This window comes from Hevea brasiliensis, chromosome 6 (assembly GCF_030052815.1).
Source record: "Hevea brasiliensis isolate MT/VB/25A 57/8 chromosome 6, ASM3005281v1, whole genome shotgun sequence".
Taxonomy (NCBI): Eukaryota; Viridiplantae; Streptophyta; class Magnoliopsida; order Malpighiales; family Euphorbiaceae; genus Hevea; species Hevea brasiliensis.
Genome location: NC_079498.1, coordinates 67,965,959 through 68,254,316, shown reverse-complemented (window position 1 = coordinate 68,254,316; position 288,358 = coordinate 67,965,959).

Genomic DNA, 288,358 nt, shown 5'->3' with positions numbered 1-288,358 from the left:
CTGAAGGTATTGTACCTATAGGGAACAAATGGATTTTCAAGAAGAAAATTGGTTCTGATGGAAAGGTAGAGACCTATAAGGCAAGGCTAGTAGCAAAAGGGTTTCGCCAAAGGCAAGGAATCGACTATGAGGAGACTTTCTCACCTGTTGCCATGCTTAAATCAATTAGGATTCTATTAGCAATAGCTGCATACTATAATTATGAGATTTGGCAGATAGATGTCAAAACAGCTTTTCTCAATGGATATATTGAAGAAAACATTTTCATGGAATAACCTAGGGGTTTTGAATCCCAAGATGGTTCCAAGGTATGCAAGCTAAAGCGATCTATTTATGAGTTGAAGCAAGCTTCGAGGAGTTGGAACATCCATTTTGATGAAGCCATTAAATCCTTTGGTTTTATCAAAAATGAGGATGAGCCATGTATATATAAGAAGGTTAGTGATAGTGCTATCACTTTCTTTATCTTATATGTGGATGACATACTGTTGATGGGTAATAACACAGGTATGTTGACAACTGTAAAGGTATGGTTGTCAAATACATTCTCCATGAAAGAATTAGGGAAGGCAACCTATATTCTTGGGATTCACATCTATAGAGATAGAGTGAAAAGAATAATTAGTTTATCCCAAAGTCTATACTTAGAAAAGGTGTTAAAGAGGTTTAACATGCTTGATTCCAAGAGATAATTGTTACCAGTGAGACATGGTATCCATCTTTCTAAAGAGATGTCTCCAAAGACACCTGAAGAAAGAGATAAGATGGTCAGGATTCCATATGCTTCGGCTATTGGAAGTTTAATGTATGCAATGTTGTGTACTAGGTCGGATATCGCATATGCTATTAGTTTGACTAGCAGGTATCAATCCAATCCAGGTTTGGAACACTGGATAGCCGTTAAGAATATCCTTAAGTACTTGAGGAGAACTAAGGATTTATTCTTGATCTATGGAGGTGGAGACTTGCAATTGGATGGTTATACTAATTCTGATGTCCAATCAGATATCGATGATAGAAAGTCTACCTCTGGGTATGTGTTCATTTGTAATGGAGGTGCAGTCAGTTGGAAGAGTTTCAAATAGAGCACGACTGCAGATTTCACTATCGAGGCTGAGTATATTGCTGCATCAGATGCTGCAAAAGAAGCTGTTTAGATAAAAAAGTTCATGACAGAACTTGCAGTAGCTCCTTCCATTGAGTCAGCAGTTCCACTACACTGTGATAACAATGGAGCATTCATACAGGCTAAGGAGCCAAGGTCTCACCAGAAATCCAAACATATAGAAAGGCGCTACCACATTATCACAGAAATAGTTGGACGAGGCGATGTAGCCATGCAGAAAATAGGGTTAGCTGAAAATCCAGCTGATTCATTCACTAAGCCTATATCACAGACTCAGCTAGACCGACATCTTGAGAAGATGGGTCTAAGATATTGTAATGAATGGCTCTAGTGCTAGTGGGAGATTGTTAGTAGTATGCCCAAGAGCATATCATTTAGTATGTATCTTGTACATGTTTTTATTAATAAAAGGCATTTCCACTTTTCCATTTACATAAGATATTTATGTGTAATAGAAAAGGTCCATTGATATTTTGTTAGAAATTCTATTCTTAAGTTGTTAAGAATATGAGTGACAGTATTTCTAGTACAAAGTATCATAAATAGGTTCACAATCGAGGATACTTCATAATAAGGACATGACTTATCCAGAAAGATTGTATTCATGTTTGTTTCTAAGTTATTTATATGAGATATAAATAAGATGGAATGGTGAGTCTCATGCCTTATGACAAACATGATAGGCACTTATAAATGATAAGTAGGTCGAACCAGTGACACTTATGACAAGCACATGGAGTTTACTCTTGTCAATGTTTTGTCATAAATCATATAAGTGCATATAATCTTTAGACCTGAGATAGCACAGTTATCTTGTATATAGGTAGTTTGAGTTTGATACTGCTTTCATACTTGTACTGTGTATGGGTATATGGGCATGTGTTGGCTCCTACTAGTTATATATGGAGGTAGGTGTTGATCAAGATGGAATCTGTTCCTCTAAGTAAGTAGAGATAAAATCCTATCTTCATTTAATTCTTCTTGATGTTTCAAGTTCCTGGCTGGGACAGATAGATTTAATCAGAAAAGAGTTTCTGATGAGAAAATCTTTTTAATCAAGGACTGGAATTAAAAGAGAACATATGTCACACTCTACTCCTCGTAAGATGTAACATGCTCCTGTAGTACACCTAATGAATTACCGTACTTCGCCTACCGGTAACCCATTAAATATACTAAAAGAGATTTTAAAACAATTTTCGTTCATTTTTAAATTGGTGGGTTTTTTTACAGATATTAAAAACCTTTATTTAAAGTCCAAACATAAATTAAATTCTTAGATACTTAAAATCTCTGCAATTTTTACAAAAATTTCGGTAGAGTGCCGTCTGTATTTTGAGAAAACAGTTCTTCAAACCTAAAAATAAAGACACTCCTAATATTTTTCTCAATCACAACTCCATTATTCAATCTCATTTCACAAATCAACACAAGCAACTCAATACACAATTTAAATTAAATCAAACATTGAAACCTCTCATTAAGGTAACAAAATTAATATTTACATTCATGGGATCATAAAAAATTTAGTAGTGCAAAACTTTATAAATACATAAAATCTCAAGATAACCCTATAATAATCTATATTTCATTACAATCCAAAAATATATTACAAAAAGGTTGGTATAACTGCTCAAAGTAAATTTCATAGATACAATTACAGAATTACATTAAAATCTAAAGTACAAGGGTATACCTATGATATACCGAAGATAGTCTCACTATGCCTTTTAGTAATCTTGCTCAGCTGCTTTATTTTTTCTTTCACCTGCGACAGTATATAAAGCTATTGCTGAGTGGTGAACTCAGTGGTGCACAAACTAATAATTTAAAACTTAATACAAGTTATACTTGACAGTTCAGAATAAATAAAATTCAAAATTTCTAAATTCTTCGAAATTTATAACATTCAGAAATCAATATTTTCATTCATGCAAATTATTCATTTGAATAACATTTTGATCAAATAGTAACTATTTATCTACATTTCTTTTAAATCTCGAAACAATACAAAAATATTTTGAATCACTGACAAATTATTTATTTCAACCACAATTTATCAAACTATGCATAATTTAAAGGGCATTGCCAACAATTCACATAGTTGAACCCATGACCCAAAATTCAAATAGATGCTGTGTTGTACACCACGACATTTCACATTCTCCCAATAACCGAGGCTAAAAGGGAGGAACAAAGACTAGCTAGTACATATGAGTACTCATTCAAACTCTTCCCCAACTGGCAAGCCAGAGAGGAAGGAACTTGCCCCATCTAGTGGAGGAGACATCTTACTAGACAAGCTAATGAGAATTCACAACATATTTTGCCATGTCAACTGTGGTTTCAAATCATATTTAAAATAATTTCTATTTATAAAGTGTTTAAAAATCATCAACATATTTAATCATCATAAATTCATGCTCAAGGTTGGCAACACATCAAACTTAAAATTTACAATCCTCAAAACCATGCAATAAATCCTTAAATGCATAAGAAAATTTACATTTAATTTATATAATTTCATTCAACAAATTAAAATCCTTAACAAAACAAAATTATAAATCATAAAATAACTTGTTCAAATCAATTTAGAAGTGAAAAGTAACAAAATAGTTAGTTGTGCACAAACCTTAAGCGAGTCGTCTTTTGGCACTCGATTCCTCGGGTTCTTTTCTAGTGTTCTTTTCAACTGAAACACACAGTTTCACAGTGTTTCAGTATAATAACTCATCGTAAATCCAAAAATAAATTCAAATTCACTTATACCTAGCTTTAATATGCTAAACTTGGCGTTCTTTAAATTTTGTATTTCGAGGTTACTATTCGTGATACTATTCAAGTCAATTTGTTGACTTTCTAAGGCTTAATAGGTATGGGAATTCCAACTTCACCCACATACCACATTTTGGTTACTAAATTTGTTAGTTTTGGTTGTTTACTCAAAATCTAAGTCTTTTAGGCAAATTTGCAATTTTTTAGTTTTAGTGTCTTATGTTGTACTATACCATTGGTCATGTTGCTGTTAGAATTTGGCTAAGTTTTCTTCATAGAAATTGTTTCCTATTGTCTTAACTTTATTTTCCTTTTTGAATCACTCCATTTAGAGTTTTGAAGCTCAAGTTATAGCCATTTGAATCATGGCTGCCGGATTGGACTTAACCCAGATTTCTGGGCACTAAACTGGTTCTGGTAGTTTTAAGTCACCAACTTTGGGTGGCCAAATGACTTGGTTAGGGGCATAATTTGGGTTTGTGTTCCTCATGAAAGTTTTAGGCCTATATCTCAGCTATCCACTGGTAAAATTTCAGGTCATTTAGACCTGTCTAGCCCAAGTTATGGCCAAATGAACAAATATTATTCATTTAGTCATTTTTGTACAAGTCAGATTGCCAATTTCGGATTTGGTCAATTTGTTCACTAGGTTTTGGTCACTTTTTGGGCATGATTCCTAAATGAAAAATGTTCCATTTTGTGTTTATTTTAATTCTAAATTGGCCTCATACCAATTGGACTTGTAAATTTTCAGTTTTGGTCCCTCAAATGGACCTTGGTCCTACTGCCTGCGGAATGACCATTTTCAATCCGAATTTAAACTCACTTCTAACACTTCCAACACATCTCAATTGGTCACAAATGACCATTTTTCATTTCAAACAAGGTCAAACACACCATTTGACAAATTCTCACATTTTTTCCTTCCAAACCCTAGGTGCCAAAAACCCTAACTCATAAAATTCAAACCTAATGCATTCTAAACATCTATCCATAGTTTACATACTTAATTCAACTTAAGCAACTATTCAAATGCATCAAATTCACCCATTTCAAACCCTAACTAAGGCTGGCCAAATTTCTATTTGGTCCACCATGCTTGATTTTGTTTAATTTTTTCATAATTTCTAGATTAACTCATGCATATAAACATAATTCTAAAGAAAAAATCTAGTGGTTAATTACTAACCTTTATGCAGAATTTTTCACCTCTCCAAACTTCTTTCTTTCTTCTTCTTTTTGTTGTCAAACTCCTTATCAAGGTTTAACTACAAGATTTAATTAATAAATCTACAAATTTTATGGCTGATTTTTGGGTCAAGGAAGCTTTGAAAGTGTGCTTCAATGGTGGAAGAAGAAAAAATGAGAGAGAAATAAGAGAGATGATAAGAGGTGACGGAAAATGAAAAAAGAAATGAAATTTTTTTCTTTTTATTTTGTCTTTTAATTATTAAGATTTATCCCCAAATTTTCAATTATTTAAATATTAGGTTTATTGCATCGTGCATGATGTCATGCATGATGTAATAACCTTTTTCAACCTTTTTTTTTCTTTTTCTTTTTCTTTTCATTTATTTTTCCTTAGTTCTTTAATTTAATTCTTGATCTCGAAATTTTCTTTTCTTCGATTTTATTAGACAGTTAGGTCAGGAGTTAGCTCTAGGGGCTGAATTGACCAAATTGCCCCTTGCCGATTCAACCCGGTTTACAAATAATTCAATATTTCTTCCGGATCCCTGACCTAATTATTTGACCAGCTTAACAATTCTTTTTCGTCATTTTCTCTTTTCCACTATGTTCATAATAGTCCTAAGGACTGCAGCGTCACATTTTATGGTTCAAAATTTGAGTTTAAATCGACTTCGCAGTCCTTCCCAAGAAGGTCACCCATCGCTGTGACTCTCGGCTCGTTTAACTTCTTATGTTTTGTTTTTCTTATTTATACTTAACTAATTGAAAATTACTAATTATTTGTGTTTATGGCTTATCTAGTTGTTTAAAGTGTGGTTCTAATCTCCTTAATTGTCTGGACCGACACCGGTCACCGGAATAGTGAAATATACTAGGTATGCAAATAAGGGTGTTACAACATAATATTCATAGCAAATGGAGTTTGACATAAACCATAACTCCAGCTTGAGTTGGGATTTTGCAACAAAGAGATTCTTGTGCATGGTAACATATGATTATAGGTTCATTTAAGGTAAACCTTATTACTAATTGGGTGGCCATGGCATGCTATGCTAGGTGTTAACCATGGTCTATGAGGTACATAAAATGATTTAGAGAAATCATTTATGGTAAGAAAGAGTTCTGATGATATTAAGAGTTGATATCATATCTCATTGCCAATTAGTGATGAGCCTAGTATCCCACAATACTCAAAGGTATTAACTTCAAAATGTTGCCTTTAACTAGTAGCTAGGCTGATAGAAAATCAATGAAAGGAGCCTAATACCTTTCGAACTCATGAAACATGGTAAAGAGTAATCAATTGGAAATTTATGGAATAGATCTTATTTTAAAAAGTGAAAAGAGTTGAAGGTATTCAATAAATACGTATTAACCTAAAGAAGTATATATGCTTCAATTATTTGAACGCTTAGTCAAGGCTATTCAATTACGAGAATTATCAGTGGAATTTAGAATTATTAAATGTTGTAGATTAAATGAAAGACCATATGTAACGCTGAAACCCTATCTACAGCTAGAGTAGTGTGTACATGCCCCTGAGATATGCCCAAGAGTATATCTCAAGGGTTAACAATCCCTTTTACAATCTTGATTTCCTTAATTCTAATTAAGCTCTATTTTAAGGAAAAACAGCGGAAGATTTAAAAATTTCAAATCTATTTAAGTCATAAGAAAACTAAACTTATAAGTTTTCCATCTATTTAGAATTTCTCAAACAATGAGATTTAATTTCAAATTTCAAGACAAAAAATTTGACAGAGTTTCCTTTAAAATTATAAGTAATTATAAGTGACCTGTTAAGATGCCTGTCAAAAAATTGTCTATCAAAATTTATCATATATTCTTATAATACATATGAAACCTATGTGATTTCATTTACAACCCATCTCACAATAACCATAATGTATACACACATCCCATCAATTGAAAATAATTTTCAATTTGGGAAATTTACAATATATACATATGAAAGTATTTACAATGTTTTAGGCTCATAATTTGGCCTTGGTCCCTAAAATAATGTTTTAGGCCTCTCTCTTAGGTTTCCAAATCATTTTGAATGTTTTCAATTGGAGTTTTGTAGAGGAACCTGATAACCATTCAGAGGTCATAAGGCCAATTAGCAAAGGAGCAGGAATTCCAGATTTAGGATTCCATAATTATCCCAACAATTACCTTATCTTGCTCTATGAACTGTGTCACACCCTACTCTCCCGTAAGATGTAACATGATCCCGTAGTACACCTAATGAATTACCGTACTTCGCCTCCCGATAACCCATTAGATATACTACAAGGGATCTTAAAACAATTTTCGTAAAATGTAAATCATCGATTAAAATCTGGTGTTATAAAATTTTTTTCAAAATTTCGGCAAAGTGCCGACTGTGTTTTGAGAAAACTGTTCTTCAATCTTGCAAAAGAAAATACTCCTAATATGTTTTCTCAAATACAACTCCAATAACTTCATTTCAACTCACAATTCAAATCTCAATAAACAATCAATTAATTTTCAAACCAATCTCATCATAAAGAAACATTTCATTGATTACAAGACTCAAAATTTATATTACAAAACTATTCAAGCAAATGAAATCTCAAATTTACATTTACAATAATTTACATTTAATTACATATCAAAATATTTTACAAGAGTTTTTATACAACTGCTCAAATAATTTACATACATATTATTACATGCATACATCAAAACCTATGTACATGGGTATACCTATGATATACCTGGAGCTGATCTGAATATTTCTTCAAAGAAGCTTACTCAATTGCTCTATGCTTTTTTCACCTGCGACAGCATACAAAGCTATCACTGAGTGGTGAACTCAGTGGTGAACAACTATAATTTAAAACATAGTACAATATACATTGACAAAATTTACAGCAAATAATTTGAAAATCTAAATACTCATCAAATTCCAAAACTCAAAATATTGATTGCCTATAATATAAATCATTTGTATAAAATGACTTTGATCACGAAATTTAATTTATCAAATCTTAACTAACCATTTAAGGTAATTCAAACAAAATCAATTATACATAAATCATAATTGAAATCACAATTCTTTACTATTCAAAAACCATTCTTTATCTCACTAACTATGCAAGACTAATCCGAAAGGGTCATCTTCGGGGTGATTCTAACTCCCTATGGTCGGGGAGGTCGAATCGAATTCTAACTCCCTACGGTCGGGGATGTTGAATCATCGTGCACAGTACACATCACAATAATGAATCTTCCGAAAGGGCTATAACATAAAAACTTAGATCTAACCTCTAATAAGAGGAAAATCTAAGCCTGTGCACGTACCATGGTAATCAAAACACAACTAACTCCATTGTCTTCTCAACAAAAGAGAAAGACGGGTAATAACCTAGTCAAGCATCTATAGCGAGATACAAAACAATATCACAATCCTTTTAGTGAGCATAAATCACAATACAATTTCCAATATCCAATAATTTTTATGCTCATCACAATTTAAATAATAAATTTGCATTTTTCCATGTAAATTGCCCATCACAATTCAAAACATGTTCTATCACAATTTTCCAAAACATAATTTATTCAATCCACAACAATGCTTAATACTTATAGAAATACCATTTCACAAAGCTAAATTCATACATACTATAACAATTTCAATAATCATTGAATTAAATCTAGTACTTGTTAAACATAATACATAAGAAAAATATATCATTTAATAATATGAAATATTCAGAACAAAATTAGTTAAAAACTAGTTGTGCACAAACCTGATTTGAGTCGCTCCTAGGCCTTGACTCAATGTTCTTTATGCTTCTAAATATCCTTATCAACTGAAACACACAATTTAAACTGTTTCAGTACTCAATGAATTTGTTTCAAACAATAAAATCTAATATTTAAATCTTCTTGGTACAATTCCCTTTAATTCATTTTATTAGTCAACTTATAATGTTGACCCTTGATGCACTCTAAGTGAGTCAATTCCAATGTTACCAATATGTCACATTTTAGAGCCCTTTTAGTGTTGGTACATGTTACCAAATTCATTTTCATGTATATTGCATTTTATTACAATTTGCTGGATTTTGGTATACTAATTTGACCTAACCGTATGACCTAGTTCCCTCGGTTTCGGGTTTCGGTCCAAACTACAAACTTGTAGGTCTATGCCTTATTGCACACGAGGCAAAATTTTAGGTCATTCTGAGTTGTGTAGACCAAGTTATGGTCAATTTACCAATGCTGGACAGAATGCATCAAAATGGTAACTTTACGTCATTTTTAGGTCACTTTTGGTTCGGCTAGTTTTAGTACCTGAAATTGTGCAAGCTATTTGGCTTGGTTCTGGCCATTTCTGGGCTTTGGTGTCTCCATAAGAATTGTAGATATATGTCTAAACTATTCATGGTAAAAATTTCAGGTCAATTGGACCTGTTTTGAGTAAGTTATGGTTAAAACACCAATTGCTGCCCAAATGGTCAATTTTCAGTCTTTCAATTCACTAATCCAGATTTGGTCATTTTTCAAGTTACCTTCTAGGCAGAATTTAGGTAAGCTTATTTCATGAAAGTTGGCACTTTTTGTGCCTAATTTCACCTCCAATTGGTCTCATACCAATTGGAGTTGCACACTTAAGGTTCTAAGCCAAAACATACACTGCCCTACTATACATTGTTCATCCTTAACCAATTACACATCCTATGCTTACCAAGTTCACTCTTCCATGCCAATTCTGATTTGTACCATAACATTAACACATTTAGCAACACATTTTTGGTCATTTTGGATGCTTGTAACCACTCTCAACATACACCTTATAACTCAGAATTTTTCCAAGTCCAGTTACAACAATTAAAGTCCCATTTACCATAATTCAACCACATGAACATACCTCATTTCCATGTCCAAATTCTAACAATTAAATACACACACATGCTACCATTAATGACAACATAATTCAATAATATTTCATGAACTCGAACACTTCAATCTTCTTCATGAGGCTGCCACAAATTTACACATACCCATCAATTTCCATTTTCACTTTTCAAGCTTCCAAATCAAACCTTACACATGGAATTCGACTACAATACAATCAAACATTTAAATCATCATTCAAACCACTATTTACATGCAAGAATAAGCTATTCATATTGAAGTTACATGGCTGCCAAATGTACATCTCCATTAATTCATAAAACTTCAAAAATTCTTCTATAAATCAATTACCCACAACCTTGGTTACACTTTTAATGAAACAAGAATTGAAAACACTCACTTACCACTTTTGAAGTTCTTCAAAACTCTACCAAAACTTTCCTTTCTTGCTGCCTATCTACTGCCCATGGTGTGAGGATTATTTTTCATGAAGACTCTTTCAAGAAATCATGGCTTGATCATGGAGAACTTGAGCTCCATGCATGGTGCGGCCATGGAGTTTCTTTGGGATAAAATCTTCATTTCGGCAATGGTTAAGACATGAGGTTGAAGATGAAGTTTTTAAGTGCTGCCCACTTTTTCCACTTAGTGATTTTTTTATATTCCATAATGCACCACTAATGTCATTTAAATATTTATTAAATTAAACCTTTAATTATCTTAAGTTTTACCCTTAATTCTCTCAATTATTCTACACATGGAATTTCATTTTTCATGGCATTTTCAAAATTTAATACTACTTATTTTTAATGGACATTGAGGTCAAAAGTCAACTCTAGGTGTCAAATGACCAAAATGCCCCTATTCGGGTTGTATTCCCAATTTTTCGGTAACACCAAGTTTTGTCGTTTTCTTGATTTCTCGTTTTTCTTTGTACTAATTAATTAATTTTTCTTTGATATTTCTAATGATATTTATACTTCAATAAGTCTTTAATTATGTCTTAAAATATTTTCCAGGGTTCCCCGCGGTCCAGGGCTAGTCAACGGTCCACGCCGTAACTTCCCGGTGTGGTCACCCATCGCTATGGTTCTCGGCTCGTTTAACTTGGTTACATTTCATTGCTATTATTTTTCCTTTATTTTTCTTGTATTTTCTTTTCTTGTATTTCATTATTTTATGTCTCCTCACCCATATCTAAGTGTAGTTCTAGGCATCCTAGCTGTCCGGATCGACACTGGTCACTAGAACAGTAGAACGCACTACTGAACATAGGGGTGTTACAATTCCCCCCCCCCCTCCCCCCCTTAAAATAAATTTCATCTCGAAATTTTAGCTGGCATCAGTTTCTGAATAGCTGTGGGTGCTGTCTCCTCATGTCCTCTTCCAAGGACAAACTTTATGGAATACCTTAGTACCCACTGCATATTCAATATCTCTTCTTTTCAGATTAACATAGGACTTCTGACGGTCTGATGCAGCCTTAAGTCAATCTTTGATCAATCTGATCTTTTTCTCTGTCTACTGAATAATTTCTAGCCCAATCATCTTTCTTTCACCTACTTCATCCCAACATAGGCGAGTTCTGCACTTCCTGCCATACAAAGCTTCATATGGAGGCATCCCAATGCTTGATTGGTAGTTGTTGTTATAAGCGAACTCAATCAAAGGCAAGTGTGTATCCCAACTACCTTCAAACTCAATCACACAAGCCCGTAGCATATCCTCCAATATCTGAATTACCCTCTCAGACTGGCCATCTGTCTGTGGGTGGATTGTTGTGCTGAAGTTTAATCTAGTTCTTAAGGCTCTCTAAAGACTACCCCAGAATCTAGAAGTGAACCTAGGATCTCTGTCTGATACAATCGATACTGGCACTCCATGCAGTTTTACAATCTCATTTATGTAAAATCTGGAAAATCTCTCCAACTATAGTCCATCTGGACTGGCAAAAAATGAGCAGACTTGGTTAGTCTATCAACTATGACCCATACTGCATTATGACTATTCTGTGTCCTCGAAAGCCTCATCACAAAATCCATAGTTATTCTTTCCCTTACAATGTTTCGTAGGGTGCCGTTTGTATGCTAGCTTGACACTTATTATTCTATACAAATTTTGTTAGTGGGAGGTATCTGTCTCATCTCCCCTCGGATTCAAGGACACAAGTTCTCAGTAAATTCTCGAGAGCTTATTACATTTTACAGGTTATTATTATCATTTCATTTCATTATTTACAGAAACTCAATGAGTTTCAGAATTTACCTGAATTACTTGTTTCGACTGTCCATCCGTCTGAAGATGATAAGTCATACTGATATCTCTAAACTTATAGCAATTACTGTGGTACAGGTAGTTCACATTATTGTAACCGAGTTACTGACTCCACCTACCTTACAAGTGTAGTCTTTCGATAGGCTAGTTCTAAAGTTTTAAATTTCTAACTAAAATTTTTACATTTATTTCTTGTAATAATACTCTATTTGGGCGTAACTGTATCAATTTATAGATTACTTACAAATATTCTTATTTTATTGTACCACGAGGAAGCACGTAGCTATACACAATAATCCCGTGTCGGTACTGTAATCTGCAGCTTACAATACAAACATTGAGAACATTACATAGTCACTACGTTATAACCTCATGGACTAGGTCTTCTAACATCTTATCTATACACTTATTTCCTTCTCTATCTTTTTAAGTCATATAAGTGGTCTCTTCATGTAATTATTTAAATTTAAAACTCATTACTTATATTTATGCTCAAGTAACCTATCAAAGCACTTGCAGACGTTACGTATCGCTGTCCCCGCAAGCCTCTTCTCTATCTTTGGTGGCAATTAAGGGTACCTATCAAAGCACTTTGCAAGCGTTACGTATCGCCATCCCTGCAAGCCCCTTGATACCGATATTCATTGTCTTTTAAAATCATATCAACCATATGTTGTCAATCCATGACTTTCCATGTAGGCAGTACTGCTATCTGTAATCTCTAATTGGTATAAATCGATCCACACAATATACATAAGCCTAAGTTTACTTTGAGCAATTAAGCATTATCAATTGTCTAATAAAATCTTTATGTCCATGTATTGTGGAAAAGGTGGGCCTCACATCACTATTTCATGTGATTTAGCATGTAGTGATAACAAAATTTCCATGTTAATGTATAGTAAGAAAGTGGGTCCCACATACCTGTTTCAAGTAATTTAGTTTATAGTGACTTAATAGGGATAAGCCAATAATGTTTTTCAAGAACCTTTCTTTAGGTTCAATTTCGAGATTTTAACTTTGCATATCACTTTGGATAGTTTGTGGCCACAGTTTGGCTCCATTTCCTAAAAGGAAATTATTCTTTTATGTCTTGCTTTTATTTCCTAGATGACTATTCGAGCTCTGACCCATAGGTTTCTCCCCCTTCTTTGTTTCACACTGCTCTTGTAGGGGTTGGGTTTGTACTTGGGCTTGGGCTGATATATTATCAGCCATTTGTTGAAAGAAAGTGGCCATTTGTTGGGCCATTTGTGCAGTAATTTGTACCGGTAAAACTAGTACAGTCGAACCTTCGACACTTTGTGGGGCTGGGGCCTCAACTTGTACTTCTGCTATCACAGATTGTTCTATTGTCTCATTCTTCTCTTCCATATTTTTTCACAGGATTTTCTATTTCCTATACAACTAACACAAGGAGATTTCTCTCCATTAGTTCATATTTATGATGCAAATGTACTATATGTATTAAACATTTGAGCAGTTGTAGTTACCGATAAAAAGATTTCAAATTCACAGTTCGAAATTTACTTTAAAACCATTGCTCTGATACCACAAAACATGTCACACCCTACCCCCCTGTAAGATGTAACATGATCCTGTAGTACACCTAATGAATTACTGTACTTCGCCTACCAATAACCCATTAGATATACTACAAGGGATTTTAAAACAATTTTCGTGAAATTTAAATCATCGATTAAAATCTGGTGTTATAAATTTTTTTTTCAAAATTTTGGCAAAGTGCCGGCTGTGTTTTGAGAAAACAGTTCTTCAATCCTGCAAAAGAAAATACTTCCAATATGTTTTCTCAAATACAACTCCAATAACTTCATTTCAACTCACAATTCAAATCTCAATAAACAATCAATTAATTTTCAAACCAATCTCATCATAAAGAAACATTTCATTGATTACAAGACTCAAAATTTATATTACAAAACTATTCAAGGAAATGAAATCTCAAATTTACATTTACAATAATTTACATTTAATTACATATCAAAATATTTTACAAGAGTTTTTATACAACTGCTTAAATAATTTATATACATATTATTACATGCATATAAATATGATATACCTGGAGCTGATCTGAATGTCTCTTCAAAGAAGCTTACTCAATTGCTCTATGCTCTTTTCACCTGCAATAGCATACAAAGCTATCGCTGAGTGGTGAACTCAATGGTGCACAACTATAATTTAAAACATAGTACAATATACATTGATAAAATTTACAGCAAATAATTTGGAAATCTGAATACTCATCAAATTCCAAAACTCAAAATATTCATTGCCAATAATATAAATCATTTGTATAAAATGACTTTAATCACGAAATTCAATTTATCAAATCATAACTAACCATTTAAGGTAATTCCAACAAAATCAATTATACATAAATCATAACTGAAATCACAATTCTTTACTATTCAAAAACCATTCCTTATCTCAAAAACCATTCTTTATCTCACTAATTATGCAAGACTAATCCAAAAGGGCCATCTTCGGGGTGATTCTAACTCCCTATGGTTGGGGAGGTCAAATCGGATTCTAACTCCCTATGGTCGTGGAGGTCGAATCATCGTGCATAGTACACATCACAATAATAAATCTTTCGAAAGGGCCATAATATAAAAACTTAGATCTAACCTCTAATAAGAGGAGAATCTAAGCTTGTGCACGTACCATGGTAATCAAAACACAACTAACTCCATTGTCTTCTCAACAAATGAGAGAGACGGGTAATAACCTAGTCAAGCATCTATAGTGAGATATAAAACAATATCACAATCCTTTTAGTGAGCATAAATCACAATACAATTCGATTCAAAGTCAATTCCAATATCCAATAATTTTTATACTCATCACAATTCAAATCATAAATTTACATTTTTTCCATGCAAATTGCCCATCACAATTCAAAACATGTTCTATCACAATTTTCCAAAACATAATTTATTCAATCCGCAACATTGCTTAATACTTGTAGAAATACCATTTCACAAAGCTAAATTCATACATATATAACAATTTTAATAATCATTGAATTAAATACAATACTTGTTAAACATAATACATAAGAAAAATATATCATTTAATCATACGAAATATTCAGAATAAAATCAGTTAAAAACTAGTTGTGCACATGTAACATCCTCCCGGTAGCAACTCCGTACATTCTACTGTTTCGGTGACCGGTGTCGGTCCGGACAGCTAGAACGTCCAGAAAAATATTTAAACTAAAGTCAGGAACCATAATTAACTCAAATATTAATAAGAAAAATTTAGTAAAAATTTTAGAAATAAAATACAGTTAAGTCAAAAGAGCCGGTGCCCAAGCGATGGGTAACCAGAGGTAAGTTGCGGTTCTCGCAACGAGGAGCCCTAGACCCAGGGGAAAAATTCATAAAATAATTTTTGGGACTCCAGAGAAGGGTCATTGAGGTTCCTATGGCATTAGAATGCCAAGAAAATATTTAGAAAAAATTTTCAGTCGGTACAGACAATTTTGACCCGTTAAGCCAAACGGAGGGCATTTTGGTCATTTCGTCTTCAGAGACAATTTTTGACCGACTTGTCCAGTTAAGTAAATAATTATTATGATCTAAAATATGAATAAATATTACTAAAAATTAAAGTGAAAATGAGTAGAGAAAAGAAGAAAAGAAAATGAAAGAAAAACCTAAATATGACATCACATTATGTCATTTGGAAGGCTTCCACCAATCACAACCCAACAAGCCAAATTAAAAGAGATAAAAACTAATTAAAAAGAGACAAAATGAAAGACCAAATCTGCACTCCCATCTTCATCCTTGGGCAGCCAAAACGTAGAGAAAGAGAGGAGAGGGTTTCCACCATAGTTCAAGCTTCCAAGCTTGGAAACCTTGCTTATCTTGCACCAAAAACCCTAGATCCCTTCAATAAAAATTACCCCCACACCTTGTAGGAGTGTTTGGCAGTCCAGAAAAGCCAAGAAAGTGAAGGAATTGCTTGGGAAAATTCTGCTAAAAAAAAAAAAAGGTTAGTGCTAACTCTTACATTTTTCTTTTTATTCCATGTTAGGAAGTTCAAGTGAATAAGAAATTGTTAAGAAATTGAATAAAACACTTATGTAGGAGTATGTATGAATGGTGGCAGCCAAGAGAGGGTTAGGGTATTGATGTTTAATTGCAATTAAGTTGGTATATTAATGTCAATTAATGCATATATAAGAATTGGAGTTTAATGGAGTTGAATTTTTTGAGTTTGTATGAGAATGAGATTTGATCAATTAGGGTTAGTATGAAAATTAGAGATATTGTGTTTAAATGATTAATGGACATTCTAGTGGTCAATTAGTGACCATTTAAGGCAAGTTAATCATAATTTGAAGTGAGTTAATGCATGGCAAAACTGAAATGGAAGGCTGCCCAATGAGTGCAGCAGGGTAACTGAAATTTCAGTCCACTTGGACTGCCATATCTTTGGCTGTGTTGGTCCAATTGGTGTTTGGCCAATTGGACATGAAACTAGGCTTATAATGGCACATTTTTGCTGAAGAAACCATGCCCAAAAGACCAAAGCAAGAGGACCAAAACTTGGCCCCAATCCGGACACCCTGCAACAGCACCTGCAGAAATGACCAAATGAACAGTAACTGTTCATTTGGCCATAACTCACTGTAGATATGGTCAATTGACCTGAAATTTTTACAGCAACAAGTTAAGACATAGAAAAACAACTTTCATGAAGAAACCTACCCCAAATTATGACTAGAACCAAATCAAATCATTGAGCAAAGTGAAGTTTACTGTACTGAGATTTCCAGAATTTTCATTTGAGCAGCAATGTTTGGATGGCTATAACTCTCTCTAGAAAACTCGGATTTAGGCGATTCTTGAACCGATGGAAACCTAAGGCATGGTAGAACATTTCATATGAAGAAAGTTAGACCAAATTATGAACTTAACTTGGTCAAATTACTGACCAAATTTGGACCAAAATCTGCCAAAACCCAAAATTTCAGCAGGAACAGTACACGTGAACAGTAAACTTATTTTGGCCATAACTTGAGCTACAAAACTCCAAATGGAGTGATTCAAAAAAAGAAATTTAACTAGACAAAATAAGGAACATTTTCTATGAAGGAAGTTTTGTCAAATTCCAACAGTAAATCGACCAATGAAATAGTGCAACTTCGGAGCACCAAAACCAAAAATTGGCAATTTTGCCAAAATGACCTAAGCTTTGAGAAAGTGACCAAAACCAACAAGTTTTAAATGAAAAATGTAGTATGTTTGAAGTGCCAAAGTCAATGTACATATTTTCTATGCAAAAGTCAACATTTTAGTTGACTAATAAAGTGAATAGTGACATGAAAACTTGAAATAAGCTTGGAAATGGATTTGGTAATTGATTCCAACAAGTTTTAAATGCAAAATGTGGTACATCGGGAGTGTTAAAACCAATGTACCTATTGTCTATGCAAAAGTCAACATTTTTGTTGACCAATGAGGTGAATAGTGACACAAAAACTTGAAATTCAAAATTTGAAATTAGAAATGCATCTAGGGGACTTTAAATTGCAATTGGCAATTAATACTAGTAAATGTAAAACTCAAAATGTGGGATCTTGGTGTAATTAGAATTAATATATCCACTAAGTATGAAAAAGTCAACATTTTGGTTGACTAATAAGGCGAATAGTAATCAAAATGATTAGTAAATTAAGATGAAAACCTAGAACCAATTCTAAGCTTAAATGCTTAGAATTGTATGACAAATGTAGACTATGCATCCTAGTCAAAATTGTTAAAACGGAATTAAGGCCATAAATTTGAAATCCATGAAATGTTTATGGATTACTTGAAACATGAAAAATAAGTCACCTAATTGATGTGAATAGATAGTTAGGGCTTATATGCCCATCACAAATGGAATTCATAAAATATTAGTAACTCAACTTGAAATATAAAATTTGTAATTACATAAGTAGATTCTTGAATGTATAAATGAGAAAGGAAAAATGTTTTGAATATAATGGTACATGTGAACCATTGTTTAGAATTGTGATCAATATGAATAACATAATGAATGGATAAATAAACCATATTAATGTATGAATGAGACATTAGTTCTCATTATTGTAAAGAGGAGAAGTATTTTGAGTACAATGGTATAAAAGAATAATTGATGTGAATTGTGATCATATAAATGATCAAATGAATGTATGAATTATGATTGAAATTTATCATGAAATAATGAAGTCATAAAGCACAATATATTAACATTTTAAAATATCAAATGCCCTAGTATACCTAACAAGATTGGTTTGGATAGTTTGGCATGCCAATAGGGTATTGTTTTAGCAGTACTGCGAAAGGCTTTATGCCTGTATTCATGGCTTTATGCCCGTATTCATGGCTTCTATGCCCGATTTCATGGCTTTTATGCCCGATTATGTGATATCATGGCTTTTTAGCCACACTGACTGCATACATGGTAGACGTTCTGCGTCCCATGGTATGACGGCCTGAGGCACCGCGGTGTCCAGTGCCAACGACCCCTTATCCAGTCCAGTCGTCTAGTATAGGTTACTTGGGTAGTCAATTAAAGTATTATTCAATTCAGACAGCTAAGTTAAGTTAAGTATAATGAAAATCCAGTACAATTAAATTAAGTATTGAATGAATTAGCAAAAGAGATTAGCAAAAGAAACATAACAAAAATATAAATTGCAGGACCGTACAGACTTGAAATACAATACAGATAGAATAAATTATATACCTGCTAGTATTACTGAAAAGTTATAAACTAAGCACTTCCAAAGAGGAACAAACTAGTATATAAGATCGTTGATACTAGAAATACCATACCAAATTAAATTGATTCTTGAGTATCTGAATTATCATTTATTTCTTTCTTTACTTGTATATATTATTTCTGGTTATATTATTGCACCACTAAGAAGAAATGCTTAGCGCGATGGAATTGCTTCCTCGCGCAGTATCAAGGTAAAACCAGAGATCTGCCGATCGAGATTTTTGGAGTCGGATCTGCGAAGTGTCGAAGAGTTCAAGATTGTCACCTCCTCAGCAATGCATGTAGATAGGCCTCATTTTATACATGTTATGTATATTGTTCATTCCTAGCACATTGTAAATTATTTGTATATCTTGTACAAAATAAACTCATGTAATTAACCTATGAATTATGGAAGCTATTCAAAGTAAGTATTTTAGTATGTGAATTGAATTTGAGTTATAATGAGATTATACTTGTGAATATTGAGATATTGAAAATCTAATGAGATTTCGAGAAACTGGATAATCGTATTGAGATACATTATGTTTGAAAATTTTTGAGACTATTAAGTTTGAGAAATTGAGTATATATTGAAATTGTCTTTGGCGAGTTCGGAAGAATCTGTAGTCCAAATTACAAATTGACACTTTGTCGGATTATCGTTAAAATTTTTGAAATTTCCAATTTAGTTAGATTTTGATAAAAGTAAAAATAGCCTAAATCTTCAATAAAGTTTTTGAATAAATAAATCAAGAACTGTAATGAAATCAGATAAAATAGAGTGCTCCGGCACACTGAGTGGCATAACTTGCTCGGCTACACTGTAGTCGGGTAAGGGGTGTCACGGCACAAACCTGATTTGAGTCGCTCCTAGGCCTTAACTCAATGTTCTTTATGCTTCTCAATATCCTTATCAACTGAAACACATAATTTAAAGTGTTTCAGTACTCAATGAATTTGTTTCTAACAATAAAATCCAATATTTAAATTTTCTTGGCACTATTCCCTTCAATTCATTTCATTAGTCAACTCATAATATTGACCCTTGATGCACTCTAAGTGAGTCAATTCCAATGTTACCAATATGTCACATTTTAGTGCCCTTTTAGTGTTGGTACATGTTACCAAATTCATTTTCATGTATATTGCATTTTACTGCAATTTGCCGGATTTTGGTATACTAATTTGACCTAACCAGATGAACTAGTTCCAATAGTTTTCGGGTTTTGGTCCAAACTACAAACTTGTAGGTCTATGTCTTATTGCATGCAGGGCAAAATTTCAGGTCATTATGAGTTGTGTAGACCAAGTTATGGTCAATTTACCAATGCTGGACAAAATGCATCAAAATGGTAACTTTAGGTCATTTTTAGGTCACTTTTGGCTCAGCCAGTTTTGGTACCTGAACTTGTGCAAGCTATTTGGCTTGGTTCTGGCCATTTCTGGGCTTTGGTGTCTCCATAAGAATTGCAGATTTATGTCTAAACTATTCATGGTAAAAATTTTAGGTCAATTGGACCTGTTTTGAGTAAGTTATGGTCAAAACACTAACTGCTGCCCAAATGGTTAATTTTCAGGCTTTCGATTCACTAATCCGGATTTGGTCATTTTTCAAGTTACCTTCTAGGCAGAATTTAGGTAAGCTTCCTTCATGAAAGTTGGCACTTTTTGTGCCTAGTTTCACCTCCAATTAGTCTCATGCCAATTGGAGTCGCACACATAAGGTTCTAAGCCAAAACATACACTGCCCTACTACACATTGTTCATCCTTAACCAATTACACATCCTATGCTTACCAAGTTCACTCTTCCATGCCAATTCTGGTTTGTACCATAACATTAACACACTTAGCAACACATTTTTTGTCATTTTGGCCGCTTGTAACCACTTTCAACCTACACCTTATAACTCAGAATTTTTCCAAGTCCAATTATAACAATTAAAGTCCCATTTACCACAATTCAACCACATGAACATACCTCATTTCCATGTCCAAATTCTAACAATTAAATACATACACATGCTACCATCAATGACAACATAATTCAACAACATTTCATGGACTCGAACACTTCAATCTTCTTCATGAAGCTGCCACAAATTTACACATACCCATCAATTTCCATTTTCACTTTTCAAGCTTCCAAATCAATCCTTACACATGGAATTCAACTACAATACAATCAAACATTTAAATCATCATTCAAACCACTATTTACATGTAAGAATAAGCTATTCATATTGAAGTTCCATGGCTGCCAAAATGTACATCTCCATTAATTCATCAAACTTCAAAAATTCTTCCATAAATCAATTACCCACAACCTTGGTTACACTTTTAATGAAACAAGAATTGAAAATACTCACTTACCACTTTTGAAGTTCTTCAAAACTCCACCAAAACTTTCCTTTCTTGCTGCTTATCTACTGCCCATGGTGTGAGGATCATTTTTCATGAAGACTCTTGCAAGAAGTCATGGCATGACCATGGAGAACTTGAGCTCCATGCATGGTGGGGCCATGGAGTTTCTTTGGGAGAAAATCTTCACTTCGACAATGGTTAAGACATGAGGTTGAAGATGAAGTTTTTAAGTGCTGCCCACTTTTTCCACTTAGTGATTTTTTTATATTCCATAATGCTCCACTAATGTCATTTAAATATTTATATAATTAAACCTTTAATTATCTTATGTTTTACCCTTAATTCTCTCAATTATTCTACACATGAAATTTCATTTTTCATGGCATTTTCAAAATTTAATACTACTTATTTTTAATGGACATTGAGGTCAAAAGTCAACTCTAGGATTCAAATGACCAAAATGCCCCTATTCGGGTTGTATTCCCGATTTTTCGGTAACACCGAGTTTTATCATTTTCTCGATTTCTCGTTTTCCTTTATACTAATTAATTAATTTTTCTTTGATATTTCTAATGATATTTATACTTCAATAAGTCTTTAATTATGTCTTAAAATATTTTTTAGGGTTCCCCGCGGTCTAGGGCTAGTCAACGGTCCATGCCGCAACTTCCCGGTGCGATCACCCATCGTTATGGTTCTCGGTTCGTTTAACTTGGTTACATTTCATTGCTATTATTTTTTTTTATTTTTCTTGTATTTTCTTTTCTTGTATTTTATTATTTTATGTCTCCTCACCCATATCTAAGTGTAGTTCTAGGTACCCTAGCTGTCCAAATTGACACTGCCAGAACAGTAGAATGCACTACCGAACATAGGGGTGTTACAAACTGGGTTTTGGTCAAAACATAAAATTTTTAGTTCTATGTCTTATGAACATTTTGGTTTTAGAATCACCGAATTTTCTTTTCTTTAGCCCAAGTTATGGCAATTTTGCCAAAACTGATCGGATGGCTTATTGTCCAGAATTTTCAGGTTAGTTCAGAATCAAGGCAGAATTGCTGGACTAATTTTGTCTAGCAATTTGATCAATTTAGGGTCATAATTTGGATCTATGGTTTTCATAAGAATTGTTCTCCTATGTCTCACGTTTCCATTGGCTTAAGAATCATCTAATTTGGAGTTTGCTAGAGTGAATTATGCTTAATTTACTAAATACTATTCATTTAGTCATTTTTATTCAGGTCCAGAATTGCAATCCATATTCAAGGCAAATTTAGGGTAACTTATGGTTATTTTCTGGGTAAGGTGTCTTTATGAAATTTCTAGCATTATGTCTTAGGTTTCATCTCCAATTGACCTCACACCAATTGGAGCTATGTAACTCAACTTATACTCATTCAAACCTACTAGACTCAAGGGTCTAGAATTCTAGCACATTAACACACTACAAATCCATCAATTCCTTTCTTCAATTCAACATAATTTCTCAACTAAAGTTTGTCAAATGACTATAATTTGGCCTTATAAGCCTCAATTGCATAACATACTATAAAACCCTAATTTTTCATATTCCCAATTCATACAAAGTCATGCAAACTCAATACCCAAATCATGAATACCACTTCATATAAGCTCAATTTCATGCTCAATTCATTTAAAACATATCAAAAACTTACTCCCCTTTGGCTGGCCAAAATTCCCTCTTCAAGATTCATGTAAAATTTTAATGTTTTCTTAAGTATATTCCCCTTAATCAATCCTAATTCCATGCATGGATAACTAATCAAAGCTTATAAAACTCTTACCTCTAATGGAGCTTTCAAATCTTCAAAATCCTTTCAATTTTTCTTGTCTTTCTTTCTCCCAATCTTCACTTTGAGGCTTAATTAGAGGTTTTCTACTAATTTAATGGGAAAATTTATGAAAAGACTTGGAGTTTCAAGAGCCCAATTTAGGTAACAATGGAGGAAAATGGATGAGAGGGAGAGAGAGAAGGGAGCCGGCCATATGGATGAGGAAGAAGAGATATTCTTGTTTTATTTTTATCTAAATTTTTGTCTTCTTTTATGCATAATTATCCTTTAATTAAATTAATTTAAATTATAATTTTAATTGTGTCATGATGAGGTCATGCTTATGTCATAATTCAAATAAAATTTGAATTTTTCATCCCTTTTCTTTTCTTTTCCATACATATTCTATATTTTTAATTCTTTTTTAATATTTTAAATCTCATATAATTTAATTGATATTTAGGTCAAAAGTCACCTCTTAAAGCGAATTGACCAAAATGCCCCTCACCGAGTTATAATGTACCTTTTTCCATAATGCCCAATAAGTCCTAAGGTCCTGATTCACTTGACTGTACTTGTTCTCTTTTTATTTCTATGATTTTGTAGTTCCCAACAATTTCGCAATTAACCCTTAATTAAAGATGTCATGGGGTCTTATACGAATTTAGGATAGGAACTAAGTTCGCAGCCGCTTCCCGGGTCGGTCACCCATCATCAGAACTCTAGACTCATTTAATCTATTTGTGCTTCATTTCTCTTATTTTAATCCAACCTCATTTGATCTTTATCAATTTTATTTACGTCTCTTCTATGTGAATTAAACATAGTCCCAGACATTCTAGCCGTCCGGACAGACACTAGTCACCAGAATAATAGAATGTACGAACTACTTAATATGAGGGTGTTACAAAATCAATTCTTAGCCATAACTACAAAGTTTCAGGCATTCATTAAGCTTTCCAATGGTTTAAGAATCACACTATTTCGAGTTCTATAGCACAAGATATAAATTTTTAAAATTGATTGTTCTGCTTCTAGAAACTATCAGGTCAGTTTTTCAGATTTAAACAATAAAAAGTTTTGCCTTCAAACATCAACATAACAGGGGAATTAGGTCTGGCACAAAACTACAAAGTTTTAGGGCATTCATCAAAGTTTTCATAGAAATAAAGATCACAGCAATCCAACTTTCCTAGCTCAAGTTATAAATTTTTAAATGTGACTGATCCTGCAGCCTAATGGCAGATTCAAATCTCCACACACACATACAAGCTATTATTTCTATCAATTTGCTTATCTTCCTTATCCCTAATGATCTCCTTACTCAAATATGATAAAAAAAAAACATGGGTTAAAGCACCAACCTTAATTGTCAACCACCTGCTGCCCAACCCCACCCCCCCCCCCCCCCCCCCCCAATTTCCTTTTTCCTTCAAATCTTTACTAAACCTTTTAAGGAGTTAGGGTTCTTCAAGCTTGATTCACCTAGTCTCTTACTCCCTTTTCTTAAGCCTCCAAAAATGGGTTGATTTAGGGTTTTTTCTTAGAATTCCCTTTTCAAATTTTGCGAAAAATTTGCTATTGAAATGAAAAAAAAAAAAAGGAGGGAGAAGATGAGAATGACTCGCTAAAAATGGGAGAAGAAGATAAGATGTTTTTATTAGCTTTTAACAATTGGTTCTTCATCCTTTACCCATTAGTGCATTAGGTGTTTTCTATTATTCCTAATCTTTCCCTAAAACTTTGTAATTTATTCAAGTTAGTCTTCTAATCTTTTGTTTGCCCCTTAACTTATTAATTAATTTAATTTGGTCCTCTAACCTTTGGTGGTTGGATTCCTAGGTATGCATCGAGGCAATTTCACACACAAATAAATTTTGAAATTTATATAAATACCTTTTAGGGTAAATTGAGGATGTTACAACCCTCCCCCACTTAGGATATTTTGTCCTCAAAATAAGAACGTACCTCATTCTGGGAATAGATGAGGGTATTATTTTTTCATGTCATCATCATGCTCCCAAGTGGCTTCTTGCCCTAAATGGTATCTCCATAACACTTTAACCAAGGGTATCTACTTGTTCCTCAGCTATCTCACTTCGTGTGCCAAAATCCTCATAGGTTCTTCATCATAGGTTAAATTCGGGTTTACCTCAATTGCTTCCATTGGTAAAATGTGTGAAGGATCCGATCTGTACCTCCTCAATATAGAGACATGAAAAACATTATGGATTTTTTCCAACTCTGGAGGTAATGCCAGTCTATATGCTACTGGTCTAACTCTATCAATCACCTTATAAGGCCTAATGAATGTGGGATTCAATTTGCCCTTGCACCCAAATCTCATAATTTTCTTCCATGGAGATACTTTCAAGAACACCTTGTCTCCCGCTTGGTACTTGATCTTTTGCTTCTTTAAGTCTGCATAGGACTTCTATCTATCAGAGCCTACCTTAAGTCTGTCTCCAATCAATCTCGCCTTATCCTCAGTCTCTTGAACAAGTTCAGGGCTCAACATCTTCCTTTCACCAACCTCACCCTAACATAGAGGTGTCCTGCATTTTCTATCATACAAAGCTTCAAAGGGAGGTATGCCAATGCTTGTCTGATAACTGTTATTACAGGCAAACTCCACTAATAGTAGATATTTATCCTAGCTACCTTTAAATTCTATCACACAAAACTGTAACATGTCTTTTACCACTTGAATAACCCTCTCTGATTGCCCATCTGTTTGTGGATGAAAAGCCATATTGAAGTTCAATCTAGTCTCGAGGTCCTTTTGTAGACTAACCCAAAATCTAGAAGTAAACCTTGGATCCCTATCAGATACAATGGACATAGGTACTTCATGTAATCTCACAATCTCTGCAATATACAATTCTGCCAACCTTTTCAGAGAATAGTCCATCCTAACTGGTAGGAAGTGTGCAGACTTCATCAAACGATCTACTATGACCCATATAACATCATGATTCCTCTAAGTACAAGGTAGACCAGTAACAAAATCCATGGTAATCCACTCCCATTTCCATTTGGGCACTAACAAAGGTTGAAGCAATTCAGCTGGTACTTGATGCTCAGCCTTAATCTGCTGGCATACCAAATACTTGGAAACAAATTCCACAATGTCCCTCTTAATCCCTTTGCACTAGTAGTTCTCCTTTCTGGTACATTTTAGTACTGCCTGGATGCATGGAAAAAGTAGAGTTATGGGCTTCCTTCAAAATTTTCTCTTTGAATTCTAGAATATCATGGATGTATACTCTACCTTGGTACTCAATTACTCCATCCTCCCTTAGAGAGTAGTAAGATTCTTCCCCATTCTAGAAGTTAAGCAAAATCTTCATTAACTGGTCATCTTTCTTCTGTGCCTCTACCACCTCATTAATTAAAAGTGACTTCAGAGTCAACTGTGATAGAATGGAGCCATTATTTTATAACTCCAATCGTGCCTTAAGTGCTTTCAACTCAAGAAGCAAGGGTAATGAAAAAGTTGACATCCCTGCCATGGAATTTTGACTCAAAGCATCTACAACCACATTAGTCTTACTCGGTTAGTAATCTATGGTGCAATCATAATCCTTAATAAGCTCTAACAATCTCCTCTGCCTCAAGTTAAGTTATTTATGTGTGCCAAGATACTTTAAGCTTTTATGATTTGTAAACATGTGACATTTCTCACTATAAAGGTAGTGCCTCCAAATTTAAAGTGCGAACATTATTGCTGCAAGCTCCAAGTCATGAGTGGGATAATTAAGCTCATGCGGCTTGAGCTACCTAGAAGCATGCGCTATTTCCCTACCATCCTGCATGAGTACACACCCAAGCCCATTGTGTGAAGTGTCACTGTATACTATATAATCTACTCCTTCTGTGGGCAATGCAAGAATAGGAGCTTCAGTCAACAAAGCCTTTAACCTTTCAAAACTCTCCTGACATTTATCATTGCACACAAATTTTATATTCTTCCTAAGCAATTAAGTGAGGGTTGAAGCTATGATTGAAAACCCCTTCACAAATCTCGTACAATATCTTGCTAATCCCAGAAAGCTTTTGACCTCTATTACATTCTTAAGTGGCTTCTACTCCAATATCGCCTTTATTTTGTTAAGATCCACCCTTATTCTCTCAGTTGATACAACATGCCCAAGGAATGCCACTTGCTTAAGCCAAAATTCGCATATAGAGAATTTAGCATAAAGCTTCTTCTCCCTCAAGGTTTGCAAAACAATTCTCAAATGTTGGTTATGCTACTCTTCAAACTTAAAATATATAAGAATGTCATTGATGAACACCACCACAAATGAATCCAAGTAGGGTTGGAAAACCCTATTTATCAAGTCCATAAATACAGTAGGTGCATTAATCAACTGAATGGCATGACAAGGAATTCATAGAGACCATATCGGGTCCTAAAAGCAGTCTTCGCTACATCTTGATTCTTCACTCTCAACTAATAATACCCTGACCTTAGATTAATTTTGAAGAAAACACTAGCACCCCTGAGTTGATCAAATAGATCATTAATTCTAAGTAATGGATATCTATTCTTGACTGTGACTTTATTCAACTGCCGATAGTCAATGCATAATCTAAGACTACCATATTTCTTTTTAATAAAATGAACGGGTGCTCCCCAAGGCGAAGAGCTAGGCCTAATAAAGCCTTTACCAAGTAGCTCTTATAATTGCACCTTTAACTCTTTCAATTTTGCTGGTGCCATTCTATACGGTGTCATAGAAATGGGATTTGTCCTAGGTAGAATTTCTATGCCAAATTCTACTTCCCGCTCTGTTGGTAGCCCAGGCAAGTCTTCTGGGAAGACATCCTCAAAATCACACACAGTGGGACTATCCTTGATGCTAGGACTCTCCACCCATGTATCAATTACATGAGCTAAGTAAGCCATACATCTACTCCTCATCATCCGTCTAGCTTTAGCTATGGAGATTAAATTAGATGGCATACTATGCCTCTAACCTTGAACCATAACATGAACACATTTTGGGGTTTTAAAGGTCACTTGCTTCCAACTACAATCTACTATTGCATGATGCCTATGCAGCTAGTCCATTTCAATGATCACATCAAAATCTTGGAATGGAATTCAATCAAATCAATAGGAAACTCTACGCTTTGGATAACTAGAGGACAATCTTGAAATATTTTACTAACCATAACTTCTTGCCCCATAGGGCTAGAAATAAGCGCATCATAACTCATGCGAACTGGCACCACATTCGCATGACAAGACAATGCAGCCCTAACTTATGAGTGCGTGGATCTAGGATCAAATAGCACAAATACATCTGAGTTAAAGAGAGAAAATATACAATAAACCATATCTGACGCATCAGCCTCATCCCTCTGACGGATAGCATAAACCCTCACCATTGTACCAGAACCTCTAGGCTAGTCAATGGTGACTAATGGGGATGCCTGTGAATTGCCCCTTCTACCCTTCCTCAATCCATGAGTGGTAGGAGTCTGTGGTCTCCTTGTGAACCCTTCTATCTGAATTGGAGCCACAGTAGGTTTGAAATTTGGGCAATCTCTAGCAAAATGGCCCATCTGACCACATGAGTAATATCCCCCAGTAACATTCCTGTAAACCCCTCTATAAAATTTTCCACAGATATTACATGTGGGGATATGGAAGGGTCTACTCTGGTTAGTAGTAGGAGTACTAGTATAAGAGTAGGTAGGGTGGCTAAATTGTCTCTGTGGTAGTGGTAAAGGTCTAAAACTCCTTGACTACTGATGATAGGAGGTAGCCTAGAACTTCCCTTTCTTACTGGATAAACCACCATGCTCAAAAGTGGTCTGCTTTTGTACCCCTTGCCTTAATTCCTTTTGATCATCCATCCTGCGATTAGTTGCCTCCAATTCCTTTGCATTGTTCACCATCTCAGCAAACGTAGCATTCCTTCCTACAGTTACCCTTTTCTGTAACTCCTTATCCAGCCTATTTTTGAATCTCTTCATGCGCTTCTCTTTTGTGCTAATTAAACTCCCTCCATACCTACTAAATCTGGGGAAGTACTGCTCATACTCTATCGCTGTGCATCCTCTCTGCTTCAGGTTAATGAACTTCTTCAACTTAGCATCCATATACACTGAAGACACATATTTTGCATTGAATTCATTGAGAAAATGATTCCATGTGAGGATTGGTGGTCTTGCACTACTATTGGGGACCGTCTCCCACTAGTCGTATGCATCCCCTGAAGCAAATATACAGAGAAATCAAACTTCTGCCTATCAGCATAGTGCATGATGTCAAACACCCTCTCTAATCTCTAGAGCCATTGCTCGGCCTCTTGAGGATCTATCATGCCTTGAAATTTTGGTACCTCATGGTGCTTAAACCCCTTATAATCTCTCCTATTGGTATTTTGAATCTGAGTAACAACCCTCCTCAAAAGCTCTACAACTGGATCAGTTGGAACTTCTTGTTGGCCTTGGTTGCCAACCTTAGGATACTGAGGTGCTACATTCCCCACCTCATCTTCTATCTCATTCTCATTATTAGCGACCATCATGTTTGCTCAAGTACCTTTCTCAAGAGAAGATCACACTCATTAGGTTCATTTAACCATGGATGAGTAAACAAGGGTGCAAACAAGTCTTTCAATTACAATATCAAATGTTCAAATAGTTTTATAAGCATAGAATTTGATATTAATAATTACAACCAAATCTATTCTCAAGACATCTCCACTTATCTTGCCTTAGGACTCTTTAACCTAAGCTCTGATACCACTTTAGCATATAACACTCAAACCCTATTTGCAGCTAGAGTAGTGTGTACATGCCCCCGAGACACACCCAAGAATATATCTTAAGGGTTAATTATCCTTCTTGCAATCTTGATTTCCTTAATTCTAATTAAGCTCCATTTTAGAGAAAAACAGTGGAAGATTTAAAAATTTCAAATCTATTTAAGTCATAAGAAAACCAAAATTATAAGTTTTCCATCTGTTTAGAATTTCTCAAATAATGAAATTTAATTTCAAATTTCAAGAAAAAAATTTGATAGAGTTTCCTTTCAGATTATAAGTAATTATAAGTGACCTGTTAAAATGCCTATTAACATTTATTTTATTATTCTAATAATACATATGAAACCTATGTGGTTTCATTTATAACCCATTTCACAATAACCATAATGTATACACACATCTCATCAATTGAAAATAATTTTCAATCTAGGAAATTTATAATACATACATATAAAAGTATTTATAAGACACAATACTTGGTATAACATCCATGTAGTTTGTAGATTTTAAATAATTACACATTAAAGGATTACATTACATAACCAAAAATGCCAAATACAATGTAATCTCCTAATGTGTACAAAACAATAGGGTGTCTTTCTCAAGTCTTGAGCAAACATCCCCTTTAGCCTTCACTTCCGTGTCGGCTCTTTATCCTCACTTTTATTACCTACAGAAAGTTCAAACAACTCTCCACTAAGTAACTTACTTAGTGGTGCTATAACTGAATGATATTATGTCATGCAATATGTATGCAAGCCAATCATGTATAATCTCACGAATCAAGTTTCTAAAAATTTTATTTCAATAATACATGTGCAATCCTACACAATTTAATAATGACATGATATAACTTTTAATTACATAAAATTCACGCATGATCAAATTAATAATATTCATAATTAAAATGCATAGTATTTCATGAATAATCTTTTACACATGCCCCTTTTCATTTATTTTCTTAGCCCAATTACAATGTCTAGACAATTCAAGTGACAAGTATCCTTATCATGGCATAAGCCAAGAACCCTCATCATGGCATAAGCCAAGTATCCTCATCATGGCATAAAGCCAAGTTATTGTGCACAATTTCAGTAATTGACTAATCAATTTCCTCGTGCCACTTATTTCTAGACTTGTAATGGGCATACACATTATCAATATTACATGTAATTTATTCAATTAAGACATGCTTACCAATTTCCCCTTTTATTCATAATTCATTTACTATCAATATCATTAAAAACACAAAATTACATTTTCCTGTCAATTTTGGTAAACAGGGCAGCAAGTTTAAAATTATACCAAAAATCATAGAATGTAAAAATTTTGGTAGACATCAATCACATTCAGAGCAGTAATAGGAAATGTAAAAATATAACTATGTAGCTAGCAAAATCAATTCTTGGCCATAACTATAAAGTTTCAGGCATTCATTAGGCTTTATAATGGTTCAAGAATCACACTATTTTGAGTTATGTATGACAAGATATGAATTTTTAAAATGGATTGTCCTACTTCTGGAAACTGGCAGGTTAGTTTTCCAGATTTAAGCAATAAAAAGTTTTGCCTTTAAACATCAACTAACAGAGGAAATAGGTTTGGTACAAAACTACAAAGTTTTAGGGCATTCATTCAAGTTTTCATAGACATAAAGATCACAACAATCCAACTTTTCTAGCTCAAGTTATGAATTTTTAAATGTGACTAATCCTGCAGCCTACTGGCAGATTCAAATCTCCACACACACACACGCACAAGCTATTATTTCTATCAATTTGCATATCTTTCCTTATCCCTAATGTCACACCCTAACCCTCTGTAAGGCATAACATGATCCCGTAGTATACCTAATGAATTACCCACTTCATCTACTGATAACCCATTAAATACACTACCAGGGATTTTAAAACTTTTCTTACTTCTTTTTACAGTGGTGAGCACTATTTACAGGTGTTAAAATTTTTTTTGAACTGAAGTGAAACAGCTAATACATTTGAATTAGTGGTAATTTCTGTAAAAATTTTGGCAGAGTGCCCTCTGTATTTTGAATAAAGCAGTTCTTCAAAAACTTGTAAAATGCACTTCAAATATATTTCTCAACCTCAAACTCCAACATTTAATCAACACAATATATTTCTCAACTCAAATCCACAATAATTTTTCAAAGGCTGAGATAAAGAAATACAGTACAAATTTTACAAGCCAAAATAACTCATAATTTATTTTACAACTTCAATGTACATTTTAATTTACAACTGCTCAAAACCAAGAACATTATAAACATACAGTGAACATACATTACAGTACAAAATGCAAAAATGTGGTATACTCAATATACCCGATGATCTCTCGCTGAATGCACTAGTAGCCTAATCTGCTGCCCTGTCCGTCTGTCTACCTGCGACATCAATGAAAAGCTATCGCTGAGATAATGTCTCAGTGGTGCACAACATTAACTAAATATAACTTTAAATCACAAATCATAAGTTATATAAATATTGGATACTTAAACCATAGTTAAATTCAAGACAATGAATGTCATAAAGAATTTAAACTCCATTTCACAATATTACAATAAATCTCAATAATCAAAACATAGTTAAATTCAAAAGACAGTGAATGTCAATAAGAATTTAAACTCCATTTCACAATCTCACAATACATATCAATAAATCACACACAGCTTAATCATGTTCCAAAGTTTAATTCATCCCAAAAGCCGATGGCTAATGAGGTATTCAATTCGTCCCAAAAGCCGATGGCTAATGAGGAATAACATAGCTAGCTAGCAATAATATGAGTACTCATTTTATTCATCCTCAATAGGCACACACCTCAACACTTCAGCCAGAGAGGGAATTCAATTCGTCCCACTAGACAAGCTAGCGAGGAATACAATCAATATACATGATAGTTGTGGTTTCAAACCATTTACAATGCTTTTCAATCAATAAGTATCCATCAAATATCATTCAAACAATTTTTCATAGTTTCAAACCATTTACAATGCTTTTCAAACAATAAGTATCCATTCAAACACATTTCCACAATTTGAAACAATAATATACCAATAGTTATAATTTATTTCAATTGAAAAATTCAAAAGAAATAACTGTTGTGCACAAACCTCTGATAATTGTCTCCTGGTCTTGACTCAGTGTTTTCTTCCCTTTCCCTAAGTTTTTGCTAACTGAGAAACACAATTTGAAGTGTTTCAGTACTCATTTAAATTGTCTCTAATGATAATGCTTGATAATTAATTCACTGAATTCTATTATTTGCTTAGTCAACCTAATATGTCGACCCTTGATGCATTCTAGGTAAATTAAGTTTTAATGTTACTAATATGTCACATTTGTAGCCTTTTAGGGTTGGTACATGTTACCCAATTCATTTCCATGTATTTTGCATTTTATTACAATTTGATGGATTCCGGGATACTAGTTTGACCTAGCCGGACGACCTAGTTCCCTCCGTTTTTGAGTTTTGGTCGAAACTACAAACTTGTAGATCTATGTCTTATTGCATGCGAAGCAAAATTTCAGGTCATTCTGAGTTATGTAGACCAAGTTATGGTCATTTTACTATTGCTGGTGAAAATGCATCAAAATTAGTCACTTTAGGTCATTTTATGTCATTTTAGGTTCGGCCAGTTTTTGGACCCGAACTTGTGCAAGCTGTTTGACTTGCTTATGGTCATTTCTGGGCTTTGGTGTCTTCATAATACTTGTAGATATATGTCTTACTATTCATGGTTAAAATTTCAGGTCAATTGGACCTGTTTTGAGTGAGTTATGGCCTAAACACTAACTGCTGCCCAAATGGTAAATTTTCAGGCCTTAATTGCACTAATTCGGATTTGGTCACTTTTTAAGTTACCTTATAAGCAGAATTTTGGTAAGCCTCCTTCACGAAAGTTGGCACATTTTGTGCCTAGTTTCACCACCAATTGGTCTCATACCAATTGGAGCCACACACATAAGGTTCTAGGTCGAAAACATAAACTGCCCTATTGCATTTTGTTCATTACTCATCAAAGGACACTTTTAACACTTACCAAACTATACATTCATGCCAATTCTGGTTTGTATCATAACCTAAACATAATTCACAACATATTGTTAGTCATTTTGGCAGCTTACAATCACCCTCAATATGCACCATTTAGTAAAGAATTTTTCAAGCGCAAATTACAACAATTCAATCACCTAACCTAGCTCATTTACATGTCCAACCTCACACCATCATGCATATACCCAAGCTGCCATAACAACTATCACAATTCAACATTAATATTCCATAAACCAAACATGAAATAACATCCTTATGGTTCACTAAACCAAGCTGCCGGTTCATACATTACACTCCATTAATTTCCAAGCTTCCAATTTCAAATACACATTCACATATACTAAGTATACATCACCCAAATTAATTCCTACACAGATAAACATTCAATCAACCTTTTAATCTACCATTTACAAGCAAGAATAAATTGTCATCAAGGAGTTTTCATGGCTGCCAAAAATAAACATCTCCCTTAGAATATCAAACTCCAAAATTCTTTCCACAATTCAAGTACCCATAACCTCCTTACAAACTTTAATGAAGCAATAACCAAAAACACAAACTTACCAATTTGGAAATTCTTCAAAACCTTTCCAAAACTTGGTCTTCTTGTTACCTATCTACTGCCCAAGGTGTATGGACAACTTTTAATGAAGGAAAGTGGAAGGAAAGAAGCTTGAATCTCACATGCATGGAGCATTCAAGGTGGACGGCAATGGTGGTCTTCTTTTCACCATTTTTGGCTGAGTTTGGGAGCTTGAAGATGAATTTGAATATGCTGTCCAAATGAAGTGGTAGTGGTCCACTTAAATGAGTTAGTGGAGTACTATGTCAAAATTAACTATTAGTTTAATCTTAACTTTCATTTTCCCACATTTAACTCTCTATTTTTTCTATTTACATTAGGTGCCACTAATTTAATTTTTCATCATATTTTCCAAGTGTAATATCATATATTTTTAATGGACATTTAGGTCAAAAGACAACTTGGGGTGTTAAATGACCACAATGCCCCTGTTCGGGTTGTATTCCCGATTTTTCGGTAACACTGGGTTTTGTCCGTTTTTCGATTTCTCACTTTTCTTTGTACTAATTAATTAATTTTTCTTTGATATTTCTAATGGCATTTATACTTCAATAGACATTTATTTAAGTCCTAAAAATATTTTCCAGGGTTTCCCGCAGTCTAGGGCTAGTCAACGGTCCACGCCGCGACTTCCTAGTGCAGTCACCCATCGCTAGGGTTCTCGGCTCACTTAACTTAGTTACATTTCTTTGCTATTATTTTTCCTTTGTTTTTCTTGTATTTTCTTTTCTTGTATTTCATTATTTTATGTCTCCTCACTCATATCGAAGTGTAGTTCTAGGCATCCTAGCTGTCTGGACAACACTGGTCACCAAAATAGTAGAACGCACTACCGAACTTAGGGGCGTTACAATTCTCCCCCCCTTAAAATAAATTTTATCTCAAAATTTTACCTGGCATTAGTCTCTGAACAGCTATGGGTGCTGTCTCCTCATATCTTCTTCACGTTCCCAAGTAGCTTCTTGGCCTGAATGATGGTTCCACAACACTTTAACCAGGTGTATCTGTTTGTTTCTCAGCTGCTTCACCTCATATGCCAGAATTTCTATGGGTTCTTCCTCATATGAGAGGTCTAGATTTACCTCAATCTCTTCAACTGATAGCACATGAAATGGGTCTGATCTATACCTCATTAACATGGACACATGGAAAACACTGTGTATCCTTACTAACTCCGGAGGTAATGCCAACCGATATGCTAGAGGACCCACTCTTTCCAGAACCTCATATGGTCCGATAAAACGAGGACTCAGTTTCCCCTTTCTGCCAAATCTCATAATCCTCTTCCAAGGAGAAACTTTGAGGAATACCTTATCACCCACTGCATATTCAATATCTCTTCTCTTCAGATCAACATATGACTTCTGACGGTCTGATGCAGCCTTGAGTCTATCTCTGATCAATCTGATCTTTTCCTCTATCTGCTGAACAATTTCTGGCCCAATCATCTTTCTTTCACCTACTTCATCCCAACATAAGGGAGTTCTGCACTTTCTGCCATACAAAGCTTCGTATGGAGGCATCTCAATGCTTGATTGGTAGTTGTTGTTATAAGCAAACTCAATCAAAGGCAAGTGTTTATCCCAACTATCTTCAAACTCAATCATACAAGCCGTAGCATATCCTCCAATATCTGAATTACCCTTTCAGATTGGCCATCTGTCTATGGGTGGAATGCTGTGCTGAAGTTCAATCTAGTTTCTAAGGCTCTCTGAAGACTACCCCAGAATCTAGAAGTGAACCTAGGATCTCTGTCAGATATAATTGATACTGGCACTCTATGCAATTTTACAATTTCATATATGTATAATCTGGCCAATCTTTCCAGGCTATAGTCCATCTGAACTGGCAAAAAGTGAGCAGACTTGGTCAATCTGTCAACTATAACCCATACTGCATCATGACTATTCTGTGTCCTTGGAAGTCCCGTAACAAAATCCATAGTTATCCACTTCCATTTCCACTCTGGTACTGGCAATGGATGTAACAAACCAGCTGGAACTTGATGTTCTGCCTTTACTTGCTGACAAGTTAGGCATTTGGAAACAAATTCAGCTATATCTCTCTTCATACCCATCCACCAGTAATGGTCTTTCAGCCCTCTGCTCATTTTAGTTCCACCAGGGTACATAGCAAAAGGAGATTCATGTGCTTACTTCATAATGATCTGTCTCAATTCAGCATCATTAGGAATGCACATTTTGCCCTATTGTAGCAATTAACCATCATCTTTCATAGAAAATTCAGGTTTTTTGCCCTACTGGACTTCTTTCAGTAGCTTCTGATATTTAACATCACTCTGAGCAGCCATTCTGATCTGATCAATCAACACTGGCTGTACATGCCATGCAACTACTGTCTATCCCTCATCATCAATCTCTAAACTGGCATGCTGTGCTTTCAATTCATATACCATGGACAAAGGAGAAACTCTGAGACTTGCCATAGTCTTGCGACTTAAGGCATCTTTCACCACATTTGCTTTCCCTAGCTGATAGTCTATTAAGCAGTCATAGTCTTTAATGAGTTCTAACCATCTCCTCTGCCTCAAGTTCAATTCCTTCTGGGTGCCCAAATACTTCAAGCTTTTGTGATATGTGTAAATATAGCATTTCTCCCTATGCAAATAGTGTCTCCAGATCTTCAGAGCGAAAACAATAGCTGCTAGCTCCAAATCATGTGTTGGGTAGTTCCTCTCATGCGGTTTCAGCTGGCGTGATGCATAAGCAATGACATTCCGATCTTGCATCAGTACATAGCCTAACCCATTGTGAGAAGCATCACTATAAACTGTGTATTCTTTACCCGGAGTAGGTAAAGTGAGGACTGGAGCTTCAGTCAAACACCTCTTCAACTCATCAAAACTCTGCTGGCATTTATCAGTCCACTGAAATCTTACATCTTTTCGAAGTAGCTTGGTTAGTGGAGAAGATAACATAGAAAACCCTTTCACAAACCGACGGTAATATCCAGCTAAACCTAGAAAACTGCGAATTTCTGTGATATTCCTGGGCGGTATCCAATTAAGGATAGCTTCTACCTTGCTGGAATCTACCTTGATCCCTTCAGCTGACACAACATGTCCCAAAAAGGAGATTTCTTTCAGTCAAAATTCACATTTCGACAATTTGGAGTATAGCTTTTTCTCCCTTAAAGTCTGCAGTACAATCCACAGATGTCTGTCATGCTCCTCTGCATTCCTCGAATATATCAAATATCATCAATAAACACCACCACAAATTGATCGAGATATGGTCTAAAGATAGTGCTCATCAGATCCATAAAAGCAGCTGGAGGATTAGTTAACCCGAATGGCATTACTAGAAACTCATAGAGGCCATACCGAGTTCTGAAAGCAGTTTTTGGAATACTCTACTCTTGCACCTTCAACTGATAATAACCAGATCGCAAATCAATTTTGGAGAATACAGCTACACCCTTCAACTGATCAAACAGATCATCGATGTGAGGCAATGGATATCTGTTCTTTATTGTCACCTTATTCAACTGCCGATAATCAATACATAAGCGGAGGGTGCCATCTTTCTTCTTAACAAACAATACTGGCACTCCCCAAGGTGACACACTAGGGCGGATGAAACCCTTTTCATGTAGTTCTTGCAACTGTGCCTTCAACTCCTTCAACTCCTTCAACTCTACTAGTGCCATTCTGTATGGTGTTATGGAGATTGGATCCACACCAGGCATAACATTAATTTCAAACTGCACTTCTCTTTTCGGAGGTCATCCGGGCAATTCATCAGGAAACACATCTGGAAAGTCACATACAGTGGGGATGTCCTTCAGAGCTGGACTATCCACTTGGGTGTCTATCACATGTGCCAAGTACGCCTCACACCCTTTCCTAATCATTTTTCTAGCCAGTGCAGCTGAAATGATGTTTGAATGCAATAACTGCCTCTCCCCATGTATTACTACATCACCATACTGAGGAAGACCAAAAGTGACTGTCTTCAGTCTACAATCAATCATTGCATGATGCCTGGCTAACCAATCCATGCCCAAGATAATGTCATAATCTCTGAAGGGCATTTCAATCAAATCAGACAGAAAAGTGTATCCTTGGATCACCAAAGGATAATCCCTATACATTCTATTAACCCTGACCTCCTGTCCTAATGGACTTGTTACTAGCACCTCAAAGTCCATTTTTGTACATGGAATAGCAATGCAATCAATGATGCTAGCACTCATATAAGAATGGGTAGAACCCATATCAAATAACACAAACACATCTTGATTAAAAGTTGAGAAGGTACCAGCCACAACATCAGATGTCTCGGCCTCTTTTCTCTGTCTCATTGCATAGATTCTGACTGGAGCACTGTTTTGCTCTGATTGTTTCACTATGCCTTGGCTGCCTACTGGGCTACCTCTACCCCTGCCTCTACCTCTGCTAGGTGGTTGTGAACTTCTGGTGACCGGGCTCTGAACTGACCCTTCTACAGTAGTAGGAGCTGGTCCAACTCTGTGACTACTGGTGCAGTCCTTGGCAAAGTGTCCTGTGCCTCCACAGTTATAACAGGCTCTAATAGCCTTATAGCATATCCCACCATGATTTCTCCCACAAGTTTCACATTGGCGGGGACGGTAGGAACCTCTGGTACTCTGCTGACCAAATAGAGGAGGTTTTTGTCCTGAATATCTGCCCCTACCAGACTTCTTGCCACCTCTGTTGTGTCCCCCATGGTTTTTCCTCATTCCAGTAGGACCACTGGGACTCTGTTCTACTGATTTTCCCTCTTTCTCTATCTTCTCTGATTTCTTTTTCTCAGGAGCTGCTTCAGATTCAATTCTCTCTAACTCTAGGGCTTGAGAAATAAGTTCAGAGAAGTTAGTGTGTTTGAATCCGACTACTTGTAATCTGATACTGGGCTTCAAGCCGGTTCCAAACCTCTTACATCTCTCCCTGCTGGTAGACAGTAGACTTACTGCATAATGGCTCAGGCGAGAAAATTCCCTTTCATATTCAGCCACTGATCTACTCCCCTGTTTCAGACATAGGAACTCTTGTAGCTTCTGGTCTACATAAGCATTAGGGACATATTTTTGTCTGAATTCCCTGAGAAAGTCATTTCATGTTAGCATTGCAGGTTCTACTAGACTGTGGGGAATGGTTTTCCACAGTCATAAGCATCCCCCTGTAGCAAAGAAACTGAATATTCAAATCTGAGCTCCTCTGTGCAATGCAGTTTCTTGAATACCCTATCCATCCTCTCTAACCACTGTTCTGCCTCTAGAGGATCTACTGTCCCCTTGAACTCTGTAGCCCCATATTTCATCAATTTGTCATACTGTCTAGCAGAAGACTATGGTTATACCAATCGTGTCCAGATTGGGACTTGAGTAGGCACATTACCGACCATTTGTTGAAACATTGCGACCATCTCTTGAGTGAATCGAGCAGAAACTGCAGATCATGCGGGTGTCTTGCTAAACCACTGACATTGTGTAGGGCTGGGGCATCCCCTTGCACCTCAGCCTCTATCGATTGATCGACTGAACGATCACCCTCTTCCATAGCCAATGTGAGGATCTTAGACCTCCTGAACAAATAACACAAGGAGATTTCCTCCCGTTAGTGCATATTTATAATGTAATGTATTGTATGTATCAAACAATGATATTGAATAGCTGTACTATGAAGAAAGAATATTCAAGTAATAGGTGAAAACAGAATTTAAAAAAACTAGCTCTGATACCACTAAAACATGTCACACCCTACCCCTCTGTAAGGCATAACATGATCCCGTAGTATACCTAATGAATTACTCACTTCATCTACTGATAACCCATTAAATACACTACCAGGGATTTTAAAATTTTTCTTACTTCTTTTTACAGTGGTGAGCACTATTTACAGGTGTTAAAAATTTTTTTGAACTGAAGTGAAACAGCTAATACATTTTAATTAGTGGTAATTTCTATAAAAATTTTGGCAGAGTGCCCTCTGTATTTTGAATAAAACAGTTCTTCAAAAAGCTGTAAAATGCACTTCAAATATATTTCTCAACCTCAAACTCCAACATTTAATCAACACAATCTATTTCTCAACTCAAATCCATAATAATTTTTTAAAGGCTGAGATAAAGAAATACAGTACAAATTTTACAAGCCAAAATAACTCATAATTTATTTTACAACTTCAATGTACATTTTAATTTACAAATGCTCAAAACCAAGAACATTATATACATACAGTGAACATACATTACAGTATAAAATGCAAAAATGTGGTATACTCAATATACCCGATGATCTCTCACTGAATGCACTAGCAGCCTAATCACGCTCTATCCGTCTGTCTACTGCGACAAAGATTGAAAGCTATCATTTGAGACAATGTCTCAGTGGTGCACAACATTAACCAAATACAACTTTAAATCACAAATCATAAGTTATATAAATATTGGATACTTAAACCATAGTTAAATTCAAGACAATGAATGTCATAAAGAATTTAAACTCCATTTCACAATATTACAATAAATCTCAATAATCAAAACATAGTTAAAATCAAAAGACAGTGAATGTCAATAAGAATTTAAACTCCATTTCACAATCTCACAATACATATCAATAAATTACACACAGCTTAATCATGTTCCAAAGTTCAATTCATCCCAAAAACCAATGGCTAATGAGGTATTCAATTCGTCCGAAAAGCCGATGGCTAATGAGGAATAACATAGCTAGCTAGCAATAATATGAGTACTCATTCTATTCGTCCTCAACAGGCACACACCTCAACACTTCAGCCAAAGAGGGAATTCAATTCGTCCCACTAGACAAGCTAGCGAGGAATACAATCAATATACATGATAGCTGTGGTTTCAAACCATTTACAATGCTTTTCAATCAATAAGTATCCATCAAATATCATTCAAACAATTTTTCACAGTTTCAAACCATTTACAATGCTTTTCAAACAATAAGTATCCATTCAAACACATTTCCACAATTTGAAACAATAATATACCAATAGTCATAATTTATTTCAATTGAAAAATTCAAAAGAAATAACTATTGTGCACAAACCTCTGATAATTGTCTCCTGGTCTTGATTCAGTGTTTTCTTCCCTTTCCCTGAGTTTTTGCTAACTGAGAAACACAATTTGAAGTGTTTCAGTACTCATTTAAATTGTTTCTAATGATAATGCTTGATAATTAATTCACTGAATTCTATTATTTGCTTAGTCAACCTAATATGTCGACCCTTAATGCATTCTAGGTAAATTAGGTTTTAATGTTACTAATATGTCACATTTGTAGCCTTTTAGGGTTGGTACATGTTACCCAATTCATTTCCATGTATTTTGCATTTTATTACAATTTGCTGGATTCCGGGATACTAGTTTGACCTAGCCGGACGACCTAGTTCCCTCAGTTTTTGAGTTTTGGTCGAAACTAAAAACTTGTAGATCTATGTCTTATTGCAAGCAGGGCAAAATTTCAGGTCATTCTGAGTTATGTAGACCAAGTTATGGTCATTTTACTATTGTTGGTGAAAATGCATCAAAATTGGTCACTTTAGGTCATTTTAGGTTCGGCCAGTTTTTGGACCCGAACTTGTGCAAGCTGTTTGACTTGCTTATGGTCATTTATGGGCTTTGGTGTCTTCATAATACTTGTAGATATATGTCTTACTATTCATGATTAAAATTTCAGGTCAATTGGACCTGTTTTGAGTGAGTTATGGCCTAAACACTAACTGCTGCCCAAATGGTAAATTTTCAGGCCTTAATTGCACTAAATCGGATTTGATCACTTTTCAAGTTACCTTACAAGCAGAATTTTGGTAAGCTTCCTTCATGAAAGTTGGCACATTTTGTGCCTAGTTTCACCTCCAATTGGTCTCATACCAATTGGAGCCACACACATAAGATTCTAGGTCCAAAACATAAACTGCCCTATTGCATTTTGTTCATTACTCATCAAAGGACACTTTTAACACTTACCAAACTACACATTCATGCCAATTCTGGTTTGTACCGTAACCTAAACATGATTCACAACATATTGTTAGTCATTTTGGCAGCTTACAATCACCCTCAATATGCACCATTTAGTACATAATTTTTCAAGCGCAAATTACAACAATTCAATCACCTAACCTAGCTCATTTACATGTCCAACCTCACACCATCATGCATATACCCAAGCTGCCATAACAACTATCACAATTCAACATTAATATTCCATAAACCAAACATGAAATAACATCCTTATGGTTCACCAAACCAAGCTGCCGATTCATACATTACACTCCATTAATTTCCAAGCTTCCAATTTTAAATACACATTCACATATACTAAGTATACATCACCCAAATTAATTCCTACACACATAAACATTTAATCAACCTTTTAATCTACCATTTACAAGCAAGAATAAACTATCATCAAGGAGTTTCCATGGCTGCCAAAAATAAACATCTCCCTTAGAACATCAAACTCCAAAATTTTTTCCACAATTCAAGTACCCATAACCTCCTTACAAACTTTAATGAAGCAATAACCAAAAACACAAACTTACCACTTTGGAAATTCTTCAAAACCTCTCCAAAACTTGGTCTTCTTGTTGCCTATCTACTGCCCAAGGTGTATGGACAACTTTTAATGAAGGAAAGTGGAAGGAAAGAAGCTTGAATCTCACATGCATGGAGCATTCAAGGTGGATGGCAATGGTGGTCTTCTTTTCACCATTTTCGGCTGAGTTTGGGATCTTGAAGATGAAGTTGAATATGGTGTCCAAATGAAGTAGTAGTGGTCCACTTAAATGAGTTAGTGGAGCACTATGTCAAAATTAGTTATTAGTTTAATCTTAACTTTCATTTTCCCACATTTAACTCTCTATTTTTGCTATTTACATTAGGTACCACTAATTTAATTTTTCATTATATTTTCCAAGTATAATATCATGTATTTTTAATGGAAATTTAGGTCAAAAGACAGCTCGGGGTGTCAAATGACCACAATGCCCCTGTTCGGGTTGTATTCTCGATTTTTTGGTAACACCGGGTTTTGTTCGTTTTTCGATTTCTCACTTTTCTTTTGTACTAATTAATTAATTTTTATTTGATATTTCTAATGGCATTTATACTTCAATAGACATTTATTTAAGTCCTAAAAATATTTTCCAGGGTTCCCCGCGATCTAGGGCTAGTCAACGGTCCACGCCGCGACTTCCCGGTGCGGTCACCCATCGCTAGGGTTCTCGGCTCACTTAACTTGGTTACATTTCTTTGCTATTATTTTTCCTTTGTTTTTCTTGTATTTTATTTTCTTGTATTTTATTATTTTATGTCTCCTCACTCAAATCGAAGTATAGTTCTAGGCATCCTAGCTGTCCGGACAACACTGGTCACCGAAATAGTAGAACGCACTACCGAACTTAGGGGCGTTACACCTAATGAACTCCTTACTCAAATATGATAAAAAAAAAGGGGTTATAGCACTAACCTTAGTTGTGAACTAGTTGCTCCCCCCCCTACCCCGGCACGGGTGGCCCCCCCTTTTTCCTTTAAATCTCTACCAAACCCTTTAAGGAGTTAGGGTTCTTCAGGCTTGATTCACCTAGTCTCTTACTCCCTTTGCTTAAGCTTCCAAAAATGGGTTGATCTAGGTTTTTTCTTGGGATTCCCTCTTCTAATTTTGAGAGAAAATTGCTATTGTAAATAAAAAAAAGAAAGGAAGAAGAAGACGAGAATGGCCGGCTGAAAATGGGAGAAGAAGATAAAGATGCTTTTATTAGCTTTTAACCATTAGTCTTCACCCTTTGCCCATTGGTCCATGAGGTGTTTTTTGTTATTTCTAATCTTTCTCCTCAACTTTATAATTTATTCAAATTAGTCCTCCAATCTTTTGTTTGTCCCTTAACTTAATAACTAATTCAATTTAGTCCTCTAACCTTTGGTGGCCAGATTCCTAGGTATGCATGAAGGCAATTTCATACACAAATAAATTTTGAAATTTATACGAATATCTTTTAGGGTAAATTGAGGATATCACACTATATATACCTAAGAGTATTGTCATAGAGGGAAGGTAAGGATGAAGAAAAGGTTTACCTACTAAAAGTGAAGTAGCTCCATTATTAAAATTCTAAAAAGTTGTTCTGTAGCTAGAGAAGTAAAAGTAGTTTAGCCGCTAAAGTTTTAAAAAGTTATTCTACATTTTGAGATGAAAAGTAGCTTTGCTATTAAAGTTCTAAAAAGTCATTCTGTAGCTAGAGGAGTAAAAGTAGCTTTACTACTAAAGTTCTTAAAAAGACATTCTACATCTAGACATGTAAAAGTAGCTCAGCTACTAGAATTTTAAAAAGCTATTTTGTGGCGATAGATATAAAAGTGGCTTTATTACTAAAGTTTTGAAAAGTTATCTTGCAGCTAGAGACGTAAAAGTAGTCATGCTAATAGAGTTTTGCAAAAATCCAATTCTAAGAATATAGAGCCAAGTGTTGTTTCTAAATGTTTTCCCTCCGCTCTTTGGTGTATTTAAGGGCTTATGGACAATAATTTAATAAATAAGAAGATAATAAGAAGAAGAGAAAGAAACTCAATTAAGTTAGAAAGAAGTAAATGAATTCCTGTAGTGATACTAAACCATACGTAATACATTAGAGAGATGAATTTGGTAGAATGAAGGTGTTAATTCTGTGAATAGTATTATTTGATACAGGGAATTTTTTTGTCCTAAAAGTCATTGCCTAATCTTGGATAATAGAAAAGTCTTGCATATTATATTTATTATTTGCTATGCAAAATCCCGCAAATGCACAGATTGTGACAAGTAATAGAGTGATGAGTATGTATTGTTCTTGTGAGGATCATGTTTGAGTATGAAACTACACAATAATTGTAATTATCTAGACTATCAATGTGACATCTTCATATTAGAAAGTCTGTATATTCTATTATTTCGATGATTAACGTCTGTTCGGACAGTCAGAATATCTAGAACTAGACTTAAACTAGAGTGAGGAGTCATAAATAACCTAAATAATAACAAGAAAAATTAAGGAAAAATTAAAAGAAAAGAAATGGAGATAGGTTAAATGAGCCAAAGCTCCGGCGATGGGTAACCTTAACAGGAAGTGACTGTGAAGACAGTTGGCAACCCTAGACCATGAAAAACCCTGTGAAATAATTATTTAGGACTTAATTAAAGGAATTTCTATGAATTTATAAGTCAAGAAAATGAAAAGAAATAAGCACAAAGCAAGAGAAGATAAGGAGTTATCGGGTATTATGGAAGAGACGGACATAAACTCAGTAAGAGTAAAATTTGATTAATTAAATTTAAAGGTCCAATATTGACAAAAAATGAGGGTTATTAATTTAATGAAACTATATTAATTTAATTAATCAAAATTATGAAAATTAAATATAATTATTAAAAAGTCAAAATTTAATGATTATAAACTTCAAAATAATTACAAAATTACCATTACACTCATTTACAAATTTGCCATTGAATAGTTAATTAATATATATATCAATTATTGAGGCAAAATTTCATCTTCTTCGTTTTCCCATTCCCGTCCACTTACTCTCTCTCTCTTTCTCATCTTTCTCAAATTCTCCATTAACACACCAAAACCAAGCTTTGAAACTTTGATTTTCACCCATAATTCCTTTAGAAAACCTAAAGAAAACCCTAAACTAAAGCCTAATTAATAGAGAGTACTTAAGAAAACCAAAAGAAATTAAGAGTTTGGGGTCAGAGAAATTTTAGCCAAGGTGGTTCCATGAGGGGAGTGAAGATTTGGTTGAATTGAAGGTTGATTTAGGCTAAGAAGAGCTTGAAGACAAGGTTAGTGCTAACAATCCCTATCAATTTTGAAGTTTTATGAATTTTTATTAGGGTTTGCTATAATTAGGAATTTTCTTATTTATGCCCTAAGAGATGTAATTGAATGTTTATTATAACTCTTGTATGTGTTAATTATTTGAGTATGTTGAGAAGACATCAAATTGATTGATGGAAAGTGAATTAATGTAGTGAACTTAATTCTGGATGCTTGAGTCCAGTATGGTTAATTGGCCATAAATTGAGCTATATTACTCCAATTGGTGTGAAACTAATTGGAGATGAAATTTAGGACATAAAGCTACATTTTTCGTGCAGAGACCTTGCCCAAAAACTAAACCTAACCTGACCCAAAATTTACCTAAATCTGAGTAACCAAAATCTGGACTGGGAAAAATGACCATATGAATAGTGATTGTTCAAATGGCCATAACTTTGTGTAGAGAGATCCTAATGACCTGATTCTTGAACCCATGGAAAGCTTAGAGATAGTAGAACAACTTTCATGAAGAATAAAAAATCAAATTCTGATCATAACCCAATCAAATTGCTAACCAAATTTATCTCATTAAAATTGCTAGAACCAAAACTGTCTAGAAATTATGGACTTGGACCTACCCGACCAGTTTTGGCAAAAATGCCATAACTTAGTCTAAAAAATGAAAAATGCAGTGAAACTAAAGCCAAATTCTTTATAAGACCCAGAACAAAAAATTTGGTATTTTGACCAAAACCCAGAACCTAATGAAACTTAGGAAAATTGCTAAGACAAGTTACTATTCCAAATCCTGAGATTGAACCAAATAGACACTTGACCCAGAATAGTATTTAGATCATATCTCCCATAGAAAACTTCAAATGGAATGAGCCAAATTGTTCTGGAAACCTAAGAAACAGAATTTCAACTTTGATTTAGGAACCTTCCTCTAATTTTGAGTGCAAGTACCCTAAAATGGGAACCAAAGTTGTTGACCTGAACTTGAAATCCTGAAGGTATAGGGTTTAGGAGTCCACGTCAGTTAATTGGCTATAACTTACTCTCCATAACTAGAAAAATTATGATTTTTGAACCTGAGTAATCCTAAGACATAGGGTAACAACTCATATGAAGGATATTAGATCTAAAAATGATTGTAGCATGCCTAAATAATTAGACAAAATTGGACTCTAGAATCTATTTAGTTCTAGAACCAGAAAGAGTCAATGAATCAGTTGTTGTAAATTGACCATAGCTTGAGCTACAAAACTTCAAATGGAGTGATTCAAAAAGGGAATTAAAGTAGAGACATTAAGGAACAATTTGATGCAGAAAATTTAGCCAAAATTTCACTGTAGATTGGTCCAATGGAATAGTAAACAAAGGTGACAATATCTGAAATTTTGGAAATAATCCTAGGAAGCCTTGAATTGCAATTGGCAACTAGTGCCAACAAATTTAAAATCCAAAATGTGGTATAATTATGTGTTTAGAATTTGTATACCTAATATTTATGAAATAGTAAAAAATTAATGTGAATAGAACGAAGGAATAGAACGACTCCTTTGCCTTACTAAAAGGATAAAGGCAAAGGACCAAAACCTAAATTGCTAATGGTACCCCACTTAAATGATTTAATGTATACTTAAATTATGTGAATAGGTAGTTAGGATTTGTATTCTCATCACAAATAGAACTTAGGAGGCAGTGCCAACATAACTTGAAATATGAGTTGTAATCACCATAAATGAATTGTTGAATGTGTAAATGATGTGAAAATGTCACTTGGGACTTATGTTCCCATTATGAGTAAAAATGAGAATGTTTAAACCTGAAGGACATGTGAAATAGTATGATAAATTAGATAAGAGATTGAAAATGTTAAATATATGAGGTGATTAGTAAATTATGATTCATATGAATGAAATCCATGAAAATATGTATTATGTGAAAATGAAATTTGGCATTGTGTTTTCACTAGGAATAGAATTGTAATGCTATAAATTATAAATAGAATTCATAATGAAATAATGAAATATATGCACATCTAAAGGTACTAATGTGCCCATGAATTGCCTAGACACGTGTGTCAGATTGGATAGATTGGCATGCCAATAGGGGATTGTTTGAGCAGTACTGCGTAAGGCTTTATGCTTGTATTCATGGCTTTATGCTCGCATTTATGGCTTGTTTGCCCAATTATTTGTTACCACGGCTTCTTAGCCATATTAATTGCATATGTGGTTGATGATTTGCATCCCATGGTATGACGGCTTGAGGCACTACGATGCCCTATGCTAGCTATATTGATTGCGTACATGGTTGACGTTATGCGTCTCATGATATGACGGCCCGAGACACCACGGTGTCTAATGCCAGGGACCCACTTATCCAGTTTAGTCAGCCTGTTATAGATTACTTGGGCTATGAAATTTGTTAAGAATAATTGAAATTAAATAAATGAGTAAGAAAGGCCTGAAATGAACTAGATTAGCTCTAAAAATTTTATTTATTATGAAACAATCCAAAACACCTAGAAAGTGTTGAGTGAAGTGATAAAAGTATTAGCAAAATAAATATAACTTAAATAAATATTACAAATGCATCTTCTATAATAATATGAATATAAATTCAATATTTTTTATTAATTTTGTATATTGTATATTATTACTGTAAATTTATGAACTAAGCACTTCCAAAGAGGAACAAAAAGGATAAAAGATGGTTAATATTAGAAATTTCATATGAAATCAAAATAATTCTTGATTGCACAAATTTTGCTCCATTTTTATCTTTATTCGTATATATTATTTCCTTGTTATATTATTGCATCACTAAGCAGCAATGCTTAGCGCGATAGATTGTTTCCTTGTGTAGCTATCGAAGATAAAGCCCAGTAGACATTATGTCACACCCGACCCCTCTGTAAGGCATAACATGATCCCGTAGTATACCTAATGAATTACCAACTCCGTCTACTGATAACCCATTAAATATACTACAAGGGATTTTAAAAACTTTTCTTACTTCTTTTACAGTGGTGAGCACTATTTACAGGTGTTAAAAACCTTTTTGATCTGAAGTGATAGAACTAACACATTTGATTTATTTGGAATTTCTGTAAAAATTTTGGCAGAATGCCATCTGTATTTTGGATAAAACAGTTCTTGTAAAACTCGTAAAAAGCACTTCAATTATTTTCCAAATCTCAACTCCAACATTTTTCTCAATACAACATATTTCTCAACTCAAATCCACAGTGATTTTTCAAAAGCTGAGATATAGGAAATATAATACAATTTTTTACAAGTCAAAATAACTCATAATTATTTTACAACCTCAAGTTACAATTTGAATTTACAACTGCTCAAACCAAAACAATATGTACATACAGTGGTCATACATTACAGTACAAAATGCAAAAAGCGGTATACTCGTTATACAGAAAAATCTCTCATTGGAGGTACTAGCACCTAGTTCACTGCTCTGTCTGTTCACTGACAAAGAATAAAGCTATCGCTGAGACAATGTCTCAGTGGTGCACAACATTAACCAAATACAACTTTAAATCACAACTCATAAACCATATAAATAGTGGATATGTAAAACCATAGTTAAATTCAAGACAATAAATGTCATAAGGAATTTAAACTCCCATTCACAAATTATCAAAACTCATAATAACACAATTTAGTCAAATAGTATAAGAATAGCGTATTGCCAATTCATACACAATTTGATCAAATTACTGAATAACACAGTGTTGCCGATCAATATCACAATTTGATCAAATAACTGAATAATATCGTTTTGCAAATCAATAACACAATTCGATCAAATAACTGAATAATATCGTTTTGCAAATCAATAACACAATTCGATCAAATAACTGAATAATATCGTTTTGCAAATCAATAACACAATTCGATCAAATAACTGAATAATATCATTTTGCAAATCAATAATACAATTCGATCAAATAAATGAATAATATCGTTTTGCAAATCAATAACACAATTCGATCAAATAACTGAATAATATCGTTTTGCAAATCAATAACACAATTCGATCAAATAACTGAATAATATCGTTTTGCAAATCAATAATACAATTCGATCAAATAACTGAATGATACAGTGTTGCCAATTAATATCACAATTCGATCAAATAATTGAAGAATACAGTGTTGCCAATTAATATCACAATTTAAGCCATGACACAATTTTTCCGTACATGCCGTGTTGTACACCACGACAAGACATACTCACCCCAATAATCGAAATCAATGAGGGAGGAAGCTAGCTATATAATGAGAACTCATCCACACTCACCTCAGACTGGTAAGTCAAGGAGGGAGGAACATAATCATACTCACCCCAGACTGATAAGTCAAAGAGGGAGGAATAATCACACTCACCCCATTAATGGAGGAGGAACATAGTATCAGTGTCATGCCAATTGTGAGTCAAAACAATTCCAAACATTTTATTCAAATGATCCGTAAGAATCCAATAAATTTCCAAAGTTATAATTTCATTCACAAAGTGGCAACACAATTCGTAATTCACTTCAATTTCCACAAAAACCATTTACAGTGCTTTTCAATCAATAAGTATCCATCAATATCATTCAAACAATTTTTCACAGTTTCAAACCATTCACCATGTTTTTCAATCAATAAGTGTTCATCAAACACATTTCCACAATTTAAAACAATAATATACAAATAGTCAATATTTATTTCAATTGAAAAATTCAAGAGAAATAGTTGTTGTGCACAAACCTCTGATATTTGTCTCCTGGTCCTGACTCAGTATTTCTTTCCCTTTTGCTGAGTCCTTGTTAACTGAGAAACACAATTTGAAGTGTTTCAGTGCTAAATTAATTTGCCTCTAACGATAATGTTCGCTAAACAATTCACTGAATACCTTTATTTGCTAAATCACCTAATATACCGACCCTCGATGTTTTCTAGGTAAATTAGGTTTTAGTGTCATTAATATGTCACACTCGATAGGGTTTTAGGTTTGGTACGTTTTGCCAAACTCGTTTCCTTGTTTAGTGCATTTTAATGCAACTTGCTGGATTCCGGAATACTAGTTTGACCTAGCCGGACGACCTAATTCCCTCGGTTTTTGGGTTTTGGTCAAGACTACAAACTTGTAGATCTATGTCTTATAGACCGCGGTGCAAAATTTTAGGTCAATCAAAGTTAAGTAGACCAAGTGATGGTCATTATACTATTGCTGGTCAAATGGTATCAAATTAGGTCATTTTTAGGTCAATTTGGTCAACTTTGGTTCGGCCAGTTTTTGGACCCGAAATTGTGCAAGCTTTTTGACTTGCTTATGGTCATTTATGGGCTTTGGTGTCTTCATAAGAATTGTAGGTATGGGTCTTAACCATTCATGGTTAAAATTTCAGGTCAATTGGACCTGTTTTGAGTGAGTTATGGCCTAAACACTCACTGCTGCCCAATTGGTCATTTTTCAGGTCCTAATTGCACCTAATCCGAATTGGTCATTTTCTTAGGTCACCTTGCAAGCAGAATTTTGGTATGCTTTCCCAATGAAAGTTGGCACATTTTGTGCCTAGTTCCACCTCCAATTGGTCTCATACCAATTGAGGTTACACATTTAAACTTATTGGCTAAAATGTACACTGCCCTTGGTTACTTTGCTTAACACACATCAATTACACACATTTACCTTGCAATATGTTTACTTCCCTACCAAATCTGTTTTGGTACATTACCAAAAACACATTCCCCTTTACATTAACATCATTTTGGGCAGATTACAATTATCCTCAATACACCAATTAACACTCAATTTACAAGTTCTAAGTACAATCACATACACACCTAACCATTACAAATTTTTGCATATACTTTACACAACAAGTTCATATACATATCCATCAATCCTTCTATGTCAATATTCTGCCAATACTTCCATGAATACATACATTTATTCAAGTGTCCCCAAGCTGCCGAAAATCTTCTTCAACACCAAATTGTCCTACAATTCATCAATTCCCATTCTAGTGCCAAAAATCACCATATAAATATGAAGTAATTCACTAGGTTTATTAAATCATCATAACTAACATAATTCTCATCAAATATATGTACAATTACTTCATCAATACATGATTACATGGCTGCCCAAAAATGGATATCTCAATACTCTTCAAACTTAAAAATTTCCTTCACAAAACCAACACCCATAACATGTATACAAAGTTTATCAAAGAAATCTTCAAAAATGCTAACTTACCTTATGGTTGGAGCTTGTTAAACCTTGCTTAAACTTCTTAAATTTGGTATCAAACTCTTCCTTGTGATGTGTAGACAAACTTTAATGAAGAACCCTAGGTGATTGGAGTTGAAATGGAGGAGTGCATGGAGCTTGATTGAAAAATGGCCATGGAGGATTTTGGGGAGTTTTTCATTCACGGCAAATGGAGGTTTCAATGTTGAAGATGATCTTTTAGTGGAGCAATCTGCCCACTTATGCTTATTTTTAATTCATTTTATGATTCTTAGTGGTCCACTTACTTACTTTAAATCATATAATATGTTGAATTTCCACTTATTCCACATTAAACCCTTCATTTTTGCTATTTACTTTAGGTACCACTAAACTAATTTTTCATTTTATTTTCTAAGTGTAATATTATTTATTTTTAATGGACATTTAGGTCAAAAGACAATTCGGCATGTCAAATGACCATAATACCCCTGTTCGGGTTGCATTCCCGATTTTTCGGTAATACCGGGTTTTGTCTGTTTTTCGATTTCTCACTTTTCTTTGTACTAATTATTTAATTTTTCTTTGATATTTCTAATGATATTTATTCTTCAACAAGGGTCTATTTAAGTCCCAAAAAATGTTTTCCAGGGTTCCCCATAGTCCAGGGCTAGTCAACGGTCCACGCCGTGGCTTCCCGGTGCGGTCACCCATCGCTAAGGTTTTCGGCTCGCTTAACTTGGTTACATTTCTTTGCTATGATTTTTCCTTTGTTTTTCTTATATTTTCTTTTCTTGTATTTCATTATTTATGTCTCCTCATTCATATTGAAGTGTGGTTCTAGGCATCCTAGCTGTCCGGATAGCACTGGTCACCGGAACAGCAGAACGCACTACTGAACTTAGGGGTGTTACAATTCTCCCCCCCTTAAAATAAATTTCGTCCACGAAATTTTACTCAATGGCCATCTTACAATAGTCATACGTTTATTCTCTCCTTTCTATACGTTTGTATAATCTTCTTTTCCTCAAATTTGTGTAAGACTTTTAACAATCTCATACAACGTTTAATTTGTTTGTATAATACTAATCTCCTCTTACTATTGTGTTGTCTAATATTTCGGTTCACGTTCCTTCTTGAATGACCCTTGAGGTCATGTTAGAATCATTCATCAGTCATTGGTCCTCTGACCATTCTAGTCCGTAGTCTTCCTCACATTCGTAATATTTCTTTGTTATATATGAATCAACTGTTCAAATCTCTACTTCCATAACTCTTTTATCTCACAATATTCTATAACTTACTTCTTTTTTGTACTGAACTATAACCTTTCGAAATTCAAACTATTAAGTTTTAGATCCCTAAGTATGATTTTCAAACTTATTTCTAACAATTAAATTCTGTCATGGCATAACTATACCAAAACAGATGCCGTTGGTAACTAATCTTAGCTACGTATACTATCGTAGTACGTAGCTCTACACAATAATCTCAAGTCGATCAGAATCTGCGACTTACAAAGATAAACATCAAGAACATTGCATAGTTACTACGATACATCCCAATAGATCAAATTTTCCTATCTTTTATCCTCTTTGAATTCACTGATATTCGAATCTTATTCTGATTACAATATCCATTAGCAATTTCTAACAGTAACCTCCTTGCCCTTATCAAGAGCAATTCCATTACTGCATCTTACTTTTACGTCCTCTTGCCTTACATTAAGTAGGCTCACTAATTAGCTTTATAATTTATGGTGTGTTAGAAAATACTTTTTGCCGATAAACTCTTTCAAAACTAATTTCACTTATTATCATAATCCTTATCTTAAGGACTAATCACTAATGCATCAAAATTTATTCCCCTGTAAAGGAATAACAACAGAACATGTAGTTCTAACACTAACATAAAAGTATGCAAACTCCAAGTCAAACAATACATATATACATCTTAGTTGCTAATTGAGAAAGTACCAGCACTAATGTCAAAAGTCTCAGCCTCTTCTCTCTGCCGTATAGCGTATACTCCAGCTGGAGCATCACCCTGTTCTGGCTGATTCACAGTACTCTGACTTCTAGGTGTACTACCCCTACCTCTACCTCTGCCTCTACTAAATGATGGTGAACTATTTGGGGTAGAAACTTGGGTTGATCCCTTTGGTGTAGTAAATGATCCAGAACGACCTGGATTTACACAATCCCTAGCATAATGGCCAGTCTCTCCACAGTTAAAACATGCTCCTACGGCTCTATAACATACCCCGCTATGTGGTTTACCACAAGTTTCACAAAGTCGATCTGACAGCGCATTCTGGTTTCTGTTGAGTTTTTGATCCGATCGAGGTGGTTTCACCAAAAGATCTATCTCTACCGGACTTCTTACTATCTCTGTCAGATCCCCTAAAGTTTTTCCTCTTTCCAAGAGGACCACTAGAACTCGCTCACTGACTTTCCCTCTTTTTCTGTCTTCTCTGATTTCTTTTTCTCAAGAGCCGCTTCAGATTCAATTCTTTCTAATTCTAGTGCTTGAGAAATAAGTTCAGAGAAGTTGTTATGTTTGAATCTGACCACTTGTAATCTGATACTAGGCTTCAAACCGGTTTCAAACCTCTTACATCTCTCCCTACTGGTAGAAAGTAGACTTACTGCATAATGGCTCAGGCGGAAAAATTCCCTTTCATATTCAGCCACCGACCGCTCCTGTTTGGACTTAGGAACTCTTGCGACTCACGGTCTACATAAGCAACAGGGACATATTTCTCCCTGAATTCCCTGAGGAAGTCATTCCATGTTAGCACTGCAGGTTCTACCAGACTGTGGGGAATGGTTTTCCACCAATCATAAGCATCCCCCTGTAGCAAAGATACTGAGTATTCAAATCTAAGCTCCTCTGTGCAGTGCAGTTTCTTGAATACCCTATCCATCCTTTCTAACCACTGTTCTGCCTCTAGAGGATCTACTGTCCCCTTGAACTCTGTAGCCCCATATTTCATCAATTTGTCATATTATCTAGCAGAAGACTGTGGTTGTACCACTGGTGACTGTATTGGGACTTAAGTAGGCACATTACCAGCCATTTGTTGGAACATTGCAGCCATCTGTTGAGCGAACTGAGCAGTAGAATCGTGGTATCATGGGGCTGTCTTTGAACCACTGACATTATGTAGGGCTGGGGCATCCCCTTGCACCTCAGCCTCTATAGATTGATCGACTGAACGATCACCCTCTTCCATAGTTAATTCGAGGATCTTAGACCTCCTGTACAATAATACAAGGAGATTTCCTCCCGTTAGTGCATATTTATAATGTAATGTACTGTATGTATCAACCAATGATATTGAGCAGTTGTACTGTGAAGAAAGAATATTCAAATAACATGTGAAAACAGAATTTAAAAAACTTTGCTCTGATACCATTAAAACATGTCACACCCTACCCCTCTGTAAGGCATAACATGATCCCGTAGTATACCTAATGAATTACCAACTCCGTTTACTGATAACCCATTAAATATACTACAAGGGATTTTAAAAACTTTTCTTACTTCTTTTCTGATGGTGAGCACTATTTACAGTGTGTTAAAAACCTTTTGATCTCAAGTGATAGAACTAACACATTTGATTTATTTGGAATTTCAGAAAATTTTGGCGAATGCCATCTGTATTTTGGATAAAGCAGTTCTTGTAAAACTCAGAAAAGCACTTCAATTATTTTCCAAATCTCAACTCCAACATTTTTCTCAATACAACATATTTCTCAACTCAAATCCACAGTGATTTTTCAAAAGCTGAGATATAGGAAATATAATACAATTTTTTACAAGTCAAAATAACTCATAATTATTTTACAACCTCAAGTTACAATTTGAATTTACAACTGCTCAAACCAAAACAATATGTACATACAGTGGTCATACATTACAGTACAAAATGCAAAAAGCGGTATACTCGTTATACAAAAATCTCTCATTGGAGGTACTAGCGGCCTAGTTCACGCCTGTCTGCCTATCTACTGCGACAATAATAAAGCTATCAATGAGACAATGTCTCAGTGGTGCACAACATTAACCAAATACAACTTTAAATCACAACTCATAAACCATATAAATAGTGGATACGTAAAACCATAGTTAAATTCAAGACAATGAATGTCATAAGGAATTTAAACTCCCATTCACAAATTATCAAAATTCATAATAACACAATTTAGTCAAATAGTTTAAGAATACCGTATTGCCAATTCATACATAATTTGATGAAATTTCTGAATAACAGTGTGTTGCCGATCATTATCACAATTTGTTCAAATATGTGAATTATTTCTTTTTGCAATTCAATTACACAATTCGATCAAATAATCGAATAATATCGTTTTGCAAATCAATAACACAATTCGATCAAATAACTGAATAATATCGTTTTGCAAATCAATAACACAATTCGATCAAATAACTGAATAATATCATTTTGCAAATCAATAACACAATTCGATCAAATAACTGAATAATATCGTTTTGCAAATCAATAACACAATTCGATCAAATAACTGAATAATATCGTTTTGCAAATCAATAACACAATTCGATCAAATAACTGAATAATATCGTTTTGCAAATCAATAATACAATTCGATCAAATAACTGAATGATACAGTGTTGCCAATTAATATCACAATTCGATCAAATAATTGAAGAATACAGTGTTGCCAATTAATATCACAATTTAAGCCATGACACAATTTTTCCGTACATGCCGTGTTGTACACCACGACAAGACATACTCACCCCAATAATCGAAATCAATGAGGGAGGAAGCTAGCTATATAATGAGAACTCATCCACACTCACCTCAGACTGGTAAGTCAAGGAGGGAGGAACATAATCATACTCACCCCAGACTGATAAGTCAAAGAGGGAGGAATAATCACACTCACCCCATTAATGGAGGAGGAACATAGTATCAGTGTCATGCCAATTGTGAGTCAAAACAATTCCAAACATTTTATTCAAATGATCCGTAAGAATCCAATAAATTTCCAAAGTTATAATTTCATTCACAAAGTGGCAACACAATTGTAATTCACTTCAATTTCCACAAAAACCATTTAAAGTGCTTTTCAATCAATAAGTATCCATCAATATCATTCAAACAATTTTTCACAGTTTCAAACCATTCACCATGTTTTTCAATCAATAAGTGTTCATCAAACACATTTCCACAATTTAAAACAATAATATACAAATAGTCAATATTTATTTCAATTGAAAAATTCAAGAGAAATAGTTGTTGTGCACAAACCTCTGATATTTGTCTCTTGTCCCTGACTCAGTATTCTTTCCCCTTTTGCTGAGTCCTTGTTAACTGAGAAACACAATTTGAAGTGTTTCAGTGCTAAATTAATTTGCCTCTAACGATAATGTTCGCTAAACAATTCACTGAATACCTTTATTTGCTAAATCACCTAATATACCGACCCTCGATGTTTTCTAGGTAAATTAGGTTTTAGTGTCATTAATATGTCACACTCGATAGGGTTTTAGGTTTGGTACGTTTTGCCAAACTCGTTTCCTTGTTTAGTGCATTTTAATGCAACTTGCTGGATTCCGGAATACTAGTTTGACCTAGCCGGACGACCTAGTTCCCTCGGTTTTCGGGTTTCGGTCAAAACTACAAACTTGTAGATCTATGTCTTATGGACCGCGGTGCAAAATTTTAGGTCAATCAAAGTTAAGTAGACCAAGTTATGGTCATTATACTATTGCTGGTCAAATGGTATCAAATTAGGTCATTTTTAGGTCAATTTGGTCAACTTTGGTTCGGCCAGTTTTTGGACCCGAAATTGTGCAAGCTTTTTGACTTGCTTATGGTCATTTATGGGCTTTGGTGTCTTCATAAGACTTGTAGGTATGGGTCTTAACCATTCATGGTTAAAATTTCAGGTCAATTGGACCTGTTTTGAGTGAGTTATGGCCTAAACACTCACTGCTGCCCAATTGGTCATTTTTCAGGTCCTAATTGCACCTAATCCGAATTGGTCATTTTCTTAGGTCACCTTGCAAGCTGAATTTTGGTATGCTTTCCCAATGAAAGTTGGCACATTTTGTGCCTAGTTCCACCTCCAATTGGTCTCATACCAATTGAGGTTACACATTTAAACTTATTGGCTAAAATGTACACTGCCGTTGGTTGCTTTGCTTAACACACATCAATTACACACATTTACCTTGCAATATGTTTACTTCCCTACCAAATCTGTTTTGGTACATTACCAAAAACACATTCCCCTTTACATTAACATCATTTTGGGCAGATTACAATTATCCTCAATACACCAATTAACACTCAATTTACAAGTTCTAAGTACAATCACATACACACCTAACCATTACAAATTTTTGCATATACTTTACACAACAAGTTCATATACATATCCATCAATCCTTCTATGTCAATATTCTGCCAATACTTCCATGAATACATACATTTATTCAAGTGTCCCCAAGCTGCCGAAAATCTTCTTCAACACCAAATTGTCCTACAATTCATCAATTCCCATTCTAGTGCCAAAAATCACCATATAAATATGAAGTAATTCACTAGGTTTATTAAATCATCATAACTAACATAATTCTCATCAAATATATGTACAATTACTTCATCAATACATGATTACATGGCTGCCCAAAAATGGATATCTCAATACTCTTCAAACTTAAAATTTCATTCACAAAACCAACACCCATAACATGTATACAAAGTTTATCAAAGAAATCTTCAAAAATGCTAACTTACCTTATGGTTGGAGCTTGTTAAACCTTGCTTAAACTTCTTAAATTTGGTATCAAACTCTTCCTTGTGATGTGTAGACAAACTTTAATGAAGAGCCCTAGGTGATTGGAGTTGAAATGGAGGAGTGCATGGAGCTTGATTGAAAAATGGCCATGGAGGATTTTGGGGAGTTTTTCATTCACGGCAAATGGAGGTTTCAATGTTGAAGATGATCTTTTAGTGGAGCAATCTGCCCACTTATGCTTATTTTTAATTCATTTTATGATTCTTAGTGGTCCACTTACTTACTTTAAATCATATAATATGTTGAATTTCCACTTATTCCACATTAAACCCTTCATTTTTGCTATTTACTTTAGGTACCACTAAACTAATTTTTCATTTTATTTTCTAAGTGTAATATTATTTATTTTTAATGGACATTTAGGTCAAAAGACAATTCGGCATGTCAAATGACCATAATGCCCCTGTTCGGGTTGTATTCCCGATTTTTCGGTAATACCGGGTTTTGTCTGTTTTTCGATTTCTCACTTTTCTTTGTACTAATTATTTAATTTTTCTTTGATATTTCTAATGATATTTATTCTTCAACAAGGGTCTATTTAAGCCCCAAAAATATTTTCGAGGTTCCCATGATCGAGGAGCTAGTCAACGGTCCACGCCGTGGCTTCCCGGTGCGGTCACCCATCGCTAGGGTTTTCGGCTCGCTTAACTTGGTTACATTTCTTTGCTATGATTTTTCCTTTGTTTTTCTTGTATTTTCTTTTCTTGTATTTCATTATTTATGTCTCCTCATTCATATTGAAGTGTGGTTCTAGGCATCCTAGCTGTCCGGACAGCACTGGTCACCGGAACAGCAGAACGCACTACTGAACTTAGGGGTGTTACACATTAGACTGGGATTTTGGATTCTGGATCTGCAAAAGTGTCTAGATTGTCACCTCCTCAACAATGCATATAGATAAGGCCCATATAGGTCATATTAATGTATTCTGTACATTATAAATATTTCTTATGTTATAATGTAAACTAGGAAATTGTATTTAATATGTATGTGATGTAAATTAATGAATTAGCTCTTTCATATGTAATTAATTTGTATATCATATAAATTAATGAAATTTGAGAATTTTAATATATGAGTTGAGCAAGAATGGATATGCATGGAAATGAATATAGATGAGATTATTATTGGAATATATATTGTTGAAATTTTTAAACAGGTGAATAGTGAGACACGCCAAGTGATAATAGAATAGGAGATACTTCGTTAGTTTCTCATTAGAAAAAGAAAATAATAAAAAAATAATTGATTTTAAAATATAACAAGATAAAAAAAATTATGAAAGGAATAAAGTAAGATAAGATAAGGTACTTCGGCATTGAGTGTGACATGCCTTGCTCGGTTACACTATAGATGGGTAAGGGGTGTTACAATCAAATTCGAGAGGAAATTATAAACTAAACTAATTATTACTAGAAGGTAAATGAGAGCTAATTAACTAAATTGAAGTATTAAATAATAAAATCATTCCAAAGCTAGGGGTTCATATTTTAATTAATCACAAATTCAATGTAACCTATTTAATAAATCAGGAATTATTACTTTGCAAGAAATTAATCCTATGTTATCTTAAATCCTCTCTCAAGGTACTATTTGCTAGTTTTACAACTACCGCAAGTGTACGGATCGCTAACAAGCAATAGAGTAGTGAGTAGAGTATCGTCCAACGAAAAATTTAATTAGCAAGTACTAAACTACACAGCAATTTTGACTGTCTAGGCTAACGATTAAAATGGGAGAGTGAATTGAATCTATCTTGGATGCTGGAAATTAACTTTGAATAAAACTATCTGTTAAAGCAAATCCAGAATTAAGATTTCACACTTTAACCTAATTATGGATTTTACTCTTGTTTATTCATTGGATTGAGTATCGTTACTTTGATGGAAATTAATCCTAAGATATCTTAGGTCCTCTCTCAAGGCACCTAAGGTGTTTCGATTAGAGCTAAACCCGTGTTTCGATTAGAGCTAAACCCTACTTTCTTTGGTGATTAGTCCTAATAAAAACCCTTTAAAATCTATGATTAATTATGGAACTCCACAAAGGCCAGCAACCTATCTATAGGTCAGATTTCCTAGGTTCAAAATCTCAATTTTCTAATATTAATCTTCATCTTTCAGTCCTTCAATTAATATCTGTAATCAATACTAAGTGGGTACCGACACATAGCATGCATTTAGCTCGCAAGAAATTGAATCAAAGAACAAAACTCAAATCCAATAAATAAAACTCAATATTTGTCCATAATAGTGATTACGAGTGTTACTCTCCTAATTCTAGAATTAAGAGATTACTCACTCATGGTGGGTTTAACAAACATAATAAAAAAAAAATGAACGAACATATAACACCCCTTACCTGTCTACAGTATAGCCGAGCAAGATATGCCACACAGTGTACCAGAACACCATATTTTATCTCAATTATTTTTATCCAGTCTTTATTTATTTCTTTATGGTAATGAAATGCAATTTGTGAAATTTGACTCATTTAAGTCTTTTATTAAAATTATAAATTCATTTGAGGTTCCGAAAATTTTATAGAAAATTCGACAGAGTACCGATTAAAAATGGAGAAAACAGTTCTTCGGAACCTGTGAAAAACACTTTCTATACATTTTCAATCATTCTCAAACTCCAATAACCATCAACATGGTCTCAACAATTCTCAACATTCACAACCATCTCAAGTTTTCAACATGAATCCACAATTTCATTCAGATCAAAATCAAATTTAATTTCATGAAGATATTCTCAAATTATATTAATTAACAAAACTTTACAAAATATGTACATCAACATATGATTACATAAATTTACTATTTACATGAGTTCATAATTTAAAAATCACAAACTACTACCTATTACAAAATGCAAAAACAAAATTTCAAAACGAACCTAAAGGTTCTATCACTGATGCACTGCAGATGAGAGGTGACTCTGACTCCATGCAGATCTGTGACCTCACCCAGTCTGTGGTCTGCTGGGCTCTCTATCAGTCTCTCCAGAACCTACGTGTGGCAGAAAGTGACGTGCTAAGCAATAATACTTAGTGGTGCAGACAAATTGATGTCTGCACCACTAAAAAGCAATAAAATAAAAGGAACTAAAAAGAAATAAACATGCAGTGTACATATTGATGTCTCATGCAGACAAATTTTTAGTAATTATTTGTAGTCTTATTTCTTTGGTACTTGTTGTGTTCATTATTTCATTAAATTTATCAACTTTCATTTTTGGTTGCCCAAGTAACCTATACCGGACAGCTGGACTGGATAAACGGGTAAACTGGCACTGGATACCAAGTACCTCAGGCCGTCACACCATCGGTCACATATGTATCTCCTGGTGTGCAACATAACAGCTAATAAGCTGTAATAATTATTAGGCACAAGGCCAAGTATCACCATAATATCAGAATGGCTAAAAGCCATAAAATCACAAAATAGCATAATGCCATATGCAGTACTGCTAACTGAACCCTATTGGCATGCCAACCTATTCAAACCAATCTTACTAGGTGTACTAGGGAACTTTACAAAGTTATTGATTGAATTTTCATGCTTTACATGTAAGATTACTATTCATTTTACTATTTAGGTCAAATTGTTGACTTTCCAATGCATAATAGCTACATGAGTCCTAATCACATGAATTTATTACATTTTGGTTCCCAAAAGTGTTGGTATTAGTTGCCAATCCATACTCCTAACCAATGGTGAATAAATCAAAAATTTCAGTGAGAATTTGGCTAAATGTTCTTCATCAAAGTTGTTCCTTATTGTGTCTAGTTACATTTCTTTTTTGGAATCACTCCATTTGAAGTTTTGAATCTCAAGTTATGGCCTAAACACCATAACTGGCCGAACTGCAATTTTTTCCAGAATTTTTGGGCAGAATCAATTTTGCAATTTTTGTACATTGACTGCAGGTCAGTTTTTGGATATGTTATGGTCAAAATTTGGGTTTGTTTTCTTCATGAAAGTTGTAGGGATATGTCTCAGCTTTCTATTGGTAAAAATTCAGGTTAATTGAACTTTTTTACTCTAAGTTATGCTAAATGAATGAACACTGTTCATTTGGTCATTTTGCCCAAGCAGAATGTAAGTCACCCAGATTTGGTCAATTTTTATGGCATCCTATGTTTAGTTTCAAGACAGAGTTCCTTCACAAAAATTGTGCCATTATGTGTCTAATTTCATGTTAAATTAGCCTTGCACCAATTGAACCGACACAACCTAAGTTATAGCTGCCTAAACCTGCTAGACCCATACCCAGTCCTGTAGGTCACCAAGGGCAGTATACCTAACTTCAATTCCCATGGAACAAATCACTTCATCTCTTAATCACACATAACCAAATGGTCACTAGTTGAACATCAAAACTTTCTTTCACCAATACATGAACAAAGTCTCAAATTTTTGCCCAAACCCTAACTCATCCATCTCAAATTATGCATTTACTTATACTTCATTATCCTAATCAAGAGATTAGTGTTAAAGGTAGCTATGGTATCATTTTAATTCAAAGAAATCTTCAAAACCCTATGAAGTCCAAGGCTACCAAAATTTTGGGGAAGATATACACATGATTTTTATTCAATTTTCTTATGAATTTCCACTCAATTCCACTCCCTCAACATGAATTTAAAGAGAAAGGAAAAGTTAGGTCACTAACCTTGAATGGAGTCAATTCCAAGCTTGTAAAAGCTCTTCCTTTTTACTTCTTTTTGCTCCCAAAAGCTTCACTAAGATGAAATATTAAGGTTTTGTCTGGAAACTTAGGGTTTGGTTGAAGAAAAACCAAGGAATCAAGCTTTGGAAAAACTTGGCAATGGAGGAGAATGATGAGGAATATGGTGCGGCTTGGAAGGGAAGAAGAAGGCAGATTGTGTTTTGATTTTTTTAGTCTCAATTATCTCTTTTTATTAGTTAATTATATGGTTGTTTAAATGTGATTGGTGGAAGCACTTTTTATGACATCACATGATGTCATAATTGCCTATTTCTTTCATTTTTCTTTCCTTTTCTTTTCTACTCATTTTCAATTAAATTTTTAGTAATATTTATTCATATTTTAGATCATAATAATTATTTATGTAACTGGACAAGTAGGCTAAAAATCATCTCTAAAGACAAATGACCAAAATGCCCTCCGTTTAGCTTATTGAGCCAAAATTGTCTGTACCGATCGAAAAATTTTTCTAAGCCTTTTCTTGGCATTCTAATGCCATAGAAATCTCAATGACTCTTCTCTGGAGTCCCAAAAATTATCTTATGAATTTTCTCTTGAGTTTAGGGCTCCTAGTTGCAAGGACCGTAACTTTCCACTGGGTTACCCATCGCTAGGGCACCAGATCATTTAACTTAATTGTATTTTATTTCTAAAATTTTTTCTAAATTTTTATTATTAATATTTGAGTTAATTATGGTTTCTCACTTTAGTTTAAATGTTTTTCCAAATGTTCTAGCTGTCCGGACCAACACCGGTCACCAGAACAGTAGAATGTACAGAATTGCTATAGTGAGGGCATTACAACTCTTCCCCTCTAATTTAAATTTCATCCTCGAAAATTACCTGATGCAAATAATTGAGAGAACTATTGCCTCATCGTCTCTTCACTTTCCCAAGTTGCCTCCTTGGTTTTGTGGTGTCTCCAAAGCACTTTCACTAGTGGAATCTGCTTATTCCTTAACTCTTTCACTTCCCGAGCCAGGATCCGTATGGGTTCTTCTTCATATGTCAAATCTGGTTGTACTTCAATTTCCTCAATGGAGATGACATGTGAAGGATCTAAGGGATATCTTCTTAGCATAGATACATGGAACACATTGTGGATCTTTTTCAGCTCTGGTGGTAAAGCTAGCCTGTAGGCCACTGGTCCCACACGTTCAATGACTTCATATGGGCCAATGAACCTAGGGCTTAATTAACTTTTCTTCCAAACCTTAGTACCTTCTTCCACAGTGACACCTTGAGGAACACTTTGTTGCCAATTGCATATTCTATTTCTTTTCTCTTCAGGTCGGCATAGGATTTTTTTCTGTCTGAGGAAACCTTCAGATTGGCTTTGATTAACTTTACTTTCTCCTCAGTTTATTTCACTAGGTCTAGCCCTACCAGTTTGTCTGTAACACCCCTATTTGCATAGCCTGGTATATTTCACTGTTTCGGTGACCGGTGTTGGTCCGGACAATTAAGAGAAGTAGAACCACGTCTAAGACACTTAGATAAGCCCTAAACACAAATAATTAGTAATTACCAAATATATAAGTACAAAGAAGAAAAACAGAACACAAGAAGTTAAATGAGCTGGGAGTCACAGTGATGGGTGACCTTCTTGGGAAGGACTGCAAGGTCGATCTAAACTCAAATTTCGAACTATAAAATGTGACGCTGCAGTCCTTATGAGTATTGTGAACACAGTGGAAAGAGAGAATCATAAAAAAGAATTGTTAAACAGGTCTAATAATTAGGTCAGGGATCCAAAAGAAATATCGAATAACTTGCAAACCGGATCGAACAGCGAGGGGTGATTTGGTTAATTTACCCCTAGAGCTGACTCCTGACCTAACTGTCCAATAAAATTAGAGAAAAGAAAATTTCGGGATCAAAAATTAAATTAAAGAACTAATAGAAAAATACAGGAAAAAGAAAAAAGAAAAGAAAATTTGAATAATGACATCACCAAATGACATAAGATATGATATCAAAATTAATTTTAATTTAATTAACCAATTTGACTAAGTCAAATTTTGCATAAATACACATAAAATAAAAAAAAATAAAATAAAATAAAAGGACCCATCTTTTTCCATTTCCGTAGCTCTCTCTCTCTCTCTCCTAATTTTCTCTCAAATTTCCACCATGAAAGCTTAATGTCAAGCTTTCTAAACCCTAAATTCAACCCTACATCCCTTACTTCTCTTAAAGAAAAGTTGTTATTGAACCTTGAGAAGAAGCTTGAGCAATAAAGAAAGAAGGAAAAAGAGAAGAAATTGGTTGAGTGAAGTTCAAGTGGAGGTAAGCAATTTACTTTGAAATTTTGGTTTCTTATTTGTGTGTTTAGCTCAAGTAACTTATAGTTTAACTTAAAATAAAAAGAAAATATTTATTGGAGGACCAAATGTGTAATTTGTCCAGCTAGGGCTAGGGTTTGTTATGAATGAGTTTGATGGTTTTGAATGGCTATTTGAGGTGAATTAGGTGTGTAGAACGTGAATATACACTTTAAATTGCATTAGATTAAGCTTTGTGTATAGCTAGGGTTTTGAGCATTTGAAAAATCGAAGAAAAATTTGAGAATTGGCCAAATGATGTTATTGACCTTATTTGATATGAGAAATGGTCAATTGTGACCATTTGTGGTGTGTATGAATTGTTGGAAATAAGTTTAAATTCGGATTGGAGAGGGTCAATCTGCAGGCAGCATGACCTAGGTCCATTTCAGGGACCAAAACTAAAAATTTACCAACCCAATTGGTGTGAGGCTAATTGGGAATGAAACTAGACACAAAATGACACATTTTTCATTTAGGAATCATGCCCAGAAAGTGACCATAACTTAGTGAACAATTAGGCCAAATCCGAAATTGGCCAACTGACCTGTTCAAAAATGACTAAATGAATAGTAGTTACGTAAATGACCATAACTTGGTCGAGGAAGGTCCAAATGACCTGAAATATTACCGGTAGAAAGCTGAGACATATCCCTACAACTTTCATGAAGAAAAAAAAATCCAAAATTTGACCATAAGCTATCCAAAAACTCACTTGCAGTCAACCCACAAAAACTGCCATTATCTAGAATTTGCCCAGAATTCTGGGTAAAACTAAATCTGGCTAGTCATGTTCAAATAGCTAAAACTTAGGCTACTAAACTCCAAATGTAGTGATTCAAAAAGGTAAATAAAGTTAAGACAATAAGGAACAATTTCTATGAAGAAAACTTAGCCAAATTTCCATAGCAATATGACCAATGAAACAGTACAAAACAGAACATCAAATCTGGAAAATTGAAATTTGTATTTAGGAGACCTAAAATTTGAAGGAATAACTAAAACCAACAAAATTGGTAATCAAGATGTGGTATGTGGGTATAATTGGATTTTCCATATCTATTAAGCATTAGAAAGTCAACAAATTGACTTAAATAGTGCCATGAATATTAACTCCGACATGAAAATTTCCAAGAACGTAAGTTTAAGCATATTGGGGCTATAATTGAGCATATATGAATTTAATTATTGGATTTATTGTGAGATAAGATACTGAAATACTATCAATTATGTGTTTCAGCTGAAAAAAACTCGAAAAATCTAAGGGACTGAGTCAAGGCTTAGAGGCGACTCACGTCAGGTTTGTGCATAATAAATTATGTAATTATTTTCTAAGTGAAAATTTGACTTGTTATGCTTTATGGAAATGCTGTATTATTTATAAATAGTGTTGCCATTTTGTGACTGCAAAAATGACTTTAAAAATTGTTTGGGATCTTTCCTAAATTATTTGAGTACTTTGTTTTGAATTGATTTTATGTTCACACTTAGCATGACAGTACCATATTATTCCTCCTCCATTTATCGGGTTGAGATCATTTATTTTCCTCCCTCTTTGGCTTACTAATTGAGGTTATAGATTGGATGAGTACTCATTAGCTAGCTAGCCACCTCCTTCATTGATTTCGATTAGTGGGGTTATATATTGCTTTGTTGTGGTGTACAACGAGGCATTGATCGGAAATTTTGTGTCATGGCTTAAGTTGTGTATGAATTAGCAACACTGTGTTTATTAAATTATTTGACCAAAATTGTGCTATAATGAGTTTTGATAATTTGTGAAATATTTAAATTGTGATTTATCAATGAATGTTTTATGTACTACATTTCGAATTTTTATTGTGCACCACTGAGTATTTTTATACTCAGCGATAGCTTATTTTGCTGTCACATATAAGGGCAAGGAAAAAGCAGCAGAGTGAGCTGCTATTGAGATAGAAAACTACATTGACCTTTTTAGTATGGGTATTTATTTATAACCTTATAGTTATTTTGATGTAAATATTGTAATGTCATATGTATTAATGTAAAGTTGAGCAGTTGTACAGTAAATTATAATAATATTATTTTGGATTTTATTTTTGTAAATTAAGACTTGTATATATAAATTAAATTTTAAATGCAATGTGAATGAAATTATAAAATATTGTGAGATGACAAACTTTGATTGAATTGTGGAATTGATTTGAATTATGTTGAACTGAGTCATTTTGATGGTTGGGAGTTGTGGAAACAATTATTGGAAGTATTTTTACAGGTTTTTGAAGAACTGTTTTATCAAAATACAGACGACACTCTGCTAAAATTTTTCCAAAAATTGTGGACAAATAAAAATGGACAAAAATTTTTACTAGTTTTGAAAATTCAATTAAATGTTTTTAATTCCTACTAAAATGCTCGCCACTTCCAAAATGTAAGAAAATGGTTTTAAAATCTCTTGTAGTGTACTTAATGAGTTATTGGTAGGTGAAGTTCGGTAGTTCATTAGGCATTCTATGGGATCATATTATGCTTTACAGAGGGGTAAGGTGTAACATGTTTTAGTGGTATCAGAGCATGGTTTTGCAATGAATTTTGACTATGTATGTGAATATTTCTTTGATAAGTACAACTGCTCAAGTGTCTTTAATGATACATATGACATATTTACATCATGAATATGCTCTAACGGAGGTTAACCTCCTTGTGTTTAATCTCAAAAAGTAGAAAATGGAATGGAAGAGGAAGATCATTCCGTGGAGCAATCTGTCGAGGCTGAGGTCCAAGGAGAAGCCCCAGCACTTCAGAATGTGAGTGGATCAGCCACTCCAGCTCCTACTCCAGTACCACAGTTTCCTACTCAGTTTGCACAGTAGATGGCTGCATTTTTTCAATAAATGACGAGAAATGTGGCACCCTAAGTTCAGATGCAAGCACCTGCAGCATAGCCATAGCGCCCAGCTCGACAATATGAAAAACTAATGAAATTTGGGACTACTGAGTTTAAGGGCACTGTGGATCCATTGGAGGCTAAACAATGGCTAGAATGGATGGAAAGGGTATTCAGAAAACTGCAGTGTGCAGAAGAATTAAAATTTGAATATTTAGTATCTCTTCTACAAGGGGATGCATATGAATAGTGGAAGATCATCCCCCACAGCCTAGTTGAGCCACCTGTGCTGACATGGACAGACTTCCTGAGGGAATTCAAATAGAAAATGGGTTCCCGATGCTTATGTAGATATGAAATTGCAAGAATTCTTGAGCCTAAAGCAGGGGGAGAGAACAATAGTAGAATATGAGCGAGACTTTTCAAGGCTAAGTCACTATGCTGAAAGCTTAGTCTCCACCCCCACAGACAGATGTAAGAGGTTTTAGGCTGGGTTGAGGCCTCGCTTAAGAATGCAAGTTAAGGGATTCAGACACTAGAATTTTTCTGAGCTGATTTCACAAGCCCTGGAACTGTAAAGGATAGAATCAGAAGGGGCAGTGAAGAAGGGCACTCAAGAGAAAGAAAAGACTGAGAAGGCTACGGGCCAGGCTACTGAGAGTGGTTCTGGGAAGAGGAAACAGTTTGGGGGATCTAGCTCTCACAGATCTTGCAGAGGCAGAATCTCTGGCCAAAGACCACGCCAGTCTGGTCAGCAGACCTAGCAGGCAAATCGAGGAGCTTTATCAGTCCGATAGTGTGAGACTTGTGGTAGAACACACGTTGGGGTGTGTTTCAAGGCCACCGGTGCATGTTTCAACTGTGGAGGGAGTGGACATTTTACTAAGGATTGTACTAGTCCGCACCGATCTGGACCTCTTACCACATTTGAGGGATCAACCCAACTCTCTACACCTAAAAGGTCACAGCCAGTTGGTCGAGGTAGAGGCAGAGATAGGGGTCCCGGTAACACTCCTGGAAGTCAGAGTACTGTTAACTAGCCAGAACCAAGTGGTGCACCAGTTAGAGTCTATACAATGCGTCAGAGGGAGAAGGCTGAAAAATCAGATGTAGTAGCTGGTATTTTCTCTATCCTTGACCAAGATGCATATGTGTTGTTTGATCCTGGCTCCACACATTCATACGTCAGTGCTAGTGTGATGTGTTCTACTGCTATCTAGTGTATACAAATGGACTATGATGTGCTAGTAACTAGTCCATTAGGTTAGGAGGTTAAGGTCAACAGAATCTATAAAGACTGTCCTTTGGTGATCCAAGGACATGTTTTTCTGTCAGATTTGATTGAAATGCCTTTTAGAGATTATGATATTATCTTGGGCATGGATTGGTTAGCCAAGCATCACACGATGATTGACTGTAGACTGAAGATAGTCACTTTTGGTCTCCCTCTATACGGTGATGTGGTAATACATAGGGAGAGGTAGTTACTGCCATCAAACATCATTTCGACTGCACTAGCCAGAAGAATGATCAGAAAGAGGTGTGAAGCATACTTGGCACATGTGATAGACACCCAAGTGGGGAGTCTAGCACTGAGGGACATCCCTACAGTATATGACTTTCCGGATGTGTTTCTTGATGAATTGCCAGGATTACCTTCAGAAAGAGAGGTGAAGTTTGAAATTGATGTTATGCCTAGTATGGACCTAATCTCTATAACACCATATAGAATGGCACTAGCAGAATTGAAATAGTTGAAAGTGCAGTTGCAAGAGCTGCTTGACAAGGGCTTTATCAGCCCTAGTGTGTCACCTTGGGGAGCGCCAGTGTTATTTGTTAAGAAGGATGGCACTCTCCGCTTATGTATTGACTATCGACAGTTGAATAAGGTGACAATAAAGAATAGATACCCATTGCCCCACATTGATGATTTGTTTGATCAGTTGAGGGGTGCAACTGTGTTCTCCAAAATTGACCTGAGATCAGGTTATTATCAGCTGAAAGTACAAGAGCAGAGTATTCCTAAAACTGCCTTTAGAACCCGCTATGGCCATTATGAGTTCTTGGTTATGCCATTTGGGTTGACTAATGCTCCGGTTGCTTTTATGGATCTGATGAATACTATCTTCAGACCATACCTTGACCAGTTTATAGTGGTGTTCATAGATGATATATTAGTTTATTCAAGGAGTGTAAAGGAGCATGATTATCACACCTTACCCCTCTGTAAGGCATAACATGATCCCGTAGAATACCTAATGAACTATCGAACTTCACCTACCGATAACTCATTAAGTACCCTACAAGGGATTTTAAAACAATTTTCTTACTTTTGATAAGTGGTGAGCATTTTCTAATTGGTATCAAAACATTTAATTAAAGTTGAAAGCTAGTTGAAATTTTTGGCCCATTTTATTTTTTCGCAAATTTTATAAAAATTTTAGCAGAGTTCCGTCTGTATTTTGAGAAAACAGTTCTTCAAATACCTGTAAAAAGCACTTCCAATAAATTTTCTCAACAATTTCAACAACTCCACAACAATCCCAACCAATTTCTCAAATTTCAAAATTCAATAAACATCATTTCTCAGTTTCCAAAATTTCCAATAAACATAAAAATACTATCAATCAATTTCATTCACTCAGATTTCATTAAAGATAGACAATCTATATATATCATTGCAAAAAAATTTACATTAAAAGAAATTCAAACTAAATTTTATTATAAACTTTGTACAATCTGCTCAAGACCCATTTTACATGTCCATATATTTATGTGCATCACAAACATCAAAATAAATATTTACAGTCGGGGTATAAATTATACCCGATATAACTTCAGGGTAAGTCACTCCACAATCTCAGCAGCTCACTCTGCTGCTCCTCTAGTCTCTAAATCTGTGATAGCAATAACAGCTATCGCTGAGTACTAGGACTCAGTAGTGCACCACATACTAAAATAATCTTTATGCATAATTTAAATCACATTTATTCAAAAATTGGACTGAACATGAGAATTAAATACAAAATATGAAATATGAGATTTTAATCTAAACAAGTTCATTTCGAAGTGCCAAAACACATTTCATAAAACCCACAGTTATATCATGCCATTCGAAATAAATATAATCTCAATAGCTAGAGGCTAAGGAGAAGTCACATCAGAAGGCTAGCTAGCTCAATTATATGGATATCCATTCAATTTCTTCTTCTACTGGCACACACCTCAACACTTCAGCCAGAGAAGGAATCAAAATTTGAAACTAATTACCCCCACTAGTCATGCTAGTGAGGTGTTCAGATATATGGTCATGACACTGCGATTTGAATACTTATCTTAACAATTTACTAAACATTGCCATTTCAAATATACACAATAACTTTCAACAATTTAAATCAAAACATCATAAGTAATGTCACAATTCACTATTTCAAATTATTCAAAACAACATACAAAAAATAATTTACAGAAATTGGACGTTGTGCACAAATCTTAAAGGAGTCGCCTCTTAGCCTTGACTCGATTCCTCGGGTTCTTTCCCGGTGTTCTTTTCAACTGAAACACACAATTTTATAGTATTTCAGTACCATAACTTAATATAAATCTAAAAATAAATTAACTTCACTTTTACCTAGCTCTAATGTGCTAAACTCGACGTTCTTTAAATTTTTTATTTCGGGGTTACTATTCACTACACTATTCAAGTCAAATTGTTGACTTTCTAAGGCTTAATAGGCATGGGAATTCCAACTTCACCGACATACCACATTTTAGTCACTAAATTTGTTGGTTTTGGTTGCTTACTCAAATTCTAAGTCTTTTTGGCAAATTTGCAAATTTTCAGTTTTGGTGTCTTAAGTTGCACTGTTCCATTGGTCACTTTTCTGTTAGAATTTGGCAAAACTTCCTTCATAGAAAATGTTCCCTATTGTCTTAAGTTTATTTTCCTTTTTGAATCACTCCAATTGAGTTTTTTAGCTCAAGTTATAGCCATTTGAACCATGGCTGCCGTATTGGACCTAACCCAGATTTCTGGGCAAATTTTGGTACTGGCAGTTTTAGGTCACTAACTTTGGGTGGCCAAATGACTTGGTTAATGGCATAATTTGGGTTTGTGTTCTTCATGAAAGTTTTAGGTCTATATCTCATCTATCTGCTGGTAAAATGTCAGGTCATTTAGACCTACCTAGCTCAAGTTATGGCTAAATGAACAAATACTATTCATTTGGTCAGTTTGTATAGGGCAAACTGAGATTTTCTCGATTGGGTCAATTTATTCACTAGGTTTTGGTCACTTTTTGGGCATAGTTCCTAAATGAAAATTGTGTCATTTAGTGTCTATTTTCATTCCCAATTGGTCTCATACCAATTGGACGTGTAAATTTTCATTTTTGGTCCCTCAAAGGGAACTTGGTCTTGCTGCCAGCAGCATAACCACATTAAATCCAATCCCACATCGACAAAACACGGGAGAGATGCTGGGCTTATAAGTTGGTGGTTTGTAAACCCTAGTGACGCGTTTTAAAATCGTGAGGGCTTCAGCCCAGAGCGGACAATATCACTAGTGGGCCGGGCCATTACATTTGTGGTATCAGAGCTGCTCCGCGTGCAACCTTGAACGATGGTGGGGCAAACCTCAGCGAGGACACTGAGTCCCATAAGGGGGGTGGATTGTAACACCCTAGGCAAATCCCACATCGACAAAACACAGGAGAGATGCTGGGTTTATAAGTTGGTGGTTCGTAAACCCTAGTGACACGTTTTAAAACCGTGAGGGCTTCAGCCCAGAGCGGACAATATCACTAGTGGGCCGAGCCATTACACCGGATTTGCTTTTGGTTCAAACACTTCTAACACACTTCATTTGGTCACAAATGACCATTTCTCACCTTAAACTAGGTCAAATACATCATTTACCAATTTTTCATATTTTTGTCTCTAAACCCTAAGTGTCTAAAACCCTAGTTCACAATTTTTTTGCATTTAGCTAATTCAATGCCTTTAACTATAATCACTTAACTCCTAGATGTTCATATCCCCTTTTAATTCAATCAAAACATGCAATAATACCTCCACACACATGCTGGCCAAAATTCACTCATGGTTCCTCAACAAAAATTTTCTTTTTATTTAAAGTTTATTTACAAGTTCAATAAGTTAAAAATGTAGAAATCAAACTAAAATTATCAAATTTGCTTACTAATCTTTCTTAGAACTTCAAATCCTTCAATTCTCTATCTTTTGTCCTTTCTTTCCTCTTTCAATCTTCTTCTTAGGTTGAGATAACAAGCTTTGATGAGGTTTTTATGAAAAATATTAAGGTTAAGTGAGGGAATTCAAGCTTGAGTGCAAGCTTCAATGGAGTTTAGAAATGGAGAGGGAGAGAGAGATGGGAGACGGCAACTTAGGGAAGAAGAAGACTTTTATCTTTTTTTTCCTTTTCTTTTCCTTTTTTATGTCTTAGGAAGACCATAAATCAATTTAATTAAATTTATTAATTATAATCTTTATGGCATCATGCATGATGTCATGCATGATGTCATCTCCCTTCACTTTTTCATTTTCTTTTTTTTTATTTATTTTTCTATTAGTTCTTTAATTTAATTATCGATTACAAAATTTTCTTTTCTCCTATTTTATTTGATAGTTAGGTCAGGAGTCAGCTCTCGGGGTCAATTGACCCAATTACCCTTCGCCGTTTTAACCCGGTTTGCAAATAATTCAATATTTCTTTCGGCTCCCTGACCTAATTATTTGACTGGCTTAACAGTTCTTTTTTGTAATTTTCTCTTTTTCACTGTGTTTGTAATGGTCCTAAGGACCGCGGCGTCACATTTTACGGTTCGAAATTTGAGTTTAAATCGACTTTGCAGTCTTTCCCGAGAAGGTCACCCATCGCTGTGAGTCTTAGCTCGTTTAACTTCTTATGTTCTGTTTTTCTTATTTATACTTAACTAATTGACAATTACTAATCATTTGTGTTTATGGCTTATCTAGTTGTCTTAAGTGTGATTCTAATCCCCTTAATTGTCCGGACAGACACCGATCACCGAAACAGTGAAATATACCAGGCTATACAAATAGGGGTGTTACAATGATAGACACCTGTGCATTGTACTGCAGACTTTGAGAGAGAAACAGCTATATGCAAAACTATCAAAATGTGAATTTTGGCTGAAGGAAATATCCTTCTTGGGGCACATAGTATCAGCATAAGGTATTAAGGTAGATCCCAGCAAGATAGAAGCTGTCCTTAATTGGAAGCCACCCAGAAATATCACAGAGATTCGTAATTTCCTGGGGTTAGTTGAATACTACCATTGTTTTGTGAAAGGGTTCTCCATGTTAGCATCTCTACTGACCAAGCTGCTTAGGAAAGATGTGAAATTTCAGTGAACGGATAAATGCCAGTAGAGTTTTGATGAATTGAAGAGGTGTTTGACTGAGGCTCTAGTCCTGACTTTACCTACCCAGGTAAAGAATACACGGTATATAGTGATGCTTCTCATAATGGGTTAGGTTGTGTACTGATGCAAGATCGAAATGTCATTGCATATGCATCACGCCAGCTGAAACCTCATGAGAGAAATTATTTGACATATGACTTAGAGCTAGCAGCTATTGTGTTCGCTCTTAAGATCTGGAGATACTATTTGTATGGGGAGAAATGCTACATTTACATATATCATAAGAGTTTGAAGTATCTGGGTACTCAAAAGGAGTTGAATTTGAGGTAGAGGAGATGTTTAGATTTGATAAAAGACTATGATTGTTTAATAGACTATCAGCCAGGGAAAGCTAATGTGGTGGCTGATGCCTTAAGTCGCAAGACTATGGCAAGTCTTAAAGTTTCTCCTTTGTCTATGGTACATGAGTTGAGATCATTGCATGCCAGCTTAGAGATTAATGATGAGGGGCAGACAGAAGTTGCATGGCATGTACGGTCAGTGTTGATTGACCAGATCAGAATGGCTGCTCAGAATGATTAAAAGAATAAGAAGCTATTAGAAGAAGTCAGACAGGGCAAGAAACCAGAATTCTTAGTGAGAGATGATGGTCTATTGCTATAGCAGGGTAGAATATGCGTTCCTAATGATGTTGAATTGAGACAAATCATTTTGAAGGAAGTACATGAGTCTCCTTTTATTATGCACCCTGGTGGTACAAAAATGTATAGAGGGCTGAAAAAGCACTACTGGTGGATGGGAATGAAAAGAAATGTAGCAAAATTTGTTTCCAAATGCCTAACTTGTTAGCAAGTAAAGGCGGAGCCTCAAGTACCAACTAGTTTATTACATCCACTACCAGTACCAGAATGGAAATGGGAGAGAATAACTATGGATTTTGTAATAGGCCTTTTGAGGACACAAAAGAGTCATGATGCAGTATGGGTTATAGTTGATAGACTGACCAAGTCTACTCATTTTCTGCCAGTATGGATGGACTATAACTAAGAAAGATTGGCCAAGTTATACATGGATGAGATAGTAAGACTGCATAGTGTGCCAGTATCCATCATATCAGACAGAGATCCTAGGTTTACTTCTAGATTCTGGGGTAGTCTTCAAAGAGCCCTAGGAACTAGATTGAACTTCAGTACGACATTCCACCCACGAACAGATGGCCAGTCTAAAAGGGTAATTTAGATTTTGGAGAACATGCTACGGGCTTGTGTGATTGAGTTTGAGGGCAGTTGGGACACAAACTTGCCTTTGATTGAGTTTCCTTACAACAACAACTACCAATCAAGCATTGGGATGCCTCCATATGAAGCTTTGTATGGCAGAAAATAAAAAACCCCATTGTGCTGGGATGAGGTAGGTGAAAGAAAGTTGATTGGGCCCAAAATTGTTCAGCAAACTAAAGAGAAAATCAGATTGGTTAGAAATTGACTTAAAGCTGCATCAGACCATCAAAGTCCTATATTGATCTGAAGAGAAGGGATATTGAGCATGCAATGGGTGAGAAAGTATTCCTCAAGGTTTCCCCTTGGAAGAGAATTATAAGATTCGGCATAAAGGGAAAACTAAGACCTCGTTTCATCGGGCCATATGAGGTTCTGGAGAGAGTGGGTCCTTTGGCATACCGTTTGGCACTACCTCTAGAGTTGGAAAAGATACATAACGTCTTCCATGTATCGATGTTGAGGAGGTATAGATCTGACCCATCTCATGTACTACCAGTGGAAGAAATTGAAGTGAATCCAGACCTCACATATGAGGAAGAACCCATAGAGATTCTGGCTTATGAGATGAATTAGCTACAGAATAAGCAAAAACCGTTAGTAAAAGTGCTGTGAAACCATCATTCGGGCTACTTGGGAACAAGAGAAGGACATGAGGAAACAACACCCACAGTTGTTCAGACACTGATTACAAGGTAAAATTTTGAAACGAAATTTATTTTAAGCGCGGGGTGGGGAGAAGAAGTGTAACACCCCTATTTGCATAGCCTGGTATATTTCACTGTTCCGGTGACCGGTGTTGGTCCAGAAAATTAAGAGAAGTAGAACCACGTCTAAGACACTTAGATAAGCCCTGAACACAAATAATTAGTAATTACTAAATATTTAAGTGCAAAGAAGAAAAATGGAATATAAGAAGTTAAATGAGCCGGTAGTCACAGCGATGGGTGACCTTCTCGGGAAGGACTGCGAGGTTGATCTAAACTCAAATTTCGAACCATAAAATATGACGCTGCGGTCCTTAGGACTATTGTGAACACAGTGAAAAAGAGAAAATCATGAAAAAGAATTGTTAAGCAGGTCAAATAATTAGGTCAGGGATCCAGAAAAAATATCGAATAACTTGCAAGTCGGATGAAATCAGCGAGGGGCGATTTGGTCAATTTACCCCTAGAGCTGACTCCTGACCTAACTATCCAATAAAATTGGAGAAAGAAAATTTTGGGATCAAGAATTAAATTAAAGAACTAATGGAAAAATAAAGGAAAAAGAAAAAGAAAAGAAAATTTGAATAATGACATCACCAAATGACATAAGATATGACATCAAAATTAATTTTAATTTAATTAACCAATTTGACTAAGTCAAATTTTGCATAAATACACATAAAATGAAAAAAAAAATAAAATAAAAGGACTCATCTTCTTCCATTTCCATAGCTCTCTCTCTCTCTCTCTCTCTCTCTCTCTCTCTCTCTCTCTCTCTCTCCTAATTCTCTCTCAAATTTCCACCATGAAAGCTTAATATCAAGCTTTCTAAACCCTAAATTCAACCCTAAATCCCTTACTTCTCTTAAAGAAAAGTTGTTATTGAACCTTGAGAAGAAGTGTAATGCCCCTAACCGAGCAAGGCATATCACACTCGGTGCCTGAGCACCCTAACTTATCTTACTTTATTTGTTTAATAATTTTAAACTCGTTATATTTTAAAATAATTCATATTCTATGGAGAAAATAACGTAGTTTACCCTATTTTATTTACTTTTAATGTGATTCACTATTCACCTGCTTGAAATTTTGAATAATATTTTACAATAAAAATCTCATCAATAATTCTCATAATCATCTCATCATTTCGTGTATCATCTATATATTTCAATTCTGTCTTCAAACCCATGCAATCTCATGCATGCTCAAATTACATAATTTACAAAATAATTACATAATTTCGTAATTTACATGATATATAAATTAATTACATATGAAAAAGCTAATTTATTAGTTTACATCACATTCCTATTAATTACCTTTTCATAATCTACATTACAACACAATAACTAAGCATTTTATACAAAATACAAAAGATGATCTATATGGGCCTTATCTACATGCATTGCTAAGGAGGTGATAACCTTGAAAACTTCAGACACTTCTGCATATCATAACTCCAAAATCCCTATTTAATATTCGCTGGGCTTTACCTTCAGTACCTGCACGAAGGAAACAAATCCATCGCGCTAAGTATTTCTGCTTAGTGGTGCAATAATATAATAAGAAAATAATATATACAAATAAAGAAAGACTGAAGTATAATTCTAAAGTATAATTTAGATCCTCGGGTATCAATTAAATTTGTTATGATATTTCTAATATCAGCTATCTTATATTCTATTTTGTCCCTCTTTAGAAGTGCTGAGTTTATACGGTAATAATATTCGATATACAGATTAATTCTATAAGTATTGTATTTTCGGTTCCTACAATTCTGAAAATTTCATTTGTACTACTTGATTCAGTTATGTTTCTATTGCAAATCTTTTTTTTTTCTCATTTCATTCAACACTTTCTAATGTTTTTAATTATTAATATTCTTAAATAATTTCAATAATTTACATTGCCCAGGTAACCTATGACAGACTGACTAAACTGGATAACGGGTTATTGGCACTGGACACCGCGGTGCCTCGGGCCGTCATATCATGGGACGCAGAACGTCAATCACGTATGTAGTCAGTATAGCTAAAAAGCCATGATAACATATAATCGGGCATAAAAGCCATGAGTGCGGGCATAAAAGCCATTAGTGTGGGCATAAATCCATGAATACAGGCATAAAGCCTTAGGCAGTACTGCTAAAACAATACCCTATTGGCATGCCAATCTATCCAATCTAACACATGTGTCTAGGCAATATATGGGCACATAAGTACCATTAAGTGTTAATATGTTTTGTTTTGTTATTTCATTATTTCACGATAAATTCTAATTATAATTTATAACATTTCAATTCTATTCATAACAGAAATATAAATTTTTAGAATACAATTTTACATAAATTATGCATTTATCATAATTTATACATTCATTTATTATATCATTTGTGTTGATCACAATTCACAACAATGGTTCTCATGTACCATTGTACTCAAAACATTCTTTTTGTTTCTCATATGCCATTAATTATGTAAGGTACTAATTTCTAGTTACAAAAGAGGCACAAACCCTAGTGATAACTTTGCCTCATTTTCACATTTAACAGTCCATATATATATATATAATTCATATTTTATATTCCCAGTTGTATTATAAATATATTATGAGGTCCAGAACTGAAAATTAAGTTCTTCCTAGCAATGTAGTTGAGATACAAACTTATTTATGTATTAATTTTAATTTCTCTTTTTCCTCATAATGAGAACAAGTATTCATAATTCACCTTAATTCCTCTCATGTACCAGTTATTGGGTAGGATATTATTATTGTTCTAATTACAATGAAACATAATTCCTCATGTTGACTTCATCTCATTTATATATTTGACAATTCAGTTATGCTAATTACAATTTTATATTTCCAATTGTATTACTAATATATCATGAATTCTATTTGTAATGGGCATATAAGCCCTAACTATCTATTCCTCATGATTTAGGTGAATTATCATTCATATTTCAAGTAATCCATGAATATTTCATAGCATTAACCTTGTCTTCACATTTTAAGTCATATAATTCACCTACTTAAATTGACAAGTCAGTCAAAAATCGTCTCTGAAGACGAAATGACCAAAATGCCCTTTGTTTTTCTTAATGAGCCAAAACTGTTTGTACCGATCTTAAAAATTCTCCTAACCTTTTTTTGGCATTCTAATGCTACTTAAGGCGCCGTAACTCTTCTCTAGCATCCCAGAAATTATTTCACGAGATTCCCCTTAGGTCTAGGGTTACTAGCTGTGAAGACAGCAACTTCCCGTTAGGGTCACCCATCACTGGGCACCGGCTCATTTAACTTTGTTGTATTTCATTTCTAAATTTTTTTTTTAATTTTTCTTCCACTTATTTGAATTATTTATGACTCTTTACTCTAGTCTAAATATAATTCCAAACATTCTAGCTATTTGGTCAGACATTAGTCACCAGAACAATCGAATGCATGGACTAGCTAAAGTGAGGGTGTTACACAGGAAGTGGAGAGGCTGTGGAAGGGGTGGAGAGATTGGTTGCTACTTCTTCCTCTAGGTCTGTATCCTTTTTCTTTGTTCTCATGAATAAGTAAGCTACAAAGTTAACATAAAACTCAATCCATAGCAAAAAATGCATAATCACTAAGAACTTTTGTCACACAATTTTCTTCAAATCTTCAAAAAATGATGCCAACTGCCAGCATAAAAATTCAACTCTTTTTAAAATTCAGAATGGGCAAAGCAAAAAAGCTGGGCACCTGGACTAGAGGAAAACATATTTTCCCTCTCAAACAAGACAATATATCAACTGCTAGATGAATGCTAAAATGGAATAATCACAATTGGCTACCACTAGCACTCAAAGGAAGACGGTCTAATAACATTTACTAGTGCTAATCAATAACACCACAAAAACTACAATTTCTTTATTGGCACATAATGAACCAGCTCCATCTCAATTTAATAAAATATAAACAATATCAAGCCTATAATTTGTTATTCCATTTAATAACTAGTTAATATGCTATAAGATTTGTGACACCCCTTACCCGACTACAGTGTAGCCGAGCAAGTTATGCCACTCAGTGCGCCGAGCACTCTATTTTATCTTAATTCATTTTTATTCTTCCTTTTTAATATAACTTGTGAAATATAATTTATTTAAGCCTTTTGTCGAAATTATAATTTATTTGAGGTTCCGAAAATTTTAAAGAAAATCCAGTGAGTCTGCTAAAAATGGAGAAAACCGTTCTTCGGAACCTGTGAAAAACACTTCCTATATTCATATTCAATCATCTCAACTCCATTTGTCAAAATCTCAACATTTTTCAACCATTCATTTTCTCAATCATTCATCTCATTTGATCCATTTGCATCACATGTGATAATCATATATAAATTACAGATAAACATTCACTTTTCCATTTACAACCGCACTTTTCATTATTTACATGAATATCAAAATATATTACATAAGTTCAAATACATATGAGAAAATAAAATCAATTACAAAATACTAAAATGTCATCTAGCGTCCTACCAATGCATCTTGCGGCGGTGAGGTGACACAGATACTATGCGAGCGTGAACCGCCTTACCGAATCGTGGTCTCTGGGCCCTCTGTCCAATCTTGGTACCTACGCGTTGCAAAGCGACGCTAAGCATAAAGCTTAGTGGTGCAAATAATAAAATAGAAAGAAATAATATGCAATATAAAAATCATAATTTCTTAGCCATTGTGTTCATAAGAACTGAATAATTACCAACTTAGTGTTTAGTCGAGGGCTAATTACGTTTTATGATATTAACTTCTTCATGCATTTTGTTAATTATTTTCTTCATGATCTTGAGTTTCTTTGTATTCTATCGTAATCATTCCTGATATTTAATTTTCGTATTTTCTTTAACAATCAGTTCATTTACGATTATACTTTTCCATGCCCAAGTAACCTATCTTGAGCATTGGACTGGATAACGGGTCGTTGGCACTGGACACCGCGGTGCCTCGGGCCGTCATACCATGGGACGCAGAACGTCAACCATGTATGCAGTCAGTATGGCTAAAAAGCCATGATATCACATAATCGGGCATAAAAGCCATGCATACGGGCATAAAAGCCATGAATACGGGCATAAAGCCATGAATACGGGCATAAAAGCCATGAATACAGGCATAAAGCCTTTCGTTTCGTGATCGCTAAACAATACCCTATTGGCATGCCAAACTATCCAAACCAATCACATTAGGCCTACTAGGGCATTTTGCATTTTTAAGTTTCACAATTTTTGAATTTCAAGTTTTCATGTCACTATTCATTTCATTAGTCAACTAAAATGTTGACTTTTGCATAAACAATAGGTACATTGGTTTTAATACTCCCAACATACCACATTTTGTATTCAAAACTTGTTAGTTTTGGTCACTTTCTCAAAGTTTAGGTCATTTTGGCAAAATTGCCAATTTTTTGGTTTTGGTGTCACTATTCACCTCATTGGTCAACAAAAATGTTGACTTTTAGAATAAAAATGTGTATATTGACTTTGGCACTCCCAACATACCACATTTGGTGTTTAAAACTTGTTGGCATTAAGTGTTAATACCATTTCCAAGCATTAAACCAAAGGAGCAGATTTTTCAGCTTTGGTGAGTCAACTTCACTGTTCCATTGGACACTGTTACTGTTGGAATTTGAAGAAATGTAAAACATGAAAGTTGTTCCTTATTTTGTCTAGTTGAATTTCCTTTTTTGAATCACTCCATTTGGAGTTTTGTAGCTCCAGATATGGCTCAAAAACCCAAGCTGTCCGGATATGCATTCTGCAGAAATTTACCATATCTACAGTGCATGAACAGTAACTTGAGTCACTTGGTTGAATGGGTTCTGGCCATAATTTGGGGTAGGTTCCTTCATGAAAGTTGTTTGTCTATGTCTTAACTTGTTTCTGTAAAAATTTCAGGACAATTGACCAAATCTACAGTGAATTATGGCCAAATGAACAGTTACTGTTCATTTGGTCAATTCTGCAGAGGCAGTTTCAGGGTATCCGGAGTGGGGCCAAGTTTTGGTCCTCTTGCTTTGGTCTTTTGGGCATGGTTTCTTCAGCAAAAATGTGCCATTATAAGCCTAGTTTCATGTCCAATTGGCAAAACACCAATTGGACTAGCACAGCCCAAGTTATGGCAGTGCAAAGGGACTGAATTTTCAGTCCCTATGCTGCTGTCCTAGGGCAGTTTGCAACCTCACTTTGCAATCTCATTTTTCAGTCCATTTGTTGGTCAATCTACCTAAAATGGTCACTAATTGACCATTAAAATGTTCTCTAATCAATTCATAATCCAAGTCCACACTTTACTCCCAAAACCCTAGCTCAAATTCAAGATTTTGTACAAGTTACCCTAGTTGACTAACTAACTCATTTCCTTATGTTTATATACTTTATTCATGATTTCTAATTCATTCCAAGTCCATGCAAAAACACTCAATCCTATTTCTCCCTAGGGCAGCCGAAATTTATGGAGTACATATACATAAATTTCATCCACTTAATTTACAAATTCTTGCTAAATTCAAGTTCCTATGCATGAAATTAAAGAGTTTTTTATATATAGTGCACTAACCTCTTGTAGCTTAAATCCAAGCCAACCCAAAACTTCAATTTCTTCTCCTCTTTTAGCTCCCAAAATATTAAGCAAGGTTCTAGGGTAAAATTTAGTGTTGGGAACTTAAGGAAATATGGTGGGAGTTTAGGGTTTCATGAGCTTGCCAAGCTCATCAATGGAGGGAGATGGGAAGAGTCACGTTTTGGGGAAGAAGAAGAAGAAGAATGGCTGCTGTAATTTGTGTTATTTTTGGTCTTCATTTATGTCTTTTAATAGTTTAGTCAAATGGTAGCTTATTTGTGATTGGTCACAATTTGTAAATGACATCATCAAGATGTCATAATTGAGCTTTTTCTTCATTTTCTTTCCTTTCCTCCACTAATCATTTTCAATTTGATTTCTAGTAATGTTTATTCATATTTTATGTTATATTAATTATTTACTCAACTGGACAAGTCGGCCAAAAATCACCTCGGAAAGCGAAATGACCAAAATGCCCTCCATTTGGCTTAACGGGTCAAAATCGTCTGTACCGATTGAAAAATTTTTCTAGGTATTTTCTTGGCATTCTAATGCCATGGGAACCTCAATTACCCTTCTCTGGAGTCCCAAAAATTATTTTATAATTTTTCCCCCTGGTCTAGGGCTCCTCGTTGCGAAAACCGCAACTTCCCTCCGGTTACCCATCGCTTGGGCACCGGCTCGTTTAACTTAACTGTATTTTATTTCTAAAATTTTTACTAAATTTTTCTCATTAATATTTGAGTTAATTATGGTCCCTCACTTAAATTTAATTGTTTTTCCGGATGTTCTAGCTGTCCGAACCGACACCGGTCACCGGAACAGTAGGATGTACGGAATTGCTACCGGGAGGATGTTACAACTCTTCCCCTCTAATTTAAATTTCGTCCTTGAAATTTACTGGATGTTTTTTGGTTCTAAGATAATTCCTTTACCTTTCTATTGCTCCCTTTGTGTACTTCTTTTATATATATATATATATATATATATATATATGGTACTATTTAGTCTTTTCGAATCTATCATTATACACTTAGGCATATCAGAAGGGAAGGATACTTTACCTCAAATTTACATTTGGGGCTTCTTGCTCCTCTCTGAATTGGGTGACATTTGGAAGTGGTGTTACTGTTGTACTTGGTCCTTCCACGGCCTCTGTCTAGGTCCGTGGTATATTCCTCTTAGGACAATCTTTTAGACGATGGTCTATGGCCCCACATCTATAACAGGCTCCAGTCAATCCCCTACATTCACCTTTATGCCACTTGTTACAATGGCCACATTTTCTTGCTAATCCTGACGCACTCACTATTAGTGTTTCTGGTTGATCTCTCCTGGGTATAGGCTTGGGTCTAGATCTCCTACTTTGATCATATGTCTGACTTAACTGTTCTCTCGGCCTCTTATTACTAGACTGTCCAAATTTCCTCTTTTGCTGATCACCACTCCTCTTCTGTTCCTCTTCATGAACACAGGTAATATATTTCTTTCTGAACTCTATCAGAAAGAATTCCCAAGTTACGTCGGCTGGTGGCACTACCTTGGTTACGACATCCCACCATCGATATGCAGCTTCTTGTAACAACGAAACTGCACACTCCAAACTCTGTTTTGGTGTGCAATGGAGCTGCTGCAGGACTCTTTCAGCCCTTTCTAACCAATACTTAGCCGCTGCAGAATCGTCTTCCTTTCGACCATTGAAATCTACAGCTCCATACTTCCTAATTTTTCCTAGAGGTGATTTCTGCTGAGACAATGGTGGAACAACCCCAGTCATCTGTCGAAAGAATCCAGTCATCTGCTCAAACAAGGCCTGTTGGGGTTGTACAGGCACCTCTTGCACTGGTGGAGCAGGATCTCCCTGATTTCCAATATCACTCCCAGTCGGGATATGACTTACAACTTCTTCTTCCACTGCCCTCTGCGATGAAGGGTCCATATCCTATTTAACAAAGACAAACAGATCTGCGTTAGTGTCACCTCGACTCTTACAAATGCAATGCACGGTATGGACTCAATCTAGGCCCAGAAACGCCTAAACCGTGCTCTGATACCACTAAATGTGACACCCCTTACCCGACTACGATTGTGGCCAGAGAGCAAGTTATGCCACTCAGTGTGCCGAGCACTCTATTTTATCTTAATTCATTTTTATTCTTCCTTTTTAATATAACTTGTGAAATATAATTTATTTAAGCCTTTTGTCGAAATTATAATTTATTTGAGGTTCCGAAAATTTTAAAGAAAATCCGGCAGAGTACCGGCTAAAAATGGAGAAAACCGTTCTTCGGAACCTGTGAAAAACACTTCCTATATTCATATTCAATCATCTCAACTCCATTTGTCAAAATCTCAACATTTTTCAACCATTCATTTTCTCAATCATTCATCTCATTTGATCCATTTGCATCACATGTGATAATCATATATAAATTACAGATAAACATTCACTTTTCCATTTACAACCGCACTTTTCATTATTTACATGAATATCAAAATATATTACATAAGTTCAAATACATATGAGAAAATAAAATCAATTACAAAATACTAAAATGTCATCTAGCGTCCTACCAATGCACTGCTGACAGTGAGGTGACACAGATACTATGCAGAACTGTGAACTGCCTTACCGAATCTGTGGTCTACTGGGCCCTCTGTCCAATCTTCAGTACCTACGCGTTGCAAAAGCGACGCGCTAAGCATAAAGCTTAGTGGTGCAAATAATAAAATAGAAAGAAATAATATGCAATATAAAAATCATAATTTCTTAGCCATTGTGTTCATAAGAACTGAATAATTACCAACTTAGTGTTTAGTCGAGGGCTAATTACGTTTTATGATATTAACTTCTTCATGCATTTTGTTAATTATTTTCTTCATGATCTTGAGTTTCTTTGTATTCTATCGTAATCATTCCTGATATTTAATTTTCGTATTTTCTTTAACAATCAGTTCATTTACAGTTATACTTTTCCATGCCCAAGTAACCTATACTGGACGACTGGACTGGATAACGGGTCGTTGGCACTGGACACCGCGGTGCCTCGGGCCGTCATACCATGGGACCTTGAACGTCAACCATGTATCTGATCGAGATGGCTAAAAAGCCATGATATCACATAATCGGGCATAAAAGCCATGCATACGGGCATAAAAGCCATAAATACGGGCATAAAGCCATGAATACGGGCATAAAAGCCATGAATACAGGCATAAAGCCTTTCGTTTCGCAGTACTGCTAAACAATACCCTATTGGCATGCCAAACTATCCAAACCAATCACATTAGGCCTACTAGGGCATTTTGCATTTTTAAGTTTCACAATTTTTGAATTTCAAGTTTTCATGTCACTATTCATTTCATTAGTCAACTAAAATGTTGACTTTTGCATAAACAATAGGTACATTGGTTTTAATACTCCCAACATACCACATTTTGTATTCAAAACTTGTTAGTTTTGGTCACTTTTTCAAAGTTTAGGTCATTTTGGCAAAATTGCCAATTTTTTGGTTTTGGTGTCACTATTCACCTCATTGGTCAACAAAAATGTTGACTTTTAGAAAAAAAATGTGTACATTGACTTTGGCACTCCCAACATACCACATTTGGTGTTTAAAACTTGTTGGCATTAAGTGTTAATACCATTTCCAAGCATTAAACCAAAGGAGCAGATTTTTCAGTTTTGGTGAGTCAACTTCACTGTTCCATTGGACACTGTTACTGTTGGAATTTGAAGAAATGTAAAACATGAAAGTTATTCCTTATTTTGTCTAGTTGAATTTTCTTTTTTGAATCACTCCATTTGGAGTTTTGTAGCTCTAGATATGGCTCAAAAACCCAAGCTGTCCGGATATGCATTCTGCAGAAATTTACCATATCTACAGTGCATGAACAGTAACTTGAGTAACTTGGTTGAATGGGTTCTGGCCATAATTTGGGGTAGGTTCCTTCATGAAAGTTGTTTTTCTATGTCTTAACTTGTTTCTGTAAAAATTTCAGGAGAATTGACCAAATCTACAGTGAGTTATGGCCAAATGAACAGTTACTGTTCATTTGGTCAATTCTGCAGAGGCAGTTTCAGGGTATCCGGATTGGGGCCAAGTTTTGGTCCTCTTGCTTTGGTCTTTTGGGCATGGTTTCTTCAGCAAAAATGTGCCATTATAAGCCTAGTTTCATGTCCAATTGGCAAAACACCAATTGGACTAGCACAGCCCAAGTTATGGCAGTGCAAAGGGACTGAATTTTCAGTCCCTATGCTGCTGTCCTAGGGCAGTTTGCAACCTCACTTTGCAATCTCATTTTTCAGTCCATTTGTTGGTCAATCTACCTAAAATGGTCACTAATTGACCATTAAAATGTTCTCTAATCAATTCATAATCCAAGTCCACACTTTACTCCCAAAACCCTAGCTCAAATTCAAGATTTTGTACAAGTTACCCTAGTTGACTAACTAACTCATTTCCTTATGTTTATATACTTTATTCATGATTTCTAATTCATTCCAAGTCCATGCAAAAACACTCAATCCTATTTCTCCCTAGGGCAGCCGAAATTTATGGAGTACATATACATAAATTTCATCCACTTAATTTACAAATTCTTGCTAAATTCAAGTTCCTATGCATGAAATTAAAGAGTTTTTTATATATAGTGCACTAACCTCTTGTAGCTTAAATCCAAGCCAACCCAAAACTTCAATTTCTTCTCCTCTTTTAGCTCCCAAAATATTAAGCAAGGTTCTAGGGTAAAATTTAGTGTTGGGAACTTAAGGAAATATGGTGGGAGTTTAGGGTTTCATGAGCTTGCCAAGCTCATCAATGGAGGGAGATGGGAAGAGTCACGTTTTGGGGAAGAAGAAGAAGAAGAATGGCTGCTGTAATTTGTGTTATTTTTGGTCTTCATTTATGTCTTTTAATAGTTTAGTCAAATGGTAGCTTATTTGTGATTGGTCACAATTTGTAAATGACATCATCAAGATGTCATAATTGAGCTTTTTCTTCATTTTCTTTCCTTTCCTCCACTAATCATTTTCAATTTGATTTCTAGTAATGTTTATTCATATTTTATGTTATATTAATTATTTACTCAACTGGACAAGTCGGCCAAAAATCACCTCAGAAAGCGAAATGACTAAAATGCTCTCCGTTTGGCTTAACGGGTCAAAATCGTCTGTACCGATTGAAAAATTTTTCTAGGTATTTTCTTGGCATTCTAATGCCATGGGAACCTCAATTACCCTTCTCTGGAGTCCCAAAAATTATTTTATAATTTTTCCCCCGGGTCTAGGGCTCGTCGTTGCGAAAACCGCAACTTCCCTCCGGTTACCCATCGCTTGGGCACCTACTGCTTAACTTAATCAGATTTTTATTTCTAAAATTTTTACTAAATTTTTCTCATTAATATTTGAGTTAATTATGGTCCCTCACTTAAATTTAATTGTTTTTCCGGACGTTCTAGCTGTCCGAACCGACACCGGTCACCGGAACAGTAGGATGTACGGAATTGCTACCGGGAGGATGTTACAAGATTACCATTGTTAGATATGATACCAAAAAACCATAAGCATGGTGCCCACCCACACTCGTAGTTAAGGAAAGAAGAGCAGAGTCTGAGAAGTATATCACAATATCCTCAAGGGATCATGAATGAGAACCTAAAGGGAGTACAAAAAGAGGAACTCAAGCCAAACCTTCTTGTTAGAGAAAAACTTATGAACCTGTATTACTAACCAACTATTTAGGATAAAGAATTGCACATTATGTTGCCAGTGGATACACCCAACATACTAGAATTTATGGAAAGATACAAAGTCTATCTTGTGCTTTCAGCATGTCACATATATCTACTCGTATCTTTGATGGATAAAAAATTGCCACAGATTTTGTCCCTTGTTATATGACATACACAAATCATTCTATCACTTCTTTAAATAACATTGGAAACACTTCTAGAAGATCCTATCACTGACATTTGCTCAGGAAGGGAGAAGGATGTCTTGTTATCAATAAATTCAATAATTTCAAAAGCAAAGAAACACCTATTCCTTTTTCCTTTATTGAATATGTCGCATTCTACCAAGGCCTTGTGCATCAGTTTCATGGGTGCAATAGCTCATAAACAGTAATAACAGAAGATGCCTCACCCAATGGCTTAAAAACGAGATTTAAACCCAATCTCAAGCAAAGAAATTTCCTAAAATACCGCCATCCCCCCTCCTCCTCCTCTTAGTCCCTTGCCTTGCTGGACACACCCAATTGGCATATGAGAAACAAAAAGAATGTTTTGAGTACAATGGTATATGAGAACCATTGTTGTAAATTGTGATCAACACAAATGATATAATAAATAAATGTATAAATTATGATAAATGCATAATTTATGTAAAATTGTATTCTAAAAATTTATATTTCTGTTACGAATAAAATTGAAATGTTATAAATTATAATTAGAATTTATCATGAAATAATGAAATAACAAAACAAAGCATATTAACACTTAATGGTACTTATGTGCCCATGTATTGCCTAGGCACGTGTGTCAGATTGGATAGATTGGCATGCCAATAGAGTATTATTTTAGCAGTACTGTGTAAGGCTTTATGCCTGTATTCATGGCTTTATGCCCGCACTCATGGCTTTATGCCCGCACTCATGGCTTTTATGCCCGATTATATGTTATCATGGCTTTTTAGCTATACTGACTACATACGTGGTTGACATTCCGCATCCCATGGTATGACAGCCTGAGGCATCGCGATGTCCAGTGCCAACGATCCGTTATCTAGTTTAGTCAATTTGTCATAGGTTACATAGGTAGTGTAAATTATTGAAATTATTTAAGAATATTAATAATTAAAAACATTAGAAAGTATTGAATGAAATGACAAAAAAAAAGATTAGCAATAGAAACATAACTGAATCAAGTAGTACAAATGAAATTTTCAGAATTGTAGGAACCGAAAATACAATACTCATAGAATTAATCTGTATATCGAATATTATTACCGTATAAACTAAGCACTTCCAAAGAGGGACAAAATAGAATATAAGATAATTGGTATTAGAAATATCATACCAAATTTAATAGATACCCGAGAATCTAAATTATACTTTAGAATTATACTTTAGTCTTTCTTTATTTGTATATATTATTTTCTTGTTATATTATTGCACCACTAAGCAGAAATGCTTAGCGGGATGGATTTATTTCCTTCGCGCAGGTACTGAAGGTAAAGCCCAGCGAATATTAAATTGGGATTTTGGAGTTCTGATATGCAGAAGTGTTTGAAGTTTTTAAGGTTGTTACCTCCTTAGCAATGCATATAGATAGGGCCCATATAGATCATCTTTTGTATTTTGTATAAAATGCTTAGTTATTGTATTGTAATGTAGATTATGAAAAGACAATCAATAGAAATGTGATGTAAACTAATAAATTAGCTTTTTATATGTAATTAATTTACATATCATGTAAATTACAAAATTATGTAATTATTTTATAAATTATGTAATTTGAGCATGCATGAGATTGTATGGGTTTGAAGACAGAATTGAAATATATAGATGATGCATGAAATGATGAGATGATTATGAGAATTATTGATGAAATTTTTATAGTAAAATATTATTAAAAATTTCAAGTAGGTGAATAGTGAATCACGTCAAAAGTAAATAAAATAGGGGAAACTCCGTTATTTTCTCCATAGAATATAAATTTTTTAAAAATATAATGAGTTCAAAATTATTAAAGAAATAAAGTAAGATAAGTTAGGGTGCTTCGGCACCGAGTGTGACATGCCTTGCTCGGTTACATTGTTAACGGGTTAGGGGTGTTACAAGAAGCTTGAGCAAGAAAGAAAGAAGGAAAAAGAGAAGAAATTGGTTGAGTGAAGTTCAAGTGGAGGTAAGCAATTTGCTTTGAAATTTTGGTTTCTTATTTGTGTGTTTAGCTCAAGTAACTTAGAGTTTAACTTAAAATCAAAAGAAAATATTTATTGGAGGACCAAATGTGAATTGGCCAAATGATGTTATTGACCTTATTTGAGATGAGAAATGGTCAATTGTGACCATTTTTGGTGTGTATGAATTATTGGAAACAAGTTTAAATTCATATTGGAGAGGGTCAATCTGCAGGCAGCATGACCTAGGTCCCTTTCAAGGACAAAAACTAAACATTTACCAAACAATTGGTGTGAGACTAATTGAGAATGAAACTAGACACAAAATGGCACATTTTTCATTTAGGAATTATGCCCAGAAAGTGACCATAACTTAGTGAACAATTAGGCTAAATCCGGAATTGACAAACTGACCTGTACAAAAATAACTAAATGAACAGTAGTTACGTAAATGACCATAACTTGGTCTAGGAAGGTCCAAGTGACCTGAAATTTTACCGGTAGAAAGCTGAGACATAGCCCTACAACTTTCATGAAGAAAAAAAACCCAAAATTTGACTATAAGCTGTCCAAAAACTCACCTGCAGTCAACCCACAAAAACTGCCATTATCCAGAATTTGCCCAGAATTCTGGGTAAAACCAAATCTGGCTAGCCATGTTCAAATGGCTATAACTTAGGCTACAAAACTCCAAATGGAGTGATTCAAAACGGGAAATAAAGTTAAGACAATAAGGAACAACTTCTATGAAGAATACTTAGCCAAATTTCCACAGCAACATGACCAATGGAACAGTACAAAACAGGACATCAAATCTGGAAAATTGAAATTTGTACTTAGGAGACCTAAAATTTGAAGGAATAACTAAAACCAACAAAATTGGTAATCAAAATGTGGTATGTGGGTATAATTGGATTTTCCATACCTATTAAGCATTAGAAAGTCAATAAATAAACTTGACTAGTGCCATGAAAAATAACCCCGACGTGAAAATTTCTAAGAACATAAGTTTAAGCATATTGGGGCGATAATTGAGCATATATGAATTTAATTATTGGATTTATTGTGAGACAAGATACTGAAACACTGTCAATTATGTGTTTCAGCTAAAAAAGACCCGAAAAATCTAAGGGACTGAGTCAAGGCTTAGAGGTGACTCACATTAGGTTTGTGTACAATAAATTATGTAATTATTTTCTAAGTGAAAATTTGACTTGTTATGCTTTATGGAAATGCTGTATTATTTATAAATAGTGTTGCCATTTTGTGACTGCAAAAATGACTTTAGAAATTGTTTGGGATCTTTCCTAAATTATTTGAGTACTTTGTTTTGAATTGATTTTATGTTCACACTTAGCATGACAGTACCACATTATTCCTCCTCCATTTATGGGGTTGAGATCATTTATTTTCCTCATTCTCTGGCTTACCAGTTGAGGTTATAGATCGGAAGAGTACTCATTCGCTAGCTAGCCACCTCCCTCATTAATTTCGATTAGTGGGGTTATAGATTGCTTTGTTGTGGTGTACAACGTGCCATTAATCAGAAATTTTGTGTCATGGCTTAACTTGTGTATGAATTGGCAACACTGTGTTTATTAAATTATTTGACCAAAATTGTGCTATAATGAGTTTTGATAATTTATGAAATATTTAAATTGTGATTTATCAATGAATGTTTTATGTACTACATTTCGAATTTTTATTGTGCACCACTGAGTATTTTTATACTCAGCGATAGCTTATTTTAATATCGTAGATAAGGGCAAGGAGAAAGTAGCAGAGTGAGCTGCTATTGAGATAGAAGACTACATTGACCTTTTTGGTAGGGGTATTTATTTATACCCTTATAGTTATTTTGATATAAATATAGTAATGTCATATGTATTAATGTAAAGTTGAGCAGTTGTACAGTAAATTGTAATAATATTATTTTGGATTTTTTTATTATAAATTAAGACCTGTATATGTAAATTAAATTTTAAATGCAATGTGAATGAAATTATAAAATATTATGAGATGACAAACTTTGATTGAATTGTGGAATTGATTTGAATTATGTTGAATTGAGTCATTTTGATGGTTGGGAGTTGTGGAAACAATTATTGGAAGTGTTTTTACAAGTTTTTGAAGAACTGTTTTATCAAAATACAGACGACACTCTGCCAAAATTTTTTCAAAATTTGCGAACAAATAAAAATGGACAAAAATTTTTACTAGTTTTGAAACTTCAATTAAATGTTTTTAATTCCTACTAAAATGCTCGCCACTTCCAAAATGTAAGAAAATGGTTTTAAAATCCCTTGTAGTGTACTTAATGAGTTATCGGTAGATGAAGTTCAGTAGTTCATTAGGTATTTTACGGGATCATGTTATGCCTTACAGAGGGGTAAGGTGTGACATTGTCTTCGCCTAATTCAGTCCAACACACTGAAGTTCTACATTTCCTCCCATACAGTACTGCATACGGGGCCATTTTGATGCTAGCTTGGTAGCTATTGTTGTATGCAAATTCTGCCAGTCGGAGGTATCTATCCCAACTTCTCTCAAACTTGATGACACAACTTCTCAGCATATCCTCAAGGACCTGACATATATTTGATGTTATTATTATCATTTCAGTTCAATATTTGTATTAGTTCAATTTGTTTCAATTGTTTACCTAAATTACTCTTTCTAATTGCCCATCCATCTGAGGATGGAAAGCTGTGCTAAAGTGGAGTTGTGTACCTAAGGATTCATGCAACTTCTTCCAAAATCTCGATGTAAACCTTGGTTCTCAATCAGATATGATGGAAAGTGGAATTCCATACAATCTAACTATCTCACTTATATATAATTCTACTAACTTCTCCAGTGAGTAGTCAGTCCTAACTGGTAGAAATGTGCTGACTTCGTCAATCTATCCACTATCACCCATACTGCATCGTGCTTCTTCTAGGTGAGAGGTAGACCACTTACAAAATTCATGGTGACCCAATCCCATTTCCATTCAGGTATGCGTATAGGCTATAGCAAACCCTATGGAACTTGATGTTCTGCCTTGACTTGCTGACATGTCAAGCATTTAGTCACACAGTCAGCTATGTCCTTCTTCATACTAGGCCACCAATAATGAAGCTTCAAATCATGATATATTTTTGTACTTCATGGGTGCATAGCATAAACACTGGTGTGTGCCTCCTTTAGAATACTGGCTTTCAATTCCCCATCATCTGGCACACATACTCTTCCTTTGTAGTACAGACACCCATCTGCTTTTACCTCATAATCAGTTGCCTTCCTTTTTGAGGTTTTGCTCATAGTAGCCATTAACTTCTCATCTACCTTCTGCCCATCTAAAATCTACTGTAGCAGGTTTGGCCTCACTTGCAACTCGGCCAAAATAGCTCCATCTCGAGCCAAGGATAGGCAGGCATTCAATTCAATGATCTCAAAGCTGTGATTGATTTTCTACTCAAAGCATCAGCAAATACATTTGCATCCCAGGATGGTAATCAATCATGCAATCATAGTCCTTCAGGAACTCAATCCATCACCTCTGTCTAAGGTTGAGCTCCTTCTGGGTTGGCAAATATTTTAGACTTTTATGGTCTATGTAAATGTAGCACTTTTCACCATACAAGTAGTGCCTCCATATCTTCAGTGCGAAGATAACTGCTGCAAGTTCTAAATAATGTGTAGGGTAGTTCTGTTCATGTGGCCTTAGCTACCTGGTAGCATAGGCGACCACCTTCCCCTCTTACATCAATACACACCCTAACCCATTATGAGAGGCATCACTATAAACCACAAAGTCCTTTCCCGACACTGGTTGTGTTAACACTGGTGCCTTTGTCAACATAGCCTTCAACTTCTCAAAACTGGCCTGACACTTGTCATTCCAGTTAAATCTGACATCCTTGTGTAACAACTTGGTCATTGGAGTAGCCCAACTAGCCCTTCACAAATCTTCTATAATACCCAACTAGCCCCAAGAAACTTCTGACCTCAGTTGTATTTCTGGGAGGCTTCCATTCCATCACTGCTTCTATCTTCTTGTGATCCACCCTAATCCCATCAGCTGACACTATGTGTCCCACAAATGCAATCTCACTCAACCAGAAGTCACACTTAGACAACTGCATACAACTTCTTTTCTCTCAGGGTTTACAGAACAATCCTCAAATGTTCATCATGTTCTTCCCTGGTCTTGGAATACGCCAAAATATCATCAATAAAAACCACTATGAATTGATCTAGGTATAGATGGAAGATACGATTCATAAGGTCCATTAATGCTGCTAGTGCATTTTTTAGGCCAAAGGGCATCACCAGGAACTCATAATACCCATACCCTGAATGCAGTCTTTGGCACATCTGCATCCTTCACCCTCAACTGATGATACCCTGATCTAAGATCAATTTTAGAAAATAATCCTGCTCTTTTTAACTGATCAAACAGATCATCAATTCTAGACAATGGATACTTGTTCTTCACAGTCACTTTATTCAACTGCCAGTAATCGATGCATAACCTCAAAGTCCCATCTTTCTTTTTCACAAACAGCACTGGGGCTCCCCATGGTGACACACAGAGGCGTATGAACCCCTTATCTAGTAACTCCTGCAATTGGATTTTCAGCTCCTTCAACTCAGTAGGTGCCATCCTATTAGGAGCAATAGAAATTGGTGTTATACCCGACAGTACTTCAATAGCAAATTCGACTTCCCTTTCTGGTGGTAAATCAGGCAATTCTTCAGGGAACACATTTGGGAAGTCTCTTACTATGGGTATGTCATACAGATCTGGCTTAGCCTGCCTAGTATCCACCACATGTGCTAGGTAGGCTTCACAGCCTTTTCTCATTAGTTTTCTTACAACTGTGACTGAGATGACATTAGATAAGAAATCTGTTCTTTTCCCCACAACTGAAATCTCATTACCCCTAGGATTTTTCAAGGAAATCCTCTTCAATTTACAATCAACCATTGCCTAATAACATGATAACTAGTCCATTCCCAAAATCACGTCAAACTCATGAAAAGGCAATTCAATCAGGTCTGCTAAGAATTCATACCCCTGAATCCTTAATGGGCAACCTTTGTACACCTTGTTCACCGCTACACTGTGGCCCAATGGATTAGTGACCAGAATGTCTTGGTCACTCTCCCCTACTAGTATCCCCCTTTCTACGGGTAAGTTGATGCAGATAAATGAATGAGTGGATCTTGGATCTACCAATGCATGCACAGATGTGTTGTAGAGGGAGAATGTACCCTTGATAACGTCCGGGGCATCTTGCTCCTCCTGAGATCTCATGGCATAGGCTCTGGCAGGTGCTCTAGCCTCTGGCCTCTCGGCTGGCTTAGATGCAGGTCTTTGTGATGGACCAGCTGCCTCGGTTTACCAAACTTCCTACCACTTTGTGTTGCAGGGGTAGGTCTATCTACTTGTGCTGGAGCAGCTGTGGCAGTTCTGTGTGGATAGTTCTTTAACTAATGCTCTGTCGACCCACACCTTAGGTAGGCACCCGTCACTCTCCAACACTCCCCCTTATGCCATTTCAAGCAGTGTGGACAAGCAGAAGATGCTGGGGCTGGTCCCCTGAACACCGTCCCTGGAGAGCTGCTCACTGATGGTGTGGACTGGCCTCTCTTAGGTGTGAACTGTGGCCTGGGACCCTGGGACTGACCCTGACCTTGAGCCTGACCTGAACTCTAAGCAAGTGGACCTCTGAACTTCTTTCCAGGTGTAAGAGATGAGCTAGACTGACCTGGACCTTTCTTCTGCTGTCTCTCTCTTATAGTCTGCTCACTTATTCTGACTTTCTCAACTTTTATTATAGCTTCAACTAACTTGGTGAAGTCTGTGATTCTCAAGGCAATGATCCTTATCTTTATGTTATCATTTAGTCCCACTTCAAATCTTTTACACCTTCTAGCCTCATTAGGGACTATCTGCCTTCTATAACGGCTTAGTCTAACAAATTCCTTTTCATACTCTGCCACTGTCAATTGTCTCTGCCTCAGATTATTGAATTCTCTTATTCTCTCTTCTAGATATACACTACCTAACTCTGAAAGGAAGAAGTCCTAGGTTATTTATTCTGGCTGCACTTCACTAGACACTATATCCCACCATTGATATGCACCATCTTGCAGTAGAGATACAACAGCTTCTAAGTTTTGCTCTGGAATGCAATGGAGTTGTTTTAAAACTCTCCCTATTCTGTTCAACTAGTTCTCAGCTGCAACAGAACTGTCTTCTCTCTTGCCAAAGAAATCCACTGCTCCAAATTTCCTCAATTTTTCCAGATGGGATTTCTACTGTGGAGGTGGTGGTGGTGGCATTACCCCTACCATTTGTCTGAAAAACTCAGCCATTTGCTGAAACATGGCCTATGGAGGCAGAGCAAGCTCTGTTGGAGCTGGTGGAGCAGGTTCTCCCCTACCACTAGTCTTAGCTACTGCAGGTGGAGCATAACTATCCACTTCCTCCTCAACTACCGTCTGTGACGTGGGGTCCATATCCTAATCAAAATAAGAAAACCAAATAGATCCGCATTAGTGTCATCTCTACTTTTACAAATACAAGGCATGGTATGGACTTGATCTAGACCCAGAAATGCCTAAACCGTGCTCTGATACCACTAAATGTGACACCCCTTACCTGTCTATAGTATGGCCGACCAAGATATGCCACACAATGTACTGAAACACCATATTTTATCTCAGTTATTTTTATCCAGTCATTATTTATTTCTTTATGGTGATGAAATGAAATTTGTGAAATTTGACTCATTTAAGTCATTTATTGAAATTATAAATTCATTTGAGGTTCCGAAAATTTTATAGAAAATCCCGTAGAGTGCCGGCTAAAAATGGAGAAAACAGTTCTTCGAAACCTGCGAAAAACACTTCCTATACATTTTCAATCATTCTCAAACTCCAATAACCATCAACATGGTCTCAAAAATTCTCAACATTCACAACCATCTCAAGTTTTCAACATGAATCCACAATTTCATTCAGATCAAAATCAATTTTAATTTCATGAAGATATTCTTAAATTATATTAATTAACAAAACTTTACAAAATATGTACATCAACATATGATTACATAAATTTACTATTTACATGAGTTCTTAATTTACAAATCACAAACTACTATCTATTACAAAATGCAAAAACAAAATTTCAAAAGGAACTTAAAGGTCCTACCACTGATGCACTATAGATGAGAGGTGACTCTAACTCTATGCAGATCTATGACCTCACCCAGTTTGTGGTCTGCTGGGCTCTCTATCAGTCTCTTCAGAACCTACGCATGGCAAAAAGTGACGCGCGGCAAAAAGTGACGCGCTAAGCAATAATGCTTAGTGGTGCCAATAACAAAATAAAAAGAACTAAAAAGAAATAAACATGCAGTGTACATATTGATGTCTCATGAAGACAAATTTTTGGTAATTATTTGTAGTCTTATTTCTTTGGTACTTTTTGTATCTATTATTTCATTAAATTTATCAGCTTTCATTTTTGGTTGCCCAAGTAACCTATACTGGATGACTGGACTGGATAAACGGGTAAACTAGCACTGGGTACTAAGTACCTCGGGCCGTCACACCATCGGTCACATATGTGTCTCTCGGTGTGCAACAGAATAGCTAATAAGCTGTAATAATTATTAGGCACAAGGCCAAGTATCACCATAATATCAGAATGGCTAAAAGCCATAAAATCATAGAATGACATAATGCCATGTGCAGTACTGCTAACTGAACCCTATTGGCATGCCAACCTATCTAAACCAATCTTACTAGGTGTACCAGGGTACTTTACAAAGTTATTGATTGAATTTTCATGCTTTACATGTAAGCTTACTATTCATTTTACTATTTAGGTCAAATTGTTGACTTTCTAATACATAATAGCTACATGAGTCCTAATCACATGAATTTACCACATTTTAGTTCCCAAAAGTGTTGGCATTAGTTGCTAATCCATACTCCTAACCAATGGTGAATAAATCAGAAATTTTAGTTTTGAGTGCTAGAGTTCACTGTTCCATTAGGTGATTCTATAGTGAGAATTTGGCCAAATATTCTTCATCAAAGTTGTTCCTTATTGTGTCTAGTTACATTTCTTTTTTAGAATCACTCCATTTGGAGTTTTGTAGCTCAAGTTATGGCCTAAACACCATAATTGGCCGGATTGCAATTTTTTCTAGAATTTCTGGGCAGAATCAATTATGCAGTTTTTGTACACTGATTGCAGGTCAGTTTTTGAATATGTTATGATCAAAATTTGGGCTTTTTTTGCTTCACGAAAGTTATAGGGCTATGTCTCAGCTTTCTACTGGTAAAAATTCAGGTCAATTGAACTTTTCTACACTGAGTTATGACCAAATGAATGAACACTATTCATTTGGTCATTTTGCCCTGATAGAATGTAAGTCACCCGGATTTGGTCAATTTTTAGGGCATCCTATGTTTAGTTTCTGGATAGAGTTCCTCCACCAAAATTGTGCCATTATGTGTCTAATTTCATGTTCAATTGTCCTTGCACCAATTAAACCTATACAACCCAAGTTATAGCTGCCCAAACCTACTGGACTCATACCCAGTCCTGCAGGTCACCAAGGGCAGCATACCTAACTTCAATTCCCATGGAACAAATCACTTCATCTCTTAATCACACATAACCAAATGGTCACTAATTGACCATCAAAACTTTCGTTCACCAATACATGAAGAAAGTCTCAAATTTGTGCCCAAACCCTAACTCACCCATTTCAAATTACGCATTTACTTATACTTCATTATTCTAATTAAGAGATTAGTGTTAAGGGCAGCTATGGTATTAGTTTAATTCAAAGAAATCTTCAAAACCCTACTAAATCCAAGGCTGCCAAAATTTTGGGGAAGATATACACATGATTTTTATTCAATTTTCTTATGAATTTCCACTCAATTCCACTCCCTCAACATAAATTTAAAGAGAAAGGAAAGGTTTGGTCACTAACCTTGAATGGAGTCAATTCCAAGCTTGTAAAAGATCTTCCCTTTTTACTTCTTTTTGCTCCCAAAAGCTTTACTAAGATGAAATATTAAGGTTTTGTGTTGGAAACTTAGGGTTTGGTTGAATAAAAACCAAGGAACCAAGCTTTGGAAAAACTTGGCAATGGAGGAGAGGGATGAGGAATATGGTGCGGCTTGGAAGGGAAGAAGAAGGCAGATTGTGTTTTGATTTTTTTAGTCTCAATTATCTCTTTTTATTAGTTAATTATGTGGTTGTTTAAATGTGATTGGTGGAAGCACTTTTATGACATCACATGATGTCATAATTGCCTATTTCTTTCATTTTTCTTTCCTTTTCTTTTCTACTCATTTTCAATTAAATTTTTAGCAATATTTATTCATATTTTAGATCATAATAATTATTTACTTAACTAGACAAGTCGGCTAAAAATCATCTCTGAAGATGAAATGACCAAAATGCCCTCCGTTTGGCTTATGGAGCCAAAATCGTCTATACTGATCGAAAAATTTTTCTAAGTCTTTTCTTAGCATTCTAATACCATAAAAACCTCAATGACTCTTCTCTAGAGTCCCAAAAAATTAACTTATGAATTTTCTCCCGGGTTTAGGGCTCCTAGTTGTGAGGACCGCAACTTTCCACTAGGTTACCCATCGCTAGGGCACCGGCTCATTTAACTTGATTGTATTTTATTTCTAAAATTTTTTCTAAATTTTTCTTATTAATATTTGAGTTAATTATGGTTCCTCACTTTAGCTTAAATATTTTTCCAGACGTTATAGCTGTCCGAACTGACACCGATCATCGGAATAGTAGAATGTATAGAATCGCTACAGTGAGGGTGTCACAGAACATGAACAATCTGCTTAAAGAAATAGAACAAAGGAACCAATGAGGGTTTCTTTTTGCCTTGGACTTGTGGAACTTTGGCTGAAGGTTTCCCTTTCATGTTGATGCTCTCCTCTTCAAGATAGCTGTATATGTGAAAATGAGATTAGTTATGGATTAGGATTTCTCGAACTGTCTTTTTGCTTTCTGCTACCTCTATTTATATTCCAAGTTGAGGGTTAGGTTTTTAGAGTCCCAAAAGCATTAGAAGTCTCTCCCCTCTATAGAAACTAGAGCTGGAATCAATTTAGGAAACTGGTTGCTGTGCGATATATGGCCCGTGTGTCACTACACGGCCTAGAGCTATGCAACTTCCTGGAGCTTGAATGGTTGCTTCTTGTATCAAGATAGGAGTTTACATGGATCTTAAGAAGTTACACGGGCCTAATTACATGGCCCGTGTACTTTTGTTCTTCAGAGAAATCTTCAAAACTGGCCCCGCTGAGACTTACACAAGTCTTCAAAATTTACACGGCTCATGATACACGGCCTGTGTACTTTGTTTCTTCCTTGGTTCTTTGGCTTTCTCCTAATAGTAGGTTACAAGGGTCCGTGGCTTTGCTTACACAACCCGTGTAAGGTGTATCAGCAACACTTCTTTATCCTTTGGTATTTCCAAGCTTTCTTATTTGCTCCTATTGTAACACCCTTATTTGTATAGCTAGGTATGTTTCACTGTGCTGGTGATCGGTGTCGGTTCGAAAAATTAAGAGAATTAGAACCACATCTAAGATAACTAGAGAAGTCCTGAACACGAATAATTAGTAATTGCCAAATAGTTAAGTATAAATAAGAAAAACAGAATTAAATGAGATGAGAGTCACAGTGATGGGTGACCTTCTCGGGAACGATTGCGAAGTCAATTTAAACTCAAATTTCGAACCATAAAATGTGACGCTGCGGTCCTTAGGACCATTAAAAACACAGTGGAAAAGAGAAAATCACGAAAAAGAATTGTTAAGCCAGTTAAATAATTAAGTCAGGGATCCAGAGGAAATATTGAATTATTTGCAAACCGGGTTGAACCGGCGAGGAGCAATTTGGTCATTTGACCCTTAGAGCTGACTCATGACCTAACTGTCAAATAAAATCGAAGAAAAGAAAATTGTGGAGTCGGGAATTAAATTAAAGAACTAAAAGAAAAATAAATAAAAATAAATAAAAAAGTAAAGGGAGATGACATCATGCATGACATCATGCATGATGCCATAAATATAATAATTAATATATTTAATTAATTAGATATTTATGGTCTTCCATAAGATAAAAATACAAGAAAAGAAAAGAAAAAAAAAACCAAAAAGTCCTTCTTCCTTTCCTAAGTTGCCGCCCCACCTTTCACTAAGTCACCATGGAAGAAACTCCATGAGTTCAAGCTTCAAAACCCCTACTAAACCTTACCTTGATCCCAAATTAATCGATTAGAACTTGATAACTTCACTTGAGAAGAGGATTGAGCAAGAAAGAAAGAAGGAAAGAGGAGTGGAATTGAAGATTGAAATTCAAAGTTTAAGGTTAGTGAATTTAAATTGAAAATTTATGTTTAATATTTGTGTTCTTGGTGTAGGTAACTTAGATCTTAACTTAAAATTAAAAGAAAACAATTGTTGGGGGAGTAATATGGAATTTTGTCCATCCAGGGTTAGGGTTTGATATGGATGATTTTGTTGCAAATTATGAATTAGTTAAGTGTGCTTGAGTGTGTGAAAACTAAATATGCATTTAGAATTCAACAAATATAACAAATTGTTGAATTAGGGTTTGGACTTAGGGTTTAGAGAAAAAAATGTGAGAAATTGGTAAATGATGTCTTTGACCTAGTTTGAAGTGAGAAATGGTCATCTGTGACCAAATGAAATGTGTTAGAAGTGTTTGAACCAAAAGCAAATTCGGATTCAATGTGGTCATGCTACTGGCAGCAGGACCAAGTTCCCTTTGAGGGACCAAAAATAAAAATTTACAGGTCCAATTGGTATGAGACCAATTGAGAATGAAAATAGACACTAAATGACACAATTTTCATTTAGAAACCATGCCCAAAAAGTGACCAAAACTTAGTGAACAAATTGATCAAATCAGGAAAATCTCAGTCTGCCCTGTACAAACTGACCAAATGAGCAGTATTTGTTCATTTGGCCATAACTTGAGCTAGGCAGATCTAAATGACCTGAACCTTTACCAGTGGACAGTTGAGATATAGACCTAAAATTTTCATGAAGAACACAAACCCAAATTATGCCATTAACCTAGTCATTTGGCCACCCCAAGTTGGTGACCTAAAACTGCCAGAACCAAAATTTGCCCAGAAAATCTGGCTTAAATCCAATCCAGCAGCCATGGTTCAAATGGCTATAACTTGAGCTACAAAACTCCAATTGGAGTGATTCAAAAAGGATAATAAACTTAAGACAATAGAGAACATTTTCTATGAAGAAAGTTTTACCAAATTCTAATAGTAAAATGACCAATGGAACAGTGTAACTTAAGATACTAAAACTGAAAATTTGCAAATTTGCCTAAAAGACTTAGAATTTGAGTGAACAACCAAAACCAACAAATTTAGTGATCAAAATGTGGTATGTGGGTGAAGTTGGAATTTCCATACCTATTAAGCATTAGAAAGTCAACAAATTAACTTGAATAGTATCATGAATAGTAACTCCAAAATGAAAATTTCTAAGAATCTTAGTTTAAGCATATTTGGGCTAGAATTAAGTATTTATGAATTAATTTTTGGATTTATTGTGAAATAAGATACTGAAACACTATAAATTTTGTGTTTCAGCTGAAGAAGACCCCAAAGGTATAAGGGACTGAGTCAACGCCTAGAGGCGACTCACGTCAGGTTTGTGCACAAAAATTTGTAAATTATACTTTTCACAATGAAAATTGATTTGTTATACATTGTGAATGTGTTTTATTCATTATAAATTTCGAGAATATTGTGTTGCCTATTTTATAATGGAAATTTGGAATAAAAATTATTTAGTGATATTAATTTGTATGAAATATTTGAACAATATGGTTTTGAATTTGGTTATGGCCTTGAAAATTTTAATTGAGAATTTGTGTGTTGCCTACTTTGGAAATAGAGATTTGAAATGAAGTTTATTTAATTGTTGTATCAATTGTAATTGAACATCATAGTTTTAAATTGTTTTTGATTCATACTTGGCATGGCAATATCACTATATTCCTCCTCCATTTATGGGGTGAGTTTAACTATATTTCTCCCTCTCTGGCTTCCCATTCTGAGGGGTGAGTTTGGATGAGTACTCATTAGCTAGCTAGCCACCTCCCTCATTGATTTCGATTAGTGGGGTGAGTTTGCCTTGTCGTGATGTACAACACGGCATGTTTGGAAATTTTGTGTCATTGCCTAAGTTGTGTTATTGTTTGACAACACTAGGTTTATTAAATTGTTTGATCAAGTTGTGCTATATTAAGCTTTGAAAATTATGATTTGTTATAAATGTGATTTGAGAAAACAATTGTGAAATGCAATTATGAGATTTCTGAATGATGATTTGTTCATAAATGTTTTATATTATGCATTTTATGTTTTATTGTGCACCATTGAGTATGTATATACTCAGCGATAGCTTTAACTTTCTGTCGCAGATAGAGAAAAGGACATAGCAGCTGAGCGAGCTGCTACAGTTAGAGAAGAGCATAATTGAAGAATATTTGTACGGGTATTTTTCTATACCTTGGTAGTTTAGTTTGATGTAAATATGATTGTATACATATGTATCTCTGTAATTTGAGCAGTTGTACAGATAAAATTATAATAATATTATTTTTGAGATTTTGCATCTGTAAATTAACTTATGATTGTAAATTAATGATTTAAAATGAAATGTGCATGAGTTATGAAATGTTTTGAGATATTAATTCTTGATTTGAAATTTGGATTTTGAATTGAAGTGTTGTTATTGCTGTCGATTTGAAGTTTGGTGGTTGCAAATGGAGTTGGGATTTGTGGAAAATTTATTGGAAGTGTTTTTCTCAGGTATTTGAAGAACTGTTTTCTCAAAATACAGACGGCACTCTGCCGAAATTTTTGTAAAAATTACGGAGATTTTAAATATCCAGAAATTTAATTTATGTTTGGACTCTAAATGAAGGTTTTTAAAATTTGAAAAAAAAAATTTTACCCACCAATTCCAAAATGAATGAAAATTGTTTTAAAATCCCTTGTAGTATATTTAATGGGTTACCGGTAGGTGAAGTATGGTAATTCATTAGGTGTACTACGGGAACATGTTACATCTTACGAGGAGTAGGGTGTGACATGTTTAGTGGTATCAGAGCAAGGTTTTAAAATAAATTTTGAACTGTGAATTTGAAATATTTTATCGATTAATACAACTGCTCAAATGTTTGATATATATATGGCATATTTACATCATGAATATGCACTAACGGAGGTTAGCCTCCTTGTGTTTGTTATCAGAGAGTAGAAAATTTTTGGAAAATGGAATGGAAGAGGGAGATCATTCCGTAGAGCAATCTGTCGAGGCTGAGGCCCGAGGAGAAGCCCCAGCACTCGAAAATGTGAGTGAGTCAGCCACTCCAGCTCCTCCTCAAGCACCTGATTCCACCTTTCGGTTGCATGCAATGGATGCTGCGTTCTTTCAACAAATGGTGGGAAATGTGCCACCTCAAGCACCTGTAGCACAACCACAGTCCTTGGCTCGACAATATGAAAAATTAATGAAATTTGGGGCTACAGAATTCAGAGGAACAGTGGATCCACTGAAAGTAGAACAGTGGTTAGAGAGGATGGAACGGGTTTTCAGAAAACTACAGTGTGTTGAAGAGTTGAAGTTTGAATATTCAGTATCACTTCTGCAAGGGGATGCATATGAATGATGAAAGACCATCCCTTACAATCGGTAGAGCCACCAGTCCTCAAATGGGTAGACTTTTTAAGAGAATTTCAGCAAAAGTGGGTCCCCGATACTTATGTAGACATGAAGCTGTAAGAGTTTTTAAAATTGAAGCAAGGGGATAGAACTGTAGCAGAGTATGAGCGAGACTTTTCAAGGCTAAGCCATTATGCTGGAAGCTTAATCTCCACCCCCAGAGACCGGTGTAAGAGGTTTGAGGCTGGGTTGAGACCTAGCTTGAGAATGTAAGTGGTAGGATTTCGACACTAGAATTTTTCTGAATTGATTTTAAAAGCCCTGGAACTGAAAAGGATAGAATCAGAATGGGCAGTGAAAAAGAGTACACAAGAGAAAGAGAAAATTGACAAGGTTACTGGTCAAGCTACTGAGAGTGGCTCTGGGAAAAGAAACCATTTTGGAGGATCTAGCTCGCGCGAATCGGGTAGAGGTATATCTTCTAGACAAAAACCATCCCAACCCGATGTTAGTAATATGCCCTAGAGCATATCATTTAGTATGTATCTTGTACATATTTTTATTAATAAAGGCATTTCCACTTTTCCGTTTACATAATATATTTATGTGTAATAGAAAAGGTCCATTGATATTTTGTTAGAAATATTATTCTTAAGTTGTTAAGAATATGAGTGACAATATTTCTAGCACGAAGTATCATAAATAGGTTCACAATCGAGGATACTTCATAATAAGGACATGACTTATCCAGAAAGATTGTATTCATGTTTGTTCCCAAGTTATTTATATGAGATATAAATAAGATGGAATGGTGAGTCTCATGCCATATAACAAACTTGATAGGCACTTATAAATGATAAGTAGGCCGAACCAGTGACACTTATGACAAGCACATGGAGTTTACTCTTGTCAATGTTTTGTCATAAATCATATCAGTGCATATAATCTTTAGACCTGAGATAGCACGCTTATCTTGTATATAGGTAGTTTGAGTTTGATCTCGCTTTCATACTTGTACTATGTATGGGTATATGGGCATGTGTTGGCTCTGCTAGTTATATATGGAGGTAGGTGTTGATCAAGAAGGAATCTGTTCCTCTAAGTAAATAGAGTTAAAATCCTATGTTCATTTAATTGTTCTTGATGTTTCAAGTTCTGGCCAGACAGATAGATTTATTCGAAAAGAGTTTCGATGAGAAAAATCTTTTAATCAAGAACTGGAATTAAAAGAGAACATAATATTCATAGCAAATGGAGTTTGACATAAACCATGACTCGGCTTGAGTTGGGATTTTGTAACAGAGAGATTCTAGTGCATGGTAACATATGATTTTAGGTTCATTTAAGGTAAACCTTATTACTAATTGGGTGGCCATGGCATGCTATGCTAGGTGTTAACCATGGTCTATGAGGTTCATAAAATGATTTAGAGAAATCATTTATGGTAAGAAAGAGTTACGATGATATTAAGAGTTGATATCATGTCTCATTGCCAATTAGTGATGAGCCTAGTAAGTCACACACATACACTAGTTATCACCTATTTAAATATGATTTAATTAATTAATTAAAGAGTTTAATTGATTAATTAAATAGATTTGGTTTGCAATTAAATTGCAAAGTCCCTAGCATGACTTGAAACCAAATCTAGATTATTGGATGTGTAGTATAAATTAAATTTATATTTAAAGTGTTTAAATATGAATTTAATTGATGAGAAATTAATTAATAGAGATTAATTAATTAATTTATATTTGATATAAATTAATTAGAAGAAGAAAATAATTATTTTGGGTTAAGAACTCAAAATTAAGACACAGGGGCATTTTGGTCATTTTGCAGTGTGACACGTGGCACCATGAGATGGTGACACATGGCATAACACATAAGCTTGCCAAATAATTTTAATCATGTAAGATGATTATAATCAAGATTAAATATAGGTTTGACACTTGGCACAATGTGATTGGGTCACTTAAACCTAGAGCTAATCAAAAGGTGACATGTGGCTAGGGTTTAATGTGTTAACCTAGCTATTTAAGTGGGGTTATGAAAAGAAAACACAACTAGCAGCCTCTCCTCTCAATTGTCACGCCACTTTGAGCCTCTCCAGCTATTTCTCTTCATCTCTCATCAATTCAAAGAGATTAGCCATCAATCTCTTGAATTAAGAACACTAGAAATTGTTTCTAGTGTCAAATTTACATCTCTAATCTCTTAAAAGGCAGAACTTGAATTTCTAATTAATAGAAAAGGCTTTAGAAGCTGTTCAAGGGCTGCCATAGGTGTTCTTGGTGTGGACAAGCTAGAGGGACAACATCTGGTGTCCTGAAGACGAATCTCAAAGGCGAGACATTTGCGGTGCATCAAGAGGTTAGTGTAATCGTTCTTGATTTAATCTAGGGTTCTAAAATTAATCTGATTAATTTTAAAATCTTAAATGGCAAATACAGATCCAAAAACATATTAAAAGAGTTTTAATATGTTGTTTATCATTGAAATCAAATAGATAAAAATAAATCTTGCATGATGCATGTGACCCTAGGTGAAAATTTTTGAATTCAATGGTATAAACTTGTGTTTTTCACGCTTCCGTTCCTTCAATTGGTATCAGAGCCACTATATTTGCCATTTAGATTGTTGATTATATAATTTAATTGTGTGTTTGATCATGAGATCAAGAGATTCATTGCTGGTTGGATCATGAGGTGTGGCGTCACACATGGTGAAGCCACCATTGGTGGCGGCAACAATGGTTCCTTGGGTGGTTCAAGGTTTGGCTTTTAATTCTGCAATTGTTGTATGATCTAAGGCCTATTCTTTGACTAATTAAAGTGTTTAATTAGTTGTTTTTATCACACAATTAAATTATGATTCAAATCAGAATTTTAAAAATTATTTGAATGTGATTCAAATCTGAATTTTAAAAGTTGTTTGAATGTGATTCAAATCTGAATTTTTAAAGTTGTTTGAATCATATTTAAATCTGATTTTTTAAAATTGATTCAATAAAATTCAGATCTGATTTTTTAAAAAAATATTTGAATGTGATTCAAATCTGATTTTTTAAAAAATGTTTGAATGTGATTCAAATCTGAATTTTTGAAGTTGTTTGAATGTGATTCAAATCTGAATTTTTAAATTTGTTTGAATGAGATTCAAATCTGAATTTTTAAATTTATTTGAATCATATTCAAATCTGGATTTTTAAGTTGAATATGAGATATTCAATTTAATTTAAGTATGTATGTTTTATTTAATTGTTAAATAGTGATATGCATGATGGATGATCATGGACTATAAAAGACCAATGTGATTGGATTTATTTCTTTTATGTTTCTTTGGGATTGTAAATTAATTAATTTATTTTAATTTATTTTGGGCATGTATTATTAAGTTTGTAATATTTTTGGGTTGTAATTTCATTTATTTAAGTTCTTGTATATTCGCCTTGGTATGCCAAGGATTACTATGTAATATTGGATTGCAAGAAGTTCAAGGAGGTCAAGAGCATTGGTGGGACCAGTGGGAGGAATTCAATATCAAGTGTTGATTATGTACTCCTTCAGCAACTCTTGTAAAATGAATGAATGAAATGCACCTAGGAATGCCCCGATTCAATTCTTGGTGGCTCGAATTGAATCCCTTAGAAAGTCCATGATCATACCATATTTACAGCTTATCCATGAATGCATGAGATGTATGGGAATGTATGCAATTATATGATATATGCATGCTAAATGGATAATGTGCAAAGTGAGACCTTAATAGTAATTAGGATGGCTATAAAATCTTCCAAACAAATGATTAAGTTGGAAATGCTATAATTAAAGTAATTATAACATAAGCCCTCCATTGGGGCAATTATTTTAAGAAATTTTAAATAGTTGCATGAGATGCAATTAATTTAAGAGATTTTCTTAAGAATAATTGTTAAGCATGAGATGTTGTAAATATGTAAATGGTTTGGTGGCCAATATTGGATGTACTGAGGACATTAAAATTATTTGCATAATTCGGCTCAATGGGATCAACTTAACTAATGCAAGATAAGTCAATATTGGATGTACCTGAGATTTTGAGCATTAGGGGCTAACAAAAGGATTGAACCTCACATGAGATGTGATGGGCAAGGAGTTGCTCACTTATAGTTTATTGTAATTCCAATAATGGATGTACCTGAGGATGATCAATAGAATTATAAGAATTCAATCACCCACTAGAAATCCATCCAACTAGGATTTCCGTTTTCTACTTTGGAAGTGTAGGATTCGCTAAGTTAGTGGGAGGACCAATTTGATTAAAAGACCATAATCATTTTGGTTAATTACATGATACATTTACTAATTAATCTGGTTATTTTCTGCGATTAATTTTACGATAAAAATGAGCACAAAACAACCACCACCATCCAATATCCTTGCAAGCATACTTGATCACAACAGTTGACAGGACCTAATCATGCGATTGGCTAAGAAATTTGAAACTTGTCCTGAACCTTGAACATATAGGATATGTTCTATATTCAAATGTTCCTGGTCCCTTACCTCCAGAGGCCACTTAAGAGGAACATGAAACTTTGGACAAGTGGAAGGAGCATGATATGAGAGCTAAGTGTTACATGTTTGCTTCCATGAGTAATGAGTTACAGAAGCAGCATGAAAACTTGCAGAGTGCAAGTGAGATCCTCCTTCACCTACAAGAGTTGTATGGTGAGCACAGCAGGAATGCTAGGTATGAGATATCTAAACAGTTATTCCGTATGAGGATGTCTGAGGGACAGAATGTTGGGGATCATGTCCACAAGATGATTCGGCTGATTGAGCAGTTGGAACATCTTGACTTCAACATGGATTTCCAACTACAAATGGATTTGATCCTTCAGTCCCTTCCTGAGTATTTTGGGAATTTTGTGACAAATTTCCATATGACTAAACAGGAATGCACCTTAGCTGAATTACTCAACATGCTGGTTATTGCCCAAAATAATATGCTGGGCAATAAAGGAAAAGAGGTAGCTTTGGTTGCATCTTCTTCTGCTGGAAAGTCCAACAAGAAGAAGGGCAATAAGAAAAAGAAACCTCAGATTCCTGGTCCTTCCAAGAAAATAGCTAAACAGAAAGGGAAGACCAAAGCTGATAAAGGCAAAGGAAAGTGTTTCCACTGCCAACAGGAAAGTGTTTCCATTGCTAACAGGAAAGTGTTTCCATTGCCAGTAAGAAAGTGTTTCCACTAGCCAGAGTATAGCAATCTAAATGAATGCAATGCCATGGTGAAAACCAACTCAAGTTCATAATATATTTGGCACTTAAGGTTATGTCATGTTGTAGAAGATAGGATTACAAAATTGGAGAAAATGGGGATTTTATCCTCATTGGGCTCTGAGCCTACTCCAACTTGTGAATCTTGCCTTCAGGGCAAAATGACTAGATCACCCTTTGTTGGACAAGGGCTAAGAGCTGAAAATATTTTGGAACTAATACATAGTGATGTATGTGGTCCGTTTAAAGAAATGGCTAGACGAGGCTTTCATTATTTTATTACCTTTACTGATGATAAATCAAGGTTTGGGTATTTGTATTTGATGAAATACAAACATGAATCCTTTAAAAAGTTTAAGGAATTTAAATCTGAAGTAGAAAATCAAACAGGAAAAAGTATTAAAGCTCTTCGATCAGATCGTGGAGGTGAATATTTGAGTACTGAATTTGATGAATACTTGAGAGAGCATGGCATTGTTTCTCACCGACTCCTCCAGAACGCCACAACCGAATGGTGTATCCGAAGGAGAAATCGTACCCTATTGGATATGGTACGTAGTATGATGAGCTATACCGATATGCCAATCTCCTTTGGGGATTTGCATTAGAATCACTTTGTATATTCGAATAGGATTCCATCAAAATCGCTTTCTTCCACACCTTATGAGATATGGCATGGAAGAAAACCAAGTCTTAAGCATGTTAAGATTTGGGGTTGTCCAGCTTATATCAAAAAGCTGAACACTGATAAATTGGAGACCAGATCAGAAAGAGGTCGATTTGTTGGATATCCAAAAGATAGTTTTGGATATTATTTTTATTTGCCTACTTCACAAAAGGTTGTGATAAGTAGAGATGCCACATTTCTTGAACAACAGTTTGTTCAAGAAGGAGGCAAAGGAAGGCAAATAGAGTTAGAATTGGAGAATTCTGACCAACCAACAGATCAGATGGATATAGATCCATCTAGTCAACATATACCCATTGATGAAACATCTACAGCTGTTCCTCGTAGAACAACCAGGGTATCTCACCCACCAGTGAGATATGGTTTTCTTCATAAAGAAGAACAAGAGTTGTCTACTCATGAAGAAGTAGATCATGGAGATGATCCACTTACCTATGAAGAAGCTATATCAGATATAGACTCTTCAAAATGGATTAATGCTATGAAATCCGAGATTGATTCCATGTATAAGAATCAAGTTTGGGATCTTGTTGACCCACCTGAAGGTATTGTACCTATAGGGAACAAATGGGTTTTCAAGAAGAAAATTGGTTCTGATGGAAAGGTAGAGACCTATAAGGCAAGGCTAGTAGCGAAAGGGTTTCGCCAAAGGCGATGAATTGACTATGAGGAGACGTTCTACTTTGTTGCCATGCTTAAATCAATTAGGATTTTATTAGCAATAATGCATACTATGATTATGAGATTTGGCAGATGGATATCAAAACAGCTTTTCTCAATGGATACATTGAAGAAAACATTTTCATGGAACAACCTAGGGGATTTGAATCCCAAGATGGTTCCAAGGTATGCAAGCTAAAGCGATCCGTTTATGGGTTGAAACAAGCTTCGAGGAGTTGGAACATCCGTTTTGATGAAGCCATTAAATCCTTTGGTTTTATCAAAAATGAGGATGAGCCATGTGTATATAAGAAGGTTAGTGACAGTGCTATCACTTTCCTTGTCTTATATGTGGATGACATCGTTGATGGGTAATGACACAGGTATGTTGATGACTATAAAGGTATGGTTGTCAAATACATTCTCCATGAAAGACTTAGGGGAGGCAACCTATATTCTTGGGATTCGCATCTATAGAGATAGAGCGAAAAGAATAATTGGTTTATCCCAAAGTCTATACTTGGAAAAGGTGTTAAAGAGGTTTAACATGCTTGATTCCAAGAGAGGATTGTTACCAAAGGAGACATGGTATCCATCTTTCTAAAGAGTTGTCTCCAAAGACACCAAGAAAGAGATAAGATGGCCAGATTCCATATGCTTCGCTATTGGAAGTTTAATGTATGCAATGTTGTGTACTAGGCCGATATCGCATATCTCGTTAGTTTGACTAGCGGTATCAATCCAATCCAGTTTGGAACATCTGGATAGTCACAAGAATATTCTTAAGTACTTGAGAAGAACTAAGGATTTATTCTTGATTTATGGAGGTGGAGACTTGCAATTGGATGGTTATACTGATTCTGATTTCCAATCAGATATCGAAGATAGAAAGTCTACCTCTTGATATGTGTTCATTTGTAATGGAGGTGCAGTCAGTTGGAAGAGTTCCAAACAGAGCACGACTGCAGATTCCACTACAGAGGCTGAGTATATTCTTTGCATCGGATCTTGCAAAGGAAGTCGTTTGGATAAAGAAGTTCGTGATGTAACTTATAGTAGTTCCTTCCATTGAGTCGTGAGTTCCATTATCTTGTGACAACAATGGAGCAATCATCTGAGCTAAGGAACCAAGGTCTCACCAGAAATCCAAACACATAGAAAGGCGCTACCACATTATCAGAGAAATAGTTGGGCGAGGCGATGTAGCCATGCAGAAAATAGCATCAGCTTAAAATCCAGCTGATCCATTCACTAAGCCTTTGTCATAATCTCAGTTAGACTGACATCTTGAGAAGATGGGTCTAAGATATTGTAATGAATGGCTCTAGTGCTAGTGGGAGATTGTTAGTAATATGCCCTAGAGCATATCATTTAGTATGTATCTTGTACATATTTTTATTAATAAAGGCATTTCCACTTTTCCGTTTACATAATATATTTATGTGTAATAGAAAAGGTCCATTGATATTTTGTTAGAAATATTATTCTTAAGTTGTTAAGAATATGAGTGACAATATTTCTAGCACGAAGTATCATAAATAGGTTCACAATCGAGGATACTTCATAATAAGGACATGACTTATCCAGAAAGATTGTATTCATGTTTGTTCCCAAGTTATTTATATGAGATATAAATAAGATGGAATGGTGAGTCTCATGCCATATAACAAACTTGATAGGCACTTATAAATGATAAGTAGGCCGAACCAGTGACACTTATGACAAGCACATGGAGTTTACTCTTGTCAATGTTTTGTCATAAATCATATCAGTGCATATAATCTTTAGACCTGAGATAGCACAGTTATCTTGTATATAGGTAGTTTGAGTTTGATCTCGCTTTCATACTTGTACTATGTATGGGTATATGGGCATGTGTTGGCTCTGCTAGTTATATATGGAGGTAGGTGTTGATCAAGAAGGAATCTGTTCCTCTAAGTAAATAGAGTTAAAATCCTATGTTCATTTAATTGTTCTTGATGTTTCAAGTTCTGGCCAGATAGATAGATTTATTCGTAAAAGAGTTTCGATGAGAAAAATCTTTTAATCAAGAACTGGAATTAAAAGAGAACATAATATTCATAGCAAATGGAGTTTGACATAAACCATGACTCGGCTTGAGTTGGGATTTTGTAATGAGAGAGATTCTAGTGCATGGTAACATATGATTTTAGGTTCATTTAAGGTAAACCTTATTACTAATTGGGTGGCCATGGCATGCTATGCTAGGTGTTAACCATGGTCTATGAGGTTCATAAAATGATTTAGAGAAATCATTTATGGTAAGAAAGAGTTCTGATGATATTAAGAGTTGATATCATGTCTCATTGCCAATTAGTGATGAGCCTAGTAAGTCACACACATACACTAGTTATCACCTATTTAAATATGATTTAATTAATTAATTAAAGAGTTTAATTGATTAATTAAATAGATTTGGTTTGCAATTAAATTGCAAAGTCCCTAGCATGACTTGAAACCAAATCTAGATTATTGGATGTGTAGTATAAATTAAATTTATATTTAAAGTGTTTAAATATGAATTTAATTGATGAGAAATTAATTAATAGAGATTAATTAATTAATTTATATTTGATATAAATTAATTAGAAGAAGAAAATAATTATTTTGGGTTAAGAACTCAAAATTAAGACACAGGGGCATTTTGGTCATTTTGCAGTGTGACACGTGGCACCATGAGATGGTGACACATGGCATAACACATAAGCTTGCCAAATAATTTTAATCATGTAAGATGATTATAATCAAGATTAAATATAGGTTTGACACTTGGCACAATGTGATTGGGTCACTTAAACCTAGAGCTAATCAAAAGGTGACATGTGGCTAGGGTTTAATGTGTTAACCTAGCTATTTAAGTGGGGTTATGAAAAGAAAACACAACTAGCAGCCTCTCCTCTCAATTGTCACTCCACTTTGAGCCTCTCCAGCTATTTCTCTTCATCTCTCATCAATTCAAAGAGATTAGCCATCAATCTCTTGAATTAAGAACACTAGAAATTGTTTCTAGTGTCCTGTTTACATCTCTAATCTCTTAAAAGGCAGAACTTGAATTTCTAATTAATAGAAAAGGCTTTAGAAGCTGTTCAAGGGCTGCCATAGGTGTTCTTGGTGTGGACAAGCTAGAGGGACAACATCTGGTGTCCTGAAGACGAATCTCAAAGGCGCAGACATTGCGATTGCATCAAGAGGTTAGTGTAATCGTTCTTGATTTAATCTAGGGTTCTAAAATTAATCTGATTAATTTTAAAATCTTAAATGGCAAATACAGATCCAAAAACATATTAAAAGAGTTTTAATATGTTGTTTATCATTGAAATCAAATAGATAAAAATAAATCTTGCATGATGCATGTGACCCTAGGTGAAAATTTTTGAATTCAATGGTATAAACTTGTGTTTTTCACGCTTCCGTTCCTTCACCCGATCAACAAACTCAACAGACACGCAGGAATACGCTGTCGAATTGACTTTGTGAGACTTGTAGTAAACCACATAGTGGAGTATGTTATAGAGCTATAGGAGCATGTTTCAAATATGGAGGGACTGGTCATTTTGCTAAGGATTGTGTATGTCCACGCCATTATGGATCATTCACCATGTCAGAAGGATCAGCCCAAGTTTCTACCCCGAAGAGTTCACCAGCAGTTGGTAGAGGTAGAGGCAGAGGTAGGGGTAGTACACCTAGAAGTCAGAGTACTGTGAATCAACCAGGACAAAGCGATGCTCTAGTGAGAGTATACACTATGCGACAGAGGGATGAGGATGAGACTTCTAGTATGGTTGCTGGTATTTTCTCAATTCTTAACTGAGATATGTATTTGCTAGCACACAAGAATTTGTAAAGTTAATTAGTAAGCCTAATTATGTAAGGAAAGAGAACCTAAAAGTAAGTTATAGTAATATAGCTACCTTAGATGCGGGTAAGGGTATCACTGCTGATAGATGTCAGTGGGTACCATAATCAAAATAAGTTCAAGATATTAGTGAATTTAAAAGAAATAAGATATAGGGAAGTTTGTTCTATTGGGATGTATCGTAGTAACTATGCAATATTCATGATGTTGTGCTGTAAGCTGCAGATTACAGTACTGACTTAGGATTTATTGTGTAGAGCTACATACTACCCAATAGTACACAAGAATAAGAATAGTTGCAAACGACATCTGTTTTGGTACAGTTATGATAAGATAAAGTTTTCTTATTGGAAAGGAGTTTGAAAATCTTAACCTGGGATTTAAAACTCTAAAGTTAGAATATTGAAAGGTTATAGTTCAATACAAAAGAAAATAATGACTACACATCAGTGCAAAATAAGCTATAGAATATCAATAGATAAAAATAAATAGAATAGTAAGAAATGAGAAAAATACTAGATGAGGAATTGCCACCAAGGCAAGCAATTTACTTAAGATGCATAATGATATTCCGAACTATTGTATCAAGAAAGAAATAAGTTAAACCAAAGCAAACAAGATAGTGCAAAATGGCACATAGGCCTTGGTCATAAATGGAGATGGTAAGAGAATGGTTATGGACCTATGGCCAAGAAAGAAAAGACTACAAAAGAAAAAAAATTACTAAAACAACAACAAGAAAAGACTGAAATATTCTAAACTAAACTGAAGATTGCATCAAATGATCAAGAGATTTGATAAGAAAAGAGTAAAACTAAGTTCTCACCCATAGGATCATACGAGGTCCTAGAAAGAGTGGATCCACTAGCACACAGATTTGCTTGCCTCTAAAATTGAAATGAATTTGAATCTAACTTATGACAGAAGCTCATAAGGAACTTGACACACGAGGTAAGCAATCAATAAGTAAATAGCGTTGGTTAAAGTGCTATGGACCATTATTCCGATTATAAAGCTATGTAGAAATATGAGAAAAACATGAGAAAACAACACGTATGACTATTTAAGGACAGATAGTGGACACAATTTTTAGGACGAAATTATTTTAAGGGGGGGAGAATTGTAACACCCCTATTTGTATAGCTAGGTATGTTTCACTGTTCCGGTGACTCATGTCGATCCGGACAATTAAGAGAATTAGAACCATATCTAAGATACCTAGAGAAGCCTTGAACATGAATAATTAGTAATTGCCAAATAGTTAAGTTTAAATAAGAAAAACAGAACATAAGAGGTTAAATAAGCCGAGAGTCACAGTGATGGGTGACCTTCTCGGGAACAATTGCGAAGTCGATTTAAACTCAAATTTCGAACCGTAAAATGTGAAGCTGCGGTCCTTAGGACCATTACAAACACAGTGGAAAAGAGAAAATCATGAAAAAGAAATGTTAAGCCAGTCAAATAATTAGGTCAGGGATCCAGAGGAAATATTGAATTATTTGCAAACTGGGTTGAACCGGCGAGGGGCAATTTGGTCAATTGACCCCAAGAGCTGACTCTTGACCTAACTGTCAAATAAAATCGAAGAAAAAAAATTTTGGAGTCTGGAATTAAATTAAAGAACTAATAGAAAAACAAAAAGAAAATGAAAAAGTAAAGGGAGATGACATCATGCATGACATCATGCATGATGCCATAAATATAATAATTAATATAATTAATTAATTATATATTTATGGTCTTCCATAAGATAAAAATACAAGAAAAGAAAGAAAAAAAAAAACCAAAAAGTCCTTCCTTCCCTAAGTTGCCGCCCCACCTTTCACTAAGTCACCATGGAAGAAACTCCATTGAAGCTTGAGTTCAAGCTTCAAAACCCCTACTAAACCTTACCTTGACCCCAAATTAATCTATTAGAACTTGATAACTTCACTTGAGAAGAGGATTGAGCAAGAAAGAAAGAAGGAAAGAGGAGTGGAATTGAAGATTGAAATTCAAAGTTTAAGGTTAGCGAATTTAAATTGAAAATTTATGTTTAATATTTGTGTTCTTGGTGTAGGTAACTTAGATCTTAACTTAAAATTAAAAGAAAACAATTGTTGGGGGTTTAATATGGAATTTCGTCCATCTAGGGTTAGGGTTTGATATGGATGATTTTGATGCAAATTATGAATTAGTTAAGTGTGATTGAGTGTGTGAAAACTAAATATGCATTTAGAATTTAACAAATGTAACAAATTGGTGAGTTAGGGTTTGGACTTAGGGTTTAGAGACAAAAATGTGAGAAATTGGTAAATGATGTCTTTGACCTAGTTTGAAGTGAGAAATGGTCATTTGTGACCAAATGAAATGTGTTAGAAGTGCTTAAACCAAAAGCAAATTCGGATTCAATGTGGTTATGCTGCTGGCAACAAGATCAAGTTCCCTTTGAGGGACCAAAAATGAAAATTTACGAGTCCAATTGGTATGAGACCAACTGGGAATGAAAATAGACACTAAATGACACAATTTTCATTTTGGCCCCATGCCCAAAAAGTGACCAAAACCTAGTGAACAAATTGACCAAATCCGGAAAATCTCAGTCTGCCCTGTACAAACTGACTAAATGAATAGTGTTTGTTCATTTGACCATAACATGAGCTAGGCGGGTCTAAATGACCTGAAATTTTACCAGTGGACAGTTGAGATATAGACCTAAAACTTTCATGAAGAACACAAACCCAAAATATGGCATTGACCTTGTCATTTGGCCACCCCAATTTGGTGACCTAAAACTGCCAGAACCAAAATTTGCCCAGAAAATCTGGGTTAAGTCGAATCCGGTAGCTATGGTTCAAATGGCTATAACTTGAGCTACAAAGCTCCAATTGGAGTGATACAAAAAGGAGAATAAACTTAAGACAATAGAGAACATTTTCTATGAAGAAAGTTTTGTCAAATTCTAATAGTAAAATGACCAATGGAACAGTGCAACTTAAGATACCAAAACTAAAAATTTACAAATTTGCCTAAAAGACTTAGAATTTGAGTAAACAACAAAAACCAATAAATTTATTGACCAAAATGTGGTATGTGGGTAAAGTTGGAATTCCCATACCTATTAAGCCTTAGAAAGTCAACAAATTGACTTAAATAGTACCATGAATAGTAACTCCAAAATGAAAATTTCCAAGAATCCTAGTTTAAGCATATTTGGGCTAGAATTAAGTATTTATGAATTAATTATTGGATTTATTGTGAGATAAGATATTGAAACACTATAAATTTTGTGTTTTAGCTGAAAAAGACCTAGAAGGTATAAGGGACTGAGTCAAGGCCTAGAGGCGACCCACGTCAGGTTTGTGCACAAAAATTTTTAAATTATAGTTTTCACAATGAAAATTGATTTGTTATACATTGTGAATGTGTTTTATTCATTATAAATTTCAAAAATATTGTGTTGCCTATTTTACAATGGAAATTTGGAATAAAAATTATTTAGTGATATTGATTTATATGAAATATTTGAACAATATGGTTTTGAATTTGGTTATGGCCTTGAAAATTTTAATTAAGAATTTGTGTGTTGCCTACTTTGGAAATAGAGATTTGAAATGAAGTTTGTTTAATTGTTGTATCAATTGTAATTAAACAATACAACAATTAAACATCATAGTCTTAAATTGTTTTTTATTCACACTTGGCATGGCAATATCACTATGTTCCTCCTCCATTTATGACGTGAGTTTGACTATATTCCTCCCTCTCTGGCTTCCCAGTCTGAGGGGTGAGTTTGGATGAGTACTCATTAGCTAGCTAGCCACCTCCCTCATTGATTTCGATTAGTGGGGTGAGTTTGCCTTATCGTGGTGTACAACACGGCATGTTTGGAAATTTTGTGTCATGGCCTAAGTTGTGTTATTATTTGGCAACACTATGTTTATTAAATTGTTTGATCAGGTTGTGCTATATTAAGTTTTGAAAATTATGATTTGTTATAAGTGTGATTTGAGAAAAAAATTATGAAATATGATTATGAGATTTTTGAATGATGATTTGTTCATAAATGTTTTATATTATGCATTTTATACTTTATTGTGCACCACTGAGTATTTATATACTCAGCGATAGCTTTAACTTGCTGTCGCATATAGAGAAAAGGACATAGCAGTAGAGCGAGCTGCTACAGTTAGAGAAGAACACAGTTGAAGAATTTTTGTACGGGTATTTGTCTATACCCTAGTAGTTTAGTTTGATGTAAATATGATAGTATGCATATGTATCTCTGTAATTTGAGCAGTTGTACAGATAAAATTGTAATAATATTATTTTTGAGATTTTGCGTCTGTAAATTAACTTATGATTGTAAATTAATGATTTAAAATGCAATGTGCATGAGTTATGAAATATTTTGAGATATTAATTCTTGATTTGAAATTTGGATTTTGAATTGAAGTGTTGCTATTGCTGTTGATTTGAAGTTTGGTGGTTGCAAATGGAGTTGGGAGTTGTGGAAAATTTATTGGAAGTGTTTTCTGGTATTTGAAGAACTATTTTCTCAAAATACAGACGGCACTCTGCCGAAATTTTTGTAAAAATTGTGGAGATTTTAAATATCCAAAAATTTGATTTATGTTTGGACTCTAAATGAAGGTTTTTAAAATTTGAAAAAAAAAATTTACGCACTAATTCCAAAATGAACGAAAATTATTTTAAAATCCCTTGTAGTATATTTAATGGGTTACCGGTAGGTGAAGTACGGTAATTCATTAGGTGTACTATGGGAACATGTTACATCTTACGAGGAGTAGCGTGTGAAACCTATGCCTTGAAACTTCTTCAAAACACCTGTAAACATACGGAAAATATAGAATTCAGAGCTTGGCAATGGAATTTACAAAAGTTGATGAAATTGATGATTATGCATGGTTTCACTTATCTAAATGCTATGAAATATTATACAAATGTACTTAAGAATATCTATATAATACAAGTATATCAAATTCCCCCAAACTCAAAATTTTGCTTGTCCTTAAGCAAATTGAAAACTTTTTTAGAATACATTTTAAGGGAAAAACTCAAAAGCATAGCCATAAATTCAATATGCATATAATTGAACTCCTTCAACCTTCATACTAATTCCCTTCCTTCAAGGCATAAGGGTTTCAATAGCTACCTGCTTAAAACCTCATCCCCTTTTGTGGTGTTTCAACTAATTGCTCCTCTATGCAAGGCTATTAATAAGTCACAAATATCCTGTTTTATTAGGATAGACTTATAAAATACTTACTCCCCTCAAATTTAGCCTCTAATATGGAAATTGCTGAGATTGATTTAATTCCAACTCTATAGACACATCCCAATTTCCTATTTCCACTAATGTAGCACATATTTTGAAAAGATCAAAAGGTTTTTAGAAAGGTTGTATTGAGGTTAAGGGATGATAATTTGGTTACTAATGAAGGGTTTTAAGGAACGTAAATTTGAGGTTAGTTTTCATGCACAAGGTTCTAAGTATACCAAGTTTATTCTATTGATTTTTTTTTTTTGCATGGGCGAGAAGGGTTTATAGTGCCAAGCATACTATCATGATGTTTAATTTTCGGACCCCCCCTCTTTTTTTTTTTTTATGTCCCATTTGTCCTCTCCCTCAAACTCATTGCTTTTGTTGGGCTGGAAAGATAAATTTTTCCTTGATTTTAATTGTATACTTGCACTCTTCTTGGTATTCTCATCTTCTCCTCATGTTTTCTTTTACATTTGATATACTTATCCTTTATACACTAAACTTCCTCAAAAGGGTGAGGTGAGTGTTTAGGCTAGGGGTTAGGTAAATATGTGTGGGTAAACAAGGAAAATTATACAGGTGAAAATATAGGCTCAGGTTGGCTGCAAGGGGTATATTGTAACTAAGGGTGGCTTAAGGCTTAATGGGGCTAAATGAAAGACTGCCTTAATCATCTCTTTTTCAAACATATGCTAGGATTTCACCTTGATAGGTTCAAGAGACATGTTCTAGAACTAGTGAGGCATTTTTAGGTTTGTTTGTATTTCAAAGGTTTTCTCCCGATTTTGCTAGTTCAATGTGATAAATTAATAGCTATGAAGGGGTTTAACTAGTCTAGCTCCACTAAGGTGGTTAAGTTTTTCACAGACAATAAATTAAAGCCTTTTTGCCTATCCAAATACATTCATTCCTCAATCCCATGAAGTCCAATTATTAGCTTATTAATATTTGTGATTATAATTCTAAGCTAAAAAAAAAGTTCAAAAGTTCAAAATTTATAAAATTTCCTAGATTTTTGATACACAAGTATAATACGGATATAATTAAGCAATGTAATGAAATGCGATGATATACAGTGTGTGAAATGCATCTGTACCCCCAAACTCAAAGTTGACATTGTCCTCAATGACAACACAATATGCAAAATTAAGGTATATCACACAAAATTATCAACAAGCATATTATGTATTAAAAATTGAAAGTTTGGACAAAAAGCTAGTAATAGAGACCTATGAGCACTGAGTAGGATTAAGGCATATAAGTTTTAACATGAAGGAACCTATCTGATAGTCCTAACTCTAAAAAGCCTCTGATGGGGGTGATGGTCCCTCTCCATCGAGTCCCTCCATGATCATGTCAAGCTTGTTGTGGGCCTCCTAGAGACTGTTCTCAAGCACTTACATCATGTTGTTTATGGTGGTCTCCATTCACTAAAGGTATGCCAGGACGGGTCTATCAGTGCCGGAGTGTAGGGAGGCACTCGGGCTAGGGACTCGAGGTGGAGTGGCTCTTGGGCTTCCTCCTGTGGCCGTGATGGTTCACCAGGTTCTGCTTGTGCTTCCTCTCCCCTGGGGATGACATTCCCATCGGCATCGAGTAGGAAATAGGTGTTCCTAACCTTTTTACACATCCCTATGAATATGCAGATGGTTTGGTCGATTTTTGCAATGCCAGGGATGGAGCGCAGCCTGTGATGCCCCGGGACAAATCCGAAGTGGAGTGCTATGGCGGTGATGAGCCTGCCAAGCACAATGTGGCCTGTCAACTAGTGAGAGATACGGTGAAGGTGATTGCATATGAAGAAACCCATGCTACAACGCTGCTCGGTAACCATATACTAGAGAAAGAAGAGCTCATTGGTGTTTACCATGCCTAAGCTGTCACCGCTGCCTGTGATGGTGTGGGCGGTAAACCGGTGCATATACCTCAAAGCAGGGCTAGTGGTGTTGGAGGATTTGGATTTGTTGGAGTTATAAACATCGGTGTTCGGTGCTATGGAGAGTTAGAAGTCCACGCTGTTATAGATCATTCTATTTTGCAGGATCTCGTAGAATCAGGTGCTGTCAAAGCCAAAGATTGCATTGAACTCATCCATGTTTAGCACCCTGTCGACACCAAGTATTCGAAATTCGATCCTCCCCCTGTGGGCCATAGGGTGGCTTTGAAACTCTCAAGGAATTCCAGGTGGTATCCTAGTAGGCGAGAAATTAGAGTTGGGCAAATCTGGTCCACCCGATGTCGTCGAGTAGTCCATCAATCTCCTCGTGTAGGTCGAGTTGCTCCAACAACCCGAAATCCATATACTTGGTGGAGATAATCCTCCTGTTATTAAGCCGCACACATAAGTCTCGATGGGTAGAATCACGGAATGTTCAGGCAATGGAGAACTCAGGTTGTGCTAGCTGTGGAGGTTGTGGTTGAGGTGCTAGTTATGATTGGGGTTGAGGTGGTGGAGGTGGGGCTGGCCTTATTCGTGGATGCTAGGGCGATGGTTGAGGAGGTAAGGGTGAGGAGTCTCCTCCTTGCCTTGGGGAAGAGTCCGTTCTTCTTGCTGGTCTCTTAACAGGTGCCATTGGTGATTATGGGAGGAGAGAAGGTTAGGATTTTGTTAGGGAAGAGGAGATTTGAGGGGTTATTAAAGGAAAGAAAGCTTGGAGAGGAAGAGTTTTTGAGTGGGAGGGAGTTTAATAGGAGTTAGGTGAATTTAAAGGGTCATTGTGACCCTTCGTTTCTCGCATTTTGTGCCCCAGGTATCGCTTCTGCGACATGATACATGGGACGTGTATCACTATACGAGTCCTGACCATCAGACCAGTGTAACATTCTATCCTAAATTTTCCTTTTCTATTAAGTTACATGGCCTGTGTAAATCCATTCAAAGAGCCGTGTGACTTCTTGCTCGAAAGCTGTATGGCTGGCTAAGTTACACGGCTTGTGTAAATGTGATTTGGGACCCGTTTAACTTCCTGTCTCCCTCAAACTCAAAAATTTCTCTCTCCATTATTGAAGCACGCCTCATGTAACACTACACGGGGTCAACTAGTGTAAGTTTTTGGAGTATATGCAGGTGTGGTTTCGGGGTTCCAAAAGGTTACATGGGGTGTGTAAAACTTATACACGACCCGTGTATGTTTCTTGCTCTCCAATTCTCTCTGTATTAAGATTTTATGCCAAAGTTTCCTTACCACTACAAATGAAATGAATGTAAAAATTAGCAACAGAGCTACTTCCCCAGTTTTATATGATCTCCTCTTGCGTGGTTTTGTCTTGACGTTTCCTTTCCTCCCTTGCTTTTGGTTCCTTGCTTTTGCAGAATTGGGACTTGGGGTACCTACAAAATAAAAAAATGAATAAACATAAAACAAAAATAAAATAAGAGTTAAAATAAAGGAAATTTAGAAATTTTGGATTGCCTCCCAAAGAGCGCTTGTTTATAGTCTTTAGCTGGACTATTCTCTCATTATTCACTGTCTGTTTAGAGGGTTGTCAAAGGTGCAGTTAGCTCCTTTCTCTATGGGTTCTCCCTGTAAGTATGGGTTCAACCTTTGCCTGTTCACTTTGAATGCATTTGAGGTTTCATTCCAAATCTCTACAGCTCCATGCAGAAAGACTTGCGTAACCTTAAAGGGTCCGGACTGTAATGCCCTCACTTTAGGTAGTCCGTGCATTCTACTGTTTCGATGACTAATGTCTGTTCAGACAGCCAGAATGTTTGGAACTACACTTAAACTAGAGTGAGGAGGTATAAATTAACTGAATAAAGACTAAGTTAAATTAAAGAAAAGTAAAAGAAGCGAAGTACAATTCGGTTAAACGAGCTAGGGTCACGGCAATGAGTGATCGTACTGGGAAGAGACTGCGAAGATAGTTGCTGACCCCAGACCCATGAGGAACTCTAGGAAATAATTTTTAGGACCAAATTAGATGATTTATGAAGATTAAATGACATTAAAAATGTTAGAAAGAATTCAAGAAGATTAGTTAATCGGTACAGACCAAAAATAACCTGATGAGCCTAATGAAGGACATTTTGGTCATTTCAACCCCAGAGTTAAATTTTGAGCTAAATATCAATTAAAATGAGAGAGATTAAAATATATAAAATGAATTTAAAACATGAATTTATGTAATGGGAAAAGGGAAAAGAAAAGAAAAAGAAAGAAATAAAAATTAAATTGAATTATGATGCAAGCATGACATCAAGATGATGCAATTAAAATTTGTAACCAATAAAAATTGAACAAATATTTATAAAAGGATAAGAAGAAACTTAAAAGAGAGAAAATAGTCTTCTTCTTCCTTTCACCTCTTATTGGCCGAACCAATTGGTCCTCTCCCTTCCACCATTTTTAAGCTACTGAAGTTTGAATCCCTCCCTTTTTCCACCCAAAAATCTATAGTTGCCTTCATAAAAAATTGATCTTGCATCTTGAGAAAGCTAGTGGCTGCCAAGAAAGTAGAGGAAATTGAAGATTTACAAGTTAAGAAATTGGTCAACATAAGGTTAGTGCAAGAATTTCCTTACCTCTCTTCTCTACTTGTTGTGAGCATGTGGAAAGGAGTTGGTATTGCATGAAATTGAAAGAAAAAAATAAGGAATTTGAAACCTTAATTTTCGGTAGCTACGAGGGTGTCTAGGATTTGATGAATTTTGATTGAATTAACTTGTCTATGGGTATTGTTGATAACCATATATAATAGATATTTTAATCTAGCATGAGTTTGGTATGAGTTGCATGAAAAATGAACATGGAAGTTAGGGTTTTGATCTCAATTTGGGAATTTTGTGTTTGGCTTGAAATTAATGATGTTGAGATGAATTGTTGACTATTAGAAGTGCTATGGATGTCAATTGAAGTTTGGGAGTTGGGAGAAATTAAATTGGGAGTGTTAATTTCTCGTACAGGAATTCTAGACCTATGGGTCCAGCATGTTTGAACTATCATAACTTTAATTGTTTTCCTCCTATTGGTATGAGGTCAATTGGAAATGAAACTAGGGTCAAATTTCCCCATTTTTCATGAAGAAACCATGCCCAAAAATTGTCCCCAACTTGACCTAAATTCTGCTTGAATTCGGGCTACCCTAATTAAACCCAGAGAAATGACCAAATGAACAGTTAATTTGGCCATAACTCCCACTAGGAAGGTCAGAATGACCTGATTTTTATACCATTGGAAAGGTTAGACATAGGAGCACAACTTTCATGAAGAACATAGAACCCAAAATTGCCTCTAACCAAATCAAATTACTAGCACAATTTAGGTCAATAAAACTGTCCAAAACCAGACTGCCTAGGAATTTTGCACTTAGGCTCACCCGACTAGTTTTGGCAAAAAGGCCATAACTTGGTCTACAAAATTGCAAATGCAATGAAACTAGTGCCACAATTTTTATAAGACATGGATCTAAAATATTGGTGTTTTGACCAGAACCCAGATCCCAAGATAACTAGGTTAAATTACTAGACCAATTTAGTACACCAAATCCTGGAATTTACCTCAACCACCACTTCATCCCATAACAGTGTTTATACTATAACTTTCATTAGGAAATCCCAAATGGAATGAGCCATACTATTATGGAAACCTAAGAGATAGGGGTCCAACTTTGATTCGGAAACTTACCTCAAATTTAGAGTGTAAGAACCTTAAAATGGGAGTCAAAGCCATAGACTTGAACCTGGAATCCTGTAGACACAGGGTACCTGAGTCCAGGCCAGTTAATTGGCTATAACTAAATCTAAAAAGCTTGAAAAATTGTAATTGAAAATTTTAAGTGATCATAAGACATAGGGTAAAAACTTCTATGAAGAACATTAGGCCTAAAAGTGGCTGTAACATTTCCAAATAATTAGGGGAATACTGACTCCAGAATCTGCCTAGTTCTGAAACTAGAATGAGTTAATGAGCCAATTTTAGTTATTTAACCATAACTTGAGTTCTAAAACTCCAAATGACATGATTCAAAAAGGAAAAGAAAGATAAGAAATAGAAGAACAACTTCCATTGAAGGAAGTGTAGCTAAACAGTGGCCACATCTTAGCCAATTTGATAGATAAAGTTAAGGCACCAGTTCTGAACCTAAAGGAAGGTTCATGAAATCATTTGATACATAAAATGTAAATTACCAAAATAGTTTGCTAAACACAAAATTCATATGAAAATACACTTAGAACCTATGTTTCCATCATATATAAAATAAAAATACTATAAATATGTTTAGTACATGACATAAAATAATGAGAGTGATAAATACATAAGTTATATGAATATGTACTTGGGACTCATGTTCCCATTATAAATGACATGAATATGTACTTGGAACCTATGTTCCTATTACAAGATGAAAATGGTATAAATCATAGATAGTGCATGAAGTGAAATAATAACATGTTATGAACCCTTAATAGTACATAGCATGAAATAATAAAACGATAAGTGCTTAATAATACTAATTTGCCCAAAGCATACCTAGACTTATTTATATAGTATGGATCGATTGGTTTACCAATTAGGGACTACAAATTGCAATACTGCCTACAGGAATAATCATTGATAGAAAATATATGTCTAAGATGGTTGTTCTATAGGCTTTATGCCTACTCGTTGGCCATTGTGCCTTATTTTATTTCTAGCTTTATGCCTGCCCATTAGCCTTGTGCCTAACATGACAGATGTAAACATGTTAGACATATGGATATTTAACTAGTATGCTCCCGTGTATCCAATCTTTATAGTTTGTTATAGGTTACTTGGGCACAGATATGAGTAATAAGTCTTAAATTTAAATAATTACAAGAAGATATTACAGATATGAACGATAAGATTAAAAATGATATAAATGAACAAAGAAGATCCTAATAATTTATTTGCTCCCAAAATTTTGTAAAATATGTAAATGACTCAGAAGTTTATGAAATTACATATAGAATAATTATTTTAATTGTTTAGTTATTTTTCCTTCATTTTATGCACCACTAAGCGTTATGCTTAGCGCGTTGGTTTTTCCATTGCGTAGGTACAAAAGACCACCAACAGCCAAGTAGAGCTTAGACATGACTTTGATCAGATCTGCTATAGTATCAGTGTCACCTCAGCAGTCCGTTTTGGTAGGGCTCATGTATATTTAGGTTTTTGCATTTTGGGTATTGTATGTAAGTAAACTATGTACATCATTTTGTGAATGTAAATATATTATAAATTATTGTATACAAATTTTATATGAATGTATGAAGTTTATATGAATGAAATGAAATTTATTTTCTCCAAATTTTATGAGCTATGATATAATATAATGTCTGGAAATTGATATGAGCAATAAGATGATATATGAAAATGATATGAAATTGTTTTTAACAGGTAAACAAGGAAACCCGCCATGCACTAATAAAATAAAGGAGACTCTATCTGGGTCTCCATAAAAAAAAAATGGGATATAAAAAAAAATCTACACGTAAGATAATATAATTAAATAGACATTAAATTAATATTGTACACATCAAGACAGGACAGGGTGCTCCGGCACTGAATGTAGCACACCTTACTCGACTACACTATAGACGGGTGAGGGTTGTTACACGGACCATTATGATCTCAGCTTCCCTTGAACAAGTTTTAACTTAGAGTTGAAGAGCAGGACAAGGTCTCCTTCTTTTATTTCTTTTCTCGCTATGCGTAATTATGCCATCTTTTGGTTTTATCCTTGAAGATTTTAGAATTCTCATACACATCCTGCATGATTTCATCCAACTCATTGAGTTGTAGGAGTCTTTTTTCTCCAGCAACTTTGAGGTCAAAGTTCAGGGTCTGAATTGCCCAGTAGGCCTTATGCTCAAGTTCGATAGGGAGGTAGCATGATTTCCCATAGACCTGCCGAAAAGTTGTTGTTCCAATTCGAGTTTTATATGCAGTGCGGTATACCCACGGTGCATTATCTAACTCATAGACTAATCCTTTCTTGAATGGTTTACTATTTTCTCTAGTATATGTTTCAGCTTCCTGTTTGAAATTTCTACTTGACCACTTGTTTGAGGATGATAAGGTGTGGCCACCTTATGAGTCACTTCATACTTCTTCAATAGTATTTCAAATTATTGGTTGTAGAAGTGACTTCCGCCATCGCTAATTATTGCTCGTGGTGTGCCAAATCTCATGAAGATGTTCTTCTTAAGGAATTTTGTGTCCACCCTGGCATCGTTGGTTGGTATGGCTATTGCTTCTACCCATTTTGACACATAATCAACACCAACCATAATATACTTGTCTATCCCCCACACATCAAATAGCTCTACATCAAGTATAATATGCAGTGGCATTTAATTCCTTCTGGAAATGTTACCTATTCTTTGGCATTAATTGCAAGTTAGCATAAAGGATCTCACATCCTTAAATAGATTAGGCCAGTAGAATCCCGCTTACAAAATCTTGGCTACTGTTTTTGTGGTGCCAAAGTGTCCTCCATATGGCAATGAATGGCAATGCTGAAGAATGCTCTCTATATCCTCCTCCAATATGCATCGTCTTATCATCCCATCATTACATCTCTTGTACAACAGAGATTCCTCCCATGTGTAGTATCGAACATCATGCAGAAATTTCTTCTTTTCCTGGTAAGACATGTTGGGTGGCAATACCCTGCATACAAGAAAATTCACAAAATCAGCATGCCATGGGGCTTGGGATAAGGCTAATAGGTGTTCATCTGGGAATGAGTCATCTATTGGCAACTCTTCAAGTTCTTCTAAGTCCTCTTATCTCAGTTTTGAAAGGTGATAAGCTACCACATTCTCGGTCCCCCTCTTGTCCTTGATTTAAAGGTCAAACTCCTGTAGGAGTAAAATCCATCGAATCAACCTTGGCTTTACCTCCTTATTATTCAAAGGGTACATGATAGTAGCATGGTCTGTGTATACAATGACTTTTGATCCAAGAAGATAGGATCTGAATTTGTCTATTGCAAATACTACTGCTAGAAATTCCTTTTCTATGGTAGCATAGTTGATTTTTGCATCATCAAGTGTTCTACTAGCGTAGTAAATGGCATGGAGCTTCTTATCCTTCCTTTGTCCAAGTACTGCTTCAACAGTGTAGTCACTTGCGTTGCACATGATTTCAAATGGTAGCTCCCAATTAGGTGGTTTCATAATAGGTGCTAAGATTAAGGCCTCTTTTATCCTGTTGAAAGAAATAAGGCAATTTTCATTAAAATCAAAGGAAACATCTTGACTTAATAAATTAGTCAATGGCTTAGCTATTTTGGAAAAATGTTTGATGAATCTTCTATAAAAGCCCGCATGTCCCAAAAAGCTTTGCACTTCTTTAACATATGTTGGTGGTGGCATCTTTTTGATGATATCAACTTTTGCCTTGTCACCTTCAATCCCTCTTTCTGATATCAGATGGCCAAGAACTATGCCCTCCCTTACCCTAAAGTGATATTATTCCCAATTTAGGATCAGGTTCGATTCTTCATATCTTTGCAATAGTTTGGATAAGTTAGCTAGGCAATCATCAAAAGTAGTTTTATAGATGGAAAAATCATCCATAAAAACTTCAATGATATTTTCAATATAATCAGAAAAAATAGCCATCATGCATTTTTGAAAAGTAGCAGGGGCATTACAAAGACCAAAAGGCATTCTTCTATATGCAAAGATTCCATAAGGGCATGTGAATATTATTTTTTCTTGGTCTTCTGAGTGAATAGGAATTTGGAAAAATCCTGAATATCTATCTAGAAAAAAAAAGTAGGAATATTTTACTAGCCTTTCTAGCATTTGGTCTATGAAAGGGAGAGGAAAATGGTCTTTCTGGTGGCATTATTCAATTTCCTATAATCTATGCACATGCGCCAACCAGTGACTACGCTAGTAGGGATCAGTTCATTATTTGCATTTTGAACAATAGTTGTCCCACCCTTCTTAGGTACTACATGTACTGGACTAATCCATTTACTGTCAGAAATTGGGTATATAATACAGACATCTAATAGTTTCAGAATTTCTTTCTTAACTACTTCTTTCATGTTTGGGTTAAGACTTCTTTGGTGTTCAATAGTGGCTTTACTATTTTCCTCCTTAGGTATCTTATGCATGTAAATCGAGGGATTAATCCCTTTCAGGTCTTCTATTTTATACCCTATAGCCTTGCTATGGGTCCTAAGCACCTTTAATAATTTTTCCTCTTCTATTTCAGATAGGCTAGCATTGACAATAATAGGATATTTAGAGTTTGAGTCAAAAAATGTGTACCTTAGTGAGGAGGGGAGAGGTTTAAGTTTTACCTATTTAGTGTTGTCCTCTGGTATACTTTTGGGTTGCTCCTCCTTCAGCTCTTCCACCTTGAAAACTTGAGCTTAGAGTAAGGGTGGATTAGTTGCTAAAGATTGTGCACAAGCTATAATTTCTATGTTTTCATTATCAACTGTGTGGATGTGCACTACGCATGCTTCAAGAGGATCTTCAGGATGTGCTTTATAAAATTCCTCTTCAACTTGCTTGTTAACTATATCAATCTTAAAGCATTCACCGGGTTCAAGTTTGTGCTTCATCATGCTGAACAGGTTGAATTCCACCTCTTTATCTCCCACTTTGAGAGTTAACCACCCATTCTTAACATCTATGATAGCTCCGGCAGTTGCCAAGAAAGGTCTCCCTAAGTTGATGGGGATTTGGACATCCTCTTCCATCTCTAACAAAGTCAACTGGAATGAAGAATTTACCCACCTTAATAGGGATGTTCTCTAAGATGCCCACAGGATATTTAACAGATCAATCAGCCAATTGTAGTGATATTGTCATGGATTTCAGTTCTTTGACCTCCAGCTTTTGACATATTGATAGAGGCATTAGACTTACACTTGCCCCAAGATCACAGAGGGCCTTGTATGCTTTGATGGCTATTTATTTTTCCGTATGGCACTGCATTCCTCTGTGAGAGCAACAGTCTCATAGTTTTCCAACTTTCTTTTCTTTGACAAAATTTCCTTAAGGAATTTAGTGTAGGATGGCATCTGAGAAAGTGCTCCAGTGAAGAGAATGTTGATGTAGAGTTTCTGTAAAACTTCTAAAAACTTCCCAAACTGCTTGTCCAATTTGGCTTTTTGGAATCTCTGAGGAAAAGGTAGAGGAGGCTGATATGGCTCTAGTAGCTTCTTTTTCTTCCTTGTTTCCTCTTCCTGGTCCTTTTTGGCTTTTTCCTCTTTCTCCTCTACTTGGCTTTCAGATTTATCAAAGGTTTTCTTGGTTGGTTTTTCCTTTAATTGTTCTAGAACTCTTCCACTCCTCAATATAACTGCCTTACACTACTCCTTTGGGTTCATCTCTGGTTGACTAGGCAGTTTACTGGCAGCCTTGCTTGAAGAACTTGCTTGCTGAGCAATTTAATTTTCAAGCATCTTATTGTGGGTGGCAAGTTGGTCCATTATGGAAGCAAGCTGCTTGATCATTTCATTCTGCTGTTGTTGAGCTGCTAAGAAACCTTCCATCATGGATTCCATGGTCAACTTTGGTTCAGGCTATTGAGGTTGAGGAAGTGGTGGTGGTTGTGCAAAGTTTTGTCCTCTATTCTGAAATTCAAGGGTGCTGGTGGTCTGTACTCTTGTTGTTTGTTCATTGGTTGATTCTGTGAATTTGAACATGAGAAATTTGGTTGGTTCCTCTATCCAGGGTTATAAGTATTTGAGTATGGATTATTGAGTTGCCACTGTTATTCACATAGTTCATTTATTCTGTGGAGGGTTCATTAAAGTTATTGCATTCTGAAGTCATATAACCTCCTCCACAACTATCGTAGTGCTGGTTGCTCATTCCTACAGCATTGGTTTGCATTCTATTGAGCCTCTTCGTGAGCTGGTCAAATTGAGCATTTATCATACTTAGGGCATCCACTTCTAGGATCCCTACTATCCTTTTTGTATTTCCCCTTTCATTTTACCATTCGTAGTTGTGATACGCGACCCTCTCCAAAAGTTTAAGTGCTTGTGTTACCATTTTTCCCATTAGGTCACCTTCTGCAGCTGAATCAACTGTGCTCCTTGTAGAGGGCAGTAGCCCATTATAGAAATTCTGAACTAGGAGCCAATCCTTTATGCCATGGTGTAGACATTCCCTCTACATATCTTTATATCTCTCTCATGTGTCATAGAGTGATTCACCTTCCTTCTGTCTGAAGGTGTTGAGTTCAACCTCAATTTTGTAGTCTTTGTAGGTGGGAAATACCTTGCTAGAAAAGCTTGTGAGAGGTCTTCCCAGTGGTGAATGTTCTAGCTAGTTGAGAAAGTAACCACTTCTGTGACACCCCTTGCCCGTGTACAGAATATCCGAGTAAGCAATATCACACGGTGTATCGGCACACTCTATTTTACCTTAATCAATTTTTGTCATAGTTTGAATATAGTTTATGAAATATAATTTATTTAAGCCATTTATCAAAATTATTATTTATTTGAGGTTCTGAAAATTTTATAGAAAATCCGGCAGAGTACCGGCTAAAAATGGAGAAAACAGTTCTTTGGAACCTGTGAAAAACACTTCCAATATTCATATCTCATCACTCTCAAACTCCAATATCAAAATCTCAACATTTTTCAATTTCATTTCTCAATCATTCATCTAATGTGATAATCAAGTACAATTCACAGATAAATATTCACATTTTCCATTCACCAATACAATTTTCATTATTTACATGAACATCAAAATACATTATATAAATCCAAATACATATGAGAAAATAAAAAAAAAATAGTTACAAAATACCAAAATGAAACCTAGTGTCCTACCAATGCACTGTGGAGGGTGAGGTGACACGGACACTATGCAGAGCTGCAGGATGGACTCACCCAGTCTGCGGTCTACTGGGCTCACGATCAGTATCTCCAGAACCTACGCGTGGCAAAAGCAACGCGCTAAGCAATGATGCTTAGTGGTGCAATAATAAAATAAAAGAAAATAGCAGAAAATAAATATGTATTGAATGTATATGTCTTATTTGTTTTGTATTTGTTATATTCATTTATTTCTTTAACTTTGTCCATTTTCATTCATTTGGTTGCCCAAGTAACCTATCCGACGATCGGATGGATAAACGGGTAAACTGGCACTGGGTATCAAGTACCTCGGGCTGTCACACCATCTGTCACATATGCATCTCCCGGTGTGCAACAGAACAGCTAACAAGCTGTGAATAATATTAGGCACGAGGCCAAGTCTCAATACAATATCAAAATGGCTAAAAGCCATAAAATCATAGAATGGCATAATGCCATGTGCAGTACTGCTAACTAAACCCTATTGGCATGCCAAACTATCCAAACCAATCTTGTTAGGTATACTAGGGCATTTGATACTTTAAAATTCTTCAATTTGTGAATTTCAAGTTTTGGTGTCACTATTCACTTCATTAGTCAATAAAAATGTTGACTTTTGGATAGAAAATAGGTGTATTGGTTTTAACACTCCCAATGTACCACATTTTTCATTTAAAACTTGTTGGAATTAATCACCAAATCCATTTCCAAACTTAGCACTAAGGGGCAGAATTTTCAGTTTTTGTACCATAAATTTACTGTTCTATTAGGGATTGTTACAGTGGAAATTTGAGGAAATGGTAAACATGAAAGTTGTTCCTTATTTTGTTTAGTTGAATTTATTTTTTTGAATCACTCCATTTGGAGTTTTGTAGCTCCAGATATGGTCCAAAAACCACAGCTGGTCGGATTGAAAAACTACAGAATTTACCAAATCTACAGTACAATGAACAGTGACTGTGAGTGCCTTATTGGATAGATTCTGGTCATAATTTGGGATAGATTTCTTCATGAAAGTTGTTTGTCTATATCTTGTTGCTGTAAAAATTTCAGGTCAAATAAACCATTTTACAGTGAGTTATGGCCAAATGAACAGTTACTATTTATTTGGTCATTCTGCAGAATCTGCTTGCAGGGTATCCGGATTGGGGCCAACTTTTGGTCCACTTCCTTTGGTCTTTTGGGCATGGTTTCTTCAGAAAAATTGTGCCATTATATGTCTAGTTTCATGTCCAATTGGCCAAACACCAATTGAACCTACACAGCCAAAAATATGGCAGTCCAAACAGGCTAGACTCGGCCTCCCATCACTTGTCACTAGGCAGCCTACCAATTTGGTTTGTAACACTCTAGTTCACTTCAAATTATGGTCAACTTGCCTCAAATGGTCACTAATTGACCATGAGAATGTTCACTCACCATCTCATAAGCAAAATCAAATTTTCACTCCCAAAACCCTAATCCCCATTATGAATTTACACAAGATGACTTAATTAACTAACTAATTCACTATCCCCATATATATATGCTTTAAACATGATCTCTAGTCCACTTTAAGTCCATCAAAACAATCAACCCTATCCCTTCCTTAGGGCTGCCGAAATCCATGGTATACATACACATAAATTGCGTTCATTTGACTTACAAATTCTTACTCCTTTTTAAGTCTCTAACATGGAAATAAAGAGTTTTAGGTATATATGTGCACTAACCTCTTGTAGAGCAGAATTTTTCAAGCTTAAACTTCACTTTCCTTCTTCTTCTTGGCTGCCAAAGGGTTATGCAAGGTGCAAGGATGAATTTTAGTGAAAGGAGTAGGAGGATTTATGGTGAAATGAGGAGAGAAATTGAGCTTGTTGAATGTGTTAATGGGGGTTTGGTCTAGGGCATGGTTTCGGTTGGTTTAGGGAGGAGGAAGATGGCTATTGCTTTTTAATTTCTTTGGTCTTATTTATCTCTTCTTATTAGCTAATTAAATGGTTGTTTAATTTTGATTGGTTGGAATTTTTAATTGACATCATAATGATGTCATAATTTGCTTTTTATTGATTTTTCTTTTCTTTTCTTTTCTACTAGCATTACATTAATTTTTCATCACCCTTAATTCATATTTTATGTCATAATAATTATTTACTCAACTGGAAAAGTCGGCCAAAAATCGTCTCTGAAGGCGAAATGACCAAAATGCCCTCTGTTTGGCTTAACGGGTCAAAATTGTCTGTACCGATTGAAAAAATTTTCTAAATATTTTCTTGGCATTCTAATGCCATAGGAACCTCAATTACCCTTCTCTGGAGTCCCAAAAATCAACCCTAGTTGCGAGAACCGCAACTTCCCTCTAGGTTACCCATCGCTTGGGCATCGGCTCATTTAACTTAGTTGTATTTTATTTCTAAAATTTTTACTAAATTTTTATTATTAATATTTGAGTTAATTGTGGTTCCTGACTTTAGTTTAAATATTTTTTTCCGGACGTTCTAACTGTCCGGACCAACACCGGTCACCGGAACAGTCAAATGTACGGAGTTGCTACCGAGAGGGTGTTACAACTTCCTTGCTCTATCTCGAAGGGAGAATGGAAATGCTCTGAATCTTATAGCTTAATCAAAGACTCCATTCATCTTGAATGTGTCACATAGGGCAAGAAAGCACTGGAGGTGGCAGTGCAGATCTTCTGTAGGTGAACCTCCAAATTGGGTCTGTTGAATCATTTGGAGCCATGCTAGTTTTAGTTCAAAATTATTGGCTTCCACTGGGGGTCTCGTAACATTGGGCTAGAATCGTTGTATAGATGGAGCTCCATAGTCTCTTAGGAGTCTTGGCCTATTATCATTATCGGCCATTATTGGAGTTTTTGGATTTCCTTGATCTTGTTCTTGGTGTCTCCTTTCTCTCCTGATGGCTCTTAAAGTCTTATCTATCTCGGGATCCAAGTATAAAACTTCTTCTTCTAGCTTTGCTCCGGTTATGCAGCAGACCAAATGCCTGAGAGAAAATAAGAAAAATAAAACCACATAGTAAATAGAAATGCCTAAATAAGCTAAATTGCCTATTGCTTAATATTACTAAAACTAAATTCCTTGACAACGATGCCAAAAATTTATTTGCTGGTTTTACAACCACCGTAAGTGCACAGATCGCTAACAAGTAATAGAATGGTGAGTAGAGTATCGTCCCATGAGAAATTAATTAGCAAGTACTAAACTACACAACAATTTTGACTGTCTAGGCTAACAATTAAAATGGGAGAGTGAATTGAATCTATCTTGGATGTTGGAAATTAACTTTGAATAAAACTATCTATTAAAACAATTCCAGAATTAAGATTTCACACTTTAACCTTATTATAGATTTTAATCTTATTTATTCATTGGATTGAGTATCATTACTTTGATGGAAATTAATCTTAAGATATCTCAGATCCTCTCTCAAGGCACTTAAGGTGTGTTTCGATTAGAGCTAAACCCTACTTTCGTTGGTGATTAGTCCTAATAAAAACCCTTTAAGATCTATGATTAATTATGGAACTCCACAAAGGTCATCATCCTATCTCTAGGTCAGATTTCCTAGGTTAAAAATCCAAATTTTCTAATATTAATCTTCACCTTTCATTCCTTCAATTAATATCTGTAATCAATACTAAGTGGGTACCGACACATAGCATGCGTTTAGCTCGCAAGAAATTGAATCAAAGAACAAAACTCAAATCCAATAAATAAAACTAAATATTTGTCCATAATAGTGATTATGAGTGTTACTCTCTTAATTCCAGAATTAAGAGATTACTCACTCATGGTGAGTTTAACAAACATAATAAAAATAAAATGAAAGAACATGAATAATCCGCTTAAAAAAATAGAACAAAGGAACCAATGAGGATTTCTTGCAACCTTAGACTTGTGGAACTTCGGCTGAAGGTTTCCCTTTCGTGTTGATGCTCTCCTCTTAAAGATGGCTGTCTATGTGAAAATAAGATTAGGTCTGGATTAGGATTTCTTTAACTGTCTTCTTGCTTTCTGCTGCTTTTATTTATATTCCAAGTCTAGGGTTAGGTTTTTAGAGTCCCAAAAGCATTAGAAGTCTCTCCCCTATGTAGAAACTAAAGTTGGAATCAATTCAAAAAACTGGTTGTCGCGTGATACATGGCCCGTGTGTCACTGCACAGCCCAGGGCCATGTAACTTACGAGGGCTTGAATGGTTGCCTCTTATATAGGGACAGGAGTTTACATGGACCTCAGGAAGTTACATAGGCCTGATTACACGACCAGTGTACTTTTATTCTTCAGAGAAATCTTCAAGATTGGCCTAGTAGAAACTTACATGGGTCTTCATAATTTACATGGGTCATGATACACGGCCTGTGTACTTTGTTTCTTCCTTGGCTCTTTAACTTTCTCCTGGCAGTAGGTTACATGGGCCTGTGGCTTTGCTTACACAAACCATGTAAGGTGTATCAGCAACACTTCCTTATCCTTTGGTCTTTTCAAGCTTTCTTCTTTGCTCCTATGCCTTGAAACTTCTTCAAAACACCTGGAAACATATAGAAAACATAGAATTCAGAGCTTGGCAATGGAATTGACAAAAGTTGATGAAATTGATGATTATGCTTGGTTTTACTTATCTAAATGCTATGAAATATTATACAAATGTACTTAAGAATATCTATATAATATAAGTGTATCAGGTACTCAAATTGTATCTTGACTAACCCATAACCCTACTTTCATAGCGATTAAATTAACCAATATTCATTAAGTTCCTGTGATTAATTATCAGTTCCATATAGAATTTTAGCCTATCTCTAGGTCAAAAATCCTAAGTTCAAAACCTTGTTCTTCTAATATTAATTTTCACCTTTTAATCCTTCAACTAATATCTAGAATCAATACTAAGTGGGTACCAACACATTGTTAGTAGTATGCCCTAGAGCATATCATTTTGTATATAACTTGTGCATATTTTATTAATAAAAGGCAATTTCACTTTTCCATTTACATAATATATTTATGTGTAATAGAAAAGGTCCATTGATATTTTGTTAGAAATTCTATTCTTAAGTTGTTAAGAATATGAGTGACAATACTTCTAGCACAAAGTATCATAAATCGATTCACAAGCGAGGATACTTCATAAAGGACATGACTTATCCAGAAATATTATAATCATGTTTGTTCCCATGGTATTTATATGAGATATGAATAAGATGGAATGGTGAGTCTCATGCCACATAACAAACATGATAGGCACTTATACATGATAAGTAGGCTGAACCAGTGACGCTTATTATAAGCACATAGAGTTTACTCTTGTCAATGCATTGTCATATATCATATCATTGCATATAATCTTTAGACCTGAGATAACACAGTTATCTTGTATATAGGTGGTTTGAGTTTGATACTGCTTTCATACTTGTACTGTGTATGGGTATATAGGCATGTGTTGGCTCCTACTAGTTATATATGGAGATAGGTGTTGATCAAGATGGAATCTGTTACCCTAAGTAAATAGGGATAAAATCCTATGTTCATTTAATTGTTCTTGATGGTTCAAGTTCCTGGCCAGGATAGACAAATTTAGTCAGAAAAAAGTTCTGACAAGAAAATCTAATTAATCAAGAACTGAAATTAAAAGAGAACATAATATTCGTAGCAAATGAGGTTTGACATTAACCATGGCTCTAGCTCGAATTAGGATTTTGTAACGGAGAGATTCTAGTGCATGGTAACATATGATTAAAGGTTCATTTAAGGTGTTCCTTATTATTGATTCGGTGGCCATGGCATATTATGCTAGGTGTTAACCATAGTCTATGAGATGCCTGAAATGATTTAGATAAATCATTTATGGTAAGAAAGAGTTCTAATGATATCAAGAGTTAATATCATTTCTCATTGCCAATAAGTAATGAGCCTAGTAAGTCACACATCTACACAAACTAATCACTATTTAAAATGTGATTTAATTAATTAATTAAAGAGGCTTGGTTTGTAATAAGATTGCAAAGTCCCTAACATAACTTGAAACTAAATCTAGGTTATTGAATGTATAGTATAAATTAAATTTATATTTAATTTGATTAAATATGAATTTAATTATGAGAAATTAATTAATGGAGATTAATTAATTAATTAATTAATTAATTAATTAATATTTGATATAAATTAATTTAAAGAGGAGAAATTATGATTTTGGGTTGAGAACTCAAATTAAATAGTAGGGGCAAATTAGTTTTTTCATATGGTGACATGTGGCACCATGAGATGGTGACACATTGCACCATATGATCTTGCCACTTGTCTTCCTATGATGGAAGACCACATGTTATGATTTAAATGGAGCTTGACACATGGCTTCATAGGATTAAATCAAATAATAAGAAGATGGGATCCTGTGGTGACATGTGGCAAGGGAGTTTGGGTTTGACCTAAGTATATAAAGAAAAATCAGCCAACCTCTCTTTTCTCTCATATGTGTGACGGTACAAAGGCTTCTTCTTCTCCTCTTCAATTTCTCAATTGATTCAAAGGGAAAAACTAAGATTTCCTTTTGAATTAAATTATTAGAAAGTGTTTCTAACACCCAATACATTCATACAACCTTCACAAAGCATAAACCCCATCTCATAATTGGTCGACAAGGCTTAAGAAGCCAATCTAATGGCTGTCATTGCTACCTTGGTGTGTGCTTGTGATGGATAAACTAGAGGGACAACATTTGGGGTCCTAAGAACATCCTATGATTGCATTAATTGTGCTTTGCATCAATTGTGTATCAAGAGGTTAGTACCTAAAAATCCCTTTTTTAGCTAGGGTTTGATTGAATTAATTGTTAATTCATAATCTTTAATGGCAAATGAAATTTAAATGCATGCTAAAATATGTTTTGGTATGCAATTGGGCATTAGAAATTGATTAGGTTCATAAGACACTTTGCATGGTGCATGTAACCTTAGAAATAATTTTTGAAATTCAAGGTTCTAATACCTAATAATCACGCTTCCACTCCTTCAATTGGTATTTGAGCCACTATATTTACCATTAATTAAGCCTATACCTAATTAAATTATTTAATTAGGAATTTTAATCACACAATTGATTTTTGAAAAATGTTTTCAAGGTATCAAATTTGGAAAGGGTTTCTAAATTTAAATTTATTTGAATGAGATTCAAATATGAATTTTTGGTTGAATATGTGATATTCAATTTAATTTTAGTATGTAAATTTTATTTAATTATTAAATTTTAATATGCATGATGGATGATCATGGACAATTAAAGGCCAATGTGATTGGATTTATTTCTTTTATTTTTCTTTGGGTTTCAACATAATTAATTTTATTTTAGTGGCATGTATTATAAATGTTTTAATAATTTAGGTTGTAATTTCATTTATTTGAGGAATTTAAAGTCCATATTCTTGTAAATTTGCCTTGGTATGCTAAGAATTACAATGTAATTGGATTGCAAGAAGATCAAGGAAGTCAAGAGCATTAGTGGGACCAGTGGGAGAAAATCAAGATCAAGTATCGATTATGTACTCCTTCAGCAACTCTCGTAAAATGAATGAATGAAATACACCTAGAAATGCCCTGATTCAATTCTTGGTGGCTAAGAATTGAATCCCTTATAAAGTCCATGATCCTACCATATTATTTGTTTGTCCATGTATGCATGAGATGTATGTGAATGTATGCAAGTATATGATATATGTATGCCAATTAGATAATGTGCAAAGTTAGACCATAATAGTAATTAAGTCGACCACTAAATCTTCCAAACAAATGATTAAGTTGAAAATGGTATAATTAAAGTAATTATATCATGGCCCTCCATTGAGATAATTATTTTAAAAAATTTTAAATACTTGCAAGTAATGCATTTATTTAAGAGATTTTCTTAAGAATAATTGTTAAGCATGAGATGTTGTAAATATTTAAATAGTTGGTGGCCAATAATGGATGTGCCTGAAGACATTAAAATTATTTGCATATTTACTGGCTCTATAGGATCAACTTAACTAATGCAAGATAAATCAATAATGGATGTGCCTGAGATTTTGACCATTAGGGGCTAAATAAATGATTGAACCTCACATGAGATGTGATGGGCAAGGAGTTGCTCACTTATAGTTTATTATAATTCCAATAATGGATGTGCCTGAGGATGATCAATAAGACTATAAGAATTCAATCACTCACTAGAAATCCATCCAACTAGGATTTCCATTTCCTACTTTGGAAGTGTAGGGTTCGTTAAGTTAGTGGGAGGACCAATTTGATTAAAAGACCATAATCATTTTGGTTAATTACTTGAAACATTTACTAATTAATCTAGTTATTTTCTATAATTAATTTTTTTGATAATAATGAACACACAACAACCACCACTATCCAATATCCTTGCAAGCATTGATGGGTGTCGAATCCACCAGAAATTAAATTAACTGAAATTACCATTAATGAAATACTTTCTGTAGCAAATGGTAAATCCAGGTTGAACCCTAGAGACTGAATTATTAATTTTCGTGCACTTGTGTATAATGGAAAACGAAAGAAACAAAGATTGGGGGGGGGGGGGTGGTGCTTTTAACACAAAATCAGAAGAAATCAGAAATTGAAGAACTAAATAGGAAAATCTCAAGTTAAACAAACTTCAGTCCAAGGTAATTCGCATTCCAATGCATTGATTTGATCATAGACAAAAGAATTACAATTATCTCTTATTGAATACTTAACATAGATTTACTAAACAGCGAGGTAAACCCCTGACTTCTCCTATACTCATCAATTTGAGCCCAGCACTCTTATTGACTATAATTATTAACTGAGTTGGCATTAAGCAATCCTCATCAAATTAATAACTGCTTTAAGAAAATGAAGTAGTTAAGCTGAACAATAATTTATGAAACATAAATCATTTAATCCATCCTATTGTTTCCTTAGGTTATTATCGAAAACTTAGATCATAATCAATAAAACCTAATTGCTACTCATGTTCAATCTTACACAACAATTACGAATTATGAAGATGAACTAGCAATTGATCAAATAAACAATCAACTAATAGGCCTTTTTAGCAAATCATTCAACAGATAAAAAATAATTAAATAAGAAAACAATAGATATTCAAAAAGACATAAATAAAATTAAGAACCTGGTCTCACAAATCACACATAAGAACTTGAATCCCTTGAACTAAATTAAAACTTAGCCACTCATGTTCATGGCTTACAGAAAAATAAAATAAAGAAATCTAAAGAAGAATTCTAAAAGACGAATGGAGAGGCTACTGAATGGTGTCTATGGAGAATGAAGATGTGAATTGGGATCCTCTTAGCTGCTACCCAAAGATATATTTATACTAAAAAAACCTAATCCCAAAGATAGGAACCAAACCAAACTAGGAAAGGTTTTGAAATTCAAGATGCAGATTTTCAACTTGCATTCACGTTTCTGGAATCAAGGCAAATTTTCAGCAACTTTCTTTTCGAATCTGCCTCTGCCCTCTTCAGGAAAATTGTAGCCCTATTTCTTAGCTTACTCATGGACCCAAATCTGAGGTATACAGCCTAAGTTATGGCCCAAAAACCAGGACTGGTTCAGTCAAACGGTCCAGCCCATTATGACGACTTCATTGCCATTTTTTGACAATTAAAATGGTCTCATCTTATTAGTAGTATGCCCTAGAGCATATCATTTAGTATGTATCTTATACATATTTTTATTAATAAAAGGCTTTTCCACTTTTCCGTTTACATAATATATTTATGTGTAATATAAAAGGTCCATTAATATTGTGTTAGAAATATTATTCTTAAGTTGTTAAGAATATGAGTGACATTATTTCTAGCACAAAGTATCATTAATAGGTTCACAATCGAGGATATTTCATAATAAGGACATGACTTATCCAAAAAGATTGTATTCATGTTTGTTCCCAAGTTATTTATATGAGATATAAATAAGATGGAATGGTGAGTCTCATGCCGTATGACAAACATGATAGGTACTTATAAATGATAAGTAGGCCGAACCAGTGACACTTATGAAAAACACATAGAGTTTACTCTTATCAATATTTTTTCATAAATCATATCAGTGCATATAATCTTTAGACCTGAGATAGCACAGTTATCTTGTATATAGGTAGTTTGAGTTTGATACTGCTTTCATACTTGTACTGTGTATGGGTATATGGGCATGTGTTGGCTCCTACTAGTTATATATGGAGGTAGGTGTTGATCAAGATGGAATCTATTCTTCTAAGTAAATAGAGATAAAATCCTATGTTCATTTAATTGTTCTTGATGTTTCAAGTTCCTGGCCAAGACAGATAGATTTAATCAGAAAAGATTTTCTGATGAGAAAATCTTTTTAATCAAGAATTGTAATTAAAAGAGAACATGATATTCATAGCAAATGGAGTTTGACATAAACCATGACTCCAGCTTGAGTTGGGATTTTGTAACAAAGACATTCTAGTGCATGGTAACATATGATTATAGGTTCATTTGAGGTAAACCTTATTACTAATTGGGTGGCCATGGCATGCTATGCTAGGTGTTAACCATGGTCTATGAGGTGCATAAAATGATTTAGAGAAATCATTTATGGTAAGAAAGAGTTCTGATGATATTAAGAGTTGATATCATATTTCATTGCCAATTAGTGATGAGCCTAGTAAGTCACATACATACACAAGTTATCACCTAATTAAATATGATTTAATTAATTAATTAAAGAGTTTAATTGATTAATTAAATAGGTTTGGTTTGTAATTAGATTGCAAAGTCCCTAGCATGACTTGAAACCAAATCTAGATTATTAGATGTATAGTATAAGTTAAATTTATATTTAAAGTGTTTAAATATGAATTTAATAATGAGAAATTAATTAATAGAGATTAATTAATTAATTTATGTTTGATATAAATTAATTAGAAGAAGAAAAATAATTATTTTGGGTTAAGATCTCAAAATTAAGACACAGGGGCATTTTGGTCATTTCGTAGTGTGACACATGGCACCATGAGATGGTGACACATGGAATTACACATAAGCTTGCCAAATGTCTTTTAATCATGTAAGATGATTAAAATTAAGATTAAATATAGGTTTGACACTTGGCACAATGTGATTGGGTCACTTAAACCTAGAATTAATCAAAGAGTGACATGTGGCAAGGGTTTAATGTGTTAACCTAGCTATATAAGTGTTGTTATGAGAAAATAAAATATAACCAGCAGCCACACTCCTTTGTCATGCCATTTTGAAGCTCTCCCTCTCTTCCTCTTCATCTCTCATCAATTCAAAGAGATTAGCCATCAATCTCTTGAATTAAAAATACTAGAAATTGTTTCTAGTATCCTATTTACATCTCCAATCTCTTAAGAGGCAGAACTTGAATTTCTAATTAATAGAAAAAACTTTAGAAGCTGTTCAAGGGCCGCCATAGGTGTTCTTAGTGTGGACAAGCTAGAGAGACAACATTTGGTGTCCTGAACACGAATCTCAAAGGCGCAAATACACTGCAGTGCATCAAGAGGTTAGTGTAATCATTCTTGATTTAATCTAGGGTTTTAAAATTAATCTGATTAATTTTAAAATCTTAAATGGAAAATAAAGATCCAAAAACATATTAAAAGAGTTTTAATATGTTGTTTATCATTGAAATCAAATAGTTAAAAATTAATCTTGCATGATGCATGTGACCCTAGGTGAAAATTTTTGAATTCAATGGTATAAATTTGTGTTTTTCACGCTTCCGTTCCTTCAATTGGTATCAGAGCCACTATATTTGCCATTTAGATTGTTGATTATATGATTTAATTGTGTGATTTTATCATGAGATGATTGATCCATTACTGGTTGCAATGGATGCGTAGCGACACACATGGTGAAGCCACTATAGGTGGCGGCAACAAAGGTTCTTCAAGGTGGCGCAAGGTTTGCTTTTTAATTTATAATTATTGTATATTTAAAAGCTCATCCTATGTCTAATTAAATTGTTTAATTAGAATTTTAATTGCACAATTAAATTATGATTCAAATCAGAATTTTTAAAAATTGTTTGAATGTGATTCAAATTTGAATTTTAAAAGTTGTTTGAATGTGATTCAAATCTGAAATTTTAAAGTTGTTTGAATTATATTTAAATATGATTCTTTAAAGTTGTTTGAATAATATTCAGATCTAAATTTTTAAAAATTGTTTGAATGTGATTCAGATCTGATTTTTTAAAAATTGTTTGAATGTGATTCAAATCTGAATTTTTAAGGTTGTTTGAATGTGATTCAAATCTGAATTTTTAAATTTGTATGAATGAGATTCAAATTTGAATTTTTAAATTTATTTGAATCATATTCAAATCTGGATTTTTTAAGTTGAATATGAGATATTTAATTTATTTTAAGTATGTATATTTTATTTAATTGTTAAATAGTGATATGCATGATGGATGATCATGGACTATAAAAGTCCAATGTGATTGGATTTATTTCTTTTATGTTTCTTTGGGATTGTAAATTAATTAATTTATTTTAATTTATTTTGGGCATGTATTATTAAGTTTGTAATAATTTTTGGGTTGTAATTTCATTTATCTAAGTTCTTGTAAATTCGCCTTGGTATGCCAAGGATTACTATGTAATTGGCTTGCAAGAAGTTCAAGGAGGTCAAGAGCATTGGTGGGACCAATGGGAGGAATTCAAGATCAAGTGTTGATTATGTACTACTTTAGTAACTCTTGTAAAATGAATGAATGAAATGCACCTAGAAATGTCCTGATTCAATTCTTGGTGGCTCAGAATTAAATCCCTTAGAAAGTCCATGATCATACCATATTTACTGCTTATCCATGAATGCATGAGATGTATGAGAATGTATGCAATTATATGATATATGCATGCTAAATGGATAATGTGCAAAAGTGAGACCTAAATAGTAATTAGGATGACCATAAAATCTTCCAAACAAATGATTAAGTTGGAAATGCTATAATTAAAGTAATTATAACATAGGCCCTCCATTGGAACAATTATTTTAAGAAATTTTAAATAGTTGCATAAGATGTAATTAATTTAAGAGATTTTCTTAAGAATTATTGTTAAGCATGAGATGTTGTAAATATGTAAATGGTTTGGTGGCCAATATTGGATGTACCTGAGGACATTAAAATTATTTGCATAATTACTGGCTCAATGCGATCAACTTAACTAATGCAAGATAAGTTAATAATGGATGTACCTGAGATTTTGAGCATTAGGGGCTAGGTAAAGGATTGAACCTCACATGAGATGTGATGGGCAAGGAGTTGCTCACTTATAGTTTATTGTAATTCCAATAATGGATGTACCTGAGGATGATCAATAGAATTATAAGAATTCAATCACCTACTAGAAATCCATCCAACTAGGATTTCCGTTTTCTACTTTGGAAGTGTAGGATTCGCTAAGTTAGTGGGAGGACCAATTTGATTAAAAGACCATAATCATTTTGGTTAATTACTTGATACAGTTATTAATTAATCTAGTTATTTTCTGCAATTAATTTTCTGATAATAATGAGCATAGAACAACCACCACCATCCAATATCCTTGCAAGCATACTTGATCGCTATAGGTTGACAGGACCTAATCTCTCTGATTGGCTAAGAAATTTGAAAATTGTCCTGAACCTTGAACATATAGGATATGTTCTAGATTCAAATGTTCCTGGTCCCTTACCTCCAGAGGCCACTCAAGAGGAACATGAAACTTTGGACAAGTGGAAGGAGCATGATATGAGAGTTTAGTGTTACATGCTTGCTTCCATGAGTAATGAGTTACAGAAGCAGCATGAGAACATGCAGAGTGCAAGTGAGATCCTCCTTCACCTACAAGAGTTGTATGGTGAGCACAGTAGGAATGCTAGGTATGAGATATCTAGGCAGCTGTTTCGCATGAGGATGTCTAAGGGACAGAATGTTAGGGATCATGTCCACAAGATGATTCGGCTGATTGAGCAGTTGGAACATCTTGACGTCAACATGGATTTCCAACTACAGACGGATTTGATCCTTCAGTCCCTTCCTGAGTCTTTTGGGAATTTTGTGACAAATTTCCATATGACTCAACAGGAATGCACCTTAGCTGGTTTAATCATCATGCTGGTTATTACCCAAAAGAATATGTCGGGCAATAAAGGAAAAAAGGTAGCTTTGATTGCATCTTCTTCTACTGGAAAGTCCAATAAGAAGAAGGGCAATAAGAAAAAGAAACCTCACATTCCTGGTCCTTCTAAGAAAATAGCTAAACAGAAAGGGAAGACTAAAGCTGATGGAGGCAAAGGAAAGTGTTTCCACTGCCAGAAGGATGGGCACTGAAAAAGGAACTACCCAGAGTATCTTGCTTCTCTGAAGGACAAGAAGGATAGACCTTTGGAAGGTATGTCCATATCTTGTTATTTAGATTCTGATGATACTCATAGTTCATCTACAGCTTGGGTTTTAGATACTAGTGCCAGTTCTCACATATCTAATGATATTGGCAATGGCTCAACTGTTAAAGCTTTAGCCATAGGATCTAAATCTTTTTACATGTTTGGACATGTTTTGTGTTTGGATAAAATTTAATATGTACCTGATGCTTTTAAGAACATCATTTCTATATCTAGTTTGACTAGAAATGGCTATGAATTTCAGTTCACATATGGTGTTTCCAATATTTATTTTGAAAATAAATATGTTGGTTCGGGTTATATGAATGATGGTCTTTATTATATGGATAATAATGACAAACACAAAATGAATGCAAATGATCTAAATGAATGCATTGCCATAGTGAAAATCAACTCAAGTTCAAAATATATTTGGCAATTAAGGTTATGTCATGTTGCAGAAGATAGGATTGTAAAACTGGAGAAAATGGGGATTCTATCCTCATTGGGCTCTGAGCCTACTCCAACTTGTGAATCTTGCCTTCAGGGCAAAATGACTAGATCACCCTTTGTTGGATAAGGCCTAAAAGCTGAAAATATTTTGGAGCTAATACATAGTGATGTATGTGATCCATTTAAAGAAATGGCTAGAAGGGGCTTTCATTATTTTATTACCTTTATTGATGATAAATCAAGGTTTGGGTATTTGTATTTGATGAAATACAAACATGAATCCTTTGAAAAGTTCAAAGAATTTAAATCTGAAGTAGAAAATCAAACAGGAAAGAGTATTAAAGCTCTTCGATCAGATCGTGGAGGTGAATATTTGAGTACTGAATTTGATGAATACTTGAGAGAGCACGGCATTGTTTCCCAGCTGACTCCTCCAGGAACGCCACAACTAAATGGTGTATCTGAAAGGAGAAATCATACCTTATTGGATATGGTACGTAGTATGATGAGCTATACTGATATGCCAATCTCTTTTTGGGGATTTGCATTAAAATCAGCTTTGTATATTCTGAATAGGATTCCATCAAGATCAGTTTCTTCCACACCTTATGAGATATGGCATGGAAGAAAGCCAAGTCTTAAGCATGTTAAGATTTGGGGTTGTCCAGCTTCTGTCAAAAAGCTAAACACTGATAAATTGGAAACCAGATCAGAAAAATATCGATTTGTTGGATATCCAAAAGATAGTTTTGGATATTATTTTTATTTGCCTACTTCACAAAAGGTTGTGATAAGTAGAGATGCCACATTTCTTGAACAACAGTTTATTCAAGAAGGTGGTAAAGGAAGGCAAATAGAGTTGGAATTGGAGAATTCTGACTAACCAACAGATAAGATGGATAGAGATCCATCTAGTCAACCTACAACCATTGATGAAACATCTACAGCTATTCCTCGTAGAACAACCAGGGTATCTCACCCACCAGTGAGATATGGTTTCCTTCATGAATAAGAATAAGAGTTGTCTACTCATGAAGAATTAGATCACGGAGATGATCCACTTACCTATGAAGAAGCTATATCAGATATAGACTCTTCAAAATGGATTGATGCTATGAAATTTGAAATTGATTCCATGTATAAGAATTAAGTTTGGGATCTTATTGACCCACCTGAAGGTATTGTACCTATAGGGAACAAATGGGTTTTCAAGAAGAAAATTGATTCTGATGGAAAGGTAGAGACCTATAAGGCAAGGCTAGTAGCGAAAGGGTTTCACCAAAGGCAAGGAATCGACTATGAGGAGACTTTCTCACCTGTTGCCATGCTTAAATCAATTAGGATTCTATTAGCAATAGCTGCATACTATGATTATGAGATTTGGAAAATGGATGTCAAAATAGCTTTTCTCAATGGATACATTGAAGAAAACATTTTCATGGAATAACCTAGGGGTTTTGAATCCCAAGATGGTTCTAAGGTATGCAAGCTAAAGCGATCCATTTATGGGTTGAAACAAGCTTCAAGTAGTTGGAACATCCATTTTGATGAAGCCATTAAATCCTTTTGTTTTATCAAAAATGAGGATGAGCTAGGTGTATATAAGAAAGTTAGTGACAGTGCTATCACTTTCCTTGTCTTATATGTGGATGACATACTGTTGATGGGTAATGACACAGGTATGTTGACAAATGTAAAGATATAGTTGTCAAATACATTCTCCATGAAAGACTTAGGGGAGGCAACATATATTCTTGGGATTCACATCTATAGAGATGGAGCGAAAAGAATAATTGGTTTATCCCAAAGTCTATACTTGGAAAAGGTGTTAAAGAGGTTTAACATGCTTGATTCCAAGAGAAGATTGTTACCAGTGAGACATGGTATCCATCTTTCTAAAGAGATGTCTCTAAAGACACCTGAAGAAAGAGATGAAATAGCCAGGATTCCATATGCTTCGGCTATTGGAAGTTTAATGTATGCAATGTTGTGTACTAGGCCGGATATCGCATATGCTGTTAGTTTGACTAGCAAGTATCAATCCAATCTAGGTTTGGAACACTAGATAGCTGTCAAGAATATCCTTAAGCACTTGAGAAGAACTAAGGATTTATTCTTGATCTATGGAGGTGGAGACTTACAATTGGATGGTTATACTGATTCTGATTTCCAATCAGATATCAATGATAGAAAGTCTACATCTGGATATGTGTTCATTTGTAATGGAGGAGCAGTCAGTTGGAAGAGTTCCAAACAGAGCACGACTATAGATTCCACTGCAGAGGCTGAGTATATTACTGCATCAGATGTTGCAAAGGAAGCTGTTTGGATAAAGAAGTTCGTGACAGAACTTGCAACAGTTCCTTCCATTGAGTCAGCAGTTTCACTACACTGTGACAATAATGGAGCAGTCATACAGGCTAAGGAATCAAGGTCTCACAAAAAATCCAAACACATAGAAAGGCGCTACCACATTATCAGAGAAATAGTTGGGCGAGGTGATGTAGCCATGCAGAAAATAGCATCAGCTGAAAATCCAGCTGATCCATTCACTAAGCCTATGTCACAGACTCAGCTAGACCGACATCTTGAGAAGATAGGTCTAAGATATTATAATGAATGGCTCTAGTGCTAGTAGGAGATTATTAGTAGTATGCCCTAGAGCATATCATTTAGTATGTATCTTGTACATATTTTTATTAATAAAAGGCTTTTTCACTTTTCCGTTTACATAATATATTTATATGTAATAGAAAAGGTCCATTGATATTTTGTTAGAAATATTATTCTTAAGTTGTTAAGAATACGAGTGACATTATTTCTAGCACAAAGTATCATAAATAGGTTCACAATCGAGGATACTTCATAATAAGGACATGACTTATCCAGAAAGATTGTATTCATATTTGTTCCCAAGTTATTTATATAAGATATAAATAAGATGGAATGGTGAGTCTCATGCCATATGACAAACATGATAGGTACTTATAAATGATAAGTAGGCCGAACTAGTGACACTTATGACAAGCATATGGAATTTACTCTTGTCAATGTTTTGTCATAAATCATATCAGTGCATATAATCTTTAGACCTGAGATAGCACAGTTATCTTGTATATAGGTAGTTTGAGTTTGAAACTGCTTTCATACTTGTACTGTGTATGGGTATATGGGCAAGTGTTGGCTCCTACTAGTTATATATGGAGGTAGGTGTTGATCAAGATGGAATCTGTTCCTCTAAGTAAATAGAGATAAAATCCTATGTTCATTTAATTGTTCTTGATGTTTCAAGTTCCTGGCCAAGACAAATAGATTTAATAATAAAAGAGTTTCTGATGAGAAAATCTTTTTAATCAAGAACTAGAATTAAAAGAGAACATGATATTCATAGCAAATTGAGTTTGACATAAACCATGACTCCAGCTTGAGTTGGGATTTTGTAACAGAGAGATTCTAGTGCATGGTAACATATGATTATAGGTTCATTTAAGGTAAACCTTATTACTGATTTGGTGGCCATTGCATGCTATGCTAGGTGTTAACCATGGTCTATGAGGTGCATAAAATGATTTAGAGAAATCATTTATTGTAACACCCTCTCGGTAGCAACCCGTACATTCTACTATTTCGGTGACCGGTGTCGGTCCGAATAGTTAGAACGTTCGGAAAAATATTTAAATTAAAGTGAGGGACCATAATTAACTCAAATATTAATAAGAAAAATTTAGTAAAAATTTTAGAAATAAAATACAACCAAGTTAAACGAGCCGGTGCCCTAGCGATGGGTAACCCAGAGAGAAGTTGCGGTTCTCGCAACTAGGAGCCCTAGACCCAGGAAAAAATTCATAAAATAATTTTTGAGACTCCAGAGAAGGGTCATTGAGGTTCCTATGGCATTAGAATGCCAAGAAAATATTTAGAAAAATTTTTCAATCGGTACAGACAATTTTGACCCGTTAAGCCAAACGGAGGGCATTTTGGTCATTTTGCCTTCAGAGGTGATTTTTGGCCGACTTGTCCAGTTGAGTAAATAATTATTTTGACATAAAATATGAATTAATATTGATGAAAAATTAATTTAAAGTTAGTAGAAAAGAAAAGAAAAGAAAAATACAATATATGCAATTTATGACATCATTGTGATGTCATTTAAAATTGTCCACCAATCACCATACAACCAATACACTTAAGACCAATAAAAGAGGCTGAAAATAGAAGAAAAAAAATTCATCTTCTTCCCTTAGACCAACCAGCCGAAACCCTTCTCCCTATCTCCCTCCATTGATTTCAACCAAAGCTTCATTTCTCTCATCTTTTCACCATAAATCCTCCTACTCTTTTCACAAAAATTCATCCTTGCACCTTGCATAACCTTTTGGCAGCCAAGAAGAAGAAATAAAGTGAAGTTAATCTTGGGAAAATTCTGCCCTACAAGAGGTTAGTGCATAATTATACCTAAATCCCTTTCATTCCATGTTAAGGACTTAAAGTGAACAAGAATTTGTAAATTAAATGAAAAGAATTCATGTGTATGTATACCATGAATTTCGGCAGCCCTAAGGAAGGAATGAGTTTGATTATTTTAATGGATTTAGAGTAAATTAGAGATTATGTTTAAAGTGTATATATATATATATATATATATATATATATATATATATGCTAACTAAGGAAATTTGTGAAAACCTTGACTTTGAGCTAGGGTTTAGGGGTGAAAATCTGACTTGGCTTATGAAATTGATAAAGAACATTCTAATGGTCAATTAGTGACCATTTGAGGTTAGTTGACCATAATTTGGACTGAAATATAGCATGGCAAAGTGAATGAGTATGCTGCCTAGTGAGTGCAGCAGGGTGGCTATGATTCTAGCCCACTTGGACTGCCATATCTTTGGCTGTGTTGGCCCAATTGGTGCTTGGCCAATTGGACATGAAACTAGACTTATAATGTCACATTTTTGCTGAAGAAACCATGCCCAAAAGACCAAAGCAAGAGGACCAAAAGTTGGCCCCAATCCGGGTACCCTGCAAGCCAATTCTGCAGAATGACCAAATGAACAGTAACTGTTCATTTGGCCATAACTCACTGTAGAAATGGTCAATTGACCTGAAATTTTACAGAAACAAGCTAAGACATAGACAAACAACTTTCATGAAGAAACCTACCCCAAATTATGACCAGAACCTAACCCAAATGGCAGTCACAGTCACTGTTTATGGTACTGTAGATTTGGTAATTTTGCAGTTTTTCCAATCCGGCCAGCTGTGGTTTTTGGACCATATCTGGAGCTACAAAACTCCAAATGGAGTGATTCAAAAAAAGAAATTCAACTAGACAAAATAAGGAACAACTTTCATGTTTACCATTTCCTCAAATTCCTACTCCAACAGTGCTTAATGGAACAGTAAAGTTAGGCTTCAAAAACTGAAAATTCTGCCCTCTTGGTTTTAAGTTTAGAAATGGTATGCGTGCTCAATTCCAACAAGTTTTAAATGTAAAATGTGGTACATTGGGAGTGTTAAAACTAATGTACCTATTTTCTATCCAAAAGTCAACATTTTTGTTGACTAATGAGGTGAATAGTGACACCAAAACTTGAAATTCAAAAATTGAAGAATTCAAAAGTATCAAATGCCCTAGTATACCTAACTAGATTGGTTTGGATAGTTTGGCATGCCAATAGGGTTCAGTTAGCAGTACTGCACATGGCAATATGCCATTCTGTGATTTCATGGCTTTTAGCCATTCTGACCTTGTATTGAGATGTGGCCTTGTGCCTGATATTATTTACAGCTTGTTAGCTGTTCTGTTGCACACCGGGAGATGCATATGTGACCAATGGTGTGACGGCCCGAGGTACTAGATACCCAGTGCCAGTTTACTGCTTATCCAAATTACCATTTAGTATAGGTTACTTGGGCAACCAAATGAATGAAAGTGGACAAAGTTAATGATGTACAAATTCAAAACGAATAAAACATATACATTCACTACATATTTGTTTTCTTGCTATTTCTTTTATTTTATTATTGCACCACTAAGCATTATTGCTTAGCGCGTTGCTTTTGCCACGCGTAGGTTCTGGAGATACAGATCGTGAGCCCAGTAGACCGCAGACTGGGTGAGTCCATCCTGCAGTTGTGCATAGTGTCCGTGTCACCTCAACTTCTGCAGTGCATTGGTAGGACACTAGGTGTCATTTTGGTATTTTGTAACTAAATTTCTATTTTCTCATATGTAAATGAACTTATGTAATGTATTTTGAGGTTCATGTAAATAATGAAGATTTATGGTTATGTATGGAAGTAATTTGAGTATTTATTTGTTGTTTATATATGAGTACCCTGAGAAATGATGATTGAGAACTGAAATTGAAAAATATTGAGTTATTGATGATATTGGAGTTTGAGATGATTGAATATGGTTATTGGAAGTGTTTTTCACAGGTTCCGAAGAACTGTTTTCTCCATTTTTAGCCTAGCATCGAATTTTCTTTAAAATTTTCGGAACCTCAAATAAATTATAATTTCGATAAATGGCCCAAATACATTATATTACACAAGTTATATTCAAAAGCATGATAAAAATTAATTAAGGTATATTAGAGTGTGCCGGTACACCGTGTGACATTGCTTACTCGGGTATACTGTACACGAGAAAGGGGTGTCACATTTAGTGGTATCAGAGCACGGTTTAGGCGTTTCTGGGCCTAGATTGAGTCCATACCATGCATTGCATTTGTAAGAGTCGAGGTGACACTAATGCAGATCTGTTTGTCTTTGTTATTTTGAATAGGATATGGACCCTACATCTCAAAGGGCAGTTGAGGAGGAAGTGGAGAGTCATGCTCCACCTGCAGCAGCTGAGACTGGGGGTATGGGAGAACCTGCTCCGCCAGCTCAAGCAGAGCCTGCTCAGCCTCCACAGGCCATGTTCCAGCAAATGGCCGAATTTTTCAGACAAATGGCTGGGGTAATGCCAGCAGCAGCAGCACCACCACCACCACCTCCACAACCAAAATCACACCTGGAAAGATTAAGAAAGTTTGGAGCAGTGGATTTCTTCGGCAAGAGAGAAGATGATTCTGTTGCAGCAAAAAATTGGTTAAACAGAACAGGCAGAGTCCTAAAACAACTCCACTGCACTCCTGAACAAAACCTAGAAGCTGCCGTATCTCTGCTGCAAGACGACGCATATGAATGGTGGGATACGGTGTCCAGTGAAGTACAACCAGAAATGGTAACTTGGGACTTCTTCCTCTCCGAATTCAAGAAGAAATATGTGGGTACTGTATACCTGGAAGAGAGAAGAAGAGAGTTTATTAATCTGAGGCAGAGACAGTTGTCAGTGGCCGAGTATGAGAAGGAATTCGTCCGATTAAGCCGCTACGAAAGGGAGATAGTCCCTAATGAAGCTGAAAGGTGTAAGAGATTTGAAGAGGGACTAAATGACAACATAAAGATCCAGCTCACTGCCTTGGGAATCACAGAATTTACCAAGTTAGTGGAAGCTGTAATAAAGGTTGAAAAAGTAAGAATCAGTGAGCAGACCAGAAGGGATAGACAGCAGAAGAGGGGACCAGGTCAGTCTAGTTCTTCTCCTGCATTTGGGAAGAAGTTCAAGGGTCCACCTGTATAGAGTTCAGGTCAGCCACACGGTCAGGGTCAGTCTCAGGGGCCCAGGCCACAGTTTACCCCTAGGAGAGGTCAGTCCACACCATCAGTGGGCAGCTCTTCAGGGATGGGGTTTAGGGGACCAGCCCCAGCAACTTCTGCATGTCCACATTGTTTGAAATGGCATAAGGGGGAGTGTTGGAGAGTAACTGGTGCCTGCTTAAGGTGTGGGTCGACAGAGCATCAGTTGAAGAACTGTCCACGCAGAACTACTACAGCTGCTCCAACACAAGCAGACAGACCTGCTTCTGCACCACAAAGGGGTAGGAAATCTGGCAAATCTGACGCAGTGGGACCATCACAGAGGCCTGCATCTGAGCTAGCAGAGAGGCCTGATAATAGACCACCTGCCAGAGCCTATGCCATGAGAGCCCAGGAGGAGCAAGATGCCCCGGATGTCATCAGGGGTACATTTTCCCTCTATAATACAACTGTACATGCATTGGTGGATCCAGGATCCACTCATTCATACACCTGCATCAACTTACCTTTAGAAATGGGGATACTAGTAGGGGAGAGTGACCAAGACATTTTGGTCACTAATCCATTGGGCCATAGTGTGGTAGTGAACAAAGTGTACAAGGGTTGCCCGTTAAGGATTCAGGGGTATGAATTCTTGGCAGACCTAATTGAGTTGCCTTTCCATGAGTTTGACGTGATTTTGGGAATGGACTGGTTGTCACGTCATCAAGTAATAGTTGATTGCAAATTGAAGAGAATTTTTTTGAAAACTTCTGAGGGTAATGAGATCACGGTTGTGGGTGAAAGGACAGATTTCTTGTCCAATGTCATCTCAGCCACAGTTGCAAGAAGAATGATGAGAAAAGGCTGTGAAGCCTACCTAGCACATGTGGTGGATACTAGGCAGGCTAAGCCAAACCTGAGTGACATACCCACGAAGAGACTTCCTGCAGGTATTTCTGAAGAATTGCGGTTTACCACCGTAAAGGGAAGTTGAATTTGCTATTGAGACAACGCTGCACAAAGACCCATTTCCATTGCTCCTTATAGGATGGCACCCACTGAATTGAGGGAGTTGAAAACTCAGTTGCAAGAGTTGCTTGATAAGGGGTTCATACGCCCCAGTGTGTCACCATGGGGAGCTCCAGTGCTGTTTGTGAAAAAGAAGGATGGGACTTTGAGGCTATGCATTGATTACCGGCAGTTGAATAAAGTGACAGTGAAGAATAAATATCCATTGCCTAGAATTGATGATTTGTTTGATCAGTTGAAGGGAGCAGGAGTATTTTCTAAGATTGATCTCAGATCAGGGTATCATCAGTTGAGGGTGAAGGATGCAGATGTGCCAAAGACTGCATTTAGGACCCGATATGGGCATTATGAGTTTCTAGTGATGCCCTTTGGCCTAACAAATGCACCAGCGGCATTCATGGACCTTATGAACCGTATCTTCCATCCACACTTAGATAGGTTCGTAGTGGTCTTTATTGATGATATTTTGGTGTATTCCAAGACCAGTGAAGAACATGATGAGCATTTGAGAATTGTTCTGCAAACCCTGAGAGAAAAGAAGCTGTATGCTAAGTTGTCCAAGTGTGACTTTTGGTTGAATGAGATTGCATTCCTTGGACACATAGTGTCAGCTGATGGGATTAGGGTGGATCCCAAGAAAATAGAAGTAGTGATGGAATGGAAGCCTCCCAGGAATACAACTGAGGTCAGAAGCTTCTTGGGGCTAGCTGGGTATTACAGAAGATTTGTGAAGGGATTTTCCTTAATAGCTGCTCCAATGACCAAGTTGTTACACAAGAATGTCAGATTTGACTAGAATAATAAGTGTCAGACCAGTTTTGAGAAGTTGAAGGCTATGTTGATAGAGGCACCGCAGTTAACACAAGGTGTCGAAAGGACTTTGTGGTCTACAGTGATGCCTCTCATAATGGGTTAGGGTGTGTATTGATGCAAGAGGGGAAGGTGGTCGCTTATGCTTCTAGGCAGCTAAAGCCACATGAACAGAACTACCCTACCCATGATCTAGAGCTTGCAGCAATTATCTTCGCACTGAAGATATGGAGGCATTACTTATACGGTGAAAAATGCTACATTTACACAGACCACAAAAGTCTAAAATATTTGCCAACTCAGAGGGAGCTCAACCTTAGACAGAGGCGATGGATTGAGTTCCTGAAGGACTATGATTGTGTAATTGACTACCATCTTGGGAAGGCAAACGTTGTTGCTGATGCTTTGAGAAGAAAATCCATCACAGCTTTGAGATTATTGAATGCCCGTCTAACTTTGATTCGAGATGGAGCTATTTTGGCTGAGTTGCAAGTGAGGCCAAACCTGCTACAGCAGATTTTAGATGGGCAGAAGGCAGATGAAAAGTTAATGGCTATTATGAGCAAAATCTCAGAGGGAAAAGCAACTGATTATGAGGTGAAAGTAGATGGGTGTCTGTATTACAAAGGAAGACTGTGTGTACCAAATGATGAGGAATTAAAGGTCAGTATTCTAAAAGAGGCACACACCAGTGCAAATGCTATGCACCCAGGAAGTACAAAGATGTATCATGATCTGAAGCTTCAGTATTGGTGGCCTGGTATGAAGAAGGACATAGCTGACTATGTGACTAAATGCTTGACATGTCAGCAAGTCAAGGCAGAACATCAAGTTCCATCGGGTTTGCTACAGCCTATACGCATACCTGAATGGAAATGGGATCGGGTCACCATGGATTTTGTAAGTGGTCTACCTCTCACCCTAAGAAACATGATGCAAGATGGGTGATAGTTGATAGATTGACAAAGTCAAGACACTTTCTCGCGATTAGGACTGACTACTCACTGGAGAAGTTAGCAGAATTATATATCAGTGAGATAGTTAGACTGCATGGAATTCCACTTTCCATCATATCTGATCGAGACCCAAGGTTTACATCGAGATTTTAGAAGAAGTTGCATGAGTCCTTGGGTACACAACTCCACTTCAGCACAGCTTTCCATCCTCAGACGGATGGGCAATCCGAAAGAGTAATCCAGGTAAATAATTGAAACCAATGGAATTGATACAAATATTGAATTAAAATGATAATAATAACATGAAATATATGTCAGGTCCTTGAGGATATGCTGAGGGGTTGTGTCATTGAGTTTGAGGGAAGTTGGGATAGATACCTCCCACTGGCAGAATTTGCATACAACAATAACTACCAAGCTAGCATCCAAATGGCCCCACATGAAGCACTGTATGGGAGAAAATGTAGAACTCCAGTGTGCTGGACTGAATTGGGCGAAGACAAACTGGTAGGGCCAGACCAGGTAAAGCAGACTGAGGAGAAAGTAAAACTAATCAAAGCCAATCTGAAGGTTGCCTCAGATAGACAGAAATCTTATGCCGACCTGAAGAGAAAAGAAATAGAATATGTGGTTGGCGACAAAGTGTTCCTCAAGGTGTCACCGTGGAAGAAGGTATTGAGGTTTGGAAGGAAAGGTAAGTTAAGCCCTAGGTTCATTGGCCCATATGAAGTCATTGAACGTGTGGGTCCAGTGGCCTATAGGCTAGCATTACCACCAGAGCTGGACAAGATCCACAATGTGTTTCATGTATCTATGTTAAGAAGATACCGCTCAGATCCTTCACATGTCATCTCCAGGGAAGAAATTGAAATACAACCAGATTTGACATATGAAGAAGAACCTCTACGGATCCTAGCTCGGGAAGTAAAAGAATTGAGGAACAAGCAGATTCCACTGGTGAAAGTGCTTTGGAGGCACCACAACACCGAGGAGGCAACTTGGGAGAGTGAAGAGACGATGAGGCAACAGTTCCCTCAACTGTTTGCATCAGGTAAATTTCGAGGACGAAATTTAAATTAGAGGGGAAGAGTTGTAACACCCTCCCGGTAGCAACTCCGTACATTCTACTGTTCCGTTGACCAGTGTCGGTCCGAACAGTTAGAACGTTCGGAAAAATATTTAAATTAAAGTGAGGGACCATAATTAACTCAAATATTAATAAGAAAAATTTAGTAAAAATTTTAGAAATAAAATACAACCAAGTTAAACGAGCCGGTGCCCTAGCGATGGGTAACCCAGAGAGAAGTTGCGGTTCTCGCAACTAGGAGCCCTAGACCCTGGAAAAAATTCATAAAATAATTTTTGGGACTCCAGAGAAGGGTCATTGAGGTTCCTATAGCATTAGAATGTCAAGAAAATATTTAGAAAAATTTTTCAATCGGTACAGACAATTTTGACCCGTTAAGCCAAACGGAGGGCATTTTGGTCATTTCGCCTTCAGAGGTGATTTTTGGCCGACTTGTCCAGTTGAGTAAATAATTATTTTGACATAAAATATGAATTAATATTGATGAAAAATTAATTTAAAGTTAGTAGAAAAGAAAAGAAAAGAAAAATATTGTAGAAAAGAAAAATTCCAAATGGCAGTCACACTCACTGTTCATGGTACTGTAGATTTGGTAATTCTACAGTTTTTCCAATCCGGCCAGCTGTGGTTTTTGGACCATATCTGGAGCTACAAAACTCCAAATGGAGTGATTCAAAAAAAGAAATTCAACTAGACAAAATAAGAAACAACTTTTATGTTTACCATTTCCTCAAATTCCCACTGCAACAGTGCTTAATGGAACAGTAAATTTAGGCTTCAAAAACTGAAAATTCTGCCCTCTTGGTTTTAAGTTTAGAAATGGTATGGGTGCTCAATTCCAACAAGTTTTAAATGTAAAATGTGGTACATTGGGAGTGTTAAAACTAATGTACCTATTTTCTATCCAAAAGTCAACATTTTTGTTGACTAATGAGGTGAATAGTGACACCAAAACTTGAAATTCAAAAATTGAAGAATTTAAAAGTATCAAATGCCCTAGTATACCTAACTATATTGGTTTGGATAGTTTGGCATGCCAATAGGGTTCAGTTAGTAGTACTGCACATGGCAATATGCCATTCTGTGATTTCATGGCTTTTAGCCATTCTGACCTTGTATTGAGATGTGGCCTTGTGCCTGATATTATTTACAGCTTGTTAGCTATTCTGTTGCACACCGGGAGATGCATATGTGACCGATGGTGTGACGGCCCGAGGTACTAGATACCCAGTGCCAGTTTACCTGTTTATCCAGTCCAGTCATTTAGTATAGGTTACTTGGGCAACCAAATGAATGAAAGTGGACAAAGTTAATGATGTACAAATTCAAAACGAATAAAACATATACATTCACTACATATTTGTTTTCTTGCTATTTCTTTTATTTTATTATTGCACCACTAAGCATTATTGCTTAGTGCGTTGCTTTTGCCACGCGTAGGTTCTGGAGATACAGATCGTGAGCCCAGTAGACCGCAGACAGGGTGAGTCCATCCTGCAGTTCTGCACAGTGTCCGTGTCACCTCAACTTCTGCAGTGCATTGGTAGGACACTAGGTGTCATTTTGATATTTTGTAACTAAATTTCTATTTTCTCATATGTAAATGAACTTATGTAATGTATTTTGGGGTTCATGTAAATAATGAAGATTTATGGTTATGTATGGAAGTAATTTGAGTATTTATTTGTTGTTTATATATGAGTACCCTGAGAAATGATGATTGAGAACTGAAATTGAAAAATATTGAGTTATTGATGATATTGGAGTTTGAGATGATTGAATATGGTTATTGGAAGTGTTTTTCACAGGTTCCGAAGAACTGTTTTCTCCATTTTTAGCCGGTACTCTGCCGAATTTTCTTTAAAATTTTCGGAACCTCAAATAAATTATAATTTCGATAAATGGGCCAAATTCATTATATTACACAAGTTATATTCAAAAGCATGATAAAAATTAATTAAGGTATATTAGAGTGTGCCGGTACACCGTGTGACATTGCTTACTCGGGTATACTGTACACGGGAAAGCGGTGTCACATTTATGGTAAGAAAGAGTTCTGATGATATTAAGAGTTCTTATCATATTTCATTGCCAATTAGTGATAAGCCTAGCAAGTCACACACATACACAAGTTATCACCTAATCAAATATGATTTAATTAATTAATTAAAGAGTTTAATTGATTAATTAAATAGGTTTGGATTGCAATTAGATTGCAAAGTCTCTAGCATGACTTGAAACCAAATCTAGATTATTGGATGTATAGTATAAGTTAAATTTATATTTAAAGTGTTTAAATATGAATTTAATTAATGAGAAATTAATTAATAGAGATTAATTAATTAATTTATATTTGATATAAATTAATTAGGGGAAGAGAGATATTATTTTGGGTTAAGAACTCAAAATAAAGACACAGGGGCATTTTGGTCATTTCACAGTGTGACATGTGGCACCATGAGATGGTGACACATGACATTACACATAAGCTTGCCAAATGTCTTTTAATCATGTAAGATGATAAAATTAAGATTAAATATAGGTTTGACACTTGGCACAATGTGATTGGGTCACTTAAACCTATAACTAATCAAAGGGTGACATGTGGCAAGGGTTTAATGTGTTAACCTAGCTATATAAGTGTTATTATGAGAAAATAAAATATAACCAGCAGCCACACTCCTTTGTCATGCCATTTTGAAGCTCTCCCTTCTTCCTCTTCATCTCTCATCAATTCAAAGAGATTAGCCATCAATCTCTTGAATTAAAAATACTAGAAATTGTTTCTAGTATCCTGTTTACATCTCTAATCTCTTAAGAGGCAGAACTTGAATTTTTAATTAATAGAAAAAGCTTTAGAAGCTGTTCAAGGGCTGCAATAGGTGTTCTTGGTGTGGCTTTGGTCCATAAATTTGTGTTTTTCACGCTTCCGTTCCTTCACATCTCTCATCTAGCCCTTCATAGAAGTTGTAGAGGTGGCTTTTCAGGTTCAATTGGGCTTGTTGTTGCTTCATTTGGACATCTGAAAGTCCAGATACAAAATAAATACTGAAACTGATCGTGACCTATCGAGTCTAGGCTTTTGCAATAGATCCATAGCTCATTTTGTCAACCTTGAAGACTGATTTGAGCTTTGGTCCCTCTTTATCATTTGAAGTGCTCTATCTTAGCTTTTTAATGGATTAAACAACACTCAATTTGGAGACCCACAACTTTAGAAACACTTAAAAAATATAGCAAAGGTAAAATGCTAAAAATTTCTCCATTTAACACAATTATTCCACAACTATCTAAAAATATGCATAGATGATAAATATATTTTAAGCAACTGAATTAAACATAAAAACACACTAAAAACACTAAATGTGATAGGAGTAAAATTAATAAATTATGCGCTTATCAAATTCCCTCACAATTATTCTATGCTTGTCCTCAAGCATGACTTAAATTCTCAATCAACTTCACTTAGAAGTTCCTTAACATTACCCTATCACAACATTCTCTAACAAAAGATTAAAAGCTTAAAAGAAGAGGCAAGTAAGGTAATAACCATCACAATAAATTTCATCAACACCACACCAATATATCAATAATTTTCCAACACCAAACAATAGGCTTGAAATCAATTAAGCTCACACAATTAAAGTTCCATAAAATTTTTAAGTCAATACACACCAAAACACAAGGCTAATTTATCAAGGCACAATAATTATAGCTCTTTGCAAATCTTAGGGGAGATAGAAATATCCTTTTTTTTTTATTTAAAATTGGTATTTCTCTCTTGTCACAGTTATCACTTTTTTTTTTTATTTCAACCGTCACCTTCAAAAAAGTACCTTGCTCATATCCTAGCTAGCTTTTGGCCTAAGAATCGACATGGGATTCATGAAGACCCCTGGTTAGTTTGCATAACTAAAATAGAGGAGCAATTTTCAAGTTCAACCTTTTATTTTTCCTAATTTATGCATCTACATATTATAAAATGCCCTGATAGATTAAATAAAGTTCTGAAATATGCATGACACTAGTTTAAAGCACATATAACTAATAATTTCACCATTAAATCAAGCCTATATGATTTATGCAGGAAAAAATTGCTCTATGGTATGGAGAAGAGGGAAAATCCATCATTAAAGTTACTATTACCTTGCCTAAAATATCAAAAATTCAATCTAAAATAGAAAAGTCATTTCAAGGATAAAGCACTTCTCTCCGAGAGTTAATGTAGAATCATGAATCAAGCTTATGAGAACAAATTTTATTTTATTATTATTGTTTATTTTTTTAATAATTAAAAAGATTACAGTAACAAATTTCTCTTCCTCCATACTTAAAACTTACATTGTCCCTAATGTAAAGCCCAAATGCAAAAGAAAAGAAAAAAAATGCTAGAAAATAAAATAAAATAAGGGAAAGAAAACAAATATGATTGTGGCTAACAAGCCACCCATGGGTTGCCCCCCAAGAAACGCCTTTATTTAACGTCGTTACCTCGACATGACAAAGCTCCTTAATCCACTGAATTCTCCTGAAACCCAAATGACTTGAGTTCTGACCATTGACCTTGAACACTTTGTTAGTTCCTAAACTTTGAATTTCAACTGCACCATAAGGAAATACATTAGTAATAACAAAAGGTCCAATCCAAGGAGAACGCAACTTACCAGGCATCAGCTTTAATATGGAATTATACAATAAAACTTTTTGTCCAACCACTAACTGCTTCCTTAGAATTAGTTTGTCATGGAATGCCTTGGTCTTTTCTTTATAGATCTTAGAATTCTCATAAGCCTTAAGGGGAATTTCCTCTAATTCATGCAAATGTGATTTTCTTTCTAACTCATCCTCCATGCTTAACTCAAAAATATCCTACACAAATGTATCAACAACATCAATAGAAAAAACAAAATGATTATCAGTAGGATACTTCATGGAATCAAAGATATTAAATTTGACAGTCTTTCCATCAAACTCCATAGTTAAGGTACCATCATCCACATCAATTTTTGTCTTGGAAGTTTTTAGGAAAGGTCTTCCAAAAAAAATCAAAGCTGAATTTGATGAGAGAGCATTATCATCCTCCATATCCAGAATGTAAAAATCTGCAGGAAAAATCAATCTTCCAACCTGCACCAACACATCCTCAACTACTCCCAATGGGTAAGCATTAGAACGATCAGCTAACTGAATAATGACACCGGTTTCTTTCAAAGGATGCAAATTTAAAGTTTGAAAAACTGAATTTGACATATTACATTAATAGATGCTTCTAAATCTGCCATTGCACTTTCAAATTTAGAATCACCTATTCTGCAGGGAATAGAAAACGAACCTGGATCATTACACTTAGGGGGTAATTTTCGCTGAATTAATGCCGACACATTTTCTCCCACACTGATCTTCTCATTATTCCTCAACTTGTGCTTTGTAGTGCATAATTCTTTAAGGAATTTGGCATACGTGGGAACTTGTTTGATCACATCAAGTAAAGATATATTCACCTCTACCTTCCTGAAAGTCTCCAAAATTTCTTTCTCTTGTTCTTCTTTCTTCGTCTTGGCCAACCTGCAGGGGAATGGAGGAAGAATATAATTATTAACCTTATTCAGTTTAGGTTCAGTATTTACCTCAATTTCAGGAATTTCAGACTCTTTTTCTCCTTGCTTCTTCTTTTTTATTGGCTCATGTAGAGTCTGATTATCAACTTCTTTCCCACTCTATAATAGTATCGCACTTGCATTTTCTCTGGGGTTCATGACTGTTTGTGAAGGAAGCTTTCCAAAACCTTGAGCTTCTAGTTTGCTCACAGATGAAGCTAATTGACCAATCTGCCTCTCTATGTTTTGAATGCTATTTTTGGTCTCCTGTTGAAACTGTTGGGTATTGTTAACCAAAGCCTTAACAATTTCATCAAGTGACATACCTTGATTTGAGGGAGGCAGAGATGGTTGATTCATTTGTCTCTGCTGATGGTATTGGTTTTGCACCAGTTGATTCCCATAACTCAGATTAGGATGATCTCGCTATCCTGGATTATAAGTATTAGAAAAGGGATCATACCTATATTGTGGCTGTCCATAATTTCCTACTGCATTAACATGTTGCATTGATTCATCCTCTTGTAATGTAGGACACATGTTAGTAGCATGACCCAAACCCGAACAAATCCCACATACCTTAACAGTTTGCATTTTTCCTGCAGCCAACTGCCTCACCAAAGAAGTTAAATCAGAAATCTGTTTCTCAAGGTTAGATGTACTTACCTCATTAACCTTCTTAGTGCGTGATCCATTCTCATTCCAAACTGCTGAGAGTTTGCTACTATGTTAGCAATCAGCCTCCTTGCCTCTTTTGGTGTCTTGTCAACCAAAGCTCCTCCACTAGCAGCATCTATCATACTGTGGTCCATTGGTAGAAGTCCCTCATAGAAATATTGAATCAACAGCTGCTCACTTATCTAATGATAGGGATAGCTTGCACATAGCTTCTTAAATCTCTCCCAATACTCATACAAGCTCTCTCCATTGTATTACCTGATGCCACAAATTTTTTTTCTTATGTTGGCAGCACGGGAAGCAGAAAAATACTTCTCCAAAAATATCTACTTCATCCCATTCCATGAGTTAACAGATCCAGAAGGAAGGTAATACAACCAATCCTTAGATGTGCCCTCCAGTGAGAAAGGGAAAGCTCAATGCTTGATTTGATCCTCTGAAACTCTTTCATGTTTCATGCTGGAACACACAACATGAAATTCCTTTAGATGCTTATGTGGATCCTCACCTGTAAGACCATGAAATTTAGGCAACAAATGGATTAGTTTAGATTTCAACTCAAAAGCAACATTTAAAGCAGGGTATTGGATACACAAAAGCTGTTAGTTTAGATCAGGAGCAACCAACTCTTTCAAAGTCCTAGCAGTAGCCATGGTCTCGTTTTTGGAACTTGACTCTGAATTCGAATCCAAACTTAGCTCCTTTGAAGGTTGGACTTCTTCAGATGTACTCGGAATCCACCGAGCTTGCTTAGCCAATTTTCTCAACCGTTTAGCTATTTCTTCTACTTCTGGATCAAAGATCAACAGACCAAATTGAGAAATTCTTGTCATAAACAAAGAGAAATCAAAGTAAAAACAAAAAAAATGCCTCAATACCCTAGAAAACAATGGAATTTGGCCTCAAGAGGGTGGGGCTAAAGAATCCTAGGGATTAATTAGTCTTGATTAGAGTGTCGCTTCCTTCAAAATAAGTATGGGCCGCCCTCCAAATTCAACCAAAATCCTTAATTAATAGTAACAATGAATACTAACACCGTAATTATTATTATTTTTTCTTTTCCAAAACCTGAAAATAGCAACAACTAAAAAAAAATTAATAACAGAATATCTAACACCAAAAACACAAAATCAAATAAACTTTAGTCCCCGGCAATGGTGCCAAATTTCTTAATGGGTGTCAAATCCACTAGAAATTAAATTAATTGAAAGTACCAATAATGAAATATTTTCTGCAGCAAGTGGGAAATCCAGGTCGAACCCTAGAGACTAAATTATTAATTTTCGTGCACTTGTGTGTAATGGAAAACGAAAGAAACAAAGATTGGGGGGGGGGGGGGGGAGGGTTTGTAACATAAAATCAGAAGAAATCAGAAATTCAAGAATTAAATATGAAAATCTCAATTTAAACAAACTTCAGTCTAAGGTAATTCGCATTTCAATGCATTGATTTGATCATAGACAAAAGAAATACAATTATTCTTATTGAATACTTAATGTAGATTTACCAAACAGCGAGGTAAACCCCTAACTTCCCTATACTCATCAATTCGAGCCCAGCACTCTTATTAAATCTAATTATTAATTGAGTTGGTATTAAGCAATCCTCATCAAATTAATAACTGCTTTAAGAAAAGGAAGTAGTTAAGCTGAACAACAATTTATGAAGCATAAATCATTTAATCCATCCTATTATTTCCTTAGGATATTATCGAAAACTTGGATCATAATCAATAAAACATAATTGCTACTCATGTTCAATCTTACACAACAATTACAGATTATGAAGATGAACTAGCAATTGATCAAATCAAACAATCAATTAATAGGCCTTTTTAGCAAATCATTCAACAGATAAAAAACAATTAAATAAAAAAACAATAGATATTCAAAATAACATAAATTAAATTAAGAATCTGATCTCACAAATCACACATAAGAACTTGAATCCCTTGAACTGAATTAAAAACTTAGCCATTCATGTTCATAGCTTACAGAAAAATAAAATAAAGAAATCTAAAGAAGAATTCTAAAAGACGAATGGAGAGGCTGCTGAATGGTGTCTATGGAGAATAAAGGTATGAATTGGGATGCTCTTATCAGCTGCCCAAAGACATATTTATACTAAAAAAGCCTAATCCCAAAGATAGGAACCAAACAAAACTAGGAAAGGTTTTGAAATTCAAGATGCAGATTTTCAGCCTGCATTCACGTTTCTGGAATCAAGGCAGATTTTCAGCAACTTTCTTTCTGAATCTGCCTCTGCCCTCTTCAGGAAAGTTGTAGCCCTATTTCTTAGCTTTCCAATGGGTACTCATGGACCCAAATTCGAGGTCTACAGCCCAAGTTATGGCCCAAAAACTAGGACTGGTTCAGTCAGATGGTCTAGCCTATTGTGATGACTTCATTGCCATTTTTTGACAATTAAAAATGGCCTCATCTCTCGTCCAGCCCTTCATAGAAGTTGTAGAGGTGGCTCTTGAGGTTCAATTGGGCTTAGCCTTGCTTCATTTAGACGTCTGAAAGTCCAAATACAAAAGAAATATTGAAACTGGTCGTGACCCATCGAGTATGGGCTTTTGCAATAGATCCATAGCTCATTTTGTCTACCTTGGAGACTGATTTGGGCTTTAGTCCCTCTTTATCATTTCAATTAGTCTATCTTAGCTTTTCAATGGATTAAACAACACTCAATTTGGAGACCCAAAACTTTAGAAATATCTGAAAAATACAGCAAAGGTAAAATACTCAAAATTTCTCTATTTAACACAATTATTCCACAACTATCTAAAAATATGCCTAGATGATAAATATATTTTAACCAACTGAATTAAACATAAAAACACACTAAAAACACTAAATGTGATGGGAGTAAAATTAATAAATTATGCACTTATCACACATACTTGATCACAATAGGTTGACGGGACCTATTGTCTTGAACCTAGAACATTTTGGATATATTTTAGACTCAAAGGTTCCTGGTCCCCTACCTCCAAAGGCCACTCAAGAGGAACTAAATACTTTGGACAAGTGGAAGAAGCATGATATGAGAGCCAAATGTTACATGCTTACTTCTATGAGTAATGAGTTATAGAAGTAGCATGAAAATATGCAAAATACAAGTGAGATCCTCCTTCACTTACAAGAGTTGTATGGTGAGCACAACAGGAATGCTAGGTATGAGATATCTAGATAACTATTCCGCATGAGGATGTCTGAGGGACAGAATGTAGGAGATCATGTCCACAAGATGAGTCGGCTTATTGAGTAGCTGGAACATCTTTATTTTTACATGGATTTCTAGCGGCAGATGGATTTGATCCTTCAGTCCCTGTTGAGTCATTTGGGAATTTTGTAACAAATTTCCATATGACAAAGCGAGAATGTACTTTGGCTGGGTTGCTTAACATGCTGGTTATTGCCTAAAAGAATATGCCGAGCAACAAAGGAAAAGAGGTGGCATTGATTGTATCTTCTTCTTCTGCTGGAAAGTCCAAAAAGAAGAAAGGTAATAAGAATAAGAAACCTCAAATTCCTAGACCTTCCAAGAAGAAAGCCAAACAGAAGGGCAAGACCAAAGCTGACAAAGGCAAAGGAAAGTGTTTCCACTACCAGAAGGATGGGCACTAGAAAAGGAACTGCCCAAAGTATCTTGCTTCTCTGAAGGACAAGAAGGATAGAGCTTCAGAAGATATGTCTGTGTCTTGTTATTTAGATTCTGATGATACTCATAGTTCATCTACGCTTGGGTTTTAGATACTGGTGCTAGTTCTCACATTACTTTTGATATGCAGGAACTAGCAAGTAGTAGCAGCTTGCAGTCACGAGATATTAGACTCCGGGTTGGCAATGGCTCAACTGTTAAAGCTTTAGCCATAGGATCTAAATCTTTATACATGTATGGACATTTTTTTGTATTTAAATAATGTTTTGCATGTACCTAACACTTTTAAGAACATCATTTCTATATCTAGTTTGGCTATAAATTTCAGTTCATAAATGATGTTTGCAATATTTATTTTGGAAATAAATATGTTGGCTTAGATTATATGCATGATGGACTTTATTATTTGGATAATAATGTTAAATACAAATCTAACGCAAACAATCTAAATGAATGTAATGCCATGATGAAAATCAACTCAAGTTCAAAATATATTTGGCACTTAAGATTAGGTTATGTTGCAGAAGATAGGATTGCAAAGCTGGAGAAAATGGGGATTTTATCCTTATTAGGTTCTGAATTTACTCTAACTTATGAATCCCGCCTTGAAGGCAAAATGACTAGATCACCTTTTGTTGGACAAGGGTTAAGAGCTGAAAATATTTTATAATTAATACATAGTGATGTATGTGGTCCATTTAAGGAAATGGCTAGAGGCGGTTTTCATTACTTTATTACCTTTACTGATGATAAATCAAGGTTTGGGTATTTATATTTGATGAAATACAAACATAAATCCTTTGAAAAGTTCAAAGAATTTAAATGTGAAGTAGAAAATCAAATAGGAAAATGTATTAAAACTTTTCGATCAGATTGTGGAGGTGAATACTTAAGTACTGAATTTGATGAATACTTGAAAGAGCATGGCATTGTCTCCCAAATAACTCCTCTAGGAATGCCATAACTGAATGGTGTATCTGAAAGGAGAAATCGTACCCTATTAGATATGGTACGCAGTATGATGAGCTATACTGATATGCCAATCTCCTTTTTGGGATTTGCATTAGAATTAACTTTGCATATTCTGAAAAGGATTCCATCAAAATCAGTTTCTTCTACACCTTATGAGATATGGCATGGAAGAAAATCGAGTCTTAAGCATGTTAAGATTTGGAGTTATCCAACTTATATTAAAACGTTGAACACTGATAAATTGGAAATTAGATCAGAAAAAGGTCGATTTGTTGGATATCCAAAAGAAAGTTTTGGATATTATTATTAGTAGTATGCCCTAGAGCATATTATTTTGCATGTATCTTGTATATATTTTATTAATAAAAGGCAATTTCACTTTTTCATTTACATAATATATTTATGTGTAATAGAAAAGGTCCATTGATATTTTATTAGAAATTCTATTCTTAAGTTGTTAAGAATATGAGCGACAGTATTTCTAGTACAAAGTATCATAAATTAGTTCACAATCGAAGATACTTCACACAAGACAAGACTTATCCAGAAAGATTGTAATCATGTTTGTTCCCAAGGTATTTATAAGAGATATAAATAAGATGGATTGGTGAGTCTCATGCTACATAAAAAACATGATAGGCACTTATACATGATAAGTAGGTCGAACAAGTGACGCTTATGACAAGCACATGGAGTTTACTCTTATCAATGCATTGTCATATATCATATCAGTGCATATAATCTTTAGACCTGAGATAATATAGTTATCTTGTATATAGGTGGTTTAAGTTTTATACTACTTTCATACTTGTAATGTGTATGGGTATATGGGCATGTGTTGGCTCCTATTAGTTATATATGGAGATAGGTGTTGATCAAGATGGAATTCATTATCCTAAGTAAATAGGGATAAAATCCTATGTTCATTTAATTATTCTTGATGTTTCAAGTTCCTGGCCAGGACAGACAGATTTAGTCAGAAAAGAGTTTCTGACAAGAAAATCTAATTAATCAAGAACTGAAATTAAAAGAGAACATAATGTTCATAGCAAATGGGGTTTGACATTAACTATGACTCCAGCTCGAATTGGGATTTTATAATATGATTAAAGGTTCATTTAAGGTATTCCTTATTACTGATTGTGTGGTCATGGCATGCTATGCTAGGTGTCAATCATAGTCTATGAGATGCCTAAAATGATCTAGAGAAATCATTTATGGTAAGAAAGAGTTCTGATGATATTAAGAGTTAATATCATATCTCATTGCCAATTAGTGATGAGCTTAGTAAGTCACACAAATACACAAGTTAATCACCAAGAAGAATGTGATTTAATTGATTAATTAAAGATTTTAATTGATTAATTAAATAGGTTTGGTTTGAAATGAGATTGCAAAGTCCCTAGCATGACTTGAAGCCAAATCTAGGTTATTGGATGTATAGTAAAAGTTAAATTTATATTTAAAGTGTTTAAATATGAATTTAATTATGAGAAATTAATTAATGGAGATTAATTAATTAATTTATATTTGATATAAATTGATTAGAAGAGGAGAAATAATGATTTGGTTTGAGAACTTAAAATTAAAACATAAGTGTAATTTGATAATTTCACATGGTGACATGTGGCACCATGAGATGGTGACACATAGCACCATGAGATGGTGACACATAGCACCATATAAACATGCCATTTGTCTTCCTATCATTCAAAATGATCAAAGTGAAGATTAAGTCTAGCTTTGACACTTAGCTAAATGAGATTAAGTCAATTAAAAATAAAATGCAACGTGATGGTGACCTGTGGCAAAGGGTTTAAGTGAATATGTGACCTAACTATAAAAGGGAAAGAAAGAAAAATTAAAAATAGAACTCTCTCTATTCTAAGGGTGGCGGTAGCCACTATTCCCTCTCCCTCTTCTTGTTTTCTTCATCAATTCAAAGAGAATTATTCATTCTCTTTGAATTAAAATTGCTAGGAATTGTTTCTTGTGTCCTATACGCACATATAACCTCTCTAAAAGCAAAACCCCAAATTATAATTGGCTGGCAAAGGCTTGAAAAGCAAAATTGGGGGCTGCCATTAGTGATCTTAGTGTGGACAAGCTAGAGGGATAACACTTGTGGTCCTAGGAGCTTCCTAAAGGTGTCAATTGCATCCATAGTACATCGAAGAGGTTAGTGCCCAAATTCCTCTTTCAAATTAGGGTTTAATTGAATTAATTTGTTAATTCATAATCTTAAATAGAAAATAAAGATCCTAATACATATTAAAAGTGTTTTAATATATAATTGAACATTGAAATTAATTAGGCACATAAGAGATGTGGCATGATGTATGAAAACCTAGAAGCAAAATTTTGAAATTCAATGCTCCAATGTACTAATTTCTATGCTTCTGCTCCTATAATTATTTCTATTTGCCTACATCACAAAAGGCTGTGGTAAGCAGAGACGCCATATTTCTTGAACAATAGTTTATTCAAGAAGGTGGCAAAGGAAGGCAAATAGAGTTAGAATTGGAGAATTCTGACCAACCAACAGATCAAATGGATATAGATCCATCTGCTCAACCTACACCTATTGATGAAACATTTACAGTAATTCCTCACAGATTGACTAGGATATCTCATCCACCAGTGAGATATGGTTTTCTCCATGAAGATAAATAAGAGTTGTTTACTCATGAAGAAATAAATCATGGAGATGATCCTCTTACCTATGAAGAAGCTATATTGGATATAGATTCTTCAAAATGGATTGAAGCTATAAAATCTAAAATTGATTCCATGCATAAGAATCAAGTTTCGGACCTTGTTGACCCACCTGAATGTATTGTACCTATAGGGAATAAATGGGTTTTCAAGAAGAAAATTAGTTTTGATGGAAAGGTAGAGACCTATAAATAGCGAAAGGGTTTCAAGAAAGGCGAGGAATCAACTATGAGGAGACTTTCTCAACTGTTGCCATGCTTAAATCAATTAGGATTCTATTAGCAATAGCTACATACTATGATTATGAGATTTTGTAGCTGGATATCAAAACAGCTTTTCTCAATCGATACATTGATCAAAACATTTTCATTGAACAACCTAGGGGTTTTGAATCCCAAGATAGTTCCAAGGTGTGCAAACTAAAGCAATCCATTCATGGGTTGAAACAAGCTTCAAAGAGTTGGAACATCCATTTTGATGAAGACATTAAGTTATTTGGTTTTATAAAAAATGTGGATGAACCATGTCCATATAAAAAGGTTAGTGATAATGCTGTCACTTTCCTTGTCTTATATATGGATGACATTCTATTGATAGGTAATGACATAGGTATGTTGACAACTGTTAAGGTATGATTGTCAAATACATTTTCCATGAAAGACTTAGGGGAGGTAACCTATATTCTTAGAATTCGCATCTATAGAGATAGAGCAAAAAGAATAATTGATTTATCCCAAAGTCTATACGTGGAAAAGGTGTTAAAGAGGTTTAACATGCTTGATTTCAAGAGAGGATTGTTACCAGTGAGACATGGTATCCACTTTTCTAAAGAGATGTCTCCAAAGACACTAGAAGAAAGAGATAAAATGGCCAGGATTCCATATGCTTTGGCTATTGAAAGTTTGATGTATGCAATAATGTGTACGAGGCTGGATATCGCATATGCTGTTAATTTGACTAGCAGGTTTCAATCCAATCCAGGTTTGGAACACTGAATAGCTATCAAGAATATCCTTAAGTACTTGAGAAGAACTAAGCATTTATTCTTGATTTATGGAGGTGGTGACTTGCAATTGGATGGTTATACTGATTCTGAATTTCAATCAGATATCGATGATAGAAAGTCTACCTCTAGGTTTGTGTTCATTTGTAATAAAGGTGCACTTAGTTGTAAGAGTTCCAAACAGAGTACGACTGCTGATTCCACTACAGAGGATGAGTATATTGCTGCATTAGATGCTACAAAAGAGGCTATTTGGATAAAGAAGTTCATGACAGAACTTGCAGTAGTTCCTTTCATTGAGTCAGCAGTTCCTCTCTACTGTAACAACAATGGAGCAGTCATACAAGCTAAGGAACCCCAATCTCAATAGAAATCTAAACACATAGAAAGGCGCTACCACATTATCAGAGAGATAGTTGGGCGAGGCGATATAGCTATGCAGAAAATAGCATCAGCTGAAAATCTAGCTGATCCATTCACAAAGCCTATGTCACAAACTCAATTAGACCGACATCTTGAGAAGATGGGTCTATGATATTGTAATGAATGGCTCTAGTGCTAGTGGGAGATTGTTAGTAGTATGCCCTAGAGCATATCATTTTGTATGTATCTTGTACATATTTTATTAATAAAAGGCAATTTCACTTTTCCATTTACATAATATATTTATGTGTAATAGAAAAGGTCCATTGATATTTTATTAGAAATTTTATTCTTAAGTTGTTAAGAATATGAGTGATAGTATTTCTAGCACAAAGTATCATAAACCGGTTCACAATCGAGGATACTTCACAAAGGACATGACTTATCTTGCAAGATTGTAATTATATTTGTTCTCAAGGTATTTATATAAGATATAAATAAGATGGAGTGGTGAGTCTCATGCCACATAACAAACATGATAGGCACTTATACATGATAAGTAGGCCGAACCAGTGATGCTTATGACAAGCACATAGAGTTTACTCTTGTCAATGCATTGTCATATATCATATCAGTGCATATAATCTTTAGACCTGAGATAACACAGTTATCTTGTATATAGGTGGTTTGAGTTTGATACTGCTTTCATACTTATACTATGTATGGGTATATGGGCATGTGTTAGCTCCTACTAGTTATATATGGAGATAGGTGTTAATCAAGATGGAATCCGTTACCCTAACCAAGTAGAGATAAAATCTTATGTTCATTTAATTGTTCTTGAAGGTTCAAGTTCCTAGCTAGGATAGACAGATTTAGTAAGAAAAGAGTTTCTGACAATTAAATCTAATTAATTAAGAAATGGAATTAAAAGAGAGCATAATGTTCATAGCAAATGGGGTTTGATATTAACCATGACTCCAGCTCGAATTGGGATTTTGTAACGGAGATATTCTAGTGCATGGTAACATATGATTAAAGGTTCATTTAAGGTATTCCTTATTACTGATTGGGTGGCCATGGCATACTATGCTAGATGTCAACCATGGTCTATGAGATGACTGAAATGATTTAGAGAAATCATTTATGGTAAGAAAGAGTTTTAATGATATTAAGAGTTAATATCATTTCTCATTGCCAATAAGTAATGAGCCTAGTAAGTCACACATCTACACAAGCTAATCACCATTTAAAATGTGATTTAATTGATTAATTAAAGAGTTTAATTAATTAATTAAAGAGGTTTAATTTGTAATAAGATTACAAAGTCCCTAGCATGACTTGAAACTAAATCTAGGTTATTGGATGTATAGTATAAATTAAATTTATATTTAATTTTATTAAATATGAATTTAATTATGAAAAATTAATTAATGGAGCTTAATTAATTAATTAATTAATATTTGATATAAATTAATTTAAAAAGGAGAAATTATGATTTTGGGTTGAGAACTCAAATTAAAGAGTAAGGACAAATTGGTCTTTTCACATGGTAACATGTGGAACCATGAGATGGTGACACATGGCACCATATGATCTTGCCACTTGTCTTCCTATGATAGAAGACCACATGTTATGATTTAAATGGAGCTTGACACATGACTTCATAGGATTAAATCAAATAATAAGAAGATGGGATCTTATGGTGACATGTGGCAAAGGAGTTAGGGTTTGACCTAAATATATAAAGAAAGGTTATAAAGAAAAATTAGCCAACCTCTCTTTTCTCTCATATGTGTGACGGCACAAAGGCTTCTTCTTATCCTCTTCAATTTCTTAATTGATTCAAAGGGAAAAACTAAGATTTCCTCTTGAATTAAATTATTAAAAAGTGTTTCTAACACCCAATATATTCATACAACCTTCACAAAGCATAAACCTCATCTCATAATTGGTCGACAAGGCTTGAAAAGCCAATCTAGGGGCTGCCATTACTATCTTGGTGTGTGCTTGTGGTGGACAAACTAGAGGGACAACATTTGGGGTCCTAAGAACATCATAAAATTGTATCAATTGTGCATCAAGAGGTTAGTACCTAAAAATCCATTTTTTAGTTAGGGTTTGATTGAATTAAATGTTAATTCATAATCTTTAATGGCAAATGAAATTTTAATGCATGATAAAATATGTTTTGGTATGCAATTGGGCATTGGAAATTGATTAGGCTCATAAGACACTTTGTATGATGCATGTAACCTTAGAAATAATTTTTGAAATTCAAGGTTCTAATGCCTAATAATCACGCTTCCACTCCTTCACACATAGCATGCAATAAAAGCACAAAAAAGTTGAATCAAAGAATAAATCCCATATTTATTAAAATAGAATTAAACTATGTTCATAACTAAGTTGAAAGTGCTATATTGCTAACTCTAGAATAAAGAAAACTACTCACTCATGGTGAGTTCTAAATTTAAATATAAAATAAGAAAACTAAGAGAAAACATTAGAAGAAAAAGAATAAGAGAACCCATAATGAGAATTTATAGCTTTAGACTTTTGGAACTTTAGCCGAAAAATCGCTTTTAGAAATATTGTCAAACTATCTCTCCTTAAGTAGAATTATTATGCTTGAATGTAAAGAGTTGATCTCCCCTTTATTGCTAACTTGTTATATTTATATCTGGTGCAAAAGACCTAAATTTAGAGTCTTAATAGCATTGGAAGTCTTTCTCGATCAAGCAAAAAGGAGGAAAAGTCGAATTGGAACTTTTTGCTGGAGACTATGCACAGTCTGTGTAGCATTGCACAAGGTAGGGTTATGCAATGTTCTGTACTTCTTTGCTTTGAAGCTTCCTCTTATCCAAAGAGTTACACAGTGCAGGTGATGTTGCACAAGTCATATTACATGAGCCGTGTAGCTGGTTTTCCATAGCTCTTCTTTGAACGGGCTATGTAATATGTTTGCACACCCGGTGCAATTTCTTCAGGTCCTATTCTTTACTGTTTAACCTCCAAACCTCTTCCAAACTTGTCCTTAGCCCTAGGATCACATCAAAACACCTTATATAATATAAAAATCATGGAATTGGGTCAGATTAACATGTTTTATAAAATATAGCAAAATTTACTAAAACCTATGCAATTAACTAACTAAGCATGAATGAAAATGCAACAATTACTTTCCTTAAATGCCTATATAATGCAAAATGCATCAAATACTCCCAAATTCAAATATTTGATTGTCCTCAAGCAAGTTGGAATTCAAAAACTCATAGAGGAATAGCTGAAATTATTTAGCTCCCAATTAAGCTCTCAACTACCAAATTCCAATTCCCCCATTAGGGCACAAAGAAATTAGTGGTTACTTGAGAAAATCTACCTTTCTAGTGAAGTTTCAACCAATCATTCCAAGTATACAATCATTAATAGGTCCAAGGAATTATCTTTCTTAGATAGATAAAAAAAAAAAAAAAAAAAAAACCATCACTAACTAAAGTGCCTCTATTATAGATGAATGTATGAAGAATGAAGGAATGTGTTTCCAACCCCATAGGTGTACCTCAATCTTCTATCTCTATTAATGTGATATACGCTATCAAAAAATTAAAATGTCTTTTTATATAGTTGTAATAAGGTTTTAAGGGATAATGTTATGGTTATCAAAGAAAGGGATTGAAGGTAATCAAATATGAGAGTAATTAATCTGTAAAAGGTTAATACACACTAGATTTCTTTTTTTTTTTTTTCCTTTTCTTTCAGGGAGAGAAGAAACTTCACAATTTAGTTTTAGTGCATAGCATGCTATCTTTAATGGTATGAATAGGGATTTTTTTATGTATAATTGATTAAATTTGATGTTTTTGTCCCTCTTTGATGTTTACTCCCAAATTCATTCTTTGGTTAGTTGGGAGGACAAATTTTTATGATTTACTTTGCACGCTTGCACTTCTATTCTCACTTCTTTCTCCACTCTTCTTTTCTTTTCTTCCTTTTTTTTTTTATACATCTAGTGTGTTTCTCACATTTATAGATAACTCCTTTCATAGGGGTTAGGATAAATATTTAGGCTAAGGGATAGGTGAATAGTGTGAGTAAGCCAAAAAAAATTGACAAGTAAAACATAAGCTCAAGACGGGCTACAAGAGATAATTTTTGCTTAAGGGTGGTTAAGGTTATAATAAGATTATATCAAAGAATGCCTAAATGATTTTTTTTTTATCAAGTGTACACCAGGATTTTTCCTTGATAAATTAAAAAGGCTTGTTTTAGGGTTAGTGAGACATGCATCAGTTGTGTCAAGTTTTAAGAACTTTCTCTAAACAATCAAAATTCATTTGTAACATATTAATAACAATTTAATTTTATTAGCTTAACCTCGTCAAAAAGTGATTTTTTGTAAGTAAGTCACGTAAAAACTTTGAGCCTATCTAGTACATTTAATCTATCTAACCCATGAGAGAGCAATTGTTTTCTTTTAGAGAGTTAATTATACCTCCAGAGACGAGAATTTCAGCAAAAGTTATAAGCAAAGATTTTAAGGTGTAAATGCAAATAGGGCATGAAAGGTAGTATAAATGCATTGAAATGAGAAGCTAAAATAAGCAAAAATAATAAAAGCTAAAAAAAAAAGACATAAAAACAAACCAATAAAATTAAACTTAAAATAAAAACAAAATTTGCACACCCTCAAACTCACTCTTGACATTGTCCTCAATGTCAAATATGGATAATTCATGCTAATGTAAAGAAGATAGGAATTATAAAGAATAGCAAAGCAAGCCTATTAAGATGTACCAAGGGTCAAATTAACAAAAGAAAGAACCAGGCCTTAAACATGAACTAAAATAGGCTTTATGGTGTCATAAGCCTTTACATTAATGTAAAAGTTCTAAATATTAAAGCTTAGTCCAAAATTCTTTTGAAGGGGAGGATGGTCCATTGTCACAGTTTACCAGGAGGGTGTCTAGCTTATTGTGTGCCTCCTGTAGGTTGTCTTCCAGGTTCTAAAATCATTATGTGAGTGCTACCTCCATCCTTTGAAGGTATGCCAAGATAGGATCTGTGGTGGGCTGTGGTGCTGGCTTAGGTAGTGGTACATGGGCTAGGGAAGCCTGTAGAATAGGGTTTGTGGCTTCCTGTTGCTGCTGAAAAGGTTAATATTGCTCGCCTTGTTATTCTATCCTTACACTTGGTATAATATTGCCTTCCTCTTATAGTAGGAAACACTAGTCACTAACCTTTATACACATTCGCATCAAGATGAGTATAGCTGCATTGATCTTAGTTGTTCCTATGATGTGATGCAGCCTAGCATGTGTAAGGATAAAGCCAAAGTGAAGGGCAATGGCAATGATCAGACCTCCACTAGCTATGTGTCTTTTTTGCTGGTGGGAAATGCGTTAAAAGTGCTGGTAGAGGAAGAAACCTATATTACACCTGTTATTTAGCATACACCATAGGAAAAATAACTCATTGGCATTCACTACCCCCAAACTATCTCCTCTCCCTATGATGCTGTGAGCTGATAAGCGATGGAGGTATCTAAGGTATGAATTTGTTAGGCTAGAGGATTTTGATATGCTCAGGTAGTATTCTAGGGCATTTGGTGTTATGGTGTGCTAGAAAGTGACTCCATTATACATAGCCCTTTCTACTAGCATTTCCTAAGAACCCTTGCTATCAAATCCAAAAATAGTGTTAAATTCATCTATGTTCATGGCTCTGTCAACTCCCATCAATTGGAATTCAATTTTTCCTCTATCTTCTCTACTACTCGGCCACAATGTGGTTCTAAAACTGCCTAAGAATTTTAAGGTAAGGTCCTTATATGTTGGGTATTTTAGGGTAGCGAACCTAGTCCATCCAATTTTCTCAATAAAGGTATTCTTTTGGTCCCTTAATCCCTTTATTCTAAAATACCCTCATAAAGATACTTAGTAGAGGTTACCTTTCTTTTCACAAGACTCATGCATGAGACCTTATGGGTGGCATTATGGAAGAGCCATGCAAACCCCAAGTCTAGTTCTTATGGATGGTTGTGCCTTGGACCCATTATTGGTTGTGGTTGAGTGGGGCTTACTCTTATTAGGTATTATGTGTTCTTAGTCTCTTTAGTTGAGAAAGGGTAGGTTCCCTTGCACGAGAGGATGAAGCACACCTTTTTTGCTCTCTTCTTTGGTGCCATTATTGAGAAAAATTTGGATTCTAAGGTTAGGGTTTAGAGAAGAAATTAATAAAAGGAAAGAGATTAAGGGAGAGAGGGGAGTTGAGAATGGGTTGAGAATGGCTTTGGGAGCATTTTTATTAATCAAAAGGAGGTTAGAAGTCGATTTTAGGAAGTGAGAGTCAAATCACACAAAGGAAGAGAATTTAAAATTGTGCCTCCAGTAAAATTACACGGGTCGTATACTGTTGCATGGGTCTTACCTGTGCAATTCCCTATTCCCTTTCAAAATTGCATCATAGGGTCTCAGATTTGGTTACACGAGACGTATAATGTTGCATAGTGTAGGCCTATGTAGTTCTCTATTCTCAATTTTAGAATTCTACAAATGTCCTAGTTGCATGGGTTGTGCAATAGTGCATAGAGCAGACGCATGCAATTCTTTATAGCAAGCTTTTTTTTTTTTTTAAATTGTCTTGAAAAGTGGTTATTTTGGTTGCATAGGGTGATTCGTGTAATTTTCTAGAGTTACTTTTCTTCAGAGAGCTTGTTTTTCTTGCTCCATGACCCATATGATGTTTGCATAGGGCAGACCTTTACAACATTCTCCCTCTTGTTTTCAAAGTAGTTTTAGGGGCCTTTTGAGTTTTAGGTGATTTTTCATCACCTAAACTTGTGAAATTGCCTATTTTCGCAATTTTAATGCATAATATTACCCCTTTTAACTGTATGCCTATGAGGATTTTTATCCTAAAGGAAAACACTTTGCAATTGACATGTTTGTAGGTTATGCATAATAAATGGACTTGAAAATACAAAAACAACACAGAAAATTATTATGTAAGGTAAAGGAAGCATCTCTTTTTAGAGTTTATTATCCATGTGTGGTGTATGCTTGATTTTCCAATCCCCTTCTAGCCTACTACTACTTTTTTGACCAAAAACATTTTGCAAATATCAAAATTGAGTCTTAGAGGAGATGCAAAGAAAATTAAAAGCAAAAAGATAGTTTTAAATTTAAATGAAAGAAAACTTGGGTTACCTCCCAATAAGTACTTATTTATAGTCTTTACCATGACTATGGTGTTTGCCTATTATGAAGCAGGTGGATCAGCAAAGTAGTATGCGGCTCCTTTTTCAATAGGCTCTCCTATGAGGTATGGCTTCAAGTGTTATCCATTGACTTTGAATGCTTCTGATGGATAACTCTATACTTCTACTGCACCATGAGGGAAGACTTGCACAACTTTGAAAAGGTCCGGACCATCTAGATCTCAATTTTCTATGGAATAATTTCAATCTAGAGTTAAATAGCAAGACTAGCTCTCATCCTTTGAATTCTCTTCTCAAAATGTGCTTATCATGCTAATTTTTCATCCTTTCTTTATAGATTTTTGCATTTTCATAAGCATCTTGCTTTATTTCTTCTAGCTCATTCAGTTGTACATGAAGGAGCGGAAACATGTAAATTGTTAGATTAGAACATTGAATTCAAAATTTTCTTCTAGGGTTTCATGCATCATGCCACATCCATTATGTGCCTAATTGATTTCAATGTTCAATTGCATATTAAAACACTTTTAATATGTATTAGGATCTACATTTGCCATTTAAGATTTTTGAATTAATAAATTAATTCATTAGAACCCTAGATTAAAAGAATAATATATGCACTAACCTTTTGATGCACTGTAGATGTAATTGGTACCTTTGTGAAGCACCTAGGAACCCAAGAGTTGTCCTTCTAGCTGGTCCACACCAAGATCACCAATGGCAGCCCCTAAATCAGCTTCTCAAGCCTAACCAACCAATTATAAATTAGGGATTTGCCTTTAGAGAGGTTGTAGATGTGTATAGGACACTAGAAACAATTTCTAGCAATTTTAATTCAAAAGAATTTGGACAATTCTCTTTGAAATGATGAGAGAAGATGAAGAGAGGAGAGAAAGCTATAGGTGGTGGCACACTTGAGGGAATAAGAAGAGTGGCTGAATTTTTCTTTCTTTTCCCTTTTATAATTAGTTCATCACTTAAAACCCTTGCCACATGTTATCACCTGATTACATCTTAATTTTAATTGTCCTAATCACATTAAGCTTAAGTTTCAAAACTAGATTTAATCTTGACTTTGATCACCTTGCATGATAGGAAGACAAATGGCAAACTTATATGGTGCCATGTGCCCACCATCTCATGGTGCCACATGTCACCCTGTGAAATGACCAAATTACCCTTATGTCTTAATTTTGAGTTCTCAACCCAAAATAATTATTTCTCCTCTTCTAATCAATTTATATCAAATATAAATTAATTAATTAATCTCTATTAATTAATTTCTCATAATTAAATTCATATTTAAACACTTTAAATATAAATTTAACTTATACTATACATCCAATAACCTAGATTTGGTTTCAAGCCATGCTAGGGACTTTTGCAATCTAATTGCAAACCAAACCTATTTAATTAATCAATTAAACTCTTTAATTAATCAATTAAATCACATTTAACTTGGTGATTACTTGTGTATGTGTGTGACTCACTAGGCTCATCACTGATTGGCAATGAGTATGATATCAACTCTTAATATCATCAGAACTTTCTCTTACCATAAATGATTTCTCTAAATCATTTTAGGCACCTCATAGACCATGGTTAACACCTAGCATAGCATGCCATGGCCACCCAATCAGTAATAAGGAATACTTTAAATGAACTTAATCATATGTTACCATGCACTAGAATCTCTCAGTTACAAAATCCCAATTCCAGCTGGAGCCATGGTTAATGTCAAACTCCATTTGCTATGAATATTATGTTCTCTTTTAATTCCAGTTCTTGATTAAAAAGATTATCTCATCAGAAACTCTTTTCTGATTAAATCTATCTGTCCTGGCCAGGAACTTAAAACATCAAGAACAATTAAATGAACATAGGATTTTATCCCTATTTACTTAGGGTAACAGATTCCATCTTGATTAACACCTATCTCCATTTATAACTGGTAGGAGCCAAAACATGCCCATATACACATACACAGTATAAGTATGAAAGCAGTATCAAACTCAAACTACCTATATACAAAATAACTATGCTATCTCAGGTCTAAAGATTATATGCACTGATATAATTTATGATAATGCATTGACAAGAGTAAACTCCACGTGTTTGTCATAAGTGTCACTGGTTCGGCCTACATATCATGCATAAGTGCCTATCATGTTTGTTATATGGCATGAGACTCACCATTCCATCTTATTTACATCTCATATAAATAACTTGGGACCAAACATGATTACAGTCTTTCTAGATAAGTCATGTCCTGCATGAAGTATCCTCGATTGTGAACCAATTTATGATACTTTGTGCTAGAAATACCGTCACTCATACTCTTAACAACTTAAGAATAGAATTTCTAACAAAATATCAATGGACCTTTTCTATTACACATAAATACATTATGTAAACGAAAAAGTGAAATTGCCTTTTATTAATAAAATATGTACTAGATACATACTAAATGATATGCTCTAGGGCATACTACTAACATTCTCCCACTAGCACTAGAGCCATTCATTACAGTATCTCAGACCCATCTTCTCAAGATGTCGGTCTAACTGAGCTTGTGACATAGCCTTAGTAAATGGATCAACTGGATTTTCAGCTGATGCTATTTTCTGCATGGTTATATCGCCTTGCCCAAGTATGTCACACCCTACCCCTTCGTAAGGCATAACATGATCCTGTAGTATACCTAATGAATTACCAACTTCGTCTACTGATAACCCATTAAATACACTATAAGGGATTTTAAAACTTTTTTTACTTCTTTTTACAGTAGTGAGCACTATTGACAGGTGTTAAGAAAAATTTCTTTTTACTGAAGTGAAACCAAATAACACATTTGAAGCATTAATAATATCTGTAAAAATTTTGGCAGAGTGCCATCTGTATTTTAAATAAAACAGTTCTTCAAAAACCTGTAAAAAGCACTTCAAATATATAATTCCTCAATCCCAAACTCCAATAATTTGTTCAACACAATAAATTTCTCAACATTATCAACTCAGTTCAACAATCAATTTTTCAGTGTTTCCTAAAACTGAGATAAGGTAAATATACCACAATATTTTTATAAGCCAAAATAATTTACAATGTTAATTTACAACTGCTCAAGACCAAGTACATTATATACATACAGTGCACAACATTACAACAAAAACTACACAATATGGTATACTCGATATACCCGGTAAAATCTCAAAATATGGTACAAGCAGCCTACTCTGCTGCTCTGTCCGTCTGTTTACCTGCGATAGCAATGAAAAAGCTATCGCTGAGTAAAATTTACTTAGTGGTGCATAATAACAATTTAAAATGCGGTATGTAAAACTTTTATTGACAATTTACAATCCAAACAATTTATAATTTTTCAAAGCTCGAACACAAATTTGATCAAACAATTGAATAACACAGTGTTTCCAATCAATAACACAAATTAGGTCATGACACAAATTTTCCGAACATGCCGTGTGTACATCACGATAATGCACACTCACCCCACTAATCAAAATCAATGAGGGAGGAAGTTAGCTAGATAATGAGTACTCATCCACACTCACCTCAGAATGGCAAGTCAAAGAGGGAGGAATATAATCACACTCACCCCATAAATGGAGGAGGAACATAGTAATATTGTCATGCCAAGTGTGAATCAAAACAATTCCAAATCACAATATTTAAATATTTCATACAAACCACAACTAATATTTTATCTCAAAATTTCCATTTGCAAAATAGGCAACACAATAATTTCCAATTAAGATTCCCAAAGCCAAAACAATAAAAAATTATTCATAACTCATTTCTCCAAATAAATTTTCTAGTAAAAGCAGTGAATATAAAAAGTATTGTGCACAAACCTCTGATAAATGCCTCTTGGCCCTGACTCAGTGTTCCTTATGCTTCTCAATATCCTTTTCAACTGAAACACACAATTTAAAGTATTTCAGTACTCAATGAATTCGTTTCTAACAATAAAATCCAATATTTAATTTTTCTTGGTACTATTCCCTTCAATTCATTTCATTAGTCAACCTATAATGTTGACCCTTTGTGACACCCCTTACCCGTGTACAGTATACCCGAGTAAGTAATGCCACCTGGTGTACCGGCACACTCTAATATTCCTCAATTAATTTAGACAATGCTTTTGCATATAATTTATGAAATACAATTTATTTAAACCATTCATCAAAAGTATCATTCATTTAAGGTTCCGAAAATTTTAAAGAAAATCCGGCGGAGTACCGGCTAAAAATGGAGAAAACCGTTCTTCGGAACCTGTTAGAAACACTTCCAATAAACAAATTCATTCATTCTCAACTTCAATATCATCACAAAACTCAATATCAATGTTTTAACAATTTTTCAGTTTCAGGTTTCAACAACCTTTTCATTTCTCAACATCCATTTCTCATATACAAGCAATAAATACATACTCAAATCTTGCATTCATAGTCATAACTTTCATTATTTACATAAACATCAAAATATATTACATGAGTTCAAATACATATGAGAAAATACAATTCTGCTACAAAATATCAAAATGACAAAATGACACCTAGTGCCCTACCGATGCACTGCAGGCAGTGAGGTGACACAGACATCGAGCGTAATCGGATGGACTCACCTACCGTGGTCTACTGGGCTCACAATCGGAATCTCCAGTACCTACGCGTGGCAAAAGCAACGCGCTAAGCAATAATGCTTAGTGGTGTAATAATATAATGGAAGAAATTGGCAAGAAAATAAATGTGTATGCAAAGTGTATGCTTTCTTTGTTTGATTTTGGTATATTCATTAATTCATTAACTCTATTCACTTTTATCCATTTGGTTGCCCCAAGTAACCTACACTAGACGACTGGACTGGATAACGGGTAAACTGGCACTGGGTACCTAGTACCTCGGGCCGTCACACCATCGGTCACATACGTATCTCCCGTGCAGGCAATGAGCGGCTAACAAGTCAGAATAATATCCGCACAAGGCCAAGTCTCAATACAAAGTCGAATGGCTAAAAGCCATGAAATCACAGAATGGCATTTTTGCCATGTGCAGTACTGCTAACTGAACCCTATTGGCATGCCAAACTATCCAAACCAATCTTGTTAGGTATACTAGGGCATTTGAAACTCTTAAATTTGTCAATTGTGAATTTCAATTTTTTTTGGTGTTACTATTCATCATTGGTCAACAAAAATGTTGACTTTTAGAATAAAAATGTGTACATCAACTTTGGCACTCCCAACATACCACATTTGGTGTTTAACACTTGTTGGCATTAAGTGTTTTTTACCATTTCTAAGCATTAAACCAAAGGAGCAGATTTTTCAGATTTTGTACCATAACTTCACTGTTCCATTGGACACTGTTACTGTTGGAATTTGAAGAAATGTAAAACATAAAAGTTGTTTCTTATTTTGTCTAGTTGAATTTCCTTTTTTGAATCACTCCATTTGGAGTTTTGTAGCTCTAGATATGGCTCAAAAACCCAGGCTGTCCGGATATGCAGTCTGCAGAATTTTACCATATCTACAGTACATGAACAGTGACTTGAGTCACTTGGTTGACTGGGTTCTGGCCATAATTTGGGGTAGGTTCCTTCATGAAAGTTGTTTGTCTATGTCTTAACTTGTTGCTGTAAAAATTTCAGACCAATTGACCAAATATACAGTGACTTATGGCCAAATGAACAGTTATTGTTCATTTGGTCAAATTCTGCAGAGGCAGTTTCAGGGTTCCGGATTGTGGCTGAGTTTTGACCCTTTTGCTTTGGTCTTTCGGGCATGGTTTCTTCAGCAAAAATGTGCCATTATAAGCCTAGTTTCATGTCCAATTGGCCAAACATCAATTGGACAAGCACAGCCCAAGTTATGGCAGTGCAAAGGGACTGAAATTTCAGTCCCTATGCTGCTGTCCATAGGGCAGATTTCACCTCACTTTGCCATAGCATTTTTCAGTCCCATTTATGGTCAACATATCTAAAATGGTCACTAATTGACCATTACAATATGCCCTAACAATTGCCTAAGCCAATTCACACTTTCACCTTTCCAAACCCTAAGGTTCAAATCAATTTATCCATAAAACTCAATTTAACACACTAGTTTAACTTCTATGAAAATTTATAGCTTAAACATAATCTTTAATTCATGTTAGGTCCATTAAAACCATCAAAACACTCCCTTATTCTTCCTCCCTTAGGGCTACCAAAATTGAAGGCATGCATAAGTATAATTTCCATTCACTTGAGTTACAAATTATTGCTCACTTAAAGGCTTTAACATGGAATAAAGGTGATTTGAGTATTTATATGCACTAACCTTGTTTGGGCAGATTTTTCCCACCTCTAAACCTCAATTTCTTTCCCCTTGTTGGCTGCCAAGAGCTTGTTTAAGATGTGGGGTAAAGCTTTAATGAAGGGAAGTTAGAGAAATATAGTGAAACAAGGTAGGAATTTGAGGTTGCTTGATTGAACTTCAATGGAAGGTGGAAGGGGAAATTTCGGCTGCACTAGAGGAGATAGGGTTGGCTGCTGGTTTTTGGTCTTCTTTAGTCTTCATTTATCTCTTTAATTTGTTAGTCAAATGGGTGCTTAAGTGTGATTGGTTGGAAATTACAAATGACATCACATTGATGTCATAAATTGCATTTTATTGCATTTTTCTTTTCTTTCCTCCACTACTCATTTTCAATTTGATTTCTAGTAATGTTTATTCATATTTTATATTATATTAATTATTTACTCAACTAGACAAGTCGGCCAAAAATCACCTCGGAAGGCGAAATGACCAAAATGCCCTCCGTTTGGCTTAACGGGTCAAAATCGTCTGTACCGATTGAAAAATTTTTCTAGGTATTTTCTTGGCATTCTAATGCCATGGGAACCTCAATTACCCTTCTCTGGAGTCCCAAAAATTATTTTATAATTTTTCACCCGGGTCTAGGGCTCCTCGTTGCGAGAACCGCAACTTCCCTCCGGTTACCCATCGCTAGGGCACCAGCTCATTTGACTTGGTTGTATTTTATTTCTAAAATTTTTACTAAATTTTTCTTATTAATATTTGAGTTAATTATGGTTCCTGACTTTAGTTTAAATATTTTTTTCGGACATTCTAGCTGTCCGGACCGACACCGCCACCGAATAAAGTAGGATGTACGAGTGGTTACCGGAGGGTGTTACAACTCTTCCTCTAATTTAAATTTCGTCCTCGAATTTACTGATGCAAACAGTTGAGGGAACTGTTGCCTCATCGTTTCTTCACTTTCCCAAGTTGCCTCCTCGTTGTTGTGGTGCCTCCAAAGCACTTTCACCAATTGAATTTGCTTGTTTCTCAACTCTTTCACTTCCAGATCAAATATCCGTATAGGTTCTTCTTCATATGTCAAATCCGCCGTATTTCAATTTCTTCTCCGAGATGACATGTGAAGGATCCGAGCGATATCTTCTGAGCATAGACACGTGGAACACATTGTGGATCTTGTCCAGCTCTGGTGGTAAAGCTAGCCTATAGGCCACTGGACCCACACGTTCAATAATTTCATATGGGCCAATAAACCTAGGGCTAAACTTACCTTTTCTTCCAAACCTCAACACTTTCTTCCACGGTCACACCTTGAGGAACACTTTGTCGCCAACCGCATATTCTATTTCTTTTCTCTTCAGGTCGGCATAAGATTTTTGTGCATGTCGAGGCAACCTTCAAGTTGGCTTTGATTAATTTCACTTTTTCCTCACTGTTTCACTGTGTCCGGTCCTACTGATTTGTCTTCTCCCAATTCAGTCCAAAGACACCTGAGTTCTACATTTTCTCCCATACAGCTTCATATGGGGCCATTTGAATGCTAGCTTGGTAGCTATTGTTGTATGCAAATTACGCGATGGGAGGTATCTATCCCAACTTCCCTCAAACTCAATGACACAACTCCTCAGCATATCCTCAAGGACCTGACATATATTTCATGTTATTATTATCATTTCAGTTCAACATTTGTATCAATTTCATGGGTTTCAATTGCTTACCTGGATTACTCTTTCTGATTGCCCATCCGTCTCGAGGATGGAAAGCATCTTTGAAATGGAGTTGTGTACCCAAGGATTCATGCAACTTCTTCCGAATCTCGATGTAAACCTTGGGTCTCGATCGATATGATGGAAAGTGGAATTCCATGCGCCTAACTATCTCACCGATATACAATTACGCTAATCTCTCTAGTGAGTAGTCACCCTAATCGCGTAAAGTGTGCTGACTTTGTCAATATATAAACTATCTCCCATGCCGCATCATGTTTCTTCCGGTGAGAGGTAGACCACTTACAAAATCCATGGTGACCGATCCCATTTCCATTCGGTATGCGATAGTCAGTAGCAAACCCGATGGAACTTGGTGTTCGCTTGACTTGCCGACATGTCAAACATTTAGTCACATAGTCACCTATATCCCTCTTCATACTGTGCCACCAATACTGGAGTTTCGATCATGGTACATCTTTGTACTTCACGGTGCATAGCATATACACCGGTGTGTGCCTCTTTTAGAATCTCGCCTTCAATTCCCCATCATCCGTACACAGTCTTCCTTTATAATACAGACACCCATCTGCTTTCACCTCATAATCGATTGCTTTTCCTCTCAAATCTTGCTCACAATAGCCATTAGCTTCTCATCTACCTTTTGCCCATCTAATATCTCTGTCAGAGGTGTTTGGCCTCACTTGCAACTCGGCCAAAATAGCTCCATCTCGAACCAAGGATAGACGGGCATTCAATGATCTCAAAGTCGTGATGGACTTTCTGCTCAAAGCATCAAGAAACTACATTTGCCTTCCCGGATGGTAGTCAATTACAGTCATAATCCTTCAGAACTCAATCCATCGCCTATCTAAGGTTGAGCTCCTTCTGGGTTGGCAAATATTTCAGGCTTTTGTGGTCAGTGTAAATATAGCACTTTTCACCATACAAGTAATGCCTCCATATCTTCAGTGCGAAGATAATTGCTGCAAGCTCTAGATCATGGGTAGGGTAGTTCTGTTCATGTGGCCTTAACTGCCTGGAAGCATAGGCGACCACCTTCCCCTCTTGCATCAATACACACCCTAGCCCATTATGTGAGGCATCACTATAGACCACAAAGTCCTTTCCGGACACTGGCTGTGTTAACACTGGTGCCTCTGTCAACATAGCCTTCAATTTCTCAAAACTGGTCTGACACTTGTCATTCCAGTCAAATCTGACATTCTTGTGTAACAACTTGGTCATTGGAGCAGCTATTAGGGAAAATCCCTTCACAAATCTTCTGTAATACCCAGCTAGCCCCAAGAAACTTCTGACCTCAGTTGTATTTCTGGGAGGCTTCCATTCCATCACTGCTTCTATTTTCTTGGGATCCACCCTAATCCCATCAGCTGACACTATGTGTCCAAGGAATGCAATCTCATCCAACCAGAAGTCACACTTGGACAACTTAGCATACAGCTTCTTTTCTTTCAGGGTTTGCAGAACAATCCTCAAATGCTCATCATGTTCTTCCCTGGTTTTGGAATACACCAAAATGTCATCAATAAAGACCACTACGAACCGATCTAAGTGTGGATGAAAGATACGGTTCATAAGGTCCATGAATTCTGCTGTTGAATTTGTTAGGCCAAAGGGCATCACTAAGAACTCATAATGCCCATATCGGGTCCTGAATGCAATCTTTGGCACATCTGCATCCTTCACCCTCAGCTGATGATACCCTGATCTGAGATCAATCTTGGAAAATACTCCTGCTCCCTTCAACTGATCAAACAGATCATCAATTCTAGGCAACGGATATTTATTCTTTATCACACTTTATTCAACCGCAGAATCAATACAGAGCCTCAAAGTCCCATCCTTCTTCTTTACAAACAGCACTGGAGCTCCCCATGGTGACACACTGGGGCGTATGAACCCCTTATCCAGCAACTCTTGCAATTGAGTTTTCAACTCCCTCAATTCAGTGGGTGCCATCCTATAAGGAGCAATGGAAATGGGTCTTTGTGCAGTGGTGTCTCAATAGCAAACTCGACTTCCCTTTCTCGTGGCAAACTGTGCAACTCTTCAGAAATACTGGGAAGTCTCTCACTGTGGGTATGTCACTCAAGTTTGGCTTAGCTGCCTAGTATCCACCACATGTGCTAGGTAGGCTTCACACCTTTTCTCATCATTCTTCTTGCAATCGTGGTGAGATGACATTGGACAAGAAATCATCCTTTCCCCACAACTGTGATCTCATTACCCTCTGAAGTTTTTAGAGAAATTCTCTTCAATTTGCAATCAACTATTGCCTGATGACGTGACAACCAGTCCATTCCCAAAATCACGTCAAACTCATGGAAGGGCAACTCAATCAAGTCTGCCAAGAATTCATACCCCTGAATCCTCAACGGGCAACCTTTGTATACTTTGTTCACCACTACACTGTGGCCTAATGGATTAGTGACCAGAATGTCTTGGTCACTTTCCCTACCAAGATCCCCTTTCTACGGGTAGATTGATGCAGATGTATGAATGAGTGGATCCTGGATCCACCAATGCATGCACAGGAGTATTGTAGAGGGAGAACGTACCCCTGATGACGTCCGGGGCATCTTGCTCCTCTTGAGCTCTCAGGGCATAATTTCTGGCAGGTGGCCTGTTATCTGGCCTCTCTGCTGGCTCAGATGCAGGCCTCTGTGATGGTCCCACCGCTTCGGATTTACCAGACCTTTTACCCCTTGGTGGGGCAGGAGCAGGTCTGTCTGCTTGTGTCGGAGTAGCTGTAGTAGTTCTGCGTGGGCAGTTCCTCAACTGATGCTCTGTTGACCCACACCTCAAGCACCGCCACTCTCCAACACTCCTTATGCCATCTTTGTGGTGTGGACAGTGGAAGATGCCGGGCCGGGTCCTGAACCCCATCCTCGAGAGCCGCCACCGATGGTGTGGGTGACTCTCCTAGGGGTGAATCGTGGCTGGGCCCCGAGACCGACCACGGCCCTGTGGCTGAGCTGAAGTTTGTGCATGAGGACCCTTGTACTTCTTCCACGATGCAGAGCCGAACTAGACCGACCGGCCCCTCTTCTGCTGTCTCTCTCTTCTAGTCCACTCACTAATTCTCACTTTTTCAACCTTTATGGCAGCTTCCACTAACTTGGTAAATTGGTGATTCCCAAGGCAGTGAGCTGGATCTTGATGTTATCATTTAGTCCCTCTTCAAATCTCTTGCATCTTTCACTTCATTTGGGACTATCTCCCTTCCGTAGTGGCTTAATCGGACGAATTCTTTCTCATATTCGCCACCGACATTTGTCTCTGCCTCAGTTAATAAATTCCCTTCTTCTCTCTTCTAGGTATACAAGACCACATACTTCTTCTTGAATTCGAGAGAAAGAAATCCCAAGTTCTGACTTCCGTTTGCACTTCATCGACACTGTGTCCCACCACTCATAAGCATCATCTTGCAAGAAAGAGATGGCACTTCAGGTTTTGCTCGAGTGCGGTGAAGTTGTTTCAAGACTCGCCTGCTCTGTTCAACCAATTCTACCGCAATGAGTCATCTTCTCTCTTGCCATAGAAATCCACTGCCCCAAATTTTCTTAACCTTTCCAGGTGTGACTTCTGCTGTGGAGCTGGTGGTGGTGGTGGTGGTGGTGCTGGCATTACCCCAGCCATCTGTCTAAAGAAGTCGGCCATTTGTTGGAACATGGCACGGGAGGCCGAGCAGCTCGCTTGAATGGCGAGCGCATTCTCTCATGCCCCAGGGCCTCAGTGCTGCAGTGGAGCATGACTCTCCACTTCCTCCTCAACGGCTCTCTGAGATGAAGGATCCATATCCTATTCAAAATAAGAAAGATAAACAGATCTGCGTTAGTGTCACCTCGACTCTTACATATGCAATGCATGGTATGGACTCAATCTAGGCCCAGAAACGCCTAAACCGTGCTCTGATACCACTAAATGTGACACCCCTTACCCGTGTACAGTATACCCAAGTAAGTAATGCCACCTGGTGTACCGGCACACTCTAATATTCCTCAATTAATTTAGACAATGCTTTTGCATATAATTTATGAAATACAATTTATTTAAACCATTCATCAAAAGTATCATTCATTTAAGGTTCCGAAAATTTTAAAGAAAATCCGGCGGAGTACCGGCTAAAAATGGAGAAAACCGTTCTTCGGAACCTGTTAGAAACACTTCCAATAAACAAATTCATTCATTCTCAACTTCAATATCATCACAAAACTCAATATCAATGTTTTAACAATTTTTCAGTTTCAGGTTTCAACAACCTTTTCATTTCTCAACATCCATTTCTCATATACAAGCAATAAATACATGCTCAAATCTTGCATTCATAGTCATAACTTTCATTATTTACATAAACATCAAAATATATTACATGAGTTCAAATACATATGAGAAAATACAAATCTGCTACAAAATATCAAAATGACAAAATGACACCTAGTGCCCTACCGATGCAATCGCAGCGGTGAGGTGACACGCACAATCGAAAGCGTAATCGGATGGACTCACCTACCGTGGTCTACTGGGCTCACAATCGGAATCTCCAGTACCTACACGTGGCAAAAGCAACACGCTAAGCAATAATGCTTAGTGGTGCAATAATATAATGGAAGAAATTGGCAAGAAAATAAATGTGTATGCAAAGTGTATGCTTTCTTTGTTTGATTTTGGTATATTCATTAATTCATTAACTCTATTCACTTTTATCCATTTGGTTGCCCCAAGTAACCTACACTAGACGCATCGGATGGATAACGGGTAACCGCACCGGGTACCTAGTACCTCGGGCCGTCACACCATCGGTCACATACGTATCTCCGGCAGGCAAATGTAACAGCCTAACAAGTCAGAATAATATCCGGCACTAGGCCAAGTCTCAATACAAAGTCAGAATGGCTAAAAGCCATGAAATCACAGAATGGCATTTTTGCCATGTGCAGTACTGCTAACTGAACCCTATTGGCATGCCAAACTATCCAAACCAATCTTGTTAGGTATACTAGGGCATTTGAAACTCTTAAATTTGTCAATTGTGAATTTCAATTTTTTTTGGTGTTACTATTCATCATTGGTCAACAAAAATGTTGACTTTTAGAATAAAAATGTGTACATCAACTTTGGCACTCCCAACATACCACATTTGGTGTTTAACACTTGTTGGCATTAAGTGTTTTTTACCATTTCTAAGCATTAAACCAAAGGAGCAGATTTTTCAGATTTTGTACCATAACTTCACTGTTCCATTGGACACTGTTACTGTCGGAATTTGAAGAAATGTAAAACATAAAAGTTGTTTCTTATTTTGTCTAGTTGAATTTCCTTTTTTGAATCACTCCATTTGGAGTTTTGTAGCTCTAGATATGGCTCAAAAACCCAGGCTGTCCGGATATGCAGTCTGCAGAATTTTACCATATCTACAGTACATGAACAGTGACTTGAGTCACTTGGTTGACTGGGTTCTGGCCATAATTTGGGGTAGGTTCCTTCATGAAAGTTGTTTGTATATGTCTTAACTTGTTGCTGTAAAAATTTCAGACCAATTGACCAAATATACAGTGACTTATGGCCAAATGAACAGTTACTGTTCATTTGGTCAAATTCTGCAGAGGCAGTTTCAGGGTTCCGGATTGTGGCTGAGTTTTGACCCTTTTGCTTTGGTCTTTCGGGCATGGTTTCTTCAGCAAAAATGTGCCATTATAAGCCTAGTTTCATGTCCAATTGGCCAAACATCAATTGGACAAGCACAGCCCAAGTTATGGCAGTGCAAAGGGACTGAAATTTCAGTCCCTATGCTGCTGTCCATAGGGCAGATTTCACCTCACTTTGCCATAGCATTTTTCAGTCCCATTTATGGTCAACATATCTAAAATGGTCACTAATTGACCATTACAATATGCCCTAACAATTTCCTAAGCCAATTCACACTTTCACCTTTCCAAACCCTAAGGTTCAAATCAATTTATCCATAAAACTCAATTTAACACACTAGTTTAACTTCTATGAAAATTTATAGCTTAAACATAATCTTTAATTCATGTTAGGTCCATTAAAACCATCAAAACACTCCCTTATTCTTCCTCACTTAGGGCTACCAAAATTGAAGGCATGCATAAGTATAATTTCCATTCACTTGAGTTACAAATTATTGCTCACTTAAAGGCTTTAACATGGAATAAAGGTGATTTGAGTATTTATATGCACTAACCTTGTTTGGGCAGATTTTTCCCACCTCTAAACCTCAATTTCTTTCCCTTGTTGGCTGCCAATAGCTATATTAAGATGTGGGGTAAACCTTTAATGAATTGAAGTTAGAGAAATATAGTGAAAATAGGTAGGAATTTTTGGTTGCTTGATTGAAATTCTATGTATGTTGGAAGGTGAAATTTCGGCTGCACTAGAGGAGATAGGGTTGGCTGCTGGTTTTTGGTCTTCTTTAGTCTTCATTTATCTCTTTAATTTGTTAGTCAAATGGGTGCTTAAGTGTGATTGGTTGGAAATTACAAATGACATCACATTGATGTCATAAATTGCATTTTATTGCATTTTTCTTTTCTTTCCTCCACTACTCATTTTCAATTTGATTTCTAGTAATGTTTATTCATATTTTATATTATATTAATTATTTACTCAACTAGACAAGTCGGCCAAAAATCACCTCGGAAGGCGAAATGACCAAAATGCCCTCCGTTTGGCTTAACGGGTCAAAATCGTCTGTACCAATTGAAAAATTTTTCTAGGTATTTTCTTGGCATTCTAATGCCATGGGAACCTCAATTACCCTTCTCTGGAGTCCCAAAAATTATTTTATAATTTTTCCCTCGGGTCTAGGGCTCCTCGTTGCGAGAACCGCAACTTCCCTCCGGTTACCCATCGCTAGGGCACCAGCTCATTTGACTTGGTTGTATTTTATTTCTAAAATTTTTACTAAATTTTTCTTATTAATATTTGAGTTAATTATGGTTCCTGACTTTAGTTTAAATATTTTTTTTCGGACATTCTAGCTGATCGACACCCACCAATAAAGAGAGGATGTACGGAGTGGTTACCGGGAGGGTGTTACACCCTTTATGCACTCTAAGTGAGTCAATTCTAATGTTACCAATATGTCACATTTTATAGCCCTTAGGTGTTAGTATATGTTACCAAGTTTTTTTCCAAGTGTATTGCATTTCATTGCAATTTAATGGATTTCGGTGTACTATTTTGACCTAGCCAGACGACCTAGTTCCCTCAGTTTTTGGGTTTCAGTCCAAACTACAAACTTGTAGGTCTATGTCTTATTGCAAGCGGAGCAAAATTTCAGGTCATTCCGAGTTGTGTAGACCAAGATATGGTCAATTTACCAATACTGGACAGAATGCACTAAAATGGTAGGCTTAGGTCATTTTTAGGTCACTTTTGATTCGGCCAGTTTTGGTACGTGAACTTGTGCAAGCTATTTGGCTTGGTTCTGGCTGTTTCTGGGCTTTGGTGTCTTCATAAGAATTGTAGATCTATGTCTAAAATATTCATGATAAAAATTTCAGGTTATTTGGACCTGTTTTGTGTAAGTTATGATAAAAAAAAGTAACTACTTCCCAAATGGTCAATTTCCAGGCTTTCAAGTCACTAATCCAGATTTGGTCATTTTTAAGGTCAGTTTCTAGGCAAAATTTTGGCAACATTTCCACATGAAAGTTGGCCTATTTGGTGTCTAGTTTCACCCCCCCATTGGCTTCATACCAATTGGGTTCACAGTTTTGCACTTATGACCTAATTTAGATGCTGCCAACATACACAACTTGCACAAGACAATTACACTTCCAATTTGACATTCCTCCTCCTCCTCATGACTTCATTGTTTATTCATAGCACTTCTACAAATACTAAACACAATTCCAGCAAGCATATTGGGTAGAAACTCAAGTGCTCAATGCACACAATTCACCATTAAAGTCCAACATTCACATCCTCCCAAATTCAATGTACATCAACACTTATTTTACACATACACTTCCATGGCAATTATACAAACTGCCCATAATTCAACACCATCATATTTCATTAATAAACTTCATATTCACACACACAAATTCATGATATTATAGGCTGCCAAACATGGCAGTTTGCAAAAGTATCAAGGTCCCATTTCAAACCCTTAATTCAAGCACTAGCATGCACATACTTGGACATTAACCTACTATCACTTCTATTTGAGTTAATCAACCTTAATTCCCATCAAATATGTATAAGAATAAGTCACTAACCATGCATTTTCATGGCTACCAAAACTAAGGTTCACCAATACTCATCATTTCCTCAATTTTTCTTAGCAATTCAACTTACCCAAAGCTCAACACAAGGATTAGTGAAGGTAAATGGAAAGATTAAGCACTAACCTCAACTTGAGCTTTACAAATCCATGGAATTTCCTCTCTTTTTTGCTGCCCACATATTGCCCATGGTGTGAAGACCACTTTTAATGAAGGGAGTTTGAAAAATATGGCTTGAATCATGGTAGATTTGAGCTTATGCATGAATGGCCATGGAGGAAGCTTGGAAGAACATTTAGCCATGGAAGAACTTGAGAAAGCAATTTGGCAAAGTGAAAAAAATGAGGAAGAAAGTGAATTTTCATGTTTTCCACTTGGTTTTGTATGTCCATTAATCCCACTTAGTGGAGCACTAACCATAAATTAATGATTTAATTAGTTAAAGTTCCATAATTTGCACATTTGCCTCATTTCTTTCACTATTTAAATAATGTACCACATTTTTATTTTTCATGACATTTTCAAAGTGTAATACCACTTATTTTTAATGGATATTGAGGTCAAAAGTCAACTCTATATGTCAAAAGACTACAATGCCCCTATTCGGGTTGTATTCTCAATTTTTCGGTAACACCGAGTTTTGTCATTTTCTTGATTTCTTGTTTTTCTTTGTACTAATTAATTAATTTTTCTTTGATATTTCTAATGACATTTTTACTTCAATAAGTTTTTAATTATGTCTCAAAATTAAATTATGAGGGTTTCCTGCAGTCCAGGGGTCGACTATTGCCTGCGCCGTAACTTCCCCGTGCGGTCACCCATCGCTGTGGTGCTGGCTCGTTTAACTTAGTTTCATTTCATTGCTATTATTTTTCCTTTTATTTTTCTTGTATTTTCTTTTCTTGTATTTCATTATTTTATATCTCCTCACTAATAATTAAATGTAGTTCTAGGCATCCTAGCTGTCTAGACCAACACTGGTCACCGGAGCAGTAGAACGCACTATCGAACATAAGGGTGTTACAAACTATCTCTCTGATAATGTGGTAGCGCCTTTCTATGTGTTTGGATTTCTAGTCAGACTGGGGTTCCTTATATCCAAACAGCCTCTTTTGCAGTATCTGATGCAGCAATATACTCAGCCTCTGTAGTGGAATCAGCAGTCGTACTCTTTTTGGAACTCTTCCAACTGACTGCACATCTATTACAAATGAACACAAACCTAGAGGTAGACTTTCTATCATCGATATCTGATTGAAAATCAGAATCAGTATAACCATCCAATTGCAAGTCACCACCTCTATAAATAAAAAATAAATCCTTAGTTCTTCTCAAGCACTTAAGGATGTTCCTGACAGCAATAACACCCCGAACCTCCGAGTTATGAATAGTACCATTTTTGGTCCATGACTAGTACTATTCAAAGACACCTTGAGGACCAAAAATAAATAAAAAATTAATTGAGATAGATACAATAAAAATTCAAGTGAACCAAAGACCTAAGGATTTAACGGGTAAAAAAAAAAAAAGAAGGATTATGACCCGATGAGGGGCATTTTGGTCAATTCACTTCAAGAGTTGACTTTTGACCAAAATGTAAATTAAATTAAATAAAAATAAAATATTAAATTATGAAGAAACATTGAGCGAAAAATTAGAGTAAAAGTGAAAAGAAAATAAAAGAGGCAAAAATCTAGAATTTAAATTCCATTTTTTGAACTAATTAAAATTTCAGGGACCAATAGGCTTTGGACAACTCATTAAATGAATTAAAAAGAAATAAATAAGTATAAAAGAAGACAAAACCCTCCCTTTCTTTCCCATTTAGTTACCACCCACTCTCTTTCCTTCTCTCTTTCTTTCTTTCTTCTTATTCCTTCTTTCTCCATTGACACCCATTCTCAAAACTCAATTCCTTGCTTTTCCTCTATGGGTTTTGCATCTAATTGGTAGAGAGTATCAAATTAATATTTGATTTAAAGATTAAAAGCAAGGGGAAACAAGAGATGAGAAGAAAATTGAAGATTTGGAGAGTTGGAAGGAAATCATCAAGAGGTAAGTTCTTTAATGCTCATTTTGTTATAAAAACCTTAAATTAAGTTAGATTATGATGAAATTTCATAAGAAAATGAAAGAAAACATGCATGGAACCTAAATTAGGGTTTTGGCCAAATTAAAGAAAAATTAGGGTTTGATATATTTCAATGAAAATGATGATGAAATCAGGCTTAGTTGAAGTAGTATGCATGATTAGAGCAAAGAAATTGCATGAAATGTGTATAAATTTAATTATGGGAGATTAGGGTTCATGGGAAAATTGGGATTTGGTGCTAGAGAGTGAAATTGGTGTGTGTAGTGTTAAATTATGATCATTTGAGGTTTATTTAGTTTGAATTGACATTGGGTTGATGAATGGAAGTAATGAAATTGTAGGATTAGGGAAAATTGCAAACTTTGGTGTTTGAAAATTGTGGGGTTTGTGCTAGGAAGTGCCATTGATGTGTCAATGCTAAATTATAGTCATTTTGGGTGAATTAAATATGAATTGAGGTTGGTTAGAGGGAATAATTGAAGAAATGAAAATTTTAAACCTAGGGCAGAATTTGCACACTAAGTTCAGTGTGTTTAACAGCCCATAAATTGAGCTACACAACTCCAATTGGTGTGAAACCAATTGGAAATGAAACTTAAGACATAGGGTTAGAATTTTCATGACGAGACCCACCCCAAAAACTGCCTAGAAATTTCCTAAACCTTGGCTTGAACTTAGAGACACAATTCTGGAACCTGCAGAATTTGACCATATGAAAAGCAAATTTTGCGTGGCCATAACTCTCTCTAGAAAACTCTGATGTAAGCGAGTCTTGAACCAATGGAAACCTAAGATATAGTAGAACATTTCATATGAAGAATTTTAGGCCAAATTATGAACTTAACTCAATCAAATTGCAGAACGAATTCAGGTCACCGAATCTGCCAGAATCTGGGCACCTAAAATTGACCAAATGAACAGTAAATTTTGCAATTCTATAACTCTCTCTAGAAAACTCTGATTTAGGCGATTCTTAAACCGATGGAAACCTAAGACATAGTAGAACATTTCATATGAAGAACATTAGACCAAATTATGAACTTAACTTGACCAAATTGCTAAATGAAGTTGGATTGATAAATCTGCTAGAACTAAATCTGCAGCATGAACAGTGACGTGAACAGTAATCGTGTTTTGGGCATAACTTGAGCTACACAGTTCCAAATTAGGAGATTCAAAAAGAAAAATAAATTTAAGACCTAAATGAACAATTTTCATGAAGTACACCTCACCAAATTATGATCGAAACTAGGTACAACTTGGGTTTAAAGATTGGGGCACCAAGCGATCCCAAAACCAAAATATTCTAAAATTTTCAAAGCTAACTTGGGATGCATTAGACATGCATGTAATGAGTTCTTGGTAGCAATTGAGATTGGTATTGAGGTATTATGTTTGTGTATTTTTAGTAGAAAAAGAATTTAGAACGGACAAGGAGAAGTAGGTAACAAGGAAGGAGAATTATTGAAGGTTTGTGCACAAGTAACCTTTTTCTTTGTTTTAGCTTCTAAATTGATTTGAATGAGTTTATTTGAATGAGTTTGATTTGAAATGAGTTTATTTTGAATGAGGTATGTTTTTCTCTTGCAAACGTGACTATTGATTTAGAAACTCTTGAAAGTTGTTTTTAAACCACAGTTAGCATGACAGTCCCTTCGAAACTCCCAATAGTAATGGCTATTTGGGGTTTTATAATTGATATTGATTATGTCTCCCATTAATAATGGTTAGTGGGGTAAGACTACATAAGTACTCATTAGCTAGCTAGCCCTTCCCTCATTAATAATGGTTAGTGACGTTGAGATTGCTTTGTCGTGGTGTACAACACAGCACTGATCGTGAAATTTTGTGTCATGGCCTGAACTGTATCTTGATATTGGCAACACTAATGCTTTGTGAATTGTGATTTATGAAGTATGATTTCTCATTTGAAATGTTATTCTAATAAATGGCTCTTATGAACTTAGAACTATTGTGAAGTTTTCATGCTTAAGAAAAATGTGATTTATTATACTTTGACAAATTGTGTTCTACCTTAAGTTTTAAAGTTATTATTTGTGCACCACTGAGTTATATACTCAGCGATAGCTTCTTTATGCTGTCGCAGGTAAGGGAAAGGAGAAGGCTGCCGAGTGAGAGACTTGGAAGTAGCATTTTGGTATTGTTTGTGGGCATATTTTATAGTTACACCCCTATAATTTCCTTTTGATGTATTTTGCACCTATGTGCATGTATGTACGGACATTGAGTAGTTTGTATTTAAAAGCATGACATTGATATCAAATTTTGAGTTTGTAACTATTTTGTTTTTCACCTTGAGATTTATGAAAATGTAACTTTTGCAATATTTATTCTATCATTATTTCCAATGAATGTTTACATGGAATTTTAACTATTCTCATGCAGTTTTCTGCAAAAAAATTGATAAGGTAAAAAGCTATGATTTGTTTTAAAATTCTTTGTAACATAACTAATGGGTTATCGGTAAGTGGAGTTCGGTAATTCACTAGGTATGCTACGGGAACCTGTCATGCCTTACCAGGGATAAGGTGTGACATGTTTTAGTGGTATCAGAGCTTTGGTTTTTATGCAAGTTTTGAAATTGCATGTTTGAAAATTTTTGATAAGTACAACTGCTCAATTGTCATTATTGATACATATAGTGCATTACATCATAAATATGGACTAATGGAGGGAAATCTCCTTGTGTTGGTTGTTCAGGGAGTAGAATTCCTTGTGATTCAATATGAAAGAGGGGGATCACACAGTAGAGCAATCAGTAGCAGCTGAGGTACAGGGGGAGGCCCTAGCTCCACAAAATGCCAGTGGATCGGCTGCACCCATCCCATCCATGCAGTTTCCTGCTCAGTTCGCTCAGCAAATGGCTGCACTATTTTAGTAAATGGCTAGCAATATACCAGTCCAAGCTCCAGTGTAAGCACCTCCAGTGCAACCACCATCCCTAGCCAGACAATATGATAAGTTATTGAAGTATGGGGCAATAGAGTTCAAGGGTACAATGGACCCATTGGAAGCTGAGCAATGGTTAGAACGGATGGAGAGGGTCTTCAAGAAATTGCACTGCACAGATGAGTTGAAGTGTGAATATTCAATTTCCCTGCTGCATGGAGATGCATATGAGTGGTGGAAAACCATTTCCCACAGTTTGGCTGAGCCGCCAGTGCTGACATGGGATGACTTTCTAAGGGAGTTTAGACAGAAGTATGTTCCTGATACCTATGTGGATATGAAGCTACAGGAGTTTCTCAGTTTGAAGTAAGGGAACAAGACTGTAGCCAAGTATGAGAGAGACTTCTCTCGCCTCAGCTACTATGCTGGAAGCCTACTCACTACCAATAGAGACAGATGCAAACGGTTTGAGGCCTAGTTTGAGATTGCAAGTGGTTGGGTTTCGACATGACAACTTCTCTAGGTTGATGTCACAGGCCCTTGAATTGGAAAGGATAGAACTGGAAGGGGCATTTGAGAAGGTAATCACTGAAAAAGAGAAGAGCAGTAAGCCTACAGGTCAGAGTCCAAGTAACAATTCGGGTAAGAGGAAGAGCTTTCGGGGACCAAGTAACAGAGGATCTAGTAGGGGAAGATTCTCAGGGCAGAGGCCACCTAGATTCAGACAGCAGACATCTGGGGGTTCCTTTCCTACCCGTGCTTGTGAGACTTGTGGCAGGACTCATGGAGGAGTATGTTATAAGGCCATAGGAGCCTGTTACAACTGTGGTGGAAGTGGGCATTTTGCTAGAGATTGCACTAGTGCCCGCAGATCTGGGCCGCCTACTACCATTGAGGGATCTATTCAAGGTTCTGCTTCCAGAGGGCAACAGACAACCAGTAGAGGCAGAGGCAGGGGTAGAGGTAACACTTCTGGTAGCCAGGGCACAGTGAGCCAACCAGAGCAGAGTGGTGCACCAGTCAGGGTGTACACCATGCGCCAGAGGGATGAAGCTGAGACATCAGATGTTGTGGCTGGTACTTTTTCTATTTTTGATAGAGATGTATATGTGATGTTTGACCCTGGTTCTACACATTCTTATGCTAGTGCCAGTATTGCATGCTCTGTTGCTATTTCTTGTGTGAAATTGGATTATGATGTGCTAGTGACTAGTCCTTTAGGACAAGAGGTTAGGGTGAACAAATTGTATAAGGATTGTCCTTTGGTGATCGAAGGACATACATTCCTGTCAGACTTAATTGACATGCCCTTCTGAGATTATGATATCATCTTGGGCATGGATTGGTTAGCCAGGCATCACATCATGATCGACTGTAGACTAAAGACAGTCACTTTTGGTCTTCCCGAGTATGCAAACATAATAATACATGGGGAGAGGCAGTTATTACCATCCAACATCATTTCAGCTGCGCTTGCTAGAAAGATGATTAGAAAGGGATGTGAAGCTTATCTAGCTCATGTGATAGACACCCAGGTGGAGAGTCTAGATCTTAAAGATATTCCTACGGTATGGGATTTTCCGGATGTCTTTTCGGAAGAATTGTTGGGATTGCCTCCAGAAAGAGAGGTGCAGTTTGAAATTGAGACTATGCCTGGTGTGGAGCCAATCTCCATCACTCCTTATAGGATGGCACCTGCTGAGTTGAAAGAGTTGAAGGTGTAATTGCAGGAATTGTTAGATAAGGTTTTCATTTGCCCTAGTGTGTCACCTTGGGGAGGACCAGTATTATTTGTGAAGAAAAAGGATAGTACTCTCTGCCTATGCATAGACCACAAGTAGTTGAATAAGGTGACCATAAAGAATAAATATCCTCTGCCACAGATCGATGATTTGTTTGATCAGTTGAAGGATACAACTGCATTCTCCAAAATTGACTTGAGATCGGGCTACTACCAGTTGAGGGTGCGGGAGCAAAGTATTCCTAAAACTGCCATTAGGACTCGGTATGGCCACTATGAGTTCTTGGGCCATTCAGGTTGACTAATGCTCCAGCTGCTTTTATGGGCCTAATGAACACTATCTTCTGGCCATATTTGGACCAGTTTGTTGTGGTGTTCATTTATGATATTTTGGTTTACTCAAAGAATGCAAAGGAACACGACAAGCACTTGAGGATAGTATTGTAGACTTTGAGGGAGAAGTAGTTGTATGCCAAACTGTCGAAATGTGAGTTTTGGCTAAAGGAGATTACATTTTTGGGGCATATTGTATCTGCAGAAGGTATCCTGGTGGATCCTAGCAAAGTAAAAGCCATTCTTAATTAGAAGTCACCTAGAAATGTCACGGAAGTTTAGAGTTTCCTTGGTTTAGCCGGGTATTACCGAAGGTTTGTGAAGGGATTCTCCATGCTAGCATCTCCACTGACTAAGCTACTTAGGAAGGATGTAAAATTTCAGTGGACTAATCGATGCCAGGAAAGTTTTGATGAGTTAAAGAGGCATTTAACTGAAGCTCCAGTCTTAACCTTACCCACTTTGGGTAAGGAGTATACCATATACAGTGACGCTTCTCATAACGGATTAGGCTGTGTGTTGATGCAAGATAGAAACGTCATTGCCTATGCTTCACGCCAGCTTAAACCGCATGAGAGGAATTATCTTACACATGACTTGGAGCTAGCAGCCATTGTCTTTGTCTTGAAGATCAGGAGACATTACTTGTATGGAGAGAGATGTTATATATACATAGATCATAAAAGTTTGAAATACTTGGGCACACAGAAGGAGTTAAATTTAAGGCAGAGGAGATGGTTAGAGCTGATAAAAGATTATGATTGCTTGTTAGACTATCAGCCTGGAAAGGTGGGTAATGCTTTAAGTCGCAAGACTATGGCTGGTTTGAGGGTTTCTCCTTTGTCCATGGTGCATGAATTAAGGGTATTGCATGCTAATTTGGAGATTAATGAAGATGGGCAAATGGTAGCTACTTGGCAAGTGAAGCCAATGTTGGCATAACAAATTAAAGCAGTTGCAAAGAAGGATGATAAGTATGTGAAGTTGATGGAAGAGGCTCGGGATGGCAAGAAACCAGAATTATCAATAAATGATGAGAGCTTATTGTTATATAAGGGCAGAATATGCATTCCTGAGAATGTTGAACTGAGGCAGACCATTTTTAAGGAAGCACATGATTCACCTTTTGCAATGCACCCCAGTGGAACCAAAATGTACAGAAGTGTGAAAGAGCACTGTTGGTGGAGAGGAATGAAGAAAAACATTGCAGAATATGTTGCCAAATGCCTAACTTGTCAGCAAGTAAAGGCAGAACACCAAGTGCCTGTAGGGTTGCTAGAGCCATTGCCAATTCCCGAGTGAAAATGGGAAAGAATCACTATGGATTTCATGACAGGACTTCCACGTACAAAAAAGAATCATGATGCAGTTTGCATTATTGTTAATAGATTGACCAAGTCTGCACACTTTTTGCCAGTGAGAATGGATTACAGCCTAGAAAGATTGGCCAAACTATACATTGACGATGTTGTGAGGTTACATGGAGTGCCAATGTCTATTATGTTGGACAGAGACCCAAGGTTCACTTCTAGATTCTGGGGTAGTCTCCAAAAAGCCCTAGGAACTAGATTGAACTTTAGTACAGCATTCCATCCATAGACAGACGGCCAATCTAAAAGGATCATTCAGATTTTGGAGGATATGCTTCGGGCTTGTGTGATTGAGTTTGAAGGGAGTTGGGACACACACTTGCCTTTAATTAAATTTGCCTACAATAACAGTTATCAGTCAAGCATCGGGATGCGTCCATACGAAGCACTTTATGGCAGAAAGTGTAAAACTCCCTTGTGTTTGGATGAAGTGGGCAAGAGGAAGTTGATTGGTCCAGAATTAGTGCAACAGACAGAAGAAAGGGTTAAGCTCATTAGAGACAGACTCAAAGTTGCAACGGATAGACAGAAGTCCTACATTGACCTAAAGAGATGAGATATTCAGTATAGTGTGGGTGACAAGGTGTTCCTGAAAGTTACCCCATGGAAGAGGATCATGAGGTTTGGTAGAAAGGGGAAACTAAGTCCTCGCTTCATTGGGCCGTATGAGGTTCTAGAAAGAATGGGTCCATTGGCATATAGACTTGCATTGCCTCCAGAGTTGGAAAAGATTCACAATGTCTTCCATGTCTCCATGTTGAGGAGGTATAGATCAGACCCCTCTCACATTTTTCTAATAGAGGAGATTGAGGTGAATCCAGACCTAACATATGATGAAGAGCCCATAAAGATCTTAGCACATGAGGTGAAGCAGCTGAGGAACAAATAGATACCTCTAGTCAAAGTGCTATGGAACCATCATTCAGGCTAGGAGGCTACATGGGAGCGTGAGGAAGACATGAGGAGATAGCATCCACAGCTATTCAGAGATTGAGACCAGGTAAATATGGAGGGCGAAATTTATTTTTAAGGAGGGGAGAATTGTAACACCTCGAACCTTCGAGTTATGCATAGTACCATTTTTTGTTCGTGACTAGTACTATTTAAAGACACCTTGAGGACCAAAAATAAATAAAAAATTAATTGAGATAGACAAAATAAAAATTTAAGTGAACCAAAGACCTAAGGATTTAACGGGTATCAAAAAAAAAAAAGGATTATGACCCAATGAGGGGCATTTTGGTCAATTCACTTCAAGAGTTGACTTTTGACCAAAATGTAAATTAAATTAAATAAAAATAAAATATTGAATTATGAAGAAATATTGAGGGAAAAATTAGAGTAAAAGTGAAAAGAAAATAAAAGAGGCAAAAATCTAGAATTTAAATTCCATTTTTTTGACCTAATTAAAATTTAAGGGACCAATGGGCTTTGGACAGCTCATTAAATGAATTAAAAAGAAATAAATAAGTATAAAAGAAGACAAAACCCTCCCTTTCTTTCCCATTTAGTTAACACCCACTCTCTTTCCTTCTCTCTTTCTTTCTTTCTTCTTTTTCCTTCTTTCTTCATTGACACCCATTCTTAAAACTCAATTCCTTACTTTTCCTCTATGGGTTTTGCATCTAATTGGTAGAGAGCATTAAATTAATATTTGATTTAAAGATTAAAAACAAGGGGAAACAAGAGATGAGAAGAAAATTGAAGATTTGGGAAGTTGGAAGGAAGTCATCAAGAGGTAAGTTCTTTAATGCTCATTTTGTTATACAAACCTTAAATTAAGTTAGATTATGATGGAAATTTCATAAGAAAATGAAAGGAAACATGCATGGAACCTAAACTAGGGTTTTGGACAAATTGAAGAAAAATTAGGGTTTGATATATTTCAATGAAAATGATGATGAAATCAAGCTTAGTTGAAGTAGTATGCATAATTAGTGCAAAGAAATTGCATTAAATGTGTATAAATTTAATTATGGGAGATTAGGGTTCATGGGAAAATTGGGTTTTGGTGCTAGAGAGTGAAATTGGTGTGTTTAGTGTTAAATTATGATCATTTGAGGTTTATTTAGTTTGAATTGACATTGGGTTGATGAATGGAAGTAATGAAATGGTAGGATTAGGGAAAATTGAAAACTTTGGTGTTTGAAAATTATGGGGTTTGTGCTAGGAAGTGCCATTGATGTGTCAATGCTAAATTGTAGTCATTTTGGGTGAATTAAATGTTAATTGAGGTTGGTTAGAGGGAATAATTGAAGAAATGAAAATTTTAAACCTAGGGCAGAATTTGCACACTGAGTTTCGTGTGTTTGACAGCCCATAAATTGAGCTACACAACTCCAATTGGTGTGAAACCAATTGGAAATGAAACATAAGATATAGGGTTAGAATTTTCGTCACGAGAATCACCCCAAAAACTGCCCAGAAATTGCTTAAACCTTGGCTTGAACTTAGAGACACAATTCTGGAACCTATAGAATTTGACCATATAAACAGTAAAATTTGCATGGCCATAACTCTCTTTAGAAAACTCCGATTTAGGTGATTCTTGAGCCGATGGAAACCTAAGACATAGTAGAACATTTCATGTGAAGAATGTTAGGCCAAATTATAAACTTAACTCAATCAAATTGCGGAACGAATTCGGGTCGCCGAATCTGCCAGAATCTGGGCACCTAAAATTGACCAAATGAACAGTAAATTTTGGAAGGCTATAACTTTCTCTAGAAAACTCCGATTTAGGCGATTCTTGAACCGATGGAAACCTAAGACATAGTATAACATTTCATATGAAGAACATTAGACAAATTATGGACTTAACTTGATCAAATTGCTGAATGAAGTTGGATTGATAAATCTGCCAGAACTAAATCTGCAGCATGAATAGTGACGTGAACCGTTATTGTGCTTTAGGCATAACTTGAGCTACACAGCTTTGAATAAGGCGATTCAAAAAGGAAAATAAAGTTAAGACCTAAATGAACAATTTTCATGCAGAACACCTCACTAAATTATGATCAAAACTAGGTACAAATTGGGTTTAAAGATTGGGGCACCAAGCTGTCCCAAAACCAAAATATTCTAAAATTTTCAAAGCTAACTTGGGATGCATTAGACATGCATGTAATGAGTTATTGGCAGCAATTGAGATTGGTATTGAGGTATTCTATTTGTGTATTTTCAGTAAAAAAAAAAAAGTTGGAACGGACATGGAGAAGTAGGCAACAAGGAAGGAGAATTATTGAAGGTTTGTGCACAACTAACTTTTTTCTTTGGTTTAGCTTCGTAAATTGATTTAAATGAGTTTATTTGAATGAGTTTGATTTGAAATGAGTTTATTTTGAATGAGGTATGTTTTTCTCTTGTATTTGAGGAATTTGTGTGTTGCCAACCCTTTTATGGGTTTTATGATGATTTGAATATGTTATTGTTTTGCAAACGTGATTATTGATTTAGAAACTCTTGAAAGTTGTTTTGAAACCACAGTTAGCATGATAGTCCCTTCGGGACTCCCCAGTAGTAATGGCTACTTGGAGTTTTATAATTGATATTGATTATGTCTCCCATTAATAATGGTTAGTGGGGTAAGACTACATGAGTACTCATTAGCTAGCTAGCCCTTCCCTCATTAATAATGGTTAGTGAGGTTGAGATTGCTTTGTCGTGGTGTACAACACGACACTGATCGTGAAATTTTGTGTCATAGCTTGAACTGTGTATTGATGTTGGCAACACTAATGCTTTGTGAATTTTGATTTATGAAGTATGATTTCTCATTTGAAATGTTAATCCAATAAATGGCTCTTATGAACTTAGAACTATTGTGAAGTTTTCATGCTTAAGAAAAATGTGATTTATTATGCTTTGACAAATTGTGTTCTACCTTAAGTTTTAAAGTTATTAGTTGTACACCATTGAGTGATATGCTCAGCGATAGCTTCTTTATGCTGTCGCAGGTAAGGTTAAGGAGAAGACTGCTAAGTGAGAGACTTGGAAGCAGCATTTTGGTATTGTTTGTGGGTATATATTGTAGTTATACCCCTGTAATTTCCTTTTAATGTATTTTGCACCTATATGCATGGATGTACGGACATTGAGCAGTTTGTATTTAAAAGCACGGCATTGCTATCACATTTTGAGTTTGTAACTATTTTGTATTTCACCTTGAGACTTATGAAAATGTAACTTTTGCAATATTTATTCTATCATTATTTCCAATGAATGTTTACATGGCATTTTAACTATTCTCATGCAGTTTTCCGCAAAAGAATTGATAAGATAAAAAATTATGATTTGTTTTAAAATCCTTTGTAGCATAACTAATGGGTTATCGGTAGGTGGAGTTCGGTAATTCATTAGGTATGCTACAGGAACATGTCATGCCTTACCAGGGATAAGGTGTGACATGTTTTAATGGTGTCAGAGCTTTGGTTTTTATACAAGTTTTGAAATTGCATGTTTGAAAATTTTTTATAAGTACAACTGCTCAATTTTAATTATTGATACATATAGTGAATTACATCATAAATATGCACTAATGGAGAGAAATCTCCTTGTGTTGGTTGTTCAGGGAGTAGAATTCCTTGTGATTCAATATGGAAGAGGGGGATCACACAGTAGAGCAATCGATGAGGTACAGTGGGGAAGCCCGGCTCCTCGTAATGCCAGTGGATCATTGCACCTATCCCACCCATGCGCTTTCTGCCTACCACTCAACAGATGGCTGCACTATTTCAGCAAATGGCTGGCAATATACCAGTCTAAGCTCCTGTGTAAGCACCTCCAGTCTAACCACCATATCCAGCCAGACAATATGATAAGTTAATGAAGTATGGGGCAACAGAGTTCAAGGGTACAGTGGACCCATTGGAAGCTGAGCAATGGTTAGAACAGATGGAGAGGGTCTTCAAGAAATTGCACTGCACAGATGAGTTGAAGTTTGAATATTCAATTTCCCTGCTGCATGGAGATGCATATGAGTGGTGGAAGACCATTCCCCACAGTTTGGCTGAGCCGCCAGTGCTGACATGGGATGACTTTCTAAGGGAGTTTAGACAGAAGTATGTTCCTGATACCTATGTGGATATGAAGCTACAGGAGTTTCTCAGCTTGAAGCAAGGGAACAAGACTGTATCCGAGTATGAGAGAGACTTTTCTCGCCTCAGCCACTATGCTAGAAGGCTACTCACTACCAGTAGAGACAGATGCAAACGGTTTGAGGCCGGTTTGAGGCTTAGTTTGAGATTGCAAGTGGTTGGGTTTCGACATGACAACTTCTCTGGGTTGATATCACAAGCCCTTGAATTGGAAAGGATAGAACTGGAAGGGGCATCTGATAAGGTAATCACTGAAAAAGAGAAGAGCAGTAAGCCTACAGGTCAGAGTCCAAGTAACAATTCGGGTAAGAGGAAGAGCTTTTGGGGACCAAGTAATAGAGAATCTAGTAGGGGAAGATTCTCAGGGCAAAGGCCACCTATATTCGGACAGCAGACATTTAGGGGTTCCTTTCCTACCCGTGCTTGTGAGACTTGTGGCAGGACTCATGGAGGAGTATGTTATAAGGCCATAGGAGCCTATTACAACTGTGGTGGAAGTGGGCATTTTGCTAGAGATTGCACTAGTGCCCACAGATCTGGGCCGCCTACTACCACTGAGGGATCTGTTCAAGGTTCTGCTTCCAGAGGACAACAAACTACTAGTAGAGGCAGAGGCAGGGGTAAAGGTAACACTTCTGGCAGCCAGGGCAGAGTGAGCCAACCAGAGTAGAGTGATACGCCAGTCAGAGTGTACACCATGCTCCAAAGGGATGAAGCTGAGACATCAGATTTTGTGGCTGGTACTTTCTCCATTTTTGATAGAGATGTATATGTGTTGTTTGACCCTAGTTCTACACATTCTTATGCTAGTGCCAGTATTGCATGCTCTATTACTATTCCTTGTGTGAAATTGGATTATGATGTGCTAGTGACTAGTCCTTTAGGACAAGAGGTTAGGGTGAACAAATTGTATAAGGATTGTCCTTTGGTGATCCAAGGACAGACATTCTTGTCAGACTTAATTGACATGCCCTTCCGAGATTATGATATCATCTTGGGCATGGATTGGTTAGCCAGGCATCACACCATGATCGACTGTAGACTGAAGACAGTCACTTTTGGTCTTCCCGAGTATGCAAACATAACGATACATGGGGAGAGGCAGTTATTACCATCCAACATCATTTCAGCTGCACTTGCTAGAAAGATGATTAGAAAGGGATGTGAAGCTTATCTAGCTCATGTGATAGACACCTAGGTGGGGAGTCCAGATCTTTAAAATATTCCTACAGTATGGGATTTTCCAGATGTCTTTTCGGAAGAATTTCCGAAATTGCCTCCAAAAAGAGAGGTGCAGTTTGAAATTGAGACTATGCCTAGTGTGGAGCCAATCTCCATCACTCCTTATAGGATGGCACCTATTGAGTTGAAAGAGTTAAAGGTGCAATTGCAGGAATTGTTAGATAAGGGTTTCATCCGCCCTAGTGTGTCACCTTAGGGAGCACCAGTATTATTTGTGAAGAAAAAGGATGGTACTCTCTGCTTATGCATAGACTACCGATAGTTGAAGAAGGTGACCATAAAGAATAGATATCTTCTGCCACGGATTGATGATTTGTTTGATCAGTTGAAGGATGCAACTGTATTCTCCAAAATTGACTTGAGATCGGGCTACTACCAGTTAAGGGTGCAGGAGCAAAGTATTCCTAAAATTGCCATTAGGACTCGGTTTGGCCACTATGAGTTCTTGGTAATGCCATTAGGGTTGACTAATGCTCCAGCTGCTTTTATGGGCCTAATGAACACTATCTTCAGGCCATATTTGGACCAGTTTGTTGTGGTGTTCATTGATGATATTTTGGTGTACTCAAAGAATGCAGAGGAACATGACAAGCACTTGAGGATAGTATTGCAGACTTTGAGGGAAAAGTAGTTGTATGCCAAACTGTCGAAATGTGCGTTTTGGCTAAAGGAGATTACATTTTTGGGGCATATTGTATCTGCAGAAGGTATCCAGGTGGATCCTAGCAAAGTAAAAGCCATTCTTAATTGAAAGCCACCTGGAAATGTCACAGAAGTTCAGAGTTTCCTTGATTTAGCTGGGTATTACCGAAGGTTTGTGAAGGGATTCTCCATGCTAGCATCTCCACTGACTAAGCTACTTAGGAAGGATGTAAAATTTCAGTGGACTGATCGATGCCAAGTAAGTTTTGACGAGTTAAAGAGGCATTTAACTGAAGCTCCAGTCTTAACCTTGCCCACTTTGGGTAAGGAGTATACCATATATAGTGATGCTTCTCATAACAGATTAGGTTGTGTGTTGATGCAAGATAGAAACGTCATTGCCTATGCTTCACGCCAGCTTAAACCGCATGAGAGGAATTATCCTACACATGACTTTGAGCTAGCAGCCATTGTCTTTGCCTTGAAGATCAGGAGACATTACTTGTATGGAGAGAGATGTTATATATACATAGATCATAAAAGTTTGAAATACTTGGGCACACAGAAGGAGTTAAATTTGAGGCAGAGGAGATGGTTAGAGCTGATAAAAGATTATGATTGCTTGTTAGACTATCAGCCTGGAAAGGTGGCTGATGCTTTAAGTAGCAAGACTATGGCTGGTTTGAGGGTTTCTCCTTTGTCCATGGTGCATGAATTAAGGGTATTGCATGCTAATTTGGAGATTAATGAAGATGGGCAAATGGTAGCTACTTGGCAAGTGAAGCCAATGTTGGCATAACAAATTAAAGCAGTTGCACAGAAGGAAGATAAGTATGTGAAGTTGATGGAAGAGGCTCGGGATAGCAAGAAACCAGAATTATCAATAAATGATGAGAGCTTATTGTTATATAAGGGCAGAATGTGCATTCCTGAGAATGTTGAACTGAGGCAGACCATTTTAAAGGAAACACATGATTCACCTTTTGCAATGCACCCCGGTGGAACCAAAATGTACAGAAGTGTGAAAGAGCACTATTGGTGGAGAGGAATGAAGAAAGACATTGCAGAATATGTTGCCAAATGCCTAACTTGTCAGCAAGTAAAGGCAAAAAACCAAGTGCCTACAGGGTTGCTACAGCCATTGCCAATTCCCGAGTGGAAATGGGAAAGAATCACCATGGATTTCGTGACAGGACTTCCACGTACACAAAAGAATCATGATGCAGTTTGGGTTATTACTGATAGATTGACCAAGTTTACACACTTTTTGCTAGTGAGAATGGATTACAGCCTGGAAAGATTGGCCAAACTGTACATTGACGATGTTGTGAGGTTACATGGAGTGCCAATGTCTATTATGTCGGACAGAGACCCAAGGTTCACTTCTAGATTCTGGGGTAGTCTCCAAAAAGCCCTAGGAACTAGATTGAACTTTAGTACAGCATTCCATCCATAGACAGACGGCCAATCTAAAAGGATCATTCAGATTTTGGAGGATATGCTTCGGGCTTGTGTGATTGAGTTTGAAGGGAGTTGGGACACACACTTGCCTTTAATTGAATTTGCCTACAATAACAGTTATCAGTCAAGCATCGGGATGCGTCCATACAAAACACTTTATGGCAGAAAGTGTAAAACTCCCTTGTGTTTGGATGAAGTGGGCGAGAGGAAGTTGATTGGTCTGGAATTAGTGCAACAGACAGAAGAAAAGGTTAAGCTCATCAGAGATAGACTCAAAGTTGTAATGGATAGACAAAAGTCCTACATTGACCTAAAGGGAAGAGATATTCAGTATAGTGTGGGTGACAAGGTGTTCCTGAAAGTTTCCCCATGGAAGAGCATCATGAGGTTTGGTAGAAAGGGGAAACTAAGTCCTCGCTTCATTGGGCCGTATGAGGTTCTGAAAAGAGTGGGTCCATTGGTATATAGACTTGCATTGCCTCCGGAGTTGGAAAAGATTCACAATGTCTTCCATGTCTCCATGTTGAGGAGGTACAGATCAGACACCTCTCATGTAACACCCTCCCTGTAGCAACTCTGTACATTCTACTGTCCCGGTGACCAGTGTCGGTCCGGACAGCTAGAACGTCTGGAAAAATATTTAAACTAAAGTGAGGAACCATAATTAACTCAAATATTAATAAGAAAAATTTAGAAAAAAATTTAGAAATAAAATACAACCAAGTTAAATGAGCCGGTGCCCTAGCGATGGGTAACCTAGTGAGAAGTTGCGGTTCTCGCACCTAGGAGCCCTAGACCCAGGGAAAAATTCATAAAATAATTTTTGGGACTCCAGAGAAGGGTCATTGAGGTTCCTATGGCATTAGAATGCCAAGAAAATATTTAGAGAAAATTTTCAATCGGTACAGACAATTTTAACCCGTTAAGCCAAATGGAGGGCATTTTGGTCATTTCGCCTTCAGAGGCGATTTTTGGCCGACTTGTCCAGTTGAGTAAATAATTATTATGATCTAAAATATGAATAAATATTGTTAAAAATTGAATTGAAAATGAGTAGAGAAAAGAAGAAAAGAAAATGAAAAAAAATACCTAAATATGACATCACATGATGTCATTAGGAAGGCCTCCATCAATCACCATTCAACAATCCTTCTTAAAACAATTAAAAGAGACAAAATGGACCAAAAATTTCTGGTGTTTCTCCTTCTTCTTCAGCCAGCCATGAGTTTTCTCCTTCTTCCTCCATAACTCTCATTCTCTCATACCTTCAATCCTTTGATTTCTCACCCCAAATTCTATAAAGTCCTTCACTAAAATTTGTCACCCAACCTTGCTAGAGTGTTTGGCAGCCAAGAAAACAAAAGAAAGTGAAGAATTTACAAGAGAAAATTCTGCCCTACTAAGGTTAGTGCCATCTTTCTCTTTCTTTCTTTGGATATCCATGTTAAGACACTAAGTTAGGCTAGGAATTTGTGGGAATTGAAGAGAATTATGCATGCTAGGGTATATGGTCAATTTTGGCAGCCTAGAGGGGGTGGTGATTTTGATTGTTTTGATGGGTTTAGAGTGGACTAGAGATGGTGTTTAAAGTGTATATATATATATATTAATAATGAATTAGTGTGTTTAACTAAGGTATGTTGTGAGAATGGGAATGGAGAATTAGGGTTTTGGAGAGAAATTTGGACTTTGCTTATGTAATGGTGAATGAACATTCTAATGGTCAATTAGTGACCATTTGAGGTAAATTGACCACAACTTGGAGTGAATTGTAGCATTAGAAATCTGATTTGGTATGCTGCCTAGTGAAACCAGCAGGTTTGGATGTGAGTCCAGCCTGTTTGGACAGCCATAACTTGGGCTGTGTAGGTTCAATTGGTGTTTGGCCAATTTTACATGAAACTAGACACATAATGGCACAACTTTGCTGAAGAAACCATGCCTATAAGACCAAACCAAGTGGACCAAAAACTTGTCCCAATCCGGGTGTCCTGCAACCAGTTTCTGCAGAATGACCAAATGAACAGTGACCATAACTCAGTGTAGAATGGTCCAATTGACCTCAAATTTTACCAGCAACAAGCTTAGATATAGACCAAAAACTTTTATGAAGAAACCTACCAAAAATTATGACTAGAACCTATCCAACAAGGGAGTTGCATTCACTGTTCACTGCACTGTAGATATGGTCAGTCCAGAAAAATTCCAATCCGGCCAGTTGTGGTTTTTAGACCATAACTTGAGTTACAAAACTCCAAATGGAGTAATTCACAAAAAGAAATTCAACTAGACAAAATAAGGAACAACTTTCATGTTTATCATTTTCCCAAATTCCCACTGAAACAGTAACTAATGGAACAGTAAAAATAGGGTATGAAAACTGAAAATTCTGCTCCATTAATTTTAAGCTTAGAAATTGTATTGGTAACTAATACCAACAAATTTTGAATGCAAAATATGGTATGTTGGGAGTGTTAAAACCAATGTACCTATTTTCTATGCAAAAGTCAACATTTTTGTTGACTAATGAAGGGAATAGTAACACCAAAACTTGAAATTCAAAAATTGAAAAATTCAACAGTGTCAAATGCCCTCGTATACCTAACAAGATTGGTTTGGATAGTTTGGCATGCCAATAGGGTTCGATTAGCGATCGCACATGGCATTATGCCATTCAGTGATTTCATGGCTTTTAGCCATTCGACATTATGTTGATACTTGGCCTTGTGCTAATGTTATCTGACTTATTAGTCGTACATTATTACCAGGAGACACATATGTGACCGATGGTGTGACGGCCCGAGGTACTTGATACCCAGTGCCAGTTTACCCGTTTATCCAGTCCAGTCATCCAGTATAGGTTACTTGGGCAACCAAAAATGAAAGTGGACAAATTTAATGAAATAATGAATATAACAAGTACAAAATAAGTAAGATTACAAATACTCATCAAAAATTTATTTGAAATGAAACATCAATACATTCACTGCATATTTATTTTCTTTTATTTATTTTTATTTTATTATTGGCACCACTAAGCATTATTGCTTAGCGCGTTGCTTTTGCCACGCGTAGGTTCTGGAGATACTGACCGAGAGCCTAGTAGACCACAGACTGGATGAGACCTCCTGCAGCTCTGCATAGTGTCCGTGTCACCTCACCATCTTCAGTGCATTGGTAGGACACTAAGTTTCATTTTGGTATTTTGTAACTATCTTTTATTTTCTCTTGTGTAAATGAGACTTATATAATTTATTTTGATGTTAATGTATATAGTGAAAATTGTGTTTGTGAATGAAAAAGTGAATATTTATTTACGACTTTTACATGATTATCATATGAGATGAATGATTGAGAAATGGAAATGTTGTTCAAAAACATATTGAGATTTTGTTGATGAAATGGAGTTGGGATTGATTGGAAATGATTATTGGAAGTGTTTTTTTCACAGGTTCCGAAGAACTATTTTCTCCATTTTTAGCCGGTCCTCTGCCGGATTTTCTATAAAATTTTCGGAACCTCAAATAAATTATAATTTTAATAAATGACTTAAATAAATTATATTTCACAAGTTATATTCAAAACTATGATAAAAATAAATTAAGGAAGAATAAAAATGATTAAGATAAAATTAAGTGTTCCGATACACCGTGTGGCATATCTTACTCGGATATACTGTAGACGGGTAAGGGGTATCACATTTAGTGGTATCAGAGCACGGTTTAAGCGTTTCTGGGCCTAGATTGAGTCCATATCATGCATTGCATTTGTAAGAGTTGAGGTGACACTAATGCAGGTCTGTTTGTCTTTGTTATTTTGGATAGGATATGGACCCTACATCTCAGAGGGCAGTTGAGGAGGAAGTGGAGAGTCATGCTCCACTGCGTGGTGAGGCGGGGGTAGGGGAGAACCTGCTCCGCCAGCTCAAGCAGAGCCTACTCAGCCTCCACAGGCCATGTTCCAGCAAATGGCTGAATTCTTCAGACAAATGGCTGGGGTAATGCAAGCACCACCATCACCACCACCACCTCCACAGCAGAAATCACACCTGGAAAGACTAAGAAAATTTGGAGCAGTGGACTTCTTTAGCAAGAGAGAAGATGATTCTGTTGCAGCCGAAAATTGGTTGAACAGAACAGGCAGAGTTTTAAAACAACTCCACTGCACTCCAGAGCAAAACCTAGAAGTTGCCATATCTCTGTTACAAGACGATGCATATGAATGGTGGGATACGGTGTCTAGTGAAGTGCAACCAGAAGTAATAACTTGGGACTTCTTCCTCTCAGAATTCAAGAAGAAATATGTGGGTAGTGTATACCTGGAAGAGAGAAGAAGAGAGTTCATTAACCTGAGGTAGAGACAACTGACAATGGCCGAGTATGAAAAGGAATTTGTCAGATTGAGCCGCTACGGAAGGGAGATAGTCCCTAATGAGGCCGAAAGGTGTAAGAGATTTGAAGAGGGATTAAATGACAACATATAGATCATGATTACTGCCTTGGGAATAACCGACTTCACCAAGTTAGTGGAAGCTGCAATAAAAGTTGAAAAAGTAAGAATAAGTGAGCAGACCAGAAGAGAGAGACAGCAGAAGAGGGGCCCAGGTTAGTCTAGTTCATCTCCTGCAGTTGGGAAGAAGTTCAAAGGTCCAGCTGCATAGAGTTCAGGTCAACCACAAGGTCAGGGTCAGTCTCAGGGGCCCAAGCCACAGTTTACCCCTAGGAGAGGTCAGTCCACACCATCAGTGGGCAGCTCTCCAGGGATGGGGTTCAGGGGACCAGCCCCAGCAACTTCTACATGTCCACATTGCCTGAAGTGGCATAAGGGGGAGTGTTGGAGAGTGACTGGTGCCTGTTTAAGGTGTGGGTCGACAGAGCATCAGCTAAGGAACTGTCCACATAGAACTACTACAGCTGCTCCAACACAAGCAGACAGACCTGCTCCTGCACCATAAAGGGGTAGGAAATCTAGCAAATCGAGCGGTGGGACCATCACGAGAGGCACATGTCGAGCTAGCGAGAGGCACGAGTAGACCACCTGCCAGAGCCTATGCCATGAGAGCCCAGGAGGAGCAAGATGCCGGGCGTCATCGAGTGCGTTCTCCCTCTATAATACATCTGTGCATGCATTGGTGGATCCAGGATCCACTCATTCATACATCTGCATCAACCTACCCGTAGAAAAGGGGATACTAGTAGGGGAGAGTGACCAAGACATTCTGGTCACTAATCCGTTGGGCCACAGTGTAGTGGTGAACAAAGTGTACAAGGTTGCCCGTTAAGGATTCAGGGGTATGAATTCTCGGCAGATCTAATTGAGTTGCCCTTTCACGAGTTTGACGTGATTTTGGGAATGGACTGGTTGTCACGTCATCAGGCAATAGTTGATTGTAAACTGAAGAAGATTTCTTTGAAAACTCCTGAGGGTAATGAGATCATTGTTGTGGGTGAAAGGACAGATTTCTTGTTCAATGTTATCTCAGCCACAGTTGCAAGAAGAATGATGAGAAAAGGCTGTGAAGCTTACCTAGCACACGTGGTTGATACTAGGCAAGTTAAGCCAAACCTAAGTGATATACCCACAGTAAGAGACTTCCCAGAGGTATTTCCTGAAGAGTTGCCTGGTTTACCACCAGAAAGGGAAGTTGAATTTGCTATTGAGACACTGCCGGGTACAACACCAATATCTATTGCTCCTTATAGGATGCCACCCACAGAATTGAAGGAACTGAAAATCCAGTTACAGGAGTTTCTGGATAATGGGTTCATACGCCCTAGTGTGTCACCATGGGGAGCTCCAGTGCTGTTTGTAAAGAAGAAAGATGGGACTTTGAGGTTATGCATTGATTACCGACAGTTGAATAAAGTGACAGTGATGAATAAGTATCTGTTGCCTAGAATTGATGATCTGTTTGATCAGTTAAAGGGAGCAGGAGTATTTTCTAAAATTGATCTCAGATCAGGGTATCATCAGTTGAGGGTGAAGGATGTAGATGTGCCAAAGACTGCATTCAGGACCCGATATGGGCATTATGAGTTCCTAGTGATGCCCTTTGGCCTAACAAATGCACCAGCAGCATTCATGGACCTTATGAACCGTATCTTCCATCCACACCTAGATCGGTTCGTAGTGGTCTTTATTGATGATATTTTGGTGTATTCCAAGACCAGGGAAGAACATGATGAGCATTTGAGGATTGTTCTACAAACCCTGAGAGAAAAGAAGCTGTATGCTAAGTTGTCCAAGTGTGACTTCTGGTTTAATGAGATTGCATTCCTTGGACGCATAGTGTCAGCTGATGGGATTAGAGTGGATCCCAAGATAATAGAAGCAGTGATGGAATGGAAGCCTCCTAGAAATACAACTGAGGTCAGAAGCTTCTTGGAGCTAGCTGGGTATTACAGGAGATTTGTGAAGGGATTTTCCTTAATAGCTGCTCCAATGACCAAGTTGTTACACAAGAATGTCAGATTTGATTGGAATGACAAGTGTCAAACTAGTTTTGAGAAGTTGAAGGCTATGTTGATAGAGGCACCAGTATTAACACAGCCAGTGTCAGGAAAGGACTTTGTGGTCTACAGTGATGCCTCTCATAATGGGTTAGGGTGTGTATTGATGCAAGAGGGAAAGGTGGTCGCTTATGCTTCCAGACAGCTAAGGCCACATGAACAGAATTACCCTACCCATGATCTAGAGCTTGCAGCAATTATCTTCGCACTGAAGATATGGAGGCATTACTTGTATGGTGAAAAGTGCTACATTTACACAGACCACAAAAAGCCTGAAATACTTGCCAACCCAGAAGGAGCTCAACCTTAGACAGAGACGATGGATTGAGTTCCTGAAGGACTATGATTGTATAATTGACTACCATCCTGGGAAGGTAAATATAGTTGCTGATGCTTTGAGCAGAAAGTCCATCACAGCTTTGAGATCATTGAATGCCCGTCTATCTTTAGTTCGAGATGGAGCTATTTTGGCTGAGTTGCAAGTGAGGCCAAACACCTCTGGCAGATTTTAGATGGGTAAAGCGGATGAAAAGTTAATGGCTATTATGAGCAAAATCTCGGAGGGAAAAGCAGCGACTATGAGGTAAGCGGATGGGTGTGCGTACTACAAAGGAAGAGTATGTGTACGGATGATGGGGAATTGAAGGCGATATTCTAAAAGAGGCACATACCGGTGTTTATGCTATGCACCGGGAAGTACAAAAATGTATCATGATCTAAAACTTGATATTAGTGGCACAGTATGAAGAAGGACATAGCTGACTATCTGACTAAAAGCTTGAAAAGTCAGCAAGGCAAGGTAGAACATCAAGTTCCATCGGGTTTGCTCTGACCTATACGCATACCTGAATGGAAATGGGATCGGGTCACCATGGATTTTGTAAGTGGTCTACCTCTCACCTAGAAGAAACATGATGCAGTATGGGTGATAGTAGATAGATTGACGAAGTCAGCACACTTTCTGCCAGTTAGGACTGACTACTCACTGGAGAAGTTAGCAGAATTGTATATTAGTGAGATAGTTAGACTGCATGGAATTCCACTTTCCATCATATCTGATCGAGACCCAAGGTTTACATCGAGATTTTGGAAGAAGTTTCATGAGTCCTTGGGTACACAACTCCACTTCAGCATAGCTTTCCATCCTCAGACGAATGGGCAATCAGAAAGAGTAATCCAGGTAAACAATTGAAACCAATTGAACTAATACAAATATTGAAACGAAATGATAACAATAACATGAAATATATGTCAGGTCCTTAAGGATATGCTGAGGAGTTGTGTCATTGAGTTTGAGGGAAGTTGGGATAGATACCTCCCACTGGCAGAATTTGCATACAACAATAGCTGCCAAGCTAGTATCCAAATGGCCCCGTATGAAGCACTGTATGGGAGAAAATGTAGAACTCCAGTGTGCTGGACTGAATTGGGCGAAGACAAACTAGTAGGACTAGACCTGGTGAAACAGACTGAGGAGAAGGTAAAATTAATCAAAGCCAATCTGAAGGTTGCCTCAGACAGACAGAAATCCTATGCTGACTTGAAGAGAATAGAAATAGAATATGTGGTTGGCGATAAAGTGTTCCTCAAGGTGTCACCGTGGAAGAAGGTATTGAGGTTTGGAAGAAAAGGTAAGTTAAGCCCTAGGTTCATTGGCCCATATGAAGTCATTGAACGTGTGAGACCAGTAGCCTACAGGCTAGCTTTACCACCAGAGCTGGACAAGATCCACAATGTGCTCCACGTATCCATGCTAAGAAGATACTGCTTAGATCCTTCGCATGTCATCTCCATGGAAGAAATTAAAGTACAACCAGATTTGACATATGAAGAAGAACCCATAAGAATTCTGGCTCGGGAAGTGAAAGAATTGAGGAATAAGCAGATTCCACTGGTGAAAGTGCTTTGGAGGCACCACAACACCGAAGAGGCAACTTGGGAAAGTGAAGAGACGATGAGGCAATAGTTTCCTCAACTGTTTGCATCAGGTAAATTTCGAGGACGAAATTTAAATTAGAGGGGAAGAGTTGTAACACCCTCCCTGTAGCAACTCCGTACATTCTACTGTCCCGGTGATCAGTGTCGGTCCGGACAGCTAGAACGTCTGGAAAAATATTTAAACTAAAGTGAGGAACCATAACTAACTCAAATATTAATAAGAAAAACTTAGGAAAAATTTTAGAAATAAAATACAACCAAGTTAAATGAGCCGGTGCCCTAGCGATGGGTAATCTAGTGAGAAGTTGCGATTCTCACAACTAGGAGCCCTAGACCCGGGGAAAAATTCACATAAAATAATTTTTGGGACTCCAGAGAAGGGTCATTGAGGTTCCTATGGCATTAGAATGCCAAGAAAATATTTAGAAAAATTTTTCAATCGGTACAGACAATTTTGACCCGTTAAGCCAAACGGAGGGCATTTTGATCATTTCGCCTTCAGAGGCGATTTTTGGCCGACTTGTCCAGTTGAGTAAATAATTATTATGATATAAAATATGAATAAATATTGTTAAAAATTGAATTGAAAATGAGTAGAGAAAAGAAGAAAAGAAAATGAAAAAAATACCTAAATATGACATCACATGATGTCATTAGGAAGGCCTCCACCAATCACCATTCAACAAGCCTTCTTAAAACAATTAAAAGAGACAAAATGGACCAAAAATTTCTGGTGTTTCTCCTTCTTCTTCAGCCAGCCGTGAGTTTTCTCCTTCTTCCTCCATCACTCTTATTCTCTCATACCTTCAATCCTTTGATTTCTCACCCCAAATTCTATAAAGTCCTTCACTAAAATTTGTCACCCAACCTTGCTAGAGTGTTTGGCAGCCAAGAAAACAAAAGAAAGTGAAGAATTTATAAGAGAAAATTCTGCCCTACTAAGGTTAGTGCCATCTTTCTCTTTCTTTCTTTGGATATCCATGTTAAGACACTAAGTTAGGCTAGGAATTTATGGGAATTGAAGAGAATTATGCATGCTAGGGTATATGGTCAATTTTGGCAGCCTATAGGGGGTGGTGATTTTGATTGTTTTGATGGGTTTAGAGTAGACTAGAGATGGTGTTTAAAGTGTATATATATATTGATAATGAATTAGTGTGTTTAACTAAGGTATGTTGTGAGAATGGGAATGGAGAATTAGGGTTTTGGAGAGAAATTTGGACTTTGCTTATGTAATGGTGAATGAACATTCTAATGGTCAATTAGTGACCATTTGAGGTAAATTGACCACAACTTGGAGTGAATTGTAGCATTAGAAAACTGATTTGGTATGCTGCCTAGTGAAACCAGCAGGTTTGGATGTGAGTCCAGCCTGTTTGGACAGCCATAACTTGGGATGTGTAGGTTCAATTGGTGTTTGGCCAATTGTACATGAAACTAGACACATAATGGCACAACTTTTCTGAAGAAATCATGCCCATAAGACCAAACCAAGTGGACCAAAAACTTGCCCCAATCCGGGTGTCCTGTAACCAGTTTCTGCAGAATGACCAAATGAACAGTGACCATAACTCAGTGTAGAATGGTCCAATTGACCTGAAATTTTACCAGCAACAAGCTTAGATATAGAACAACAACTTTTATCAAGAAACCTACCCTAAATTATGACCAGAACCTATCCAACAAGGGAGTTGCAATCACTATTCATTGCACTATAGATATAGTCAGTCCAGAAAAATTCTAATCCGGCCAGTTTTGGTTATTGAACCATAACTTGAGGTACAAAACTCCAAATGGAGTGATTCAAAAAAAGAAATTCAACTAGACAAAATAAGGAACAACTTTCATGTTTATCATTTTCCCAAATTCCCACTGAAACAATAACTAATGGAATAGTAAAGATAGGGTATGAAAACTGAAAATTCTGCTCCATTAATTTTAAGCTTAGAAATGGTATTGGTAACTAATACCAACAAATTTTGAATGCAAAATGTGGTATGTTGGGAGTGTTAAAACCAATGTACCTATTTTCTATGCAAAATTCAACATTTTTGTTGACTAATGAAGGGAATAGTAACACCAACACTTGAAATTCAAAAATTGAAAAATTCAACAGTGTCAAATGCCCTAGTATACCTAACAAGATTGGTTTGGATAGTTTGGCATGCCAATAGGGTTCAGTTAGCGATCGCACATGGCATTATGCCATTCTGTGATTTCATGGCTTTTAGCCATTCTGACATTATGTTGATACTTGGCCTTGTGCCTAATGTTATTACAGCTTATTAGCTGTTCTGTTACACACCGGGAGACACATATGTGACCGATGGTGTGACGGCCCGAGGTACTTGATACCCAGTGCCAGTTTACCCATTTATCTAGTCCAGTCGTCCAGTATAGGTTACTTGGGCAACCAAAAATGAAAGTGGACAAATTTAATGAAATAATGAATATAACAAGTACAAAATAATTAAGATTACAAATACTCATCGAAAATTTATTTGAAATGAAACATCAATACATTCACTGCATATTTATTTTCTTTTATTTATTTTTATTTTATTATTGGCACCACTAAGCATTATTGCTTAGCGCGTTGCTTTTGCCACGCGTAGGTTCTGGAGATACTGACCGAGAGCCCAGTAGACCACAGACTGGGTGAGACCTCCTACAGCTTTGCATAGTGTCCGTGTCACCTCACCATCTTCAGTGCATTGGTAGGACACTAGGTTTCATTTTTGTATTTTGTAACTATCTTTTATTTTCTCTTGTGTAAATGAGACTTATATAATTTATTTTGATGTTAATGTATATAGTGGAAATTGTGTTTGTCAATGAAAAAGTGAATATTTATTTACGACTTTTACATGATTATCATATGAGATGAATGATTAAGAAATGGAAATATTGTTCAAAAACATATTGAGATTTTGTTGATGAAATGGAGTTGGGATTGATCGGAAATGATTATTGGAAGTGTTTTTTTCACAGGTTCCGAAGAACTGTTTTCTCCATTTTTAGCCGGTACTCTGCCGGATTTTCTATAAAATTTTCGGAACCTCAAATAAATTATAATTTTAATAAATGACTTAAATGAATTATATTTCACAAGTTATATTCAAAACTATGATAAAAATAAATTAAGGAAGAATAAGAATGATTAAGATAAAATAGAGTGTTCCGGTACGCCGTATGACATATCTTACTCTGATATACTGTAGACGGGTAAGGGGTGTCACATCTCACATTTTGCCAATAGAGGAGATTGAGGTGAATCCAGACCTGACATATAATGAAGAGCCCATAAAGATCTTGGCACATGAGGTGAAGCAACTGAGGAACAAATAGATACCTCTAGTCAAAGTGCTATGGAACCATCATTCAGGCCAGGAGGCTACATGGGAGCGTAAGGAGGACATGAGGAGACAGCACCCACAGCTATTCAGAGACTAAGACCAGGTAAATTTCGAGGATGAAATTTATTTTTAAGGAGGGGAGAATTGTAACATTCCGAACCTCTGAGTTATCAATAGTACCATTTTTGGTCCGTGACTAGTACTATTCAAAGACACCTTGAGGATCAAAAATAAATAAAAAATTAATTGAGATAGACACAATAAAAATTCAAGTGAACCAAAAGACCTAAGGATTTAATGGGCATAAAAAAAAAAGGATTATGACCCGATGAGGAGCATTTTGGTCAATTCACTTCAAGAGTTGACTTTTGACCAAAATGTAAATTAAATTAAATAAAAATAAAATATTGAATTATGAAGAAATATTGAGGGAAAAATTAGAGTAAAAGTGAAAAGAAAATAAAAGAGGCAAAAATCTAGAATTTAAATTCTATTTTTTGACCTAATTAAAATTTAAGGGACCAATGGGCTTTGGACAACTCATTAAATGAATTAAAAAGAAATAAATAAGTATAAAAGGAGACAAAAACCTCCCTTTCTTTCTCATTTAGTTACCACCCACTCTCTTTCCTTCTCTCTTTCTTTCTTTCTTCTTCTTCCTTCTTTCTCCATTGACACCCATTCTCAAAGCCCAATTCCTTGCTTTTCCTCTATGGGTTTTACATCTAATTGGTAGAGAGCATCAAATTAATATTTGATTTATAGATTAAAAGCAAGGGAAAATAAGAGATGAGAAGAAAATTGAAGATTTCGGTAGTTGGAAGGAAGTCATCAAGAGGTAAGTTCTTTAATGCTCATTTTGTTATACAAACCTTAAATTAAGTTAGATTATGAAGAAATTTCATAAGAAAATGAAAGGAATCATGCATGGAACCTAAACTAGGGTTTTGGCCAAATTGAAGAAAAATTAGGGTTTGATATATTTCAATGAAAATGATGATGAAATCAAGCTTAGTTGAAGTAGTATGCATGATTAGAGCAAAGAACTTGCATGAAATGTGTATAAATTTAATTATGGGAGATTAGGGTTCATGGGAAAATTGGGTTTTGGTGCTAGAGAGTGAAATTGGTGTGTGTAGTATTAAATTATGATCATTTGAGGTTTATTTAGTTTGAATTGACATTGGGTTGATGAATTAAAGTAATGAAATGGTAGGATTAGGGAAAATTGTAAACTTTGGTGTTTGAAAATTGTAGGGTTTGTGCTAGGAAGTGCCATTGATGTGTCAATACTAAATTATAGTCATTTTGGGTGAATTAAATGTGATTTGAGGTTGGTTAGATGGAATATTTAAAGAAATGAAAAGTTTAAACCTAGGGCAGAATTTGCACACTGAGTTCAGTATGTTTGACAGCCCATAAATTGAGCTACACTACTGCAATTGGTTTGAAACCAATTGGAAATGAAACTTAAGACATAGGGTTAGAATTTTCATGAAGAGACCCACCCCAGAAACTGCCCAGAAATTGCCTAAACCTTGGCTTGAACTTAGAGACACAATTCTGGAACCTGCAGAATTTGACCATATGAATAGTAAACATTACATGGACATAACTCTCTCTAGAAAACTCTGATTTAGGCAATTCTTGAACCGATGGAAACCTAAGACATAGTAGAACATTTCATATGAAGAATGTTAGGCCAAATTATGAACTTAACTCAATCAAATTGCGGAATGAATTCGGGTCACCAATTCTGCCAGAATCTGGCCACCTAAAATTGACCAAATGAACAGTAAAATTTGCAGGGCTATAACACTCTCTAGAAAACTCTGATTTAGGCGATTCTTGAACCGATGGAAACCTAAGACATAGTAGAACATTTCATATGGAGAACATTAGACCAAATTATGGGCTTAACTTGATCAAATTGCTGAATGAATTTGGATTGAAAAATCTGCCAGAACTAGATTTGCAGTATGAACAGTGACGTGAACAGTAATTTTTTTTTGGGCATAACTTGAGCTACACACTCCGAATTAGGAGATTCAAAAAGGAAAATAAAGTTAAGACCTAGATGAACAATTTTCATGAAGAACACCTCACCAAATTATGATCGAAACTAGGTACATATTGGGTTCAAAGATTGGGGCACCAAGCTGTCCCAAAACCAAAATATTTTAAAATTTTCAAAGCTAACTTGGGATGCATTAGACATGCATGTAATGAGTTCTTGGCAGCAATTGAGATTGGTATTGAGGTATTCTATTTGTGTATTTTTAGTAGAAAAAGAAGTTGGAACGGACAAGGAGAAGTAGGTAACAAGGAAGGAGAATTATTGAAGGTTTGTGCACAACTAACCTTTTTCTTTATTTTAGCTTCGTAAATTGATTTGAATGAGTTTATTTGAATGAGTTTGATTTGAAATGAGTTTATTTTGAATGAGGTATGTTTTTCTCTTGTATTTGAGGAATTTGTGTGTTGCCACCCCTTTTATGGGTTTTATGATGATTTGAATATGTTATTGTTTTGCAAACGTGATTATTGATTTAGAAACTCTTGAAAGTTGTTTTGAAACCACAGTTAACATGACAGTCTCTTCAGAACTACCCAGTAGTAACAGCTTCTTGGGGTTTTATAATTGATATTGATTATGTCTCCCATTAATAATGGTTAGTGAGGTAAGACTACATGAGTGCTCATTAGCTAGCTAGCCCTTCCCTCATTAATAATGGTTAGTGAGGTTGAGATTGCTTTGTCATGGTATACAACACGGCACTGATCGTGAAATTTTGTGTCATGGCCCGAATTGTGTGTTCATGTTGGCAACACTAATGCTTTGTGAATTGTGATTTATGAAGTATGATTTCTCATTTGAAATGTTATTCCAATAAATGGCTCTTATGAACTTAGAACTATTGTGAAGTTTTCATACTTAAGAAAAATGTGATTTATTATGCTTTGACAAATTGTGTTCTACCTTAAGTTTTAAAGTTATTATTTATGCACCACTGAGTGATATGCTCAGCAATAGCTTCTTTATGCTGTCGCAGGTAAGGGAAAGAAGAAGGCTGCCGGGTAAGAGACTTGGAAGCAGCATTTTGGTATTGTTTGTGGGTATATATTGTAGTTATACCCCTGTAATTTCCTTTTGATGTATTTTGCACCTATGTGCATGGACGTACGGACATTGAGCAGTTTGTATTTAAAAGCACAACTTTGCTATCACATTTTGAGTTTGTAACTATTTTGTATTTCACCTTGAGACTTATGAAAATGTAACGTTTTCAATATTTATTCTATCATTATTTCCAATGAATGCTTACATGGAATTTTAACTATTCTCATGCAGTTTTCCGGAAAAGAATTGATAAGATAAAAAGCTATGATTTGTTTTAAAATCCTTTATAGCATAACTAATGGGTTATCGGTAGGTGGAGTTCGGTAATTCATTAGGTATGCTACGGGAACATGTCATGCCTTACCAGGGATAAGGTGTGACAACAGCTATCCAGTGTTCCAAACCTGGATTGGATTGAAACCTGCTAGTCAAACTAATAGCATTTGCGATATCCGACCTAGTACACAATATTGCATACATCAAACTTCCAATAGCTAAAGCATATGGAATTCTGGCCATTTTAGCTCTTTCTTCAGGTATCTTTGGAGACATCTCTTGTCACACCATACTCCTCTGTAAGGCATAACATGATCCCGTAGTATACCTAATGAATTACCAACTTCGTCTACTGATAATCCATTAAATACACTACAAGGGATTTTAAAACTTTTCTTACTTCTTTTTATAGTGGTGAGCACTATTTACAGGTGTTAAAAACCTTTTTGAATTGAAGTGAAATAGCTAACACACTTGGACTATTAATAATTTCTGTAAAAATTTTGGCAGAGTGCCATCTGTATTGTGGACAAAACAGTTCTTCAAAAACTTGTAAAAAGCACTTCAATATTTTTCTCAATTTCAAACTCCAACGTAATTCAACACAATATGTTTTTCAACTCAAATCCACAATAATTTTTCAAAGACTGAGATAAAAGAAATACAGTACAAATTTTACAAGCCAAAATAACTCATAATTTACTTTACAACTTCAATGTACAATTTTAATTTACAACTGCTCAAAACCAAGAACAATATATACATACAGTGAACATACATTACAGTACAAAATGCAAAATGTGGTATACTCAATATACTCGATGATCTCTCAATGTAGTACTAGCAGCCTAGTCTCACACCTGTCGATCTGTCTACTGTGATAAAGAATGAAAAGCTATCGCTGAGTAAAATTTACTCAGTGGTGCACAATAACAATTTGAAATGCGATATATAAATCTTTTATTGACAGTTCACAAATCAAATGATTCACAATTCCATTTCACAATTTACAAAATTCATATAACACAAATTTGATCAAATAACTGAGTAACACAGTTTTGCCAATCAATAATTTGCCCATCAATAACACAATTTAATCAAATAACTGAATAATACAGTTTGCCAATCAATAACACAATTTGAACAAATAATTGAATAATACAGTGTTGCCGATCAATATCACAATTTAGGCCATGACACAATTTTTCCACACATGCCGTTTTGTACACCACGACAAGACACACTAACCCCAATAATCGAAATCAATGAGGGAGGAAGCTAGCTATATAATGAGTACTCATCCACACTCACCTCAGACTGGGAGGTCAAAGAGGGAGGAACATAATCACACTCACCCCAGACTAATAAGTCAAAGAGGGAGGAATATATTAACAGTGTCATGCCAAGTGTGAATCAAAACAATTTCAAATCACAATATTTGACATAAACCATAAATCACATTTTATCTCAAAATTTCCATTTGCAAAGTTAGCAACACAATAAGTTCCAAATAATATTCCCAAAACCAAAGCAATCAAAAATTATTCATAACTTATTTCTCTAAATAAATTTGCTAGTAAAAGCAGTAAATATCAAAATTATTGTGCACAAACACAATTTAAAACAATAACATGTAAATAATCGTAATTTATTTCAATTGAAAAATTCAAAAGAAATACTTATTGTACACAAACACAATTTAAAACAATAACATACAAATAATCATAATTTATTTCAATTGAATAATTCAAAAGAAATAACTATTGTGCACAAACCTTTGATATATGCCTCTTGGCTCTGACTCAGTGTTTCCTTCCCTTTCCCTGAGTCGTTGCTAACTGAGAAATACAATTTGAAGTGTTTCAGTACTCATTTAAATAGTCTCTAAGAATAAGGTTCAATAATTAATTTATCGAATTCTATTATTTCCTTAGTCAACCTAATATGTTGACCCTCGATGCATTCTAGGTAAATTAGGTTTTAATGTTACTAATATGTCACATTCGATAGTCTTTTAGGGTTGGTACATGTTACCAAATTCATTTCCATGTATCTTGCATTTTCTTGCAATTTGCTGGATTCCGGGATACTAGTTTGACCTAGCCGGACGACCTAGTTCTCTCGGTTTTCGGGTTTCGGTCAAAACTACAAACTTGTAGATCTATGTCTTATTGCATGCGGGGAAAAATTTTAGGTCATTCTAAGTTATGTAGACCAAGTTATGATCATTTTACTATTGCTGGTCAAAATGCATCAAAATTGATCACTTTAGGTCACTTTAGGTCAATTTTGGTTCGGCCAGTTTTTGGACCCGAACTTGTGCAAGCTATTTGACTTGCTTATGTTCATTTGTGGGCTTTGGTGTCTTCATAAGACTTGTAGGTATGGGTATTAACTATTCATTGTTAAAATTTCAGGTCAATTAGACCTGTTTTGAGTGAGTTATGGCCTAAACACTAACTGCTGCCCAAATGGTAAATTTTCAGGCCTCATTTGCACTTAATCCCTATTTGGTCATTTTTCTAGCTACCTTGCAAGCAGAATTTTGGCAAGCTTCCTTAATGAAAGTTGGCATATTTTGTGCCTAGTTTCAACTCCAATTGGTCTCATACCAATTGGAGCCACACACTTAAGGTTCTAAGCCCAAAACACAAACTGCCCTATTGCATTTTATTCATACTCATCAAAGATCACCTTTAACCCTTACCAAACTTCACCTTTATGCCATTTCTGGTTTGTACCCTAACCTAAAAATATTTCACAACATTTTATTGATCATTTTGGCAGCTTACAATCACATTCAACATACACCATTAAGTGCAGAATTTGTCAAAATCAATTACAATAATTTAGTCACCTATTCATGCTCATTTACATGTCCAACTTCACACCATCACACATATACCCAAACTGCCATCACAACTAACACAATTCAACATTAATATTCCATAATCCAAACATGAATTAACATCCTTATGGTTCACCTAACCAGGCTGCCGATTCATGCATTACATTCCCATAATTTCCAAGCATTCAAATTTCAATACACATTCACATATACTAAGTATACATCACCCAAATAATTTTCTACACACATAAACATTTAATCAATCCTTTAATCCACCACATACAAGCAAAAATAAACTGCCCTTAAAGAGTTTTCATGGCTACCAAAAATAAACATCTCCCTTAGAACATCAAACTCCAAAATTCTTCTCACAATTCAAGTACCCATAACCTCCTTACTAACTTTAATGAAGCACTAACCAAAAACACAAACTTACTACTTTGGAAACTCTTCAAAATCTCTCCAAAACTTGGTCTTCTTTCTGCCTATCTACTGCCCAAGCTATGTAGAGCAACTTTAATGAAGACAACTTGTAAAGATCATGGCTTGAAGGTGGTGTTTTTGCCCTTGCATGGTGGACACCATGGATGCTTCCATGGAAGAGAATTTCGGCTGGAATTTTAAGAAGTGAGGAAGAAGGTGATCTGCTGTCCAAATAAAGAGATAATGGTCCACTTTGATGGGTGAGTGGAGCACTAACCTTTATCTAATATTAATTTAATCTTAACTTTCATTTTCCCACCTTTAACTCTCCATTTTTGCTATTTACATTAGGTACCCCTAATTTATTCTTTTATGACATTTTCCAAGTGTAATATCATTTATTTTTAATGGAAATTTAGGTCAAAAGACAACTCAGAATGTCAAATGACCACAATGCCCCTATTCGGGTTGCATTCTCAATTTTTCGGTAACACCGGGTTTTGTCCGTTTTTCTATTTCTCACTTTTCTTTGTACTAATTAATTAATTTTTCTTTGATATTTCTAATAGTATTTGTACTTCAATTGATGTCTCTTTAAGTCCTAAAAATATTTTCCAGGGTTCCCCACAGTTCAGGGCTAGTCAACGGTCCACACCGTGACTTCCCGGTGCGGTCACCCATTGCTAGGGTTCTCGGCTCGCTTAACTTGATTACATTTCTTTGCTATTATTTTTCCTTTTTTTTTTCTTGTATTTTCTTTTCTTGTATTTCATTATTTTATGTCTCCTCACTCATATCAAAGTGTGGTTCTAGGCATCCTAGCTGTTCGGGCAGCACTGGTCACCGGAACAGTAGAACGCACTACCGAACATAGGGGCATTACAATTCTCCCCCCCTTAAATAAATTTCGTCCACGAAATTTTACCCAATAGCCATCTTGCAATAGTCATACGCTTATTTTCTCCTTTCTATATGATCGTATAATCTTCTTTACCTCAAATTTGTATAAGACTTTTAACAATCTAATACAACGTTTAATTTGTTTGTATAACACCAATCTTCTCTTATTATTGTCCTGTCTAATATTTTGATTCATGTTCCTTCTTGAATGACCCTTGAGGTCATGTTAGAATGATTTATCTAGTCGTTGGTTCTCTGACCATTCTAGTCAATAGTCTTCCTCACATTCGTAACATTTTTTTGTTATATCTGAACCAACTGTTCGAATTTTTACCTCCATAACTCTTTTTATCTGTCAATATTCTATAACTTACTTCCCTTTTGTACTAAACTATAACCTTTCGATATTCTAACTTTTGAGTTTTAAATCACTAAGTAGGATTTTCAAACTTATTTCCAATAATAAAATTCTGTCCTGGCATAACTATACCAAAACAGATGCCGTTGGCAACTATTCTCATCTTGGTGTATTATCGAGTAGTACGTAGCTCTATACAATAATTTCAAGTCAGTACTGTAATCTACAGCTTACAGTATAAACATCAAGAACATTGCATAGTTACTACGATACATCCTAATAGATCAAATTTTCTGATATTTTATCCTTTTCGAATTTACTAATATTCGAATCTTATTCTGATTACAACATCCATTACTAATTACTAACAGTAACATCCTTGCCCGCATCTAGAGCAATTCCATTACTGCATCTTACTTTTACGTCCTCTTGCCTTACATTAAGTAGGCTCGCCAATTAGCTTTATAATTTATGGTGTGTTAGAAAATACTTTTCGCCGATAAACTCTTTCAAAACTAATTTCACTTATTATCACAATCCTTATCTTAAAGGACTAATCACTAATGCATCAAAATTTATTCCCCTGTAAAGAAATAACAACAGAACATGTCGCAATGGATTTTGCGGTCGCCTGGACGATCACTCACCGAAGTGGGAAAGAGTGAGGAGTCGCCACCTTAGTTTTGAGGGAAACTAAAGAAAACCATTTGAGAAGTTAAATTAAAAATGAAACCACTTCAAGACAGAGATTCTAAGTTCGGGGTCCGTAAACGAGTGGGGAAGGTGTTAGGCACCCCACCTCGTCCCTTAATAAGGGTAAGTAGATTTAATTCTGCGTCCTTTATAAATTAGTTAGGGAGGCTTAGACGGCAATGTTAATCCTTTTGGTAGAAGGAATATTTGATTTTTCACTAAATTTGGATCACCCAGATACATAAGTAAATGAGACAACCTTAGTGAACGGGTGTGAGAATCGGATAAGAACCCTCCTCCGATCTCTTTTAAGTTGTTTATTAAAATTTTGAGGGGAGACCGGATAAGAACCCTCCTCCGATCTCCTTTAGAGTTATTTATTAAAATTTTGGGGGGAGACCGGATAAGAACCCTCCTCCGATCTCCTTTAGAGTTATTTATTAAAATTTTGGGGGGAGACCGGATAAGAACCCTCCTCCGATCTCTTTTAAGTTATTTATTAAAATTTTGAGGGGAGACCGGATAAGAACCCTCCTCCGATCTCCTTTAGAGTTATTTATTAATGTTTTGAGTTGAGACCGGATAAGAACTCTCCTCCGATCCATATTAAATGTTTATTATAATATTGAAGGGAGACAGGATAAGAAACATCCTCCGATCTCCTTTAAGAGTTGATTTAAAACTTTTAGGCAAGGATAGGATAAGGACTCTTAGGCCCCTTCTATTTTGTGGGACTCGGAGAAAGACTTTTCCGACCTTTAAAAATTTTAACACAGCTACGGGTCCTAAGAACCTAAAACTAAGAATTCTGACATTAAAAAATGCCGGGGATAAGGTTTCTGGATATCCTGTGGCTGAACGGGGAACACTAGACTTGATTCACTGACCTTTTCATGTAGTCATTTTACCAATATCTATTAACATCCGATCTATTCTGTTATGTTTACTTTGGTTCTATTTCGCTTTATGACATCTTGCCGAATTGCTGTTTACATCAGCCTAATAGTTTGGCTATCTTCCTGACGTGTTATTCATGTTCTCTCTTTTAAAAGAGACCCCTAAGTTGCAGTTACCTACGTTTACCCAACCACTTACATACTACTAGGAGTTAGAAAACTTACTTTCAAAAAGGATGAAGATTAATAAAAATGAACTGATCACTAAATAGATGATTTGAGAGTGTCATTCTTTGGGGATCGTTTGTGCAAAAGTAGAAAGTCACAGATGTGAGAAGAACAAAGAAAATACAAAAGTAAATGTAAGCATTTAATAAAACAGTAGTATGAGCTCTTACCTGTGAGGAGCCAAAGCTACTAAAATAACTATGGGGTGCCAAATAGTGATAAGACAAGGATTGATTGGCCTGAGGGGTGGTGTTCCTCGTGAACTGGAGGGTGATTAGCTAAAATGCGATCAGATCAAGATGAAAAGAACCGAATAGAATGAAGTTGAGCTTGGACAGAAATGATAAAAGGCAGAAAGTGAGAGTGTGACCAGATAATGAACAAACTGGAAATGTAGAGTTCGAGATTGAGAATCTTTTCAAGAAAAACACTTGAAAACTTGTTTCCAAAGTCTTTTGATTGACACTTCTAAGTAGCGAGTAGTAAACCAAATGAAATTTGAGTTCCTCTGCTATAATATGACCTCTTGTCTATTTTTCTTGCCCGTCCCTTGAACAGTTTTTATGCAGGTATTTATAGGAATCGGGTGCTCTTCGTGAAGGGTCAGGATTTATTTTGAGGGAGATGGAGGGTCAAGATTTCGAAGGACATGATCGGAGGTTCAGGAATTAAAGAGAATCAAAATGAATGGTTGAGATCACTCTTCATAATATTTGTCCTTTTCTTCTTTCCATCTGAAGGTCCCAAATTTCCTTGTCCGGAACGATCCGAGGGTTAAGAGCGAAAGACGCTGGTATTGTCGTCTTCTCTCTTAATCTAAGGGTTCTGGGTTTGTCCTTGCAAGTGGGATCAACGGTGGAGATTGGGATGTACAGGACTGTCATGACATACCCTGACATTTGTCAGCATTGCGGGCGATTCTTAGGCGTGCGGTGAGATCTCGTCTGCAACGCCTTAACTACCTCGGCTCTGATTCTGACGATGGTTATTGGAATTTTTCTTATTCTTTTTGCCTACCGATCCCTCCTCTTTCTGATCTCTTTCACATGTTCTTTCCAACCTTTCATGCTGGTCTCCCACCTTCCGATCTATTATTCCGATCTCTCCTTTTCTCTGGTCCGGTCTGGTCAAAGCATTAATTGTCCCTCGATTCCCGAAGCGTCCGCTTTGTTTTCTGCTCAGCAATAAATGCTCATTTTCCCCTATATATACTCCTGTCGACAGAGACATTTCTTTCATATGATTTTCCTCTCTTTCTTTCTTGCTTTCCCTGTTCTAGCTGCTCCGGTGGAAGTTCTAGCTATAACTGTGGCTTTGATCTTTTTCCGATGGACTTCTTTACTCACCGACTGAAAATTTATGATCCCGGTGATCGAATGACCTTAACTGACGATGGTGAGAGGATCGGATTTGACCGATCTGTATTGCGGACCTTGGTTGTACCGATCTCGAGTCGCTCAACTGAGTTCATTCGGTTTCTCATCACATTGAGTGTTCCGACAGCGGTTTTCCTCCACATTGGGTGTTCCGACGGTGGTCGGTTTAGTGTGGTAACATCGGTGGCGATGTCTCTCATCTTCATGGGAGTCATAGTCACCCTATCTCGAGCTGCACATCTATCCGATGTCAGCAGTCTCTGGTCAAACACGTCTTTTGATTCAGCCACGAGACTAGGCTTTGACATAGGCCTTTTAGATAGGATGTTCCACCGGTCTCTAGAGATCGCCCAAATGATTTAATCCTAAAATGTAATCAGATCTCTAGAAATCGCCCAAATGATGTAGTTAGACCTTTATTGTAGTCCGATCCCTAGAGATCGCCCAAATGATGTATTTTATTTTCAATGCAATCCGATCTCTAGAGATCACAGAAATGATGTGATCCAATGTTAGTGTAATCCGATCCCTAAAGATCGCCCAAATGATGTAATCCGATCTTTTGAAAATAAAGACTTTATTTTATCGGTTATCATCTTATTATTTTTGCATTGATTATTTTTCCGATCTCTAATGTGGTTATCCGATCTGGTTCTTTACCTGAATGACACTTAAGTGATCTTATTATGCCGATCTCCAATTAACCGATCTCTGAACATTCGGATATTTGAGAGAAGTGTCAGAACAGCTGTCGAGTCCCACCAATCGATGCGCTGCCTAGAACCTCGTGAGCATTAAATGCTCGGACTAGTATAAATAGGGGTGGGAGGGTTAGCCAGTTGTTCTCTCATTCCATTTCTTCAAATCCCACAAGTTCTCTCGCTTTCTGATCGGACTCGGTAAGGGCTTTGATCCTTTTAGTTTAAATTCTTTGTTTCTTTTGAAAATGGCGGTGCAGAAGGTCGAGAGCGTGAGCCCCCTTCCATTCAGTTTTCATGGTCTTCCGATGAAGAAGAGGTAGTCGGGCCAAGCACGCAACCTAAACCCCCTAGGGTCTCTGCTAAAGGTCGGGGGCGGGTCATACCATCAAGGCTTGCACCTACTTCAAGGAGAGAGACCCTTCCTATAGACGAGCTTCCGTCGGTTCTTCGAGAATCCGATCTGCAATCGTTTGTCCAAGAATACAATATTTGTCCTGATTCATATGAGCTGATCAAGTGCCATGGCGATCTTCGTGTCGATCATTCTTTTGAAGAGGATGACATGGTTATGGTGTACGAGGAACAGTTAAAGGCGATGCGAGGTTCCCTCTAGGCGATTTCTATTAGGAGGTCCTATAACTTCACCGATCATCCATTGTTCAAATTCACCCCAACTCGTGGCGGATCATGGTAGCTTTCAGAGGTCTATGCAGAGCTAAGGGAATCAGACATACGGCTAAGGTGTTCGCCAGCTGCCTGGACTAACTCGTAGAAAGGATGGCGAACCTTTGGTTCTTTCGAGGCAAAGCCTCATTGCGGGCTCTTTTCCGATCTGCCCTCATCCCTTAAGAATTGGAAGAACAGGTTCTTCATTACGAGGAGTAAAGATCAGCTGCTTTGAGGACTTTCCTCGTATTTGGTGGTACCGGGGCCACAGAAACACATTACCACGAGTCAAGAGGAAGGCTTAATAGTGATGGATCGAAGAGTCGGGCCGCCACTCTAAAATATTCTGTCCAAATCACGGTGGCTGCGAAGCGCACCATTGGACCATGCGGCTAATCACCGTGAGATCGCGAACTTCCGCTCTCTGACCTCGGCATTGGTATTTTCTATATCTCAGTTCTCAGGACCTTAGCGATCTCACTAACCTCTTTTCTGTGCAAGTATGGCGGGTGGTGAAGGTTCTAGGAAACGAAGGAAAGAAAGAGAGATCTCCCGGAAGATAAAGGAGATGAAGCGTTCGGAACGACTTCAAACACCCGGTCACGAGCCTGGGGAGATACAAAGAGACCCACCTCAACCTTTGGATCTGCCGACCGCTGAAGCTGTCCGATCACCTCCTAGATCGGAAGAGCAGCCTCCACCTCTCCCAATTGTTCCAAATCGAGAAGGGGTGCTTCTCAATCTTACAGGAGGACCTCTTCTCGTGGCGCTCAAATACTGATCGACTCCTTGAAGAATAACCGGACTGTTAGGGAGAACCCTGATTTTGCCAAAGTCCTGGGGTCTACCATCTTCTTTCAGGAGGATCGGGACAGGCTATCCCGGAATGGTCTCGATGATATCTTGACTCGATCCATGAGCTTGAATGTGGAGTGTCTGGTGAACCAGACCATGGTTCGGGAAAAGATTCAGCGTCTGGGTAAGGAGATCGGGAAGAAAAATCAGGAATTGGCTTCCCTCCGATCCCAACTCTCATCCGCTCGGGATTATATATCTCAAGTCGAGGGACGGGCGAAGTACCATGAAGACAGGCTGGCCGAACAGAATCATATTTTGGCTGAGAGGGAACGTGCTCTTGGGGAAGTCTAGGCACTTCATGCCAACGAAGCCGCTCAGGTCGCCCAACTCATCGAAGAGCTTAAGGAGAAAGACGAGGAGCTTAAGGCGAAGGATGTGGAGCTTAAGGAGAAAGATGAAGAGATGGTGATAGGGATAGCCGGAGCCTATGTGAATGCTCACAAGGACCTCTTGGCCGAACTCCAAAAGCGCTACCCTGAAGAGGACTTCTCCTGGATGGACGACACGGCTCCGAGGCGGCGGCGAAGATAGTGAGGAGGAAGGCTGAACGGAGGAGAGAGAGTGAGTGAGCCAAATGTAGATCAGTGGGGTGATCCCCGGTAGAATAACTGTACAAATTATGATATAAAATGAAATGCCTCTTTGTTCAATGAATGGTTGTGATCGGAAAATTTTAAACCATTGTTTATGCGAGTATTTGATTGTATGAGCCTGACAAATCGAAAACTAAATGCGATTATTATTCTAAGTATAAGAGATCGGAAAGTACTTTAAGCACGAGATCGGTAGGGAAGAAATGCTGAACGGAACTTGATTGAAAATTTAACTCGAACACTTAAGACCTGAATCCTCATTAAATCGAACCAAAACTTTAGCTCTTAAACATTTGGAAAGGAGGCCGGTAATAAAACAGGTAGGAAAAGATCTATTGTCAGTTCATTTTATCAACAGAGATAAGGAATATACTCGACAGGTTCGGAAATTCGACAACGGGTTTGAGAGGTCGGTAAATGATTTGAGAGATCGGCGAGGCTTTAATGAATGTGAGGACTTAGCATTGATTCAATTCTTTGTGAGGAGAGATCGAAAATGTGACCGCCTATCAAAGAGGGATCGGAAACGTGATTAGCTGTTCAAAGAAGAATTTTTATTGATTCTAGGGGTCGGCCAAAATATGGTGTCTACAGCTGCCCCTCTTTACATAATTTCTATTAAAGGAAAAATTTCCGTATAGGAATTATGTAAAGATTCCGACTCATATTTTGGACGATTAGGTGTTTGTGACCTAGAAATAGGCAACAGAAGTTAGACCCAAATTAACTTGGATCAAAGAATCGGGGAATAAAAATTAAAATCAACTTAGATCAAGGATCCAGAGGTTGATGACATAAAGCGTAAGTGCGAGAAATTAAAATCAACTTAGATCGAGGAACCAGAGGTTGATAACGAAATGTAAATTGCATGAAATTTAAAACCGGATAATGTAGATTGCATGAAATTAAAATCAACTTAGATCAAGGAACGAGAGGTTGATAGCGAGAAATGTAAATTGCGAGGAAATTAAAATCAACTTAGATCAAGGAACCGGGGGTTGATGGTGGAAATGTGAATTGCAAGAAATTAAAATCAACTTAGATCAAGGAACGAGAGGTTGATGGTGGAAATGTGGTGCAAGAAATTAAAATCAACTTAGATCAAGGAACGAGAGGTTGATAGCGAGAAATGTAAATTGCGAAATTAAAATCAACTTAGATCAAGGAACCGGAGGTTGATGGTGGAAATGTGAATTGCAAGAAATTAAAATCAACTTAGATCAAGGAACCGAGAGGTTGATAGCGAAATGTAAATTGCGGAAATTAAAATCAACTTAGATCAAGGAACGGAGGTTGATAGCGAGAAATGTAAATTGCGAAATTAAAATCAACTTAGATCAAGGAACCGAGGTTGATGGTGGAAATGTGAATTGCAAGAAATTAAAATCAACTTAGATCAAGGAACGAGAGGTTGATAGCGAGAAATGTAAATTGCATGAAATTTAAAATCAACTTAGATCAAGGAACCAGAGGTTGATGAGAAAATGTAAATTGCAAGAAATTAAAATCAACTTAGATCAAGGAACCAGAGGTTGATAGCGAAATGTAAATTGCGGAAATTAAAATCAACTTAGATCAAGGAACCGGAGGTTGATGGTGGAAATGTGAATTGCAAGAAATTAAAATCAACTTAGATCAAGGAACGGAGGTTGATAGCGAAATGTAAATTGCGGAAATTAAAATCAACTTAGATCAAGGAACCGGAGGTTGATAGCGAAATGTAAATTGCAAGAAATTAAAATCAACTTAGATCAAGGAACCGGAGGTTGATGGTGGAAAGCGTGAATTGTAAGAAATTAAAATCAACTTACAAGGCAAGTCTAACCACGACACATGAAGTTCTTCCCGATGAAGTGTACTTAACAAGATCAGAAAGTAGGCGATTAACGGAAAAGAAGTTGCAAGACTTGACCTATAACCCCATTTCTTCAAATGCCCCTCTTACATTCCCGATTTTCTTCTTATTCTATGGAAAGCGCCCTCATGGTTTTCACTTTCTTTAGTCCATTTAACGAGCGCCCTTTCGGGTTTTCACCTCTAGTTTTTTTTTTTTTTTTTGACGCCCTTCCCTGCAAATCTCATAATAAAGTACGTGAGGTTATCAATTTTCGAATTCAAACCTTATGGCAAGAATTTAACTAATTAATAGCACATTAAACAAAGATAAAGGACAGTATTAAAAGGTGAGTAAATAGGAAAACAAAAGCAGAAGGAATAAAGTATGACTTTATTATGGCTTCAAGAGAAACATGGATAGACTTTGAAAGGGAAGGTACAAAGATAGATTTCACATAATCCTTATAGTTGGTTTTGAAGTCTTTTAACTGCCATTATTTCAAGTTCTCTGAAGCCTCCTGTCGTAACGGTCTCCATCCTTGGTTTCATACCCCCTTCCTTATTTCTCCGTTTTGGTTCTTGGGATGCCCTTTCGGGTTTTCACCCCAAGTTTTTTTTTTTTTTTTTTTTGGACGCCCTTTCGGGTTTTCATCCTTTACTCGTTTATGCATAATACCTCTTGACAGTGTCGGCATTCACGGGTCTCTGAAACTCTTCGCCGTCCATTTGGGTCAAGATCAAGGCTCCTCCGGAAAATGCCTTTTTAACCACATAAGGTCCCTCGTAGGTTGGTGACCATTTGCCCCGGGGATCGTTTTGGTTTGACAGCACTTTCTTCAGAACTAAGTCCCCGGGTTGGAATTCGCGTGGGCGAACGCTTTTATTAAATGCCCTAGCCATTCTCCTCTGATATAATTGCCCATGACATGCTGCTGCTAACCTTTTCTCATCAAGCAAGTTTAACTGATCTAACCTTGACTGAATCCATTCTGACTCATCAATTCCTGACTCCTTCAGGATTCTTAGGGAAGGGATTTCAATTTCAATAGGCAATACTGCTTCCATCCCATAAACCAATGAATATGGAGTTGCCCCGGTCGAGGTTCTCACGGAAGTTCGGTATGCATGAAGAGCGTAGGGAAGCATATCATGCCAATCCCTATACGTGACCATCATTTTTCGGATTATCCTCTTGAGGTTTTGTTAGCGGCTTCCAGCTCCATTCATGCAGGGGCGATGCGGGGTGGAATTGAGATGCGAATCTTGTACCGATCACATAGTTCACGAATCTTGGACCATTCAAGTTCTTGGCATTATCGGTGACAATTTCATTCGGAGACCATGCCGGCGGATGATATTACTTACGAAAAATTTGAGAAAGCGTGTTACGTGTGATGTGGGCGTATGGCGTTGCTTGACCCATTTGGAGAAATAGTCGATGGCCACTAGGATGAATCTGTGCCCATTGGATGCCTTAGGATTGATAGGGCCGATCACATCGATGCCCCACATTGCGAAAGGCCATGGTGAGGCGAGGTTGAGCAGTTTATGAGGTGGGGCGTTTATCGGATCGGCATAGATCGACACTTATGGCACTTAGGAAATACTCGATGCTATCCCTCTCCATTGTGGTCCAAAAATACCCATGTCGCATGATTTGCTTAGCCATCATGTGTCCATTGGCATGGGTCGCACAATTTCCCTCATGTGTCTCAAGAGGATTCTCTTTGCTTCTTTTGCATCTACACATCTCGATGGTCGCCGTTGGAGCTCCTCTTGTATAGGGTTTCTCCTTTGGGAAGTATCCCAATGCTAATCTCGAATCATCTTCTTTTCATTTTTGGTTGCCCACGAGGAATTCTGCAGTTCTCTGATGAGCCGGGATGTCATGATACCAAGGCTTTCCATCGGGTTCTTCTTCAATCGTGAAGTAGTATTTGGTTCATCCCTTGCTTTAACCCTCAATGCTTGAGTTATGCGCCCTTCTTCCATTTGGGCCATAATGGCTAGAGTAGCTAAAGCATCGGCAAATTGATTCTTGTCCTGCTAAGATGAGTGAAAGAGATTTCTTGAATTCCTTGATCGACTCGATGAAGTACTTACGATATGGGATCAACTTGGGATCCTTAGTTTGCCATTCTCCCTTGACTTGATAAATTATCGAGGTAGGAGTCTCCGTACACCTCCAACTTTCGATTTTCATTTGGATAGCGGCTTGTAGATCCATCACACAAGCTTCATACTCTGCGACATTGTTGAGTGCAGTCAAACCTCAACTTGCGGCTATCGGGAAGTGTTTTCCGTCGGGGATACCAATCTGACTCGATTCCATTTCGGATAAATTGTTGCCCCATCAAAATACATTTCCCATCGTCGGTTGATCCTTCCTCTTCGCGATCTACTTCATTAATATGCTCATCGGGAACTCAAAATCGAGCTTCATAATCACGGATAGGATTTTTACGCTAGGAGGTCGACAATTCTGTTGCCTTTTACGCTTTCTGGTCATGTAGACTATGTCGTCTTTGGGAGAGTATAACCTGCCACTTGGCTATCCTTCCTGGCACGAATGGGCTCTCGAATACATATCTAATAGGATCCATCCTGGAGATGAGCCATGTCTTGTGATTCAACATGTAGTGCTTGAGGCGATTTCTTTGTCGAGCTACTTGCAGCGACAAGTCTTTTCTAAGGAAGAATACCTTGACTCACAATCGTTGAATTTCTTGCTTAGGTAATAAATGGCCCTCTCTCTTGGCCGGTATCATCATCTGTCCCAAAACACATCCCATAGAATTCTGTTGGTGCCATATGCAGGATCGAGGCACACTGCACGAGCGGGACCAATACTGGTGGGTTTGACAAATACTGCTTGATTTTCTCAAAAGCCTCTTGACAAACTGAATCCCATTGAGTAAAGTTGTTCTTCCGGAGTAGCTTAAAAATAGGCTCAGCTTTGGCAGTGAGATTAGAAATAAATCTTGAAATGTAGTTCAACTTTCCTAGAAAACTGTGCACCTCCCTTTCTGTCTTTGGGGATGGCATTTTTTGAATAGCTCGAACCTTATGCGGATCTACTTCTATCCCTTTCTAAACACTATGAATCCCAACAACTTTCCCGATTTAGCTCCGAATATGCATTTAGCAGGGTTCAGCTTCAAGTGGTACTTCCTGAGCCTTTCGAATACCCTCCTCATCACCTGAACGTGGCTCTCTTCTCCCCGGGATTTGATAATCATATCATCCATGTACACCTCCACTTCTTTATGCATCATGTCATGGAATAATGTGACCATTCTTGTATTGGTAAGTAGCCTGCATTTTCAACCCGAAGGGCATGGCCGATAGCGAATACTCCCCATTGAGTGATGAAAGCAGTTTTATCCTTGTCTTCTTCGTCCATTGGGATATAATTGTACCCTGATGCCCCATCAATACACGAACACCTGCCCAATCCCGCAGCATTGTCAACTAACACATCAATGTGGGGGAGAGGGAAATCGTCTTTCAAGCTAGCTTTATTAAGGTCCTGTAGTCAACGCACACTCGACTCTCCGTCCTTCTTCATTCACGGAGCAGCGTTAGCCACCCATTGGGGATATTTGACCACTTCAAGAATCGGCGTCATCTTGTTTCTTGACTTCATCCGAACCTTGAAGCGGTGTATCGGGGTTCATTCTCCTTAGTTTACCTTTCTGGAATTGTTCACAGGATTAAGGGAATTTTGTGCGTTACTATCGAGGTCCAAACCCACCATATCATCATAGCTCCGGAAAACACGTCGAGGAATTCCTTAGCGATGCAGATCATATCTCCCAATTCCTTACTCTCCACTACCTTAAGTTCCCTTTTTACTTCCTCCGTGCCTAAGTTTATTGTGCGCGTTTCGTTTTCACAAGGCATGAGGAGGGTTCATCTTTTTCATCGTCTTCTTCTGTGAGGTCTTCCTCAGAATCACTTGAAGTAATGACAGTTATGGGAATTTCAAAATTAACGAGAGGATTTACGAGTCTATTGGATTATTAGGTGTTAATTGATGAATGGTCCTGAATGAATAAAGAATAGAACATGTTATAAGGATGGAATAAAAAGGAAAGAAAGAAAGTATTGGGTTTAAAAATGCGCTATCAATTCATTAATGCCATAAGAAAAGGTCCATTTACAGTATTACACTTGTCACCATGGACAAAATGACCAAGTGTAGATAACCAGAGGTACTTTACTCGAAATTGAGTACAGGGATATCCTCCGTTGTCGGTTGTTCGGCTCACGCCCCTCAACCACTTGGCGAGACTAGGGCCTCATACAAGGAGTCGGTTGGATGACATCGATGGATGGATCATCGGGTGATTCTTACGTATTTGCGGATGTTGAATGGCCAGGTTTGGTGAAGATCTCCGTGATCCTCGGGACTATTTTCATCTTTCCCATCTTTTGGTCAAACCTCACGATCCGAAGTATTTTCCTCATCGAATCGCCCATCCACGAGGCATCCTCCTCATATCCCAAACCACTACGGCCCACCTTACGAATAGCGGTATGGGTTCCACGATCCCTTGTAACGTGGCGCCTAGGCCTTTACCCTCTTCATACCCGTTCTTTGTGACACTTTGGCTACCATAGCCATAGCCCCCTCCTTCCGGTATCTTGCGGTTCAAGGGCACGGAAAGAACTCTCCAACGATTCCTCGGCGCTTCCACATAGGGAAGTGATTGCGACTTAGTGACGGTATGGCCTCTTCGCCCCTCACAGTGATGATTTTGCCGTCCTTAATGTATTTGATCTTCTGGTGCAAAGTCGAAGGACTAGCATTCGCGGAATGGATCCATGGCCTCCCCAACAGCATAGTGTAAGCCGGCTCAATGTTCATCACAGGCGTGGCGTTGAAAGTGCATGCACCGACTTGGATTGGCAAGTCAATGTCTCCCGACACCTCTCTCTGAGTGCCGTCAAAGGCTCTTACCACCATAGCACTCGGCGTATATATGATTGGTCGGCCGCGGCTGGCTAAGGTAGCGCTAAGCGATACATTGAGGCTGATCCGTTATCGATGAGGACCTTGGCCACTATACAACCCTTACACTTCACAGTTACATATAGAGCTTTATTGTGCCCTAGGCCTGCGGGGTCTACCTCCTCTTCAGAAAAGGCTACAAAGCTGGATGCCTAGATTTGTTCTACTATCTTCTCAAATTGCCCAGGAGTAATGTCGGGGTTCACAAAGGCTTGATCCAGGATTCTTTGTAAGGCTTGTCGGTGCACTTAGAGCTCGGGATCGGTGATACTTGATGAAATCAGGCGGGTGTTTTTCTCAACTGCTCCACCACATCATACTCGCTCTGCTTCATTATTTGGAGCAGCAGTTCTTCATCTTCCTTGTGCTCAATAGGCTCTGCTTCCCCTGTTTTCTCAACCTCCTCTTCCGTGTTTCTGGATGACTCTCCCATTTTTACTTTTCCTTTTCTCTTCTCTCTTTCTTCGTTCAGTAACACCTCCCACTTGAGTTATAAACTCGACTTCTTGCTCAGTGGAAGGATTTCGTTGCAATAACGGGCCGGCTGGTTTGGGGAGTAATGTTGCTAGCGAGTCCGGCATAAGTCATTACGAAGTGCTCGTGAGGAGCGAAACATGGTTTTGGTGGTGCGGAGGTGAGTGAGGCAAGACTAGGAGGCGGATGTCTTGCTTGATGCTCCACGAGTAAAAACTTGGAAGTTATAGTTCCAAGGGATAGCGTGAGTATTGGTGATGGGGAGGCGAGGTGGAGTTTGGATAAGCTATTCTGGCGGTGAGGCTACAGGGGTGAGAAGGTGATTACGGGTTTGGAGGTAGAAGCGTTACGGCTGTATCGGTGGTGTTCACTCCTTTTTAGTCTTGACCTTATGCGGCATCTCGGAACCACGAGAGACAATAAGTTCGGACTTCTTGCAGAACCCCTCACAATCTCGCGGCTCGTGGTGTTTGCCTCTCCATGGTAAGGACACCTCGTACTCTCTTGAATCCAGCTACCTGAGGGCAAAGGTAGCCTTCCCTCGTTGCTACAGTAAAAATCTCCTCGAAGTATGGAACCAGCTCATCCACTTCTGGTGTTGATCCCTCTCCCTTAGACTCTATCATATTTACACCACTGCCCGCATTGTGGTTAGGCGATGGGTTTGAGGTAACATTGGGAGGAACCATTTCCCTCGATCTTCAACCACCCGTTTCGGATTAAAGCGTGCACTCTTCCTCTGAGTGCTCCGCAGTTGTCGGTTGAGTGCCCTTGTGCTCCTCCATGATACTCACAGCGGGCAGTGGCATCATACCACCTGGGATATGGCGGTTGGATTGGGTCCAAGGGGTGGCACAATTTGGTTTATCTGAGCAAGGTATCGGTATATTTCAACGAGAGGAGGGAAGAGGTGGATCAGGGTTCCTTGGAGGTCTCGGGTTGTTCTGTGGTGGTCTAGGTTGAGCTGGAGGAGGAGGTGGTCTTGGTTGGAAATTTGTAGGTGGGGCGTATTGTGGGCGTGGTTGTGGATAATTAGGGAAAGAAGGTGGAATGTTTGCGATGGTCTGGCCATGAGAGGGAGGATATGGCCGGTAGTTATTTTGGGGAAATTGGGGGTAATTATTCTGACGGGTGACAGAGTGCACATCACCCTCCTTCTTCTTGCCAAAGCTGGCAGTCTTCTTCACAGGGTTCTCAGCCAACTCCTGTAGTCTTCCTATTCTCAGATTAGCTTCAATTCTCTCACCAGCTTGGATGTTATATGAGAAAATGTTGGAAGTATTTCCAATCATCGAGTTGAAGTAGGAGCCTTCAATGTTTGATGAATAGGAGCGAGAGTTCATTGTCGGTCAGGAGGATATACTGCTGACCTTCTCCCTCCATCGTTGGGCATACTGCTTGAAACCTTCCCGGTCTTTCTGTACCAGGTTCTGGAGGTCCCTCCTTGTGGGTGCCACATCACAATTGAATTTATACTGCTTTAGGAAGGTATCGGCTAAATCCTTCCAGGAGTGCAGCTTGCTCCTGTCCAATTGTATACACCATCTCGATTTGCTCGAGAGGCTCGTGAAAGAAGTGAATGAGAAGTCTATCGTCTTCTGTTAAAGCGGACATTTTGGCAATGTAGGTTGCAGGTGGATCTGAGGATCTGAGTTCGGTGTACTTGTGAAATCGGAACCTTGAATTTGGGTGGTACCACCACATCGGCACCAATCTCGGTGATGACACATCAGTGAACCATACATGTTCAGCCTCTCTATTGCCCTCGGTCTTTCTTCTAGAGTGATAGTTTCTCATTTTCTCTCGCCCTATGTTCTCCTTCCACCGTATGATGCGCTCCTCCAGCTGGGGCGAGGGTGGAAGTAAATTGGAGGATCGGGATTGAAGGGTGAGGCTCGGCATTTGAGATAGCGGGTAATAGGAAAAAGGTAGGTCATTATTTATGGTCACCGGATTAGTGGTGTGGTCGGTCAGGATTGATGGCTAGAAAGTGAAGGAGGTTGAGCGTAGTGAGAATCAACCGTTGTAGGAGGTGGGGAGGTAATGGTAGGTTAGGGTCTGAAGTGGGCATATTATGGGACATCTCCTCATCATCTTCATAAGTTACGAAACACAGTCTTTTAGTTCGGACACTTGCCCTGTAGGTTCTGTACTTGTTCTGGTCTTCCATTAGTTTTCTTGTTCGAGACCTTGTTAAGTACACTCATTTGAGGTTGAGCAGTGTGCTTGAGTCGGACTTGCGTTGTTAGAAGCAATATTGATTTCTGTGAGGGTAAAAAAGAAAATTTTAAATAAACTTCGAATTTTGAAAAGAAACTAAAAGTCCTGGTCTGGACGAAGGATACAGTGGCATTTGAGAGCCAGGTTGAAATCTGTAAAAAGGATAATCGCCTCAGCTTTATCATGGCATCGTTCGATAGTCTGACCGTGAATGACGGGATTGAATGCGCATTTATGATACCTGTCCATATAGCGCATTTCAATTTTTCACATAACCCTAGCGAGGAAGTTCCTACGGGAGTCATACTATTCATTCACAAATTTTGCTAAACAATGGTCCAAAAATCACTTCATTAACTGAGTAATTTGTACATCGTATCTTTTACATTGGCCTAGGCTCTGGAAGGTTCTTTATAATAAGATGACATTTTCTGAGATACTCATATAACCTTTCTTCTTGCTTGGCGGGGTCGAATGCTTTGAGGCGTACTCGGATTCAGTTAATAATTCTTGTTTTCCCCGTGCTATTGTTCTCTCAAGATGGTCAACATTCTCTTTCAGTCCTTGATAGAGAAGCGACTTGTTTTCTTTCTCTTTCCTTTCTTTAGCACACTCTTTCAAGATATCGTTGATGAGTAGTGCTTGTTCTTTCAATTCGAGCTTCTTCTTTTGTTTTCTTGCTTATACTCTTGATGAGTATCTCTTGGTATTTCATCTTTTCCTGAAGCTTACTATTACGCACTTTTGTTTCTTTGGTCTCGGCTTGAAGAAAGTCTTTTCCTTTTCCCACTTGCACCTCTTGCTCCTCGAATCCCATCCTTTGGCCCTTACCTCTTCCTTAAGTCTTCTTACTCTCCTTTTAAGTTTCTGCTGTTGGCCCTTGGTGTTTTATTTGTTCCTGCGATTGTGAGTTCTCGGTATTAGCCTCTCGTAGTGAGTCATCCGGATAGCCATTCGTTTCTTCTAATGGGACATCTCGGGCGGGTTCTTGTCTTAATTTCACGATTGAATGTTCTCGGTCCTGTCGGCTCTCCATTTAAGATAATCGCCCGAGGTGCTTGGGCCCTTAGGCGATCTCTCCATCGAGTGGCGTTCTCCCACGACTTGCGAGCCTTTTTAACCCTTCTTCTCCTTTGAGCTCGTGGTAGGCGACCTTGGTGGTATTCTTCAATGTTGATCACGGTATGTGTTGAGCGAGCGCCTCATTACCAATGCGGAGTGTAACTTGTGTATCCGGTTACTCCGATCGAAGCCGTGAATACCCCTGTCTTGATCAAAGCGGGTTGGCTTGGCGTCCTGACTTCCTCCAACGGTAATCATGGCTATTGAAACTCAAAATCCGTTCCCACCATTGTTTTTCATTCTTGGGCTGATCACTAACGGATCATCTTCTCAATGGGAGGCTGGTCAAGGTACCAAGTCAATCCTTTTGTCTCCACAGGACACATGTGGTGATAATCGAGTATAACGATTGAGAACAACACTTAAGGGATCCTACGCCTGTTATGCGATAGGTAAGGGTTAATAAAGTCTCGCAAGGATTGCGGTATTGGATTAATCTGCTGCCTTTCCACCGTCGAACACTTCCACGCGTTGCAAGTTATGATTCCCAATGGTCAGGAGCAGAATCGGCCGTAGATTCCCAAAGCGAGAGCTACTGAAGCCCGATCCCACTGTTTCTCTTGGAGGCATTGATCTAAACATTTCTGGAGATATGTCCAATACCAACCATGTGTTTTTCCCTTGGCAGTTTCTTTGGACTTTACTTCCTCTGAGGGAGAACCCAACATATGAGCCAACCGTTTCCAGGTTTGCCTATGCTCGAGGTGTAAGTAGATCCGGTTCTGCAATGAGTATGGGATCCCGACAATGCACGATATTCTTCCATAGTGGGGACCGTATCAATGTCATTGAAAGAGAATACCCCATATTTAGGATTCCAAACCGACAACATGGCTTTTAATGCCGGGATTTGGACCTTGACTTGCATTAAGGTCGCAATCTTCCCGTACTTCTCTTCAAAACGTACCTTGGCCTGATCGGGAAGCGACCTCCATCCGTTAGACAGACCCTCTAGGCTGTTCATTCTGACCTCTATTTTTTTGAGATCTAGCGAAGGTAGCGAGCTAGCAGATGCCTCGGAAGCATCATTTTGTGAAGTGCTAGGACTATGAGTGATTTGGACCAAAGTTTAGCATTCTGAACCTTTTCTGCCGACTGACTCGAGGATGCCATGATAAAAATGATGCCTATCCTTTTACAGACTCTTGGCTTGGTAATGCCTGCGAGAAAATTCGTTAGTAAGACAAATTAGGGTAACTTTGAATCATCTTTGTTGTGAGTGACACGTACACATTTATCAAAGTAGGAAAATGTGTAGGTGTTCTAGTAGGATTCAAGATTACCCTCAAAAGAAATGAACAAAAGGAAATTAAAGCAGAATAGGGTAAGAGAAAGTATGCCCCTTTTGTCCTATAGTAGGAGACTCCTAACAGGGTGGCGCTACCTACGGATAGTTCTATCTTATGAGGTAGTTTACTACGGCCTTCAAGTATTGTGATAGTTTAGCTCAGAGCTAATTTTCTAAAAGCCACGGGTTCCCAAATTGCCCCTCATCAGCAGTGAGAGCCCCATTCTACCCCCATGATGTTATCGGGAAAATTCCACGAGTATCACGGTGGATAGAGCGAGTTTCAATTTGGCGAAGCCTTCACGGATACTAGCAGGGTAAAACCCACTGCAGCTACATGACTCCCTCCTACTTTCCTAAAAGGGTAAGAAAGCCGGGTTAGGACCATAGTGTGTGAGGACATTGTGTGAGTGTTCGGTGTGTGAAGGGACACCTTTACCTCTTCCCAATTTAGGGGATTTTATTTTTCCATTTTTTCCATTTTCCCTTTTGAAATGAAGAGCCTTTGTAAGAGATAGAGCAGGCAAAACAAAATAGTTAGCATTAATAATAATTAACATATAAGACATCGCCGAGTGAACCCATCTAACTATAATTTGATCAGACAAGATTAAATCTACTTTTGGACCACTAGACCGGGTATATTCCCCAGTGGAGTCGCCAAGCTGTCGCAATGGATTTTGCGGTCGCCTGGACGATCACTCACCGAAGTGGGAAAGAGTGAGGAGTCGCCACCTTAGTTTTGAGGGAAACTAAAGAAAACCATTTGAGAAGTTAAATTAAAAATGAAACCACTTCAAGACAGAGATTCTAAGTTCGGGGTCCGTAAACGAGTGGGGAAGGTGTTAGGCACCCCACCTCGTCCCTTAATAAGGGTAAGTAGATTTAATTCTGCGTCCTTTATAAATTAGTTAGGGAGGCTTAGACGGCAATGTTAATCCTTTTGGTAGAAGGAATATTTGATTTTTCACTAAATTTGGATCACCCAGATACATAAGTAAATGAGACAACCTTAGTGAACGGGTGTGAGAATCGGATAAGAACCCTCCTCCGATCTCTTTTAAGTTGTTTATTAAAATTTTGAGGGGAGACCGGATAAGAACCCTCCTCCGATCTCCTTTAGAGTTATTTATTAAAATTTTGGGGAGACAGGATAAGAACCCTCCTCAGATCTCCTTTAGAGTTATTTATTAAAATTTTGGGAGGCAGGATAAGAACCCTCCTCAGATCTCTTTTAAGTTATTTATTAAAATTTTGAGGAGACCGGATAAGAACCCTCCTCAGATCTCCTTTAGAGTTATTTATTAATGTTTTGAGTTGAGACCAGGATAAGAACTCTCCTCAGATCCCTATTTAATGTTTATTAAAATTTTGAAGGAGAGGATAAGAACCCTCCTCCGATCTCCTTTAAGAGTTGATTTAAAACTTTTAGGCAAGGATAGGATAAGGACTCTTCGACCCCTTCTATTTTGACGGGACTCGGACAAAGACTTTTCCGACCTTTAAAAATTTAACCACTCACGGGTCCTAAGAACCTAAAACTAAAATTACGACATTAAAAATGCAGGATAAGGTTTACGGATATCCTGTGGCTGAGCAGAACACTAGACTTGATTCAGCGACCTTTTCATGTAGTCATTTTACCAATATCTATTAACATCCGATCTATTACTTATGTTTACTTTGGTTCTATTTAGCTTTATGACATCTTGCCGAATTCTTTGTTTACATCACCTAATAGTTTGGCTATCTTCTGACGTGTTATTCATGTTCTCTCTTTTAAAGAGACCCTAAGTTGCGATTACCTACGTTTACCCAACCACTTACATACTACTAGGAGTTAGAAAACTTACTTTCAAAAGGATGAAGATTAATAAAAATGAACTGATCACTAAATAGATGATTTGAGAGTGTCATTCTTTGGGGATCGTTTGTGCAAAAGTAGAAAGTCACAGATGTGAGAAGAACAAAGAAAATACAAAAGTAAATGTAAGCATTTAATAAAACAGTAGTATGAGCTCTTACCTGTGAGGAGCCAAAGCTACTAAATAACTATGGGGTGCCAAATAGTGATAAGACAAGGATTGATTGGCCTGAGGGGTGGTGTTCCTCGTGGCTGGAGGTGATTAGCTAAAATGCGATCAGATCAAGATGAAAAGAACCGAATAGAATGAAGTTGAGCTTGGGCGAGAAATGATAAAAGCGAGAAAGTGAGAGTGTGACGGATAATGAACAAGCTGGAAATGTAGAGTTCAAGATTCGAGAATCTTTTCAAGAAAAACACTTGAAAACTTGTTTCCAAAGTCTTTTGATTGACACTTCTAAGTAGCGAGTAGTAAACTAAATGAAATTTGAGTTCCTCTGCTATAATAACAGCCTCTTGTCTATTTTCTTGCCCATCCCTTGAACAGTTTTTATGCAGGTATTTATAGGAATCGGGTGCTCTTCGTGAAGGGTCAGGATTTATTTTGAGGGAGATGGAGGGTCAAGATTTCGAAGGACATGATCGGAGGTTCAGGAATTAAAGAGAATCAAAATGAATGGTTGAGATCACTCTTAATAATATTTGTCATTTTCTTCTTTCCATCAGCGGTCCCAAATTTCCTTGTCAGGAACGATCCAGGGTTAAGAGCGAAAGACGCTGGTATTGTCTTCTCTCTTGATCTAAGGGTTCGGGTTTGTCCTTACAAGTGGGATCAACGGTGGAGATTGGGATGTCTGGGGTGTCATGACATACCCTGACATTTGTCAGCATTGCGGGCGATTCTTAGGCGTGCGGTGAGATCTCGTCTGCAACGCCTTAACTACCTCGGCTCTGATTCTGACGATGGTTATTGGAATTTGTCTTATTCTTTTTGCCTACCGATCCCTCCTCTTTCTGATCTCTTTCACATGTTCTTTCCGACCTTTCATGCTGGTCTCCCACCTTAGATCTATTATTCCGATCTCTCCTTTTCTGCAGTCGGTGCGGTCAAAGCATTAATTGTCCCTCGATTCCCGAAGCGTCCGCCGTTTTACCTTCGACAATAAATGCTCATTTTCCCTATATATACTCCACATCGTGAGAGACATTTCTTTCATCGATTTTCCTCTCTTTCTTTCTTACTTTCCACTGTTCATTGCTCGGTGGAAGTTACGGCTATAAGCGTGGCTTTGATCTTTTCCGATGGACTTCTTTACTCACCGACTTAAAATTTACGATCCCGGTGATCGAATGACCTTAATCGGCGATGGTGAGAGGCCGGATTTGACCGATCTGTATTGCGGACCTTGGTTGTACCGATCTCGAGTCGCTCAAGCGAGTTCATTCGGTTTCTCATCACATTGAGTGTTAAAATGGTTTTCCTCCACATTGGGTGTTCCGGCGGTAGTCGGTTTGGTGTGTAACATCGGTGGCGATGTCTCTCATCTTCATGGGAGTCATAGTCACCCTATCTGCACATCTATCCGATGTCAGCGGTAGGTCTCTGGTCAAACACGTCTTTTGATTCAGCCACGAGACTAGGCTTTGACATAGGCCTTTTAGATAGGATGTTCCACCGGTCTCTAGAGATCGCCCAAATGATGTAATCCTAAAATGTAATCAGATCTCTAGAAATCGCCCAAATGATGTAGTTAGACCTTTATTGTAGTCCGATCCCTAGAGATCGCCCAAATGATGTATTTTATTTTCAATGCAATCCGATCTCTAGAGATCACAGAAATGATGTGATCCAATGTTAGTGTAATCCGATCCCTAGAGATCGCCCAAATGATGTAATCCGATCTTTTGAAAATAAAGACTTTATTTTATCGGTTATCATCTTATTATTTTTGCATTGATTATTTTTCCGATCTCTAATGTGGTTATCCGATCTGGTTCTTTACCTGAATGACACTTAACTGATCTTATTATGCCGATCTCCAATTAACCGATCTCTGAACATTCGGATATTTGAGAGAAGTGTCAGAACAGCTGTCGAGTCCCACCAATCGATCTTGCCTAGAACCTCGCGAGCATTAAATGCTCGGACTAGTATAAATAGGGGTGGGAGGGTTAGCGGTTGTTCTCTCATTCCATTTTCAATCCCTGCTCACAACTTGAAGTTCTCTCGCTTTCTCAAGTTCTTAGGCTTGATCGGACTCGGTAAGGGCTTTGATCCTTTTTAGTTTAAATTCTTTGTTTCTTTTGAAAATGAGTGGTGCAGAAGGTCGGGAGAGGCGAGCCCCCTTCCATTCAGTTTTCATGGTCTTCCGATGAAGAAGAGGTAGTCGGGCCAAGCACGCAACCTAAACCCCCTAGGGTCTCTGCTCCAGGTCGGGGGCGGGTCATACCATCAAGGCTTGCACCTACTTCAAGGAGAGAGACCCTTCCTATAGACGAGCTTCCGTCGGTTCTTCGAGAATCCGATCTGCAATCGTTTGTCCAAGAATACAATATTTGTCTGATTCATATGAGATGATCAAGTGCCATGGCGATCTTCGTGTCGATCATTCTTTTGAAGAGGATGACATGGTTATGGTGTACGAGGAACAGTTAAAGGCCGGTCTGAGGTTCCCTCTAGACGATTTCTATAAGGAGGTCCTAAAACTTCACCGAGCATCCATTGTTCAAATTCACCCCAACTCGTGGCGGATCTTGGTAGCTTTCAGAGGTCTATGCCGAGCTAAGGGAATCGGACCTACGGCTAAGGTGTTCGCCGAGCTGCATGGACTAACTTCGTAGAAAGGATGGCGAACCTTTGGTTCTTTCGGTGAAGCCTCATTGCGAGCTCTTTTCCGATCTGCCCTCATCCCTTAAGAATTGGAAGAAGCCAGGTTCTTCATTACGAGGAGTAAAGATCAGCTGCTTTGAGGACTTTCCTCGTATTGGTGGTACGGGGCCCTCGCTTCGAAACACATTACCACGAGTCAAGAGGAAGGCTTAATAGTGATGGATCTGAAGAGTCGGGCCGCCACTCTAAAATATTCTGTCCAAATGCGGTGTTGCAATCGCACCATTGGACCATGCAGCTAATCACCGGCCGAGATCGCGAACTTCCGCTCTCTGACCTCGGCATTGGTATTTTCTATATCTCAGTTCTCAGGACCTTAGCGATCTCACTAACCTCTTTTCTGTGCAGGTATGGCGGGTGGTGAAGGTTCTAGGAAACGAAGGAAAGAAAGAGAGATCTCCCGGAAGATAAAGGAGATGAAGCGTTCGGAACGACTTCAAACACCCGGTCACGAGCACAGGAGATACAAAGAGACCCACCTCAACCTTTGGATCTGCCAAGGCTGATTGTCCGATCACCTCCTAGATCGGAAGAGCGACCTCCACCTCTCCCAATTGTTCCAGAAATGCGAAGAGGTCCTTCTCAATCTTCTGGGAGGACCTCTTCTCGTGGCGCTCAAATACTGATCGACTCCTTGAAGAATAACCGGACTGTTAGGGAGAACCCTGATTTTGCCAAAGTCCTGGGGTCTACCATCTTCTTTCAGGAGGATCGGGACAGGCTATCCTGGAATGGTCTCGATGATATCTTGACTCGATCCATGAGCTTGAATATGGAGTGTCTGGTGAACCAGACCATGGTTCGGGAAAAGATTCAGCGTCTGGGTAAGGAGATCGGGAAGAAAAATCAGGAATTGGCTTCCCTCCGATCCCAACTCTCATCCGCTCGGGATTATATATCTCAAGTCGAGGGACGGGCGAAGTACCATGAAGACAGGCTGGCCGAACAGAATCATATTTTGGCTGAGAGGGAACGTGATCTTGGGGAAGTCCAGGCACTTCATGCCAACGAAGCCGCTCAGGTCGCCCAACTCATCGAAGAGCTTAAGGAGAAAGACGAGGAGCTTAAGGCGAAGGATGTGGAGCTTAAGGAGAAAGATGAAGAGATGGTGACAGGGATAGCCGGAGCCTATGTGAATGCTCACAAGGACCTCTTGGCCGAACTCCAAAAGCGCTACCCTGAAGAGGACTTCTCCTGGATGGACGACCTGGCTCCCGAGGCGGCAGCGAAGATAGTGAGGAGGAAGCTGAACCAGAGGGAGAGAGAGTGAGTGAGCCAAATGTAGATCAGGCTGGGGGTGATCCCCCAGCCGAATAACTTGTACAAATTATGATATAAAATGAAATGCCTCTTTGTTCAATGAATGGTTGTGATCGGAAAATTTTAAACCATTGTTTGTCTGAGTATTTGATTGTATGAGCACAGCAAATCGAAAACTAAATGCGATTATTATTCTAAGTATAAGAGATCGGAAAGTACTTTAAGCACGAGATCGGTAGGGAAGAAATGCTGAACGGAACTTGATTGAAAATTTAACTCGAACACTTAAGACCTGAATCCTCATTAAATCGAACCAAAACTTTAGCTCTTAAACATTTGGAAAGGAGGTCGGTAATAAAACAGGTAGAAAAAGATCTATTGTCAGTTCATTTTATCAACAGAGATCAGGAATATACTCGACAGGTCCGGAAATTCGACAACGGGTTTGAGAGGTCGGTAAATGATTTGAGAGATCGGCGAGGCTTTAATGAATGTGAGGACTTAGCATTGATTCAATTCTTTGTGAGGAGAGATCGGAAATGTGACCGCCTATCAAAGAGGGATCAGAAACGTGATTAGCTGTTCAAAGAAGAATTTTTATTGATTCTAGGGGTCGGCCAAAATATGGTGTCGACAGAACATATAGTTCTTACACTAACATAAAAGTATGCAAACTCCAGGTCAAACAATACATATATATATCTTAGTTACTAATTGAGAAAGTTCCAGCAACAATGTCAAAAGTCTCAGCCTCTTCTCTCTGCCGTATAGCGTATACTCTAGCTGAAGCATCACCTTGTTCTGGCTGATTCACAGTACTCTGACTTCTAGGTGTACTACCCCTACCTCTACCTCTGCCTCTACTAACTGATGGTGAACTCTTTGGGGTAGAAACTTGGGTTGATCCCTTTGGTGTAGTAAATGATCCAGAACGACATGGATTTACACAATCCCTAGCAAAATGACCAGTCTCTCCACAATTAAAACATGCTCCTACAGCTCTATAACATACCCCACTATGTGGTTTACCACAAGTTTCACAAAGTCGATCTGACAGCGCATTTCTGGATTTCTGTTGAGTTTGCTGATCAGATCGGGGTGGTTTCTATCCAGAAGATCTATCTCTACTAGACTTCTTACTACCTCTGTTGTATCCCCCAAAGTTTTTCCTCTTTCCAGTAGGACTACTAGAACTCTATTCTACTGACTTTCCCTCTTTTTCTGTCTTCTCTGATTTCTTTTTCTTATGAGCCGCTTCAGATTCAATTCTTTCTAATTTTAGTGCTTGAGAAATAAGTTCAGAGAAGTTGTTATGTTTGAATCCGACCTCTTGTAATCTGATACTAGGCTTTAAGCCTGTTTCAAACCTCTTACATCTCTCCCTACTGGTAGAAAGTAGACTTACTGCATAATGGCTTAGGTGGGAAAATTCTCTTTCATACTCAGCCACTGATCTGCTCCCCTGTTTTAGACTTAGGAACTCTTGCAGTTTCTGATCTACATAAGCATCAGGGACATATTTTTGTCTGAATTCTCTGAGAAAGTCATTCCATATTAGCACTGCAGGTTATACTAGACTATGGGGAATAGTTTTCCACCAGTCATAAGCATCCCCCTGTAGCAAAGATACTGAGTATTCAAATCTGAGCTCCTCTGTGCAATGCAGTTTCTTGAATACCCTATCCATCCTCTCTAACCACTGTTCTGCCTCTAGAGGAACTACTGTCCCCTTGAACTCTGTAGCCCCATATTTCATCAATTTGTCATACTGTCTAGCAGAAGATTGTGGTTGTACCACTAGTGTCTGTATTGGGACTTGAGTAGGCACATTACCAGCCATTTGTTTGAACATTGCAGCCATCTCTTTGAGTGAATCGAGCAGAAATCATGCATCATGGGCCGGTGTCTTCTGAACCATCGACATTGTGTAGGGTCAGCATCCCCTTGCACCTCAGCCTCTATAGATTGATCGACTGAACGATCACCCTCTTCCATAGTCAATTCGAGGATCTTAGACCTCCTAAACAAATAACACAAGGAGATTTCCTCCCGTTAGTGCATATTTATAATGTAATGTACTGTATGTATCAGACAATGATATTGAGCAGTTGTACTATGAAGAAAGAATATTCAAATAACATGTGAAAATAGAATTTAAAAACTAGCTCTGATACCACTAAAACATGTCACACCCTACCCCTCTGTAAGGCATAACATGATCCCGTAGTATACCTAATGAATTACCAACTTCGTCTACTGATAACCCATTAAATACACTACAAAGGATTTTAAAACTTTTCTTACTTCTTTTTATTGTGGTGAGCACTATTTACAAGTGTTAAAAACCTTTTTGAACTGAAGTGAAATAGCTAACACACTTGGACTATTAATAATTTCTATTAAAATTTTGGCAGAGTGCCATCTGTATTTTGGACAAAACAGTTCTTCAAAAACCTGTAAAAAGCACTTCAATATTTTTCTCAGTCTCAAACTCCAACATAATTCAACACAATATGTTTTTCAACTCAAATCCACAATAATTTTTCAAAGACTGAGATAAAAGAAATACAGTACAAATTTTACAAGCCAAAATAACTCATAATTTACTTTACAACTTCAATGTACAATTTTAATTTACAACTGCTCAAAACCAAGAACAATATATACATACAGTGAACATACATTACAGTACAAAATGCAAAATGTGGTATACTCAATATACCCGATGATCTCTCAATGTAGTACTAGCACTTTAGTCACGCCGCTCATCATTTCCACTGCATAAAGAATGAAAAGCTATCGTTGAGTAAAATTTACTCAGTGGTGCACAATAACAATTTGAAATGCGATATAGAAATCTTTTATCGACAGTTCACAAATCAAATGATTCACAATTCCATTTCACAATTTACAAAATTCATATAACACAAATTTGATCAAATAACTGAGTAACACAGTTTTGCCAATCAATAATTTGCCCATCAATAACACAATTTGATCAAATAATTGAATAATATAGTTTGCCAATCAATAACACAATTTCAACAAATAATTGAATAATATAGTGTTACCGATCAATATCACAATTTAGGCCATGACACAATTTTTCCACACATACCGTGTTATACACCACGACATGACACACTCACCCCAATAATCGAAATCAATGAGGGAGGAAGCTAGCTATATAATGAGTACTCATCCACACTCACCTCAGATTGGGAAGTCAAAGAGGGAGGAACATAATCACACTCACCACAGACTGATAAGTCAAAGAGGGAGGAATATATTAACAGTGTCATGCCAAGTGTGAATCAAAACAATTTCAAATCACAATATTTCATACAAACCATAAATCACATTTTATCTCAAAATTTTTATTTGCAAAGTTAGCAACATAATAAGTTCCAAATAATATTCCCAAAACCAAAGCAATCAAAAATTATTCATAACTCATTTATCCAAAATGAATTTGCTAGTAAAAGCAGTAAATATCAAAATTATTGTGCACAAACACAATTTAAAATAATAACATGTAAATAATCATAATTTATTTCAATTCAAAAATTCAAAAGAAATACTTATTGTGCACAAACACAATTTAAAACAATAACATACAAATAATCATAATTTATTTCAATTGAAAAATTCAAAAGAAATAAATATTGTGCACAAACCTTTGATATATGCCTCTTGGCTCTGACTCAGTGCTTCCTTCCTTTCCCGAGTCGTATAATCGAGAAACACAATTTGAAGTGTTTCAGTACTCATTTATACAGTCTCTAAGAATAAGGTTCAATAATTAATTTATCGAATTCTATTATTTCCTTAGGCAACCTAATATGTTGACCCTCGACGCATTCTAGGTAAATTAGGTTTTAATGTTACTAATATGTCACATTCGATAGTCTTTTAGGGTTGGTACATGTTACCAAATTCATTTCCATCTATCTTGCATTTTCTTGCAATTTGCTGGATTCTGGGATACTAGTTTTACCTAGCCGGACAACCTAGTTCCCTCAGTTTTCGGGTTTTGGTGAAAACTACAAACTTGTAGATCTATGTCTTATTGCATGCGGGGCAAAATTTCAGATCATTCTGAGTTATGTAGACCAAGTTATGGTCATTTTATTATTGCTGGTCAAAATGCATCAAAATTGATCACTTTAGGTCACTTTAGGTCAATTTTGGTTCGGCCAGTTTTTGGACCCGAACTTGTGCAAGCTATTTGACTTGCTTATGGTCATTTCTGGGTTTTGGTGTCTTCATATGACTTGTAGATATGGGTCTTAACTATTCATGGTTAAATTTTCAGGTCAATTGGACCTGTTTTGAGTGAGTCATGGCCTAAACACTAACTGCTGCCCAAATGGTAAATTTTCAGGCCTCATTTGCACTTAATCCCTATTTGGTCATTTTTCAAGCTACCTTGCAAGCAGAATTTTGGCAAGCTTCCTACATGAAAGTTGGCACATTTTGTGCCTAGTTTCACCTCCAATTGGTCTCATACCAATTGGAGCCACACACTTAAGGTTCTAAGCCCAAAACATAAACTGCCCTATTTCATTTTATTCATACTCATCAAAGATCACTTTTAACCCTTACCAAACTTCACCTTTATGCCATTTCTGGTTTGTACCCTAACCTAAACATATTTCACAACATTTTATTGATCATTTTGGCATCTTACAATCACATTCAACATACACCATTAAGTGCAGAATTTGTCAAAATCAATTACAACAATTTAGTCACCTATTCATGCTCATTTACATGTCCAACTTCACACCATCACACATATACCCAAACTGCCATCACAACTAACACAATTCAACATTAATATTCCATAATCCAAACATGAATTGACATCCTTATGGTTCACCTAAACAGGCTGCCGATTCATGCATTACATTCCCATAATTTCCAAGCATTCAAATTTTAATACACATTCACATATACTAAGTATACATCACCCAAATAATTTCCTACACACATAAACATTTAATCAATCCTTTAATCCACCATATACAAGCAAAAATAAACTGCCCTCAAAGAGTTTTCATGGCTGCCAAAAATAAACATCTCCCTTAGAACATCAAACTCCAAAATTCTTCTCACAATTCAAGTACTCATAACCTCCTCACTAACTTTAATGAAGCACTAACCAAAAAGTCAAACTTACCACTTTGGAAACTCTTTAAAATCTCTCCAAAACTTGGTCTTCTTGCTGCCTATCTACTGCCCAAGCTATGTAGAGCAACTTTAATGAAGAAAACTTGTGAAGATCATGGCTTGAAGGTGGTGTTTTTGCCCTTGCATGGTGGACACCATGAATGCTTCCATGGAAGAGAATTTCGGCTGGAATTTTAGGAAGTGAGGAAGAAAGTGATCTTCTGTCCAAATAAAGAGATAATGGTCCACTTTGATGGGTGAGTGGAGCACTAACCTTAATCTAATATTAATTAAATCTTAACTTTCATTTTCCCATATTTAACTCTCCATTTTTGCTATTTACATTAGGTACCACTAATTTATTTTTTTATGACATTTTCCAAGTGTAATATCATTTATTTTTATTGGAAATTTAGGTCAAAAGACAACTCGGGATGTCAAATGACCACAATGCCCCTGTTCGGGTTGTATTCCCGATTTTTCGATAACACCAGGTTTTGTCCGTTTTTCGATTTCTCACTTTTCTTTGTACTAATTAATTAATTTTTCTTTGATATTTATAATGGTATTTGTACTTCAATTGATGTCTCTTTAAGTCCTAAAAATATTTTCTAGGGTTCCCCGTGATCCAGGGCTAGTCAACGGTCCATGCCGTGACTTCCCGGTGCGGTCACCCATCGCTAGGTTCTCGGCTCGCTTAACTTGGTTACATTTCTTTGCTATTATTTTTCCTTTGTTTTTCTTGTATTTTCTTTTCTTGTATTTCATTATTTTATGTCTCTTCACTCATATCGAAGTGTAGTTCTAGGCATCCTAGCTGTCCGGGCAACACTGGTCACCGGAACAGTAGAATGCACTACCGAACATAGGGGTGCTGCATCTCTTTAGAAAGGTGGATACCATGTCTCACTGGTAACAATCCTCTCTCGGAATCAAGCATGTTAAACCTCTTTAACACGTTTTCCAAGTATAGACTTTACCTTTTCCAAGCATAGATCAAGTATAGACTTTAGGATAAATCAATTATTCTTTTTGCTCTATCTCTATAGATGCGAATTCCAAGAATATAGGTTACCTCCCCTAAGTCTTTCATGGAGAATGTATTTGACAATCATACCTTAACAATTGTCAATATACCTATGTCATTACCTATCAACAGAATGTCATCCACATATAAGATAAGGAAAGTGACAGCATTATCACTAACCTTCTTATATGCACATGGTTCATCCACATTTTTTATAAAACTAAATGACTTAATGGCTTCATCAAAACGGATGTTCTAACTCCTTGAAGCTTGTTTCAACCCATAAATGGATCGCTTTAGCTTGCACACCATGGAACTATCTTGGGATTCAAAACCCCTAGGATATTCCATGAAAATGTTTTGATCAATGTATCCATTGAGAAAAGTTGTTTTGACATCTAGCTGCCAAATATCATAATCATAGTATGCAGCTATTGCTAATAGAATCCTAATTGATTTAAGCATGGCAACAGGCGAGAAAGTCTCCTCATAGTCGATTCCTTACCTTTGGCAAAACCCTTTCGCTACTAGCCTTGCTTTATAGGTCTCTACCTTTTCATCAGAACCAATTTTTTTCTTGAAAACGCATTTATTCCCTATAAGTACAATACCTTCAGGTGGGTCAATAAGATCCCAAACTTGATTCTTATACATGGAATCAATTTTGGATTTCACAGCTTCAATCCATTTTGAAGAGTCTATATCTAATATAGCTTCTTCATAGGAAAGTGAATCATCTCCATGATCTACTTCTTCATGAATAAACAACTCTTGTTCATCTTCATGAAGAAAACCATATCTCACTGGTGGGTGAGATATCCTGGTTGATCTGTGAGGAATTACTGTAGATGTTTCATCAATAGGTGTAGGTTGACTAGATGGATCTATTTCCATCTGATCTGTTGGTTGGTCAGAATTCTCCAATTCTAACTCTATTTGCCTTCCTTTGCCTCCTTCTTGAATAAAGTGTCGTTCAAGAAATGTGGCTTCTCTACTTACCACTACCTTTTGTAATGTAGGCAAATAAAAATAATATCCAAAACTCTCTTTTGGATATCTAACAAATTGACCATTTTCTAATCTGATTTCCAATTTATTAGCGTTCAGTTTTTTGATATAAGATGGACAACCCCAAATCTTAACATGCTTAAGACTTGGTTTTCTTCCATGCCATATCTCATAAGGTGTGGAAGATACTGATTTTGATGGAATCCTATTCAGAATATGCAAAGCTGATTTTAATGCAAATCCCCAAAAAGAGATTGGCATATCAGTATAGCTCATCATACTACGTACCATATCTAATAGGGTACGATTTCTCCTTTTAGATATATCATTCAGCTGTGGCATTCCTGGAGGAGTTAGCTGAGAAACAATGCCATGCTCTTTCAAGTATTCATCAAATTCAATACTCAAGTATTCACCTCTATGATCTGATCAAAGAGTTTTAATACTTTTTCCTGTTTGATTTTCTACTTCAGATTTAAATTCTTTAAACTTTTCAAAGGATTCATGGTTGCATTTCATCAAATACAAATACCCAAACCTTGATTTATCATCAGTAAAGGTAATAAAGTAATGAAAACCTCCTCTAGCCATTTCTTTAAATGGACCACATACATCACTATGTATTAGCTCCAAAATATTTTCAGCTCTTAGTCCTTGTCCAACAAAGGGTGATCTAGTCATTTTGCCTTGAAGGCAGGATTCACAAGTTAGAGTAGGTTCAGAACCTAATGAGGATAAAATCCCCATTTTTTTCCAATTTTGCAATCCTATCTTCTGCAATATGACCTAACCTTAAGTGCCAAATATATTTTGAACTTGAGTTGATTTTCATCATGGAATTGCATTCATTTAGATCACTTGCATGCAATTTTTGTTTATCATTATTATCCAAATAATAAAAACCATCATGCATATAACCTGAGGTAACATATTTATTTCCAAAATAAATATCACAAACATCATTTGTGAACTGAAATTCATAGCCATTTCTAGTCAAACTAGATATAGAAATGATGTTCTTAAAAGCATTAGGTACATGCAAAATATTATTAAAACACAAAACATGTCCAGACATGTAAAAAGATTTAGATCCTATGGCTAAAGTGTAACACCCCTCACCCGACTACAGTGTAGCCAAGCGAAGTGTGCTACATTCGGTGCCGGAGCACCCTATCTTATCTTACTTTATTCCATAATTTATTAATAATTTGATCTCGTTATATTTTAAGATCAATTATTTTTCTACGGAAAAACCAGTGGAGTTTTTCTAATTTTATTATCAGTTGACATATTTCACTATTCACCTGTTTGAAAATTCAACAATATCTTCACAATAAAATCTTATCCATACTAATCATAATTATCTCATCAATTCGAATATCCTCTATATAATTCAATTTCATATTCATTTTCATTCATTCTCAACTCATATGTGATAATTTTCAATCTTCATTAATTTACATAATATACTATTTAATTACATATGAAATAATCAATTTATAAATTTACATCACATAAATATTACTTACAATTCTTAATTTACATTACAACATATGAATTACAACATACGAAATATTTATAACATACAAAATACATAAAGTGATATACATGGGCCCTAGCTACATGCATTGCTGAGGAGGTGACAACTTTTAATACTCTGTAGATCTGGACTCCCAAAATTTCCAGTCAAACGTCCATTGGGTTCTAGCTTCAGTATCTGCGCGAATGAAACAATTCCATCGCGCTAAGCATTGCTGCTTAGTGGTACAATAATATAACAAGGAAATAATATACAAATAAAGATAGAAACAAAATTCAGATAATTAAGATTTATTTATACTTCACATGCGGTTTCTAAAATTTAATATGTTTTATCCTAATCTAGTCTTCTTTGGAAGCATTTTTTCGCTAATGTACAGTAATAATGTATAAAGAAAAATGATCTAAAAATAATAAATTTATGCTTATATTATTATATAAGTCACATTTGCAATATTTATTTATGTTATAATTTTCTTTGCTAATCTTTTAGCATTTTCTCAATACTTGCTAGGTTGTCTCAGATTATTTCATAATAAATAAATTTTAATATCAGTCCAGTTCATTTCGATTCTTTCTAATAAATAACTATTCTAATTTATTTTAGGTCATTTTACTCAATTATTTTATTTAATTTCTAATATTTTTAATTGCTAATATTCTTAACTTATTTCAATAAATTTCACTGCCCAAGTAACCTATGACAGGCTGACTAAACTGGATAACGGGTCATTAGCACTGGACACCACGGTGCCTCGGTGTAACATCCCTATGTTTGGTAGTGCGTTCTACTGTTCCGGTGACCAGTGTCTGTCCGGACAGCTAGGATGCCTAGAACTACATTTGTGACACCCCTTACCCGACTACAGTGTAGCCGAGCAAGTTATGCCACTCAATGTGCCGAGCACTCTATTTTATCTTAATTCATTTTTATTCTTCCTTTTGAATATAACTTGTGAAATATAATTTATTTAAGCCATTTATCAAAATTATAATTTATTTGAGGTTCCGAGAATTTTATAGAAAATTCAGCAAAGTACCGGCTAAAAATGGAGAAAACAGTTCTTCGGAACCTGTGAAAAACACTTCCTATGATCATATTCAATCATCTCATCACTCTCAAACTTCAATATCAAAATCTCAACATTTTTTCACCATTCATTTCTCAATCATTCATCTCATGTGATATCATGTATAAATCACAGATAAACATTCACTTTTACATTCATTAATACGATTTTTCATTATTTACATGAACCTCAAAATACATTCCATAAGTTCAAATACATATGAGAAAATAGAAATTAGTTACAAAATGTCAAAATGAAACCTAGTGTCCTACCAATGCACTGTGGATGGTGAGGTGACACGGACACTATGCAGAACTGTGAACTGCCTTACCGAATCTGTGGTCTACTGGGCCCTCTGTCCAAATCTTCGCACTACGCATTGCAAAGCGACGCTAAGCATAAAGCTTAGTGGTGCAAATAATACAAGAAAATATAATATGCAAATAAAAATAATAATTTCCTTGCTATTGTGTTCATAAGAAATGAATAATTACTAACTTATTGTTTAGTCGAGGGCTAATCATGTTTTATGATATTAACTTCTTCATGCATTTCGTTAATTATTTTCTTCATGATCTTGAGCTTCTTTGTATTTTTGTAATCATTCCTGATTCTTAATTTTCGTATTTTCTTTAATAATCAGTTCGATCACAGTTATACTTTTCCATGCCCAAGTAACCTATACTGGACGACTGGACTGGATAACGGGTCGTTGGCACTGGACACCGCGGTGCCTCGGGCCGTCATACCATGGGACGCAGAACGTCTACCACGTATAATCAAGATGGCTAAAAAGCCATGATATCACATAATCGCATAAAGCCATGAATACGGGCATAAAAGCCATGAATACGGGCATAAAGCCATGAATACAGCATAAAGCCTTCGCAAGATCTTGCTAAAACAATGCCCTATTGGCATGCCAAACTATCCAAACCAATCTTGTTAGGTATACTAGGGCATTTGATACTTTAAAATTCTTCAATCTTTGAATTTCAACTTTTGGTGTCACTATTCGTTTCATTGGTCAACAAGAAAGTTGACTTTTGCATAGAAAGTAGGTAAATTGACTTTCGCACTTCAAACATACCACATTTTTCATTTAAAACTTGTTGGAAGTGATCACCATTACCATTTCTAGGCTTAAACCAAGGGAGACAAAATTTTCAGTTTTTGAAGCTTAACTTTACTATTCCATTAAGCACTGTTATAGTGGGAATTTGAGGAAATGGTAAACATGAAAGTTGTTTCTTATTTTGTCTAGTTGAATTTCTTTTTTTGAATCACTCCATTTGGAGTTTTGTAGCTCAAGTTATGGCCAAAATAAGTTTACTGTTCACGGGTACTGTTCCTGCTGAAATTTTGGGTTTTGGTAGATTTTGGTCCAACTTTGGTCAGTAATTTGACCAAGTTAAGTTCATAATTTGGTCTAACTTTCTTCACATGAAATGTTCTACCATGCCTTAGGTTTCTATCGGTTCAAGAATCGCCTAAATCCGAGTTTTCCAGAGAGAGTTATAGCCATCCAAACATTACTGTTCAAATGTAAATCTGCAGAGTTGCAGGTTTGATAACTCAACTTTGTTCAATAATTTGAATGGGTTAATGGCATAATTTGGGGTAGGTTTCTTCATGAAAGTTGTTTTTCTATATCATAGCTTGTTACTGTAAAACTTTTAGGTCAATTGACCATATCTACAGTGAGTTATGGCCAAATGAACAGCCATCGCTCATTTAGTCATTTCGCAGTCTTTGTTGCAGGGTATCCGGATTGGGGCCAACTTTTGGTCCTCTTGCTTTGGTCTTTTGGGCATGGTTTCTTCAGCAAAAATGTGCCATTATAAGCCTAGTTTCATGTCCAATTGGCCAAACACCAATTGGACCTACACAGCCAAAGTTATGGCTGTCTAAGTGGACTGAAATTTCAGTCACCCTGCTGCACTTACAAGGCAGCCTACTCATTCCCTTTGCCATGCTACATTTCAGTCCAAATTATGGTCAACTTACCTAAAATGGTCACTAATTGACCCTTATAATGTTCTTTCACAATTTCATAAGCTAAATCCAAGTTTCACACCTCAAAACCCTAATTTCCATTATAAATTTTCACAACTACCTTAATTAATCACTTTCATTCCTTACATATATATATATATTTTTTTTTTTAAACATACTCTCTAGTTCACTCTAAGTCCATCAAGACACTCTATCATGTTCCTTATTTAGGGCTGCCAAAAATCATGGTGGACATACACATAACTTTTATTCATTTAAGTTACAAATTCATACTTGTTTCAAGTCTCTAGCATGGGATTAAAGAGTTTTAAGTATATATGTGCACTAACCTCTTGTAGGGCAGAATTTTCCCAAGTTAATCTTCACTTTCTTTCCCTTTCTAGGCTGCCAAACACTTCCCAAGAGGTAGAGACAAGTTTTTAGTGAAGGGACTTAGGGTTTTGGGGTGAGGAAAGCATGGAAATTGAAGCTTTAGAAAGTTTGTTAATGGAGGAGTGAGGGAGGAGGTGAAAAACGTTTTTGAAGGAGAAGAAGGGCTGCTGTTTGCTTTTTAATTCTTTGGTCTCTTTTGACTCTTTTTATTAGTTAATTTGATGGTTACTTAATTGTGATTGGTGGACAATTTTAAATGACCTCATAATATGTCATAATTGGCATTTTATTGTATTTTCTTTTCTCTTCTTCTCTACTCACTTTCAATTAATTTTTTATCAATATTAATTCATATTTTATGTCATAATAATTATTTACTTAACTGGACAAGTAAGCCAAAAATCACCTCTGAAGGCGAAATGACCAAAATGCCCTCCGTTTGGCTTAACGGGTCAAAATTATCTGTACCGATTGAAAAATTTTTCTAGGTATTTTCTTGGCATTCTAATGCCATAGGAACCTCAATAACCCTTCTCTGGAGTCCCAAAAATTATTTTAAAATTTTTCCCCCCGGTCTAGGGCTCCTCGTTGCGAGAACCGCAATTTCCCTCTGGTTACCCTTCGCTTGGGCACCGGCTCATTTAACTTGGTTGTATTTTATTTCTAAAATTTTTACTAAATTTTTCTTATTAATATTTGAGTTAATTATGGTTCTTCACTTTAGTTTAAATATTTTTTTCCCAGAAGTTCTAGTTGTCCGGACCGACACCGGTCACCGGAACAGTAGACTGTGCGGAATTGCTACCGGGAGGATGTTACAACATTTAAATATTAGTGAGACATAAAATAATGAAATACAAAAAAGAAAAATACAAGAAAAACAAAGGAAAAATAATAGCAAGGAAATGTAACCAAGTTAAACGAGCTGAAAACCATAGTGATGGGTGACCGCACTGGAAAGTTGCGGTGTGGACAGTTGACTAGCCATGAACCGCGGGGAACCCTGAAAAATATTTTTAAAACTTAAATAAATATCTATTGAAGTATAAATGACATTAGAAATATCAAAGAAAAATTAAGTAATTAGTACAAAGAAAAACGAGAAATCGAGAAACTGACAAAAATCGGTGTTACCAAAAAATTAGGAATATAACTCAAAATGGGGCATTTTGGTCATTTGACACCTAGAGTTGCCTTTTAACCTCAATGTCCATTAAAAATAAATGATATTATACTTTAGAAATATCATGAAAAAATTAAATTGTGATACATTATGTAAATAGTGAAAAAGGGGAGATAAATGTGTAAATAGTGGAACTTGAAATAATTAAACATTTAATTATAAGTTAGTGCTTCACTAACTCAATCCTTGGACACCTATAAATCCACTTGGGACAGCAGAAACATTCATCTTCTACCTTAGGAAAAAACCAGCCGTAACCCTCTATTGAAGAAACTCCATGGCCGAATGAATGGACCTCCATGCAACCATGAAGTGAGCCCCTTTTTTCACTTGATTTCTTCACTAAAGTTTGTCTACACAACATGGGAAAGAGATAGGCAGCAAGAAGGAGAGGATTTGGTGAAGTTTTGTGAAGCTCAAGTTGAGGTTAGTGCTTAATCTTTCCAATTGTAAGTTGAATTGCTAAGAAAAATTGAGGAAATGATTGAGTATTGGTGAACCTTAGTTTTGGCAGCCATGAAAATGCATGGTTAGTGACTTATTCTATATTTAATGGATGGGAATTAAGGTTGATTAACTCAAATGGAAGTTGTAGTAGGTTAATGTTCAAGTATGTGCATGTTAGTGTTTAAATTAAGGGTTTGAAATGGGACCTTGATGCTTTGGCAAACTGCCATGTTTGGCAGCCTATAATATCATGAATTTGTGTGTGTGAATATGAAGTTTATTAATGAAATATGATAGTGTTAAATTGTGGGCAGCATGTGTAATTGATATTGAGGTATGAGTATATGGAAGTGTATGTGTAATATTGATATTGATATATGTTGAATTTTGGTGGAAGTGAATGTTGAACTTGAATGGTGTATTGTGTGCATTGAGCACTTGAGTGTTCTACCCAAAATGTTTACTGGAATTGTGTACAATATATATAGAAGTGCCATTGATTGAATATTGAAGTATTGGAAGGAGGAGGATTGTCAAAATTGGAAGTGTGATGTTCAAATGCAGGTTGTGTATGTTGGCAGCACATAAATTTGGTCATAAGTGCAAAACTGTGAACTCAATTAGTATGAAGCCAATGGGGGCTAAAACTAGACACCAAATAGGCCAACTTTCGTGTAGAAATGTTGCCAAAATTCTGCCTAGAAACTGACTTTAAAAATGACCAAATCCGGAATGACAACTTTGCAAACCCAGATTTTTTACTATATGAACAGTAGTCATTAGGATGACAATAATTCACTCAAAACAGGTCCAATTGACCTGAAATTTTTACCATGGATAGCTTAGACATAGAGCTACAATTCTTATGAAGACACCAAGCCCAGAAATGGCCAGAACCAAGTCAAATAGCTTGCACAAGTTCAGGTACCAAAACTACCAGAACTAAATATGATCTAAAATTGACCAAATTTTGCACTAAAGGTGCAATTTGTCCAGCTTTAGTAAATTGAGCTTATCTTGGTCTATACAACTCAGAATGACCTGAAATTTTTCCCTAAGTGCAATAAGACATAGGGCTACAATTTTGCTTCTTTGGCCAGAAGCTAAAAACCAAGAGAAATAGGACTTTAAGCTAGACAAATCTAGCACACAAAAATTGAGAACTTGACATTTACATACAATGATGCTTGAAATAATTTGGTAATGAATGCCAACTTGTAAAAAAAGGTAAATTGCACTATATTGGTAGCATATTGAAATACAAAATGTGACATATTGGTAACATTAAACCTTATTTACCTAGAGTGCATCAAGGGTCAATATTATAGGTTGACTAAGGAAAACAATAGAATTAAAAAAAATTAATTATGGAACCTTATGATTAGAAACAATTTAACTGAGTACAGAAACACTTTAAATTGTGTGTTTCAGTTGAAAAGGATATTGAAGAGCATAAGAAACATTGAGTCAAGGCCAAGAGGCGACTCATCCGATGTCTGTGCACAATATTTTTTATATTCACTGATTTTACTAGAAAATTTATTTAGAGAAATAAGTTATGAATAGTTTTTAATTGTTTTGGCTTTGGGAATATTATTTGTAAATTATTGTGTTGCCTATTTTGCAAATGGAAATTTTGAGATAAAATGTGATTTGTGGTTTGTATGAAATATTTAAATATTATGATTTGGAATTGTTTTGATTCATACTTGGCATGCCAATTACTATGTTCCTCCTCTATTTATGGGGTGAGTATGACTATATTCCTCCCTCTTTGACTTGTCAGTCTGATGTGAGTATGGATGAGCACTCATTATCTAGCTAACTACCTCCCTCATTGATTTTGATTATTAGGGTGAGTATGTCTTGTCGTGGTGTACAACACGGCATGTTCGAAAAAATTTGAGTCATGACCTCAGTTGTGTTATTGATTGGCAACACTGTGTTATTCAATTGTTTGATCAAATTTGTGTTATATGAGCTTTGAAAATTGTGACATGAAATTGTGCATCATTTGAATTGTGAATTGTCAATAAAAGTTTTATATACCGCAATTTAAATTGTTATTGTGCATCACTGAGTAAATTTTACTCAGCGATAGCTTTTTCATTACTGTCGCAAGTAGACAGACAGACAGAGTAGCAGAGTAGGCTACTTATGCTATATTTTGGGATTCTGCCAGGTATATTGAGTATACCATATTTTTGAAATTTTGTTGTAATGTATGTGCACTGTATGTATATATTGTACTTGGTCTTGAGCAGTTTTAAAATAAAGTTGCAAATTATTTTGGCCTATCAAAATGTTGTATTACAATTCTCTTATTTTAGCTTTTGAAATACTCATTTATTTTGCCCCTTATCTTTGAAATTGCTGAAAATGATATTGAACTGAGTTTGAATTGTGTTGAGGACATTGAATTGTGTTGAGCCATATTGGAGTTTGGGATTGAAGAAATATATTGGAAGTGTTTTTTACAGGTTTTTGAAGAACTGTTTTATTCAAAATACAGATGGCACTCTGCCAAAATTTTTACAGAAATTACTGATACTTCAGATTTATTAATTGGTTTCATTTCAGTTAAAAAAAAAAAAATTTAACACCTGTAAAAAATGCTCACCACTGTAAAAAGAAATAAGAAAAGGTTTAAAATCCCTTGTAGTATATTTAATAGGTTATCAGTAGACGAAGTTTGGTAATTCATTGTATATACTACGGGATCATGTTATGCCTTACGGAGGGATAGGGTGTGACACTCGGGCCGTCATACCATGGGATGCGGAACTTCAACCACGTATGCAGTCAGTATGGCTAAAAAGCCATGATAACACATAATCGGGCATAAAAGCCATGAATGTGGGCATAAAGCCATGAATGATAACACATAATCGAGCATAAAAGCCATGAATGTGGGCATAAAGCCATGAATGCGGACATAAAGCCATGAATACAGGCATAAAGCCATGAATACAAGCATAAAGCCTTTTACAGTACTGCTAAAATAATACCCTATTGGCATGCTAATCTATCCAATCTGATACAGGTGTCTAGGCAATACATGGGCATATAATACCATTAAGAGTTTATATGTTTCATCATTTCATTATATTTTTCATTTATATTTTTATAGCATTCTAATTTTGTTTATAATGGAAACATAATTTCCAAATTCACATTTCTAGGTAATTTATGCATTCATCGTAATATTCATACTAATTACAATTCACATTCATTTAATCTCATGCACCATTCACATTCAAAACATCTTTCCTTTCTCTCTTGATGGGAACCTAAATCCCAAATAACACTTTTATCACATTTATTTATTCAACCATCTATTCATGTAAAGTACATTTCATACTTCAAGTTGTATTGCTAATATATTATGAACTCCATTGGTGTTGAGAGTATAAGTCTCAACAATCCATCTAGGTTAATTTCATTTCATATTCAAGTGGTATTACTCATGTTTTATTAAACCTAATGGTAATGGGAATACAAATCTTAATTATATATTCACATAACTTAAATGTTCATTAAGTCATTTAGGTAAATTACTATTTTTATTCCAAGTAATCCATGAACATTTCATGGATTCTAAATTTCATACCTTAATTTCCTTTACCAATTTAGTTCTTACACTTTGTGTCTTTGTACTACTATTCACATTACTATTCACTCAAATTGTTGACTTTTTAATACATAATAAATTTATTGAACCTAAGTTCTCCAAGATACCACATTTTGCATTTTATTTTTGTTGGTATTGATTTCCAATACCATTTCAAAGCTTATCTTATGTTATTCAAAATTTTCAGATTTTATACCCTAGGTTTACTGTTCCATTGATCATTTGTACAGTAAGAATTTGATAAAATTGTCTTCATGAAAGTTGTTTCTTATTGTGTCTAATTATATATTTTTTTCTGAATCACTCCATTTGGAGTTTTGTAGCTCAAGTTGTGGTCATTTTACCATAACTAGCCGGATTGAACTGTACCCAGAATTTCTGGGAAATTTAGTTCTGCCAGATTTGGTGACCTTAGTTTGGTTAGCAATTTGACTAGGTTATGGTTAGAATTTGGATTTATATTCGTCATGAAAGTTGTAAGGCTATGTCTCAGCTTTTTGCTGGTAAAATTTTAGCTCAATTGAACTTTTCAACACTGAGTTATGACCATTTGAACAAATACTGTTCATTTGGTCATTTTCTAGGGACAACATATTGGTCACCCGGATTAGGGTAATTTTTAGGTCAACTTGGTTTGGTTTTCTAGGCAGGGTTTCTTCACCAAAGTTGTGCCATTATGTGTTTAGTTTCATGTCTAACTAGCCTTGCACCAATTGAACCTATACAACTCCATTTATGACTGCTCAAACCTGCTGGACTCACAACCAGTTCTGCAGGTTACCAAGGGCAGCATGCCTAAGTTTAACTCCAACATCCTTACTTACTTCAATTCCTCCTCACACACATTCAAATGGTCACTAATTGACCATTACAAGGTTAACATACTATTACAAAAGCAAAACTCTAATTTTTCACAAACCCTAATTTTCAAAGTGTCCATTTCATACTATCCATGCCATCTAACACATCCAATCACAAATTCCTACTAAGCAACTCCAATAAACACATTTTATTTCATTTAAATTCATCAATTCCCATAGGTAAACATGCTGACCAAAATTCTTCTTCCATCAAACATGAATAATTTCTCAATTTTTTTCTTGTAATTCTTTCCATTTTCATGCTCAAATTTAAGTTTACTAAAAGAATATGGAAGAAAGTAGCACTACCTTTGTTGTGTGTCAATCCAAGCATGACAAACTCCTTTATTTTCAATTCTTTTTGCTGCGCAAGTCTTGCTCTAGTGGTGATGACAAGTTTTTGTGAAGGGAAGATGGGCTTTTGAGGTGATTTAGTAGGTGAGATGAAGCTTGGGTGAAGTTGTTAATGGTGGAAGAGAGGGAGACAATGTGTTACGGCTGGAAGAAGGAAAGGATGAGCAAAATTCTTTTGAGTTTTCAGCCCATTTAACTCCTTTAATTGGGTTTATAATGAGGTGACAAAATGTGATTGGGTGGGGGCATGTTAATTACGTCATGTGATGTCATAATTCTCAATTTCTTTCATTTTTCTTTCCTTTTCTTTTCTACTCATTTTCAATTCAATTTTTAATAATATTTATTAATATTTTATATCATAATAATTATTTACTTAACTGGACAAGTCGGCCAAAAATCATCTCTGAAGACGAAATGACCAAAATGCCCTCCGTTTGGCTTATTGAGCCAAAATCATCTGTACCGATCTAAAAATTTTTCTAAGCCTTTTCTTGGCATTCTAATGCCATAGAAACCTCAATGACTCTTCTCTGGAGTCTCAAAAATTATTTTATGAATTTTCGGAGTCTAACATCTCAAGCATGCAAGCTGCTATTTTTTGCTATACTCTGGGCAATTCCTATTCCAGTGTCCATCTTTCTAGCAGTGGAAACACTTTCCTTTGCCTCCATCAGCTTTGGTCTTCCCTTTCTGTTTAGCTATCTTCTTGGAAAGACCAGGAATTTGAGGTTTCTTTTCTTATTGCCCTTCTTCTTGTTCAGCAGAAGAAGATGCAATCAAAGCTACCTCTTTTCTTTTATTGCCTGGCATATTCTTTTTGGCAATAACCAGCATGTTAAGTAAACCAGCCAAGGTGTATTCCTGCTTAGTCATATGGAAATTTATCACAAAATTTCCAAATGACTCAGGTAGGGATTGAAGGATCAAATTTGTATGTAGTTGGAAATCCATGTGAAAGTTAAAATGTTCCAGCTGCTCAATCAGCTGAATCATCTTGTGGACATGATCCCCAATATTTTGTCCCTCAGACATCCTCATGTGAAATAGCTGTCAAGATATCTCATACCTAGCATTCCTGCTGTGCTCACCATACAATTCTTGCAGGTGAAGGAGGATCTCACTTGCATAATGCATATTTTCATGTTGCTTCTATAACTCATTACTCATAGAAGCAAGCATGTAACACTTGGCTCTCATATCATGGTCCTTCCACTTGTCCAAAGTTTCATGTTTCTCTTGAGTGGCCTGTAACGCCCTCACTTTACATAGTCTGTACATTCTGCTGCTCCGGTGACCTAATGTCTGTTCGGACAAGTCAGGATGTCTGGGACTACACTTCAGTGATAGTGAGAAGGCATAAAATGATGAAATAAAGAATAAGAAAATACAAGAAAAATTAAGAAAAAATAAAAGAGAGGAAACGAAACTAGGTTAAATGAGCTGGCACCGTAGCAATAGGTGACTGTACCGGGAAGTTACGGCAAAGGCAATTGCAGACCCCAGGACCGTAGGGAACCCTCGAAAATAATTTTCAGGATATAATTAAAGGCCTATAGAGGTGTAATTGACATTAGAAATGTCAAAGAAAAATTAATGAATTAGTCCAAAGAAAAACAAAAAAATTAAGAAACAGATAAAATTCGGTGTTACCGAAAAATCAAAAATACAATCCGAAGAGGGGCATTTTGGTCAATTGACACCTCTAGTTGACCTTTGACCTAAATATCCATTATAAATAAGTAGTATTAAATTTTGGGAATCCCATGAAAAAGGAAATTAAATATGTAATGAAATTAAGAGAAATTAAGGGGTGAGAATTGGGATAATTGAAACTTAATAATTAAACTATAGTAAATTAAGATAATGAAGCACTAAGTGGGATATTTAGCGGAGTATATAAGGGCCACTAAGGACAAATTTTTCCACTCAAAAATTTCATCTTCAACCTCATTTTCTCACTTTGCCGAATTCAAGTTTCTCTCCCAAAAACTCCATGGCCGCCTATGCATGAAGCTTCACTCCACCATCATGAAGCCCTCATTTCCTCTAAGTTTCTTCACTAAAGTTTGTCTACACAACATGGGAAAGAGATAGGCAGCAAGAAGGAGAGGATTTGGTGAAGATTTAACAAGCTCCAACAATAGGTAAGTGTTCAAATTCCTGTCCTTCTTAAGTAAAGTTTCTAGGAAGCTTGAGATAAGTAAATTGATGAAGAAATTTTGAGGTTTTGATGAGTTTTTATTATGTACTATTTTCGGCAGCCATGGTGATTAAAGAGCTTTGAATTGTTTTCACATGAATTTGATGGGTATTGAAGTTGATTGAAGTAAATAAAAGTTCTAGTAGGTTAATTATTGGTGTATGTTGAAATTGAGTACTTGAATTAGAAATTGATTTTGAGTTTGAAATTTTCTGTGTAATTGCTTAAATAGATAGCCATGGAATTGTATATTAAATGATCGATTCTTACATGTATTATGGAGAATTAATGTTGATTAATATGATTTAAGGTGTTAGTAAGTTAACTTTATGTATATGTGATGATTGACCGAGTGAAAATTGGAGCTTGAAAGCAATTATGGGAGGCTTTAAAATTTAGCAGCTTGTTAACTTCTTGAAGAATGCTGGAATTCATGAAGTTGTTTAATGAATTATGGTCTTAAAGATTGCCAAATGTGTATGTAAATTAGTGGTGAAGTTATAAGTTATGGTAGTGGTGAAGTTATATGTTATGGTTAGGAGTGATTATGTGTATATATTATTAGAATTAGATTTGGCGAATTAGAATTATAATTGGTGTATTGTCAATTGGTTATATATTACCCAAATTAACTATAATGTAAAGTGAGGAATGGATTTGGTATCATACCAAATCAGAATTGGTATGAGATTTAGCAAGTAAAAATGCATGTAGTTGGTGTTGAGGGAAGTATACAAGGGCAGTAGCTAAATTGAGCTATAAGTGTAAAATTGTGACCCCAATTGGTATGAGACTAATTGGAGGTAAAATTAGATACAAAATAGGCCAACTTTCATGTAGAAGTATTGCCCAAATTCTGCCTAGAAGTGATCTAAAAGATTGCCTAAATCTAGATGAAAACCCAGAATTTTGACCATATGAAAAGAAGTCAATATTATGGTCAAAATTTTGGCCAAAATTCACTCAAAACTAGTCCAAATGACCTAAAATTTATACCGTTGGAAAGCTTAGACATAGGGCTACAACTTTGGTGAAGACCACCAAGCCTAGAAATGCCAATTACCAAGTCAAAATGATCGCCAAAGTTGGGTTACAAAAGCGCGGCCCGACTTTGACCTAAAAATGACCTAAACTTTGCAATATAAGTGCAACTTGACCAGCAATAGTAAAATGACCATAACTTGGTCCATAGAACTCCAAATGACATGAAATTAGTCCCAAAATTTCAATAAGACATAGATCTACAATATTGGTAATTTGACCAAAACCCAGAAATCAAGGAAACTAAGTCAATTAACTTGATTAAGTTGGCACACTAAATCTGGAATTGGCACATTTGACCATAAAATCCAGAAAATTCAAATAAGCATATCTCCCACAAGAAGTGTCCAATTTAAATGAGACATACCAATTTGGAAAGCTAAGAAAGAGAACTAAAACTTTGTTTTAGACAACTTCCTCAAATTATAAATTTATAAGGTCAGAATTTAAGGTCAAATCCATTGACCTAATTAAGGACCATGCCAATATAAGACCTTTGAGTCTAAGTCAATAATTTAGCTATAGATAATTCTATAAGACTTGACAAATTACAAGTAAAATTTCTAGTTGTCCCTAACACATAGGACAACAATACTTATGAAGAATGCTAGACCTCAATATGATTACAAACAGTCCAAATAAATTAGTAAAGTTAGAACCAAAAATGCCTAATAAGGAAGTCAAAATTTAACTTTGACCTAGTTATGGTTAAATAACCATAACTTAAGTTATACAACTCCAAATGGAGTGATTCAAAAAGGAAATTAAAGAAGACACAATGAGAAACAATTTAATGAAGAGAAATCTGCTAAATTTACACTGTAGCTTGGTCCAATAGATAGTAAACATTGGCCATGAAATCTGAATAATTGCAATAAAATGCAATAAGCTTTGAAATGAAATTGGCAACATATGTCAACATGTGAGGAATGTAAAATGGAACATATTAGTGACATTAAAACTAATTCACCTAGTGTGCATTAAAAGTCAACATTATAGGTTGACTAATGAAAGGAATAGTATTAATAAAATTTAATTATTGAACCTTCTTATTAGAAACAATTTAAATGAGTACTGAAACACTTTAAATTGTGTATTTCAATTAGAAAAGACACTGGGAAGGGAAAAGACCCACTGAGTCAAGGCCAAGAGGCGACTCATCAGAGGTTTGTGCACAACTAGTTTTTAATTGATTTTATTCTGAAAATTTCATATGACTAAATGACGTATTTTCCTTATGTATTTCGTTTATCAAGTATTGGATTTAATTCAATGATTATTGAAATTGTTATTGTATGTATGAATTTAGTTTTGTGAAATGGTATTTCAACAAGTATTAAGTATTATTGTGGATCGAATAAATTATGTTTTGGAAAATTGTGGTAGAATATGTTTTGAATTGTGATGGGCAATTTGCATGGAAAAATATAAATTAATGTTTTGAATTGTGATAAGCATAACAATTATTGGATATTGGAATTAACTTTGAATCGAATTGTGTTGTGATTTATGCTCACAAAAAGGATAAAGAGATTTATGATATTTTTTTATATCTCACTATAGATGCTTGACTAGGTTATTACCCGTCTCTCTCATTTGTTGGGGAGACAATGGAGTTAGCTTTGTTTTGATTACCATGGTACGTGCACATGCTTAGATTCTCCTCTGATTAGAGGTTAGATCTAGGTTTTTTGTTATGGCTCTTTCGGAAGTTTCATTATTGTGGTGTATACTGTGCACGATGATTTGACCACCCCAACCATAGGGACTTAGAATTCGATTCAACCTCCCCGACCATAGGGAGTTAGAATCACCCCGGAGATGGCCCTTTCGAATTAGTCTTGCATAGTTAGTGAGATGAAGATTGATTTTTGAATAGTAAAGAATTTCAATTTCAAATGGGATTTATGCATAATTGATTTTATTGGAATTAATCTTTATTTCCATAAATTGCTGGAATTACCTTAAATGTTTAGTTGAGATTTGATAAATTGAATTTCGTGATCAAAGTCATTTTATACAAATGATTTACATTATTGGCAATGAATATTTTAATTTTTGGAATTTGATGAGCATCCAGATTTCCAAATTATTTGCTGTAATTTTTCTAAGGTATGTTGTACTATTTTTTAAGTTATAGTTGTGCACCACTGAGTTCACCACTCAATGATAGCTTTGTATGCTGTCGCAGGTGAAAGTAAGGATAGAGTAACTGAGTGAGAATTCCTGTAGCTGTGGCTTGAAGACACATTCAGATAAGCTCCAGGTATATCATAGGTATACCCATGTACATAGGTTTGATGTATGCATGTAATAATATGTACGTAAATTATTTGAGCAGTTGTATAAAAACCCTTGTAAAATATTTTGGTATGTAATTAAATGCAAATCACTGTAATGTAAATTTGAGATTTCATTTACCTTTATAGTTTTGTAATACTAATTTTTGAGTCTTGTAATCAATGAAATATTTCTTTTATGATGAGGTTGGTTTGAAAATAAATTGATTTGATTATTGAGATTGAATTGTGAGATGAAATGAAGTTTATTGGAGTTGCATTTAAGAAAACATATTGGGATTATTTTCCTTTTTAAGTTTGAAGAACTGTTTTCTCAAAATACAGCAGGCACTCTGCCGAAATTTTGAAAAAGGTTTTGTAACACCAGATTTTAATCGATGATTTTATCCATGACCAAAATTTCACTTAAAGGCTTTTTAAAAAATATTCAACGTTCTCACTACTATTTAATTTCATGAAAATTGTTTTAAAATCTCTTGTAGTATATTTAATGGGTTATCGGTAGACAAAGTACGGTAATTCATTAGGTGTACTATGGGATCATGTTACATCTTACGGAGGAGTAGGGTGTGACATGTTTAGTGGTATCAGAGCCTAGTTTTTAAGTAAATTTTGAATTGTGAATTTGAAATCTTTTTATCGGTAAATACAACTACTCAAATGTTTGATACATAGAGTACATTTGCATCATAAATATGAACTAATAGAGATAAATATCCTTGTGTTGGTTGTACAGGAAATAGAAAATCCTATGAAAAGATATGGAAGAGAAGAATGAGACAATAGAATAGTCTGTGATAGCGGAAGTACAAGGTGAGGCCCCAGCCCCTCAGAGAGTCGGAAGCTCGACTTTACTAGCCCCACCTGTATAAATTACTGCACAAATTGCCTAGCAAATGGCCACTTTTTTTCAATAAATGGTTGATACTCTATCAGCCCAAGCCCAAGTACTAACCCAACCCCTACAAGGGCAGCATGAAATAGAGAAGAGGGAAAGTCCTACGAGTTAGAGCTCGAATAGTTATTTGGGAAAGAGAAAAGGATTTGAGGAACCCTGAACTCATGAATATGACAGAGGCAGATCTTCAGGGAAGAGACCACCAAGACTTAGTCGTTGAATAACTAGAAATGCCTATTCTACCCGTATCTGCCATGTTTGTGGCAAGCTACATATAGGTAATTGTTATAAGGCCACTGGAGCTTGCTAAAATTGTGGTGAACAGGGACATTTTGCTAGAGATTGTACTAGAGCACCTTGATTTACTCTTCGAAGTTCACAGATAGTCGGTCAGAGTCGAGATAGAAATAGAGTTGGTACTCCTCACAACCATAACACAGTGAATCAACCCGAATATAGTAGCGCACTAGTCAAAGTGTCCACTATGTGTAACACCCCTATTTACATAGCCTGGTATATGTTACTGTTCTGGTAACCGGTATCAGTCTGGACAATTAAGAGGATTAGAACTGTGTTTAAGCCCTGAACACAAATAATTAGTAATTGTCAATTAGTTAAGTATAAATAAGAAAAACAAAACATAAGAAGTTAAATGAGCAAAGACTCACAGCGATGGGTGACCTTCTCGCGAAGGACTGCGAGGTCGATTTAAACTCAAATTTCGAACTGTAAAATGTGACGCTGTGGTCCTTAGGACTATTGCGAATACATTGGAAAAGAGAGAATCACGAAAAAGAACTGTTAAGCCAGTCAAATAATTAGGTCAGGGATCCGAAAGAAATATTGAATTATTTTCAAATCGGGTTGAACCGGCGAGGTGCAATTTGGTCAATTCACCCCTAAAGCTGACTCCTGACCTAACTGTCCAATAAAATCTGAGAAATGAAAATTTTGGAATATAGAATTAAATTAAACAACTAATGAAAAAAATAAATAGAAAAATAAAAAGAAAATGAAAAAAGTAAAAAGAGATGACATCATGCATGATGCCATAAATACTATAATTAAAAATTTATTTAATTGATTTATGGTCTTTTATAAGATTAAAAGAAAAAAATAAAAAGAAAAAAAAATCCATTCTTCTTCTTCAAAACAAAAAAACGTCCATCTCTCCTTAGTTTCCTCCATGGCCATGAAATTCAAGCTTTCAAAGCTTGAACCAACCCCATAAATCCCCCAAAAATTCTACTAAATTATGATTATGCTTTGTTTGGGCAACTAGAAGAGGAGATTAAAGAAGCAAGAAAGAAGAAAAAAGGGAAGAAAATTAGTGATTGGAATACCAAATAAATGTTAGCATGTAAATTTGAATTCTTTTGTTCAATTTCTATGTTCTTAGTTTAATTAACTTAGAAAGTAACTTAAAATCATAACAAAATAATTGTTGAGGGACCAAATAGAAAATTCGTCCAGCTAGGGTTAGGGTTTGATATGAATGAGTTTAATGGTTTTAAATGGTTATTTGAGGTCAATTAGGTGTGTAGAACATAAATACACACTTTAAATTGCATTAGGTTGAACTTTGGGTGTAGCTAGGGTTTTGTGTAACACCCTTATTTGTATAGCCTGGTATATTTCATTATTCTGGTGACCGGTGTCGGTCCGGACAATTAAGGGGATTAGAACCACACTTAAGACAACTAGAGAAGCTATAAACACAAATAATTAGTAATGTCCAATTAGTTAAGTATAAACAAGAAAAACAGAATATAAGAAGTTAAACGAGCTGAGAGTCACAGCGATGGGTGACCTTCTCGGGAACGACTGCGAAGTCGTTTTAAACTCAAATTTCGAACCGTAAAATATGACGCTGCGGTCCTTAGGACCCTTATGAACACAGTGGAAAAGAGAAAATCACGAAAAAGAACTGTTAAGCCAGTCAAATAATTAGGTCAGGGAGCAGGAAGAAATATTGAACTATTTACAAACCAGGATGAACCGGCGAGGGGCAATTTGGTCAATTGACCCCG